The sequence below is a fragment of the Malaya genurostris genome, chromosome 2 (assembly GCF_030247185.1).
Source record: "Malaya genurostris strain Urasoe2022 chromosome 2, Malgen_1.1, whole genome shotgun sequence".
Lineage (NCBI taxonomy): Eukaryota > Metazoa > Arthropoda > Insecta > Diptera > Culicidae > Malaya > Malaya genurostris.
This window is the reverse complement of record NC_080571.1, coordinates 44,536,473-44,824,830: the sequence shown is the minus strand read 5'-3', so window position 1 is coordinate 44,824,830 and position 288,358 is coordinate 44,536,473. Positions and strand designations below refer to the sequence as shown.

Below are 288,358 nucleotides of genomic sequence, written 5' to 3'. Positions count from 1 at the left end.
GGATGACCTCTAATTTCTTGAAGCGGTAGTGCCTAAAAGTTTAAGCACCTCGGAAAAAGTCCCCTTGCAAAATTTGAACTAAATCGGATATGGATGAGGAGTGCTGCCCGGTGGTTAAGGTTTGAAAATTTTCGATCTTGAATTGCATGAAACGTCGAGATTTAGTGTCATCTAAAAAAAATTGTTTTTTTTTTTAATCGACTTTCTGGGACTGAGGTTTTTTTGCTTCATCGGAGAACAAAATCCGCTCACTCTTTGGTGTTGCGGTCATCTTTTCGTCTGCTCACGACATCTTTCAAGTCGGACTCGTTTGTGAACTGCAAACAGCTGTCCTGTTTTAAGCTTGTCAAGCTGAAGTCCTACTTCGTGTTCGACGATTTGTTGCATCAATTCACGAAAGATGCTGTTTTGATGACACCTCATCGATACCTCCAAAATTAACTTTTAGAATTTAGTTCTAGAATACAGATTCAAAAGTTAAAACTCTGGAACTGAATACTGACCTGTCTTGATTCTGAAACTATATTTTTGAACAGGTTTTTGACTAGATTTTGAAACTGAAACTGAATCTTAAAAATCAACCGAGAATTTATGTTCGGAATTCGAATCCCAGATTTCTAATTCAGGAACTCTACTTTCAAATTCAAGATATGAATTGGATTCTGGAACTGGAAGTAAATTCTGAACCTTAATTCCGTTTCAGAATATAATTCTAAATTTAGTTCCAGAATTCCTAACTTCAGTTTCAGAATTCAATTCCAGATTCCAGGTTCAAAATGAAGTATGTTGGAACAAAATTCGTAACTTGGATTTTGAAACTTTTGAACGTTTTGTTCTCCGGTTACGTTGGAAGGGTTACGGTTACGGTTTATTTTCATCTAGTAGTTCTCCGTCATGGAGTGTTGCTCATCGCGTTTTGTCGTGAATACGACTTACTTTACTGTGGGGTGCCTCTTCAAAATTAGCCATATGGAAGAATGGGCAAAACTTAATCGTGAATATCTCGACTTGTATTAATGGCAGCAACATAATTCTCTCACTATTTCATCAAAAATATGATCAGGAGTTTAGGATAAAATTTTGAACAGTGTGAGATAACCACAAACAACTCAAAAATTAAGTTTTCTCGAAATTTGAAAACAACGCGGAAAACTCTTTATATTCGCTTGGGTTTTTCGCGCAAGGACGACGATTTGGAGGTAGTCAGGCACATATCTTCAACTGACTGCGTATAAAAGGTGAACCGTGGTCGAAAATCGATCATTTCTTCTTGTGCGTTGGATGGAAGCGGATGTCGTGGGAATGATTTAATCAACCAGCAGAGTGCACCTTCTGCATGGTTAAAAACATCTAACGCTCAGGTCGCAACCCTCATTTGGACTTCAGTCGTCCGGTGAAGCAGATGGCAATGAAAGCAGGCCTTTTGCGTGCTATAAAGCCTCAAACGCTTAGGTCATGCTTTCATTTGGACTTCTATTGTCGGGAGCATCAGTCGTCAATGCTTTTATTTGGACTTCGGTCGTCAGGTGGAGCAGTCGCTAGTAATAAGAGCAAACCTTTTGCGTTGTACAAAACCTCAAACGCTCAGGTCGCAGAGCCAGTTTTCCTTCGAAGAAGATCGATTACATCATCCTGTTAGTGGTCGTTTGCATTGGAGCAAAATACAACGGAAAGTGGACAACAATGTGGGACATTATGCAAAATCAGCTAAAGAACTATAAAGATTGCTTCTTTGTAAATCGAAAATTAAAATTATCTGTGTAGTGCAAATCTAAGATAATTTGATCATTTTTTTTTGCAATTTTCACAGTTCTAAATTCGGAACAGTGTTTAAAATCATTTTTATCCAATCAGTGTTTAATATCTTTGAAATTTATACAATTTGGCTCTTCTGGGATGCCAGAAATTAATCCCGTACAGCATTTTGATAGTATCTTTTACTAAAATATTGAAATCCGAAATGAAATAATCGACATCAAAATTCTCTAATTCTCTAAGTTTGTAGTAAACTTTCTGCAGATTTTCTTTATAAAATGCATAGCACCGGCTCAGAAGCCATTCATTTCGAATTTGGCTGACGTTGTCATCGTGTTCATTATGGTGCGATCGAGGAATCTCCAAGCGAAATACAAAGCTTGTTACCAAGCAAGCGGAAGAAGTAGGAGACTCCAACAGAACACATCAGTTTCGCATTCACGGACAACAGGTCATCCTGGAAATAGAAGACGGAAGTCAGCGGCATCCATCGGAAGTCAATGGTATCCATCGGAATTTGAACTCAACTCGTCCCTCACGAACGCCTCCATAAAAGGTTCTTTTCAGAACCACCATTATTTTATCATGAGGAACTATACTGGTTATTTCGTAATATTTGTGTGTCAGAATGTTTAATGTAACTAATCTGTACTGTAGCCTATCGATCAACTAATTTATATTCGGAAGTATAAAGTAAAAGTGTCAGATTTATTCGTATTCACGACATCCAGCTATGTCTCTGACATTACACACCTGTACTTTTTTTATTTACAACCTGGGTTTGAAGAATCAGTCATGCGCTACAACTAAAAAGCAATTTCAATGATTGGAGGGGCTTCTCTACAACCTGTAACGGTGTAGTCTCGACAATTTGGCTTGTTTACCGCGCTGTCCGGGTGGAAGTAGGCTTCATCGTTCATCACTATGTCGCTTAGAGAAATCTCACCACTGCCTAGCATTTTAGACATCTTGTGGAGCACCTATGAATTTCTTGGTTCTAACTCTTCAAGATGAGACTGGAGACAAATCAAGGATTGTGAAAATGTTCGAATTAGAGAAAAGACAAATTTTCGATGGTATCTATTAGTTATAAAACTTTATTTCATCGTCTCATACAGCAATTGTTTATTTGTTAATCGGTCGCTCATTCACGATTCCAATGCTAATTCTATCCTAGTTTGTGTTGCTCTCAGACTCACTTTCTTTTTGCTTGTGATTCTTACATTTACTTATTGGAAATGAATCATCCACACTTACATACAATCAGTCGATGGTGAGAAAGGAAAAGATTCCAGCAAGAAAACCAGGAAAATTCTTGACTTCAGACTTTCTCAAAGAAAAAAACGATCATTACGTGGGTTGTGACAGTCACAGTCAGTTAGTAGAGCCCGAAGAGTTTCGATTTAAGATGAAGGCAAATGTTTACATTGCCGTGCCATCTTAGCAACAACGAAAAAAAATTATAATAAATTAAACAATTCAACGCTTTGCTCGTATGTGTAGTAGTACTCAGTGTTGTTCTTTAAATTAAACTTTTAATATGTTTTTGTTTCTTCCCATCTGAAAAATGAGATGAGAACCTAACGCGCTTATATCGCAAACATTCGATTCCGTTATCCACTCGCTCATACTGTCGAACTCTTGCTACAGTATTTTCTAATTCGACCGCTTTCGCTAGTACTGAAGGTAGCTCCTAATGGACTACAATCATTCCCTTGTTTACCGTGTTGATCGAGTGGCGAAAGGGCTAGTACAAAGGACAAATATTCTACTCTATACACGAAATAACAGCTCACAGTTCATCCTTGAGATCATCGTCTTCTCCGCCCGCTGGCGGTGGTGCTCCACCACTGCTGGCGTACAGTTTAGCAATGATCGGCTGTACAACGTCTTCAAGTTCCTTCTTGTGCTTTTTGTAGTCCTCTGCTTCGGCATCCTGGTTCTCGTCGAGCCATTTGATCTTTTCGTCAATCACCTCCTCCATCTTGCTCTTGTCATCGTCGGATAGCTTAGCACCCAACTTATCCTTGTCTCCTATCTGGTTCTTTAAACTGTATGCATAGCTTTCCAATTCATTACGAGCTTCGACGCGCTCCTTCAGTTTCTTATCATCATCGGCGAACCGTTCGGCATCCTTGATCATCCGGTCGATGTCATCCGGCGTCAACCGATTCTGATCGTTGGTGATAACAATCTTTTCCCGGTTGCCAGTTCCTTTGTCCTCAGCGGACACCTGCAGAATACCGTTGGCATCGATTTCGAAGGACACCTCAATCTGTGGAATGCCTCGGGGTGCCGGTGGAATACCGGTCAAGTCGAATTTACCCAATAAATGGTTATCCTTAGTCATTGGACGTTCGCCTTCGTACACCTGAATGGTAACAGTATGCTGATTGTCCGAGGCAGTGGAGAAGATCTGTGACTTCTTTGTTGGAATGACAGTGTTACGAGGAATCAATTTGGTCATCACACCTCCGACGGTTTCAATACCCATGGTCAGTGGATTTACGTCCAACAGAACGATGGCTTCCGTATCCTGTTCACCCGATAATACACCAGCTTGAACAGCAGCTCCATAGGCTACGGCTTCATCAGGATTGATGCCACGGGATGGTTCCTTTCCGTTGAAGAATTCTTTCACCAATTGTTGAACTTTAGGAATACGGGTTGAACCTCCCACCAGCACAATTTCATCGACGTCTTTCTTGTTCATGTCAGCATCTTCCAAAACTTTCTGCACCGGTTTCATGGTCGAACGGAACAAATCCATGTTCAGCTCTTCGAACTTAGCACGGGTCAAGGTTTCGCTGAAGTCATCACCTTCATAGAACGATTCAATTTCCACGCGGACCTGATGACTGGAAGACAGAGCACGCTTGGCTTTCTCAACTTCACGACGCAGCTTCTGAACAGCACGGACATCCTTGCGAATATCTTTGCCCTTCTTCTTTTTGTACAGTTTGATGAAGTGATCCATGACACGCTGATCGAAATCTTCACCGCCCAGATGAGTATCTCCGTTGGTGGCAACGACTTCAAACACACCGTTATCGATAGTTAGCAGCGACACGTCGAAAGTTCCGCCACCCAAGTCAAACACCAACACATTCTTTTCACCATCCTTTTTGTCGAGACCGTAGGCAATAGCAGCGGCTGTCGGTTCATTGATGATACGCATCACATTCAATCCGGCAATGACTCCGGCATCCTTGGTTGCCTGACGTTGCGCATCGTTGAAATAGGCCGGCACGGTAACGACCGCATGTGTAACTTTTTTACCCAGATACGCTTCGGCGGTTTCCTTCATCTTGCCCAACACCATAGCGGAAATTTCTTCCGGAGCGAAAACTTTATCACCCTGGCTAGTCGACACCCTGATGTGCGGTTTGGAGTTCTTTTCCACCACCTTGAAAGGCAGCAGCTTGATATCCTGCTGTACGGTCGAGTCGGTGTATTCGCGACCAATTAAACGCTTTGCATCGAACACGGTGTTCTCCGGATTGGTAGTCAGCTGATTCTTGGCAGCATCTCCAATCAGACGCTCACCATCGGCAGTAAACGCTACATAGGACGGTGTGATACGGTTACCCTGATCGTTGGCAATGATTTCGACGCGTCCGTTCTTGTAGACACCGACACAGGAGTACGTGGTGCCCAGATCAATACCGACAACAGTTCCGTAGTCTTGCTCTTTCTTCTCCTCGGCTGCAGTACAAACCAGTACGGCCATAGTGGCCACCAGGGCCAATGGTACCAGCAACTTCATCGTGGGACTCTGAAAGAGACAAATCATGGGAAATTCACATTAGCCATTGGCCGTTAGTTGCATTATGGTCATGTACAATATGGACAATAAAACATCGATTTTGCATGACGCAGACAAATATTTCCACAGCCGTTTCACATAAAACAAATGCTACCAGGGTTAATTTACAATCAACGTGTCCTGATTTAAATTTTCTGAAGATTTTTTCCGCGACAAATACAAAAGAGAAATCGCTGAACAATGAAAAGAGTAACTGTTCAATAGAATAAGAAATCGAAGTAGGTAGGAGAAGCGTTGCGTGAATAAAAATGGGCCACGTCAGACAATGTTCTCTTGGGATAGTTTTCGATCCTCCTCTTTTGCGTCAATGCTGTCATGACTACGGTGAGACTATTCTTCGGCACATTGAAATCCGGGGAAACTTTGTGCTGTTTTAAACTTAATTTGAAAGAAAGGCTTTCTTTGATCCACCTCTATTGTGCAATTGGTGCCACATGAAAAATATACCGTTAGTACCTTTGACCTAATTTTTTTCTGAAAAGGTGTGACCCAAAAAACGGTCGAGTCCGGTTTGATTAACAACACTAAAATCACTGTAGAAAACACGATTTCACTTTTGATTTCGTAGGCAGAAGAATATTGACACAATTTATTTTCCCTGAAAAGATCTGAATAATTAGATGAAAAGTCTACCTAGAAAAATCCTGTTACTTCTCCAAGCTCTCGAATCAAACAGGCAGACACGACTTTCAATCGTCTACAGGCGAGTTGAACAGCGGCCGAGAGAAAAAAGAACACGTCAACCTTTTCTCTCTCTGCTGATTTTTTGAATGTATTAGTGAACGGGTATTTTCCATTCGATTGTGGATAGTAAAACATGTCGGCGGTAACTAGGGATGCCTTCAACAATCGATACTTGGCACACATGATGAGGGTATAGAATATTTCATATTGGTTTATAAATTCATCCATTTACAACGTGTGTCAAAACGATATTCTACATATTTTTGAATTAAAGCAAAAATCAATGTTTATATATTGTCAAAAAATCTATTTCATGTTTTAAGGTTTTTCGCTGATTTTAGTCTTTTTTGCAGTTTTGAACAACAAAATTCTAGAAAATGTTGATTTTTGTATCGCGCTAAAATGTCACACAAGTTTTGTTCTGAATTATAGCAAATTTCAGTCTTTACCTAAATTTGACAAATAAAAAAATAGCTTTCTTTTTCCAAAATGTCAATCTCATTTCAAAGAAGCACAATTCGATGCCTGTCTTCGTTTTCCAAAGTAGTGGTAAAAGCGGATATACCATTCATGCGCACAAACACTTTTTTGTGATAGCGGAAAAATTTCTAGAATCAAATTGCACATAACGAAAGCTCCACTGATAAAACCGAGAATAAAACTTAAATCGAACACCGATTCACTACCTGTATTGATTTGCGTTAAACTAATGATTTACCAATGTCAGAATCAGAGGTAAATGAACTTACATTCCCAGTTTAATTCACTGGTCTATCACGATGAAAAAACACAAAACTTTCGTTTTTTTGCTTCCTAAATCCAAACTTGGAAGACGATTGGCAGATCCCGTTATACTGCACTCTTATTTGCACCGTAAAATAATTTACTTTCTTTTAATCAATCTTTCGCAAAACAGTTGTCACTTGTTTCAAGTTCACCAAAAGCTCTGTACTTCTCTGTTGCTCAAATGATACTACACAGTCCGGTTGCTTCGTCGATTAAATAAATCCTACCGTCTCTCTGGGAACAACGTAGCGTAGCCGGTTTTCGTGGACCAATCGGAGTGCACCACGACCGGCAGAAATGTGAGTGCGTGGTGTTCAACAGCACGGTCGAATGAGAGAACATATGCCTGGGAGAGTGTGTCTAGCAGGAGATTATCAATGAACGTATGCATGAATGGAACGGAGAATTGAAGGACAGAAATGTTTCGAGAAGGCAACATAATATTTGGTTGTTTTTTAAACTATTATCTGGTGCAACGTTGCTTATTGTTGCATCTCAATTTCTTTTAAAAATTGCATGAAGCCACGTAAGTAGTCTTTCTAAATGAAGGACAACTTGTAGGTCACCGAACTCAGGGAAACTTCTCTAAAGTTCTCAAAGAAAGTAGTTTCCAGTTGTTCATCAAAACGTATGGAACTATACGAAAATAAAAAATGCTGAAGTAAGAAGCGACACGAAGGAAAGTGGAACAAAATCATTCTGGAATGATAACGAACGATTTTCACTTTTCAAAATTTGTCTCAAATTCAAGTTGAAATAATATCCGAAAAATCGTTCTTTGATGCATAGATTATCTATTGATGATTATTGAGTTTGTCATAAATATAAAGTCTATTTCAAGATCTAGTTTTTCATGAAAGGGTATTTAAATAATAATATCGATGAATGTTTTGGAGTTGGGATTTATCAGTTTTTTTAAAGCTTCGACGACGACGCTTTACAATCTACTCAAATTTTCCAATCACAGCAAGACGAACACAGATTAGTCTGACAAACAATATTCTTAAAAGATAATGTGAGCGATCCCGATATAAGTATTAGATTTAAAATCAATACGATTTGCGATTTAATTGCGTTAACATAGATTCAAAACTGGTTACAAACGTCATTCTGTTTAAATATAATCCTCATCCCAGTTAATTAGTTGTTTCATTGAGACAAATAAACAACTGTTGCATCAAGATAAAATGACTGAATTTTAGTCATTGCATTGATATATTACATAGCTTGTATATACGAGAAAAAGGCCAAAATTTTTCAGTTTATTTTGTTCAATGCAGATCTAAATCTTTCCGCCCAATGTAGTCGAAAAATCGAAAAGCGATAACTAAATAAACAGTTAAAAGTTCAAACGAACTTTGAACTCTGCCCAGTAGCCAAGTGATGAGACTAGTGTGTAAGATGACCAGTAGGGTGGAACAAGGTTGTATGGGAAGAAATGAAAAGGTTAATTTTCTCGCTCCAAGAAACTTTTCGTGTTCCTTTTGGGTCTGTTAGGAACTATGGCACAGACTAACAGACATGACAGTATGAGTAAATTCTTATAAAAATAATTTTTCGTAATGCACTAGTTCCACCTATATTGTATTGCGCGAACTATTTACTATCGGTACACCCCTTGTGTTACGTAAAAGTTTTTTTACTAGTTGGTTTCCCCTCGTTTGTCAACACCGATCAGCTGCTTGCAGGGATGCCTGATTTCATCAAAATTTTTGAAAATGAATCGTCACAATAAATTATTGGATTACGTTGATAATATATTTAACTTTTTCGCGATGTTGGAAGGTAACCATTTATTTGACTCAACGTTGTTCATCTAGACTATTTTTTAATGTGTTGGTAGTTTTCACCCGGAATTAAGTGGCGACAGACCAGAAGCAAGTGAATATTGTAACAAAACGGGTTCGATTTTGTATTGCGTTGGAGGATGAGAAGTAGGCATAATTCTGTATATAGTTTTGGCAATATGTATTAAATCTGTATCCTGCATGAAATTCGCATGGACGTATACAAATCAATACATTACAGGTAATTCTGCATGAATGGCAACTCTGTTGGTAAATGAAAAAAATAAACACAGTATAGATGACAGACAGGATGTTTTTGATAGGGTAACGTGGCGCCATCATGACACATGTGAGTACTGTCCCAAATAAAGGAATATTCGAAATGACCGTTAAAATGATTGAAGAATCTAATTTGAGTGTCCTGTCTGTTAGTCTGTGACTATGGCTCACTCAGTGAAACTATATTTTCGCGCCCGAGGTTCACAGTTTGTTGTAGATTCAGTATGAGAAAATTGTTTTTCAAAAAAGAAATCGTCTGAACGTTTCCGTATGGACTCTAAAAACCAGTGAATGTGTATTTTCGTTGGAAACTTAACGAAGAGGAAGACAACTTTAAAAAATTACAAAATAATCCGATGTTTGTGGAAAAAGTTATTAAACGAAAACCGATACAAAATCCGAACAATGGCTCATTCCTCAATATATCTACAACCACTGCTGCCGGCAATATCTAGATGATTGTTTTTGTCGTGAATACGACTTACTTTACTATAGGGTGCCTTTTCAAAATTTACGCTCTGAGAGAGTGATAGGTTTTTGATCGTGAATATCTCTTGTTGTATCTAACGAATCAACACAATTTTTGCTACATGCCATCGGAAATATGATCACAATTTTATGAAAAAATTTTCAGTTGTGTGACATAATCTCAAATAATTAAAAATTAAACTTTTCTGAAATGTTTGGTATAAACGAGTATCAAAGAGAATAATTCATAAGGCGCGTTTGCCTTTCTCGTATTTTTAAAGCTCATAGCTCAGTGATCTGTGAAAGGATTTATATAATCTAACTACCAATAGAATCGAAATTTTTCACCTTAAGCGTGTAAAGAAAAAGCATTGAAGTATTTCAATAGTACACTATTGAAAAACCTGTCTCATTTGACCCATGTCAACACCAGCCAATCAGAACGCGTTCTGAGGAAGAGAATAAAATATTTGCTGCTGTACAACAAATCGTTCGAGAAAATGTTCCGAACAGTGTTTAATATCGTAGTGAGTTCCACAATTTGGTCCTTCTGAAGTTTCTTTCAATGAAATGCAAATCCGAAATGAAATAATCGAAATTAAAATTCTTTATGCGCTATTTTTAAAGCCTATAGGACCGCCCATTATTGAAAAAGTTACAACCAAAATCACGTGAAAAGAAACCTCTTAACAAAAATTGGATCAGTTTTCATTCTATCGCCACTGCGAGCAGATGTATTTTGTGTCGTTTGCAAAGCTAGTTTCGCTTCCGACAAGAGCGATTACGTCACAGCTACCAGTCATTTGCATTTGTGAAAAAACAACGGTGGAGAGCACACAAAATCAGCCGTTCTAATGGCTCTAAAAGTTTTCTAAACAACTACTAGGATTTCTTGCTCGCAAATCGAATCGAAATATCCTCAGTTTAGTGCAAATCTAGAACTGTTTGATTTGATTTTTGCACTTTTCGCTGTGTGAAATTCACAGTAATCTAAATCAAGTGAAGCCTTCTTTGTTTTTGCGAACAATGTGAAAAAGGGGAATGGTTGCATAATTCATACAATTGATCAACTAATTGATATTCGGAAGTATTAAGGAACATGTCAGTTGTTTTCGTATTCACGACATCCAGTTATGTCTCTGACATTACCCACCCGTCTTTTTTTCTAAAAATTCAGTTTTACCATACTAAATCCCATATAAACTTTAAACCTCGGGCGCAAAAATATAGCTTCACCGGACGAGTTAAAATTTTGCATAGTTCCTATGACACCAAAAAAGAACACGAAAAGTTTGGTGAAGCTGAAATCTAAATTTCCCCACCCTAATGACCAGCGAGGTACGCTGTTTCAATATTTTTCAATTATGTTTCCGCTTAGGAACTACAAATAACTGAAAATTTAAAAGCTTACATTTTGAGCCAAAACTGAGTAAAACAGTCGTCGATATTTTAAAAAAGTTATGAGAAAAAATTTATTTGGTATACATAGTCAACACTAAAATCAAGTCAATCAGTTGACTGATCATCTGAATCGTACGTAAAACAGTTTGAGCGTTTCATCATGATAACAAACTAATTTGTAAATGGCGAATGTAATTTTCTGGTTGTAAGTGAGCTGTCAGAAATATCAATTGAAAATTTAAACATTAAGAGTATGCTAAAAAAAAAAAAATTTAGTGATTAAGAGTATGGTTTGGAACCAGTGGCGTATTCAGAGGGCATTCGTCCTGGGCGCAACGTTTTTCGGGGACAGCCAAACAATTAATTGAGGACCTATTTTCGGTTGTAAAATCAAGCGATCGTTTTGTTTTTGCTAAATGGTGGCGGGAAACCATGTTTTCCCCGGGCACTAATTTTCCTAGACACGCAACTGTTTGTAATTGACATGGTCTAATCAAGCGAAATATTTAGATATAGCCAGTGTTGGAATAATCATGATCAGAAAAAGTTCATTTCTTTATCACTCGTTAAAAATCAGTGCAAGAGATTTTCTAAAACAAAATCATTACTGAAAAATTCGAAATAGAAATCAGAGATGTCTATCTCCTCTGTGTGACGAAGAGCAAGCAAAATTTCTCCCCTCGCACTGACAACTTCAACGAGAGCTCTTCTCTTTCACATAAATACACCACTGTTGTATAAAGTGTGCACGCATCATGAGTGCGTTTGTTTATTTCCTTTTACCTCTTCCACTGAATCGCACCAAAGTGCTAGAGCATTAGCTAATAAATTCTCTGAGGTGGATGCAGATACTTTCACAGAGGTGTACACGCCGGTGAGCACTCTGCTGTATGGTTTGCGTAGAAGAAGCGTGGACACGCAAAATCAGCAAAATAAAACAATTTATCGTAAAATCTTCGGTTTTCCTTGCAAATTTTTCATAGCAACGCCAGATCTACTCTCTATTAATTGTAGTTCACAGAAGTGTTCGCTCACCATCACGCGCCAGTGGTCACTTGGGTGTATTTAGACGAGAGCGCGTGTGAGCGATTCATGCGAAGAGAATGTGTTTCACTCGCACCAGCTGCTTTAACCACAAGCACACACTCAAATGCTGTCTATTCGACACTGAGAAGAAGTGCGCTTTCCTCTTTGTGCGGTGCTTCGTTTTTTGCATCCTCGGTGTGGACAAGAATCTGACTCCAGCGTGTATCACTCTGGTGAAATACCATCTCTGATAGTAATTATAGCGACAAAAGGCTGTTTTAATTACAGCTGGTTGATTACACTGCACTATTTAGATCAAACCTAATAGGACGTTATTTAACATGAATTTGATTTATAGAAGTAACTGAAGCGCAGCATTTTGCATGTCTCAAACACACAACAGCTGCAGTATTCGAATGACGCGTTTGAATTGGTGTAGCCGTAACCTTTGCTCCTGCTACTTCTGCGAATGATATTGAAGCTGAATTGGGTAATATTATTTTATCAGCTGTATAATATGCTTTGTGATATTGATGCACCTTACGCGCATATACGTTTTACACCTTTTCAAAATTTACTCTGCACAAGAATGGGTAGAATTCAATCGTGAATATCCTTTGTTTTACTTAACGCAATAACATATTTTTTTCTTCATAACATCGGAAATATGTTCAGTAAATTTTGTTAAAAGACATTGCACTCCGTTGCAAAACAAAAAAGTGTTCTGTAAATAGCAGAAACTTTACGTCTGCTTAGCAATTTTGTGGAAAGAGCAAAATAGTGTCGTGACGTTTGCGATCAAATAAAGATGAAGCTTGGGAAGAACCGACTACACAATTTGAAGCAGCTTGTTCGCCGAGTTCACAAAGTTAGGTGGTCGTTTTCAGACGAATACGAGCAAAATCTTGATTAAAGTTTGCCTCGAAGATGTCGAGCCATTGATAACGCTGAAGGGGATTGAACTTGCTATTAATGTACCTATTTGCATGTGAGTTTTTGATCTAATTAAACAATATTCAAAAGTATTTTCAAATTGAGTCTTTTCATTTTCTCACAACCGTGACCTCGCTCTTATGTAACAGACTGTATGTGAAAAAGGTGCTTAATCCACCTAGCAGTGAGATAATAACTTTTTTTTATCAATCCGCATGTTTTTTTTTCATGAATATTCTTCGGTGTTTCAGTTTTCATTACATTATTCTAATGTCCGTCGTTTTAAGTGGCAATTTGATATTTTAATCACTCATTACTCTGTAATGTCGATACTGCAAATCGGATCGAATGTGAATCTAAAAGTGTAACAATCGATTAAACATTCCATGATATGTCGAAGTAATTTCCACTTTAGAGTTTAGGGTAATTTAAGGTACTTCCAGAGCCGGTATTCAGAAACCAGCATAACCCAAACCGATTCGTATGGCCATATGACGAATAAATTGCAATATTTTTGAGTCCAACTTTAAAGCTTTTTGGGATTGTCATCTTCTATATCGCTTTGAATTTTAAAAATTCATCATCCTACAATTCCAGAATCGGAAGTCAGAATTGGATAAAATTGGATTTATTTAAATTTGAACTTTTGTTTCTGAAATTCGATTTGGCTTTTTTTTTGTTAAGAAAACGATTGAGCACCTGAGTAGCTGTATAGTTTACATTTGTTTCAAAATGTTTAAAAATCAATGTAGACATCTTTGAGAAATCGTAGTGCGAATTAAATCCGAATCGAAAACTGATTACCACTAAAAATGAAATAAGTTTATTTGATTATCGACTATCCAAATCTGCTAACCCGATAAACCAGATTAATTTATGTGAAATAGACATTTTTATACTATCTCCGAAACCGGCAGTTGGATCTGACTGAAAAACAAGATGTTTTATAGAATCTTAAAACTTTTCATTTGAATCTTAGATGATTCATGACATTATGCCGTTTTTCATTGAAAAACACTGGTGGCGTGGATTACTCTGGTTTTGCACTTTCGAGCAGAAATGCAACATTTTGACGGTGTTTCATTGCCATTTCTGCTCGAAAGTGCAAAACCAGAGCAATCCACGCCACCAGTGTTTTTCAATGAAAAACGCCATTAGATTTCATTTGAATCTTAGATCGGTTCAGCCATCTACGAGAAAAATAAGTTACACAGTTTTAATTTCGTTTTACATATAATCCTGTAGTTCCGGAACCAGAGGCCGGAACCAAACATAATTCAGGAACCTTGTTTGGGAGTATACGACTTTTCATATGAATCTGAGTTCGTAGAAAACGGTTGAGTCATCTCCGAAAAGATTGAGTGAAATTATTTGTCACACACGCATTTGGTGATCTCGACGAACTGATTCGAATGGTATATGGCTGTTATGTTCTTCCAGAATTTATTGCTGTAAGTAGTTTAAATCAATATAATTATGGAATTCCTTTCAACTCGTAAATTCTGCCATCATCTGGTTTACATATGGCATATTCGAACGATTATGTTGCCAAAAACGAACCGTGCTATAATCAGTCCGAGGCAAAATATCATGCTGTACACAGAATACAAATATACAGGTTTTATGTTGCTCCCAAGCATTTCTTTGCCAGACAGCGCTCAAAACTTCTACTGCTGGAATAGGGGAAAAAGTCGATTACACAATCAAAATCGGTCCAGCCATCTCTGAGATCTCGACCTCTTAGTTGACAACACACATACAGACACACACACATACACACACACGGACATTTGCCCAGTTAGTCGAGCTGAATCGATTGGTATATGACATTCGGCCCTCGGAAAAATTTTCTAAAGTTTGAGCGAATTTTATACCTATTTTATATATATATATATATATATATATATATATATATATATATATATATATATATATATATATATATATATATATATATATATATATATATATATATATATATATATATAAAGGTAAAACCCCTTGGTTACAACCAGTGTTGGTGATTTCCGATAATTTGACAGAAGCTGCTCGATATTTATCTATATTACATACAACATTTTCAATCCGGTAGAAGATGCTACAAGAACTCGTATCTCTCAATGCATGAACCGTGCGAAAGAATTTTTCTACATTTCTTCTCTCCACTTCATACTCTGAGTTTTTCACGGTCCTTAAAAAAATTACAGTCTGATAATGATCGGTTATGTGTGAAATTTACCAAGAGAGAATCGCAAGTTGACAATCGCAGAAAATCGAATCGATGATTCGACATGATGATTCTCATACTAGGTTGCAATATTTTAAAACCCTTGTGTGGAGTATTCACATACATTTTATAGCCAACTTATATAAAGATTATATGCACATAGTTAGAATAAGCAGCAATAGTAAAATGATTCTATCGCAATTATCCACTGCCCGTACAAAATCGGATCGCGAAACGAGAATAAGCGACCGTTTGTTGCTTCAGAGAGAAATCCCACAGAAGCGAGCTAACTTTTGATTCTCAGACAGGTCATCGAGAGAAATTCGCTCTCGCATTGGTGTCCATTCTACGTTTCACGCCGTTTTTTTTGTTGCTGCGATGATATCCGTCTCTCTTTGATGGCACTGATTGAATCGTGTGAAGAGTTGCTAGAGAGCGTTCTTTGATACGATAAAAGCCATCCTTGGTTACAACTAAAATAATATTTTACTATTATTTCTCATAGATTCCAGAGAAAAACATCAGCGAATTCGGTAGAATCGATTTAGAGCTAGATCACGAGAGAAACAAAAGTCCCTAAATCTGTGCGGGTGGTAGAAAGTTTCACATCTGATGTGTCGAAAACGCCCAACTGAACGCATTGAACGTTACACGATAACAAGTACCGAACATAACGAACAAATCACCGATGGCACTTGTCGTGTACATTAGAATCTCCATTCACAAACAGAGGCGGAACATATAGATAATTTATAGTAGTTATAGAATTCTTAAAGTTGAAGATGGGGCTTTCGGATTTTTGACGTTCTTTCAAATAGCTATATAACTTGTATTTTTTTAGACGAATCTGACAAGCAATTTTGTTAAAATAATGTCAAATTAATTCCCAACCTTGATATTAGATGGTGACAAACGAATCGAAAATCCTAGATCAGTGGTCTACCGAGGAAAATTGGCGCCTGGGGCAAAGTAAGAGATTTGCGCCCCAACGTTGGTTTAGTGAGCAAAATAAAAACTTCTTCTCCGGAAAGCTGACTTGGGCGAACAAAAAAAGGTCCCAAGGATTACTTTACTGCCCCCTAAAATAGTTGCGCCCGGGGCGAATGTCCCCACATTTGATTTATGAAACACGCAACTTACTGGATTATGCATAGGGATGTCGTAATATCGATCGAGTAATCGATTAATAACCCAGATAAACGAGTAATATTTAATCGATTAGCTTAAAACTAATATTCGATTATTGAGCTAATCGAATAGTTAAAAAATTCCCATAGTAATAATCGAATGAATAATCGAGTAATCGATTAATAACCTAGACAATCGAATAAATTACAACCGATTATGTCGTGCCGCTGACGAGGAGGTGTTGCCTCTTGCTTGCGTTTCGGAGCCATTATATTATCAAAATTATAATTTATATTATCAAAATTATACTCGATTATTAAATAATCGAGTAATTCGAAATTTCCGACATCCCTAGTTATGCATTAAACAGCTTCTGAATACCAAGTCCATTCAAACCTACACTCAGAAAAACATTACAGTAACCGCAACCTGTTCCTCATGGTCATTTCAACTATGCACTCTAATAAGAGTAACGACCATGATATCAGATTATTTACCATCTGTATTGTAACAGAAACTAGAACAAAAAATCTACAACTTGACTATACTATTTGTCTTAATGACTTTTCTGGAGTGGTAATGCTGACAATCATTAAAATAAGAACAAAAAAGTCCCAATGATATTTACAAGTAAGATGAAATTGAACTTTCGGTCACCATAAAGTTGAGAAGTGATATAGTTATGAGTTTATGACTACCATGTGAGTAAGTTCTTTTTCAGAATATGATCATGTTACCATGAATAAACATATAGTTGGATAGAGATTGTCAAGTTTGAAAGCACTATACATATTGCTCATATCAACATAATTTATGTAGAAAGAACATCGTCGTATGGTATTTTTCAACCGACTATGTATTTTCTCAGTGCGAATATACAAATTGTCAATCAACGCGTTTGCTTGTTTTAGTGTCACATAAAACTTAATGACAGCGACAGATTTCATATTCCGTCGTTACGATATCTTTAAAAATTGTTAAATTTTGTAATAGTGCGCAATTGGGCTTGGTTGATTTTGGTTGTGGTAAAAAACCCTTCTGGTTTATTATACGATCGATTTTATAACAGAAACAAAAAGGAAATATTAAAACAAAAAAGAGCAACGAGTTAGTGATTTTGATTCCCTACAGGGATCATAAAACAAACTCTTGCGCTAACAAGTGAAGGTAAATTTATTGCTAGAATATTCAAAAATTGGCTCAGAATCAGACTTTTCATCAGGCTAGAGAAAGGAAAATATGGCAGGTTTTAATGTTTTCTGTGTTATTCTTGTATCAAAATTTTAATTAATATAACTTTTGAACATTTTACATGTTTGAATGATCTTCACTATTGTCAAAATAACCATAGTTCCGTGTTTCGAAAGAACCAGAAGTGAAATATCAAAAATAATATGGCACTTGTTTAAACTATAAGTACAATGTAAAAATAAGATGTTAACATGGTTTGGCTGAACATTCCAATTCTAGTAGTTATTCATCCAATATGGAGTTCAATATTACTATTCTAGAACCAAAACCATTCATAGTAAAAGTGAGCTAGCATATTGTTAACACCATCTGATTTTATTGTGCTCTCAAAACCATCACATTCGTATGGTTAATCTAACCTCCCATATGGTAACTGTTACCACAGACTAACAGACATGACAGTATGAGTAAATTCTAATAAAAATAATTTTTCGTGATGCACTAGTTCCACCTATATTGTACTGCGCGAACTATTTACTATCTGTACACCCCTTGTGTTATGTAAAAGTTTTTTTACTAGTTGGTTTCCCCTCGTTTGTCAACACCGATCAGCTGCTTGCAGGGATGCCTGATTTCATCAAAATATTTGAAAATGAATCGTCACAATGATTTATTGGATTACGTTGATAATATATTCAACTTTTTCTTGATGTTGGAGGGTAACCATTTATTCGACTCAAATTTGTTCATCTAGACTATTTTTTATTGTGTTGGTAGTTTTCACCCGAAATTAAGTGGCGGCAGACCAGAAGCAAGTAAATATTGTAGCAAAACGGGTTCGATTTTTTATTGAGTTGGAGGATGAGAAGTAGGCGCAATTATGTATATAGTTTAGGCAATATCAAAGATAAACTCAAGATAGAGTAGTCTGCGATTTCTTAGGTATCATTTGAATAGGACCCCTCGATGAGCTCGGTTCACTGTCAATTTGAGTATTTTGAAGCAAAACAACAAGTGTCTGATCACTAGATGCGTCGTAACTATGACAATGATTGTTTATGTTTGGAAAAATATCAAGTTACAGTATGAACGATATTGAGAAATTTCGCTTTATATCAGTGATTCTTAGAATAAGAAAGTGAAAACTACTTAGAACCATTGTCTAGAATTTATTTAGTTTGTTATAGCCTCATCCCATGAAGCATCAGTTGTGGCAAGAAATCATTATATGCTGAATGTAAACATATGTGTGCTTCCTTTCTAACTTGTATTGTTTCCATGGCATTTTGTCGGAACTAGTCGACGCTTGTTAACGGAGGGTCAATAAAATTACATTATTACTGAACCAACTGGTTCACGATTACTGACCCAACATTTTTCAATGAAACGTATGGAACATTGTAATCTTCAGTTTATCTTTGGCAATATGTATTAAATCTGTATCCTGCATGAAATTCGCATGGACGTATACAAATCAATACATTACAGGTAATTCTGTATGAATGGCAACTCTGTTGGTAAATGAAAAAAATAAAGACAGTCTAGATGACATTCATCATGTTTTTGATAGGGTAACGTGGCGCCATCATGACACATGTGAGTACTGTCCCAAATAATGGAATATTCGAAATGACCGTTAAAATGATTGAAGAATCAAATTTGAGTGTCCTGTCTGTTAGTCTGTGCTGTTACCATAATATTTTTCTGTGTGAAAATGTAAAGTCTAAAATATTCAGATAACTGTGATGTTATTATTGTTTGAGTGTAAAACATGTGTTAAACACAATAAATTAAAGAACATGTTTCAAATTATCGAAAATTTCGTATCTTAACTTAGTGTAGAAGCAATAAAATTTGCATTTGAAACAGCATGGAATAGGTTTTATAATAACCGAACGTCAAATTAATGGTTCACTTCACTTGAGTCTGTCGTGTGTACTTCTATCAGTGTATGATGTGATTTTTTTTGAGTGGGTGCTAGCAAAAGTTCCATTTTCCATGGCGTTCCTTAATAGTGGGTATCAACGGAAAAAAGAGGAAAAGAAGATTCTTACATAGTCAACGCGAAAGAAGTGTGTCTCATAAAAGAAATGCGAAGAACTTTAAATGTTGAATTCTAATGAAAATGTAAGATTGTAGCTTTGCATCGTTTGTTGAAGTTGATTTCGCTTGCTTATTTGAAGCACCCACATCTAATTGCTAGTGGTGATAATTTGAAAGTGAAAATAATTCCAAAATGTCCGAGTTGAATCCACGGTAAGTCATTGAAAAAGGCTTCCCTTTAGTCAAAGCGTATGCCCACTCGGTGTTTTCAACTAATGGATTGATTATGAAAACGCTAGTGTTAGTGAAATAGAATTCGAGCATCGTGCGATGTTGACTTTTTGTTCTTTTTAAATTGTTTCATTGCTCAATTTACTTGTTACAAGTTTGTTCAAGTAAAACAGCATCATTCGGGAATCGATTTTGTAAAACGAGTTTTATCGGCAGATTTGTTTTGATACTGAAAATTCGCCTCACTCGCTCTTATACTATCACCACAACCCATCCGCGAAAGTCGTGGTGAGCTCAGCATGACGACGACTCGACACGTCCCACTACGCAGCTTAGTCTCTATGTAGATGTCTTCAGCGGAAGAGTCGGTTCGCGATTCGGGAAGAAAAGTGTTTTCGGTATTCGAGACAGTTCTGCAGTTGACTAAACTTAATGGTGTTCTTCGACGGTAGTTGCAGGGAGATGAAATCGCCCCATGATTGGTTCAATGAAATCAAACGGAGCGAAAAGTAATGTATCGTTATCTGTTTTCCATTTGGTGCTCCATGGAATACCTTTTTTGGGTGGACACGAATCGCTACGCCTTGTCGGTGCAATGGCTCATGGAGGCTGCTGAATGGATGACTGAATCATAAGTCCACCGCCGGGGTGCTTTTGCTTAGGTGGCACCCAAGAAATGGACTTTTATCATCGTGAGATTGTGCAAGAAATTAACAATCAGTGAATAATTATTCCGTTCATCCCGTTGGCAGACGAGGAAAATCGATAATTTCACCTCGATCTCGTCGTACTTGCCCATTGCCCTCTGAATCACGAACCGTGATGCATGGGATGACGTAGTGGATGTCAAGTGACAGCATTTCGCGAAAATATCCCGGTGAAAGCGAATATTTAGATCCGACCATTTGGAGGTTAACCTTCCGACAGTCCGACATCAATGGCTGCCAAAACGAACAGTCGTCGATTTTGCAGAAATAAAAAAAATGCTTCATGAAGTACTCGGTGTATCAGTGTACTAAAAAATGAGCATCAATTCGCCGCAATACGCATTGGAACAATGCAGTAAAATTATATGCTAGCAGTAAAATTATATGCTGACCGTATTCCGCCCGGACCACGAACATGGCAGTTATTGTCCGCAGAAAATCATTTTTTTCCGAATATCATCGACAGAAGTGGTATCTTTTCACTGACGGTGTGATCTCTGGTGTGTAGTGCTTGGTTTTGTAAAGTACAGTTAATGCTCCCCGTAACATACATTTCATATTGCTGCACTGCTGGATGCTGAGTACACGTCGATAGTCAAACCCTTACGGGGTCGTTTCTCTCGGGCGTGTTGAAAAGACTTGAAGATATTGGTAACTGCTACCGTCAGTACAAGAGATCAACAAACATGGATTGGTGTTCGGACAACCACACAGTCCTGTTTGCCAATACATTTTCATATAGGTGTCTCGTAAGCATCTCGGTTTATATGAAATTAAGATGAGTGAAGTCAGGAATTTTTCAGAGCATGTTGTTTGGGAACCTAGTTTTGATATCTAGTACTCGAAAAAAAAAAAACAAATCCTTAAATCGCCGTGTGATGCTACGACACGATCAAAGTTTCCAAGCCTGCTGAGCCTTTAAAACTGTACATTACTACCAATCAACATAAACAGTGCGATAAGACCCAGTCAAATGTTTACATTGCGTGTTTCTCCGCTACCTGCGAAGCACTTGTGTTCAGATTCCGATCGGGAAAAAAACAAAAAAAAAATAAGGCAAGAAGTGAGTGAATTGTACAGATTTGGAAATGCGCTTAAGCTATGGAAACCGGAGAAGGGTTTACAATACTGCAGTGTGTTGCGTACGAAAATAGATTGTGTATATATGACCGACGGAGAAGCAAGCAAGCGGTCAATGATTGGAAATTGCTTTTATGCAGTAAATAATTACGGTGAATGTAGATGCTTATATGGTCGACGGATCTGTTGTGTGTGAATCAAGCAAGCAAAAAAAAACTACCGAAACTAGTTACTACCAAACGTTAACTATCCTAGAATTGGAAAATGTTCGATTCGATTCGATAGAAACGGATTTCAAAATTCGACTGCGAAAACAAAATGAATGGTTGTAGAACCTTGCGTGCATTCGGTTCCGTTCCCCGGCGATTAATTCGGAATTGTTCAAATGGAATTTTTGCCGACGTTTTCTATTTTCGTTTGGCTCAGGTGATTGATCAAAATTGTCATCTTGATAGTGTCGAAATAGTGTTGACCACGTCGGACTGCTGTGCTGAAAATGATGCCATTAGAGCACAACCAGATGCGGTTTTAATGAATTCATAACAGAATGGTTTTCTTTTTCGTATGAATTTCACTCTGCGGAATTCGTTGGCGTTGCCGTGAGCCGTCATTTTGTGTAAGAAAAAATCGTTTAAAAAGCCGAATAAACTGGTTTTTCGATAGGCAACTTTAGTTTCCCAATGGTGCTGCGTTGAGTGATTTTGATATCCGTCGTAAACAACCGATAGAATGAGAAACCTTATTTACATTCTCTTCCAACTGTCACTATCCTATACTGCAAATTTCATAATGGTCCATTTTCTGCACAATCAATAGAACAGATTTGACATGCTTATCATTGAAATCGCTGAGTAGGAACTGTAGAGAAACGATTCAGAGATAAGGGTAAACTGATTGTTATTAAAACCGTTACCTGCGTTCTTCTACATGTTCGTTCAGGTTGTTCGAAATTAGTTTAATCCCATGCGTTTCGTCTTCGACTCATCAGTGCCCAACAATGCAACTTGAACCGAAGCATCGCAGTGAATTACGGAAGTATTTTCAAACATTGTGAGTTCGCTTTTATGTTTCCTGTGTACGAGAGATAAAACGAGTGTGAAAAATAACTACAGCTTGATTACATCGCACGTACGAATTTTTTACGGTTTTACGATTTGATACCGAAACTTTCCACCACGGCTAAAAAAACGTTTTATCGCTTAGGCATCTGCAATATTCGATTGCTTGTCAAATGACTCATACACATATTTGCGGGATATATAAATTGATATGAACATTTTGAGTATTTTCTTTTTTTTGTGATTTTACTCTAAATAAAACATTTTTTTTTGTTTGTTAAGTGTCTGTTAAGTGAAGCTGAGACATGCGATTTGAAACGTAAACGGAATCGCAGTTGGGATAAAACATAGCCGAGTTTCATAAGTGTATTGCGACTTTTAGTGTGACAACACACATGACAATGAATCAGTATTCATCTACTTTCGAGTGAATTGTGCAAAACGAGTAAACCTAGTAGACAGATGTGGGTTTTTGTGTGGGGACAACTTTCGCCGTGGTCGGTGCTTCCTACGGCCGATCGTCAGCGTCACTCGCGCTTGACCTTAAACCATCTTTTAAATACGAGGGTGTGAAAAAAGTTATGGTCTAAATTTTTAAAATTCGCTAAATTAAATTGTTACGATTTAGGTTGGGTGCTCAATCACAAGTGGTGACACTTCAGTTCGTTTTCGCAATTCTTGTAGGAAAAGTTGTAACTTGTAGTGTGGAATAGAGGAAAGGAACTAATAAACTAACTTACTATCTAATACAATCAACGAATCGATTCAATTGAATATTTCATCGGTTTTTGGCAGAAATTACTTTAATATTCATCCCGATTCTGAATTTCGTTCGAATCGAATTACTTCGTATTGTATGGAAAACTCGATCGAAATAATCCTGTTCGAACGAAATTCAGAATCGGGGTGATTATGTCCAATGGCTCTATATTTGTGAATCTGTGCAACTCATTTTGAGCAACTTGATCAAATTGATACTGCATAAATCATGGTTGGTTGGTTTAAAGACAAAATTGAGCTAAATGTCTTTAAAAAGGCAAGAAACGTCGAGATCCGATTTAAAGTAGCATTTTTTTTAAACGTCTCTGGGATTTGAATTGAGATGAAACTAGAATTTGAATACCAATTCAAAATCATGGTTCCTGATGATCTGAGAGCCGTTTGAATATTTTATAAATAGCAATCAATTTCATTAATAGCAGCAATTTTAGTCTCCAACCTTGGCAAATTTTCTGTTTCCAGAGTCGATATTTTCTATTTTCCGAGATAATTCCAATTCTCGACGTTTCACGCATTCCTAAGATTTAAAGTAAATAAATAAAATAAATTATGATTTGGGATGGTTTTTCGGGATCGAAATTTTTCAAACTTTGGCCACCGCTTAGCTCAAAGTTCACGTAAGGACATTATTTAACGTGCTAAATTGCTATTACTCTTGTGAAACCGCTTTGAACCTAGTATTGGTAAAATGGAAGGAGAAAATCTCGAAGCCAAAGCGAGTACTTTTGCTGTGTTCTTGGATCTGAAGAGAGCCTTTGAAACAATTTCAAGACCTTTATTATTGCAGACATTACGGCTTTTTGGCATCGTGAGAATGGCACACGAATCGTTTGAAAACTATTTATGTGGTAGATTTCAAAAGACTGCTTTTAACGATGCAGTGTCTAGTTCCCTCGGTAATTCACTTGGTGTGCCTCGGGGAAGCGTGTTAAGTCCTATTCTATTTATTATGTATATTAATGATATGAAGCGAGTCTTACGTTTCTGTGATATAAATTTGTTTGCAGACGATACTGTTCTGTTAATTACGGCTAGGGATTTCAATGAAGCTGTTGCACATTTAAACAAGGATCTAAGTTCGCTGGCTCGATGGTTAAAATTTAAACAACTGAAACTAAACGTCGCGAAAACTAAATATATGGTTATTTCTTCTGTTAGCACCGGTCATGACGCCAATGTGGAAATTGATGGTGAAACTATTCATCGCGTTAGAGAAATGAAGTTTCTTGGAGTCGTAATAGATGAAAAGTTAACATTCAAATCTCATATTAATAACGTCATCAAGAAGATTGCCAAAAAGTACGGTATATTGTGTCGTTTGAGAAATGACCTATCGATCCATAGTAAGATGCTTTTGTATAAAACAGTCATTTCACCACACATTGACTTTTGCCCATCCATTCTGTTTCTTGCTAATAACACACAAATCTTGAGATTACAGCGACTGCGAAATAAGATCATGAGATTAATTCTAAAATGTAGTAGATATACCTCCTCAGATTTTCTACTGAACGCTTACAGCGAAACAGAGAATTTACTACTTAACCATGGTATATATTTTCAAGATCTTAAATGGCATGCTGCCTCGATATTGGTGTGATAGAATTGAAAGGGGAACTGATTTGCATAGGTACAATACTAGAAACGCATCTGATGCTAGAACACCAAGCTTTTTGTTAGCCAGATCGTAAAACTCATTATTGTACAAGGGAATAAGTTTTTTCAATTCGATGCCAAGAGAAATCAAACGCGCAACGATATTGGTTGAGTTCAAAAAGTTATGTATTTCACACATAAAGTCCGCTTTGTAAGCAAATAGTTAGTTAGATCAAATTTTTCAGATTTTTTTTACGTATTACGAAGATTGTATTTTCTTTTTGTTTGTATATATTATTGTGAGACGTATTAAGTTACTATGTTCGGTATGATGATGATGGATTTTTAGTTTGTTGGAGAGTTAAAAATAATGAGCAGTCTACAAACGTTTGAGCCTCGTGCGCGAAGCAGGTAGTGACTATTTGGAAAGCGAAAAGGACTGGCCGAAGAGCCTAAGCATTCGGTGTGTTAAGTTTGCTCTTGACCTTGATCGCAAGGTTTGATTATTAATTTAGGGATCAGATTCGGGAAACTAATTGGGATCGACAGTTGTTGATGGAATTGGGCTTGGCTCTGCTCATCCGCAGTCTCGTTACTCCATCGTAGCTGATGTGTGTAGCAATGAACTGGTCCGGCGGGAGGGGCCAGGTGAATTACTGTCTGATACTGGTAAAGATATCGGGTTCGATTCCTGATGTGATCAAGGATCTTCCCGGGTTGGAAATTTTCTTGATTAACCCTGGATAGTAAATCCGAAATATTTGAATGTTATTTTGTGGTCAGTCGTTCTTTTGAAGAAGAATTTATACCTGCTAGATTAATCAGATCGGTTTCTTTTGTTTACTGGTTAAGATATGTGCAAAAATATTAATTATCATTTAGATAACTTGTTCTGCTCACACCTTTGTAGGAGTATGAGGTGGGACCATCATCATCATACAACCACCGCTTTGCGAAATTCCGACAATGACCCATTTCTTATACAACCAATTAAGACTCTAATAAACACCTCCGATAAAGAACCCTTACTTATACAAAGAAATAGATAATTGAACAAAACCCATTTTAATCTACTAATATATGAGAAATTGAGATTTTTCAAGCTTCATTTTAGAATCTTTGACTACTATTTCCGGTATCGAAATAGCCAACTAATTTTTTACAGTCATAAATTAGGAAGTTAGAACTTTGAAAATTCGTAATAAAAGTCGCATAAAATCCGTATAAAAAAGGCGGGTGGGTAATATCAGAGATTAAAGCAGTGCCCTTTTAAAGGACGATAACAACTCCAGCGAAATAGTATAAATAATCTTTTTTAATAACCCATGCGCTATTCAAAAATATAAACATTTTAACTAGAGCTGTTTTACAGATCAGTAGAAATATCGGGTGAAGAATGTTATTCCTTTTTTTTTTTAACCTCTAAAATTAATACAATTTCGTTAAAGTTTGCATTACTGCATATTTAATGTCATCACAGTCGGTCGTGTCATGTACACAACCTTGTAGTTTCCTTAATGGTCTTATATGATAAAGATGATAGCTTGGTGGATGTTAGCATCCGGAATATTCCTTCTCAATTCGAAACTGAATGTATCTGGAACTGAATTCTGAACCTGCAACTATATTCAGAAATTTGGAACAGAACTTACTTTACTTACTGCTCAGCTAACTGCGCAGGCTAGAATGAACGAAATATATCAAAAATAACCGTTTTATACCTACCCAGTAGGCAACGCAAATGCCTCTTACTATGTCGAAACCGTCGTCGCGAGTATGAGAAAGGGAAACACTCGTCATGAGTCTTCCTCTTTGATATTCGTCGATACCATTCATTTTAGCCAACTTCAATTTTGATTTGTGGCTACGTCATACAACTGAAAATTTTATCATAACATGCTGATCATATTTCCGATGGCATATAGCACAATTTTTGTTAATAGGTTAGATACAATAAAATATATTCACGATGAAAAACTTACCATTATCCCATATAGTAAACTTCGAAATAGCGCCACATAGTAAAGTAAGACATATTCACGTTAAAAAAAGGCATGAAAAGAGACTGGAATGTACTCGAATCTAAATTTGTAAAATTGGTCTAACCGTCTCCGATAAATCGAAGTAAATTCCATCTTAGAGTTTTAATACCCTATATACAGTATTTTCGGAACCGGAAATGCTAATTTTGCTAATCAGTTTTATATTCTTAAAACTGTTTCATTTTGCTTGATCACCTATAAAAAAAATCTTGAAAATGTAATTTTTGTACTGATCAACCTTTATCTCTGGAATCAGAAATAGAACTTTTTTATAATCTTCTAAGCTTTTTCAAATGAAAACTAGATTTTTACTGTGATTGCATAACAAATGCGAGTGGCAAAAATGTTTGTGATGTTTGCAATATAATAAAAAAATTTACAAATTGACTATCGGTTCATCGATCGTTTTTGGCGAAATCAATCTCATAGTTTTAATCCTCCTAGTGATGTAATGATCATCCCGGGTTGGCGGTTCAATGCATAGGACATTGATCCTATAAGCCAGTTATCGACTGTTCGAGCCTCGACCTGGTGGAAGGATTTTTAGTATTAGTAGGATTCGTAGTATTCATTTTGCGAACTCTGTTTCAAATTCCACAGAAGGAATGTCATAGCAAGGCTTTCCTTCTGGTGTAATGTCTCATATCACTCGTATTCTCATATATAATGCTACTGGAAATCGTGATAACTTGTATTATCTCGTTGAAAGGGCTTCACTTTTTATCGTTCAAAGAAATTCGCGAAATTTAACCGCATTCAATCCACAAAGCAGTTAGATGATACCTTTTTCATCACTCCGCATTTGAATATTTTTGCATCAATGTTTCTACCTTTCTCATATAGAACGGTTATGCAACTTTTTAACGAAGTGTATTAAATTGTACAGCCGTGTCGATGGTGTAGTGACCGAAATGTATTTCAAATTACAATCGTAAGACATGTTGTATGCAGCTGATGAAAAAGTAATATCCTGTTTAGCTTGAATTTCATATTCAAAAGTAACAGGAGTGCAGAATTATGCTTCATTCATTTAATTGGTTTAATCGAAATAGAGCACGAGAGGACATTTTTCTTTAAATTCATTAGTAGGCATTAAACATGGAACAAATTCTTTAAAACAAGCTCGTAAACTCTTCTAGCGTGCAAGTTTTATAACTTATAACCAAACAAACTTACTGTGGCTGAATCGGTCGAACTTCGATTCAAATAAATAGTTTATTGTTCCATTCAAAGCTGTTGAATTTTATCCGCATCCGACTTCCAGTTGCAGAAATGTCTAGCCTTCATATAATTTACGACATAAATGTACGAGAATCTCAAACCAGATTTCAAAACTTACAGCAACTGTCTCCGGATTTTGGTTCTGGGTACAAATAGTCAAAATCTCCAATATGAAGCTTGCATCGATTTATCGTAAAATGTTATGCTTTAATGAGAAAGGCACCATTACAGCTATTTTTGCCTTTATCCTCTACAACGAATTGAATGTTTAAGCATTATTTTCCGGAACCGGAAGTTGAATCCGAACAAAACTTGAAAGTTTTGTATAATACCATTCATTTGAATTTGAAATTTTGTGAATATCGGCTTTTCCATCCCTCTATGAAACGTAGTGAGTTCATCTTTGTTATATTTGACCACTGTTTCCGACCATCAACCAACCATCACGAGTTGGAATAGCCTTCAGCACAGTTAAGTTAATATGAACATGAACTTAGCGAAGTGCCTATCTCCGATGGTAACACAAATAGATGAACAATTTGTGCATATTTAGTTAACGAAGCACTCCTCCTGATTAAATGTGAAAACAAAACGAAACCCAGTGAAGTGTTACTAATTAGTTGCGGTCGTTTTGCATTTGTTGTCTTGCCATTTTTGGCCTTGCTCATATAGTATGGTTATGCAATCACTGTGAAAACCGATTATAATGTTCGTATGATTTTCACAAACTTAGATTCAAATGAAAGGTTCACAAACGCCGTACAAAAGTCCTGAATTATATCTTGGTACAACTGTTGGTTCCCTAATAACAGGGTGATTAGCATTAAAAAAATTGATTTCGAAGGGTGTTATGCTGCAATTGTTCATAAATATCCAAATAATCTCACTTCAGTTATACTAATCCTCAGTTTCCAAAGTGCCGAGAACAGTGGTCCAATATTCTCAAATGTAGCTCACTACGAATAGTCAGAGATGACTGCGCCGATTTTCCTAAGCTAAAATGAAAGGTCTCATGGTTTTATACAAAACTACTGAATTTCATCCGGATCCGACATCTGGTTTCGGAATTAAAAGGTGATGAGAGCTTAAACTTTCAAACCGCAGTTCAAAAACTACGATACGAAAAACGGAAAATATTCAAAGATTGGATCAAAGCTTTGGATTTGAAAAGGTTATGCTGGTTCATGCCCAAATGAAATTTCATGTGATAATCCTTTAGTAATATTTATGATTCTATGAGTAAGGAGTGTATCGAAAATGAGCTATCCACAAATTTTTCTTTAAAATTATGATAAAAAACGATATTTTATTCAAACTAAAAATTGATCCTTTATTGTACGAGATTAAACTTGAGCATAATGAAAACCGGATGAAATTTAAGTTATTCTTTCACGAATTTTCGAACTTTTGATCGAACGCTCTTCATCAAGTTCCGGACATGTGTTGCATCGCATTTTTTGCACGCTTGAGCCCAAATTTTTTTAAACTCCTGCATGTCCTCAGCTGCCTTACCAGTCTTCTTGAAGACCCTCTTCACGATTGCCCAGTAACGTTCGATGGGTCGAAGCTGAGGGCAATTTGGTGGATTGATGTTTTTCTCAACGAAATTTATACCCTTTTCCGTAAGTCAATTGAGAGTAGTTTTGGCATAGTGAGCCGACGCTAGATCCGGCCAAAACAGTGGAGGTGTACTATGCTTCTTATATAAAGACAGCAATCTCTTCTAGAGACACTCAGATCGATAGATTTCTGCATTTATAGTTCCGGTAGTCAGAGATGTCTATCTCCTCTGTGTGACGAAGAGCAAGCAAAATTTCTCCCCTCGCACTGACAACTTCAACGAGAGCTCTTCTCTTTCACATTTATTCACCACTGTTGTATAAAGTGTGCACGCATCATGAGTGCGTTTGTTTATTTCCTTTTACTTCTTCCACTGAATCGTACCAAAGTGCTAGAGCATTAGCTAATAAATTCTCTGAGGTCGATGCAGATACTTTCACAGAGGTGTACACGCCGGTGAGCGCTCTGCTGTATGGTTTGCGTAGAAGAAGCGTGGACACGCAAAATCAGCAAAATAAAACAATTTATCGTAAAATTTTCGGTTTTCCTTGCAAATTTTTCATAGCAAGGCCAGATCTACTCTCTATTAATTGAAGTTCACAGAAGTGTTCGCTCACCATCACACGCCAGTGGTCACTTGGGTGTATTTAGACGAGAGCGCGTGTGAGCGATTCATGTGAAGAGAATGTGTTTTAACTCACGCCAGCTGCTTTAACCACAAGCATACACTCAAATGCTGTCTATTCGACACTGAGAAGAAGTGCGCTTTCCTCTTTGTGCGGTGCTTCGTTTTTTGCATCCTCGGTGTGGACAAGAATCTGACTCCAGCGTGTATCACTCTGGTGAAATGCCATCTCTGCCGGTAGTGTACAAAATGGTTGACTTCAAACCACAGGAACATATTGCTTGCCATACCAGTACCTTTCGACCGAATTTCTCCACTTGAATCGACCTGTCCACATCGCTCACAATGACAGACAGTAAAGTATTATGGACCTTGAAGGGTTTTTGAGTCGTCCTTTACATAAATTTCATCGTCCATCAAAACGCATGCGTCCGGACACTGCAAAAGACGCGAATACAATTTCCGGGCCCTTGTTGCTGCTCTCTTCTTCTGTTCTACACTTTGTTTCGAGATTTTCTGCTTCTTGGGTGATTTCGCCTCTTGATACGCTGGATCATTCCGACACTCGTTCTTGCTTTTTTGGCCAAATCACGTATTGACATTGATTTGTTCTTCATGATTAGAGATACCACTTTCTGGTCCAGTTTCGGGTTGGAAGAACCGGGTTTTCTGCTTCTTCCTGGTAGCTCATCGAAAGAATTTTTTGCTTCGCTAATTTTCGCATAGTAATACCCTTCTCACTTAGCCATGTGTCCAGAACCTTAATATTCACTTCCTTTTCGATACGCGACATTTTCAAAACGCAGAATTTCAACCGCACAAACAAGTAAACAAACGAAAGCTGACAGCCAAACGCACAACATGCTGTGATCTGAGCATAAAAAACCATCACAAATACATGCGTACAACACAAATGTATGTGGATAGCTTATTTTCGATTATGTCAATAGAAGGATTAAAACATTTTTTTTTATTTTTACGAGTGTTTCGCTAAGTTCATATGAAGTTTACTAAATACCACTCCTAAACAAGCTTGAAAACCAATTCAAAACCCGTTTTATAATTTGTTACTAATTAGTTACGAATTAACTACGGTGGTTTTGAATTATTTGCAAGTCGTTCTTCCTATCTCTAAAAAAGGTAATAGAATTGCTGGAAAAATCGATTTTTGATCAGAGAACCGGACATCTCTAATGTTTCGTATCATTCGTCTCATCTCAACAAGATCATAACATGTCTGTGTGTTTGTGATGGTAGGTCGGATTTTTAAAAGCTCATTTGAACGCTACTCTTGGGCTGTGAATCAAGTTCGAAAATCCAATGACTGTCGTTTCTTGTTCTGGAGATATAATCGTATAAGTGACGTAAAGACCAGAAAGTATGGACGCAACCAAAAACCGCTGCCATTTCCCAATGGTTCAGAATCTGTCAATTTTGATGGCTGCGTCCTGTTGTTTACACTTTTCTCTAACCACTTGTGCAGTTGTTTATTTGTTTTCATTAGTTTGTTTTGAAATGCGTGGACTTTCAGCAGAACAACGTCGAAAAATTGTGTACAAATGGTGCACAGAACGCGGACTGTCACTGAGAAAGATAGCAAAAATGGAAGGAGTAAGTGAAAAAAGCCGTGCAAAATGCAATCAAGAAGTTCGATGAGGATAGCACCTTTGAGGATAAACCGAAAACGGGTCGAAAAAAAGGTCCTGCTAACCCTCAGTTGGATAAACGTATACTGAAGGCGTTCGAGCAAAAGAAGACGGTTTCAATTCGGGATGTGGCCAAAAAAGTGAGTACTTCGAAGGCAAATGTTCTTCGTGCTAAAGAACGTTTGAATCTTCGAACCTATAAGAAGCAGAAACAACCAGAACGTAGTCCGAAAAAAGAAGCATCGATCAGGCCGAGGGTTCGAAACCTGTACAATACGATTCTTGCTGGAAATTTGAACTGCATAATCATGGACGACGAAACCTACGTGAAACTCGATTACAAATCCTTGCCGGGACCACAATATTATACGGTGCGAGAAGGGCAAGTGTTAAACCAGTTCGAGACATCGATTGAAGTCGAAAAATTTGTTAAGAAAGCTATGGTCTGGCAAACAATTTGTAGCTGCGGTAAGATTTCGAAACCCTTCATCACCCCTGCTTCAGTGAACAGAAAAATATACATCAAGGAATGTTTACAAAAACGACTTCTACCTATGATTCGAAGCCACAAGGATCCTGTTGTCTTCTGGCCAGATCTTGCTTCTTGCCACTACTCGAAATCAACGGTAGAATGGTACACTACCAAAAATGTCACTTTCGTCCCAAAAGACATGAATCCACCAAATTGCCCACAACTTCGACCAATTGAGGAATTCTGGGCATTAACGAAGGCACATCTTAGGAAACATGTCTCGGCAGCCGAAACCATTCAACAGTTCGAAAAAGATTGGAAAAAAGTGTCAAAACTTGTCGCCAAGAAGTCTGTACGGAGTTTAATGAGGAACGTTCGCAAGGAGGTGCGCCAGTTAGACTACAATGGCTAAGTAGCAAATGTTGAGAATAATATTCTGTTGTAGTAGTCTAATGTTATCAGTATATCGAATAAAATTTGAATATCTAACACTTGTGAATTACTTACAGCGAAATCAAAGTGCGTCCATACTTTCTGGGACAGTCTTCAACCGACATAAAATAATTTTTCCGTTCAATTTTCTCGGATATGCCTAAACCGATTTCAACAAACTTAGGCTCATTTGAAAGCTACTTTTAGTTGTAGATCAAGTTCACTTTCGGTCCCGGAGATATATTCATATAAGTGATATAACCGACAATTATTCTCGGAGACGGCAAAATGTGAATACACTTCTTTTTGATATCTTTACGATGCCAGCTATTTCCTGCAACTTGGCTTTTCCAGCTTCCATAACGATGTAGTAAACTGTCCCGGGTTGGTGGTTCAATGCATAGGGCGCTGGTCTTACAAGCCAGTTGTCGTATGTTCGAGCCCCGACCTGGAAGGATTCCTAGTGTCAGTAGGATCCATAGTACTAGCCATGCAATGAAACAGAAAGGCCAAATTCCACAAAAGGAATGTAATGTCAGGACTTTACTTTGCTTTGGAGTAAACTTTTGAGACGATTTCCGGAACAACGGCCTCATTCGGACGACCAGAGCGTGGTGTATAATCGGTCGGTCAATAATGGTTGATTTACTTGAAGCAGAGCCTAGACAATATTTGTCAAGTCATTAATTGCTTGCACTTAAAGCGCAATGGGAGTCTAAATAAAAGCAAAAACTAACACACGGATGAAGCAACTATCATGAGATTTTAACAGATTTCATCTGAAGAATGTCTCTATTTAACGCTAGAGGGATTATTTAATTAGTGACGCCATCTGTCTGTTAAATAGGAGACTTAATAATCGAAGTGTTAAAATAACAATGTGAATCAGGTCGTCTATTGTTGAAGCACGGACCTACGGAAGTGCCGATTCGTGTCTCACTTCTTTTTATAGTTTCATACGAGAAACGGAACAGTTGTTTCTTTTTTTTTCTCAATGACTACGCATCTAATTGCTTTCTTCTGTTATTTTCTTTCAAAGGGTACCCATTCGACTGTCAGACATCGATAATCTGCTTCAAGACAGTATTTTCGAATCTTCAAATGGAGCCAGATTGGTGGAGTATATTAAAAAGAAACGAACGGGAGGCCGTATGCGTTTGCACAACATTTTCGAACAGGTCGCTGCTACAGCGGTAAGTATAGTGGACCGAGTGGTGGCCGATTGGCTCTGATTACAATCGGATGGGTAACGTCCATGTTCTGTCTCCTTACAGAGACGGCCACAGTTCAATTTCGACAATGACACCTCGGATCCACATCCGCTGCCAAACACACCGGAAGACGTTATTCCATGCACTCAGAATGAAGATGCGATGGAAGGTCCGTCATCGTCTCCGGAAGCAGGACCGGTTTCGGAAGGGGCCGCGAATGGTGGAAATGAAGTACCGACCGCCGCGATTGTGACAGAAGAAGGCGCTGGATGCGGAAGCAAATCTGTTCCCAAATCGCCGGCAGTAAGCCTTGCCCGTCAGGTAATGATAAACCAGTATCACCGCACAAACGCTGCCAAGTGCGAGTTGTTGAAGCAGCTCGCGTCCAGTACCCCGAAACCCGATGGGAACGATGCACTCAGTCGAATATCGACATTCACAACGTCAATCTCACCGATTTTGGAACGAGATTCGCCACCAATTGTAAACCCTCATGAGTTACTACAAACAGTTGTGCCACCCGAACCGGTAGAAACAGTGGAAATACCCATCTCAATAGAAGAGGAGCCCGATGTGGCTGACGTTCATCAGATACTGGCCCCATGCTCACAAGCTGTGCCAGGGCATAGCACCCCAGCGAAGGTAATCGTGGTACGAACACTGGCAGATGCTGTACAATTGACAGCGCTGGAAAAACAAAATCGCCCGCCGTCGCCAGATGTTATTGTTCCGGAGACACCGAGTCCACCGAAAGACATTACCGAATCTCCCAAAGTAATTCCGCATCCGCCAATCCAGCCACGAAAACTCAGCACTACTTTCCACATACTGGAAAATGGCCTCTCTCGACCGGCCGAAGACATCATGACCTCCGACGAAAGTGAACCGATCGACGCGAGTTATCAGGAAGGCGACTCGACGCCGCCTAATGTTAGCAATAATGTATCAGGTCTGAGAAGTATTCTCAAAGATGCCGATGTGTCACTGCGAAGACGAACCTCATTCCGGGTGTCTTTTTCCAAACAGCTAGTGGAACAACGCGAAATCTCTCCCGCTCCGTCTATACCGGAAGCCTACTATTCCCATTCCGACGAAGAATCCAATGAAAGCGACTTCGACGAGGCAGACTTCGAGGTCGTCGATGAGGTGTTCAGCGATGAAAGCGTCGAGGGTGAGGAGGATTCGGAAAGTTGCCAACAGCAGCAGGATGATATGGAGGAAATTCGTGCAAATCTGGAGAAAAGTTTTGCTGATGTTCCGGAGCGTCCCGGATCTCCTCTTATCAATGTGGTCGACGAAGAACCGGCAACTTGGTTCGGTGCTGTGACACCGTCCTGTGTGCACAAAGACGACAAAACCAATCTCCAGCTGGTCGATATTATCACCGACTGGGACGACGAGGAGGATGACGAGGCTGAACAGGATTCTGGCAATCTACCGGAGGAAATACCGGAAACACAACCATCACAGCAACATTCAAATCAAACAAATCGTGATGCGCTGGATATCAGCTCAAGCAATTTGGAAGTATCTGCGGATCGTTTGGTTGACCTACCTTCACCAATGCCGGCAGTCAACGATACCTTGAGTGAAGAAGCTATGCCCTCCACACCGATTGGACCCTTACCTCCGCCGTCACAGTTTACCGATTCGGCAAAGCGTCGATTCATACAAGAAAACGAGGAAAATGTCATCAATCGACTTCAGAGTGAAATGCCTAGCTTGCAGCCGGAACACTCTGAGGAATCGGGCGACGTTGCGAACAAAACATTCGAGAAGGTATCGGAAACGCTAGTCGAAATAGCTCAATCATTTCGTGGTCAAGCTCCACCGCCACCTCCGGTTGTCGTGGTTGATCCCCCAACGACTGAACCGACCGATCGGAAAACTATTGTACCTCAGAAAAGAGGGCGGAAGCCGATGCCCGCCTCCGATCCTGCTACGACATCGTATTTTGAAAATTTAGAACTAACGTACGCCAAACCAGCATCGAATGCAGTGGCGGCATCGAAACGTAAACTCTATGTCGAACCGAAGCCAAAGAATGGAAGCTCGCCGATAAGTAGTGCTCCGTCTAACAATGACATCAATGAAGTTACCTCGGAGATACGAAATCTTAAAGTGGTCGTTCAGAAGTTAAATGTGCAGCAGTATATGCCAATGTCTGTGGATGTGAGCCCAGAACAACTTAATGCTCACGGAGGAGAGGAGGATGACAGCATGAATGAAGCAACGGAGCAGGAGACAGTTGAAACCAACGAACCTATAGCTAATGGAAATATCGAACAGGTTCCGGAAGTCGAAGAATCACTCGTTTCTGAGCAATCCCAAGACCATGACATGACAGAACAATCAGTTTCGATGGATGTGTCTCAAGAGCAGTCCACAATTGAAAACGATGTGTCCCAAGAGGAGTCCAGAGCTGATATCGATGTGTCCCAAGAGGAGTCCACAGCTGATAATGATGTGTCGGAAGAGCATTCCATGACTGATAACGATGTGTCGCAAGAGGAATCGAATGAATATGAAACAGCAGACAGTACTGCTGGTAACATTCAAAGTGAGGAAGAACAACAATCAATGGAAGACACTGAGCTACCGAACGATACATCTGAGGATGCTACGATCATAAACAATGCGGAAACGGAGCAAGAAATTGTAAACACAGCTCAACCAGTTGAGCCTGAAGTGGTGGATGTCGAAGATTCTCCTGCAGAAGAAGAACCGAAGACCGGTCCGACAAAGAAAGCTCGATCCAAACCCAAACAGGTGCCAGTGGAAATCAGTGAGCAACCGGATGTTCAAGATAAAGTGGCTATCGAATCCGATAGACTTGTAGAGCAGGAATCCGAGAATCTAGTAGCTCTTGAGGATCAGCCAGTTGAGCAAGTATTAGAAGTAACCACAGCTAGTGAGCAAGATATCAATGGGGAAGCGAAAGATACTGCTGCAGATGTGGGTGAAACGATTAAAGGTCCGATCAAGAAAGTTCGATCCAAGGCGAAACAGATGGAAACCGAAAACGGCGAGCAACTAAGTCAACCACCGATGAGTGGTGCGCCTTCCGAGAACGATGTTGATCGTATCGCGAAAAATAAGAAGGGAAAGAAAGTTCAACAAAAGATAGCAGTTGAAGAAAAACCGGTTGAACAAAGGACAGAAGAACCAATGAATGTTGAACAAGAAACTATTGGAGAGAGCCAACATAATCCTGCGGTAGATGAACCGAAGAAGAAGGCTCGACCAAAAGCAAAACAAGTGGCGGCAGAAGTTGTTGAATCGACGCATGAAAAGAATTCCCAGAGCAGTGATACTCATGAAGACAATGCAAACCGTGTTTCGAAACATAAGGTTAAGCAAACACACAAGAAAGTAACACAAGAGAACAAACCAGTTGAGCAAATGTCGGAAGAACCAATGAATATCGAACAGGGAACTGCTGTAGAGAGCCAGAATATTCCAAGGGAGGATGACCCACCGAAGAAGACTCGTACGAAAGCGAAACCAGTGGCGGCCGAAATTGCTGAATCCACGGGCGAAAAGAATTCCCAGTGCAGCGAAGACAATGCTAACCGTGTTTCGAAACATAAGGGTAATCAAACACATAAGAAAACAACACCAGAAGACAAACCAGTTGAGCAAATACCAGAAGAACCAATGAATACGGAACAGGGAGCTACTGTGGAGAGGATGGATATTCCAGCGGAAGATGAGCCACCGAAGAAGACTCGATCAAAAGCCAAACCAGCAGTGACAGATGTTGCGGAATCCACGGACGAAAAGAGTACTCGTGAAGATAATCGGGCTTTGCCAACTAAGATTAAGCAAACACACACAAAAATTACACAAGAAGACAAACCAGTTGAACAAATGCCAGAAGAACCACTAAATATGCAACCGGAAACTCCTGTGGAAGATGAGCCGGTGAAGAAGATTCGATCGAAAGTTAAACAAGTTGAGTCAGAGGTTGCCAAACCTACGAGTGAGAAGATTGTACAGAGCAGCGATACTCGTGAAAACAATGCAAACCGTGTTTCGAAAAATAAAATTAAGCAAATACCGAGAAAAATATCTCGAGAAGACAAACCAGTTGAGAAAACTCCTGATGAACCAGTGAATACGGAACAGGGAGCTTCTGTGGAGAGGATGGATATCGCTGCGGGAGAAGAGCCGACCAAGAAGACTCGATCAAAGCCCAAACAAACAGTGACAGAGGTTGCTGAGCCCACGGCGGATGAGAAGAATGCCCAGAGTACTCGCGAAGACCGTACTTCGAAAAATAAAATTAAGCAAACACATAGAAAATTAACACCAGAAGACAAACCAGTTAAGCAAATGCCAGAAGAACAAACGCACATCGGCTTAGGAACGAACGCGGTGACGAACGATAATGTTGTGGTGGAAGGAAGTAAAGCAACTAGTACGATCAACGATCCACCGAAAAAGAGTCGATCCAAAGCCAAGCAAACGATAGTCGAAAGTAGTGTAAATCAGAAGAACGATGTCAACCTACTGTCCCAGAACCTAAATGATTTGCGAATGCAACCAGTAGTAATACTTGAGGCTAAATCAATTGAACAATTGTTAGAAGAATCGCAGTGCTCTCAGCTGGAAACCGACGATGAAGTGGAAGAAGCTCAAACTGAAACGAAGGAGACTCGATTCAAGTCGAAACCTATGGAGATCGAAAGTGGAAAGCAAGCGGATCCTACTGATAGTGAGCCGGCAGTGAAACATAAAAATGTTAAGAAAGCTCAGCCAAAATTACCACAAGAGGATAAACCCGTTGAGCAACTGCCAGAACATCGAACGGATATCGAACAGAGAACTGTTGAAGACGAGCCAAAGAAAAAGACTCGTACAAAAGTCAAACAGATAACGCCGGAAACTGCGGAACCCTCGGGTCCAAAGGATAACATGGGTTCTCAACGTAGCGATAGTATTGAGGACAAAAATAAAAAGGTTCCAATTGTTCCGAATCAAGATAAGGCTGTAGAAGGAAAAGCAAAGATTCGATTGAAAGCCAAACAAACGGCGGCAGTCGAATGCAATGATCCAGCTGGGAACGATGTAAATCTGGTGTCACGGAACAAAGTGGATAAGGAAAAGGCAAAACCGCTTGGGGATAAGCTATCAGAAGAAACAGGAGGAGAACCGACTAAAAAATCTCAACCCAAGGTTCAACAAACAGAAACCGTAAATGGAGAGCAGTTGGATAGCCAACGGGATCCTACAGGAAGCGAACCATCGTCCGACAACGATGTTAATCGTGTAAGGAAATTGAAGAAGGGCAAGAAAGCGCAACAAAAAGTAACACTTGAAGAAAAATCAGTTGAGCAAACGTCCGAAGAACCGATGGACGGTGAGCTAAGAACTGATGAGGAAAGGAAGAAGACTCGATCCAAAGCCAAACAGACGGCAGTACAAAGCAATGATCCGGCAGAAAACGATGTGAATCGAGAGTCGGAAAATCAAATTACTAAGCAAACGCAACAACAAATCTCACAACCACTTGAACAAAAAATGGGCAACGATTTGGTGACGGATTCGGAACCGAATCAGATCGCTACGCAGGAAAAAGAGCTAGTACGCGTACCGGAGAAGAAGAAACGATTAAGAGGTAAGCTGGTATCAACCGAAAGTGATGTTGAACCGGTCGGACAGGATAACAGAAAAGGCAAGCGATTACCACCAAAACCAGTTGAACCAAATCTAAGCGATACATTTACGATCGAGCTAGGAACAGATGCAGATATACCTTGCACTCCCGCCGAGGAAGCAATTCACGTTCCCAAGAGGTCTCGATCACGGCAACCAAGCGTACACGAGACCATCGTGGTTCAGCAGAACGCACAAAATGAAACGGATGATGCTACGGAACACGATCAAAGTCAAGTGGAAAGCTTGCTTAACGGAATGGAACTTTCGATTATACTGGAAAAATTGGAATCACCGATCCGAAGTACAAAAAATAAAATGTCTAAAGTAACCAAAACAGTGGACGAGCCAAAGTCGGATACAGAACCCATTCCAAAAGTGGACGGTAAATTGATCAAACAACGAGGAAGACCTGCTAAAAAGCTAGCACAACCAACGGCGACTGAGAGTGCTGTTCCTGCACAACCGGACGAGCAGGCCTCCGAAGGGCATTTCGAAAATGGATCATTGCACGTGAGTAGTGCTCAATCAAAGTCCGCTGGGCCGGTATCGGTGATTTACTCAAGGCGACATTCGATCAATTCGGAATCGGAAACAGATCGCGAATCGCATAGTTCAGATATACACAAGTTGGCCGCCCGATTGGAAGAGAAGCGGGCCCAAGCGAAGCATCCGAAGGGCCGTGAACCAAACAGCAAAACATCCGGTGAACGGTTTCCTGTTGTGGATCGGAATGAAGCTGTCGAGGTCGTGGTAAACGTCATACCACAGACTCACTTCCAAGATGTGATGATTGGTGCAAGTGTCCGGGTAAGTGTTGTTGTTTTTATGCTTTCAATTTATGCCTATTAAAACTTTCAAATATTCGCGAAGATAACGAGGCCCTAAACCATTCTACAAAATCAGAAGACAATCGAATTAGTCAAACGAAAAAGATGGATGGGCCATGACAAAGTCTTAGCTGGATGACACGTTTTTTTTCGATGACATCGATAATCGCTTTGATTAATTGATTAATTGTGTAAACCAGTGGTTCCCGAACTTTTTTGGTCGAATGCCCAATCCATCTACTGGCCACCAAGTTGAAAAATTTAAAATTTCTGATAGATGGATTACCATTAAGCTTTTTTGCTGTTAATTTGAGTTTCAAATGTAAAATAGAGAGAAATGACAAAAAGGCTAGTTTTTTCTCCTAATCCTACAAGTTGGAATGTTAAATATTAAATCAAGATCACAACAAAATCTCACACATCATTTCCCAGTCGGAGAACCTAAATGAGCTTTGATTAGTAAGCAAAGTGTTTGAGGGTGGTATTAGATCTTGCAAATTGATTGATGCAAAACGTAATTGTACGGATTTATAGGCTAAATTGGTTAATAACAAATATCACCAGATTATGCTGTCAAACTTCATCTAATGCAATTGAAACCAAATGTGTGCACACACTGACGATCACTCTCCTGCAGTAAACTTTACATTCTAACACACAACCTTCGCTGTCGTACCGAATGGGCATCATTCCGTCCTTCATTCGTTTCCCTTTTACCGAAGCTCGGTTAAACCACCGTCACTTTATCTTTTGAAGAAATAAAATATCTCTTACCATTGAATTAGAGAGCAGCTTTCAAGTTAGGTTTATTTAAACATTCGAATAGGTTCAAGATAATGGATGAAAGGTAAACCAGTCATGATAACTGAACTATCAATTACAAAATAAACATAAATTAATGGTTCCCTCTTTCAGTTTGCATTTTTAATATTTCGAAACACATTTCGAACAGTCGAAATTATAGATTTTAACTTGCTGGTGATAATTGAAAACTCAAATGAGAACCGCCACCCTCTATTTATAATTATGGTCGGAGAGAGGTTATCGAGTTGATGTTTATGCCTATTCATTCGCACTTGCTTACTACCGACAGTGAAGAGAATGAAACAGGTAGACTACTTGGCACTACAAACTGAGCAAGCAAAACATCAATTGACTAGGTACGGTTATTCAATTGACAATGAATTCTGGGAGCTTCGGCAACCAAAGTTAAATGAATGAGAAGGGACCAGTCAACGGCCAGAAATTTCATTTTCATGTAATAATATTCGATTGGAATTAAATTTTACCGCACTGTGTCAGCACATATTAAAAACAGGAACATAAAAATTTAAGGTGTCAAACCTTCTGAGGAAATTCTATATGTGCGCAGTATTCCGGCAGATCTTCATCTTTATTCAGTAATTGGGCGAGACACGGAGATTGTGTAAACTTCCGACATTCAAAATGCAATTCAACTAACAAACATCATGCGTACTATTCAATTTTTATATATGCTTATCGATTGTTAAAGTGGCATCGAAGCAAGAGTAGCAATGCGTCAAAATGTTGCTCGTGCACCTCGAAAATCCCTACTACTTGCACGCAAAGTAGCCGAAATTAGGGAATGTCAATAACTAAATGTAACTAATGTTGAAAAAGTATTCGGAGAACATTTGTCGAACGTCGAATGTTGCAAAATCAAAAAAAGAGTGGCCATAGCCCCAAATCCTGCTTGCATCGAATTAAAAAAACTAGTAGAACTGTTTAATTACAAAATTGTGATGACTTCAAATCGTGCGGTAAGCAAATCAAGTCGATCGGTCACGCAAGCAGCTGATGAAGTTGAATGACAGGGTTCAGAATGATGAAACTTCAGGTCAAGAAATCACTACGGCTACTGAAAAAAAGATTTTTATTCGACAAGCAACATTCTGTTCAAGAACATGAATCCTCCAAAGACGTTAGAGCTCCACCAATTAAAAAACTTTCCGTACTTTTCTCGATCGAAGGGCTTTCCTGACTTCAAAGTACGCACGAATTCCTGCCAAAATACGCCTCTGGGTTTCTCTGCTGGTATTATCGGCGGCCATCAACGAGCCCAAATACACGAACCAACTTGATACCGTCACCACCTTTCAATATTCGTGGTGGCAGGTGTAGTGTTTCTTCTTTAGAGCATATTTCTCACATGTATTTTTAATAACCAGTCCGATACGCCTAGCTTCGGCTTTCAGTCCGATGTATGTTTCCATCATCTTCTCAAGGTTTCGTGTCACAATATCAACATCGTCAGCAAAGCCAAAAGGCTAAACGGACTTTCGGAAGATGGTGCCATTCGTGTCGTTCCTCGCTCTTCGAATCACACAGTCACATTGCACCGTACAGCTGTTCCATTGCTTGGCGATCACGGCTTTTTTTGTCGGAAATCCGAAGTTCTGTCTGTTCCATGCTTATCTGTATCGTTCCTCGTTCGCTCTAGTGCAGTGTTGCAGCATCTCCCCCACCCCCTTTGTGGCATATTTCTCTACGACCAACTGCTAGCAGTCGCCGTCAATATAGTAATTTCCTCTATTCGATAACCTCGGAATGCTCGGATCCGCTCAGACTAAATAAAGCGTGTTCCTTCGCATAATAATTACCCTACTGGACCAGTTCCTAGTTGGTCTTATAACAACTAAATAAATGATTAATGCAATTTGTTTAGTACGAAGTGTTATGTGCCTGATTAGCGTCACCCGGTGAATATCTGTTCTCTTACAAAGCCATCATGGAATTATTCTACAGACGGCTTGATCTATGCATTCCGTTCACAAGGAAAAAGGTGCTTTTCCAAACTGAAAACTATCATGAAAGATTCATGATTAGCAGATCAACTTGAGTCAAAGATCTTGGTGACCATCTTGATGAGCAGTAAACATTGAATCCACACGTCAACATGTTGTTCAAGCTTCTCGATGGTATTTATTGTTTGAAATTTACTTACATCTTCGAATGATCGATCGTCCGTTCAGCTTTGAAATATTGTTCAGTAGTTTGGGACCTTCTCTATTTTAATGAAATCTAGACAGATTGCTGGACAAAAGTTTCACGAAGTACTGACTCAAACAGAGATGCTTTCGGTTGTTGCTTTTAATTTTGCTGAAAACTCACGATTTGACAAACGATTTGCAACTGCGGAACAGCACCATAAAATCGCTTCCTGTATTCGAAGCATACCTTGTAAAGTTTCGGAGAGATTTGGCTAGATGCCACTACAGTCGAAGGTCACCGGACCAAAAGGCTTATACTTTTAACGTATATTATACTGCAGTAATGTCCTCGGTCGTCTAATTATAATGGCAATGGCTAAAGAAGTATTTCACAATTCTGGTAAGCTTTGTGCATGTTACAGTTTAGTTACTACCAGAGCATAGCTTGTTTTTACTAGTTTTAGATCAAAACGATCAGCCAAGTAATTCTGATTTCACCTTTCGACTGCAGCATTACACGTTTTCGATCAAATTACCCATGAAATCACAAATTCAAATAGGACCGATTTCTTTAACATATAGGGTAATTTTTTTAGGAAGTATAAGATTTGATTTAAAAAAATACACAAAATTTGAGAAAATTAATTATTTTTTTGAAGAAATCGATAGAACGAATATATTTCAATGTTTGAAAAAGATTTCATGCAAATGTTGGCCGCTCTCCGCTTTAAATGGTCCATACCCAAGATACAACTTTAGCTCACCCTCCAACATATCGGCCGGAATTTCACGAATGAATGCTTCAATATTGGCTTTCAATGCTTCAATTGTTGCTGGTTTATCCTTGTAGACATGTGCCTTAATATGGCCCAACAAGAAATAGTCCAAAGGTGTTAAATCACACGATCTCGGTGGCCAATTGACGAGTCCAAATCGTGAGGCAACTGTTTACCGGTGGCGGCTCTCAATTTGGTCATTGTTTCGCGTGCCGTGTGAGATGTAGCACCGTCTTGTTGTAATCACATGTCAGCTTCTGGCTGGGTTTCACTACGAATGCGGCAATTTTGCTTGTTGGCGCATCTATTCAACCAGAAATGAGCTTCGTCGCTATACACACTTTTCTTCGAACAATAACAGGATCTTGGTGGGGTGCTCATCCAGAAGATCTAATAAAATTGTATCAGAAACGATACTTTCAGTGCTGGAATATGGATGTGTTTGCTTTCGTTCCGTTGCAAGTTCTCATATTATCAAACTTGAGTGAGTTCAGTACCGTTGTTTGCGAAACGCGCTCAAACAAGATTCGTGACAGATCGTAAATATAAACATTTTTTTTCCACGTCATCGGCGATATGATCACCAATTTATGTTAGAATTTTCAGTAGTATGAGATAACCACAAATTGTTCTAAATAAAAGTTTTCTGAAATGTTTGATAAGTGAAGAAGGTAAAAATTTGATGCTTCATTCATTCTAACCTGCATAGCTGTCTCGTTCAGTTCAGACCGGAATCCAGGTCCAGAATCTATTTCTAGAGTTCAGTTTTGAAATTCGGTTTCAAAAACCCAAGACCAGATTTCTTTTTCATTTCCAGAATCCAGATCTAAAATTCATTTTCTCGACTGTAATCCAGGGCCAGAATCGAATTTCAAAACTGTAGAAATTAAACCGAATTTAAGATTCCAAGCTTTTTGGACCGAAAATCTGAAACTGAGATCAAGATCTTGGTTCTAGACTCTGGAACTAAAATTCGGAAAAATAATTCTGGATTTGGATATGAATTCTGAAACAGAATTCTGGAATTGAAACTGAGGTTCCAGTATTCGGAAACTGATTTCTGAGCGTGAGGTTCTAGAACTGCAGACCGAAATTTAGGACCAGAACTCAAATTCCACACTCAGCTCCAAAATTCTAGAAGTGTAACTGAAATAGTTTGAAATTGGAATTTTCACACTAATCACCCTGTAATTGCAGAATTACGGATCATGATGAAATTCAGGAATTTTCTGAGAGAACATAAGAACTTTAATCCTATTACCTTCCGATTTTTTTATCAAATCGAAACCCAGTGAATAATTTGTTGCTAATTAGTTGCCAATCAGTTAAGGTGGTTTTGATTTTGTTGCTCCATTTTGTTTGAGTACTTCGTTAAGCTCGTATGAAGTTAACGAAGCACCTTCTTCTAAATAAGTTCGAAAACAAATCTAAATTCAGCGAATAGCTAGTTTCTGATTAGTTACTGTGATGTTAACGAAGAATCCCTCCTAAATAAGTGAGGAAATAAATCGGAGCCCCGCGAATGATTTGTTGCTAATAAGTTACGGTGATTTTGAATTTACTGCTTATTTTTCTTCGATGAGCTCATATGAAATTAAAGAAGCACCCTTTTCTAAACAAGCGTGAAAACGAATCGAAACGCAATGAATAAATTGTTACTAATAAGTTAATTAGTTACAGTAGTTATGAATTCGAAACTCTTTTTTAAGATTGCTTCGAAAAGTTTATATGAATTTAACGAAGCATGTTTTCATAAACGAGTCTAACTCTGGAGTATTGGAATACTGTCTACCTAAAGTCGGCAACATAGATTCCTTCTTTGCTAATTATCTTGGAATAACTTTCGCTAGTTATCGAGTTCAAAATAGGGCGGGTAACTAATTGGTCTCGACACACTACAAGTATGACAAAAGCCGTTGCGAGTTTAGTTTCTATCGATTGTTTGGAGTCATAGGATTCATTCATTACGTCGTTCTACTCTTAAACAGCAATGCTTATGTCCTCTTAAAAAGATTTTTTAACCGAGTAATCATATCATATGCTACTTACAGAATCATCGCGATACACCGGAAAGCGGAGAATCGGACTTTGCCGGTTTCGATATCGAACCAGCCGTTCCACCTACGAAACCCCAGCGAGGGAGACCGAGAAAGAACTCCGTTCCAGCGCCCAAGGACCCCGTTCCGCCAGCGAGTGAGATTCTGGCCAGTGTTGAACTGATGCAGAAGAAACGAAAGTTACGAAGCTCTACCCATGAAAAGATTGACCCCGAAGAAAAACCTCCCGATGAGAGCTCCTCACTGCCTTCGCTGGAACCACTCGGCGGTGGCCTACCTAGCAGCGTGACCAGTATTCTGGGCGAAAATCCACCTCTACTCATTCCCGTAACTCCACGACTAAGATTAGAAGAATATCAGAACCGAAGCGGCAAATCGCTACGCAATAAGAGAAAGTTCATGACCGTACATCTTGATTCTTTTAAACCAAAACACGTTCCGCGTTATTTGCGCGATTATGATGAAGATCTAGACACAACGTGGCGACCTACTAAAGTTAAGAAACTAAAGGAAACACCGGCTGAAGTTCGAACTCATGTGGATCAAGGCGGAGACAGTGGCAACGGCAGTGAAGATGAAGAACCTGTGCGCCGCAGTGGCAGGAATCGACGTCTCGCGACACAGGTTCTCATGACCAATCCGCTGGTTAAGTCGGCTTTCGACGAACCTAACTATCGGCCACTATCGATTGAAGAGATTGTCAAAGCTGAAGTTTTGGCACGGGAAATTAGACAGAAGGAAAAACACCGATGGAGAAAGATTCGCAAGGCGCCGGTGAAAAGAACTAAGACCATCGATCGTGAAGCAGCATCAACGTCCATAGAAAGCCGGAAAAGAATACAGGTTGATCCACCAGAGGGATCGAATGAGCAGACGGCTGCAAAGAAAACTTGTCCTGATCCCACCGTGGACGTGGTGGAGCCGTCTACTTCTACGACTGTAAGTGTGATTTTATCATTACTAGCAAGAAGCGGGGAAAACAGAAGGATTCATTTTAATGAATGTTCTTTATTTTCATCACAGCATTCTACTGCAGAAAGTAGCAGTCAACCTTCCAGTGCACCGGAAATCATTGCCCAGGAGAAACAGAAGGCAGAATGTTGGTTAATGAAACTGATGGCGGGAACTCATGCGCCCAACGATCGACTTCCGGTCGATCCGATAGCGGGTGGCGTTATGCATTTCACGCTAGACCATCTCAACTTCCAGGAACGCAATGGAATTCAGTATTCATTCTTCGCTTACTCCGAACGCGAAAACTGTGGTTTTCTACGGTTCTCGGTGGGCGCGGTCAAAAAGTTGACCAAAACAGCGAACTTTCAGCTTGTAAGTATACAGCACTATTTCTGTTGGACGACCGGATTAGCAGAAAGTTAATTTTTATTCACTTGTAGAAATTCCTGATTCTCAGAGGAGCACTGCAGTTTACAGTAAACGGCAAAGAGATGCATACGAAAGGGGGTGATTTTCTTATGCTCCCAGAAAGTAAGTTCATTTGAATAAGGAATCTTGATTTTCGTAACCTCATTATCTTATTTCCTTTCCGTTTCAGATTCGAAATATAGTATAAAAAATAGTGATGAGATTTCTCTCGTATTTATGATCAAGGTTCCGACGGTGTAACGCCTGTATAGTTTACATCACGTAACAGAAATAGTTCACCTAACCGCATTACTAAAGCTTAGAAAATAGATATTTAGACAGATTTTAGTAGAGTATGATAAAGTTTTTGTATGCTTAATTTTGCTCATCCTTGTACAGATAATTCGAACCCGTAACTAGTACCATGATAAAATGCATTGGATGTATATTTTTATTTAGTTTACTTTGTGGTCTTTGTTATACAACCAATAGAACAAAAGAATTACCTTTTCAAATATCAGCAAACAAGCGATTGATCTTAAATCATTGTTCAAGCATTACGATGAAAAGATTTTTCCACTTGGGCAGATGTTTGAAGTTGTTAGTTTCTATCAATGTTAGCAAATAAAGCTAAAAGCGGAATTGAAACGCTCGTATGTGTGTGAGTATCACTTAACACAAAAAATCAACACTCAACACCGTTCGTATAACAAAATAAAAAAAAACAATGTGCTATAAGCAGTTTTTCATCCAAATTTGCATGCTCCATTTCTCAAATATCACCAGGATCTAACCTTAAATACCATGTACTTGTACCGGATCGTATATCCTGCCTGGCTGAAAGTTGAAGAAATGTTAAACGAAGAGCAAACATTCTAGTTCCCCAAAATTTTAGTACTATTGTAGGTAAACAGAATTGTACCGAATAGAAATAGATTTGAATTATAAACAATTCTGAAATTCCATTCACTGCAGGCACCTAAACATGGGGAGTTTTAAATAAGAGCTGTGTGATTTGATTGAACATTGCTGTAAATCCGTCGCTTCTTGAAGCCACATTGGATCTTGAGTGTTACAATATGAAACTTTCCGAAAACAAAATAAAAATGTATAATAAACTTTAGTTTTGTATCGATTTTCGAAAGAAATCCTTGGTTTAGAGACTGGTAATTGTTTTCTAGGGTTTATAGGGTAATTGTTTTCTAGTGATTTATTTATACATGTCTTCAAGTCTCGTGTAAGCGTAATTATTCGATCTGATTCAGATTGGTTATTTCGATTTTTCTCGAGACAAACGCTCAGCTCCGCCTCAATACAATTTTTTCATCAAATGGACTCAAACATAGGAACTAAAATTTCGATCGATTGCCGATTTCCAGCGTTTTTCTTCAAACTTACAAACTTTACGTCTGCCTAGCGGTTTAAATTGAACTGCCGAGTTTAGCATTCAGCAGTTCAATTTCAACTGCTATGCACTGATGAGTCTAAGACCAAACGTAAACAAAAACATCACCCTCATTCTTGTTTACGGCCGTATGCGATACGTTCGAAAGTATAGCAAATTCGTATTCCCGTTTACGTTCGAATCAATCACCCTTTTAAACATCGTACATGCATAAAAACAACGCCCATCCAACTTTAAACTATCAGTTCTGGTACAGATTTGAGTTGTAAATAAAAATCTTTGATATCATTTGTTATTTGACTTGTTTTTTTCACTGATTTTGTATCATCATGTTTGCTTACGTCCGTATCGACCATACGACGAACACATGCTTTCGAACGAATGCGAACAAGCCATTCTTGTTTTCACTCGAACGTGTACGTACGCGATTCCTGCACTCAGAAAAATATTATGGTAACAGTTACTGTATAGAGGGCCAACGTGACCATGCGAGTATAGTGGTTTTCAGTCGACTATTAAATCAGATGATTTCAACAATAGTCAAGTTCATGTTTACTATAAATGGTATCGGCTCTAGAATAGTAATATTGAACAGTATATTGTATGAATAACTAATACGATTGAGATGGTTATGCTAACCATGACCGAATCTTTATTCACATTGTAATTTTCGCTATAACCAGAGCCATGGTATTTTTGACATTTCACTTCTAGTTATTTCGAAACTAAAGGCAGTGGTTGATTCAACAATGCTGAAGATCAGCAAAACATGAGCTAATGTTAAAAAGTTTTATGAATTTGAATTCTAGAACAAGAACAACAAAATAGTTTCATTGAATTTTATTTTATTTTTGCACCAAATCAAACGATGATGTGCCTGGTGAAATATTGATTATCAACGTAGACACGAAGCAGCATTGCTTGATTGCAACTGTTGATCCCAGGCTCTGTTCGGTGAAGTTTTTCCTGAAGCAGGAATGGGCAGCATGGAAGAAATTAATAGCCAAGTTCAGATGCAAACCTCAATACCCACCTGCCATATATTGTTATTTTTTCCGTCGATTTGAATCCGGGAATCGGATGATGTTCGTCGTTTTCATCAATCGCTCAGCGACCGATAACGAATAATAAAAATTATACAGGACGTCGATTTCACTAGAAAACAGCCGTTACCGGTAAAATTGTTGAAAAATTTAATTTCAACGACGGAAACTAGTAAGGCTACAAAATTTACTCACCTGCAAGACCTTCCAAATTGCACAATATAAGTCACAATATACATTTTTTTCAAATCAATCACTGATGTGTTTCGAAATTGTCTGCTGTATTGTAACTTTATGTGACAATAACAAAGTACATCCGTTTATTGACAATTTGTATAGTCAGCACCAGAGATGGCATTTCACCAGAGAGATACACGCTAGAGTCCGATTTTTGCCACACCGAGGATGAAAAAAACGAAGCACCGCACAAAGCGGAAAGCGCACTTCTTCTCAGTGTCGAATAGACAGCATTTGAGTGTGTGCTTGTGGTTAAAGCAGCTGGCGCGAGTGAAACACATTCTCTTCGCATGAATCGCTCACACGCGCTCTCGTCTAAATACACCCAAGTGACCACTGGCGCGTGATGTTGAGCGAACACTTCTGTGAACTTCAATTAATAGAGAGTAGATCTGGCCTTGCTATGAAAAATTTGCAAGGAAAACCGAAAATTTTACGATAAATTGTTTTATTTTGCTGATTTTGCGTGTCCACGCTTCATCTACGCAAACCAAACAGCAGAGTGCTCACCGGCGTGTACACCTCTGTGAAAGTATCTGCATCGACCTCAGAGAATTTATTAGCTAATGCTCTAGCACTTTGGTGCGATTCAGTGGAAGAGGTAAAAGGAAATAAACAAACGCACTCATGATGCGTGTACACTTTACACAACAGTGGTGTATAAATGTGAAAGAGAAGAGCTCTCGTTGAAGTTGTCAGTGCGAGGGGAGAAATTTTGCTTGCTCTTCGTCACACAGAGGAGATAGACATCTCTGGTCAGCACAAATGAAAAACATAGTCGGTTAAAAAACACTATACGATAATGTGCTTACTACATACATTCTGTTGATATGGACTACATGAATAGTGTTTTCAAACTTCATAATTTGCTTTAAACCATGTATCTATTTATGGTAACATTATTATACTGTGGACATATTTACATGGTAGCTATTTAGCTCCTCATATATATAAAGGCTCGGTAGCAATTTCACCTTACTATAAATTGTGATTTTAACTATTTGTTCTTATATTTGAGATGACTACCATTGTCAGGATGACCATGCCAGAAAAGTCATAAATACAAATAGTTTAGTCAAGTCGTAGTCTTTGTTGTCTGGTAATTTATACAATACAGATGGTGAATAGTCATATATCATGATTGTTGCTACTATTTAAGCGTATAGTTGAAATGACAATGGAAAACAGGCTACGGTTACTATGGTATTTTGCTCAGTGTGTGCAAAAGAAGGATCGGTAGCGCAGGTAGTTTTTTAAGGAAGATTGCAAGCATCAAGGAAGTGACGAATGCTACATAATAAATAAATATCGTACTCAGGACCAATTTTATTCAAGTCGGTAAATGAAATTTTCAAATTAAACTTCGTGCAAAGTAAAAAAAAGCATTTGAAATAGCAGTCCGATCAGTAGTATCTGCGAAAAATATGTTGCATTTTTCTTGCAATTTTGTCATGTTTTCGATAGCCTACATATTTATTTCATTGGTAAAATCATGCATTTAATATCAAATAAAGCATGTTTACCCATGGCGTATTTTCCATAAAGTACTTAATAGATGCAAAATTGATGCGTAAAAACTTTGAACCTCGCATATATTCAAAGGCTCCCCAGAAAAAACAGTATTTTACTATACTGCTATGCTTTCTAAATGATTTATGCAAAACACTAATCTATGATTTGATTACAAATCACCTTTAGATTCGAAAATAATTTTGTTAGAGATCGGCTAAACTTTTTTCAATGTGTTCGAACGGTTGATTCGCAACATTAAACTGACGAATCGAAACCACGGCATTTCGTCTATTCGTCCGTAAACGGGAATGGGACATTTCGTTCGTACGAATGATGTTCGAATACACGTTTCGTTTGAAACTAAAATGGCATACATTCTAGCGTTTCGCATATGGTTAATCACATGAATTGGACTGATTACATCAAGGTTTAGCATTTATTTTAAGAAGTTTACTGATATTTGAATATTTTGTGGCAAACGAGTCGCGTTCGAATTCATTCGAATGAAAACAAGAATGGCTTATTCGTATTCGTTCGAAAGTACCCGTTCGTCGTATTGCGGATACGGACGTAAACAAGAATGAGGGTGTATATAACAGGTATGAAATCATTTAGCTACATTTATTTAAATTCAAACATAGCTTCTTTAAATTGGGTGTTTGTTTCCGCATGTAACAGATCGACTGAAAAGTTCGTATCGTTTCTATGAGAGGGCGCCACTAGAATTAAATCCATATCATTTTCAGTTAGTACCAACCTTAAAAAGATACGTGTATAAATTTGACAGCTGTTTGATTATTAGTTTGTGAGATATTGCATTTTGAGTGAAGCTACTTTTGTTATTGTGAAAAAAATGAAAAAAAAGGAATTTCGTGTGTTGATGAAACACTACTTTTTGATTAAAAAAGTGCCGCCGATACCAAAAAATGGCTTGATGAGTGTTACCCAGACTCTGCACCGGGCGAAGCAACAATTCGTAAGTGGTTTGCAAAATTTCGTACTGGTCATATGAGCACCGAAGACGATGAACGCAGTGGACGTCCAAAAGAGGCTGTTACCAGAGATGTCTATTTCCTCTGTGTGACGAAGAGCAAGCAAAATTTCTCCCCTCGCACTGACAACTTCAACGAGAGCTCTTCTCTTTCACATATATACACCACTGTTGTATAAAGTGTGCACGCATCATGAGTGCGTTTGTTTATTTCCTTTTACCTCTTCCACTGAATCGCACCAAAGTGCTAGAGCATTAGCTAATAAATTCTCTGAGGTGGATGCAGATACTTTCACAGAGGTGTACATGCCGGTGAGCACTCTGCTGTATGGTTTGCGTAGATGAAGCGTGGACACGCAAAATCAGCAAAATAAAACAAATTTTTCATAGCAAGGCCAGATCTACTCTCTATTAATTGAAGTTCACAGAAGTGTTCGCTCACCATCACGCGCCAGTGGTCACTTGGGTGTAATATTTAGACGAGAGCGCGTGAGAGCGATTCATGCGAAGAGAATGTGTTTCACTCGCGCCAGCTGCTTTAACCACAAGCACACACTCAAATGCTGTCTATTCGACACTGAGAAGAAGTGCGCTTTCCTCTTTGTGCGGTGCTTCGTTTTTTGCATCCTCGGTGTGGACAAGAATCTGACTCCAGCGTGTATCACTCTGGTGAAATGCCATCTCTGGCTGTTACCGATGAAAACATGAAAAAATCCACAAAATGATTTTCAATGACCGTAAAGTGAAGTTGATCGAGATAGCTGACACCCTAAAGTTATCAAAGGAACGTGTTGGACATATTATTCACTAATATTTGGATATGAGAAAGCTTTGTGCAAAATGGGTGCCGCGTGAGCTCACAATCGATCAAAAACAACAACGAATTGATGATTCTGAGCAGTGTTTGGAGCTGTTATATCGAAATAAAACCGATTTTTTCGTCGATATATAACAATGGACGAAACATGGCTCCATCACTTCACTCCGGAGTCCAATCGACAGTCAGCTGAGTGGACTGCACGCGATGAACCGAACCCAAAGTGCGGAAAGACTCAACGATCGGCCGGTAAGGTTATGGCGTCTGTATTTTGGGATTCGCATGGTATAATTTTAATCGACTACCTTGAAAAGGGAAAAACCATCAACAGTGACTATTATATAGCGTTATTAGAGCGTTTGAAGGACGAAATTTCAAAAAACGGCCTCATTTGAAGAAGAAGAAAGTTTTGTTTCATCAAGACAATGCACCGTGTCACAAGTCGATAAAAACCATGCTGAAATTGAACGAATTGTGCTTCGAATTGCTCCCTCATCCACCGTATTCTCCAGCTTTGGCCCCCAGTGACTTTTTCCTGTTCTCAGACCTCAAGAGAATGCTCGCTTGCAAAAATTTAGAAGCAATGAAGAGGTAATCGCTGAAACTGATGCCTATTTTGAGGTAAAGGACAAATCGTACTACAAAAATGGTATCGAAAAGTTGGAAGATCGCTATAATACATCGTTTAATTTACTTATCGTCTTACTTTGAATCTTCTAGTGATAAAGTGTAGTAAATAGCACACTATCATTTTATATAAATATCTTATTTAATGCTAACACAATATTCTGTTCGTCACAGATTATTGACATTACCCAAAGCTAAGGGCTATCCCTCAGTTAAGTCCGAACGAGCGGCAGCGAGGTTGGACAGCAGGTCATTAAAAACGATGAGGCATAGCCACATTAGACCTTTCAAAATCGCAGTGAATTAGAACAAATTCTATTAAGCAGCATGTTGATCTGTTATGCCAAATAACTATCATGCCAAATAACCATTATGCCAAACGGTATTATACCAATAATAATATTTTATCGACTAATGCCTTCGGGAGTATCTATAGGAAAACTCCCAAGATCGCTTTTTTGAGAAAGTGGCCCTTATTACCGGTATCACTCCACGGTGAAAACCAAGTGAAGTGAATGTAGGTCCTTATCAAGGAACTCGCTTCAGAGCAAAAAGTAATTACTTAGATGAGCTTGTGGTTAGCACGAGCATCACATCACCAAAACTCGAATGAATTCGAACGCGACTCGTTTGCCACAAAATATTCAAATATCAGTAAACTCCTTCAAATAAATGCTAAACCTTGATGAAACCAGTTAAATTATTAGTAACCAATTACCAGCCAACCCGTATAAACATTTTTTGGTGATCAGTGGAATACAAGGTATATGAAATAATTACATATTGTTTGTTTTGCATGTTTATTTAATACACACTGAACCTATTTCTTATCATAACAAACAAAAAATATACCTAAAGCAGACGAATCGTATATTGTCCACCACATTTTAACTTTCTAACACGGTCTAGCGCTTAGTACGAGTTCTACCTATTGGATTTGGATTTCCAAACGAAATAAATGCAGACTAGCAGCTGATTTGAGTGACTGGTCAATATAATTGCCAATTACAGCTGTTTTGTTAGTGAAGAAAAAGAACTATTCTCTTTTCGTTTTGATGAACTTATTGCTACAGGATCTCAAATTCTGTGTCTCTCGTATAGTTTTCGCTCGCCGTCTCCATTAGTTACTTTTAATCGGTAGGATGCGCCCTAATAGACGCCTTATCACCATCTAGAATCGAGAATTAGGGATGACGTTTCCAATGAAATAAAATATAATAAGCAGCCACTGATGTAAGTAATGTAAAAGCTTTCAATTTCCCTTAACCTTATTGCTGGTCATTCGACAGATGAATGTGTAGATCTTGGGGAAGTGGAAAATGGCAAGATAAATCGTTCCCAAGTATGCCACAATCAAGAAGGTCAAAAACAAATCAAACACAGCCGGTTTCACGTTGTAAATATTCAGCACTGCGTCCCGATCGTCGTACAGCATGAAGTCGGGCTCCCGAGCGTCAGGCTTTTCGTAGGCTAGTTTCACATTTTTTAGGTACTTTTCAAAGGCATACTTGAGATCATTGTTTTGCTGACTGGAGCGTATATGCAACCATGGCCGAATGCTATCTTTCGATATGGCCATCGAACCGCTAAACACTTCACCATCATTGACGGCACCGTCTCCCGGTAGATTGTAGATGTAGGCGGCCAACGATTCGGCTAGAATTTTTACATTAGTTTCCAGCCTGTTCAGTTGCTCCTCCTCATCTTCGTCCTCAAAGATTGTGTTACGCAAAGGATCCTTATGGGACTGAAAGCACATCGATCGTTGGTGAAAATTAAACGATCGAGTTTTTTAAAACTACTTACCTTTAGATTGGATAATGTAAATGCCGGCATGCGTTTCATACTGAAGCGCTCGTGCTCCCACGCCAATAATGTATCTGCCAGATTGATTTTCTTATGGACCCCATCGACTGTGATATTTCCGTAACGCTGGGCCACAGATTTGAGAATTTTGTAGAAATTATTCATGGATGTACCTTCCTTCGGTGGTTTCGAAACGTGCATAAATATGTTGTCATTGGTTATGGCCCTGCCTAACGAGTCCAAACAGATGACAAACTCTGCCTGTTGCACCAGTACATTTTCTTCTAGATTACTATCGAGCCACTTCTTCATGCCTTGAAAGTTCAGTAAGCTTCCCGATTCGGATATCAGAAACATAAGTCGATACTTTGGTATGCTAGCGTGGAGCTTACTGAACAGTTCAGTCAGTGTGAGCAGCACAGCAACGTCGGCATTTTTCAATGGTCCGTTCACCAAACCAAACGTGTCCAGATGAGCAGTCAAAATGATTAGCGGAAGTTTATGCTCGCTATCCATCGATTTGCTGGTATGTTTGGTTGGCGTTAATTCACCCTGGATGATGGGTATTTTTGACTGTTTATTTGGGCTGTGGCTTGTTCCAGTCACAGCGATTTGGTATCCGTTGGCTGAAATCGACCCCAAAATTTCGCTGATGGCGGACTCACGCTGCTTGGAAGACTGCTGCTGATTCGAAATGGTAGCCTTGGTGACATCGTTTATAATCTCATTGAGCTTTGCACTATAACGGGAAAAATAAACCGGAATCGAGATCTCCTGCGTCATCATTGCCTGTTCCAACAGATGAATGTGCTTTTCATAAAAAAAAAATTAAAGAAAGTAGTTAGATAAACACGATTTAATTTCAAGACGTCCCAGAAGAAAGTTTCTAGTTGCTTAAATTTACCTGTCTCTCTTCCAAACTTAATGATGTTACATCTTCCGGTAGTAAAATTACTAAACCCCCTGCTTTGGCACGAATATCACGAAACTGGTCGATTGTCATATCTTGGAAGCGGGTGATTACACAGTGCCTAAATGTTTGCCATGTATACAAAGATTTTGCCTCCATATTCAAAGCCGAGCCACGGCAACCTTCAATGAACAAAAAAAATTATCTAATCTAATTAACATTCAATTAACTTCTGTCTTGGCCTGAGAAGTGAAGGAAAAAATTTAACCTCAATAATTTCAGATAATATTTGAAGTTATAAAATAGTAACGTCCGGAAAAAACTGTAGTGGAAGTAACTTACCGTAGGGGACACCATGAACATCGTACTGAGACATCCGCTGGACACCGAATTCGCTAGCCGCCAGTACCGGATTCGATGAACAAATAATCAAAATCGGTAATGTGATTAGCAGGTAGTAGGGTAACCCACCACGGAGAAAATCAGCAAAATTATCCGCACTTTCAAACATATTTGCTCAGAAGATCCTTCGTTATTACGAAGGGCTAATCACTTTTCAATTTGTTCGTTCCCGTACCGGAATAAATCTTTAAAATATATCGAAATCACGAGCATAAAAATTTCAAGTACCTCATCACCTAATCTGCCAATTATACCAAAGGAGAACAGTGACAGACTGATGTCTGACTGAAGAAGTGGAAAAAAGTTCCAAAACAGGGATGACAGGTCGCGAGTGGCGTATAATTTCCAACGGGGCACACTTCTAAACAAGGGATGTCATACACTAATAAAAAAAAGTGAACAAACGATTTTTGGATATAATATCTGAAAATATGTTTCTGATTTGAAACAGCACACAACACCAATACATTTTCAAAAATAAAATTAAACAGATTTTAAATCCTTGCGTTGAGATGATCAAATTCGAGTTTTATTTTTGACAGTTTCAACTTGTATGACAGCCATTATCCACCCTTGAAAGTTCACGCGTCGCAACTGAACAAACTTCTAATCAGCTTCTAGAATATATAGCTCACAGAAAGTTCACGTGTACTGGTTCTGTACTTCCCAGTACTTCATGGCATTTAACCTACAGACTCTCATAGTAACAGACCGTTTTTGGGAACCAAACGAACCTTTGTTATAGCATGGGAATTTGACGATTTGTTTGGCTTCCAATAAAGTATTCGCCAGTCTGACAGCTCATTTACAACCACAAACGCTAAGTTGCCATTTTCAAATGTATTTGTTTCCATCATGAAACATCACAGTGTTCCTTTCCATTCCTTGTCGTTATCAGTCACCTGATATAACGTGTGAATCGTACTTTAGCCGAATAATGTACCGACATGTACTTCGGACCACAAATAACAGTACAAACGTAAATATTATTAATTACTAGCTGACCCGTCGAACTTCGTTTCGCCCAAAAATTATTTTTTCGAATTTGTTTTCGGATAGCAGAATTGTCAAACTACTAAGTAATTATCGTTTCTCTACATTATTTTTCTGATTACTTAACCTACAATCAACGGAATTCGATACACATTCGCTTTAGCCCAAAAAAGAAATATCTTCAAAAACTGATGTGAAAACGTGAAATACTTCTGTTAAGAAAAAATTGAGCAAATGCGCAGATTGTCATCTCATTCTTTGAATCAATTCACTGAACAGAAATGATGGCTTCGACATAAAGGATATAAGGTGCCACGTTTTCTCTTCCAGATTTGATTCTTCCTTTCGGTAATGGATAAAAAAGCTTACTGACCAGAATTTTGTGTTGTATAAACTTAACACATACATACAAAGCATACAAACCATTCTGAACAGTCCGTTTTTAAGAATTACTCATATTTGAATGTTCACCCGACGCAACAGAATAAACTTTGAAGCAGTTTCTTGTACAGTTTTTAAACAGCGAGAAAGTTTTCTCAGAACGTGTTCTGTATATTCAAGTTGCCAAAAAGTGCCACGCATACTTTAGGGCTCTAATAAAGTGGATATTGTTCAGGTACCAGGGCCGTGCGCAGGGTTTTTTAGGAGTTTAAACAACTTCACCCCCTCCCCCCCTCTCCGCCCATTGGAAGATTATTCAACATTAGGTTCCATTAACAATAGAGTATCTATTATATAAAAGTGCAAATAACATGACTTTTCCTTAAATTTTTTTGCGCCATCCCCACCTTTGAATCTCCACCCTCCTTGAACCTCCCACTCTTGAACACCTGCCCCCCTTCTTCTGAACCATCCCTTGAACCCTCTCTTGAAACCCCACACGGGCCTGTCAGGTAATGTAGAACTTTTGGTTGCTTAGAGAGACGTCGCTTAAATTTTAATTTGATATTGATCTTGCCAATTTGAACATTCTTCTCAGAATATGAAATATAAAATGGCAGTATAAATCCATTATGATAATCATATCGAACATTGATATCTAATTGCCACTTATTATGTGCGCTAAATCATTAGAAAGCAAGGAAAATCTATTAGTTTGACATTTGCGCTTCTACAGAACAATCTTTTTATTGATTCAATCAAAAAATTTCTGATTTGTTAAACTCGCACTCACGATGACCAATATAATTTATCTAACTCCATTACACACAATCTATCAACTGGTGAACGATATCAGAACTTTTTCTCCTGCCTATTTCTAGAACAGTATACATTCCGTCAGTCATTTATTTCGTTTTCGATTAATTCTAAATTTAACCCAGTTTCCCCCCCAACTGCTGTCAAACCGTTTGTTTGAAGCTAGTTTCAACAATGTTGAACTAAGAAACGAATCAGTTTCGAACCTGGTTTTTATATCAGGTTTGTTCAGATCCTCGTTGCTAAGTGCGAAACCAACACCATTTTGTTAAAAAGTGCTTCATGAAACTATCCTGGGTCAGTTACAGTTTTCTCAAGCGAAAACGACATTAGTAAGCAATAATGATGATAACCAATGATGCACGTGGCTCGGAATGACGAATAACATCAATCTAGTATGCATGCGAAAAGTGGAAAATTCCATTTTCCATACAAAACAACTTTATGGATTTTTCCCACTTTTCCTGAAAGTTTTCCTAATTTTTTTGATGTGCGAACCCGGTGGGGGTAAAAACTGATCAAACAAAAAAAGAATTATGTAAATCCGTCCATTCGTTCTTAAGTGATGCAATTACAAAGAATGATCTCTGCATTTATATATATATATATATATATATATATATATATATATATATATATATATATATATATATATATATATATATATATATATATATATATATATATATATATATATATATATATATATATATATATATATATATATATATATATATATATATATATATATATATATATATATATATATATATATATATATATATATATATATATATAGATTAACAATACCAACTTCCCCAAGTAACATTTTTAATATAAATAAATACTTGTAGCTGTCTTTAATGCTACATAATAAATCTTGCATCAAAACTTTGAACTCCACGAAAGCCTACCGAAAACCTCTATAAGAGCATGTTCCTGCCAAGTGGACCATTCTTCATAAGGTTTATAAATCAAAATGAAGAATCAGCATAAACCTGCTTTAAAACTCCAAATTCAAGAAAATTTTGAAACCAGCTTTACGATCAACATTAAATTTGTTTGGATGGAATGAATTCCGCTTTGAATAAACTGACGTTTTGATAATATTTTTCTTGATTGTTTCCGAACGTAAAAACTTCATGCGCTTTTATTTTTATCGTGAATGTAAGGATAAAAATAAGAATTATAACTAATCGACTTGAAATAAATGTGGTTTTTGCGATATTCTTCATAATTTATGAAAATTATTTTTCGTGATTCATATTCATTTTTGTATAAAACTATTTCGTGGCGTTAAAACTTATGTATACATTCTAAAAACGATTCATGAAAGTCCATCATACTTCCTCGTTTTTGCATTTCGAAGTTTATTTAATGTTAATAAATGCTACGGTATAGAACATCATAATGGCGGCCATGAAATTTCCTTTAATGCAAATTACACTTAACCTAAGAAACAATAAATCAAATAGCCTACAACTAATGTGTCATAAATGTACTTTAGAACCCTCAAATTTGCTCTGAGTGAAATTGTCATCCAATGAACACGCACACACAAAACTAGATTTATGGAAGAATTTAACTGACAATAATGTTTTAAAGAAAATGTTTGAAAGCAATATTAAGAGTGTTTGCATGGTTTTATCCTAGTACAAATTGTTTTATTTTTAGTTCTGTTGTTTGTGTAGGTAAAGGGTTTTATAGAAGCTTTGAAAATCATGATATTACTGGTTAAAAGAGACACTTATTATAGTTGTCATAAAACAGGTAGTGATTGAAAAATCAATTACAAACTCCTATAAAATATTATCGAAACCCTAAGGCATTCGAATTGTTACTTGGGTCGTCTGAAGTTTTTCTCGGATATTGATGAGTAATTCACAAACCCGTTTCATTGATCATGATAATAAGCAAGATTATCTCGAAAAAATATTTATAAACATCTGATCAGAGAAAACTGTTTGCTAAACGAAGCGACACTTTAGTATAGTGGTTTGCTAAAGTCACCACTGGGGCAGCAAAGCGAAACGTATCAGGCCTTGCAGGCCTTACCATGTGATATCCCGCACTAGGGGGTCGATACCATGGAAGCGGAAACCCAATGATTCTACTCTTGAATATTTTTTTATACCGGATCTCAAACGGCCTCTAAACTGATTTGTGCTGTCCATGTAACTATTTTACCTTTTCTTACGTTTTGTCTTCGACTCATCCGTGCATTAGCAGTTTATTTTGGTAGTTATCTTGTTTCAATCCTTTCAGATGTCACAAGTACTCAGACAAAATATTCCCCGGAACATTAATACATACACATGCAACTGGACCGTTTTGTTTTGCGAAAAATCATATGTCTCCGGTAATACAACTACGTATGCACGTGTTGACCACGACCCGAACGATGGCAGGACACGCATGACGTACTCACAACAAGTCCAAATCGTACCGGATATCCATGGTTACATCAACAAAACAAATCAAGAACGACCTAAAATTTAGCACCGTTAGGATGTGAGGACGCGAGTTGCACGAACAGTTTTCCGAGAATAGTCGAACTGGAATCGTCAACCGAGAATGGCTATACTGTATTTTCTGCGCGATTTCCAATGTTCTAGAAGTGGTATATATTCTATAAACAAAGTTAATTGTCGGATCAATGCTTGAATATGGTACTGCGGCGACAGATGACGTTAGGTGTCCGTGCATGTTTACTGCATGCGATCGTAAGCGTTTGCATATCTATTGATATTGCGATGGCCCTAGCAAATGTTGAATTTTACAACATAAATGAAGTTTTTCTCTATAATTCTCCGGACAGTTGTAGAAGCAACGAATATTTCGATACATTCACCTTCAAGTGTAATGTTTGTGATGAAACAGTGCATCTCGTTGCAAGTGACGATTGTAAGTAAATGTGCTTTTCACGTCTCCATAAACGACTCAGTCCATGGGATTTTTTTCTGAATCGTTGAACCTTTTAAAATCTATTTTGTCGTCCATTGTCAACCTGTTTGAATGAAATTGTGATTCGAATAATTCGGAAAATCGATCAACCATTAGTTACAAATACAAAAGTTGTAACTCGTTGTTGTTCGTACCCATTGGATGCCAGGTATTGATTACAGGACGATGAAATTAGTCATAGATCTGTTTACATGCGCCTTATATTATTTCGTGTTTTTGTTGTAATTTATACGTCAAAGTTAACACGGTAATTACACTTTCATTTTGAGTTCCATACTAAGCTGTTTAGGAGTATCTTAGGATCTAACTGAGCAATAAATAAACTTAATTCCGTTGCAGATTTATCGTGTACGTGTGACGAACGCTCGATTCCTTGGCGTGATTATGACAGTACCACGCAGGGACCAATCTGCCGCAACATTAGCGATTTCTTCGATGTCCCAGGACCTCGTATTGAACTGATAAAGTTCTGTAGAGCTCGGCAAGTGGAACTGTTAAATACAACCAAATCAGGCGGCCGAATCGTGCAAGTGCATCGTAAAACATATCCACCGGGAAACGAAAGCACTGTCTGTGGTTGTGGTAACGGTCAACAAGATGTCGTTACATACGCGGATCAGGTGGGACCGAACGAAAGTATCCCTTACTGCTTACCGCAATTATTACTTAGAGATGTTCAAAATTATCACCCTTTCAAACTAAATCACCGCCACAACAGTAACGTGTACAAAAACATAAAATATTTGATTTTGTTTTGTCATGTTATGCGGAGCCCCCAACACTGTCATTATTTGGCTAACCTGTGCGTGTTAAGTTTCTACAGTCTGGACAAATATTCGCCATGCGGCATTTTTTATACGTACCAAACTTACGACATGTCGGAAGGGGCCAACGGCATATCGAATGCGATAGTGAGTGCTAATCTTTTTGGAGCAGGAGATGGCTTTGGAAAGGCCGCCAGCCTGTGGTCCCTCGGTGACAACGTAAAACCACCCTTATTCTATCGCCGAGGAAAGTATGTTAATGAGATTTTGGAAAAGTATTTGGATTTTACGTACGACATGAACGTCAACAATCTGGTAAGTTTCTTAGTAGCTTATTATCTGACCGATAATATTGTTTGTCTTTCTTAAAAACGTGCTTGATCCATCTAGCAGTGAGATGAAATCTATTATTTTCAACAATCCACATGTGTTTTCTGCATAAATATCCTTGGGCGTTTTTAGTTTTCATGAAATTATTTTAATGACTATCGTTTTAAGTGACAGTTTAAAATTTAAATCACTCATTACCGCATAATTTCGGAACTGCAAGTCGGATCGAAAAGAAAAATTGTGTGAAACCATAAAATTAATAATTGAATCTAAACGTGTGACAATCGATTAAGCATCCCATGGGATGTCGAAGAGTTCCTTACTTACCGTACCTAGCAGCTATAGTCCTGGGGTATTCTTTACTGTATCAAGCATATGTTTCTACATAACTCGGTCCATGGTTAACGGATGCTTTGTAGATCGCCCTCCACTTGACCGATCCACCTTGCTCGCTACGCCTCTCTCTTTCTTGCCCACCCGGATTAGATACAAGAATCGTTTTCACTGGACGACAGTCTGACATTCTAATGACATGCCCAGCCCATCGTTGCCGTCTGATTTTAGCTGTCCGTACGATGGGTGGTTTTCCTAGCAACTGTTGCAATTCGTCAGTTTCAGTTATTTAATTGTGTGGTACAGGGTTGCGCAAAGGAACCTGCCAAATTTTGTTCTCCGGTTACACTGAAACCAAGCAAGGGGAGAAACGAAACACGGCATCGGAAAGGTTAGTTTTCGTCTGATAGTTTTCCATCATGGAGCACAGGCATGTCGCACACCGCGTTTTTATTTATAATTCGTTTTTGAAGAATCAGTCATACGTTACAATTATTCGTGAGTTTAAAAAGCATTCAGAATTAAAGTCGAAAATGCTAATGCATTCACGTAATATGGCGAAGCTGTGGGCGAACAATTTTGTAAAAACAGGTCCTGCTATACTAAAGTATGACTTATTGACGAAAAACTTAATCCACCACACAAACAACACCGATCAAATGAGAGTAAAAAATACAAGAAAGACAGTTATATGTAGTTTTTTTGTAGATTTACATACTCAGTTGAAGAAGAAGACTTCCCATAATTCTTTGGAAATATTTTATTTGTTCTAAAAAGAACCGATTTCTGGATATTATCCACTGTTTACGACTGCTGGGTATTTCTGCCATTATTTATTTATCTACACTAGAACCTAAAATCTAGGCCAGGAACTAAATTCGGAACCTGGGGTTGGTTCAAAATTCAGTGGCACAATTCAGGTTCGCAATCCAGATCAAGACTTCAGCTCATGAATTTATCTCTAGAATTCTGGAACTGAACTAATTTTCAGAAACTTGAATTCCAAACCTGAATTAAGGAACTTAATTCTGTTCCAAAATTAAGATTCAGAATTCAAGGCAAAAAGTGTGTTCGTCATTGTTTACAAGAATTTGAGAAAACATATTTTTGAGCTATTTATGGTTATCTTACACTGTTGAAAATTTAATCATAAAATGCTGATCATATTTTTGATGACATAGCGAAAGAATGATGTTAATGCGTTTAGTACAGCTCGAGATATTCACGTTTAAGTTCTATCCATTCTTCCACAGAGCTAATTTTGAAAAGGCGCCCCATAGTAAAGTAAGATGTATTCACGTCAATAAAACCTCCGGACTGTCCGGACACCAGAGAATGTTGAACGAGTTCGATCCACTCTGGTGAAGAGGCCCGCACGTTCGGATAAGAAACATACGGCTGCTCTTCAAATTTCTCGTCGTTCTTTCCATCGAATCGTCAAGGAAAATTAGTCGTTTCATCCATATATGATAGTCAACACCCAGCACTTAAAATCTACGGAATATGGAATGCTCGAAAAGTAAGGCAGTAGTGAGAGTTCTCTAAGCTACATAATGATGAGCGACGGTGTGGTAAACAAGTAAAATTGATATTATTAAAGCTTGCTTCATTTAGAATTGGAACAAACTTTTGCTCATATTGTGGCGCTCCTGGTGGACGGATTTGGAAGTTCTTGGTGCCCACGTGTCGGGAATTTTGTCAGCTTCACGTATGACTTTTGACATTCAGCAAATCGACTGTACTTTGTAAACAATCAACATGGAAGCCGAAAGAAGGGAAAAATTGTGCACAGTTATTTGGAAAATCCATTGTGGTCTGCATCTAGGCTAGCTAAACAGCTGAATTGCCCAGAAATACCGTATGGCGCGTTTTCAAACGGTATAAGGAAACATTGATAACGATTCGGAAGCCTCAAGCCAATCGTCGGAGTGGAACTGTCGACCGGAAACTGCGTGGTAAGTTTTTGAAGACGATTAAGAGGAATCTGTCGGACCGTCAGACCGTGATTTGGCCAGAAAATTCGGTGCTGCCCATAGTACCGTGAGGAGAACTCGACTCCGGGAAGAAATCAAGTCGTATCGAGCTAGCAAACAGCCATAAAACATAATAGTGTGGTCAAAATTCGTGTTCGGAAACTATATGACCAGGTGCTGACCAAGTTCGACGGGTGTCTTCTGATGGACGATGAAACCTATGTTAAGGCTGACTTCGGGCAAATCCCAGGTCAAAAATTTTACTACAAAGGCTCGGGGGGTTGTTCCAGCCAAATTTAAATTTGTTTTTGCCGACAAATTTGCAAGAAAATTTATGATTTGGCAGGGCATTTACAGCTGTGGCAAAAATACGAAAGTTTTCGTTATAAATAAGACAATGACGTCGGAACTATGCCAAAAAGATTGTCCCCAAAAACGAATTTTGCCGTTCATTCGATCCCACGACCATCCCGTAATGTTTTGGCCAGATTTGGAAAGCTGTCATTACAGCAAATTCGTTCAAGAATGGTATGCAGAGAAAGGGGTCCAGTTTGTTCCGAAAAACCTTAACCCACCCAACTGCCCCCAGTTCCGCCCTATTGAGAAATACTGGGCAATCATGAGGAGGAGACTCAAGGCAAAGGGAAAGGTTGTCAAAGACATCAATAAGATGATGACCTGGTGGAAAAAGATAGCTAAAACGATGGACGAATAAGATGTGCGCCGCCTAATGAGCCGTGTTACAGGAAACATTCGAGAATTCCTTCGAAACCGTGACGAATAATTTTATCCGTATTTTTTCTTAAAAGTATGAAGAAAACGCTACATTTGTATAAAAAATGATCTTGAATTCAATAATAAATAACTGAAATATAGGCAATTGTCTTTGTTCCAATTCTATCTGAAGCAAGCTTTATGCCGACACGAATCCGTTGCAGGTTGTGTAAAAGCCCTTACATTAATTTAAAATGTTTTTGCCTTTCTCATATAGAAAGGTTATGCAATCACTGTGAAAACCGCTATTTGAACCAAGGCTAGGAGGGCGGAGTGTCATATACCATTCGACTCAGTTCGTCGAGTACGCAAAAAGTCTGTGTGTGTGTGTGTGTGTAACATATTTTTGCACTAAGAGATGATTGAACCGATTTTCATAAACTTAGATTAAAATTGAAATGAAGATTTAAATGAAAATTGTAACCCCACACAAAGTTCCTGAATTTTATTCGAATTCGACCTCCGGTTCCGGAATTACAGGGTGATATGCACCAAAAAATGAAAAAAAATTGTCTCTCACTTTTATCAAAGATTGCGTGACCGATTTTCACAAACTTATATTCAAATGAAAGGTCTTCCGACTTCCGGTTCCGGAATTAAACTAAAATAATGCGCACTCAATTTTCTAACTACAAACTAAGAAGGTCTTGAAATTCTTTAAACAGTCTTCGAGAAGTTGATCCAGTTCCGGTATCACAGTGCGATTATTTTTTCACAAGTGATGGCGAAACGAAGGTGCACATTTTAATAAAACTCACTGGAAAATTTATCTAGTTGGCAGATATTAATAGTTATTGGATATATAAATCATCTTTGGGACTATTAGTCCCCGGTTTTAAAAGCTTAAAAAAAAGAACTCACTTCGATTTCTCTCATTGTCTTAAAATATACTGTACAATTTCATCCAGATCCGACTTCCGGTTCCGAAATTATAGGGCGATGAATGTCAAAACATTTAAATCGTCATTCAAAATGACGATGCAAAACTGGTAAATTTGTAAATCTTTTATTCAATTTGTACCTACTTGATAGTGTTATTACAGAATTATGATAACGATGCTTTTCTATAAAAGTATACTTATTGCAATCGCATAGTCCAATAGGTTGCTTTTGAATTTCATCATGCTTTTATAGGGTTCAGTGTGTTTGAAATTGCATCGTCATTTAGAGCGACGATGCAAAATAAGGAAAAATTCTTATCAACTTGACATAACTGTTTACAAATTGAAAGGATTATGTTAGTTCATACCCAAAGAAACTTTCTTATTTTAGTCAAGATTGATTCCTTGACAGAATCTTCCAATAATAAGGAGTGTATCGAAAAGTAGTTAGCAACATTGATTATTGAATAAAAAAGCGAAAAAAAAAAAAACATATTTTGACATCAATTTTCGGTATATTGTAGAAAAATTACATTTTTATACATTTCACTGATTATGCTGAAGAAAATCCTAGTTTCTGTGAAACGCTCGCATTGTGAACTTGACATTCTTCATTAAATTCTGCACAGCTACTTTTGTGACTTTCCTGGTGGCAGCTGTCTAGTTTTTCTTTTGAACTCCTGCATGTTTTGGGACACTGTACCTTCCTTCCGAAAGTACCGCTTAACAATTGCCCAATACCTTTCAATTGGCCGAAGATCCGGGCAGTTCGGTGGGTTGATGTCTTTTTCCACGAATTGTACATTATTTTTCGACAACCACTGTAGAAGGGAGTTGGCGTAGTGGGTTGAAGCCATATCCGGCCAGAAGAGAGGAGGAGCCTTATGCTTTCTGTACAGTGGCAGCATTCTCTTCTTCAAACATTCTTCCTCGTACACCTTGGCGTTAATTGTGTCCTTCTTGAAGAAAATCGACGGCCGCAAACCACAGGTACAAATTGCTTGCCAGACCAACACCTTCTGCCCAAACTTTTCCATCGCCACCGTGGTGTCAGCGTCGTCCAGGTACTGGTACACCGATTTCGTATAATATTGCGGTCCGGGCTAGTGATGGGGAGAACCGTTCATTTAAAAAAACCGTTCAGCCACTGTAGCACTTCTCCTATGTAGTGACTGAATGCCAAACAGGTCACAACTTGACAGGACCATTGTAAGGATTAATGTAGTGATGGACAAAACCGTTCGATTTGAAAGAACCGTTCAGAACTAAACAGTTAAATCAAAAGAACTAATCAAAGAACGAAAGAACTAGTTCTTTTGATTCGATTTCGCAGCTGTTATTGACATGTAAACAAACATGTCACCGCAAAACACGCTGCAAAAAGTTAAGCCATTTCAGAGTAATAACTGCTTGAATGTTGCTAACTACTTATCGATACACTCCTTATTTTTGGAAATTTAAAAAATATGAAAAAGGCATCATTACACCACTCGGTGGATTGAAAAAGGTTTTAAACTCACGAATACTTGTACCGTTCGACTGATTCTTCAAAAACGAGGTATAAATAGAAACCTCCATGATAAAAAAAACTACTAGACGAAAATAAACCTTCATTCTTCTACTTTCCGATGCCGTGTTCGGCATCTCCCTGTTTTGATTGGTTCCAGTGTAACCGAAGAAAAAATTGTGTCAGGTTTCTTTGCGCAATCCTGTAGAATATGTTTGCCATCAAAAAGTCGCACTTTAGTATGCACCGCTACAGTTCTGGAAGCAAAGCAGCAAAAATGGTAAATTTCACACAATTCATCAACTAATACGAACGATTATCGATATTCTGAGGAGTGAAAGAATCATTGCTATTCTATTCGTATATACGTACTCCAGTTATGTCTGTGACATTACCCACCCGCAAAAAAAAATCGAACAACCCCTTAATTACACGTACAATTATGCATGCGCTTAACGAAACCAATACTCTCTTCTGTAACTCGATTACTGTGAAAGGAGGTCATATAGACCTTTGAACGTGTTAATATTGTTGGCAAACCGTGTTCGGAAATGATCAGGGACATTGATTGATCTACTTCATCACCGGTTTCTAATAACCCCAATACTTTTGTGTGACATAAATAAATAAACAGATGTTCTACCAACTGAGCTAGTCTGGTATAAATGGGAAAACTCTCTTTCGGATATTTTACATAAAATACATTTTGCATCGCAAAGAAAAACACATCGTAGGCTAACTATCTCCTTGCATTAATTTCCTACAACTGATTTATAGGAGTGGTAATTAAAATAATAATCTTTCTCTTTAAAGTTTTCCAATGCATGTGAATACACAGCACGGAATATTTGATCAAAAATAGGGATTTAAGTGGTCGTATTACCTGTTCATATATATGTTCCGTATATGCAAGGAAATATTCAATAAATATGCAAATAGCCATATTATACGGAACAAAGTCACGAAACGTCACTCAATAGGTCAGCAATACTGCATTGTTATATTGCATTATTCATGGCTAGCTACGATAACATTAGTGTGGCTCTAAAGGATGCAAGTCAAGTCATAAAGCGTTTTTCATTTTCACAACGATTTAAAACATTAAGAGATGCTTCAACAGAACCTAGAGCTGCAGCTTACGTAAAATTGGTCTTATGCCGGTGTAATGCATCAATTCTGTACAGCGAAAACTCGATAATTCAACCACCCTTTCACCCTCAAAGCATTGCTATGGAGTAAAAGCTCAAGCGTTCGTTTTTAAGTTGACCTAATTTCATTTCATTTCACCACTTCTCTTTACCTTACTAATGGTTTTCCATCGATTTTCCAGCAAAACAGTACGATAAACTTCACCCTCATTAGCTACGATTTATACGGTCATCTGAAGAGTTTTCGTGCCATGCGCCTATCGGATTTGAACTTGTGCGAACGTTACTCGGTCAGCCAGGAACAAAGGGTTCGCTTTGCTCGAAATTATTACCGCCGGTGTCGAATAAGTTTGAGGCGACTGCTAGACGATTTCGCCGGGCCGGAATTCATCAATCTATATGCGGACTACTTTGATCAGAAAGCACGCCTGTTGCGATCGATTCCGATACTGGTACGGAATGCGTTTTCTCACAACGATCAAATGGAGTCGGAAAAATGGCAACTGGTCAGAAGATTCCTGATGATTGATGCCTTATCCGGTCTCAATGAAAACTTTAAACCTAAGCATTATGGTGAAGATATCATGATTGAGAAGTTTAGCTTTGTGCGGTATGTGAATAGTGTTGAGTTGGAGATTCGACTGCACGCCGATAACGTTAGGAATCCTAATAAAATCGCATTGCCTCTGGTGAAACTGAAATATGACATGGTTAATACGTCGTTATGGAAATCTAGATTGTACTTCGAGGATACCGTAGATTTTGATTTCAAGATCACTTTCATTAAAAAGTACAAATTTGACTCCTTGCTTGAGGTATTTGATATTGTTTTACCAAATCCCACATTGATAATGTTTGCTATATTCCATCTAGATACTTCTTCCAATATTTATTTTATTGGCCTTTGCCATGACCCTCTTCCAAACGTTCTGCCACAAACTGCGCCAAAATAAGATGTTCTACGATATGGAGATTTTTTTAAACTTTTTAGTGTATCTTTGCTCCAATGTAGCTACAGCTTTGCTTTCTGTAACGGCTGTAATCGCGTTACACGTGCTGATAACGTACAAAACACAGGATAATGTGAAAATTTTACTTCCAGTTGAGGTCCAAAATGCTCTGGAGATTTTCATTTATCTGTCATTCGCTTTTAAGGTAACTTTGAAACATAATTCTCAGTAAACATTGACGAATCGATGTTTTGAATTGCAGTTGCTTAAATTGCTTCGAGTTTCTATACTTATCTCTGGAATCGATATTTTCTTCATCGACTGGGAACGGCCAAAAATACTTGAAACCGGCATTGGGAACCAGCGCACAAACCTACTCGATACATCTTCCATGACGTCTAGTACTACAGTAAGTGATTCATAATAACCGAAACGTTCGTGTTTGGTTGTCAGCAACAAACCTTAGATATCTTTGCATTTCAGAACCGTCCTTCGTGCGACAACGTGTCAGCTTGGCGGAATTACTTTATTGCCAATGAGTGGCAAGAGTTGGCCACTAAGAGAAAAATTTCCATGTTCGCACATGTCATTTTTTTGATTTCTGCCTTCTCTCTGTTCGGGTTCGAACATTGGTCATCGAGAAGTTTTAATATGCACCTAACTAAAAATGAGGAGAATCTAGGAGATAGCGACAAAGTTTTGAGAATTGCAGTGGGGATCATTGTGTACGGAACTGTTTACCTCATTCAACGAATATACAACTTCATAATCTACGAACGTTTCATCGAGAACGCTATCCAGCAGTTCATAGACATAGCATCGATTGCCAACATTTCAGTCTTCATCTTATGTATGGAATCGTATGGATTTTACATTCACGGTAGATCTCCTCATGGATTTTCAGACACTGACATGTGTTCGATGATACTTCAGTTCAAAAGGGAGGAGGATAATCTATGTGGAAATCGGGGGCTTCTGCCAGGATCGGAACAGCAAACATACTCTATATTGGTTCCGAAAAATCTGCGAACGTTCTACGATAAGCTAATCGCTCCGCTTAGAAACTCGTCTCATTTTGGACCGCATCAGCACCTCAATCAGACTCATTTGGTTGGTAGTACCAAACTAAGTAATTCGGCAGTCATCGATGGTCCAGGAGGACAGTTCGAGTATAACTTCGAAAGAACAGTATTGACTTATTATAATGTGAATCGATTCTTCGCTGCATTCGTCGATCATGTAAGTAACAATAAAATGATTTTATTAGTCTTTTAAGTCATTTAAACGAATTGGTGTTTTACAGGCTCTTAAGGATTTGGATTATATTATTCAAGAGAAATCCATTATGGAAAGCATACTAAACTGTGAATTCCAGAGCTATGTTACTGAAAGTAGGTCAATAAATGAATTTTCTCAACTTTTACTAATTAATTTTTAACATCCTCAGATAAGGGCGTTTTCTACATTGACAATGGACACTCGTTCGATCAGGTGTTATTCTATGGAAACGAATCGACATTCTTCCAGCTTGAACTGGCATTGTTTTTGCTCGTAGTTTTGCTGAGCGACAATTTCCTGCTGGCAATCGTTGTGGTCGGTGTGGTGTACAAATTATTTCGAATAGCTATGAACTACCTGTTGAAGAACAATTTGGCCAAAAAAACTCTCATTGACAAACGGTTTCTGATTTGAGATTAACTCTCCCGGAGAAATCGAGCAATTGTGCTAAACGTGTTTCATTCAAATAAGAACTACAAAATATTCATCTGAATAAACTCTTCTTCCAATAAAACGGTGTTTCGCCAGAAAGAATTTTCATAGATAACGCATAATTTCCCTATTCATTTTTCCGGACTGAGTAATGAACAGTCGGATTATTATCTTACTCTAATTAATTAGGATCAATAGAAGTTTTTACTTTGCGAATAGATCCTTTTCTAGATCCTATATGGCGACATGCAACAGCATGACTGATAATTGAGTTGCACTGCACGCTCTTCATCAAGTTCCGGACATGTGTTGCATCGCATTTTTTGGACGCTTGAGCCCAAATTTTTTTAAACTCCTGCATGTCCCTAGCTGCCTTACCAGTCTTGAAGTCTTGAAGACCCTCTTCACGATTTACTGGGCAATCGTTCGATGGGTCGAAGCTGAGAGCAATTTGGTAGATAGATATTTTCTCAACGAAATTTATACCCTTTTCCGCAAGCCTATAGTCCAATCCACGTGCGAATGTGTTGGTGTGGCTATTCTCAGCAGTTGAAAGGTTAATGCTAGTGTGAGTGTGTCGAAATAACCCAGTGAATTTTGTCGAGCCGCATCGTGCCAATTATTGAAGACATATATGCAATAAAAAACACTGCAATGCCAAGAGAACAGTTGAGAAAGACATAAAATCGTTCATGAAACTCTATATCACGTAATGGTACTGTCTTCTACTTGGTTCATTAGTCCATAGCTTACGAAATTCTATATGCATTTTTCGCAGTGTATGATTATGAGTCAAAAATGTTTTTCCTCAGTGTAAAATTGAACCCACAACAAACTTTGACTTCGGCTCGCACACATTCCAATTTCGTATATGAATAGATCTGCGCACTCTGCATCGGTGTGAGTAACTGAGACGTCAAATTGCTCAATTGAGAGTGGTTTTAGCATAGTGAGCCAACGCTAAATCCGGCCAAAACAGAGGAGGTGTTCTATACTTCTTATATAAAGGCAGCAATCTCTTCTGGAGACACTCAGATCGATAGATTTCTGCATTTATAGTTCCGGTAGTGTAAAATATGGTTGACTTCAAACCACAGGAACATATTGGTTGCCATACCAGTACCTTTCGACAGAATTTCTCCACTTGAATCGACCTATCCGCATCGCTCACATCCTCCCAAACGACGGCAGTAAAGTATTGTGGACTTGGAGGGGTTTTTGAGTCCTCCTTTACGTAAGTCTCATCGTCCATCAAAACGCATGCATCCAGACGCTGCCAAAGACGCGAATACAAATTTCCGGACCCGTGTTGCTGCTCGCCTTTTCTGTTCTACACTTTGTTTCGACATTTTCTGCTTCTTGTAGGTCTTCAGGTGATTTCGCCTCTTGATACGCTGGATCATTCCGACACTCGTTCCTGCTTTTTTTTTTTGCCAAATCACGTATTGACATTGATTTGTTCTTCATGATTAGAGATACCACTTTCTGATCAAGTTTCGGGTTGGAATTTCTGCCTGCCGGATTTTCTGCCTCTTCCTGGTAGCTCATCCAAAGAATAGTGTTCCCCAAACTTATTAATGATGGTTTTAATACTGGCATGATGAATTCCAAACCGTTTCGCAAATTTTCGCATAGTAATACCCTTCTCACTTAGCCATGTGTCCAGAATCTTAATTTTCACTTCCTTTTCAATACGCGATATTTGGAACACGCAGAATTTCAACCGCACAAACAAGTAAACAAACGAAAGCTGACAGCCAAACGCACAGCATGCTGTGATGTGAGCATATAAAAACCATCACAAATACATGCCTACAACACAAATGTATGTGGATAGCTTGTTTTCGATACACTCCTTATCCATGTATGTCGATGGAATTACATTTGAATTAAATCGAAATAAAGTAAGCTTTTTGGGCCAAATGCCAAATTCAGATTTTTTTACCTAAAAACAAGAGGTTTTCAATGTTTAATCAAATGAAACGCTTGTAACATGCAACTCATGTGAATCTCAGAAACAACGGTTCATATGTTACCATATTGTTCCGATCATTGTTTCTGTTGTTTTCAAACACAGGAACAAAACAATAAGCGTTGAGTTGTACAAAATTCGAACTAGTTAAATTCAAAGAAAGTAACTGAAATTCGATCACGGGGGTCTCCGTGCGCCGATATATTCAGCATACACTGATTCACGACCGATTCATATGTAAACAGCACTTCAATTTAGTATGCTTTTTCATTTCAATACATAACCTAAGCGATTTGTTTTAAGATTTCATGTGCAAATTCACTAAGATGCACGATTAGATTATGTTTCACTTAGCTTTGATGTGTTTTTCCTTTGGATGCGATGTGTTTTGCTATTTAATCGAGCTACATGTATTAAACACTTTATTTTCTTATGAAAATGAGTACAGCACAAATATATGTGCAAAGCACTTGATTCGGTCAATCGTGTTTCAATTGAAATCTATATGAAAAACAATGTGACATACGTATGAAATTCATTCGTAACCGAATGTTCGAAGTGAGCACACGCGTTTTTTTAACAATCGACATCGGTAAGACGAAGGTGCCTATCACAGCAGAGGCTGTAGTATAGGCATTAAATAAAAGTGATAAAAAGTAGCATCCCCGCAAGTGAGTTCTGTCTGTGCACCGGTTTTGTATCGGTATCGACAGTAGACGCTATTGTGCTATCCTCGGGCAGCAGTTATTTCTATTGTTTGCTACCCGCATCGCAGCAGCCAAATCCTGAGTCAAGGTCACGCTGAAGCACAACGAAGGAGTGAAGGAGCAACTCACCTAACAGCTTACCGTGACATACTGTTAAGTATTTTCTCAAACTTTTTCTTTCAACTTTTACTATTCATATATTTTCTTTTCATTTTATTTCTTTCTTTCTCATTTCAAGTGCGGGAGACTTCTTTACTCCCGCACTTTAAATATGAATATTGATGACAGTGGGGGTGTCTCGGAGGAGGGCGAAGCTGAACGAATGAACGAAGAACATTTAGAGGCTGAGTTTGCTTCCGAGATGCCATCTACCCCTCCTATACCATCTCCCCCTCCGATACCATCTCCCTCTCCAATGCCATCTCCCTCTCCGATGCCTCCATCTCCCTCTAAGATATTGCCTGCTCGCCAAAAAGTTTACCAAGACGATGGCTCGGGGGGTCCGTGGGTGGTATACGTGGGTGGCCCAAATTAAAGTCTCTCAGAGTTTTAAATATTGCTCGGGACCTGGAAAAACATTTCTCGGCAATAAAAACAATAGATAATGTTTCGCCAAACAAGTTACGCGTTGTTGTGTCCGACCTGAAGCAAGCAAACGAGATTGCTACCAGCGAGTTGTTCACGAAGGAGTACCGCGTGTACGTCCCGTCTCATGTGGTGGAGATCGACGGTGTGGTCCGTGACGAAAGTCTGACAATCGAAGATCTGATGAAGGACGGGGTAGGCCGTTTCAAAAACCCCGACCTTCAACCAGTGAAAATTTTGGAGTGCAAGCAATTGCACTCCAAATCGATAGATGGTAAATTTTACCAATCGGACTCATTTCGCGTGACTTTTGCCGGATCTGCACTTCCAAATTATTTGGTAGTGAGTGGAGTTCGTCTACCTGTTCGGCTGTATGTACCGCGGGTAATGCATTGTACAAGCTGCAAACAGCTAGGTCATACGGCAACCTATTGTTGCAACAAACTGCGATGCGGCAAATGCGGAGAGGCCCATGAGGACGATCTCTGCAGAAGAGCAGTGGAAAAGTGTTGCTACTGCGGGGAGAATCCTCATGATCTTTCGGTGTGCCCTACGTACATACAGCGTGCGGAGAAATTGAAGCGATCCGTGAAAGAACGTTCCAAACGTTCTTATGCGGAAATCTTAAAAAGAACCACTCCATCGACCCCTGAGAACCCGTTTGCAATCTTGCCAGTTGAAGAGGATACCTCTGACGACCCAGGCGAAGGACCTTCCTACACACAGGTTGAAGGAAGCAGGAAAAGACAAAATCTGGCTTCTCCCAAGCTTCCTCGTAAAGGCCTCAGACTGTCCTCTTCGTCACAAAAGAACCAAACGGAAACAAAAAGTGCTGACTCAAAACCGAAGCAAACACCTCCTGGGTTCAAAAAACTTAGGGATGATAAGGAGTACCCAGCACTTCCTGGGGCATCAAAAAACCCGAATGACCCCAAAGCACAACCAGAAAATCCAACAAACGCTGGATTATTGAAATTTTCTGATATCGTGGACTGGATATTAACTGCCTTCAATATTACTGATCCTCTGAAAAGCTTCCTAACTGCTCTACTGCCAACAGTAAGGACATTTTTAAAACAGTTGACTGAACAATGGCCCCTCCTTGCAGCGATCGTATCTTTTGATGGATAATTTACCACTGAGAATCGAAGATATGATCATTGTGCTTCAGTGGAATTGCAGAAGTATCATCCCAAAACTTGATTCTTTCAAACACTTAATACATACTCATAATTGCGATGTATTCTCCTTGAGTGAAACTTGGCTTACTTCTAACATCAACCTCGACTTCCATAATTTTAACATAATCCGCCTGGACCGAGAAGACTCTTATGGAGGGGTACTTTTAGGGATTAAAAAGTGCTATTAATTTTATCGTACTAACCTCCCCTCGACACCGGGAATTGAAGTTGTTGCTTGCCAAATTAATATTAAAGGCAAAGATCTATGTATAGCTTCTATCTACATTCCTCCCAGAGTCTCGATAGGGCATCGTCGGCTTGCAGACATCATAGAACTTCTTCCTTCACCGCGGCTGGTTTTAGGGGACTTTAACTCGCATGGTACAGGATGGGGCTGCTTATATGATGATAATCGTTCTTCGTTAATCCAAGATCTGTGTGACAACTTCAATTTGACAATTCTAAACACGGGAGAAATGACACGGAACCCTAGACCGCCAGCACAACCAAGTGCGCTGGATTTATCCCTTTGCTCGACTTCGCTACAGTTAGATTGCAAGTGGAAGGTAATCTGTGATCCTCACGGTAGCGATCACTTGCCGATCATAGTTTCTATCACCAACCGTGGAAGACCATCGGAAACAATCAATGTTTCGTACGATTTCACACGAAACATTGATTGGAAACGTTACGCGAGCTCGATGTCTGAGAAACTAGAAACATCACAGGAGCTTCCTCCGGAGGAAGAGTATACAGAGATTCTTGACACCGCAATTCAAGCTCAGACGAAACGAGTACCTAGCGCGCAAACTAGTATGCGTTCTCCCAACCCATGGTGGGACAAAGAGTGCTCAGAGCTGAAAACGAAAAAAGCTTCAGCCTTCATCTCGTTTAGAAGGAACGGAACTCCAGATAATTATCGGAAATACGCGGCGTTAGAATTTCAAATGAAAAGTCTGATTAAAGCTAAGAAACGCGGTTACTGGCGAAGGTTTGTTGACGGATTAACGAGAGAAACAGCAATGAGCACTCTTTGGAATACGGCCCGTCGCATGCGCAATCGAAATCACGCGAACGAAAGCGAGGAATATTCTAACCGCTGGATATTTGATTTCGCTAAGAAAGTATGTCCTGATTCTGTTCCGGAACAGAAGATATCCCGCGTCGCGACATTGAATACAAACGAAACACCGTTTTCGATGGTAGAGTTCTCACTTGCGCTCTTGTCGTGTAACAATAGAGCCCCGGGGTTAGACAGAATTAAATTCAACTTGTTGAAAAATCTGCCCGACTCTGCCAAAAGGCGCTTGTTGAATTTATTCAACAAGTTCCTCGAGGGTAATATTGTCCCACACGAATGGAGAGAAGTGAGAGTTATTACTATTCAAAAACCTGGAAAACCAGCCTCCGATCACAATTCGTATCGGCCGATTGCTATGCTTTCCTGTATTCGGAAATTGTTGGAGAAAATGATTCTCTTCCGTCTAGACAATTGGGTCAAAACAAATGGATTGCTTTCAGGTACACAATTTGGGTTCCGCAGGGGCAAAGGAACGAACGATTGTCTAGCGTTGCTCTCAACAGAAATTCAAATGGCATTTGCTCGTAAAGAACAAATGGCATCAGTTTTCCTCGACATCAAGGGGGCATTCGATTCAGTTTCCATTAACGTTCTATCTGAGAAGTTGCATCAGCATGGTCTTTCACCAGTTTTGAACAACTTTTTATATAATCTATTGTCCGAGAAACACATGCATTTTGAGCATGGTGATTTGACGACAAAGCGATTCAGTTACATGGGTCTTCCTCAGGGCTCATGCTTAAGCCCCCTTTTATACAACTTTTACGTAAATAACATTGATGAATGTATCAACACATCTTGCACGCTAAGACAACTTGCCGACGACAGTGTTGTGTCTATTATAGGACCCAAAGCTGCCGATCTCCAAGGACCATTGCAAGATACCCTCGACAACTTGTCGACATGGGCTTTTCAAATGGGTATCGAGTTCTCTACGGAGAAAACTGAGCTGGTTGTATTTTCAAGGAAGCGAGAACCTGCGCAACTACAGCTTCAACTAGGGGGTGAAACCATAGCTCAGGTTTTCACATTTAAATATCTCGGGGTCTGGTTCGATTCCAAAGGTACCTGGGGATGTCACATTAGGTATTTGAAACGAAAATGCCTACAGAGAATCAATTTCCTTCGTACAATAACCGGAACTTGGTGGGGCTCTCACCCAGGAGACCTGATCAGGTTGTACAAAACGACGATATTGTCAGTAATGGAATATGGATGTTTCTGTTTCCGCTCCGCTACGAATATTCATTTCATTAAACTGGAAAGAATTCAGTATCGTTGTTTACGTATTGCCTTGGGTTGCATGCAATCAACCCATACGATGAGTCTTGAAGTGCTGGCGGGCGTCTTACCGTTGAAAAACAGGTTCTGGGATCTCTCATATCGACTGCTAATCCGATGCGACATTTTGAATCCGATGGTGATAGAAAACTTTGAAAAGCTCGTCGAGCTTAATTCACAAACCCGTTTTATGTCCTTGTATTTTGACTACATGGCTCAGAATATTAATCCTTCTTCGTTTGTTCCCAATCGTGTTCATTTTGTGGATACTTCTAATTCTACTGTGCTTTTCGACACATCCATGAAAGAAGAAATTTGTGGAATCCCGGATCCTGTACGCCCTCAAGAGATCCCAAAAATTTTTAATAATAAATTTAAAGAAGTCGACTGTAATAAAATGTTTTACACTGACGGATCATATCTAGACGGGTCCACTGGCTTCGGTATATTCAATGTAAATTTCACCGCTTCCTATAAACTCAGTGATCCAGCTTCAGTTTACGTCGCAGAACTAGCTGCAATTCAGTATACCCTTGAGATCATTGACACTCTGCCCACAGATCACTACTTCATTGTATCGGACAGTCTCAGTTCCATTGAGGCTCTCCGTTCAGTGAAGCCTGGAAAGCACTCACCGTATTTCCTGGGGAAAATACGGGAACAATTGAGTGCTTTATCTGCAAAATCATACCAGATTACCTTGGTTTGGGTCCCCTCACATTGTTCCATACGGGGCAATGAGAGGGCGGACTCGTTAGCCAAGGTGGGCGCACTAGAAGGTGATATCTATGAAAGACCAATCTGCTTCAATGAATTTTTCAGTTGCTGTCGTCAGAAAACTCTAGCTAGCTGGCAGAATACATGGAATAGTGGAACTCTGGGACGATGGTTACACTCAATAATCCCACAGGTATCGACGAAAGCTTGGTTCCGGGGGTTAGACGTGAGCCGAGACTTTATTCGTGTAATGTCAAGGCTCATGTCTAATCATTATATGTTCAGCGCGCATCTCCGTCGTGTGGGGCTCGCTGAGAGTGGTGTCTGCGTTTGCGGTGAGGGTTATCATGACATCGAACATGTTGTTTGGACATGTGTCGAGTATTGTGATGCCAGGTCCCAACTCATAGGTTCCCTTCGGGCCCGAGGTATACCACCCTTCGTACCAGTCCGCGACGTCTTGGCAACTCGAAATCTTCCTTATATGACTCTCATCTATAACTTCTTGAAAACTATCAATGCTCAAATTTAGTGCTCTCCCTATCTCTTTCTCGTCTACAGCTCTACCGCACTCTTCTTTACGTTGCTGGAAGTATGGCCTGTGTAAACGATGCTTCGGAGCATGCACCTGCCTTGAACTGACTGAGTTGCTGGAAGCTACCCAAAAACGTCACATCAACGTCAGAACACACCAACGAAGCATCCCAATCCAGAATAATCTCTTCATTGCTACAAGCTGAAAAACATGAAGATTCATCGAACGCAAAATGTGTCTAAAAGATGTATGCCACAAACCAATGATGTATTCAAATTTCAATTCAATACTGTGTAGGTCCCACCCTCCCTATGTCCCCTTACTAACTGGGGAGTATGCCGCCCCGTAATACGGCATCCCTTTCTCTCTCCCTAACAACAAGACAATCGGCCACGTTAAGCTAAAGCAAATGAGCCTAATAAAAAATTTTATTTGAAAAAAAAAAAAAAAAAAAATACGTATGAAATTCATATAGAATCTAGAAGTAACGATAAATCTTATCGTTTTGATAAGTATTTCAGATAAATGTAGCGTGATTTCCACTGAATATCAACTGTTTTTACATGATTATGATTTTATGAGTTAATTGTGAACAATTTCATGAATTTCATGTGTTCTACAAGTAGTGATAGTTCAAATGTTTTGCACATGATGCTAATGTGTATTTCGAATCCAAAAATTGGTTAGCCACGATCGATAAGTACAAATCGTATGTCGTAATTCTATTTACGTTCAGGATTTTATCAGTAAAGACACTGTATCTCGGTATAACTTTAATGTGAAATGGTATAACTTTAATGTAGAAACCCCACTGTATTCTAACAAATGCGAAATTGCGCTGGAAAAATTACGCCATTCTCTTGCTGGACATGTCTTACGAATTCGCAATTCCTCAATTACTTCTGCGTGAGCATAAATAGGAAAAGTCATACGAACAGGTAAATATAACTCTACACGCTTAGAAAAAGTTACTCAAAGTTTGAGTAATAGTTACTCATTTTCAAATGATACATGGAAACGTCAAAAATTGAGTAGTTATCATCAATGATATTGAGTAACTCCTACTCTAAATTTGAGTTTAACGCAAAATCTCGTTTTATTGTTACTATTCGCATTCGCGATAAGTCTAAAAGTTGTAATAACCATTTGTAGCAACAGGTTGTATTTTTTGTTAGTGAGACGCGTATTTCGAGGGTGAGTCGATCAACACAAACGGTGTTGTGTCTGCAAAAACCGGAATGATCAGCTTCGTGTTGTTCTTTAGAATGGAAACGAATATGCTCAAATGTCATTCATGAGAAATAAGTGTATGGTTGGTGCCTGAGCATAACACACTACTCCAAGCGACCACCACTTGATATAGTATTGAGTTCAATTATTTAACAATACAATACACTCAGAAAAGGAGCAATTTTTTTTGCAAATTTGGTATATGTGAAATAAAATTTCACACAAAATTTGAGTGATAGTTACTCTATTTTTGGTACATGTACGAATAAAGTATTACTCAGTTAATGAGTAGATTTTACCCAAATATCGTTTCCAGTGGAAGAACTCAAATTTGAGTAACTTCGGAGTTACTCTAAATTAGAGTTGTTCCACTTTTTCTGTAGATGAGTGAGATCTTACTCATTTTTGAGTAACTATTTTTAAACGTGTACAACTATTTAGGTGAAGTTCTCTGCCGAAAATTGCATTGTTGCCAGACTCTTACCGAGAGTTTGACAGAATACCGGTAAATTTTTTCGGGAGACATAGGCAGCCGTCTTGGACAAAACCTGTTAACCGCGTTTAAGTAGGATTTATTGAAATAAAATTTGATTAAAAACACTAAATCGCTGAGATATTTATGCAGTGTATTTGCTGTACATAAAGATTGTAAACTAAAGATGAAATTCAACAAAAGATATTATCAAGATTTGTTCAGAAGAAATTTCTCTTCGTTGATTCCTAACTAGATACGTGCCTAGTAAAATCATCCGGAACTAGATTCTGAATTCATTACAATTTTCAAATTAATACGAAATGAAATGAAACTAATTCTGGATGGTTCAAATGGGTGGACTGTTTAAAGCAGTCACTTTTTGCCACAGTAATCTTCCGTCACCGTCACTGTCAGGGTTAGTTTAATGCATTCTCATGAAGGCATTCACACACAATATCACCGACGACACGACCAGACACTCCGAACAATAATCGGAATAAAAAGTGTTCATAAGCGATTTGCCACCAGTTACCATAAATATAGCGACCCCTTGAAAATGACAAAAACTAACTATTCGAGCAACACTGTTTAGGTTGCTATGAATTAGTTACCAAGGAGCACCAGAATAAATAAACAAACAGTTTGAAATAGTTATGGAAGAATTCCACATTTCATTATTAAAAATATTTTACAAAAAATTGCTGATGACGTGTCTGGATCGATAGCTTCCGTTCGAAAAGTTGTTTCTACACTAGAACAAGCAACGACACAGATCCGCGACGTCGTTTGTGAAAAGTTTGATGATGCAATCCAAAAAGATAATTTGGCATCGGTAGAACGATTCTTCAAATTTTTTCCTTTACTTGGAATGCACGATCAGGGAACACATCTGGTGGTGGATCGGTTGATAAACTGAATGCGAAAGACATTGATGCCCTCATTGATGGAATAACAATAATTCATTCGAGGGCTGAATTATAATATATAAAATTTATAAAATTGGTCAAATGCCGATTCTTGGTGAGTAGTTTATCTTCGTATAAATGGATTTCTAATCGCTTTGTGTTTTTTAGTTTGATCTCGAAAAAAGTTCTCTGGAACCAAATACTTTAAATGAGTTGATTGAAAAGTCCCAATTGAATACGCAAATGCAGGAAATTCTTGGGATATATTTACTTTTTGAGCGTTATTTCATGGAAGAAAGCATCCTGAAAGCGATAATTTTGGACAGCATTGAAACGGGGCAGCAATGCTCCAGCATGCTGGATGATGTATTTTTCATTATTCGGAAGTGCATTCGACGTTCGAATGGAACGCAATCTAGTTGCTTGGAACAAGACTTCATAAATGCTTTGAAATCACCTCTGAAATCTGGTTACCGGTTACATAGATCTAGCCCAATCGGCACTTCAAAGTTCTATCCAGCAAGGGCAATTACAAACTAGTAACGTTGAACAGGCACGTTCAAAATTTTTGACAACCTTAAACAATGCTGATATGTCCACCAAGTTTATAGAAACACTGTGGTCACCTGGAGTTATCAAAAAGTCTACATTCAATCGGCTTGGTGGACTAGTTTTAAAGGGGGCGGCCCGTTTGGCATAAGGTCATTTGGCATAATACCGTTTGGCATAACGCTGTTTGGCATAATGGTCATTTAGCATAATGGTCATTTGGCATAATGCCATTTGGCATAATAATAATTGGATTTGCAATATTTTAATCTAATGAAAATTTTCGTATGTGTTTCGATCGATTGATGTTCTACAAGGAAACCTCGAACGAAATATGTGAAACCTTTTTATATAAGAAACTCACTTAGTGCCAGCCAATATTCTGTTCGTCATAGATGATTCAGGTCGAGACGGCCGAAGGCCGCGAGTGCGCCGGCGACCCGCCGTCGGAAGCGCCGGCCACTGCGGGGGGGCAGCGCCCCCGCAGAAATCACCTCTGTCTAGTTGCGGGCGTTTGCCCGGATTACCCAAAGCTAGAAGCTATCCCTCAGTTAAGTCCGAACGAGCGGCAGCGAGGTCGGACACCAGGTCATTAAAAACGATGCGGCGTAGCCGCATTGGACCTTTCAAAATTGCACTAAATTAGAACAATTCCTATTAAGCAGCATGTTCATCTGTTATGCCAAATGACTGTTATGCCAAATGACCATTATGCCAAATGGCCATTATGCCAAACGGCGTTATGCCAAACGGTATTATGCCAAACGACTTTATGCCAAACGTGGTAGCCCCGTTTTAAACCAGGAAGCTCGAGCAAAACTTTAAACGAGGAATATAATTCTGGGAACGTTATGAAAGTGATAATATATGAATATAATCCCTCTGAAGATAACACACGAGAAGTTTTTTATTGCCTTAAACAACCGAAATCAAATTTTTTGTAGTGAATAATTTGCGTTGCCGGTACGGTACGCCACTACAAATTACATATTCGTTATGAGACAAGTACTCCAGAAGTGTCGAGAATACAACGCGCCATTGACTTCAAAGCGGCGTACGACACAATCGCTATGGCAGATTATGCACGAATGCGGATTTCCGTATAATTTGACGTGATTGGTCGAAGCAACGATGGATAGAGTAATGTGCTACGTCCAAGTATCTGGGACGCTCTCGAGTCGTTTCAAGTCTCAGAGAGGGCTACGGTAAGGTTTTGGATTCTTTTGTCTCTTATTCAATATTGCTTCGAAGAGCGCGGATCAACACGATCTTCCGAAAGTACGTACAGCTCTTTGGTTTCGCTGACGATGTTGATATTGTGACACGTAACTTTGAGAAGATTATGAAAAGAAACATCGAGCTGATAGCCGAAGCTAGAGGAATCTGACTGGCTATAAAAAGATACAAATTAAAAAAATGAGCAAAAATAACTCAAAATTCTTTGAAAGAATAAATTTAATACCTGCCAGCGGGCCAACTTCATTCAGTGGTTCGTTTCAAGTGAGAATCTCTTGTTTTTGTTTACATTCCATATGTAGTTACCAAGGCTACTGGTAACTGCTTTTCAAAATCAATAACTTACCAACTTGTGTTGCCAGTTCCAACATTTTTTCAAGCAAATCCGTTTTGACATTACCAGTTACTGAGGGGTAGTTAAATTTGCGATACAGTTTTGATAGTCGAGTGGCAGGTCGTGTCGTCGATGTCACCGTCACGGAACGTGAGAACGTTCCGACAAATAAAGTATTGAACTAATTTTAACGGACGCCGAAGTTCCTGTGACGGCGACGTATATAGACACATATCTCGATGTACAAATTGCCCATTCTGTCCAAAGTTTACATACATCATCGATCATTTTCGCTTGATGCTAAACCTGAACCAGTGTTCACCCTATGACCAAATACAAATTATAATACGGAATACTTCGACAAATTTTCAAGGACACATATTGCATCGTGCGGTACACTGTCATGATACACTGTCAGAGTGACAATGTACTTTAACGAGTTTCCTATAAAACTAGCAACACTGAAGGGTAAGAACAAGTTCGCCATAGTTACTGTTTATTGTAGTGAAAAATAAACTTAAACTATGTTGTTGTGTATGAGATATGGTCTCGGCACTGTTCACCGAATCGTTATGGTAGCCATCCGTTCTTTTCATTGCAAATCACTCCCGTCAGAGGAGTAGGAATTTTTTCAACATCTGCTAAATGCGGGGAACCTTTACGTCATAATACTAATAGAAAATAATTCAATTAATAAGTTTATCCATCGTGAGAGAAAAACTGCTGTGTCTGCCACCGTTCGGGCTACAATCAATTTGTCTGGGTCACGCATAGATGAGTAACTATTGGGAAAACGCATACATAGCTTGCATCTGTTTCTCTTTTAACTTTTATTTTATCGTGTAGAGCTCTAATCGCTGTTTGCGTGGTTCGTATACGAATCGTACCCATGTTCCACACCAAGGCCCGTTTATGAAATAAAGTCCCATCACTGCCAAAATATATCGCAATTCTTCATCCATCGATTAGCTGGAGTGTACCTTTGAATTTGTTGCAATACAGCAACGATAAACATAAACAAACAAACTTGTTTTGCGCCGTAGCAACTAGCATAAAGCGTTGCCAGAAACGATCTCCTTCCACATTTTCAAACTATTGCAATGAAAGGGAGTAATTTGCTAGGCTTACTTGTTCACGCTGTGAACCAAACATTGACGGTTCGTTTGTATGGGACTTAACGGTATTATTATTTGTATTTGCTATGACTGCTGATAAACCGTTTGTTTGAAGCCAGTTTAAACGACATCGAACTGAAAATCGAGTCAGTTTCGATCCTGATTCTTATATCGAGTTTGCTCACATCCCCGTTCCTCAGTCCCCCCTGGAATAAACCACATCAACTACCGAGTTATGAAAGTCGCGGATTGCTGAATGCTCTTGGCATACTACGAGTGTGACAAGAGCTGTTGCGTGCTTTGATGATAGCAGATGTTTTGAATGATAGGATCGACTGTCCTCGTGCTCTCCGCAAAAAAAACGTATTTCTTCGACTATCTCTCCACCGCACCAACTATGGAAGTAACGGTTCCGTCATTGGCGTGCAAAGATCGTCCAAACGAACATCTAGATTTGACTTCAACTTTCCACACAAAACTATACAAGCCAACTTTTTACCTAATATTAGAAATTATAATCAGGGCTACAATGTATCTGTCAATTTTACAATAAAACTTATAAGTGCGAACCTAGCTCAGTATCATGAATACTGTTTGATGAAACTACCCTGGGTTGAATCGAAAAAGATATTAATTACGTAAGAAAATAACTAACTTAATCAAAAATGGCTTTTCTTGCCACCTGTACATTTACACATCGTGGACACATGTGCATGACGGTAAAGCTGAGCATTCGTGAATAACAGTGTAGCAATAAAAAAATAATTAGCAGGGAGACCACTTTTGAGGATTTCGAAAACATCGGTGTTTTTATTCCCAAATGGCAAAAAGTTTGAATAATTTTAGCGATTGCCTAAATAATCTAGATAAAACTAATGAATTTTAAAAATAGTGTTTCTATCACATAAACTAAATAAGATTAGCATTTTTATGAATGCGTTTGAATTACGCAGTGTAATGAAGAACTTTATGTAAACGTTGAAAATAAAATCTGACATCCCTGCTTATAACAATCATTCCCGGCGAAGTAAACAAGCTTATTTGAAGGTGGCGTAGAAATTGATTAGAAATAATAGTTGTAGAAGTTATAATTGTAAGAAAATTTCAGATAAGTTAAACAAAATGACCTCCGTTCATACGCCATCCGTCGCTCTCAGTAAATATCGAGATCAACATTTCAAGGTAAGTATCTCGACAGTGCTCCTGTTTGCGACAATGTAACTGATTTGCTTACAATCGCTATTTGCGTTATGTCGTTAAAAAATGATAAAGTGTAGCACTGGTGTAGTGCAATTGGTAAAAACGAACGGTTTCAGTGCAGCTTTCGCTACACCTGTGTAGTGCAATTTAAAAACGAAAACGACATTAGTTTCAAACCATTCTAATTAAACAAATGTCCCAATCTGTCATGTAGACTTTCTACTAATGTAGAATTATTTCTAGGGATCTCGACATGAACAGGAACGACTTCTCAAGGTATCATCTACACTGTATGTGGGCAACTTGAGCTTTTACACAACGGAGGAGCAGATCCACGAGCTATTTTCCCGATGTGGTGATGTTCGGCGGATTGTTATGGGATTGGATAAGTTCAAGAAAACTCCCTGCGGTTTCTGTTTTGTGGAATATTATACCCGAGTCGACTCGGAAAGCGCAATGAGATACATCAACGGAACGAGACTGGATGATCGAATTGTACGTGTTGACTGGGATGCCGGATTCGTTGAAGGTCGTCAATATGGACGCGGTAAAACCGGTGGACAGGTGCGTGACGAGTACCGTCAGGATCACGATTTAGGTCGTGGGGGCTATGGTAAAATGGTTCAAATGGGACAACTTGGTGCGCCCAATATGAGGGAAAGTTAGGGATTGGAAAGAGGCAGACATCTCAGTTTGTAAAATTAACTATTATTTATAGCATCTATCAAATAAATGGAAACACTTAAGATTATTAAAGCTCGGTTTTAGGAATATTACTGGTTAGTTGTGGCCCTTTTTTCGCTTTTGACTTTTTTTTCTTGGAATTCGCTGTAGGCTGCTTTTTGCTTTCCCTATACGGGTTCACGTAATCGTTGGATCGTTTGCTTTCGTCGATTTCTTGTTCTAGTAAACTCAACAATTCTAGTGATTTCTGGTCTAGGATATTAACGAATGATCGAGTATAAGTCAGTGCATCTATCATTTGACTTCGCCATCCGACAGTGGCTTTTAGGATTCTGTACGACATGTCAGGTAGATGTAATATCAACTCTCCGAAAAAACAAGTGTTCTCAACATAGCGAGAAAATGCTTCTATCAATTGTGTTTCTTTTGGAAAGTCTGTTCCATTGAAGATATCATTTTCTTGAAGTTTCGCTCCATCCTGTGCGATTATCTAAAAGTAGGATAACAAATTGTGATACAAGTTTCAGTAAACATAAAGTGTAATGCAAATTTTGGAAACATACTCGTAAAATTTCAGTCAGCGCGATATTCAGTAGGTCATATTTTTTCGAGTAATCTTCAGCTGAAACAAGACGTCTAACGGCTTGCTTTTGTTCTTCGCGTTTACGCACAAAAATGTTTGAATCTTTATTGAATTCCGTTAAGGGAAAACAATGGATCCGCTTTGCGAAATACTGAATAAACTTAGCTACTTTTTTATATTTACATAGCTGATTCATGTAGTCGAATATTTTATAGCGTAGAAAGTGCATTAATATTAGTAATTGGCAAAAGGATACACATTTTCTCTGTTATCTTCAATGTTTTTCCAACGTCTTCCGATGGCATATCCGCTGATATCAATAAAGGAGCCAACATTACAATATAAACTAAGGTTAAGCCGGTTAAGTACGACATTTCACTTTGATGGCTGCTTGTTAAAGTCCTAATAATCATCTGACTGGAATTAAATTATACAAACGAAAAAAATGATTCACCATGCATCAAACCAAAAAAATGTGCTTCAGTTATTTGATTATCAATGAAATTGTATCTTCTTCACGTTTGATTATTCAAATTGAAGGAATTAAACAAGTAAATGTTTTAAAATAAAGGGCCAAAAACGATTAAGTGGTCTAGTGATGTACTAGATTATTGCCAGTGTTGCCATTCGAACTGATTTAACAACAAGGTAAAATTTTATGTGGCAGCATATCTTCACGCGTCAACGGTTATTAAATTACCTGTTAACATCAAAAGTCTGCATTTTCAAAATTCGCTTTGTGGAAGAAGCTGTAGAACTTAAATGTGAATATCTCGAGCTGTACTAAACGAGACAACATAATTCTTTATCGATACCACCAGGAACATGATCAGAAATTTATGATTGAAATTTCCAGTATGAGACAACCATAAACAACTTCAAAAGTATTCTAAAACTTTTGGAAACAATGAGAAAAAACTCGTCACGCTTTCTTGCCTTATTCGAACCCAGACGGCGGTTTTGAGGTGGTCTTAGGCAGGGGCGGCGCCTCCTTTCACCAACTTTCAGAATTCAGATTCACATAGTTCCAGAATACAGGTTCAAAAGTTAAAACTAAGGTTTCTTGACTAGATTTTTGAACAAAATTTAGTACAATAATTAAAGTTCGATATTCGTTTCCAGAATTCTTATTCTGGAACCAAATTCAGAATTCTGAAACAAGATTCAAGATTGAATTCTAGATATGGATTCTAAAACAAAAGTTTAGATCTGGACTCAGCACCACAATTTCGAAACTGACTTCTGAGTCTGAATTCAGTTTCAGGATTTACATCCTGAATTCAGCTTCAGAATTTACTTCCTGAGTTCAGTGTCAGAATGTAGTTCCTAGATTCAGTTTCTGGTAATTTGGAGAGGGAGAAAGTTATTTTTCACCCCTAAATTTATGATAAGTGCACATAACCATTTTTACTTTGATTTTACTTTTCGTCTTAGACTCATCAGTGCCTAGCAGATTATGTTGAACTGCTATTGCGACTGATTAATCTGTTCGGCTAGTATCGTTTATTATACAGTTTAAAAGTGTTGTGTGAAGTGCCGTAATATATAGTAGAGTTGAATCCATTGAACGGGGATGATTTTAGAACTGAAAAATAGTGTTGGTTGCAAAATTTCATGAAGAATCCGAAAATACAACTCAAAATTATAAAACTTTTGCCAAACTAACTGTTGGGATCTTTCGGAATTCTCGTTAGCCAAGTCGATTTTGATGACTGTAGCTTCAAAGCTGTAATGCGAGTATATTCAGTTTAAACAAGTTTGATTACAAATTTAACTTACATTTAGTATTCCTACTAGGTTCACCTGACCCAACAAATAAGAAATTCGATTAAAACAATTCGTTTGTTTAACAATCTAATATGTGATTTTCTATCACTTGTGTGCGATAAGGGTTATGATCGTTTACAATGAATACAGTGAAAAAGGGAACCGGTAGTTGGAAGTGATGTCAGATCTATGGCATAAGCAGGCAGTTGGGAGTGATGTCAGATCTACGATACAGTGGCGTCGTTGGCCCCTACATCCCCCGACCCATAATTCTGTTCCGCAGTGGAACAGGCATTATCATCTTTGTTGACTTCTAATACGGCAATCTTCGTAGCTGGTCTGCGTATAACTCCCGAGGCGATCTTCACCAAAGCTTGGCGAACTTGACCATCTTTGCTTCTAACAACCGAAAGAACGCGTCCACGTATCCACCCATTTCGGACAGTCTCGTCTACGACTACGACCAAATCGCCTGGCTCCAGTGGTTTAGTATTATCAAACCACTTCGTGCGCTTAGTGATGGTAGGGAGGTATTCCTTCACCCAACGGTGCCAGAACTGATCCACCAAATGTCTAGCGAGCTTCCAGTTAGTCTTCAGCGCTTCCTTTGGTTCGATAGTATTTTGCTGCTTTTGAATCACCCCGCTTGAGCTTGACAGCAGAAAATGATTCGGAGTAAGAGCTTCCTGGTCATCCGCGTCAAGAGGAACAAATGTCAGCGGCCTGGAGTTAACTATTCCTTCAGCCTCAACCAATATTGTAGCAAGAGTTTCCTCGTTTGGATGTTTCGTTGTACACATAGTCGCGAATGCCGTTTTGACTGAGCGAACGAGTCTCTCCCACGATCCACCCATGTGTGGGGTTGATGGGGGATTGAAGAACCACTTTGTATTGATATTGGTAAACAGCTCGGCTAGTGTCTGGTTCATCACCTGAAACTGTTCCTGGAGTTCGCGACTAGCGCCTATAAAATTAGTGCCATTGTCACTGTATATTTCCAGGGGGGATCCACGACGGACAAGGAAGCGCCGTATAGCCATCTTGCAAGACTCTGTGGACAAAGAGTGCACAACTTCCAGATGAATGGCGCGGACCGTCAAGCACGTGAATAACGCTATCCACCGTTTCACTAGACTTCTACCGACCTTAACAGCTATTGGCCCAAAATAGTCTAAGCCGACGAATGAGAATGGACGAGTATACGGACTCAATCTAGCACTCGGTAAAGGAGCCATCTTCGGCGGCAACGGTTTTGCCTTTTTGACTTTGCATTGCATACAAGACTTGGATACTCGCCGGACAAGAGCTCGTAGTTGGGGAATTCTGAACCTTTGCTTAATTTCGTTTACGACGGTGTTGGTGTTTGCATGTAAGTAAATTCTGTGGTACCAATCAACCAAAAGAAAGGTAAGGCGGTGCTCTTTGGGAAGAATAATTGGATTTCTGGCATCGTAAGACATAAAAACGGTCTCTCCAATTCGTCCTTCCATTCTGATAACTCCGTGTTTATCCAAAAATGGAGACATGTTATAAAGTTTACTAGAACCGCTCAGTGCACTCTTAAGCTTACATTCAGTTGTCGTTTCCTGAAACCTTTTGAGTAGGGATACTTCGTCGGGATAAACCATACTCTGAACTACACGCCAAAGAACATTTTCGGCCGTTGACAGCTCGTCACTAGTAAGATAACCTACTTCTTTCGATAGACGACTAAAATTTCTGCTGTTCGACACGAATCGACCGACATACGCTGTCATTCGATGGAGACGCTCCCACTTGGAAAAGCGTTCCCATGCAATAAATCCATCTAGCGGTTTCACACAATGAGAATAACATGGCCGAAGTTCCTCGATAGTTGAAAACTGTTCGGCGATCATCTTCGGCCACTGCGTAAAGGAGTGTTTCAGAAACTCAGGACCAGCAAACCAGCTGCTACTCATGAAAAGTTCTGGACCTCGTCCCCATTTTGTCGCTAAGTCCGCAACGTTGACCTTGGTTGGTATCCATCGCCACTCACTCGAATCAGTTATAGAAAGGATTTCACCCACTCTGCTGGCAACAAATTGTCGGTAGCAACGATGATCAGAAAAGATCCACGCCAGAACTGTTTTGGAATCCGTCCAGATGAATTTTTGAGATACCGGTAGTGAGTGTGTTTCGATGATGGTTTTCAGTAACCTCGCTCCTAGTAGAGCGGCTTGGAGTTCTAACCTCGGAATGGATAACGACTTTAAGGGTGATACTTTTGCTTTCGCTGATACCAGCGCCACTTTGATTTCGTCGGCTACCACGGCACGAAAATATGCAACACAAGCATATGCGCATTCGCTGGCGTCCACGAATACATGCAACTGCAGATTCACTAAATCTGACGTTTTTGTACCAGGAAAGTACGAGCGGTTGATCCGTACTTGCTGAAGATTGTTGAAATGGCTCGTCCACGCTCTCCAACGATTCAAAATGTCACCGTTTATCTCCTCATCCCACCCGGTTTTTGACCGCCATATATCCTGGATAATAATCCGACCGTGAACCAAAAAGTGTGACAGCAATCCAAGGGGATCGTACTGACTCATCACACACCGTAAGATTCCCCTCTTCGTGGTAGTGGTAACTTCCACATTCACGCTACTGGAGTATAGGAATACGTCATGTTTAGGATCCCACGACATACCAAGTACTCTCTCAATCCAGCTGCTTTTGTCCCAATCGATATGCTTCTCGGGTTGAAGAGTAGATTCCCCGACCCGTCGCAGAACCTCCGAAGAATTGGACAACCAACTACGCATAGTAAAACCACCTCTTCGATGTATGAGAGCTACCTCCTTGGCCACTTTGATTGCTTCCTCTTCTGTGTCGAAGCTATCGAGGTAGTCGTCGACGTAGTGCCGGTTTCGAATGGCATCCGCTGCACGTGGATACTGTTGAGCATATTGTTCCGCATTACGGTTTTTTATAAACTGCGCGGAGCATGGGGAGCATGTCGACCCGAACGTGGCCACATCCATTATAAACACCCGTGGTTGTTTTTCTGGGTTGTCTCGCCACAAAAATCTTTGAGAGTTCTTATCCTGTTTCCTTATTTTTATTTGGTGAAACATTTCACATATGTCTCCTCCAATTGCCACCTTTCGCTCGCGAAACCCAGCAAGGACGACGGGTAGAGATGCCGTTAAATCCGGTCCTTTGAGCAGCATCGAATTTAGCGAAACGCCATCCACTTTGGCAGCCGCGTCCCAGACTAAGCGAAACTTATTTGGCTTTTTCGGGTGCAATACCACACCGATCGGTAGGTACCATACCCTGCGCAGGTCAGCAGTCTGCAATTCTTCATCCGTTGCTTCATGCATGTAGCCTTTGTATCGATACTCCTCCATTTGACGATGAATATTTGTTGCTATATTCGGGTTTGATTTCAAACGCCTCTCAAAACACTCCAATCTACGTGCTGCCATGTTGTAGTTGTCAGGAAATTCGACATAGTCATGGCGCCATAGTAAACCGGTTTCGAAGCCGCCTTCCACACGTTTGGTTGTTACTTCCAACATAAGTTTAGCCCGCTTGTCTGCTTCCGAATCTGGTCCTTGTTTGACTGATACACCGACACTTTCGATGGTGAAATATTGCTTGACCAAATCATGCAGCGTACTATCCGACGAACAATCGCAAATGTGAAGACTAAAACTGGTTGGCTTTGCTCGACCTAGCACGGGACCGTACACTGCCCAACCTAAACGGGTTTTTGCTGCAACGGGTTCTCCTTGTTGACCCTCGCGGACGTGTGTCGTCGCAGTCAGATGAGCGTGCTTTACACCAATGAGTATACCAGGAGTAACGTTCTCGAAACTTTTGATCGGTAAATTACGTATATGATCATACCGAAGAGATAGATCGTCGTATCGCAGCGTTTGCTGGGGAAGAGCTAACGACCGGACGGTTTTGACGTCATCGATTTTGTACCGATAACTATTCTCCTCACTAGAGATCTCCAGTGTGATTTGTTGAGAGTCCTCCTCTACTCGGGTAACATTCCCTGTCCACGAGAGGCACAGCGATCGTTTGACACCTTCTGCTTCTAGTATGTCAGCCAATTTCTTCTCCACTAGAGTAACAGATGATCCTTCGTCTATAAAGGCATGAGTATTAACAGATTTTCCTCGATAGTGTAGCGTCACAGGAAGAATACGAAGAAGCACGGCGCCTTGTACATTATGGAGCGATATTACAGCATCTGCGTCTCGTCTAACTTTATCCGATGGCTCAGCAATAATAGAGACCAATGCCCCATGGAGTAGAGGATTGTGTCGCAACTGGCATCCTGCAATATTGCAGCGCGCCTGCGACCTACATGGCTTTCTACCATGTCTACCGAGGCATACTCGACACAGATGTAGAGTGTGTACCGACTTCCATCGATCATCGGTGGTCATCCTCTTGAAAGTATCACATTCCTTGACCTTGTGATTCTGTTTGTTACAGACGAGACAGCTCACCGTAGATTCTCTTTGTTTCTCAAGTTGCGCTGTCGGTGTTGCCGAATGAGCATTAAGAAACCCCTTTATTCTATCGTTCTTCATCGGGCGAGACGGTGACGGTGACAATTCTATAGAAAGTGTTACGTCTGCTGCTGCCGAAACGAGGTTATTCATGTAACTTCCGAACAACCGCAAGTCAACGATTACGTACTGTCGCTTAAACACAGCCCAATCCAATTTCAGGTGCGCTGGCAGTTTATCCACCAGCTCGTGTAATAACACCGGATTTGACAGGTGAGATATTTGTCCAGCTGCTTCTAAGTGGTCGCAGAAACTCTGCACAGCCATTCCAAAGTTCACTAACGTCTTCAAATTGTCGTGCCTCGGAGGGGGTACCTCACGCACCTTTGCTAACAATGCGTATATGATTTGTTCAGGACGGCCGTATAGAATCTGCAACGTCTGCATCACATGTGGTACTGATGACGGTAACAACAAGCGACTCCGAACAGCTTCCAACGCATTTCCCTTAAGGCATCTTTGTAGGCGTCCTAGGTTCTCTACGTTATTGTAACCACACGCCTCTGTTGATGTTGTGTAGGCACTTAAAAACAACGGCCACTCTTCTGACCGCCCGCTGAATGTAGGCAAATCCTTTGACATTACGTATCTCGCCGCCAGCTGACGTGCTGTCGGACTATCGCCCTCACAGACCGGCACAGTCGGTGGTAGCACTGATGGTACTTGAGAATAAACACTTTGTGGGAAGGGGATGGAGCCTTGAGGCGCAGTAACATTTACTTGGATATTTGGATTGTTTGCTTTATTATAGTGATAGTGTTGTAACGAGGGAAAAAGTCCTACCGAAAACTGATTTCCTATGCTACTATTTACCTGGTTTGGTAGGTATTGTACCATTTGTTGTCTAACGGAATTTATAATAGGTGGCATCGACTGAGTGAGGTTTGTGACGTCTGCAACTGGATGACCAGATGTGCCCGCTGTTATTGGTGTCGATGACCCTGGTTGACTTATGCCGCTAAACGGTAGAAAATCAGGCGAGAAGTTGTTTGTATAACCCGGGTAGACTGGCTGCCTCATTGCCGTTGTTGTAGCATATCCATTTGTTACCGACGAACCAGGCGCTGCCGATGTCTCACTAGAGTTGAAGGGGTGTGGTGATGAATGCACTGCTGGCTGGTTGGACTGACCTTGTGTGGGCCCTGATGGCAAGGTCGCACAACGCGATTGAGAAGAGTACGGTAATGTATTTAAAGGCGGTTGTGACGCAGATAGTGGTGGTAAACACGCTTGATGAACCGTAGTGACGACTGTCGAGACACCAACTTCCAGGCTCGATCTAGCCACAACCTGATTCAACATCTGGGACCACTCTCCTACTCGTCCGGAACTATCCTCTGAAACTCCATCTCTAACGGCTATTCCGCTCCAATGTGCACGTAGAATATCATATTTTGCTCTACTAGCCTCCTTCTCCAACTGTAACTTTTGCCTTTCAAGTTGAGTTGAGAGATTCAGTTCGATTTCCTTCTGCATTAACGCTCTTTCCTCCTCTAAACGATTGAGGTTAAGTTTAATCTGAGCAGCACGTGAATCAGCAAGAGTTGCCTCCCGATTATCGGAATTTGGTAGTGTGGAAGGCGGTTGTAGATTGTTCTCGTCGTCTCCTGTGGATTTTGTAACACACGAGGAACACTTCCAATCCTCTTGCCTTTTGCTCTCATCGAAATCTACACATCCAAAGTGAAACCAGTTTTGACAACCATCGCATTCGACCATGTCGTCGATGTTGTTCGGCAACTGACATATCGTACAGTCGAATCGGCTCGATTCCGGCATTTTAAACGTCGAATAGAACCTCTGAATTGAATCCGATCAATAAATCTTTGAAGTTTGTTGGGATCTTTCGGAATTCTCGTTAGCCAAGTCGATTTTGATGACTGTAGCTTCAAAGCTGTAATGCGAGTATATTCAGTTTAAACAAGTTTGATTACAAATTTAACTTACATTTAGTATTCCTACTAGGTTCACCTGACCCAACAAATAAGAAATTCGATTAAAACAATTCGTTTGTTTAACAATCTAATATGTGATTTTCTATCACTTGTGTGCGATAAGGGTTATGATCGTTTGCAATGAATACAGTGAAAAAGGGAACCGGTAGTTGGAAGTGATGTCAGATCTATGGCATAAGCAGGCAGTTGGGAGTGATGTCAGATCTACGATACAGTGGCGTCGTTGGCCCCTACACTAACCGAAATATGAAAAAGTTGTGTTGAGCTGAATGCATTGCTGTTGCTAATGCATTGATAATACTTTTTTGTGTAATATCATATAATACATATGTAATACTTCAGTTTGTAACAATTCATTATAACAAAACTAACAATTCAACCTAGACAGGCTACCGAATGAAATGAATACAAACCAAGTAGTATAACATTCATATAACCTGGTGCCAGAACCAAAATTCAAATATGCATACGTTTATGGAAAATGTATCATTATCAACTGTTTTCTTGTTTCCAATCATTCTGTAGAATAAGAATCCATGCTTTCTACTAAGCTCAGGTATATACATTGTTAGCATGTTAGTCAATACATATAAATATAACTTCATGTTAGTCAATTATAAATATTCATGGTTCTAGTGTAATAGTTATCATTAACAATGAAGATTGAATTGGGATTGTTTATTCAGAGTATGAAATATTCGAAAATCTTTTTCAAGTTACCAATCTGTACAAGCCAACAAAACTTGTGCTGGTTTCTTTGTGTCGGTTTTGCTTGTTATGCTTTGTGCGACGATTCGTCCAATTCCAGCTGCTGAAATTGTTCGAGATCAAAAAAATGTGTTATTGTGTGTGTATGTATGTTACCAAAAAATATGCACTCGATTTTCCCGGAGATATTTAAACCGATTTTCACAAAGTTAAATTCAAACAAAAGGTAGCTTGGTTCTGCAATTAAATTTTATCTAGATCCAACTCTCGCCCGTAAAAAAATAAACCATTGATTTTACAGCATAAACAATTGATTCATAATTAGATCTATGGGTAACAATACATTTCATTGTATTTTGACAAGATTTTTTTCATTTCTCACGATTCGATATATTGTTTCTACGATTCTACAATTGATTTTATTGTACACGTGGTGTTTCAAACAATATGCAAACTGTACATTTGATTGTTTTCCAAGACAACATGTATGTGAAAATTTTATGATTTGAATTGTTACGATACTTAACAACTTTTATTGTAAAAAGCATGTTCACAATTAATTGAATAGTGTAACACAATACATTATGATATTTTTCAATGGTCAAAGCAGAATTGTGGAAGGTTTTGTAACAGCAAATCGTATTGTTTTTCTACAATATTTTTTATTCGGGCGGTAATGGGATATGTGCCAAAAAACACCCTCTCAGCAGGCCGTTCTATTTTGTTGTTCTTTAAGCGCTTGTTGAACGATATATTGCACGAAATATTCGTTCAATTTGCTGGAACGGTTTGTTGTTGTTTTTTCTCTTTCATAAATAGTGTGATAATTAAGTGTTACCTTTACATAAAGAAAAAATTTGTTGTGACGTGAAGTAGAAGTATTGTAGAGGTATGTAGTGTTAGTTTAAACAAATAAGTGGAAAAAGCTTCAGAAATTCTGCAGTAAAACTAGTCCAACCGGGCTCCAACTCCTCATGTTAAAAATGGCTCATCAATGAACTTCTGTCTGCCGGGTTTGTTGAACGAAAAAAATGGCATTCGGTTCAACGGTCTGTTTCAAAATCGGCAAACGAAGGTCCCGTGTTGGCCTCCCGTTGAACGATTGATTGGACTTTTATTGGACCAATGATCCAACGTATTGGACCAATGAAGGACCACCGTTGAACGTTTCTTTTCTAAGAGGGTAATGTGCTCGATTTTTTCCAAGACGGCTTAACCCGGTTGGTCCCGAAATATGTAGATAAATGGTGCGCAAATATAAAAATAGCACCCTAAGCCAGTAGTTTTTTCACGTTCATGGGCCGTACTAGTGCACACTACACAAATAATGCGCGATACTTGCGGCATTGCATATTTCATGTTGAACATCCCGTATGTAAAAATACTTTTTGATCAGCGTTATAAACTATTCCATGTATAATCCAGACTTAAATTATTGAACGTTTGACAATATCTAGTACAGTTAGTTTATGGTCTTCGTTTATACATGCGGAATGGTAATAAAAATATTGAAGGCGTTTAGCCGCTTTTAAAAACATTCTGAAATTTGCAAACAAATCTGCAAAGTTGGCATCTCTGGCTGTTGGACAATAAGTTTGACGTTCACAATCCATCCGACCAGAGGATGCCATTAGCGGCCCTTACACGAGTAATTAAAAATGTCATTACTAAAAAATAATATCATTTTAATGAACGTGTAATGGTGCACTAATGACGAGATTTCTAACAAATTTGAAATACATCATTACTTAGTAATCATTTAAAATGACATTTTTAATGCTCGTGTAAGGGCCGCTATTTATACAGATTTATCTGTAATCTACAGATTTATACAGATCTCACAACAAGTAAAAAAGAAAAAAATAAACTTTTCTGTCTAAGCTATGTTTTAGTATTTGATTCCAGTGATGAAATAAAAGTCTTTCAATAAACGGACAAATCACAAATTAATATGGAAATCTGTTGTGAAATCCATTTATATTATAATTTGAACTGATATTCAAGGAAGTAATGGCATCATGGAATTTTACTGTCAAACTGAGAGTTGTATGACCCGACTTGGCGTTGCATATTGGGCGTTGAATTTCCATGTCAAATTATGAAGTCAACAATTTCAAACTAGATAAATATATGGAATTACAATTCAATTGTTGTGGATAAAAAAAAATTAAAAAACAATGATATTTCGTCGTTGAATATTCTTGTGAGCGCAGCAGTGACTGATTGAATCTACCTACCTACAACAACATTCTATTGGGATAACATCTTTTGGCATCATTTTGTTGTAAGAATTTCATTTTATTAGTGAATACAGATTAATACAGATTTTTTATACATACACTCAGTTACAAGATGGTAACAGTTACCATATGGGAGGCTAGTTTTATCATACGAGTATAGTGGTTTTCAGCACACAATAAAATCAGATGATGTTAACAATATGCAAGCTCACTTTTACTATGAATGGTTTTGGTTCTAGAATGGTAATATTGAATTGTATATGGTATGAATAACTACTACAATTTGAATGTTCAGCATAACCGTGAAAGCATCTTATTTTTACATTGTACTTACTGTTTGAACTAGTGCTATGGTATTTTTGACATATCACTTCTAGTTCGTTCGAAACAAAAAATTATGGTTAATTTGACAATGGTGAAGATCATTCGAATATGCGCAAATTTTCAAAAGTTATATTAATGGAAATTTCGATGCAAAAATTAAAAGAATACATTAAAACCTGCTTTATTTTTCTAATACATGTTTACACTGATTTAACATTATAAAAAACAGCTTCTCGCGCCCACTCTGCCTTCGGTCTGATTTTATTGTTTGATCGCCAACTCTTTAGTCTCTCTAACGATTTAATGTTTCCTTTTTGTTTCTGTTATGAAATCTATAATAAAATAAACCAGACGGGTTTTTACCATCGAATTTCTTGGGGAATAATACAGCACAGACTAACAGACATGACAGTATGAGTAAATTTTTATAAAAATAATTTTTCGTGAGGCACTAGTTCCACCTATATTGTACTGCTCGAACTATTTACTATCTGCACACCCCTTGTGTTATGTAAAAGTTTTTTACTAGTTGGTTTCCCCTCGTTTGTCAACACCGATCAGCTGCTTGCAGGGATGCCTGATTTCATCAAAATGTTTGAAAATGAATCGTCACAATAAATTATTGGATTACGTTGATAATGTATTTAACTTTTTCGCGATGTTGCAAGGTAACCATTTATTTGACTCAACGTTGTTCATCTAGCCTATTTTTTATTGTGTTGATAGTTTTAACCCGAAATTAAGTGGCGGCAGACCAGAAGCAAGTAAATATTGTAACAAAACGGGTTCGATTTTGTATTGCGTTGGAGGGTGAGAAGTAGGCACAATTATGTATATAGTTTAGGCAATATGTATTAAATCTGTATCTTGCATGAAATTCGCATGGCCGTATACAAATCAATACATTACAGGTAATTCTGTATGAATGGCAACTCTGTTGGTAAAAAAAAAATAAACACAGTCTAGATGACAGACAGGATGTTTTTGATAGGGTTACGTGGCGCCATCATGACACATGTAAGTACTGTCCCAAATAAAAGAATATTCGAAATGACCGTTAAAATGATTGAAGAATCTAATTTGAGTGTCCTGTCTGTTAGTCTGTGAATACAGTTCCTATAAAAGTGTAGAAAAGAAAGTTATATAAAAATACTAATAGAAGTTTTTACACAGAAACTTAACATCGCAATTTCCTCGTTGGGATATAAAATCTGCCACTCTAATGAAGCATTATGTGACACTAAAAAAAGCAGACGCGTTAACTGACAATTTGTATAGTCGCACTAAGAAAATACATAGTCGGTTGAAAAACACCATACGACGATGTTCTTTCTACATAAATTATGTTAATATGAACAATCTGTATAGTGCTTTCAAACTTGACAATCTCTATCCAACTATATGTTTATTCATGGTAACATTATTATGTTCTGAAGAAGAACTTACTCACATGGTAGTCATAACTATATCACTTCTCAACTTAATGGTGACCGAAAGCTCAATTTCACCTTACTTGTAATAGTCATTGGGACTTTTTCGTTCCTATTTTAATGATTGTCAGAATTACCACGCCAAAAATGTCATAAAGACAAATAGTATAGTCAGGTAGTAGATTTTTTATTCTAGTGGTTATTGCAATACAGATGGTAAATAATCTGATATCATGGTCGTTACTATTATTTGAGTGCATAGTTGAAATGACTATGAGGAACAGGTTGCAGTTACTGTAATATTTTTCTGAGTTTAGCAATACAGATTTTCTATGAAAATATCTGGCATCTCTGCATCCGACCAACAGCTGTGCTCATCGTTGCCAGGTCATTTTTAAAAATTAGTCTCTGACTTAAAAATTTGTATGGATTTGTCTGGATCTACTATATTTCAACTATATGTCTGGATTCACAAACGCGAGAAGATAATACGAAATTTGGGAAAATTGTGTGAATCTGGGAAAATTTGGAAAATCTGGCTAGTTTGAGTGTCTGAAGAAGCAACAAAAATCTGGCATTCGCTAGACAAATCAGACAACATGGCAACGCTGGCTGTGCTTGCGAATGAAATTTGTTACTTGTTTCTTATTCTTCTTCTTCACTCAACTTTATGCACTGGAAAGTGCAGTGAAAATTTTTCGATCCTTTGTTTATACTCAGTTGCAGAGAAATAATGAAGCATTGATTTTTGGCACGAACGAAACAATTATAAATTACACAGTATTACAGTTAGATTATCCCGTATGCACTCTATAAATGTCTGTATTGGTTTCGCTGTGCGTGTTGAAAATTGAAATTGTGGACGAAGAGTACGCAATGAGTGCCATCGATGACGGAAGTGGTAAGTGTTTGTTCTGTTATTGGTTGATGCTGTTAGTTTTCATCAAAAGAATAATACTAGTACGATGCTATTGGTTCTCCCCTCACACTAAAACGGCTGTTATAACTAAATCGTTTTTTTTTCTCCACCTCCGCAGATGTGGCCGGGGCAGTTTCGAACGAACATCCGACCAATCCACGAGTGCAACGTGATATGCGGGGTCAGCGAAAGCCGAAAAACATTACCATCGAAAGCTACCGCAATCGACTGGACTCGGAAGTCGGTAGCGATGAGTTTCGTGGTTTATTACCGAAAAGTTCACGCGAACAGACCCCTATGGACGAGACACCACCCGCTCCGGTTCAGGAATTTCCCGGAGAAATCAATTTTTTCTCGGGCAATCCGTTCGTCGAGGTGACGAAAGGAATTTTGCACTTGTATAAGCGAAAGTAAGTAGCGTCAGATCGATTATATAAAGTGAAAATCATTTCCCAGTACGCTGTTCATTGTCTGCGGATCGAATTCTTATGTGATCCCCACAGTTGCAGCTTGATCAAAATTTGTCATGTTTGTGAGAGAGAGAGTGATTTCCTAGAATGAATGTTTTAACATTAACTATCCATATTTGAATTGGTAATGGGAATTTAATGTTTAATTATTTTGCGTTTCAGTGAACGAGCTGATGCTACCGAAGGCCCTTCCCGTACGCTCTGTTTAATCGCTGTTCCGTCATCTCTGAACTGTCACGATATTCTGAACTTTATCGCTCCATGCCATTCCGTTATTCAGCACGTTCGAATACTTAGGGATGGTAATCCGAATCAATTTATGGTACTGCTGGAATTTCGTTGTGTGGAAGCGGCTGTAGAGTTCTATCAGACCTTCAACGGTGCTCCGTACAATAGTCTAGAACCGGATTCGCTCTGTCATGCGGTGTGGGTTTCCGGTGTACAGTGGGGTGACGATGGGATTGCGCCTACCGGTCACACTGAGCTACCGACGTGTCCTGTTTGCTTGGAACGGATGGACGAAAGTGTTGACGGTGTGCTGACGATTCTGTGCAATCATGCTTTCCACGCGGGTTGCCTAATAAAGTGGGGTGATTCGACATGTCCGGTATGCCGTTGCATCCAAACACCGGAATTGTCCGAGACATCGGTATGCATGGAATGTGAGGGAACGGAGGCACTGTGGATTTGTTTGATCTGTGGTCATATCGGTTGTGGTCGGTATCAGGGTGGACATGCCGCTTCCCACTATCGATCGACCAACCATACCTATGCGCTACAGTTGGGAACCAACCGTGTCTGGGATTATGCTGGCGATAATTTCGTTCACCGGTTACTACAGAGTAAGTCGGATGGAAAGTTGGTAGCAACTCAATCGCCGGGAAACGATGGTGAAGAAAAAATCGATTCAATGCAATTGGAATTTTCGTATCTGCTCACATCACAACTGGATGCTCAACGAGACTACTATGAGGATAAACTGTTACGTTTGGAGTCCAGCATAGCAGGAGAGAAACAAAGACTGCTGCAAGAGACTGAACAAATAAGGAAGAAAAACAGTGTTCTCGAAAGCAGAATACAGAGTCTTACCAAGGAGAAAAGCACCCTGGAAAAGAAGGTTAATCAGATGTCCACCAAGTAAATGAAACAAACTCACATCTCGAACATAATTTACACAACTAACATCGTTTTGTAACAATTTCAGAATGACAAGCGTTTTGAAAGAGCTTACCGAGGAGCAACAATTCGGGAAAACACTCCAGGCAAATCAGGCTTCGTGGCAAACTAAATTTTCCGCGTTGGAGAAGAAATGTGCAGAAAAGGACCAGGAAGTCACCGAACTCAAGGAGCAAGTACGTGATCTGATGTTTTACCTAGAAGCACAGAATAAAATTGCTAATTCGGAACTGAAGGATGAAATTGCCGGTGCTTCTGTTGAAGTTCCTGCGGCCTCTAAAGGAGCTAAAAGGCGCACCAAGAAGAAATAGATGACTTGATTTTAAATTTCGCTTTCTGTGTTACGATATTTAATGTTGCCGATTTTTACTAGAAGAGTTGTGATTGTGATACATCCTATCGAAAGTGGCAGAATAAATTTTGCACTTCAGTTTCAACATCGTTCAGTTAAATATCACATCAAATAAGAATCAGTTGTGCGAGACCTTCTGTAGCGTGTCAGCATACTGGAACTCGGGACTATTTTCGTACTCGCACATATCCAGCGCAACCTCGCAGCTTTCCTTGACAACTCTTTTTTCGTCCAGTAGGTATTGGTTCAATATTTCAGTGCATTCATCGGTAGCGATAGCCCCCAATGCCTCGGCGCATTCGTGGCGTACCATTTCGTTTTCGCTGGTATCACGAAGATTTTCCGCTAGGAACGGGACACTGCATTCTTCTTGCAGTTGACCCAAGACGAACGCTACTTCGTGCCTAAACAATGCACTGTTACCTTTCAACCCTGAGGCAAGTGCAAGAACGGATTCCTTGGTACGCAGATTACGTAGACTGAACATCGCACGGTATCGATTGAATAGAGATTCGCTCTCGTTCATCAGAATTTTTTGAAGTTCGGCAATGTTCGTACAGCTAGCTGGAGGTGTCGGGTCAACCGATGCATATGGATTGTTGTCTACGAGCTCTGCTTCTTTATTCTGAAGCCACCGTATTCGACTAAGGGCAATTTCACAGGTTTCAGCAACCTCAATTATCGAATCTGATGAAAATTTTACCAAAATATCTTCAACGTCGTTCGATCCGATAGCTCCAAGAGCTTCCGCTAAAACAATATGGTTCAAATTTTGTGTTCTTGATTTAAAAAAAAAAACGTACCAGCTTCATGTCGTACCATTGGTTCCTGTGATGCATCCTCCAAAACTTTCACCAGAATCGGAATAGCGGCTCGGTCCTGCATTTGCCCCAAACAGTAGGCCAGTTCATGTTTGAGTAGAGCGGAATCATCAATGAAACAAGATTCAATACACTCTAGTGCCTTGGGACCGCCAATGTTCTTCAAGCTGAACAGGGCCCGGAACCGTTCCTTCAGTGGGCGCTTTTTGTCGTTCAATACCCGGCCTATGTCGATGATTTTGGATTCCTCAAGTTTGACCATTTCTATAGATTGTTGCAACGAATCACGACGAGGGGAATGATTCACAAACACGTTGTTGTCACCGTGCTTTTTTCGAATAAAAAAAAAACAACAAACTATGCTAATGTAGTACTAGAACAGTAAAAAAAATATGTTGCGTGGTGTTTGGCGGATGAGGCTTTTTATGCTTTCGTCAATCAGAGATGCCAGACCAAAAGATTTTGGATTTTCAGCATTGAACCGACGACACGACCTGCCACTCGTATATTAAAACTGTATCGCAAATCTGACTACCCCTCAGTAACTCGAAATGTCAAAACGAAATTGCTTGAAAATTTGTTTAAACTGGCAACTCGATTTGATAAATTATTGATTTCGAATAACAGATACCTTGGATACTGTTGTTCAAAGACATGTTTATGTAGATAAACAAAACTAACACTTAATCGATATACCAGTCGCGAATTTTACCACTGTACTTAAGAACAAGAATCGGCCCTTAAAAGTTAAGTGAAGCGCTATGCGATACCGATGTTATATTATTTTATTTACACCACCAGTAACTAAATGCACCGGAAATTTGATAGCATAGCAGTTACCAATCAACTACATCAGCATCTCACACCATCTCAATTAGAAAAATTATCAGCATTACTATTTTTTCACGCCATTGAGACAAACTTTTGTTTTATGAATTTTGCTAATCCTAGAATAGTTTTAGTATGACATCTGAATAATTCTTGGAAAATTCTCTTGAGAAGACTTGAAACGCATCTTCAATAAAGATCTTCATGGATAACAATCAAGCTTTTTACCATGATTTAGCAGAGAAATAACATAAATAATGCATTTTTTGTTACTGACTCTATGTATAAAGGATCTTTGAAAATAGCTTAAATATAATAATGGTGTTTCAAATCGACATCACAGAACGCAGCAATTTCATTATCGTTCTTTTCTCAATGATTCTGTGAGGGTTCTTCTAGTGTTACGAAATAATGTTTTTGGTCTTAATTGAATACATAATAGACGAAATAAACATCCTGCTCCACTTTTTTTCGAGTTCTAGAAACAATAATTTTACTTGATTATTAGCACACAAGAGAATATATCGCTTTATTTCGGACTTAATCCTTTTTTTCTAGCATTTTCGTGCTACTGACAATGGATCGGGATACTTTTCCTATTTGTTTGTTTATTTCTATAATTGCGGTTCATTGACAAATAACGCATTGCAACCAGAACAGTGTTGCCTAAAAAGATTAATTTGATCATTATCAAGGGGTCGCTATATTTGTGGTAACTGACGGGAAATCACTCACAGACACTTTTTATTACGATTTTTCTTCGGAGTGCCTGGTCGTGTCGTCGATTGAACTGCAACAAGTATTTACTATTTACTACCATATTGAAGGTTTAAGTTAAAAACAGTGTATCAATGAATTTTGGCATAAAATATATAATGTTTGTTTAGAGAATAAATCCTGTTACTTCTACATTGTCCATTCATACACATACATATGATAGGTTTCATAATTCAATGGTACAATCGACGACACGACCAGACACTCCGAAGAAAAATCTGAATAAAAAGTGTTCGTGAGCGATTTACCGCCAGTTACCATAAATAAACGACCCCTTGAAAATGACAAATACTATCTATTCGTGCAACACTGTTTGAGTTGCTATGAACTATAGTTACCAAGAGCCCCAGAAAAAATAAACAAACAGTTTAAAATAGTTGTGGAATAATTCCACCTAATTGAAATTGTGTGCCCTTTTCTCTTATTTACCGAATTCCGGAGAGAAAAAACTAATGTGCAGCATCAATGCAAACTATGAGAAAGGTGATGAGTGCTTAAATTTTATTTTTGTCTTTTCTGAGATATGAAAAAATGGAAGTTATTTGTATGTAAACATATCATTATTATTTTTCAAAATAGTATTTTTTCATTCATTCATCAAACAGATTTCTATTATTTGCAGTTAACATTCTTCTGCCGCTTTCGAGAATGCCCCTGATGTTGAACATGGAAAAACAAATACAGCAGTATAACATATTTGAAATATTCAATATATATTTGATGTATATACAGAAGCAATTGAAAAATGACATATCCACGGAATACCAAACGAATTTGAACCAATTGTTCTCCAAATCCGTCGGAATATACCATTCCCAAACACAGTAGTGCCCTATAGGCGTACCCATCTTTCAGTACCACAATACAATTTTCTAGTTACGAATGTGATTTGATTACGGTTAGCTACGAATGTGAATTGATTAGCCTTCCTCTCCGTGACTGCGATGAAATTGTTTCAGTTCTATGAAAAGAAAGATACAACTTCAATCAAAGTTTAGCAAAAATGACTCAAAACTCTCTGAAAGAATAAATTTAATACCTGCCAGCGGGCCAGCTGTACTCAGTGTTTCCGTTTTAGATGAGAATCTCTTGTTTTTGTTTACATTCCTCAAGTTTAGTAACCAAGGCTACTGGTAACTGTTTTTCAAAATCAATAATTTACCAACTTGTGTTGCCAATTTCAACATTTTTCAGACGATTTCGTTTTGACATTATCAGTTACTGAGGGGTAGTTAAATTTGCGATACAGTTTTGATAGTCGAGTGGCAGGTCGTGTCGTCGGTACAATGGTTGCCCGTAAAATAAATCATTGATTTTACAAAATAAACAATTGTTTAACAATTAGATCTATGAGTTACAATACATTTTATTGTATGTTGACGAGATATTTTTTTATTTCCTACGATTCAATATATTTATTCTACGATTCATCATTGAATTTATTGTACAGGTGGTGTTTCAAACAATATGCAAACTTTACATTTGATTGTTTTCTAAGAAAACAAGTATGGGAAAATTTAATGATTTAAATTGTTACGATACATTCTATTGTAAAAAGCATGTTCATAATTAATTGAATAGTGTATAACAGTATATTAAAATAAATATTCAATGGTCAAAGCAAAATTGTGGAAGGTTTTGTAACAACAAATCGTTTTGTTTTTCTACAATATTTATAATTCGGGTGTATATTGCACATAGTTGTATTCAATATTATTAACTATTGATTTTTACCATAAGATAGTATAGTACATAGCATGAAGTAGTATATCAGTTGAAACTGAATTTCATTCCTTTTCGATTCTAACTATTGCTGAATAGAATGCTTTAACTGTAATTAGGATCGGTATTTACGAACATTTCGCTATATTTTTACTTAAACAATTGATTGAGGTTTTACTCATGGCATATGGGTAGGTTTTTCAAACAGTTTTATAAATAAAAAAACTAACCTACTTTTAGTACGATTTGTGTCTTAGTCTTTGTTAGGACGTTGAGCCGTCTTGAGATAATTTTAAATATGATAAGTATCGAACGAGGAAAGCAGATTGGAAAATTGACATGCGAATGCAGTTATGTAACAAAATCCATGAAATATTACCGCAGAGGTCGGGACTCGAACCCGTAGCTAACTCCTAATCGAGGGAATTGTTTCATCAAACAAAATTACCTTGCATATGAAAATACATGAATTGATTAGAATTCCCGATTAGGAGTTAGGTTCGAGTCCCGTCTCTGTGGTAATATTCTAAACCTTTTCATTACATAATTTCATTCGCATGTCAATTTTCCAATCTGTTTCCCCCGTTAGATACTACTTTTGGTAGCTTAAATTCAAGTCGAAAATGTGTATTTGTGGTACTCACAAATGGCTTGGTAGACAGGGATCTCCGGAAGAAAAAGTCTAGCATATGAAAGATAAATCTGGAACGAAACTAGAAAAATCAGGAATATGCTAGTTAAATCTAGAACATTGGCAACAGGTGGTTTATTCGTCGTCATAAAACAAAAATGCGACATATCTAAATAGACTCATACCATGTTCACATTAGTGCTGATATTACTTTATATATGTAGCGTTTACACTTCTGCTGGCTGCCAGCATGCTGGTGCCAGTGTACTGCCCTCTTAGGAAAAAAACGTTCAACGGTGGTCCTTCGTTGGTCTAATACGTTGGATCATTGGACCACGTTCAACTGTGGCCACATACACCAGACTGCTGGAAGCCAGCAGAAGTGTGAACGGGGCAATAACGAGATGACACGCTATTGCGTCCAAGTGTTCACGTATGAATGAAATGATATCGTTTGACAATCAAGTTGCCCGTTCACACACAAAAAATGAAACTACTGAAACGATCGAATCTTATCATATTTTGTTAGATGTTATACAGAGAATAATCAACAATAATAATAATCGATAGTAATAATCAAAAGAGAAAGTGAACAAAGAAAGGCTTTCATTTACAGTTAGGCTCTTTTGTCGTGGGGCTATCGATATACAATTTACAATTCGATAGTTCACGACAAAAGGGCCTCACTGCATATGAGAGCTTCTCGTTACTTACTTTTTGGATTATTACGGAGTCATAACAGTATTTTTTTGAAAGTTCCCACTATAAATCGAAAGCTTGTGGTTTAAACTTCAAAGTTTTGCGAAGAGTAAGGTGTCAAATATAAAATCAGTCCGGTAAATCGTGAAAGAAAAGTAAACAAAGAGAAACTGTCAATTACGGTTAGACCCTTTTGTCAATGTTTTTAAACCGTTTCATTGTGTCCTCTCTGTTCGTTTCTATTTTCATCAGTGCACTTCAAAAGTTTTCCTGATATCTCTGGAATTTGGATAAAATCAGCGCGGTGGCAACAATAAGGCGCTCTAGCCAATGCTCTCGTAGCCAACATCTTGGGCGTTTGGGGCTTTCAAAGCTAGCAAGTCAGTGAGAGCAAAGTAAACAATATGAAGAAAAACTAAACACATCATCGATGGTGAAAGTCAGTATTACAATTTGGCACCGCACGTTTCATAACGATATTACACTTATAATCAAACATATAAAAATCAAGTTTGTTTCAACAAATCATAGGTATATACACACTTAAATATTATTGCTCAATCTAGGTGAAATAATTGCCGAGATTTGCACAGTCGAGTGCTTGGTAATCGTCCCGGTAAAATATATAATTACTGAGAATCTCGGCAATCCTGATTTTGGTAACTGTCAATGATTGCCGAGGTTGTCAGCAGCAATATCACTGTTAGCTCGGTAAAAGCAATCGAATCATGGACTGCCGAGCTATCAGTAATCGAGCGTAGAAAGGATTTTGGTTTGTTATTGCATGAAATACTTATAACACAAGCCAAGTTTGGAGAATGAGTATTTTATTAATACTCACTATAATATAAAATAAAAAATGCTATTCCTTGCACAGATAAAAACATTTGTTCTTAGTGCTCTTCCTACCTGAAAATAAACAAATATTCAAAAGTATATATAAAGAGAACATTCTGATTCCATTTAGCTTTTCACGCAAGACTGAAATCTCTCTCTTTAGCCCAGTTCGTATATATTTCTCAGCTCCATGAGAAATGGCGACGTCCGGTTCTATCAATAGGTGACATTACAATTACATCACCGAAATTCAGTAAAAGCTAACACACTGTTCGAAATCTCGACAAACGATTTTGCTGATTTCGGTATATTTGTTGATTACGGACAAGTTCAGAAACATGTTGTGTCAAACTTTGGCAATAAAATGCGCTTTACCGCAATATCAGAAATTTACATTGACGAATTTCGGCAATGATCATTTGAGTTACTGGACAATCAGTAAAATTTCGTGTAGCCGATCTAATTCGTCATTATGTCGAGCTCGAGAATCGGTTTTAAGTGTGTAGCATCAACAAACTTTAACTTATGTTTACATACTTCTTCGTTGTTTTCGTCTTTGCGGAAAAGATGATGGTCTCAAGAACATGGCGGCCCAGGGCTACATAAGCCACATGAAAATCTTAGTGAAGTATCTAAAAAATCTTTCAGTTTTTCGGAATAATCATGAAAACCTGCAGAAAATTTAGCTTTTTTCGGAAATGTGAGAAAATCTGTGACACAGAATCTGTGTAGTTAAAATGATTGAGAAATTATTAGTTTTGCAGAAAAAATATATGAATCTGGTAACCCTGGTGCGAGGTTTGTCCGCGGCGTTGATCAGATCTGCTTTACTTCGTTGTCTGTGCTGTATTCGAAGGTGAGTCATTTTGTGAACTGGTGAACTTATTAGAAAACGAACCAGAATTCTCAACTAAAAGTCACATTATTTCAATTCTACTAGACCAGTAATCAAAGAACGTTCTCATTGTTGCAATGTCCGACCCAAGGTTACGCCAGCTCACAATCAAAACCGGTGTGGTGAAACGCCTGTCGAAGGAGAAAACCGTATACGAAAAGGAAGTCGATACACAGCGAAACCGTATCGAGAAACTCAAGGCAAACGGAGCGGACGATCATGACATTCGCAAGCAGGAAGAGGTACTGCAAGAATCGATGATGATGGTTCCGGACTGCCAGCGAAGGTAAGTTTTGTTTGCCAGATGTTTCCGCTGTGGGGGGGTGTAAAAGTGCAACATAACCTTTCCCATGCGTAGCAGCTTTTTTGTTTACAAGTTTTTTTTTTGCACTATGGGAAGAAAGATTGGACATTCGGTCATAATTAACAGAAACCTTTCTATTTCAGATTAGCAAAAGCCTACGAAGAATTGAACGAAATGTTGAAAAATGAAGAGGAACTAAAGGAAAGTGATCAGTACATTGCGGCTCTGTCCATCTTAGAGGACGCCAAAGTGAACCTTCCGAACAATAGCATGCAGTTATAGGAGCATTATTGATTCAACTCTTTGTTTAAAGATATACTATTATTACTTAACGATTTCTTATATTTAAATATCATTATTAATCATTATGTTGGGTTTGCCTTTCTTTGACCCAACGAGGCCTCCGCCGCCACCACCAGCACCAACTTCTAACTGTGGTGCTCTTCCTTTGGTTGACCAAACATTTGTGCAAACATTCCTCGCTGCCAGAGGAAGAATCGATGAAAGTCCAGAGAAAAAACGATTACCGTCAATAAGTGAACTGAAAGTTCGAATGGCTGGTTTCGTACAGCAAATTAATAGTTTGAAACTCGAAAAGGCAAAAATAGAAAAAGAAGTAAATTTACTGTCAGAAACAGAATGGAACGTGTCGGTTTCTCGAATTCACCAACTACAGGAGAGCATAGAAACAACTTCGTTGGAGTTGGCCGATTCTGAAATGTTGAAGCATTTCAAACAAAAACTACATGCACGTCGTAAAAAGCGCGCCTGGGAGAAACGAAAAAAAGCTCAACTAAAACGGAAAAAACTTGAACAATTGACTAACCGGAAATTACTAGACGACAAAATAGCTGAATGGCAACGTGAGCAACGAGCGTTACTGGACAAAGAAAAATTAATTCAGCAGCAGTTAGACTACGCAAGCAATTTTCTGGCTGATGTTCACCGACGCAAAGCAGCATGCAAACGACACTTGGCAAAGTTTGATAAAATGAAGAAACAACGTCGACTAGGCGATTCACACCAGTCGATAGACGATCTCGACAAGCAGTTCGATACTAAACTTACCGAGCTAACGAATGTGTGGACCGCGAAGCTAGCCGATTGTATCAAGGAAGAGAAACGCCTCAAGGATGTCCTGGCCAGACGGTCGGCTGTAAACTTTCAGCGACGTGTGGAAAATGAATGGAACCGGGTGCTCTTTGGTGATACAATACCGAAAAAATTTGAACATCCGTTGCTTGAAGCCGATCGCGATCCGGAAGTGTTGATCAGAACCCGATGGGCATGGGATGCCTGCTTGGTGGGCGAGAATGATGACGACGACGAGGCAAGCAGTATCCCGATAGGTTGGGTTTTACCCCCGTTGGAGCCCCAGCCGGAGTGGACCGAGTACCGAGCGAAGGAGTTGATTTGACGCACAGGATGCACGTTGAAGTTTTGCTTTAAAAGTACGATTAACACATGCCTAGAATAAATGTAGATGATACCATAATTCCTGCCATTAATTTTTATTGAGGATGACAATTTTGGAAGGTTTTAGATCATTGATCAGATCGTTTGTATTTAAGACTTCATTTGTTCAGTTTTATTATTTTCCCGTTACTGCCTAGACGACTAAAATAATTTCTGACTAAACTGAGGGCAAAGTTCATTAAAATCGAACCAATTCTAGACCGATTGAAAACGCCAAGATACTTAAAATAATGCGCGACAAATGAGCTTTCTTATACAATGGTAGACTTAGCGTACTGTAAATACTTGGCCTTTCTTTCTTCCAGCAACTGAAACGCAACTTCTTACATGGCTATTGTGACATGCACACACACACGCGCTCACATTCGCTCCAGAATGTCCAAATTGTTTTGCATTCTTGTCTTCTCGAGAGTTATGTGCTTATAACAAATATCTTTTACTGTGTTAAATTAAATATATTCATATACCATATATAATACAGTAACCAACAAATGTACAAATATTGCATGACGCTGATTAGTATTTGCACAATCTTAGAAGTAGATGTAACGAAGACCGCTGATCTTTTTCCATCTTATTCCGTTCAATCTTTTCCGATTAGATCTGACCGACTGACTGACTAAAAAAGGGGCATACGGTTTGGGTATTTGTATCTCGCCAGGTTGCGATTGCTTCTATAATGTGTTAGGATGATCCAATAAACACTGTATTACAAAGATATTTTTAGTATGTACTATACATTCTATGATACCTTACCGCAGTGTGATGTAGGATGTGCTTAGAAATGTTATATTATCGAATACCAATATTTAACAAAGGACTATAAAAAGATTACGGTTTAGGGGTTGTTTCTGTTGGTTTTTAAGTTCAGCACTGATACACACTAAGTTTGAGAGATTTAACTAAATGCGAAGCCAATGTATTCCAATCGCCTACAAATGAGTATATTCTTATCAGACTTTGCCGAAACGTGTTTGTACAAATATGCAAATCAGTCCAGCGCCCCGGATTGTTGCTGTTTTGAACGATTCGCTTAGCAAACAACATCAGCTTATCAATTCGATCGAATGAAGTGAATTCTATTTTTTTGTTGTCCATATCCTCATGTGAAACCTAAATGTTTCATAGCAAAAAAATTCCAAAACCTACAACTTTTATGCCTGTTAAGACACCACACCTTCTGAATTATTCAAGGGTAGAAAGATTCTAGGAAGTTTGTATCATATCGTCACGCCAATCGTGTAATAATTAGTGAAGATGCACACACGGCTTCCACTATGCATACGAATTAGTTACCCATTCAATCCTACACGAACCAGTATTACTGCGAAATAGTAAGTTTCCTTGCCTCACGTAGATGTAGCATAATGAGAGAATGCTAGCGAACAGCGAAGACTTTAACAATTCTAACAATGATTAACAAATCATCTAAATTTACATGGTCTGATTTGGAAGAAACTTTGCATACGACTTCACTATAGAAAATTATCTGCTTTATATGGATTTCGACACAAGGCTTTTCGTTTATTTGACCTCGGCTTTAACGGTTCGCACATTCACGGATAAACTCAAGGCTTTCTTCCGAATAGGACGGATGAATGCACTTCCTCCGAAATCGTTGAAACTAAAAAAAACCGTTTCCTGCACAAAAAAAAATGGTGTCTAAGAAGAAGTTGTAGGAAATCAATTGTGAACTTTTTAAAAATACTGAAAAAAAAGTTGAACGCCTTTTCAACAATCAGCAACATAACAGTTTGTGCCAATCTCAGCCAATGCATGGCCCATCGATGAAAACAAATGGTAGTCGGAAGGATCAAAATCTGATGAATACGGCGGTTGGGGTAGCAGCTTCTATAGTCAACTGTTTTTCCTTTCATTTGTTATCTGTGGCGATTAGTATTAACAGCTTCAGCAGGTTTTAGAAGCTCTTTACACCTTTCTGAGTCTACCAAACACAGAGAATTGCCTTCTGTAATGAGTGTGGTTTAGGAGCCTGACGACGACAGCACATGAGACGCGCAAAAAAATCGACTGAGATTTTCGAAATTGAAAATTTTGTATTAATACAAAATGTCTTAGAAATGCATGAAAATGTTGAAATATGGTGTAATCTGAAAAAAAAAAAAACTGGGAAAAAACGACTTTAAGACTGAGAATTCGAAATCGCGTAACTTCGGGAATCCGTGTAGAAAAAATAACGCAAAATTGAATAATTTTTTTTCTATGCCGAATGTCTTAAAAATTTCATAAACATCAGGATCTGGTGTAATTTCAGACAAAAATTTGAAAAAAATCGGCAGGAACGTAGGAAAATTTTGAGATTTCCGAAATCGAAAAAAATTTTTTTGATGCCACACGTCTTAGAAATGCATGAAACGTCGAGATCTGGTGTAATCTAAGAAATGAAAAAAGAAAAAAACAGAAATTTTACTTAAAAAATTAGGGACAACAACAGATCTCAACGTTTCATGCATTTCTAAGACAAAACAAGAAAACCGGATAGCTTTTCAAATTCGCGTAACTTCGGAAATTCGTGTAATTTCGGAAATCCGCATAAAAAACGCGTTACTTCGGAAATTCGTGCACGCATAAAAAATCGCCTAAAAAGACCTCAGTGTGTTATATATCATTTATTCAGCCCGGCAGTATTCTGAATTTTTATTTTCGTTTGAGAAAGACTGATTTAGTGTTAGTATTGAAAAAAGACTGATTAGTTGAGCCTTCAAAAAGACTGACTAAATTTTAGCCTTAGAAAAGGCTGTTAGTGATTCATGTAGCCTTGGAAAACACTGAATCCTTGAATGAAATGCAATTCTAGGTAGAAAGAATTTTTTTTCCAGGGCCAAGAACTATTTGTGTGAGGAGGAACGACTGTTTAACATCGACTGACTTCATTAAATTTTGAGTCGAATCAATCGTTCTGTATGTAAATACGGCCAAATAATTTTCTGTTTTAATTAAAATTAGCTCGATTATGGAACTCAACTTTGAATCACGTCATAACGTTATTCACATTGTATTGCATTTTTTTGCAGATGATACACATTACTTTCTTAACTGAAGCTGGCAAATGATTGTTAAAAAAGAAGCTTTGCATTTTAGACTCTTCTCAGGCTCGTCGGCTGTCTGGAGCCGGGCTTTCATTCGATGCTCCGATTGTTGTCTAAAGGTGCCAGATGCCGAGATGTTGTAGATACCGGAATGGGCGTATCAAGTGACCATAAAATGCCGCACGATGTCCGTTTTCGACGCGGCGAAGTGTCGTTCTTGAACGCACACACTTTTGAACGAAGTTGCTTCACCGTTTTTACCATCACGGTTAGAAAACCCATGAAAAATCGGCAATTTTTGTCAATTTTTTTTTAAAATGCAAACGTTACAAGGCGAAACCAAAAAACCTTCTGCAGGATGAATCAGTCGAATTTCAATTCGTTATATTCACTCTCATTCTTGTTTACGCGATACGTTCGAAAGTATATCAAATTCGTATTCCCGTTTACGTTCGAATCATTCACACTTTTAAACATCGTACATGCATAGGAACAATGCCCATCCAACTTTAAACTATCAGTTCTGGTACAGCCTTAAGTTGTAATGAAAAATAATTGATATCATTTGTTATTTGACTTGTTTTTTCGCTGATTTTGTATCATCATGCTTGTGTACATTCCGTATCGACTATTCGACGAACACATACTTTCGAACGAATGCGAACATATCATTCTTGTTTTAACTCGAATGTGTACGAACGGAAAGTATTTTTATATGACTGCTATGCTTTCTAAATGTTTTATTTATAAATCAAATTTATCATTTTATTGCAAATAACCTTTACTTTCGAAAAGAAATTTGTTGGAAATCGGCTAGACTGTTTTCAATGTATTCGAACGGTTTATTCGCAACATCAAACTGACGAGTTCAAACCACGGCATTTCGTCTATTCGTCCGTAAACGAGAATGGGTTAATCACAAGCTTTGGAGTGATTTCAACATGGCTTAGCATGTATTTGAAGAAGTTAATATTTTTAATTTTAATATTTTCTTACATGCGATATTTTAATATTTTGTGACATGCGAGTCGCGTTCGAATTCTTTTGAGTAAAAACAAGAATGGTTTATTCGTATTCGTTCGAAAGTATCCGTTTCGTCGTATGATCGATACGGACGTAAACAAGAATGAGAGTGATTATATCGTTGACTGGACAGGGATCTCGTTCTCATAAATTGCTAGCGGAGCTGAAAGGGACATTCATTGCTCGTCATTTTCATCTGTTTTGAGTTAATGAAAAAATGATTTTTTAGTACTGTTCTAGATAATACTGATGGCATTGGTCTTAGAAAGGGTTACGGCAAGATGATATATTTTCGTGTCTGCTACACTGAGGTCTTTTTTTGCGTGGTTATTTATATGCGTTTTTTACGCGGTTGCTTTTTACGCGTATTTTTGAAAAGACGCGTTTTTTTTTTAACACGGATGTTCGAAGTTACGCGATTTTTTTGTTTTGTCTTGGAAATGCATGAAACGTCGAGGTTTGGTGTTATCCCGAAATTTGTTTTAAGTTTAAGTCTTAAAAAACAAAATTTTAGATTTCACCCGAACTCGACGTTCATGCTGAAGTTCATTACTAAGACATTTGGCATAAAAAAACATCGAACATATGACTCGATCTGGAAGGATTTATAGTGTCAGTAGGATCGTAGTACTAGCCATGCAATGATTCTGCACGTTAAGAATCGGCTGTGAAGTCTGTTGAAACAGAGAGGCCAAATTCCACAAAAAGAATGTAATGCCAAGACTTTTCAGAAAATCCGTCCAGTTATCTGGATTCGCTGATGATATTGACATTATAGCACGCAACTTTGTGCATGATGCTGAAGCCAGACGGATCCGACTTGACATCAATGTTTCAAAGACATAGTACATGAAAGGCAGGGGCTCGAGAGAAACCATCCTATCACGTGTACTGATTGGCGGAGATGAAATCGGAATGGTCGGCGTGCTCGTGTGCTGGTGACTGGTGATAAGTAGAGAAATTCCGAGACGCATCTTATCAAGAAATCGTGCTTAATTTGGCCTTCGCAGGACGCTTTTCAAAACTCGCCATTGTACGAAGTTAGCTATCTCCGAAACTCTGATTAGACCCGCTATTCTCTACGAGCACGAGTCCTGAACATGGAGGAGAGGCACTGGCTAGAGCGCTGCACTGAATGATTTCTAAGATTTGGGAGGAGGAGATTCTACCGCAGGAATGGATGGATGGAGTGGTATGTCCCGTCTACAAAAAGGGCGATAAGCTAGATTGTTGCAATTACCGCGCAATCACATTGCTCAACGCCGCCTACAAGGTACTCTCCCAAATCCTTTGTCATCGTCTATCACCAATAGCTAAGGAATTCGTAGGGCCGTACCAAGCTAGATTTACTGGAGCCCGCGCCACTGCGGATTACATATTCGCGATAAGACAAGTACTCCAGAAGAGTCGTGAATACAACGTACCCACGCATCCCCTATTCATTGACTTCAAAGCGGCGTACGACACAATCGATCGAGAACAGCTATGGCAGATCATGCACGAATACGGTTTCCCGGATAAACTGACGCGATTGGTCAAAGCAACGATGGATAGAGTGATGTACTACGTCCGAGCATCTGGGACGCTCTCGAGTCCCTTCGAATCTCGGAGAGGGCTACGTCAAGGTGATGGACTTTCTTGTATCTTGTTCAATATTGCCTTGGAAGATGTGATTCGAAGAGCGAAGATCGACACGAGTGGCACGATCTTCCGAAAGTCCGTACAATTTTTTGGCTTCGCTGACGATATTGATATTGTAACACATAACCTTGAGAAGATGATGGAAACCTACATCGGACTGAAAGCTGAAGCTAGGCGTATCGGACTGGCCATAAATGCGTCGAAAACAAAATCCACGAGAGGAAGAGGCTCTAGAGAAGAAACACTACGCCTCCCACCACGAATATTGATAGACGGGGACGATATCGAGGTGGTTGACGAGTTTGTGTATTTGGGCTCACTGGTAACCGCCGACAATGACACCAGCAGAGAAATACAGAGACGTATTTTGGCAGGGAATCGTGCGTACTTTGGACTCAGAAAAACCCTTCGATCGAGAAAAGTACGCCACCGCACGAAGTTGACCATCTAAAAAACGCTCATTAGACCGGTTGTTCTCTATGGTCACGAGACCTGGACTATGTTGGCAGAGGACCAACGCCCCGTTTTTTTCGAAAGAAGGGTACTGAGGACCATCTATGGCGGAGTGCAGATGGTAGACGGACCGTGGAGACGGCGTATGAATCACGAATTGCAACAGCTGCTAGGAGAACCACCCATCGTACTGACAGCTAAAATCGGACGTCTACGATGGGCTGGGCATGTCATAAGGATGTCGGACGACAGCCCAGTGAAAATGGTTCTTGAATCTAATCCGACTGGTACAAGAAGAAGAGGAGCGCAACGAGCAAGGTGGATCAATCAAGTGGAGGGTGATCTCAGAAGCGTCCGTGCCTTGAGTGGCTGGCGACGAGCAGCCATGGACCGAGTTATGTGGAGACGTATTCTTGATACAGCAAAGGACACCTCAGGCCTATAGCTGTTAGGTAAGGTAAGTAACGAGTCCTGAACAATGCTTGAGGACGTGCTCTGGATGTTTTCGATGCGGATGGAAGACGTACGTACGTGGAGAAGGCGAATGAACCATGAACAGAATCAGTTACTGCGCCTAACAGTTTTCTTGTGCAGCTGAATTATCTGCTCCTAGTCAGTGTTGGTGATTGCCGATAAGTTGACAGAAGCTGCTCGATTTTTATCTATATTGTATACAACATTTTCAATTCAGTAGAAGATGCTACAAGAACTTGTGTCTCTCAATGCATGAACCTTGAGAGAATTTTTCTGCATTTCTTCGCTCCAATTCATACTCTGAGTATTTAACGGCCCTTAAGAAAAAAATACAGTCTGATTATGATTGGTGCTGTGTGGAATTTACCAAGAGATGATTCGACTTGATAATTCTTATACTAGGTTGCAATATTTCAAAACCCTTGTGAGGAGCATTCACATACATTTTCATTGACACAACTTATACAAAGGTTATATGCACATAGTTAGAATAAGCGGCAATAGTAAAATGATTCTATCGCAATTATCCACAGCCCATACAGAATCGGATCGCGAGACGAGAATAAGCGACTGTTTGTTGCTTCAGAGAGAATCCTCACAGCAGCGTGCTAACTCGTGATGCTCAGACGGGTCATCGAGAGGAATTCACTCTCGCACAGGTGTCTATTCTATGTTAAATGAACCATGCCGATTTTTTGTTGCTGCGATGATATCCGTCTCTCTTTGATGGTACTGATTGAATCGTGTAACGAGTTGCTAGTGAGCGTTCTTTGATACGATAAAAGCCATCCTCGCTGCTAGTGATTACGTAGGGTAAATCCTCTATGTTTAGAGTATCTTTTTAGAACGGCTCTTTTGGTCATTTTCAAATTTCTCTCTTCAACGGTCTGCCGGTTCGATCGTTTCGGTACAAAGTTATCGATCACGGAGCTCGTTACACTACACGTCTGAACAGCAGCATTGACATCATCGTTTTCGAAAACTTCATCCCAGTCGATTTGCGCCAAGAGAAGTCGGACATGTTGGTTTAGTCGGCACTACTAAAATGCTAGCAGATGATGTCCGTTGTGGTGTAGGCGTTCTGTAAGCGATTTGAGTCAAGCACAATTAGTATTGGAGGATGGTGTCGAACAAAATTCACCAGAGGGAACGGCAAAGCGCTAATCTTTGGTGCAATATCGTCTCTATTTGAAAAGCAAAGATTTAACATCCGATTATTTCCATTAACGACAGGTTTCGAGCATGGTACTGTGTTTTAAAAGCCTTCCAATGTCCGCATGTTTGTATGTTTGATACAACTCGTGATTCATGCGTCTACGCCAATCTCCATTCTCTTTTTTAACGCCGAGTATTGATCGCAGGATTTTTCTCTCAAAGACACCGAGTACTCGAACATCTGTTTCCTTCAACGACCATGCCTCGTGGCCGTATTGGTAACAGATAGTATTTGTATTTGTATAGAGCAAGTTTTGTGCGTGTCTGGAGACTACGGGACTTTATCTGGTTCATTGTAGATGGGGCATATGAGACCAGCCAGCCAGTCCGAAGGCATTTCCTCTCCTTCCCAGATCATTTTAGAAGTTTAGCCGGGATCCCGTCCTTCCCAGCGGCCTTTCCATTTTTAAGCTGTCTAACCGCTCTTCGTATTTCGTCTAGCGTGGGTGGTTCCACAGCTTGTCCATCATCTTCAAACCTCATTCGGTTTGTCCTCTCTTCTACCGATTGTCCATTTAATAGCCGCGTGAAGTGCTCCTTCTACCTGTCCGCCACTGATGTGTGATCGGTCAACAGATTTCCGTCTCGAACAGTATGCCATTTCATGCTGGGAAAGTTTGTCTCCCATGACCTAAATTTCATTTACGGATAGTGCATGAGTGGAAGACATTTTTTGCTGCGACTGATAGAGAGAAAAATGGACCAGTTTCAAACGCACTTAAACCTGCTCGACGCAATTACCAGATGTGGCTTCGATTAGTTGCGCTTTCAAACGACGATTAACTGCAATGAGCATGCAAACTCTTTCTGCGAAATGACCCATTCAGAAAAGCCAGGTCTAAACAAGCACAAACAAGATATACTGGCGGCGCTGACCAAATCAAGTTGCGTTGTTATGGGTAATGTCAATCAAACTTGACACCACACAGACAAGAATTCTACGATTTCAAAAGCAGAGTGTCTGCACAAACTTTGTGATTAGTCACATTGGAAATAATGGAAGCTTCTATGATATAATGAACCAAACCAAAATTGACAAATCTGATATCTTTCCACGTTGTTTGCATTCGTGACCATTTGGTACAGTATTTGAAATTATCTTTTAAGTAATAAGAAAACAACAACATTCCGAGAAAATGACTACATATTGTTTTCGGCAACTCCAGTTGTGATAAGGACATAGATTTATGAACTTTACTACAATGCAAAATTTTTGATAGCGGAAACCAAACAAAAAAAATACAAAACATAAAACCAAGCGAATTTTTCTCTGTGCTGTGAGTATTGTACATCATTAGCCATACGCACATACTGTTGCTGCAACTTCCATTGCTGTTCCTTTCATCCAGCGTTTAAAGTAAATTTATTCTATCTTGTTCCAATTTTGTCCATGATCAGTACGTTACTTTTTACATATAATTATGTAGCCTAAACCTAGAGGAAACTGTATATACAAGTATACAATCGTAGATTTTACTGTTCCGGTCCGAGAACCAGTCCACCATAACACACCATACCTGATAATCAAATGTAATTTGTACGCTTTTGTATAAACTTTTCTGTTGTTGATCATAAAATTACACATGTATGCGAGCATTTTTTCTTGTTAGACTCGCGGATGCATTTTTCGATTCGAATCTGAAGCTTGCGCGAAGCTCTTAACCGAGGGGAAAATAAATAACACGACCAATAAAAGTATAATAAGTTAAAAATAGGTCAAGGCAAAATGAAGGAAATCTACGCCCGTGGGTGGGTGACCCGACAGAATTAAAACATACACTCGAGCGATCGAGAAGAACGAGGAAGGAACTTACAGCTGTTGGTTGTTGGTGCTGCAGTGCACAGGAAAAAAAATTTCGAGGGATTTTTACTGTCAGGATGAACAGGATGTCGCAAAGAATTCCTGCAACCGCTGTACCGTGTGGCGATCCAGGGCACACAGATCAAAGTCAAACGTAGCGCTCGTAATTTCGTAACACCCGGTGGCAGCGATCATCTCCACCACACGCTGCAACTCGTTGTTGTCCTGCAGGGTCATTATTTTGTGCTGAAGGTCCTTCAATTCCGACATGTAATCACCGGACAGATTGTTCATAGTGGCTGCACTGCTGGAACTGTTCGACTGGGGAAGTGAAGAGGGAGGCGGAAGAGCCGGCGAAGCCATCGGTGCCGAGGAGGTGTTATTGTTGTTGTAATAAGCAGAGGTTGTTCCGGTATCTTCTGGTGGTAGAATTTTGGAGTTGTTGTTGGGAAGCGGAGACGATTCATCACGTTTGTAATGGTCATCCCGTTTCGGTATTTTTACCGGAGGTTCCATCAACGTCGGAGGGGGTGTCGAGGGCGAAGGACTCCGGTGAGCAACTGATGACACGGCAGCTATCGCCGCTGATGCTTTCTTGCTGTCCTTATCCTTGTCAACATCAGCGTCCTTATTCCGTCGTTTTCGTTTTTTGCCTTCCTCTTTATTCTCTGTCGAAGCATTTTTCACTTTATCTTTCTTAGTTTTGTGATGTGTCTTTTCGGGTTTCTGCGGTTCCACCGGGGGCGGCGGTTCCGCTGTGTGCCTTTGCTCCGACTGCCTCGTAACACTAGAAGACGCACTGGAGGAAGCAGCCGATGGTGGTCTTGCGGCAAGCACCTCGGTTATACTGCTGTTCGAGTTTTCGGAATCTTTATCTGGATTTAACGAAGGTGGACTGTCGGCTTCCGAGTCGCTACTGTTACCGCCACGATGTTCCAGTAGTGCAGTCAGTGCTGCGCCTTTGGCGGGTACTGGCAGCGACTGGTTGTCTCTTTCCTGTGTGACTGATTTGGTGGGATCAATCAATTTAGCAGGTTTCACTGGTGATACGACTTCCGGTTCTTTACTGGCCGGTGCGGAAAATGTCGACTTATTGTTGTTTGAGGATTTTTCCTTGTCCTTTTTCTCCTTTTTGTCTTTACTACTGGAAGATCGATCCTTTTCCTTATCCTTGGATTTGTCCTTTTTCTTATGTTTGTGTTTTCGTTCTTCTTTTTCTTTTTCCTTTGTTTCTGACTTGTCCATTCTCTTCGGAACATCCGGTACCGTTGGCGGTACAGCAGTTGCCAACGCAGCGCTTTCCGCTGGTGCCTGCTTCAGTGGTTCCTCTGAGATTTTCTTCTCCTTCGAGTACATTTTAGATTCCAGTTTAGCAGCATCCAATTTGCTAGGTTTAATGAGATCAGATTTTGGTTTGTCCACAGCGACATCACTACCCTTCTGGTGTTCTTTTTCTTTTTTGACATCACGATCCTTTTTGTCGCTTCGTTCCTTCTCTTTGTCGTAGCTTCTTTTCTCTTTCTTCTCTTTCTTTTTCTCCTTTTCACTGTTGTGTTTGGTTGAGGATTTGTCTTCCGTCTTGGAAGAGCCACTGCCACTGGTGGCTGAGATTGCGCCAGCTGGCGGCGCCGCTGGTGAGGCATGCCGCTTCGAGGAAGGACTATTCGTCATTACCGAGGGAGTTGGTTGCAGGGCGGCCGAACTACTTCTCTTTGGACTACTGGGCCTTTTCGAGAACGCAGATGACGAACTGGAACTTTTGTCTTTCGTCTTATCCCGTTCCTTCGAATGGTTTTTATCTTTCTTTTCTTTGTTATGCTTTTCTTCGTTTGCAGATGACTTTTTTGATTCTTTCTCTTTGTTGGGACTAGTGTGCTTATGTTTGGAGGATTTGTCCTTCTCAGGTTTGTCTTTGTCCTTAACGGAGGAGCTTGAGCTAGATCGATCACTTTTCTGGTTTGCCTGTTGACTCTTGCTGCTCCCACCGACGGCAGCAGTTCCAGTATTTGGCGACGATTTGCTCGATGACGAGGATAAGCTTTGCTTTGGATCAGGCGAAACCTTATTGCTACCTTTGGTAATGGGAGGCCCGAACAGATTCGCGAATGTATTCTGTACTTTGGAATCGTCGCCTGGATTTTTCTTATACTTCTTATCCTGCGACGAGGTAGTCTTTTCACCACCACCACCACCACCACCGCTGTTGCTGTGACGGTTTTTGTAATCTGCCGAGCTGGACGACGAAGGCATCGTGTTGTTTAACAGCACTCCACCACCTTTAAGCAGTTTCCGTTTGAAATCGTCCGATGGGTTGGTTACGATGTACTCTTCCCGTTGAATTTTGTAAGACTGCAGATCGAGGTCGTATGTGTATACCTTCTTCTTGGGCTCATCGCCTTTATTTTTAAAGTATATTTCCACCGGCAGAACAAATCCAGCGTAGCCAGCCTCTTTCACTACGTACGGTGGTTCTTTGACCACTGGAATAAAAGAAACGGGGTAAAAAAAACAATGAACTAAATATTCACAATATCGTAGCATACCTCGTTTCGGTTTCGGGAAGGAATCATGCAAATTGAAGACTACTTTATCTACGAAATGACTGATGTCACAGTTTTCGTATCCTCTGACGAACAATTCCCAATCGTGAGTGTAGCCTTCCGGTGTAGCACGGCTCTTCAACGATGCCTCGTGGCCAATTTCGAAGAAAACTTTCACCGACATTATCGTCGATTGACTGTGGCGTGGAACTTTTACTTTAATCCTCAAATGTATTTGTTGTTATTTAGGGACACTCTGTAATAGTAAAAGTAACATTAATTACAAAAGCATTTCTATTTGTTAACATGTTCCCTTGGTGGGACGAAGAGTGTTCGAATGTTAAATATGCGAAAAAAATTGCTTGCAAGACTTATCTGGTGGAGGAATTTATCATAATTTAGAAAATCTAGATACAAAACCGTTTAAAAACCGCACACACTCAAATCAACTTTTGATCCGTTGGGTGATATTTTGCGAAACTATTTTTGCGTAGCCATAGTTTAATGTGTATCGTTTACACTCGGTAAGCTGATTTCATCAGAAGAACGTCTGATTGTTGACCCGAGGCGAAGATTCGGAAAAAAGGTCGTCAGGTCAATGAGAACCTTCACAAAAACGTAATTCGGTTCTTTAAACGGAAACCGAACGTCTTAGTGGGGATGTGACTAAAAAGTAACATGCGTAGAATACCAAGAGCCTCTGGACACAGAAGATGTCGAAGCTCGGCAAAAAGTTCTTAATTTGGCAAGTAATTTGTATTTGGAGAAAACGGAATACACGTTTCGTTAAGATAAGTACCATGCATGGCAAGATGTATTTGGAAAAAGCGACTCCAAAAGCTCCTCCCCACTGACGGCCGGACGATCTTCTGGACGGTGACATGCTAGTGTTGTGTAAAACGAATGATCTTGATGAACTTCCCACACACTCAGACACTGCGCATAATAGAACAATACTAGGCCATTATAAAGAAGCACATTCTAATAGAACCTAATGTGGTGAAGGATGTAGAAAAGAGGTTCCTCAAAGTGGTCGATATAGCCCCCTTGGGGTCGATATCCTTTTGCGGGGGTCGACGTAAGCGAAAAGTGACTATGGGGGTCGACGAGGTCACGAAATCGACCCATTTTTTAAAATAAGTTGTTATTTGAAATATTTACGTTAAAAAAGTTGTGTTTATTTGACCATCCGCAGAAATTGACAATAGTTTACATCAATATTAAGAAAGCAAGAAATTGAATTTTCAAAGGAATTTGTTAATGGGGGTCTGAGGCCTAAGTTAATTTTAGTAAAGGAGAGCATGGGAAAAAATGTCGATTCTAAGGCCGTGAAGAACCTTATGGCCAAGATTAACGCAATCGGATATAAAAACGAAATAATTCAAATGAATGAAGCCAACCTGAATAAGTCTTACTTTACTATAGAGCGTCTTTTCAAATTAGAACTTAATCGGGAATATTACCAGTTGTACTAAACGCAACAACATAATTTTTTCTCCACGCTATCAAAAATATGATCAGAAATTTATGATAAAATTTCAACAAAAAAGTGAGATAACCATGAACATCTAAAAAAAATTAGTTTTCTTAAACTGGAAACAATGAGGAAAACTTATCACGCTTGCTTACATTTCGCGTACCCGGACGACGGTTTTGGGGTAGTCAGTTCCGATGTTCAACTGTACTAGTACAAAAGATAAACCATGGTCGAAAATCGATAAACAGCAGCAACAACATACGTTATATAATGCCTCAAACGCCAGCAGTCGCCTTCAACAAAAAGTAGCAGGGAACAGAATTTTGGAATAAATTATAGAACCGAATTCAGAAACTTGATAATGGCCCACCTGAATTCTGAACTCCCAATCATGGATACTGGAACTTGTTTCTTGACTAGTTTTTGGAGTTGAATTTGGTTGTCCTTATTTTTAGAATCCAGAATTCTGATAGAGAAATTAAACTTTAGAGTTCTGTAACTAAAAAGTTTTTTTTTCGTGAGCTAGCAGATTTGAAATTTCAATAAAACAGATGCCAAATTTTTAATTGGACATTTTTTTATGTGGAACACATCTTCATTTTTTATATAGGGGTGCAAATCATGAACTCAAGGATAAATACACGTAGAAATGTGGTCAGGTTTTAAACACTTACTATTTTGTATCAATTATTAATATTATTTCATCATTTGATTGGAAATCACTCCGATTCTGTATTTCGTTCGAGTCGGATTGTTTCGATCGAATATGAAATTTTGCATTCTGTAGCCCGATCGAGTTCGAGTTTTCCATACAAAAGCATCACTCGATCGAATTGCAGAATACATTTTTTTTCCTTTCTCATTTTTAAAGAAATAAGGACCGCTCATTCATGCACTGCACAGTGAATGTTTGATTTAAACTTCAAACCTGAATTTTGTAGCTGACTTCTTAACCAGATTTCAATTTTTGTTTTCAGTTTCAGGATTTTAATCCTAAATTTAGTTATAGAAATCATTTTTATAATTCAGGTCCAGGATTCAGAACCCGTATGCTGCAACTAAATTCGGAATTTGGATCCGGGAATTGAATTCAGTTCCTTTATGCGGAGTTCAAGTTCAGAATTCAGTTCTAGAACTTCTGGAATCTGACAATGAGTTTAGTTTCATTCTCGATCTGGAACCAGAAGTTTGTACCTCAATTCTGTGCCAGTTCCATATTTTGAATTTATTTCTTTATTTCAGTTTCTAAATTCCACACCAGAATTTCAGTTCAGGCGTAGATAAATAAATGATGGCAACAAATATTCAAACATCGGATGAATTCCGAAAATCGGTTCTTTTTAAAACTATTAAAATATTCTCAAAGGATTATGCGAAGTTTCCCTCCACTGAATATTTAAATTCTCAAAAACTACTACAACATTTTTTGTTGTGTTTTTACTCTCATTTTTTCCATATTATTCAATTCTATGGTAGAACATATTTGTCGTCAATTAGTCGTACTTCAATATACACGTACCGTTACAATTCTGGAAGCGATACAGAACGATAATCAATAGTGTGAAAGAAGCATGTCATTTTTATTCGTATTCACGTCCTCTAGTTATGTCTGTGACATTACCTACCCGCCTTTTTTATTCCCTGACAATCGGGTGAAAACTTGAATCTTGAGTGTGCGGTTTTTAAACGGCACACAATTTAATCCGTACCAAGAAGTACAGCTATTCGAGGCATTTTATGGAGGATCTATTCAGAGAAATCTCAAAGAGCGCTCTTGGAACACAGTTAGACCAGAGGTCGAAAAAATAAAAATATACAATTAATCAAACATCAATGTTTTTAAAAAGCTACGAATATTTTCTTGTCCCAAACCTCTTAAGGAGCAAGACTCTTTGCAAACGTATGAGTAATGACAACAATGTGTGCGTAAAAACAAATTCCGGCGCAACTTTTCCTGAAATTATTGCGATGTAAAGATTTACGTACCTTCTATAAGTAAACCCGCTAAATAGAAACTTCGGTGCTAAATAAAAAGTTTAGCCAAGCTCCAGCCATCTCATATACGAAAGCCATTAGTTAAAAGTGAGTCGTTCGGTCATTATTGACTAAATGCCAATGTCCAATAGTCACGAATGATACAATTAATTTTGGTTATCTAACATCTAATGGATGAATAAACATGTAATAAGCAAAGTAATTGCTCCTCAACTATCACTGAATTGTAATAATGGGAACGATTATTTTCATCTTTATTTTCATTATTGGGGTTTGATTGAAAAATGTACCAACATAGAAAGTTGATGCGTTTTTTAAACATTTCCAGTTCATCTTTTGTATTGTTTTATTTGCGCCTACTGCTAGGAAACATTTCTAAGTATCGATCCAAATTGAAAATCCGGTAAGTCAAAGATAAATAAAAAGAAGTTGCAAATGAAATGCTTGGGCATCGACGACTTGAAGATGAAAAAAAAATGTAAATCTTTTCGAATACTTCCATCTTTCAAAGGGAGTCGTACTTCAACGAACACGGGTCTCTTCATTGCGAAAATTACATCAATTCATAACCCGTATTTTATACAAATTACCTATGCAATTTAAGTGCCTATTACAAATAAACACGCGTGACAGCAGGTCAGCCGTCTTGCAACAGAGAAGGTGCGTGTATAACCACCAACAACTGCATAAGAATAACGCCGTAGCTCATCAAACCAGTTGCGAATACTGTATAGAAAGATGTCTAACATAAATCGATAGAGCGTTTTTGTAGGAAAAGCAAAAGCAAGTGATCCTCTTTGCACGTATAGGATGTCATTATATCTTTATAAATACATAAATGGTATGTCACAGGAGGGAACGAAAACAAGTGGTTTATTTGTGTTAACTCTTGGCTTGCGACGTTCGGTAGCTACAGAAAAGCAAAAATGGGGCTAGGCTTTGTTTGCATTGGTTTTACAGTAGGTATCAGTAAATATGCTATAGCAAATTTTGTCTATAGTTTGTTTTTTTTATACATTAGAGCAATTACCACATACTAAATCGCTCTAACCGTTCTTTTTGTTGAACAATGACCCAAATCGCGTCATAACAAAAAAATTTACTAGAATTTTTGTCCTCCAGCAGAATATATCTAGCGAACCGTGTACACACGAATTATTTTCAACCGTACTGCAAACACTGAGCCCGCAAAAGAAAAACAAACACCATCGCACGAACACTGATGCTACTCTCTCACGTATACAGATAAAGTGCTTCCCGCGGTTGAGAAAAACGACCACTCTTTTGCCACCACCCTCTCGTAACTTCATCCGCACCCACAAGATACGGACGATCATCGAAGAAAAAAAAAGGTCCGACTTTCTTCAAGTGGCTAGTCACTCTTTACGTATATTTACCGTGCGCAATCGACGCTTTCCGATGTGAATTTCGTGAGATATCACTATTCGCTAGCCGTCGCGATATTTTCTAATCAAATCTAAACTGGTTTTTCACCTTTTCATTGAACGAATCTGGAACGATCCGCAGGTTCTACATTTTTCACTCACTGACACTCGCGCGATGAAGCGCTCGTACTTTTCCGTACACCGATATCGGTGAAGTTTCCCTGGCCGTGATGCCAGTAGAGCAGCAAGGTTGTTATACCAAACTATATATAGTAAAGGTGGGAAGATACACTGAAAATATTGCTCTCATAGACTCCAACAAGTTTTGAATTCTCTCGTTTTTATAAAAAAGGCTCATAAACCTGAATTATTCAATAACATGAAGTCTCTGTTGCGCACACGTTGACCATAAGCCATGATTTGAGTTGGAATAATTTCATAAACTGCAACGTGTCAAAATTTGGGCTCCGGGATTGATATGTTTGACTTTCATAGTTGAAGCCATCGAAAAATGAACTATAAAAGTACTCAAGAGAGATAACACTGAAAGAAGAGAATTTTATAGCATATAAGTGGGAATGGATATTAAAAGCCGAATACTCGGCACACGAAAAACTACACTCAAATAAAAATTCACGTTCGATTTAATTGAAAAATCACATTAAATGGTTTCAAATGTCAAATTGAATATTTTACGTGACGATAATGAATGTTATACGAACATCCCCTGAAATGAATAGAGCCATCACATAAGGTTAACGTGAATTGACCCCACGTCGAACAATCTACGTGAATTTCTGATGTGAAAAACTCGATTTTGAAAATGGCGAACAGTGGCCCTCACAGTGTAAATATTTGCGAGAAATGTTATTTAATTACAATTTTTTACTACATCGACCGGACCATTCCAGTATGAAAGTTTGCATGTATTCGGCTGGACCGATTGCCTGCGTGAGTTCGGAAGTGTGCCTGCTCCTGCCGAATGCTTCAAATAGGCCGTTGGTGCACCCACAGATAACAGATATACAGGCTCGAACAAAATTTTTCAAATTTTTCAAATTCCTGTGTAAATTTCAAATTTGCTATACGTTGGAAACACTACTGCCACCTACTTGACTGTTCGCCGCGATCTTTCAAAACGTTCCACTATGTTCCGGAACGATAACAAAATCCTCCTGGCTGTTATAGAAAGATTCCAACTACAACCATTTTTACACTTACCACACGATTTTCCTAAGTGTTAAAGACAACTCAATTTCCATAGCGCATAAATCACACGAGAATTCGATCGGAATAAAACAAAAAAAAAATTTTAATTTTAACCAACAGCAAAACAAAAATCTAACGTGAGTGAATGTTGCACCAAAAAACTGTGGCTCACGTGAAAGCGGCACCCAAATCGTGGTTGCACCTTGTGTTGATCGTGGTGACATCTGCAAGTGTTCGCCACGTGCTTGAGCAAATTTTACATACAGTTCATATGCGAGCCTGTATATCTGTTTTCTGTGGTGCACCGAAAAATGAATTGAAAATCGGTATGAAGCTAGAGACACTGGACCCATGTAATGCTACAACAACCTGCATCGGTTGTGTTGTGGAAGTTCTCGGATCTCGACTTCGGCTTCGGTTGGATGGCAGTGACAACAAAAACGATTTTTGGCTGTTTGTCGATTCCAGCTCCCACGACGTTATCACTTGCTTATTTTGTCGTGAATACGACTTACTTTACTATGGAGCGCCTTTTCAAAATTAGCCATATGGAAGAATGGGCAGAACTTAATCTTGAATATCTTGACTTGTATTAATGGCAGCAACACAATTCTTTCACTATTTCATCAAAAATATGATCAGGAATTTAGGATAATATTTTGAACAGTGTGAGAGAACAACAAACAACTCAAAAATTAAGTTTTCTCGAAATTTGAAAACAACGCGAAAAACTCTGAACTTTAGCTTGGGTTTTTCGCGCAAGGACGACGATTTTGAGGTAGTCAGGTACATATCGTTATAAAAGAGGAACTGTGGTCGAAAATCGATCATTTTTTCTTGTGCGTTGGATGGAAGCAGACGTCGGGGCGAGAAGACGCATTCAAACAGCAAGATCGGAGAGCGCACCTTCTGCGTGGTTAAAAACCTCAAACGCTCGGGTCGTAGTTCTCATTTGCTTCCGGTCGTCAAGGCGAGATGACGCATTAAACCCGTTTCGCATAATTTGGCACCGCGAGCGGATGTCTTGCGGTTTTTACGCAAAGCTAGCTAGTTTCAACTCAAACAAGAGCGATTGCATCATGCAACAGAGCTTCTGGTCGTTTGCATTGGAGAGAAAGAGAACGAAAAGTGAACAACATTATATAAAATTAGCCGTTCTAATGGCTCTAAATATTATCTAAGGAACTATTAAGATTACTTCTTTGCAAATCGAAGGAAAAAATCATCAGTTTAGTATAAAGCCAAAATAATTTGATTTGCTTCGTGCACTTTTCGCTGTGCGAAGATCGCTTGAGAAAAATGTTCCGAACTGTGCTAAATATCGTAGAGAATTGCACAATTTGGTCCTTCTAAAAGGCAGAAATGAATCCTGTACAGCATCTTGATAGTTTCTTTTAATGAAATATGCAAATCCGAAATGAGATAATCGACGTCAAAAAATGTTTAAAATTCTAGTAGTGAAAAGGGGGGAAGTTTTACAATTTACACAATCGATTTAATTCGAAAGTATGAAGAAATGTCAATGTGTCAGTTTTATTCAATTCACGACATCCAGTTATGTCTCTGATATTACACTCCCGTACTTTTTTAGTCATTGCAATTCCATGCTAATTTTCTGAAATAAATGTTTTATTTTTCATAGTGTTTTTCATTTTATAGATTTTTATAAAAATCTGGAATATCTCCCTTCTGACTTCAACGAATATAAAAAATATTAATTCTCTGGTGTCTAAATTTGATATGAACTGATAGGTAAATGTGATATGAACAGTACATTACATTTTACGTATGAAACACGTAACTCTTACTGGATTATGCATTAAACAGTTTTAAAATGCCAGCCCAATAAAACCTACGTGAAAAGTAGGGTGGAAAATATTCACATAACTTTTCACGTACCTATAACATGATTATTATTTTGAGTGTAACCTCTGACCTGATCGTATAGTGACACCGAAACATCGTTATTTTCACAATAGTTAGTGTGAATAGTAAAGTATAGTCTCAAAAAAGGCGCGCAAAATTTCAATCGCTTGAGTTGACTGAATCGTCGCACAAAGCATAACAAGAAAACCGACACATAGAAACCAGGAATATTTTCAGTGATTGAGCGCAGTGGCCTTACCACTCGTTTTGATGGCTTGTAAAATAGACTCATTGATTCATAATGGATGTTTGAATCCTTCACACTTTCAAAATATCCCAATTCAATCGTTATTGTTATTGATTTTTATACTATGAATCAGGAGTAATTATGATTGACTCACATGAGGTCATATGTATATGTATTGACTAAATTGCTTACCATGCATATGCATGAGTTTAGTAGCAAGCATAGATCCTTTAAAAGACGATCCAAGACAAGAAAACATGCAAGTATTTTTGTATCTTCAACAGTAGTTCACCAGATCCTTCACGCGGATGAGAATAAATTTATGTAAAAGTATTCACTTGACACGCATGATAGAGTGCGGTTTTATACTATGAATCAGGAGTAATTATGATTGACTCACATGAGGTCATATGTATATGTATTGACTAAATTGCTTACCATGCATATGCATGAGTTTAGTAGCAAGCATAGATCCTTCAAAAGACGATCCAAGACAAGAAAACATGCAAGTATTTTTGTATCTTAAACAGTTGTTCACCAGATCCTTCACGCGGATGAGAATAAATTTATGTAAAAGTATTCACTTGACACGCATGATAGAGTGCGGTCGATTTGGGCTCGTTATTATTGCAACGCAAATCCCAATGCATAAATTCGTGTCATTATTTGATATGTAATTTTTGCTCACGATTTAATGGCACCGTGCCCAACGTGCATTTCGCTCACCATCGAAATACGGAATAGCATCGCGCAAGCAATATAAAATTGCGGAAAAGTTTATGTAAACTTTTCTAAATTTCGATTGTTTTGGCTAAAGTTTTATAATTTTGAGTTGCATTTTCAGATTCTTTGTGAAATACAAACACTAGTTTTTAGTTCTAAAATCATCCACGTTGAACGGAACAGTAACCTTTAAACCTTTTTTTTTAAACCAATTACGCTCGGTAAAGAAAAATTTCAAAATCCTAAGAATATAAAATTAATTGCGAAAACATAAATGGTTTTAAATATTCAATGAACAAGTTGAAAGTTTCCGTTTTCAGCTATGCAATTCTTCCTTCAGAAAAAAACAATCCCGACCGCTAAAGTCAAACAATCATTAATTTTCACAGAATAATCTAAACTAATTTTCTAAGAGATTGTCGGTTGGGTTTTTTGATATTCGTTTCTGAGAAAATCAGATTTGAAGCGTGAAAATAGCCCTTTAAAACGCCCTAAAACACACTGGCCTAAGTCTTTAATGATCGTGTAAGCGACGACACGACCAGACACTCCGAAGAAAAATCGGAATAAAAAGTGTTCGTAAGAGATTTACCACCAATTACCACAGCATTGAGTGTCCTCTTGCAAATGATACAAATAATTTTTTTGAACAACACTGTTTTGGTTGCTACGAAGTCACCTTCGTCAGCGTGAGCCTCGTTAAAACAAACATGCAAGAATGGAAATGGACGTTCAGGTCAAAGTTACAATTATTGCAATATTTGTTACACATAATTTAGCATTTTACTTATTTTCTTGCCAATGCTCTTATTATTTGTTCAAATATTAATCTGCTTAGTGACGAAATCAGTGGTTGCAGCCTACCTGAAATATTTCATAAAATCTGGAACTGTGCAATATGACGTGTGATTCGATTCATAAATTAATAATTGATACCAGTTACGAAAGCGATTTTCCCGATGCGTTAAAATAAATATCTATAAAATGTTGATAACTTTTTGTGTCCTCTTCGTCAAATTTTAGTGCTTGACACTTACTAGTCATTTCAAATATCTTTATCGTTAATGTGAACTGATTTAGTCTCTACACAAAGAGCTTAATTATGCACATCATAAGAGAGAGAACAGAACAATAAAATAAATGCAAACCAGATATATTAGAAGGAAATTATTGAATTTCGGAACAATTTTACAGTATATCAAAACCCGTCAGCAAATCAATTTTGATGCGTTCCACAATTTCAGAATAGCCCTTTTCCTTTTAATTGGTAACTTCTCAACAGGGCCGCCGAGTGAAAAAAAACGGGCCCGAGAGGATTTCAATACGGGCCCCCTTCGGAAACACTACTCTATCTTGAAGGATTGAACGAGCAAAAAGAAAGGTCCCAAGGTATGTTTCATTATGAGCAATAAAAACAATTTTAAATCTTCGAATTTCCGGCCCCCCCTAAACATGTCTGGGCCCGGGGGGAATCCTCCCTCACCCCTCTCGGCGGCCCTGCTGATCAATAACAAAACACGATAACCATTATTAATATGTACCTCAACAATTTTAACCAAATATTTTGAATGAACTGATTTATATATGCACTCTTTGCTTTTAAAACTAAATGTTTATTGAAGTAAATGCTTTACTTTTCGAATAATTGTAATATAAAAATATATCTTTATAAAACTGAACACTTATACTACTGAGCATGATTTAGGATAAATTATTTGGTGTTAAATTCGTTGTGCGTAATATAATTTGATTTTAATAACACCACATCAGGTTACAGTCAGCCATAATTAAACACTCAAGAATAATTAGTGATGTTGTGACACAACAACTGTGGCAACGATTTACATTAACTGTCCGCACAAGTTTTACCAAAATGCATTTTTGTCGTTATCTCCAGTGTTTTTTTTCTGATTTTATACTGCCCCGTCCAAGGGTGCGAAAATTTGACATTTTTTTAAACTGTCGCCAACCATAAGACAGTCACTGACAACGATACGCGCAGCTGCTACATGCAACAGGAGCCAACACGCAATGACACGAGAGCTTGACGCAATCATGAGAGCCACGACACACGACAGCGTTATTGAGAGCAGTTAATTTTGTTTCACTCTGTCACAATAGTCAAAGCCACAGCGTTCGTTTTGTGGTAGTGTACGTTCATGCTGTATTCATTTTCAGTCACGGTTTTCAAGAATGCCATGAGCTCAAAATGTCATGACATTCTTATAACTGGACATTCATATCCGCTGTGACCGTTTGTGGCGATAAATTAAGTGAGAGCGACGATGTTTCCATTACCGGTTCTATTTCGGTTTTGAGCAGCGTTAAGTTATTCTCATGCGTAATCTATTATCATGAAACTTATATCTATTTTGAATATTAAGATAAAAATTGCCATGGTAGAAACTCAATCACAATCTTGTTCATGCAGATAGTTCAAAAATATTACAAATATTTGCTTAAATTTCATACACGAATAAGCAGGAGCGCAGCATTAGTCTATCCGGTATGACGCAAAGACAAGAAATCTTACCGCAGAGACTGCGCTCCTGTTACTTCTAGAATTCTAGTTCATGCTAAACGGTTTAAAATTGTTCGATCTAAAAAGTGGATTGGAATAAATCAACCAGCTGGAAATTAAACCAAAATCACACGAGCTACCAAAACAAACCCACCATCCGAATTCTGGAAGTCAAAGAAATTATTTACTCTGCATTTCTCACTAAACCGCTTCTTTCCAACGGGAGTGCAGAGAAAAAAAAAACACGAAAAGGATACAGAAACAACCCGTCTGCATTGGGGAGCAAGACTTTCATGTGCATGTCCCTCTACACCTTATTATAATCGAAGTAAAATGAATTTCAACGTAGAGCCTTGTTGGCGACTGTCTCTCGAAAGTTGTTGAATTTGGAAGGAGCTACTGTTTATTGTCCCGGGTTGGCGGTTCAATGCATAGGACGCTGCCTAAGTAACATTTTTAATATTAATAAATACTTGTAGCTGTCTTCAATGCTACATAATAAATCTTGCATTAAAACTTTAAACTCCACGAAAGCCTACTGAAAACCTCTATAAGAGCATGTTCCTGCCAAGTGGACCATTCTTCATAAGGTTTATAAAGCAATGTGAAGATCAGCATAAACCTGCGTTAAAACTCTAAATTCAAGAAAATTTTAAAACCAGCTTTACGATCAACATTAAATTTATTCGGATGGACTATGTGTTTGTCATGTCTGCTTTGAATGCAATCAGTAAGAATTAATTAGATTTTTTTTACGAGTTTGAGGCTTTTTCCGAACGTAGAAATTTCATGCGCTTTTATTTTTATCGTGAATGTATGGATAAAAATATGAATTATAGCTAATCGCCTTGAAATAAATGCGGTTTTTGCGAAAGTCTCCATAATTTATTAACATTATTTTCTGTGATTCATCGTAATTCTTGTATAAAACTATTTCGTGGCGTTAAAACTTGTGCATACGTCCTGGAAATGAATCATGAAAGTCCATCATATTTCCTTCTTTTTGCATTTCGAAGTTCATTTGATGTCAATAAAAGCTGCGGCAAAAAACATCATAATGGCGGCCATGAAATTTCCTTTAATACAAATTACACTTAACGTAAGATGCAATAAATCAAATAGGCCACAACAAATATGTCATAAATGTACTTTAGAACCCTCAAATTTGCTCTGAGTGAAACTGTCATTCAATGAACACACACACACACACACAAGACTAGATTTATGAAAGAATTTAACTGACAATAATGTTTTAAAGAAAATGTTTGAAAACAATATTAAGAGCGTTTGCATGGTTTTATTCTAGTGCAAATTGTTTTATTTTCAGCCAAGTTGTTAGTCTAGGTAAAGGGTTTTAAAGAAGCTTTAAAAACTATGATATTACTTTTCAAAAGAGACACTTATTATAGTTGTCATAAAACAGGTAGTGATTGAAAAATCAATTACAAAACTCCTATAAATTATAATCAAAACCATAAGGCATTCGAATTGTTACTTGGGTGGTCTTACAAGTCAATCGTCGTATGTTCAAGCCCCGACCTGGAAGGATTCTTAGTGTCAGTAGGATCCATAGTACTAGCCATGCAATGATTCTGTACACTAAGAATTGGCTGCGAAGTCTGTTGAAACAGAAAGGCCAAATTCCACAACAGGAATGTAATGCCAAGACTTTGCTTTGCTTACTGTTTATTGCGGTAAGCCATTCTCAGATTGTAGAGAATAGAACAGCTTCCGATGAGAGCATACGGCTACATTCACGAGAGAAAATGTCATGAGACCTATGACATTTTCCAACGTTAAAGTCACAACGAAGTACAGTCTGCGACTGCTGCCATTTGTGCGGTTTGACTGTCTGCTGTTTCGTGTCATTCTCCAGTACCGTTTGCAACCCTGGCCCCGTCAATTTATTAGGCTTAAGTTTCGTTCTACACGATTATTGAACGCGTAACTAAGGTTACGGTATCTGTTTTTATAAATACAATAGTTCAGTCTGGGCTGCCAGTTTCAAACTCATTTCAAACGGTTTGATTTTGACGTTTCGAGGTTACTGATGGGTAGTTGAATTGTGAGACAGTTTTGAGAAGGGAGTTGCAGATCGTGTCGTCGGTGTAAGGGGCGCTATAAGTTTAGCGAACAATTTAAAAATGAATACATTTCATTTAGCGTGTGATAACCACTGGTAACTTGACGTTTAAGAATCTGACAATAACTTTGACCTTTTTTTACTGTTTTCAGAGGCAGCGAAAGTGATTTGTATTGATTGTGTTTCTTTTCTGATCTCTGGTGTTATCAGTTTAATCTCCTCAAATATTTGCAGTTTCTTCTAAAAGTATTGCCCAGAAACTTCATAATTTAGACGGCATGCTTACGTTGAATCACAATTTTATTTGATTCGTTGAAGATTTTCATGATATTTAACTTGTGATGCGAATACAATAGTTGCAAAGTGAATGTTGGTGCGACGGGTGCTACAATGATAATGGACGCAGTTAATCACTACAGCCTGAGCCAGCGTACGAATCTTACGCAGGCCATCAACTTTCCACTGCGTAACACTAGAAGGATTAAGGTGAGTACAATTGAATAGTTATGACACTGGGTGTCTTTGAAATTTCCATTTCAATCTAGTTCACTTGCTTCGACGTTTCGGAGAAGTATCTTGTGTTTGGAGCCAACTCCGGAAGCTTGTACGTGTATGATCGTGACACTGTTAGTTTTCTGAGTATTATTCCCAGTCAGCTGGGTACCATCAGTCAGCTGTCGATTTCACGCAATGGAAAACAGGTTGCGATTGCCAATCTGCGGGGTTCAATAGGAATTTTGCTTGATCTGGAAAATACCGGTGGCTCCAAGGAGGTATTGCTAACGGAACTTGGCGATGGTAGTAATGGAGCTTTCGTAACGTGTTTCTGCTGGGGCGAAGATGATCGAGAGGTGTACTGTGGAGATTCGACCGGGACGGTCTCACTTCTGCAGTTGGCCATGTTTATGGTGAGTTGTTAACTACGGGATTTTTGGTTTATTGGAGTTTCATTGAAAAATGTTTTTTTGTATGTTTAGGGACGGAATATTTTGAATATAACACTGAATCCGGTATTGTTGTTGGAGTATAAAATTGTACAAATTGATCGATATCAGGATCTTTTGCTGGTGTCCACACTTTCCAAATGCGTTTTGTGCAACACTGCGCGGGAAGAGTTTAAACAGGTTTGTTCAAAATTCTTTTGGTGTTTTGAATATTTGTTCCATTTTTTATCCTCAGATAGGGAATCGCCCCCGAGATGGACATCATGGTGCGGTTTTCATCGTGAACCCATCGAGTTGTACGGCACCGGTTACGGAAACTGAAGAAGACGACAATTATAATAAACAAATACCGTCGCCCTCTGTGCACTACAACTCGACCAGTGACAGTCCAATGTTGAGGGAAGATGTGCGAATATTTTGCGCCCGGCCAGGATCTCGACTTTGGGAAGTTGACTTGGATGGGAATGTGTTGCGAACTCATCAGTTTAAGAACAAATCGGATGCTTCTTCCCCACCGAATGATACTATTTCGTTCAAGCTGTTGCATACAATAAGGAATAGGCAGATTCTAGTACACGATTCCAGAGAGATTTGTCTGATAGATCCCCTTGCCACCCGGATGGTACTGTGGGCTAGCGATTTCGATCAAATTGAACGTGTGGCCACTGTAGGAGAGTGCATTTACGTATTCGGAGGAGAACAAAAATTATTTCAACTTAAAGTAGACATCGAGGAAAGCAGTCAACCAAAGAAAACAACAGTCAGCTATGCAAAGAAAAGTTCACCACTCAAGGAAAACGGTGTCTACATTTTGGATCACTTGTTCAACAACAATGGAACGAAAGATAATTCCTTACAAACGGAAGTAACCATCAAGGATGCTCTGGTGTCGGTTGTGCGCGGCAAGTACGGGCGAAACATCAAACAGATGTTTCTAGGATATGATCAGATTGGTCCCGAAAGGCCCAAGACACTGAACGTAAGCAAAATGTACAATTGCGAGGAGAACTTCAACGGTCTGACACGAGTTTTACCGACCAGTGATGATGGTCTCGATAATAATGACGATGAGAATGAAGATGATCCCGCCGAGGAAGTTGTTCCGAAGAGAAACGCACAAAAGAAAATGTTTTCCATGTCACTGCTCAGTGATTATCAGCTCAGCGAGGATGATAAAACGGTGAGAAATCTGTATCTGGTGTACCGTTCTTCAACGATCAGTAATTTAAACTTTGCCGATCGTTACGCAAAAATATTCGATACGTACGAGTGTCGAAAGATTGTTAGTTTGCTGTACAAATTGGAACACGTAATGGAAGAAAATAATGAAGACAATGCAAGGCTCAAGTGTATCCGCATTTATTTTGATTATTTGAAAGTGGAACTCATCTGGGAGATCGACGAGGAATCAAGGATTTACATCAAGCGAAGTTTCATCGAGTATAACAGTAAACTACTAGACGGGGAACTACAGCAACTGGAAAAATGTGAATCGTGCAGCCATTATCTGCGGCCTACTACGTGCTGTTACTATTCCGAAATAGGAATCACGTTAATCAAGTATTATTGGTCTCGTAGGGAGTACAGTCAGTGCTTTGAGATAGTGCAGCAAGTGCCGTACCTTTGGCTAGCCATCACCAAGTTTCATCTGCAGGATCAACGTGAGGATAAGGTCGTTCAGTGTCTGTGGAACGTGGCTGATTGTCCTTTGCTGGAACGTGCCGCCAGCGAAATGTTCTCCATCGATCTTTGGCGTCAATTACTGGACCTAATGTTGACCTACTACAACAGTAACAGCTTGATGTGTTTGAACTGTGATAAACTCTGTACGCTGACCGATCCCGATTGCAATCGAACGGAGAATGAACCCAGCGATAGTCTTAAAAGCAATAATTATGCTAAGCAAATCGACAGTAATAATCAAATACCCAACTCTAACCAAAGGATTAACTTTTACACTTGGGATTATGTTTTGAACGTTGCAATCAACAGTGAGCTAATCAAAGGTAGGGACCTACTAAATCTTCTACGTGGCTATGAGGAGTACATTCCCAAGGGTGCAATCAGTACCAGATTCTATCTTAAATGTCTATTGGACACCAGTGAATAGAAGAAATAAGAACTACATAATTATACGAAGAAAACAGTAAAGTACTAGTGTGCGCAAAAAATAGCTACTTAAAGTCATTGACATTATAAGTAAAAAGTTACATAATCAAAGCATCTTTTATCAATCAGTAGCGGTAGTATTTGGCTAATGTTAAGAATATTTAAGACACAAATTAGATCCATATTTAGTTAAACTCAAGTTGGTGACGCAGGCGTTACCTTCGCCTATCTCACTGACAATAATCAAATCCAACCGGACAAGTAGGAAAGCTTTGAATGTTCAAATCAAGCCAAAAATGTGTTGGAATTAGTGGTTCGCCGGTTGCTTAATCCAACGAGACGGCTTTCAACATTGTTATCAAAGTTGGTATATACAATACATAGGGGCTTAGTACTCGTTGCACCGCGGTATTTTAAAAAATTTTCGGCCTACAATCGACGTGTTGGTGTCAATAGCTTTGCTTCTCGGCTTAGAAACGTAAACACTATCTGGAGAGCAACGTATTTCATCTTACCTTACCATCAGATCAATATAAGAACGGTTACTCTATTCCACATCACAGTGACTTCTACTATAAAATATACAAATCTTGTCTTGTATTTTCGTGAAAATAAATTTATATACATCAACTACAAAACAAAATTGAAATCTACTTGTTTTAATGACTAGCCTGATTCTTCATCGTTTGTTCTTCCCAAGGGCGCGGTCCGCGGACGTTTTCCCAGTTGTTGATGTCAATGGATTTTATCTTGTCATATTCCGTCTCCAACGTAACCTCTTCTGGTTTTTTCATATGAATACCATGGGATTCGGCTTCTTCCCAGCTAAGTGTACCTTTCTTGGAGTAAGTATATCTGCAATTCATTAGAGCATTTAGACAATCACTAATCAAGTGTACGGGAGGCAAAGCATCATACCTAAGCTGGGCAAACTGTTGTAAACCAAAAGATCCTGCCACGATTAGAAACAGAAATGGTACGCCGAACCGGAAAAACTTTTGCTTCGTGTAGTACTGAAGTTTACTTTGGAAGGTGTTCATGGTACCGGGAGATTATGCTAAAAAAAATACACAGGAACATAAAAAGAAAGTTATGATTTTTTTTATAAGAATGAATTAAAAAAAAATCAATGAACATTAAACATTTTTACCTATCGGACAAGAATCAGTGTTATCACAAGCTGCCCTTACACGAGACAATATTATTGTCAATACAAGGAGTATTGACAATACTTTTGATCGTGTAATGGAAACTTCATTGGATTGACGAAAATATTGTCAAAAAAATCAAAACTGCTCATCAATCCAACAATACTTTCTCTCCAGAGAGAAACTGTTAAATATGTGCAATAATCTCTTATCTCTATATTTTAATATTCATTTGCAATATTTGAAGCTCCAAACGCTTGATTTTCTCGAAAAATGCGGACTCCAGTTACCAAGTCAATTGGATTGACGGTATTGACAATACTTTGGATTGACAATAATATTGTCACGTGTAAGGGCTGCTACACATCTCAGACCAAAATAAGACAAAACTTTCGCGACTTTCACCAAACAAACGTGAATTCACCGAACAAAGCTCATTTAGCAAATCCGAAGCTTTTCCGTAAAATCAAGTTGCCACCTTAATAGCGACCAACGAACCCAGTGAATTCTTCGAGCCGCTTCGGTCCGGTTGAACACGACATCGGCCCACTCGTACACGCTCTTTGAACATAACTCATTCGATTACTCAAATTCATTTAGTGTAACAATATGTCAAAATTTGAGTATGAGTTTGAGCAAAATTTACTCAGTTCTCTCTCATACATTAGAGTATGCGTCGAGTTTTCAAACATTTGAATGAAAAAATACTTCTTGAAGTTCAGTACGTTTCCATCTTCGGAATATTCTTATCGAATTTAACCGTTGTGCACTCGAAAAAAAAAACACCTTTAACCCTTATGCACTCGAATGGGTACCCGGGTACCTTTTCGAATTTCAAAATAAGAAATTTCTGAGTTAGGTTTAAACTAAGATTCTGCAATTCGGTCAATTCCAAGAACTAGTTGGACCATAACTTCTCATGCTTTGACTTTTCATTTTACAGTAAGGGGGGTCGAATGGGGGGGCTCAAATTTTTTTTATTACGTAAACACCCGAATGGGTACCCGGGTACCCACAAATAAAAACGCTTGTAACTAAGGCAAATTCCATCCGATTTGAATTTTTTCAGTACGGGTAAATTCAGAAATTTATCCACTTTTCGATGGCCGTGTATATTGCTGTAGTAGGTTCTTCTGGTTCCCGTTAATCCGGATTTCCGTAGAATGTTCCGACACTTGTGTTTTCCACCATAAATGTCATTTACTAATTTGAAACTTTTCCAAACCAGCTATTTGAGAAAGGCCGTACCAAAATGAAACATATGTAGAATACACAACGCTGCCAACTGTTGCAGGACATCTCACTTATACATATTTACATCGCCTGAGGCCGAGGGGCACGCAGACCGAATTGATTACATGTTCAATTTCAAAATTTATTGTTTTTGTTACATTTTCATTACACTCCTTATATTTTTATTACCTGAAATTTACTACTGCTTTCACTAATTTTGATTGCATTTAATTACATTGCATACATAACACAAAATTTGGTATTGCGTGCTCCTCGCAATAGGCCTGAAGTACATAATAATTTTCAAACTGAAGATAAGAAAGTGAAGTATATAAGGGAACATACATAAAGTACGTCACGCGTTTAGGGGGGAGAGGTTTCAAAAATACGTGACAATACATGGTGAAAAGATTGAGAAATGCTCGACAAAGGGGGAAAGGAGTGGTAGAAAAATTCAAAATTTTATGTTACGTACATAACGGATGCCCCCTGAAATATATAAACATAACAACTCAGCATAGCACTTGATTTCATATAGCAATTCTTAGATAAGATTACAAAAATACGTGAAATCCGTGTATAAATGCCTCGATGTCGGAACTCATTTAGGATATCCGGGTTCCTGGGAACCAGGAGCACCATGTCCATCTTTATGGGTACCAATCCCAAAGAGCTTAAGTTCCTGAATCCAACAGTGCTAAAATTACTTCAATCGGTTGAAAAATGCTCAACTTACAGCGATTTAAAAAAATGGGTACCCGGGTACCCATTCGGGTGGTTAACCGTTGTGCACTCGAAAAAAAAACACCTTTAACCACCCGAATGGGTACCCGGGTACCCATTTTTTTAAATCGCTGTAAGTTGAGCATTTTTCAACCGATTGAAGTAATTTTAGCACTGTTGGATTCAGGAACTTAAGCTCTTTGGGATTGGTACCCATAAAGATGGACATGGTGCTCCTGGTTCCCAGGAACCCGGATATCCTAAATGAGTTCCGACATCGAGGCATTTATACACGGATTTCACGTATTTTTGTAATCTTATCTAAGAATTGCTATATGAAATCAAGTGCTATGCTGAGTTGTTATGTTTATATATTTCAGGGGGCATCCGTTATGTACGTAACATAAAATTTTGAATTTTTCTACCACTCCTTTCCCCCTTTGTCGAGCATTTCTCAATCTTTTCACCATGTATTGTCACGTATTTTTGAAACCTCTCCCCCCTAAACGCGTGACGTACTTTATGTATGTTCCCTTATATACTTCACTTTCTTATCTTCAGTTTGAAAATTATTATGTACTTCAGGCCTATTGCGAGGAGCACGCAATACCAAATTTTGTGTTATGTATGCAATGTAATTAAATGCAATCAAAATTAGTGAAAGCAGTAGTAAATTTCAGGTAATAAAAATATAAGGAGTGTAATGAAAATGTAACAAAAACAATAAATTTTGAAATTGAACATGTAATCAATTCGGTCTGCGTGCCCCTCGGCCTCAGGCGATGTAAATATGTATAAGTGAGATGTCCTGCAACAGTTGGCAGCGTTGTGTATTCTACATATGTTTCATTTTGGTACGGCCTTTCTCAAATAGCTGGTTTGGAAAAGTTTCAAATTAGTAAATGACATTTATGGTGGAAAACACAAGTGTCGGAACATTCTACGGAAATCCGGATTAACGGGAACCAGAAGAACCTACTACAGCAATATACACGGCCATCGAAAAGTGGATAAATTTCTGAATTTACCCGTACTGAAAAAATTCAAATCGGATGGAATTTGCCTTAGTTACAAGCATTTTTATTTGTGGGTACCCGGGTACCCATTCGGGTGTTTACTTAATAAAAAAAATTTGAGCCCCCCCATTCGACCCCCCTTACTGTAAAATGAAAAGTCAAAGCATGAGAAGTTATGGTCCAACTAGTTCTTGGAATTGACCGAATTGCAGAATCTTAGTTTAAACCTAACTCAGAAATTTCTTATTTTGAAATTCGAAAAGGTACCCGGGTACCCATTCGAGTGCATAAGGGTTAATTAAATTTCTCTCGAAAATTTTATTTGGAAAAAATCGACTCTGGGACTTGACGATTTTTATATTTCCAAAACGTCAAGATTTTTTGTTATCTCGAAATTTTTTTTTAAATCTCGACTTTCTTGGACATTGAAAAATTTTGAGATTTCCGATATAGAATTTTTGTTATTGTCGAATGTCTTAGAATTGCAAGAAATCTTTTCGACAAAACACCAGATCTCTACGTTTCATGCAGTTCATTTTGGACATTCAGTAGATAACGACGTTTCAGACAATTCTAAGGTATAGGCATCAATTTTTTTTTTCGATTTTGGAAATCTCAGTCATTTTTGGTATCAAAAAATTTCGGCATCACTTGGCACATGTCGTATTCGATCATCGCCAATAATAGTTTTTGTGTAAATACTTCTATTAGTAATTTTTTATATCAACTTTTCTACACTTTTATAGGAACTGTATTATTCCCCACGAAATTCGCTGGTAGAAAACCTTTCTGGTTTACTATATGATCGATTTCATAATAGAAACAAAAAGGAAACATTGAATCGTTGAAGAGAGCAACGAGTTGGTGATTTTGAATTCTTACAAGCGAGCGAGGTAAATTTATCATCATAGAATAGTTGGAAGTAACGAATATTCGAAATCAACATCAATTACTAGAAGTCGCTCGTTTCATTGCTGAAAAACTTGGCTCAGAATCAGGATTTCATCAGGCTGAAGAAATACCATGAATAATTTTTTTAAATGTTATAAATAATGTTTATTTATGATGTTAAATCAGTGTATAAATGTATTAGGAAAATAAAGCAGGTTTTAATGTATTCTGGTTATTTTTGCATCGAAATTTTAATTAATATAACTTTTGAACGATTTTGTATGTTCGAATGATCTTCACCATTGTCAAATTAACCATGATTCCGTGTTTCGAAAGAACTAGAAGTGAAATGTGTAAAAATACCATGGCATTAGTTAAAAGAAAAGGTACAATTTAAAAATAAGATGCTATCATGGTTATGCTAAACATTCCAATTGTAGTAGTTATTCATACCATATACAGTTCAACAATACAATTTTAGAGCCGAAACCATTCATAGTAAAAGTGAGCTTGCATATTGTTAATATCATCTGGTGTGCTGAAAACTACTATACTTGTATGGGTAAACTAACCTTCTATATGGTAGCTGTTACCATATTTTTTTTCTGAGTGTATGATTATCGAAGTCCATTAGTGGCCCTTACACGATCATTAAAAGTGTCATTACTAAGTAATGACACTTCTGCTCAAACGCTCGTCATTACTGCATTACTGTACATCATTGCTTTTTAGCATTACACGTTCATTATTAATGATGAGTATTTGTAACTACTCCAGCAATAGCAATATTTTTATTTTCGTTTAGCTGAAAATAAATTTGATTTGCCATCGAAACGTTAAGGTTAATGAAATATTAACAATTTAAATCTACTCTTTGTCATTTTTTCGCGTATAGTTCTAAAGATATTCATCACTTCCACAAAAAAATAAGAAGAAGAAATAATGTTGGTAATGATGGAAAATCCACAATTCCATCATTACTGAACTCGTAGACCTTACACGATCATTAAAAGTGCCATTACTTTTTAGTAATGACACTTTTAATGATCGTGTAAGGGCCGCTATTTTGCCTGAGTGTAACGTCTTTTCTCAGTGACATCATTTAACTCGTTTTGATGTATTTCTCTGGTTGTGTGTATACGTAACGTCTGTCAGAATGTTCAAACGTTTGAACGAATGCAAGAAATAACAGGCAACTCGAAAACCGCTAAGTTTAAAATTTGTTAATATTTCATTTCTACCGCTTAAATTTGATAAAGTTTTCAATATTAAATTAGTTTATGTTGTTAAATCTGTGGAACTGAGTTCTGAGTTTGTTTATATGTAAATAGTTGGCTAAAAATTGGCCTTAGGTCGATTTCAGTTAACTGATCAAGGTAAGGTATCATAACCTTAATCTATTTTGCGTAAAATCGGCGCTGTTTTTATATTTGAGGATACAAAGTTATACGGTGAAAATTATTTGATTATTTCAGTATATGCGAAAACGATATACAATAGGATAGAGAAAATGAAGTCTCCTTTGCCTGTGCCAGAGTTCCTAGAGGAAAACAACCTTTCACTGTCATTCAAAGATCCCTACAGAAGAAACAAAGTTCAGCGGCCACCAAAACCACCCAAACTGTATCCTAAGTTCGACAGTAGTTTTGGTCGAACTTCTAATGGTTCCCATTCAGCACACGCCATTTCATTCAAAAGTAATGGATCGCAGCTGAGCTCGCTTTACCGGCCGGAACAGCGGGAGTCCTACTACGAACAGTGTTTCGAGCAGATCGTCAAAGTAGGGGAAGGTTCGTTCGGTGAGGTGTTTAAAGTAAGAAGCAAACTCGATGGATGCTTCTATGCGGTGAAAAAATCGAAGGAGCTCTTTCGTGGTGAGAATTATCGTCACGAACGGCTCGAGGAAGTTCGACGGTACGAGCAATTCAGTGAACATGAGAATTGTATCAAGTTGTATCAAGCGTGGGAACAGGAAGATAGGCTGTATATGCAAATGGAGCTCTGCAAAGGAAGTTTGGAAGACTACGTATGTGAACAGCGTTTTATACCGGAGGAAAAAATATGGGCCATACTGTTGGACTTGTTACTGGTGAGCTGAACCAGCTTTGAAGAAGGTTGACGTTTTGTAATTGTAATTATCTTTCAGGGCTTGAAAAGTTTGCATGATCGGAATTTGATTCACTTGGATATTAAACTGGATAATATTTTAATCACAGACGATGGGGTCTGTAAATTAGCTGACTTTGGACTCGTGTTCGATTTGAACAATATGAATCTCAATCACGCAACAGAGGGAGACTCCCGGTACATGGCACCAGAGCTGATGGAAGGCCGTTACACGAAAGCGGTAGATATTTTTAGTCTTGGGATAGCGATATTGGAGCTAACCTGCAACGTTCAGCTACCTTCGAATGGACATCTTTGGCAGAACTTGCGAAGTGGAGTGCTTCCGAACGAGCTTCTGTCTCGAAGATCCAGTGAACTGCAGGACGTGATACGATGGATGATGTGTCCAGTGCCAGAAAGTCGACCTTCGGTCGATACACTGCTAAAGTTTCCGAGAATTGTTTCAATACATCGCGAGAGACGACGTTGGCACTTAGTGCGCGGAATTCGATCCTACATGCACCGAAAGATGTGCAATCTAAGATGCTTATTGGCCAGTTTGGTAATTTCAATTGTAAATTGTTTACGGCTCAAACACGCAAAGCCGCCGATGCACGGCGTTGGACGCAAAGGACATCTGGACAGTCACAATCGAAGTTATTGTAACGGAATTAATAGCAGTGTGCGGACGTGCCTGATGAAGGATTTCGACGATGAACTGGAGGATAATTTACTCACGTCATCCGGAGAGCTAGACGTATCAGCTAGCAGCGGTGGAACGGGAATCCAAATTACACCAACTTTCAACAATTCTGTGCCTACGCATACGCCGAATGCAAGGATGATGAATTCAACTCCGCTGAATCACAGTCACGCGGGACTCAGGTTGCGATTCCGAAATCACGCTATCGATACACCATCCGGAAACGGAAGGTGATTATTTTTAATGTTTTGAATTGAATGTTTCATAATTTTGTTTTCTTCTTTTAGTTTCGATTCAGCCGAAGATGATATTTCGTTTGCCATGGATTCTAATCATAGCTACGGTGCAGAAGAGTTACAACAGTCACGTCACTCGTTGCTGAATCATGCTTCGGCGGGTGTCAGTGAGTCTTCCTATCTCACGAAAAAGAAATTATTCTTCAAGTCAGACGAATCAGACTAGCTTAGCTTTGTTGAGGTTGGTTCCTTGTTTCGAATAGCAGCACATAATCGTTTCCCGAGTCCAAAACGAACCGTGATTACCAGCTGGAGTCTGGTAAAGACACTCAATCGCACAGTCGGTTCCATCGATCTGATAACCAACCGAATTCTACTCAGGAAGGTCACGTTGGTGGTTAGTGTCCATCTCTGCATCGATACCAGTACGTACTGCGATTCGCTCACGAAGTGACACCAAAAATTTAACAATTCCAACGCGAACAGGTGATCTATTTAGCTTTTAGCCCAGTCTAAAGAACTGATACTAACTAACGGTAGCGCTAGCAAAGATATAAAGAAATGAAAATACTTGTGATATTTGAGGGAACAGATATGAAATAATTCTGAAAGTTTGTTTAATTTTGACGTGTGAAACATTAAATAGTGTTTATTCAAAAATGAATAAAATTAGATAAATGAAATCGATTCCTTAGTAATATAACTAGAAGAAGGCATGGTAAAACAAAACGTTTTACGGTGTAGTGAGTGTTGAAAATAGGATATCAAATATCATTCAATAGCCAGCATTTCTCCGACATTTATTTTTCCTTATAGAATTTCTATATAATAATAATGCAATAAAACAGTATTTTTATCATCCGCAAAACATATTCTTTATTTACCCTAAATCCTTGCTCAGCTGGGCATAATGCATTGGCGAATAATTGATCGATAAGCAACCAGCAAATGGAATGAGCTCAATGGAGATTGAAGGCCTACTCTTAAAGTGCAGCGTCATTAACGTGCGGTAACAATAGTGTCTAACGATTACTGGGACGGCTGGGGTTTGTGATTTTAATGAGAATCGGTACGACCGATAACAATAGCCCTGATTTGATAGAATCGAGATATGGAAAGGGATGTGAGGAAACATGAAATCAGACGGGCATAACGGAACTTCAAATAAATCATAGAGCACATCACGACAACCATTTAGGAAATCCGAATTTTAGATGATTTCAAAGCGGGCCTAAATGATCACGGTTTGCGATGGCCGTAGCCTATGGTTACAGATAGCAAGAAGACAGTTGCCCTAAATTGTTTCAGAGTAGTAAGGATTGGAAAGATCGTAATTTGCATGATTCAATAGTGGATCGAGTGTGAGTGAACTGTTAAAACTACGGCCATGGAGTAGCAACGGAGGGTGCGAGAGAGTGTTCCACAGGTGGGCGGTACGAACTGCCCAAATAGGAATACATGTTTCAAATGTGGACACTAACTTATTTATAGTATGCAGTGAACTCTAATTGGCCAACAGGTGGACAATAAGACTCAAACCCCGGTGGGACCTTGGTCGTATGCTGACAGGCAAGGAGGGGCTTGCTTTCTCTTTACAGAGAGCAAGCCTACCCTAGCGTCTGTTTCCTATTTTGGGGTGGCTCGAAACAGCGTCTGTTCTAGATGTTAGGAGCGGCTGATTACTGTCCTTGTGTCATTGTGGGACTCTAAACAGTGCTGACACGATGGCCCTCCGGCGAGACAGGAGGTTGGCGCAGGCCTAACAAGCCGCCCGGAAAACATTTGTTACGCATAATCAAGAAAGAAATATGACTCGGAATAATCGGCAAAGACCTACGCGACGAAATAAGGACTACGATTGGAAGCTTGGCACATGGAACTGCAAATCGCTTGGCTTCTCAGGATACGACCGAATGCTGCATGATGAGCTTCAAATCCACGGCTTCGATGTCGTAGCACTACAGGAACTTTGTTGGACGGGACAGAAGGGGTGGACCTCGATGACGAGAAGGAACCATTTTACGCGCAGCTGGAACGAACCTACGACAGCTGTCCACGGCGGGATGTAAAACTCGTCATCGGCAATATGCATGCTCAGGTAGGTAACAAACGACAATGGTCAACGATGCGTAAACTTTGCAGCCTCCCGCGGAATGGTAGTTCGAAGCACCTTCTTCCCCCGCAAAGATATCCACACAGCCACCTGGAGATCACCTGATCAACACACGGAAAATCAAATCGACCACGTTCTCATCGACGGGCGATTCTTCTCCGACGTCATCAATGTCCGCACTTACCGCAGTGCTAACATTGATTCTGACCACTACCTTGTCGCGGTATTGTATGCGCTCAAATCTATCGATGGTGCATAACACTCGTCGCACAGGAACGCCGGGAGCAGCTACGTAGCGTTCGTACTGCAGAGGAATACGCACAACAACTGGAGCTAGTGCTACCAACGGAAGAGCAGCTTGGCGTGGCGACTCTTGAAGATAGCTGGAGGAACATAAGGTCCGCCGTGAGTAGCACTCCTGCAACCATGACTGGTTTGGCGGCGAATGTCAGCAGTTGGTCGAAGAGAAGAATGCAGCAAGGGCGAGGATGCTGCAACACCGCACTAGAGCAAACGAGGAACGATACAGACGGGTACGGAACAGACAGATCGCGAAGCGATGGAACAGCTGTACTGCGCAAATGATACACGGAAACTCTATGAGAAGGTGAACCGCTCACGTAGAGGCTACACGCCACAGGCCGAAATGTGCAGAGATACCAGTGGTAACCTTCTCATGAACGAACGTGAGGTGATCGACAGATGGAAGCAGTATTATGACGAGCATCTGAATGGCGGAGCACAGGATACAGAGAACGACACAGGAATCAATCTGGGTGCACGCTCGGCCGACGACAGATTCCCAGTACCTGATCTGTCGGAGATAAGTGAGGAGATCGGCAAGCTGAGGAACAACAAAGCCGCGGACAATGACCATTTATCAGGCGAGCTGCTCAAACATGGACGAGAGGCACTGGCTAGAGCGCTGCACTGGATGATTTCTAAAATTTGGGAGGAGGAGATTCTATCGCAGGAATTGATGGATGGAGTGGTATGTCCCGTCTACAAAAAGGGCGATAAGCTGGATTGTTGCAATTACCGCGCAATCACATTGCTGAACGCCGCCTACAAGGTACTCTCCCAAATCCTTTGCCATCGTCTATCACCAATAGCTAAGGAATTCGTACCAAGCGGGATTTACTGGAGCCCGCGTCACTACGGATCATACATTCGCGATAAAACAAGTACTTCAGAGTACCCACGCATCACCTATTCTTGACTTCAAAGCGGCATACGACACAATCGATCGAGAACAGCTATGGCAGATCATGCACGAATACGGTTTCCTAAATAAACTGACTCGATTGGTCAAAGCAACGATGGATATAGTATTGTGCTACTGAAAGTAACGTGTTGAACACACCGCACGGCTAGCTCACCTCTTATTATGTCTCAGGGTCGGCCACGTACTCGAGAGGACTCAGAACACCATACTCACCCGGGGTTTTGTCTTTAAGAGATCACGCGCTGAACAATAGTAGACCATCCAAATCAAAGGAATTGACTCTCTTATAAGGAAAAGAAAACTAAATAAATTTTACAATTTTATTGAATGGCCAAATTTGCACGGTTGCGGCGCCGATCGTTGAACGTTGGGGCCCTTGGTGGTCTTCGTGATGGGTTGATCGAGAGAAGGAGAGATAAAGTGACATACCTCGTGGTTCAGCTATATAGGACCGCCGTGGGTCCACGGTTTCTGGCGGGGGTAGCAGCAACACTTAGCCTGGTCGAATACTCGTTGTCTCAGTGTCAGATGTCCAGGATTAACAACTGGTACTGGTAACGTCCTTCACGTGGTACTTCAATGGCTGATGGCGACTTTTTCCGGGACCAGTCTCGTGGGTCCAGAAACGTAGGGTGGAACGTAAAGCGTAACTTCGTCTAGATCGTCAAACGGAACGTCGACACGGGGTAGGAATCTTCGACATCTCGATGCTTCACCACCGCGTACTCCGGTTATTCCTCGCGGTCACACGGAATGGTTTTTGGATGGTACCCTGTATAGCCGGTTAACAGGTTAGGGTCTCGGTAATTTTTCGTGAAGATAAACTTGTCACTGGCTCTGACGCTCACCAACTGATCACGATCCCTCTAGCTTATCCTTCATATCACCTATCTCTCTCTCTTCTAGATCTCTCTCTCCCTCTCTCTATCCTTAATTCCGGAAACAGTGGTTCTGCTGATAATGTATCCTCTCCATCCTATCGTCGAATTGGTTAGTAGGCTTTATCGGTTGAAAACATTTAGGGTAACCACCTATAACAGTTGCGTAATTATTATCTACCTAGATTGTCACCATTCAGGAAGAAACGACTGCGTCGTTGGGATAGGCTACCGTTCCAGATGGGAACTGGTACTAGGCCCCAACGCCTGGTATGGACGTTCCGGGGTGGGTACTAAAGACCTCTTTTACCTCCAACGTATTCATCTAGCAGGATATTCGAAGCTCTCTGAATGCTGACAAACTAGACAGATTTCAATAGAACTCATCGTAGTTTATCGGTTTTTGTTTTATGTTAGTTCGGGTTAGTATTGAACTTATTCTATGTTAAACAAAAAATACAAATATAATTGAAGAAAACTTTATAAGCTAACCACAATGAAAGAGAGTCAAAAGAAAAATAGCAAAACTTTACATTATCTTAAAATCTAAAGCTAAATCTTATTGTCTATTTTCATATATACAACTTTGGATGGAATTTTATTGTTACGAAAATTGTTCGGTAACAATCTTCCCCGGGTACGGGTAGAAAAATTTTGAATATAATTTTTCGTCATATCAATCATCCCTTCTGATATCGGTCGTCTCTACGATCTGGCGAACGCAGCGAAACTGGATCAATATATTTTAACCACTGTCTTTTGAAAACTCCTTTAATCACAGTGTGTCTCCGAACATGTGCATACATCTCATTCCTTCATTTATCATTCCTCTCTATTATCTTTCCATTTTCACGAATTTTCTATTGCTTACTCTTCTGTTCTGAACTGAAGAAAACTTATGCTAGTAACCTATATTCTCATTCATACCTATTCATTCACTCTTCCCGCACAATGGACGCGTCCTCCATAATCAGTCATTCCTTTCGCCTATCATTCAACCGCATTCACTATAAACCTATCCTAAACATACACTAACCATTTCTTTAGAGACAAAATCTATATATATACTATCTCCTAAAGACACATATCTACCCGTAACACATACGGAAGGCACAGTATTGTTACTACCTTTTCATAGTATATTACAGTGGTACGAATAATACCCGATTCAGTTGGGGTCATAAGGCATCATAATTGAATTTTGTTCAACTCCGCGCAGTTTCCAGAACCCTTTCGTATAGAATGAGGGCCTGCTACTGACCATCATCGTCCAGTAGACTCCGGTCTCCAGCAAATGAATCGAGGTTGACGAAACTTGTACCACGTTATGATTTTTTTTTAAATTTAATTTGTACACAAACTTCACATCAACTAAATTCGAACCGCGAATTCGAATAGTGAGTGAATTTGAAATCCAACAACTGTAGAGTTTTTTTTTATAGCAAAACTCTCCTGATCTAGTGGAGAGCTGTGAGTTACTCACAATAACAAGCAGACACTCACTATCAAAACTGTCATAACAAGACAATTCTCGTGAAAGCTAACATTCATTTCATCTTACGACCGAAAGGAATAGAAAGAAATATTCAGGGAAATCTCGGACCACCTAGCACAGGAATGGAGACCACTTCGACGGTTATGACACAGAACTACCGGACCAGTGACCGAGCATCTTGGCCGTGTTCGCCATAGACGACTAAATTCGTATCGCGACGTGTTAACTATTGTATTAACAGTGTGTTCGAAACTGATGGGTTTCTTCTTCGTTTCAGGGCCTCTTTTAAGCGTGATCGAATTAGTGATCGTACGCTTCTACCGGATTTCATAAAGCACTAATGGTTTTTTTTAAATGTAACTTATTAGTAAAGCACTAAATAAACTAACCTGGTTTTAAGTGGGCAGCAGGCCACACTCCCAGGTTCTTTCCATCTGTATCTTCCAGCTCGTATGACGAGGTTCCAATTCTCGCTTTAACAATCGCAGGTAGGTACAGAGGACCGTATTTGGCATTGTACCGTTCTGCCGCATTAGACTGCTTCATGTTGCGTCGATATATCATCTGACCAACTTGAAAAGGATTGGCGTACTGCCTGTGTCGTAAATTATACCGAATTTTACCTGCTTCATGCTGATGTGTATACCTACACAATATTAATACATGGTCGATATATTTGTCAACCTACAGTGCTGCCAATTGTAGAAACAAAAGAATAGGATTAAGCGAAATGAAAAAAAAAGAATATACTTACTTCCTTCTTGACAATCGTTGAGTAGAGTCGTGTTTTCGATCGTCCGAAACCCTTGCTGAAAAGTATAAAAGAAAGTGTTAATAAAGGATAATATAACTGGCGACGAGGCGGATAATTTTTTTCTCAAATAAGCGCTTGGTGAATATTTAGCACAGAAAAAGTGATTTGATGTTCCCACGATAGTGAAAAACAGTAGGCGTGATTCAGACAAAAATTGGAAAATTTCGGATTGTCAGCCATAGAGAGAATTGTATTTCATCGGCGTCCTTTGGTTTAACTGCCATCGTGATAAACGACCCGGAGAAAATTCAACGTGTTTCAGCGACTTCGGTTTGTTTCAAACATTATTTTTTCTGGCTGTTAGGAAATTTCCTGATTTCAACGCTGCTCCTGCACGAGGACGTTTTCGCAGACATTTTGCATCACGGTATTGAAAAAAAAAAAAAACGTGCAGCTATACAATTAGCAGCCATTGTATTTTAAGGGCGGATTGGAATCCGATGGTGTTTCGGTAAGCCAAAAGCAAGATTTAAGAAAAATTTTCTTAAAAAAAAAAAAGTTGTATTTTTTATAATTTTTTATTTTATTTTACTTTCTTGTGGAGTACATATATTTCTTTCTTAATAATTTTCAAAGGAAAATTTGAGCAAATGGAAGCAGGTTTCATTTGAGACAACGAGCAGAACAAAGGCTGTTACAATACTTGAACAATATTTTATTGTTCTGATATTGTTACTGTTGGTTGATAAAGACAATTATTGTTCCTAATAATAAGAGTGTTTTCTTTTGATAGGTATTCAAAGTTTTAAAAAGTCAAGCAGAGAGTGTACGAGTTTAAAGAGGAAACACACTAATCGGAAAAAGTATTTCGGAAATTTTGATGATAAGTAACCAGTGGATTTTTTAAACTGAATCATAATAGACAGCTGGCAAAGGCCGGACCACGATTTTTGGTGAGTCATTTTATACTTATTTTATAAAAGTGAGACCAATTGATTTGAATATTTCGTGTTTTTTTCTCCTTTTTGCATTTTGTATTGATATTTTCTTAAATATTATTGCGTCATATTTATATATTTATATTTATTATATATTTATTTTACCACGTCTTCAACCCATAGTGTTCCCTGAATATTTTCGCAAGATTTTTTTTATTTCATAACCATGAGTTTGGCATCCACAATAGAGCCATACCGTAAAGGTACCTCCTTCGGGGATTGGGCCGAGCGGTTATCTTTTACGTTCGAAGCCAATGAGGTGGCTGAAGCTAAACAAAAATCACATTTCATGAACTTGTGTGGGCCATTTGTTTATGCTCAATTAAAAATGCTGTATACAAAAGACGCTCTTATAGCAGCAACTTATGCTGATATAATTAACAAATTAAAACAAAAGCTAGATAAGACGGAGCCAGACCTGGTTCAACGCTTTCGGTTCATTAGCAGGGTTCAGCAACCTGACGAATCAGCCGAGGATTTCGTACAGGCAAAAAAATTGCAAGCGGAATTCTGCGGATTTGGGGAATTTAAGAACCTGGCGATACAGGATAGAGTTTTGGCGGGTCTTAGGGATGAGAATTTAAAACAATTATTGCTAAACGAGGAAAAGTTGACCGTGGAGACAATGGACAGATTCATTACAACATGGTGCATGGCGAAAGATAATGCCCGTACCTTGAAAGTGAATAGTTTTTTCCCAAACTATGGAACGGTTTCCACTCATAGTCAATATGGTCCACCTGAAAGCATAAACTATATTAAACGACCAGTGCATGAGCGTTTAGGTGACAGAGGTTACAAATATAAACAAAATAGGGAAACACAGTACAATAACAGACCCAGCACCAACAATTACAATAAAAACACACATGAAATATTTAGAAACAATAACAAATACAGTCATAACACAAATAATAACAGATATAAACCTCACGATAACAGGAATAGTCAATACAAGGACAATCAATTTGATAAATTTAAACGAAATTACAAAGATATGATTTGCGATCATTGTGGGGTAAGAGGTCATATTAAGAGAAAATGCTTTAAGCTAAAAAATTTAAAAAGAGACGCTGTAAGGTTTATAGATACAGTTAAACCTGGAACTAGTGCAGAGAAAGACCTGACTTCTCTTATGAACCGGATGACGACAGATAACAGGATGGACACGGACAGTGAGGAGGAATGGAATGAGTGGAACTCAGGTGATTTACAATGCATGCATGTTGAGTCAACTTATAAAATAAGTAAACCCTGTTTAATTGATGTGTTGATTTATAATATTTTTATAGAAATGGAAGTAGATTGTGGGTCTACAGTTACGGTAATGGGTTTTATGCAATACAAAAAACTGTTTGATAAATGTCTAAACAAATGCAATACAACTCTTTTAGTAGTAAATGGTTCTAAACTAAAAATAAAAGGAGAAGTAAATGTTTCGGTGAAACTAAATGGTTTGCAGCAGCATTTAAATATTTTGATTTTAGATACAGACTACCGTTTTATACCATTACTGGGTAGAAACTGGTTAGATATTTTCTTTCCTCAATGGAGGCAAACATTTTCGAACAAATTGATTATAAACGAACATATTAACAACATGAGTACACCCAATGGTGATATTTTTATAGATGAAATCAAAACTAAGTATTCTGAAGTGTTTCGGAAGGATTTTACGACTCCGATTAAAGGTTTTGAAGCGGAATTGATTCTTAAGAAGGAAATCCCAATTTTTAAAAAAGCTTACGACGTACCCTTCAGATTGAGGGAGAAAGTTTTAATTTACTTAAATAAATTAGAGAAAGAGAATGTGATAACGCCGGTAAAGACCAGCGAATGGGCATCACCTGTGATAGTAGTTATAAAGAAAGATGACCAAATTAGACTAGTAATTGATTGCAAAGTTTCGGTAAACAAAGTTTTAATACCGAATACTTATCCCTTACCTTCTGCTAACGATTTATTTGCTAAATTGGCAAACTGCAAAGTTTTTTGTTCACTTGACTTGCAAGGCGCATATACACAGCTAGCCTTAACAGAGCGGTCTAAGAAATTCATGGTAATAAACACTATTAAAGGTTTGTTTACTTATAACCGGTTACCACAGGGTGCATCTTCTAGCGCCGCAATATTTCAACAAGTTATGGATCAAATACTGAATGGTATTACTGGAGTATATTGCTATCTAGACGACGTACTGATTGCGGGTGAAAACCTGAATGATTGTCGTGATAAACTGTATTTAGTTTTGGATAGGCTTGCGAAGGCAAATATAAAAGTAAATCTAGAAAAATGCAAATTCTTTGTTTCTCAATTAAATTATTTAGGACACATAATAAGTGAAAAAGGGTTACTACCTAGTCCAGAAAAAATATCTACTATTCAAAGAGCAAAAGTGCCTAAGAATGAGAATGAGTTGAAATCCTTTTTAGGATTGATCAACTATTATAATAAATTTGTTTCTCATATGTCTTCCAAATTGTTTTATCTTTACAATTTGTTGAGAAAAGATGTAAAATTCGTTTGGGATAAAAATTGCGAAAAAGCATTTCAAGATAGTAAGCAATCTTTGATATCAGCGAACATACTAGAGTTTTATGATCCCAGGAAAGAAATTGTGGTCGTGACCGATGCCTCAGGCTATGGTCTGGGTGGTGTTATTGCACATGTGATAGATGGCACAGAAAAGCCAATTTGCTTTACTTCTTTTACGTTAAATGACGCGCAAAAGCGATATCCAATTCTTCATTTAGAAGCCTTGGCTTTAGTTTGTACAATTAAAAAGTTTCACGAATACCTTTATGGGCAAAAGTTCATCGCTTACACTGATCACAAGCCATTGATAGGAATATTCGGCAAAGAAGGCAAAAATTCAATATTTGTAACAAGACTTCAAAGGTATATTCTCGAATTATCAATTTATGACTTCGAAATCCAGTACAGGCCTTCTGCGAAAATGGGTAATGCGGATTTCTGTTCGCGATTCCCATTAGATCAGTCGGTTCCCGTAGAATTAGATCAAAATTTTATAAGAAGCATAAATTTTAGCAACGATTTCCCAATTGACTTTGTTATTATTGCCAAAGAGTCAAATGACGACATTTTCTTAAAACAGATTATGACTTTTATGCGTGATGGTTGGCCGAAAAAGTTGGACAAACGCTTTTTAGACGTTTATGCCAATCATAATGATTTGGAGATAATTGACGGATACGTATTGTATCAAAATAGGGTGGTGATTCCACATAAAATGAAAAGCGGGATACTTAAACTTTTGCATGCCAATCACGCGGGAATGGTTAAAATGAAACAGTTGGCAAGAAAACAAGTGTACTGGTTTGGGATAAATAAAGATATTGAAAATTATGTTACAACATGCGAAGTTTGTAGTAGCATGGTAGTAGTGCCAAAAACAAAGGTTTTGTCTCATTGGACACCTACTACAAGACCTTTTAGTCGAATTCATATCGATTTTTTTCATTTTTCTCACCACACTTTTTTATTGATTGTTGATTCATTCTCAAAGTGGTTGGAGGTAGAATGGATGAGGAAAGGCACGGATTGTGCAAAGGTGGTGAAGAAATTGGTAGCTTATTTTGCTAGATTTGGCTTACCAGATGTTCTGGTTTCTGACGGCGGTCCTCCATTCAATTCATACTCATTTACAATTTACTCATTTGCCACAGTCCCCTGATGATGAAAGAAATGATTTTCCTAAAATCAACAAGAGGTCAAATGACAACTTGGATGATCTGATGGAAGGGGATACTGTTTGGTACAAAAATCATCATCATCACATACCTAACAGATGGGTAAAGGCAACCTTTTCAAAACAGTTTTCATTAAATACTTTCCAGATTTGGCTTGGAAACGTGGCCATAATGGCGCATCGCGAACAGATTAAACCTTACTACCAATACGACCCGGATGCAAGGCCGAATATCATAATGATGCCGGGTATACAACAGGAGAGGCGCGACGACATACAAAGCGAGGAGAATTTATACGGGACCGAAAGCGGTTCGGAGGAAAACCTGTTCCGGGGATTCTCGGAACAAGATCTGGCAAAGGCTGGACGGAAAAGGAAAGCTTCAACGGCGAACTTGCCGGGAAGCTATTTAAGACGCTCAAAGCGCCCTCGAAAGCGGAAAGATGATCCTGATTATTTCTTTGATTGATAAATTTAGTAACACCAACTATTTCGGACATTAGTCCATTCTGAACATGAATTTCGGATATTTATATTCATTTCTAAAACATTGATGAATTATTTTGGATGAATAAGTCCATTCTGAACTTGTTTATTAGAACAATAAAATTATAATATGTAATGTAAATATTTAAAAATATAATGTAAATATTATAAGCAAAACTCTAATAAGGGAAGAGCTGATGTGTATACCTACACAATATTAATACATGGTCGATATATTTGTCAACCTACAGTGCTGCCAATTGTAGAAACAAAAGAATAGGATTAAGCGAAATGAAAAAAAAGAATATACTTACTTCCTTCTTGACAATCGTTGAGTAGAGTCGTGTTTTCGATCGTCCGAAACCCTTGCTGAAAAGTATAAAAGAAAGTGTTAATAAAGGATAATATACATGCGACTTTTTTAGATTAGACTGAACCAAATCATAAATGCGTTCAAAGAGTTTTTGCTTTGCTTCGTTTCTCTCGTCCGTAGTAGGGCCATCTTCCTTTGAAAACCATTTATGGTCACTACCTTTGGTGAATGCTTCATGACCGTGTATGACGAAGAAAGGGGTCAGATCAGTTGCAGAATGAACTGACGTATTTAATATCGTTTCGATTTCGGGGATTTGGCTATCCCAAAGCCGCTGATCGTCTCGCACGTAAGTCCGAATAGCAGCGTTAATGGTTCGGTTGACCCTTTCTACAGGATTCGCTTGGCTATGGTATTTGGAGTTTAGCCAATGCTGAATGCTGAACCGGTCTAACAAAAGTTTGAATTGCTTCGAAAGAAACACGGAAGCATTATCGGTAATGATTGTCTCAGGGGTTGAGTAGCGTAAGAACCAATGATTTTTTAATACATTACATAACGAATCGCTATCAATCCTACGTACTGGTGTAAGCATAACCCATTTACTAAATAAGTCTAGGACAACCAGCACGTATTGATTCCCTTTTTTACTTCTAGGAAGAGGTCCAACATAATCCGCAGCAATGATCTGCCAGGGGTGGGTAGTAATTCTGTGCTTACCCATTGGAGGAATTACTGGTACATTGGCTGCCTTTACCTGCTTGCAGGTAGAGCAGTTTTGAATGTGATGCTTAACATCTCGCGCCATACTGGGCCAATAATATTTCTGACGGATTCTCGCCAATGTTTTATCAACACCCATATGCATGGCTTGATCGTGGTTTGTAATTATGATGCTTTCTCGGTTCTCAGGTGGGATTACCTTTTTCCACTCAAACCTGTGATCATAAGGGTGGTTTGGGGTGGAAACGAATTTATAAAGGGCGCCATCAAATATTTGAAAATCAGTGTATTCATCTGGTTGGCTAATGACTTTTTGCATAAGGTCATCATACCAGGCTGACGTAGCTCGGGTGGATACTAAAGCGACACAACGAGATAATGCATCCGGAACCACATTATCTTTTCCTTTCCGGTGCAGTATGGTCATGTCATAATGCTGCAGTGTCAAACTCCACCGGCTACAACGAGAGGAAGTTTTCCATCTGGTTCGCAATATGTGAGTCAAGGCGGAGGAATCCGTGACCAAAGTGAAATGCGACCCCTCGATATACCCTCTAAAGGCCTCGATGGACAGAAGAGCAGCTAAAGCTTCTTTCTCGCACGCGTGGTAATTTCTTTGTGGAGTAGTTAGTTTGTGCGAGTAGAAGGCAATAACCCTCTCCTGTCCATCCAGTATCTGAGTTAGCACTCCAGCTACAGCCACATCACTTGCGTCCGTCTGAATAGCGAATTCCTTCGTAAAATCTGGACTAACGAGGATGGGCGAAGTAATTAATTTGTCTTTTATACGACAAAAGGCTTCTTCGGCCTGCTCATTCCAGCCGAGTGTTTTAGTTTTGGTTTTTAGAAGCTCGGTGAGAGGCGCAGTCGTACCACTAAAATCTTCTATAAAACGACGGTAATAGTTGGCCATTCCTAGGAATCTTCGTAGTTTCGTTACCGTGTTGGGTCGTTCGTATTCCACTATCGGTCTTATTTTCTCCGGATCTGCACGGAGGCCGTCAGTAGACAACAAATACCCTAGGAATGGCAACTCTTTAACACCGAACCGTGATTTTTCCAGATTAATGGAGAGATTCGCTGCGTTTAGCCGCCGAGCTATTTCTTTCAGCAATTGTAAGTGAGTTTCAAACGATTCACTCACGATGACTATGTCATCTAGATACACGAACACGTTTGGTTCTAATTCGCCGTGGCCCAACACCTGGTCCATTAACCGCGATAAGGTGGCTGGGCTGTTTACCAGGCCAAATGGCAATCTGGTAAAAGCAAACATGCCCTTGCCCTGAATGCTAAAGGCGGTATATCGTCTTGATCGTCGTGCAAGAGGGATTTGCAAGAATGCCTCTGACAAATCAATGGTGCTTAAATATTTTGCTTCCGGAAGCTGTCCCAGAATACGACCGGGATGGGGTAAAGGGTAGGCATCCTTCACCGTGCGTTCATTTATTTTACGCGCATCAAGGCAAAGACGAACTTTGCCAGATGGTTTGATCACTGGCACCACATTTGACGACCAATCAGATGAACAGCGTTCTATTATTCCTACCCGAAGCATGCGATCAAGCTCTTCGGAAACTTTTTCTCTTATCTTTGGTGACATAGTGTATGGATATTGTCGGATAGGAGGTTTTGTTTTCCATTCATCGAGAATTTCAATAGAATGTTCGATCAGTGGGGTGGTAGGTAAGCAATCAGGGACTGCTGCTTTAAATAATTGCTTAACCTGTTCGAGTGTTTGAATCTCATTCTGTGAGAGTGTGGTCGTGGCTACATCGGAACCGTTATCACAACCTTCTTTCTCTATGAGGGCACATTGTTGAATGTGGGGGTAAATATTAAAGCGTGACCAGAAAGTCATGCCTAACAGACAATCTACCACCAGCTCGTCAATCACCAGCACAGGTACCACCTTTACCTTTCCATCGAAATTAAATGGAACAACAATTTCTCCCATGATATTCAGAGGACTTCCATCCGCAGATCGTAGTTCTAGTGGCTCTCTGGGTGTCTTTAATTGTATGTTAGACAGTCGCTGATAAAGTCTTTTGCTTATAAGGGTACGGTTACTACCCGAATCTAATAAACCCTTTATTTTGAGATGATATATATGCACCCACGCATAGGGACGGTTATCATCAAAATTTGGAAGAGTAATTTGCAGAATTTGAGAATTTTGATCTAAGTACATGTCGGAATCGACAGATTCACAACAATCTGAGTCGCTATCGAAAGTTATACTGTCTACGCCGTTTTCTCGGATGACCGGCGATTTTCGGTCACCTGAAATCCGTTTTTTCTGCAATACGGACAATGTTGTGTGTCGAACCCTTTAAATCCGCACACGTAACAAATCAGTCCTTTCAAAGACCGGCACTGTTCAATCTGATGGTTTGACTGACGACAGTACAAGCACACATTCGCAGCAGGTGGGGTGAAACCAGAGATCAAAAATTCAAGTGTTCGGTGTTGCTTTTTGGGTCCTCGGAGCCTTTTGGGTCCTCGGAGCCAGGTTTCTTTTGTTCGTCTAAACGTTTGCCATTTGTTAACTGTCGCGAAAATGATTCAGTTTTAACTTTAGATGTATTATTTTTGTTTTGATGATTCCCGTTACTGTTCTTGGAATCGGGAAAATTTTTTTGGTTAATCACATTCACTGATTTCTCGCCGCCGAAAACCTTTTGGTACATCGAGAAGTTTGATGCATCAATAAGGTGCCCTGCTTCGACCAGTTGAGGAAGATCTGCCACTGGTTTCCACAGAAGCGCTTTTTTGTAGTCAGTGCGTAGGTTACGCCTTATAATGTCAAGCTTTTCCTGATCATTCATCGGCGTGATCATAGAACGAAACATTTTTTCCAAATCAAAAAAATATTCTTGAAACGTCTCGTTTCGTTGTTGCCGTCTTTGATATATTCGCGACCTAACAAGTGTATCCAGCTCTGGGTGAACAAACGTCTTACGGAGCTCATGCACTAAGTGTCGCCAATTAAACAATCGGTATGCTGAGCGCATAGACATGTACCAGTTAGCTGCTGGTCCTTTAAACAAATGAAAAGCTGAATCAAACAATTCATCTTCGGACACTCGCTCAGAAAGAGAAAGTTGTTCCACTACTGATAGAAATTCATTAAGTTTCATACCTTGGTCAGTACCGGAATATTTTTCAATATTCCACTGCGAGACTGGTAATGTACGATGGGACGTTGGGGTCATTCTTGGATCAAAATTGTTACTAGTTACTGTGAGTGGTACTGATGGAAGCACAAACGGATAATGAGGTGGGTCAGCAGAGCTAAATACTGGGGTTATATTTTGTGCTATTTGTGTGGAAGGCACTGGATATTCTATTGGAATGCGTGGTTGAGACTGTGAACTGATTATTTGTGATGGGTTTGTAACAGAAGGGTAAATTGGCACTGTGTAATGAGAGCCACTATACACTTGTGTGACCAGAGAGTCTTGGTGTATAGGGTGTTGGATCGGTACTGTTTGATGGTTCGTAGAATTTGATTTCGTTGTTATCGGATTTGGCCTTGAAAGAGAATCGGTGAAAGAGAAACCCGAAGCGGTGCTGTTTGTATAAACACACGCACTCGGTCTCACCATAGGTGTAGCAATCGGTCTAGAATACTGATTAATAACTAACGTGTTGTTAATAGCATTAGCAATTGTTTTCGGGATGGTCCCAGTATAGTTTTGTGTGTCAGATGTACTTAGTGTTTTTTCTGTACATACTGTCGGCTGATGGGCAACGTAAGTAATAGCCGTTTGATTATCGCTCACTGCTAGCTTGCGCGCGCCATCCTCCTTAAATAGTTCATATTCTTTCCTAATATTTCTCAGGATATGAAGCTCTTTTTCGAGATCTAGCACTGTGTCTCGAAATTCGCTTAAATCTTCTAAACTAGCGCGATTTTTTACTATACCTAGCCGTCGGAGAGAATCTATTAACTCGAGTGCGATTGGAATGTTATTCGCTTGATCGTCATCTCGTTCTTCGTTTTCGGTAATCGGTAATTCGTTTTCTTTATCCCTATTCTGATCGGGGTTCGCGTTGCCTACTGGCTCTGATTCGGATTGGCCGAAATGACGATTAAGGTGCTCTATGACCCTATCTAAAAGTTCTTCAGTTTGTTCGCGCAATGAATCTAAATTTAAATCTATCACCAGCATCAATCGATTGGCTACGTGAAGCAGTAAAGATTGACTCTTCGGTGCAATATTTGGACTTATTAACACGGATAACTCAAATTTATCTACTTTCTCGACACACGCCTCAACTTCTTTCTCCGGTTCGAGAACCAAAGTTTTTTTCGTCCATCCGTATTCGCGCTCTTGTTCAAACGCGTCGCGTAGTATTCGGCGACGTCTAGACATTGATTTTTCACCAGTAATTATCACGTTTCGCGAAGCAAGCTCTACATCTAACTCGTCGCCATCTAAGAAATCTACCCTCAACTCTAAATATTTTTCCTGATATTTTCTCTGGTAAATCTGTTTTCCACTTCCATCGTTACAATTCTTCACTATCAAAACCAGAACAGTAAGCAATAAAATACAATTCACTCATATATAATAACGCAACTTTTTCTTAATTTTACAAATAAATAATAGAAATGTATGCACTATCTCGGTTAACCAACAAGCGTCTCGTAGTTCCCAAAAAATAAGCCAATCGCGATAATTTATCTGTACCAATGATTCTAACAGCACACCGCGGGCCAAACTATCAAGAAAACCAATAGCAGGAACGATATCGAAACACTTGACGAATGGTGTTTTGAGTCTCCCGGAGGTACGGTCAAAAATATTACAATTTAGATTGGAATATTTTTGTTTTAACGAGGATCGCCAATTGAAAGTAACGTGTTGAACACACCGCACGGCTAGCTCACCTCTTATTATGTCTCAGGGTCGGCCACGTACTCGAGAGGACTCAGAACACCATACTCACCCGGGGTTTTGTCTTTAAGAGATCACGCGCTGAACAATAGTAGACCATCCAAATCAAAGGAATTGACTCTCTTATAAGGAAAAGAAAACTAAATAAATTTTACAATTTTATTGAATGGCCAAATTTGCACGGTTGCGGCGCCGATCGTTGAACGTTGGGGCCCTTGGTGGTCTTCGTGATGGGTTGATCGAGAGAAGGAGAGATAAAGTGACATACCTCGTGGTTCAGCTATATAGGACCGCCGTGGGTCCACGGTTTCTGGCGGGGGTAGCAGCAACACTTAGCCTGGTCGAATACTCGTTGTCTCAGTGTCAGATGTCCAGGATTAACAACTGGTACTGGTAACGTCCTTCACGTGGTACTTCAATGGCTGATGGCGACTTTTTCCGGGACCAGTCTCGTGGGTCCAGAAACGTAGGGTGGAACGTAAAGCGTAACTTCGTCTAGATCGTCAAACGGAACGTCGACACGGGGTAGGAATCTTCGACGTCTCGATGCTTCACCACCGCGTACTCCGGTTATTCCTCGCGGTCACACGGAATGGTTTTTGGATGGTACCCTGTATAGCCGGTTAACAGGTTAGGGTCTCGGTAATTTTTCGTGAACAGGTTAGGGTCTCGGTAATTTTTCGTCACTGGCTCTGACGCTCACCAACTGATCACGATCCCTCTAGCTTATCCTTCATATCACCTATCTCTCTCTCTTCTAGATCTCTCTCTCCCTCTCTCTATCCTTAATTCCGGAAACAGTGGTTCTGCTGATAATGTATCCTCTCCATCCTATCGTCGAATTGGTTAGTAGGCTTTATCGGTTGAAAACATTTAGGGTAACCACCTATAACAGTTGCGTAATTATTATCTACCTAGATTGTCACCATTCAGGAAGAAACGACTGCGTCGTTGGGATAGGCTACCGTTCCAGATGGGAACTGGTACTAGGCCCCAACGCCTGGTATGGACGTTCCGGGGTGGGTACTAAAGACCTCTTTTACCTCCAACGTATTCATCTAGCAGGATATTCGAAGCTCTCTGAATGCTGACAAACTAGACAGATTTCAATAGAACTCATCGTAGTTTATCGGTTTTTGTTTTATGTTAGTTCGGATTAGTATTGAACTTATTCTATGTTAAACAAAAAATACAAATATAATTGAAGAAAACTTTATAAGCTAACCACAATGAAAGAGAGTCAAAAGAAAAATAGCAAAACTTTACATTATCTTAAAATCTAAAGCTAAATCTTATTGTCTATTTTCATATATACAACTTTGGATGGAATTTTATTGTTACGAAAATTGTTCGGTAACACTACGTCTGAGTATCTGGGACGCTCTCGAGTCCCTTCGAATCCTGAAAAGGGCTTCGGCAAGGTGATGGACTCTCCTGTATCTTGTTCAATATTGCCTTAGAAGGTGTGATTCGAAGAGCGAGGATCGACACGAGTGGTACGATCTTCCGAAAGTCTGTACAACTTTTTGGCTTCGCTGACGATATTGATATTGTAACACGTAACCTTGAGAAGATGACGGAAATCTACATCGGACTGAAAGCTGAAGCTAGGCGTATCGGACTGGCCATAAATGCGTCAAAAACAAAATGCATGAGATGAAGAGGCTCTAGAGAAGAGATACTACCCCTCCCCCCACAAATATTGATAGACGGTGACGATATCGAGGTGATTGACGAGTTCGTGTATTTGGGCTCACTGGTGACCGCCGACAATGACACTAGCAGAGAAATACAGAGACGTATTTTGGCAGGGAATCGTGCGTAATTTGGACTCAGAAAAAGTACGCCCCCGCACGAAATGAGCCATCTACAAAACGCTTATTAGACCGGTTGTTCTCTATGGCCACGAGACCTGGACTATGTTGGCAGAGGACCAACGCGCTCTCAATGTTTTTGAAAGAAATGTGCTGAGGACCATCTATTGCGGAGTGCAGTTGGAAGACGGAATGTGGAAACGGCGTATGAATCACGAATTGCAACAGCTGCTAGGGGAATCACCCATCGTACGGACAGCTAAAATCGGACGTCTACGATGGGCTGGGCATTTCATAAAGATGTTGGACGACAGCCCAGTAAAAATGGTTCTTGAATCTAATCCGACTTGTACAAGAAGAAGAGGAGCGCAGCGAGCAAGGTGGATCGATCAAGTGGAGGGTGATCTCAGAAGCGTCCGTGCCTTGAGTGGCTGGCGACGAGCAGCCATGGACCGAGTTATGTGGAGACGTATTCTTGATACAGCAAAGGACACCCCAGGCCTATAGCTGTTAGGTAAGGTAAGGTATGTAGACATGTAGAACAATATTCAAGGAATCACTACTAAAACAAGTCCAGGATCAAGAAAACATATTAGTTGTAAACATGATGTTAATACTGAATCATTCAATTCAATTTGAAATTTATAATAAAGACAATAAAAGTGAGCATTTAAAAACTTAAAGTGTGTTATGATCGAAAGTTTGTCAAACAAGATTCGAATCATGTCCGTATAATAAGTAAGTCGTGGCATGACATTCCTTTTGTGGAATTTAGCCTTTCTGTTTCAACAGACTTCGCAGCCGATTCTTAGTGTACAGAATCATTGCATGGCTAGTACTATGGATCCTACTGACACTAAGAATCCTTCCAGGTCGGGGCTCGAACATACGACAACTGGTTTGTAAGACCCGCGTCCTATGCATTGAACCGTTAACCCGGGACGATCATGTCCGTATGCTAAGTTCAATTAATATTTTTTTAATTGAAAAAAAAAGTTCAATTAATACAGAGTAAGTAAAAAAATTACTCATGCTTTCTTCTTAGCAAATGCGTTTATCCGGGCCTTTCGTTTGACTATTTCCATGAAGTTTTGCACTGCATCCTTGATAACTCTCCTCATCAGAAGAACAGCACCCCACATTATCAGATCCGAGTGGATTCCGAATCGGCGAGAAATTTTCATTCGGAATTCCATGTGGAAATCATGTGGAATTCCGAATCAATTCCAACTCCAGTGCAACAACCGATTCCGAATGAATTTCGCCTACAACCGGTTTATTCGGAAATCTGTCGGAATTGAGTGAGAAGATGCGGACTGAATTCTCAATTCGTCGTCTTCTTCTTCTTCCCCGATTTTGCACGAGCTGATTTTCAGTTTATTTTTAAATGAAAACATTTTATAAATGAATGTACAAATTTGAGTCTTCATGTTTTTCGGATATACAGAACTAGTGAATAACCAGTTCTTCTTAGAATCCCAACATAAACTGTTGAAATTCGCTGGAAATTAACATAACGGCCTACCTTAGTCATCATCCATTCCTCTAGCTGGAGTGTAGGTAGTGAAATGGCTTAATTCGCCTAGATTTTACACTTACACATTCATAAAATGAGCGAATATTCAATGACATTCATAATGTCACTGTCAATCGGGTTGATCGAGCAGCCAACTCAGGCGAAAATTCTAGCACTGAAAAATCATGCAGTAGAATAAGAATTCATTGCTCATTCCGTCATTTCGATAATGTGGGATATTGTCAGTTTTTCTCCAACTGCAACTCACTGACAACAGCTTTTCTTTTTCTTCTTTCTTTTAGGTTGACGCCATCTCACTTGAGATGACGCCGATTTGATGGCACAGCAGCTTAGGCTAAACTGCGGAAGTGGAAAACAGCCTTTCGATTCAATAAATAAATTACGACCAAGACTGATTCCAGAGGACATTTTCGTCCCACCAAAAAGTTGCCATTTTCGCCCCGGTCTATCCTACAGAAATCGGATGAAGGAAACTTTCTTCTAAAGCCTCTGTAGATATAGGTATGAGGATAGGAAAAACAATTTTTCTATTTAAAACTTTTCAAAATGGTTTTAAAAAGATGACTTCCCGTCCGCACGATATATTCCTATCTCTGTACAACGTTTTAAAAAAAGATTTGAGTCGATTGGATTAGTCATTTTAAATTTATCTTATGAACGGACAGTTTCAATAAAACACGCTTCAAAGTTTATGTGATTTATCATAGAGTGCCCTCTTAAGGAATGGAATAATCTTCAAAGTTCTGAGACACGATTTACTTCATTTTTTTCATACATCCAGAAATATGTTCGTCGGACCAAAATATATTAGAGTGGTAAGAATTCCTACGTTACTCTATTAATAAAAAACCTTTACAATGTTTATTTGGTCCTAGTAGGTTTTACACGAACATGACATAACCTCGCCAAATTCACTGAATGAACATCATTTGACAGCTAACGGTGGTTTACTTATGTGTTCTTTCTAATTTGATTAGATGTCAATAGATATGTAAACAAACCACCGGTAAATGTCAAAAAATGAACTTATTTCATCATGAGTTCAATAGTGATGTCAACTTGCAAAACCTAAGTCAGTAAGATTATTTAATAGAAGCAGTGTCATCATTTTTCGGCAAATTCTAAAAAATAACAGTTTTTTCACTTCCATTTTCTTTATTTGTTAACTATCTCTTTAAATAAATATTTACAAAGATATTTCTTCCATTTTACTCGTTGTCTCGTTACCTTGTCGCTCAATAAACATACTTTAATGTTTTTCACATTTTCATTTTTAAGGTTTTTTTTTCGTACTTTTGTTTTTTTGCTAAATCTATTTTATTTTAATTTTCCTAATGTAACCGTGATAATTGTTAGATTTTTCTTGATTATTTTCCGCTAATCGTTCACAACTGTTTATCAAAAGAAAGCAAATGTTAGCTTTCTCTAGAGCCAGTGTTGCCGTTAAAGAAAAGGTTGGGGCCTCGACTTTTCTATTGTTTCTACTTCAAATTTGGTCACTGGTGCATTTGTTTTTTTTTGTATACTCGAAATGCCTGCACTATAATCGCTACCATTATTTGTTCATTTTAGCTGTAAATACTGTTATTTCTTTCTGCCTATAGCAGGGCGTGCTTGTGCTTGCTGAATTCATTGTGAAAAATCCTAATACTCGTGAGCGTCTACTATGTTGAACCTAACAAAAGTTTACAAGTACATCAGCAGTCGGAACACTGATTGGCATCGAACAGTTGGAAATCGAGCTCGTTTCACTTTTACTAAAAGGAAAATTCTGGCGACTAGACTAGTTGGCGCCATCGTTACTAATCGTATCGTAAGGAAAGCTAAGAGGGGAGGGGGAGGAGGTGCTAGTTGAAGACTGTTTTATCTATAATAATTGGTAGGTGTTTTACAGTCGTTACCGAACCACTGGTGTTATTGGCAGAAGCTTTTTTTTTATTTTTGTTCAGAAAAGTTAGTGCGCGTATATCGATTGTTCAGCTAGAGTTAAGGTGAATCTATGTACCAGCCAGGAAACAATGGGAACTACAATTAAAGCAAATAAATAGGTGTTCTTTAGATTCAAAGATACTTATATCAGATCCGGAGGGGTGAGCACATGCTAACACCATCCGGATCTAGTTAAACAGGCTACTCAAAACACTATAACATACTGACAGTTTTGAAAATCATTGATAATTTATATTTCTACACGTTTTACATTAATTATCGTTTTTTTTTTGCTGAAAACTGGGGATCTAATGAAGTTTTCCATTCCAGAGGCATACTCGAGGTAAGGTGCGTCGATAATACCGCCGGTTGGTAATGACTATTCATCTGGCAACAATGTTTCCGAAACATTGAGAAACGTCAATCGATCCGACTGCGAACGTCAATGTCAAACTGACGAGTCAAATGTTCTGAATACAGTGTTCCCTTATGGAATGTATGTTGTCGGGAAATGATGGGGAAACGAGGAATTTTGAATAAATTAATCGCAAAAATGAATAGGTTAGAAGGGAATGGAGGATGTTAGCGCCATGGAGTAGATATGTTTATGGGTATCAGATATCAGATCAATGGGTTAGGTTAGTCTCCTCTTTTTTGTAGTTTAAATGTTACTTTTTGGGTTCAAATTAGTGAAGTGATAGCGTAAGTCCATCGGATTGGTAATAGTTTCATCGTTTAAATACAGATGTCACTAAGATTTTGAGAAGAGGCATTATAGGACTTTGGCGTTACTTTTGTTTTATATACGTTGGCTAAAATGTTAACATGCTTCGCTGAACTCCACCAAGTAAGCAAGCTGCTTCGTCCTTCGAGGCATGGTCCGTTCTCTCGTGGTGGAATGAAGGACCCCTGGCCAGAAACCATAAGCATCTAACAAAACAAAACATAACCAATAGCGTAGTTCCACATGCAATAACGTCGTTGTGTACTGGGAGATGGGCTGAAGCTTGTTTTTTTACTGTGCCACCAGGAACACGTGTGAGCTGCTGGAGGGAAAGAGATGGATGGTAGGATGAGTGTTGTGTGTGTCAGTACCGGGACCCTACTTTTACCTGGACAGTGGCATGTGGTTAGCTACAAAAAAGAAGAGAAAAAGAAACCAAAAAGCGGGACCAGAGGGAGCGGTTTGGTTGCACATTAGTTCACCTTGAGAAACTGCGACACGAAGGTGGGCGCCGTACCTTTACGATCGAAGTGTCTCACCCGGACGAAGAGGAACGCGGCTACCAGCGAAGCCACCGCTAGCACTAACAGCAACATCACCAGTCCACCAACGAAGCTTGGTACGGACATGCAGATCGTTTCCGGATCAACCGTGCGTTGCGATTGAATCACGACGGTTTCGTTGTTGGCAGCACTGTTCAAAGCAAAGTTCACATCACCTGGTGCAACCACCTGGATGACCCGTTCCGTGTTGACATCGGTCATTTCTTGAGCGTCGCGTTTGTAGATTCGTGGCTTCACAATAACCGTCATGGTTTCGCGTCGTCGACGAGCACCCCGTAGATCGTCTAGGCCTTCAACCGATCGTGGACGACCACCGAGACTGACGAGGTTACCTTCGTTGACCATGTCATCCTTTCTCTTGGTTACTGTCACATAGGACTGACCTGGTGGAGGAGGCGGCGGCAGGTTGATGTTGTCATGAATTTCATTTTGGATTTGGTTCTGGCTTTGATTTGCCTGCGATGCATCCGATTGACTTTGACTATCCTTATTTTCGGCAGAGTTTCCTGATGTCTGAGCCTGTGGTGGCGGTACCACGCTATCCTGATTCTCTGAGTATGCTCCGGCGGCATCAGCTGGATGTCGTGGATCCGGGTAGGCTGGTGGTACTCCATATTCCGGCAATGACGGCGGTCCGTATTCTCCACTTAATGCTCCTGGGGCTCCGTATTCACTGGAGATACCGTTACCGGATAGCGCTGGAAGACCGTAGTCTCCTCCGCCGCACTTCGGTTCTGGACAATTGTACCGACAAACTTGGATAACACATTGGAAATGTACGTTCATGGAATCTGGGAATTTGAACGCTTGGAAGTAAGCAAACGATACTACCGAAGCCGATGGTCCAAAGTTCTTGATTTTCTGGAATTTACTCATGATCTTCGGCCGAACAACGCAACCATGTTGATCAACCAGCTGGATTGGAGCGCGTTTTCCATCATGAGCAACACAGTTGCGTACCAACATATCGAACTTGTTTTCATCGTCCTTGATTGCCAGTACCATGGTCATGGTTTGACCGATCTTCACGATACCCGAAACCTCGGAGGCCCACGGACCCTTGCCGACTTGAATTTGCATCCAGCATTGCAGGTTATCTCCCAGGAAGTTGGCAGTTACAGCATGAAGCATATCGACTTGGAACGGACGGAACGTGACGGCCTTCTCGTAGAAATCGTACCACGTACAACGCAGCTTGCGAGCCTACAACAGAAGATCAGACGTTTATTCTTACCATTGATCCTAGAACGAATGTGGACATCACTTACCTGATCCCACACCTCCTGTACGTAAGGATCGTACTGAATGATGATCGTGTTTTCCACGTAGCTACCGGACGGGGTTGGCGATCCAAAGCTAGCGGCATTGTGGTTAGCCGAACTGCTCATGCCGCAGCTGTTCAGGAAGATTTCGAATGTTGCACTCAGATGTCCGGTTCCCGGTTTCAGATGAACACAGTGTGGATCACTGTAGAATCCCTTCGAGAAGATCATACCGTAGAAGGGTCGATCGAATTCAATGTTGACGCGCATGTGCGTCTTTTCGCATTGCACCTGCAGGTGCTTAATCTGGGGACTATCGTTCGTTGCGGACAGAGGCCACGGATCGTCGCTACCACCGCTGCCGCTACTGCTGCTACTGCCACCGCCGCCGCCGCCACTCAACAAACCAGGCGTTCCATATACTGGTGATGGTGCTGGCGGTCCATAGACGGCTCTGTGCTCCAGCGGCAGGGCGGCCGAATCTACGAGGGGGGCATCACAGTCGACATTCTGGAAAAAAAACGAGTGCGATCGGCGTAATTAGACAAGTGTAACAATTTCATAAACATTAAACATATCGTCTTCAATCATTTTCCAGTAGGAAGGAGAACAAGTTTTCATATCTTTATGGCACTCGTTTGAGGTACTCTTCATCGAGTGGATTGTTGTGTGTGTGTGTAGTTGTGATAGATGGTGCCAGCGGACGTACGCAATTACGGTAGCCGGAATTGTTTTAATTGCAATCCAACGGAACTGGCGTTGTAAGTGTGTTTTTGAGGCTCATTTCGAGACGCAAGTGCGTTTGACAATAAACCCACATACGATGACTATCGCACCAGTTGCGAAATGTGTACTCAACCAGTTTAACGATGCTAAAATGTTTCAGTTTTGGTAATAGATGTCGGGAATTGTGCAAGAAATTTGTGGGAGGTGATTATGTTTTTCCGTTGGTTTTGTGTTCCAGTTAACCGGTTCAAATCTCTAGTTTTTGCGTACGAGATGTGGGTTATAGGAAAACCGGACTACTTTGACCTTTGAATTATTACATAGAAAGAATTCCGTAACTGCTGTCATGATTAGGAAATCATGAAACCAGTCATTTTAACTTCTTGTGAAGTTTTGGTAAATGTTCATCATTTTATGATCAAAAAGATTCAAACCATAAGCAATAAGTTTTTTTCCATGAAAATTAATCAGAAGAAGGCGTTACTTGAGAAATGTATTTTATTCGAAACTCGTAACTTCAATCTTCTACCCGAATATCACTTTGAACCTTTTGCTCAAGTGATGTGATGGATTGCTTAATAGATTGATGGGAAGCCATAAAGCAGACATTGGAAAATAAGAATTACTTAAAATGTTTACTTGTAAAACAAGAAAATTTCCGAAATCGAAAACCAATTTCTGATGCCAAAAGTCATAGAATTACATGAAAATATCAGATGCTCAGCCGATAAAACACACACACGTAAACGCGTTATATTGACATATATCGGAAGGAAACAAGTGCAACTAGATTTTCCGTAATGATTATTTCATTAGTATTGACTTCGCACTTTCTAGTAATACTAGAAACCGAAATAGTTTTATTGAAATATAAATATCAAAAATATAATTAAACTAATGTCACAGATACCAAAAATATACTTGTTGATAGTAATTTAACCCATTATAACCCGGGGGTTTTAAAATTTGAATCAAATGAACTAATATCATTAGTTCCATCATATTATGTGTTGAAGATTATGGGAAACGCAAAACCACTGTTAGAAAACTTTTCTAAACGAAGTTATTCCACCGTATGATATATTATACACCCAAATGTTAGCATCAAATTTTACATTACTTTACACATTATTTGGGATTTTTTTCATAGATAAAACCTTCTTAGAGCCTCTGCTAATGTTTTCTCACAAAATATAAGGATTAGCGCATAATTTGACCAAAAAATACAAAGCAATATATATCTTACTTTTGCACTGCCATTTCTAGTCGTTAGTAGGTCTTGTTATCATGAAGCTTTTGGGTAGTGCAGTTCCACAGTAAACATTTTTTGAAAAATAGATATTTCTGCGTAGGATATATCATACGCTAGGACATAATGGGTTAAAAAAGAAGAAAAAATATTTTTTTTATATCATTATGAGAAAATTTGGCAACCATGCGATGTGATCATTTTCGCCCTGTGGAATAAATACCAACGTATCGGCCACAGTGTAGCCATATTTACAGATTTTTTAATTACTCTATGCTGAGAAAAAATATTTATTTAATTAAAATATTTAGATTCGGTCTTTGATTTGAAATAAACATGAAAAATGTTTTGTTGAATGCACTTTTTTGTTATATATTAACGTTTAAAAACAATTAATTGAGCATACTTCTACTGTTGATTTATTTTGCGTTGTATTTATCCTCTTTTGTCTTTAAACGAAAAGCTTCGAATCGCTTTATTAAAGAATGCTTAAATTTGTAAACTTGATTTCAGCTACAGGATAGAGTAATCAATTGTTTTCAACTTTTTCCACCTCAACGTATTCATCGTAATATGTCACTTTTATGTTCCATCAATAAATAAATTAGTAAAATAATCTGAATAAAACGAAAAATGAAACTTTAAAAAAATCTAGTTATTATATTCATTAACATTTCTACAGTTTTACTTACGCCATTCTGATTCCTGCTTTGATGACAAAACCCCAAATATTTCATGTTGAACGCAAAATCGAATCCATTGTTGACGTATTACCGGATCTTTTGGAAACCGGAAAAAAGTCAAGTTTGGATATAAATTCTTAGGGCGACCACAATGTGGAACACAACACTTCATTCTTCTCGTAAAACTAAACCCACTTTCGAGTTTACACTAATTTAACAAATCTTTTTTGGTTACAAATGAGATTGAAAAAAGTGAAACATTCTCTGAAAATTTTCATTTTCATCGGTGAGCTAAAATTATACATTTTAATAAACTTGTTTTCTGATTTTCTTTATACTTGGCATCATTGCTCGCGTACCCTGCAAAAGTTTTTTCTTTTCGCAATGTGTGGGTAGCAACATCAAAATCAGCCAATCAGAAACTGGTCCAAAACAAAAGCAGCCCCCCAGTTGTCAGGTCTTGTATTAGAATAAGATGAAAACAAAGTGCAAGCAAGTGAATTAAGCGCAAATTTTCATCTCATATTTTTTTATTTTTTTTATTTAATTATAATATATTCAAAGGCACACTGCTAAAGCTCTAAAATGCCAAGGGTATTTTCTAATCTTGATTAACGACTAACTTAAAACTAGGGTATTATCATTAGGGTAGTGACGTGTTCCGGTCGCAATGGTCGATTCGGGAGCGGGTCATTGCGCCGAAAGCCATTTCGCCGAAAGTCGTTTCGCCGAATGCCATTTCGCCGAAAGTCGTTTCGCCGAATAGTTCATTTCGCCGAAAGTCGTTTCGTCGAAAGGGAAATTTCGAATACATAATTATTTTTTATGCCTCCTGTATAACTGATGTGGCGCAGCCACATAACCGAAGCCAAGATGGCTCGGTGGCATAAAGCCGCCGAGGCGACGCCGGCTGAGTTGGCCGCCGACCCGCCGTCGGAAGCGGCGGCCTCTTGCATACAAACCTGTAACCGCCTCGTTTGCCCGGTCTACTCAAAGCTAGGTTTCTTTGCTTTAGTTAGGTCCGAACGAGCGGTAGCGAGGTCGGACAGCACACGAATCAAATCGATGTGGCGAAGCCGCATTAAATATTTTTTTATTTAGTAAACGGAAAATACCACATACATTTGCTTGGTAGATACCTATGGAATTGCTTTGATGATTAGTAGTCAACAAGTTTCTTTGGGAACTCCGTTCTGAGGTTCATGAATCAATCTTTATTCAAGAAGTACAATTGTAGGTCAACAAAACGGGCGTCACGTTATTATCTTTAATTTGTCTTTATTTTAAATCGATTCCCATTACGATTTAAGACATTTGTAGGAATCGGCGAAATGACCCTTTCGGCGAAATGGCTTTCGACAAAATGACATTCGGCGAAGTGGCCCATTCGGCGAAATGATATTCGGCGAAATGGCCCTTTCGGCGAAATGACTTTCGGCGAAACGGCTTTCGGCGAAATGGCTTTCGGCGACATGACCCTGATCCGGTCGATTCTGGTAGATTCAGCCTGCAGCTGGCGATCGGCGATGATCGGTTGATTGAATATAATACGAGTGTCTTCCAGATGACGATTCTACGTATCAATGGGTCCGCGAGAAACACCCCCAGGCCACGGATACCCGGCGGGTGGCCCATCTCATATTTTTGAAGATTTTTTTTGCATAGCGGGTAATTTTAGAAGTTTTCAATCGTTGATTAAACAAATGAAAAGTGAACAGTATTAATTATGAAGTCATCCAACATTGAATAGTGGTGTAATCATGACAAAACAGTGATCATGTTTTGAGACGAATTAATTAGTATTTATTTAGAAACATGACGAATTGTAATACTTGACATTTGACATTGCTTCCTAAATTGGAAAGTAAATTTATTTGTTAATGAATAAAACGATGACTGATGGATTTAAAACCATCTTTTTAATGTAGAAGTGTGACAAAACCTAAAAAAACATGTTAAAACATTTCACAGTTTGGTTCAGGTACGTTGAAAGAGATGATTCATGTTCAAAGAAGATAAGATGAAGGTATGAGATGGAGTTAGGAGCTCAGATGTATAAGTCATTAATTAAAAGTAAGAGAAAACAACAAAACAAAATATGTTAGAATCTGCTCGGTTCTGGCTGCTTGAATTTGGAAATTCGTATTTCATAAGAATATTAAAAAAACGCATTTCATGAGATTCATAATAACTGATCAAATTGTTCAACTCATAAAGTTGTAGTGTATTGTTATGAGCAGTGTTGGTGATTGCCGATAATTTGACAGAAGCTGCTCGATATTTTTCTATATTGTATACAACATTTTCAATCCGGTAGAAGATGCTACAAGAACTCGAGTCTCTCAATGCATGAACCGTGAGAGAATTTTGCTACATTTCTTCGCTCCACTTCATACTCTGAGTATTTCACGGCCCTTAAAAAAATTACAGTCTGATAATGATCGGTGCTGTGTGGAATTTACCAAGAGAGAATCGCAAGTTGACAATTATCGCAGAAAGTTGAATCGATGATTTGACTTGATGATTCTCATACTAGGTTGCTATATTTCAAAACCCTTGTGTGGAGCATTCACATACATTTTCATAGACACAACTTATACAAAAGTTGAATGCACACAGTTAGAAAAGCGGCAATAGTAAAATGATTCTATCGCAATTATCAACTGCCCATATAGAATCGGATCGTGAAACGAGAATAAGCGACCGTTTGTTGCTTCAGAGAGAATCCCCACAGTAGCGTGCTAACTGCGTAGCCATTCTATGTTAAATGAACAATGTCGGTTTTTTATGTTGCTGTGATGATATCCGTCTCTCTTTGATGGCACTGATTGAATCTGAGTATTAAAGAATTTTTAAGGAATTTCGAAGATGTATAGGTGATCAGTCAAACACAACAAGTATCACACTTAGCATTCACATATCTCGCTTATGAACCTAATGAGCAGTACGCAGCTCGTGTTTAAAGTCAGTTTGATCAGTAAGAATAAACAATTTCGTCATAGGTGAGAAAATCAATTATAAGAGCATTTTGATTATAAATCGAATGATAAAATTTACCGTCTTAAACAACATGCACAATTATGTTTCTCTCATATTAGTAAATTAAAAATTTTCTTGGTTTTTAACCATCCATAGTCAGTATCTGTTTTACTAGGGAACAAACGTAAACTTTGTATTTTTACACGATACGCTTTCTCCGCATCTTTTCGTTGTGTTGAAAACCAAAGTTTTTTTTGAAGCAGTTAACAGAGTTTACATATCTATTGAAGCAGTTAACAGAGTTTGCAAATCGATTGGACGCAATTCAGGGCAGTTTGGATTTTTTCTACAACATCGTTTTTTTCTCTTCTTCAAGCGCAGTGGGTAGACGATAAGACAGATAAACAAACGGATGTAATGCTGTTGACAGATGTCCAAGCATTCAAATTTATTGGTGGTGGCACCTGCTGTTAAACGCAGGCAATTTAATTCTAGGCCCAATATATTCATGGAATTAAATCCGCATTCAAAGGGCAATCATCTCGTAACATATGTAAGACTCATGATATTAAAATGAATGCAGGATCAAAAGATCAACAAAATGAATGGACAAAACAAATGACCAAATCAGACGTGTAGACTTTGGAACCCACTGAGTAAATTCTCGCTTGCAGCAAGTCACCAATCGCGGCATCAGGCATCGGCATCGGTGGTGTCGGTATAGAGGCAAACTTTCACTTGCACTCTACGTGACGAGCCTTCGTGTTTTACGATATTCCTTCATTCAGTTTTGGTTGCTCTCGCTAAATTAAGCTGCAATCAGCGAATATTGTCATTCCGGACTGGTGGAATATCTTTAGTCGAGCGGAGGCGAACGACGATGAACTTGACGTGTTTCGAAGAATTTCCATCGAGTGCGATGGGTGCTTTGAAAGTTGGAAAGAAACTTGTAAAGCGGGGTGGAGAGAGTACAACAAAGGGCAGTGAAATTAGTTTTATGATGTAGTCGTTGATGTATACAAAACACATTTTAATTAAGTGACAATTGTATGGAAAAAAACGTATTTAAAAACGGAATTTTATTATTCAAATAAAATTCGAAGCATCGGAGGGATTTGTTTAGAAATTGTACAGAAAACTGTTCAAATGGCGAATAATATGATAAACATAGCATTTATCACTTATTTATGAAAATAGATGCTCCCACAATCTGTAGTAGATTGCTACCAAAACTGAATTTCTAGAGCGTTTCTTTACACAAAATTTGCCTTGCACAAGCACGGTTGCCAAATGAAGGTTGAACAAATGCCAGAGACATAACCGGAATAAAGTGAATACGAAGGAAAATGACATCCATAGATTTTTTTTACTGTAGATTACAAATGAAATTGTAAAATTATAAATTTAAGTCTTCTGAGACCGACATATTTGAGCGTCAAAAATGATTTATTTTTACAGTTGCTCTAACATCAGTTTAATGTATTCTTACATATTTTTAAGTATGTTAATCGGCTTGTTGGAAGTTGGCACAATTCACAATTTTATCATCAATTGCTGACAATATTTCTGATGACATAGAGTAAGATTGATGTTGTTACGTTTATAACAACAGGATAACGAACAAGAACTTATCACTCTTCTGAAAGGGCACCCCATACTAATGGAAGACGTATTCAGGCCAAAAACTTTCCACGATGTCAAGCATCCGAGTAACTAGCAATTCTGCTGACAAAATTGATCAGAATCCGGAATACAGAACGAGGTCAAGTGACACGTTGCACTAGTTATTTGAAGATTTGTGCCTTTTATGTGGCTTCTCATCATTTTCCTGATGGGAAGAAAAGAATAAATGGAACATGGGTGAGGTGGAAAAACAGCACAAAGCAAAAATAAATAAATCGTTCTGCATCCACAAAAGGATGCTGAACGATGTGTAGATGCACATTTAATAAAACCTCCAACCACCGAGAAGATCTAGAGATCATACAAAAGCGACACCATTCTACATTCCCGGAAGAATGTAGAACGATTCGCAATATGTATAAGCAGAAGTAAATTCGGCACTCCATGTCAAACAATCTGCTACAATCTTTTGGGGTAGAAACAGAAGGGATTCATTCACTCCAGGAAGAACGATGAACTCCTCTGACTATTGTTTCTTACCATATTGGATGAGAAATGATAGAATATCCTTCGACTTTAGCTTACCATACACAGATCCAACCATGTATGAAGAACCAAAAACCTGGATACGTAGTATCGTCAATGCGGGACAGTTACATATCATATGCTATGAAGTACGCAATCGCCATTACACAAATCGTCAAAATAATACTCAGCACGCTGAGTGATAGTCATGATAGTTGAGTTTGCAATGTCCAATATGATCTCTGACAATAATCCTGCAATGATGTTTGGATAAATGCAATAGTCATTTGGAAAATAATGTGGCGAACTTGTCCGAGATAGTTGATGACTGACAATTTCCGGCATCCGAATTTTCAACGGCGAGTGAAATCTGAACTGCGTCATCCATCTGAAGTCCTGTCTCATAGGATGAAGATGCATTAGTTATATCATCCCACACTTAAAATTCAGATACTTGAGTGAATTACATAACCATCTCAACAAGCCTTAACAAAAGCCTTTTGTTTTGCAGAAAAAAAACGTTGGAGTCTGATATTTTACATGTAGAAAAAGTATGCGAAATTTGAACAAAGTTAATAAAGCAGTTTTTAAATGACGATGGACATGTACTTCCGAAACCAGCTTTAGAGAAAAACGCGTTTAAAGTTTGTTGTCTATATAATCGAAGGAAACAATTTATTCTTCTAAGGGGGCGGGTAGGGTCTAACACTTTCGAAAAATCATAATTTTTCTTTGTATTTGGTCATGTTTTATTATTTCAAGAATGTTTTGTCAAATTTCCAAGTCAATCGAAGCAGAAATCTTGGGCCTGTGCGTCGAGCTCTTACCTCTTCGCAGTATGAGATAAGTAAAGATAATGGCTCATAATTTCCAGAGTTTTGTTCCGATAGGTTTGAAAATTGTACAAAATATTCTTGAAATGTTTTACTTTAAGTAAATATAAAGAAAATATAAATGATTTTTAAAAAATGTTAGACTCGCCTCTTAAGTTTTATTACGACGTTTCAATAGCATATTATTTCTGTATAATGTTACAAACCATATTTTTATCGCAAGATGCTTGAGAGAATTTCAAAATGGTATATACTATGATATAGATTAATGCGTTTTTTCTAGAAATATCTAGTATCAAGACATGGGGTAGTTTTTTTTTGTAGCAGTTAAAAGGATGTACGCTTCCATTACTTTGGATGACTTCGTTTCAATGTTTTTGGGGCAGTTTACACGGAAATGTTAGTTAGCTATCGGACCATCTACGATTTTCACATTCGTACAAAACAATTCTACCTAAACTGGGAATAAAACTCTAACAACTCCCCGTGTGTCGTTTTGGCTACCCGGACAACCATGGGCACCAGACGGCTGCCAAAACCGTTTCAGTTAACTTTAATTTACTGGTAAATTCATCTAGTTGGCAGATCTTGTTAGTTAGTGGATATATAAATCTACGTTGGTACCACTAGTCCTCGGTTTCCGCTTCCGAACGCACCGGTAATAGTGGAGAAAAGGTCCAAAAACGGAGCTAACTTCGATTTCTCAGCAACGGTTAAACCGATTTTCATTTTCAGCAACGGTTAAACCGATTCATGATTCAAATTAAAGCTCTCAGTGTCTGAAAAGATACTGTGCAATTTCATCCGAAATTATAGGACGCTGAGTATCAAAACTTTCAAACTGTCATATGGAATGATGCAAAACCGGTACGCATCGGTACTTGCTGATACGGAATAAGAAAACATCACCACAGTGTGTCCTGTTCATTTTGTATAGCGTGCATTTAAATCTATATTAACTTGATATCACTGTTTACAAATTGAAAAGATTGTGGTAGTTTCATACTAAAAAAACGTGATTAATCCACCTAGCAGTGAGATGATACCTTGTTTTTATCAATACGCATGTATTTTTGCATGGATATTCTTAGGTGTTTTAGTTCTCATGACATTATTTTAATTATCGTCGTTTTAAACGGCAAATTGAGATTTTAATCACTCATTACCCTGTAATGCCGAAACTGCAAAACATATCGAATTTCAATCTTAGCGTGCGACAATCGATTGAACATTCCATGAGATGTCGAAGTAAGTTCCACTTTAGAGTTTTTCGTCATTATTTATGGTACTTCCAGAGCCGGTATTCAGGAATTAGCATAGCCCAAAATGATTCGAATGGCCATAAATTATTACGCCAAACAATTTACATGAAATTTATAAACTCATCATCTGTAATTGCAGAATCGGATAAAATTCACCAATTTTGTATGGGACCTTAAGTCCTGTAATATTTGTTTTTGAAGTTCGATTTGGTCTTTTTTGAGAAAATGATTGAGCTTTGAGAATCGATTCGATACTGGAACCGGAATTCTAAAATCGGTGTAGCCGAAATCAGTTAAATTCACCTGAGCAGTGTGTAGACATCTTTGAGAAATTGTAGTGCGAATTAAAATTTGGTAGTACATTCCGAATCCAAAAACGAATACCGCTCAAACTGAAATAAATTTATTTGGTAATCGACTATCCAAATCTGCAAACCCGATAAACCTGATAATTTATGTGAAATGGACATTTTTATACTAATCACCCTGCATTTTCTAAACCAGAAGTCGGATCTGACTAAAAAGTAAGAGGTTTTATAGGATTTTAAGACCTCTCATTTGAATCATAGATGATTCTTAGATTTCATTTGAATCTTAGATCGGTTCAGCCATCTACGAGATAAATTAATTGCATTATTTTAATTTCGTTTCACATATCATCCTGTGGTTCCGCAATCAGAAGTCAGATCCAAACGTAATTCAAGAACCTTGTTGGGAGTATACGACTTTTCATATGAATCTGAGTTTGTAGAAAACGGTTTAACCATCTCCGAGAAAATTGAGTGAAACTATTTGTCACACACGCATTTGCTGATCTCGACGAACTGAGTCGTATGGTATATGGAAGTCATGTTCTTCCAGCATTTATTGCTGTAAATAGTTTAAATCAATATAATTATGGAATTACTTCCAACTCGATAATGCTGGTATCATCTGGTTTACATATGCCATATTCGAAAGATTATGTTGCCAAAAATGAACCGTGCTAAAATTGGTCCGAGGCAAATTGTCATAAAAAAGGATGCTGTACACAGTCTTTTTGGTACTTAGAAACAATTATATGTAACAGTATAAAAAATCGTGTTTCATGTTGCTCCCAAGCATTGCTTTTTCATACAGCGCTCAAAATTCCTTCTACTGGAATAAGGCTTACACAAAAATATCGATATCTCCGTTAAAAATGGACGGATTTCAACAATCTATGGCTTGTTGGATAGGTATTACCGAGCGAAATCTAAGTCTGGAAACATATGCTGTTTTCAAGGTCAAATGTGACAGATACTGTCAAAAAACTGAAAATTTTGACATAAAACTTCGTATAACTCAAAAAGTAAACATCCGATCTCAAAACCATTCAATAGCGTTCTGAGTGACGGGGAGACCTTTCATTTGCGACTAGTTTGATCAAAATCGGTCCAGCCATCTCTGAGATCTCGACCTCTTAGTTGACAACACACATACAGACACACACACATACACACACACACACACACACAGACATTTGCTCAGTTCGTCGAGCTGAATCGATTGGTATATGACATTCGGCCCTCCGGGCCCCGGAAAATTTTTCGAAAGTTTGAGCGAATTCTATACCTATTTTTTATATATATAAAAAAAGGTAAAAAAGGTCAAGTTTAAAAAAAAATCTTGACAGAATCTTCTAGTTATGTTTTGAAAATATAAGTAATATGAGAAAGGCATCATTACACCACTAGGTGGATTAAAGATGGTTTTTACATGACATTTGTTTCTTTGGCATATAGGCGACTATTTTGTAAAGTATAGCTTGTGGAGAAAGTCAAATCACTACGTATTTTTTATGTTCCTCAATGTATTTTTTATGCCCCTAAATGGTTTTGCATGGGAAATATCATGGAAATTGTCGCCAAAAAATAGATGGTTGGTTTCAAGCTTTTATGAATATTTTATTTGGTAATTTATCGCTAATGCGTTACGTAGCAAAGCATGAACAACCAAAAACTGCGGCTCCGAAAAAACAACATTGATATTTTATCTGTATTTTCAATGGATGTTTTATGTCTTTTCATTGGGGAGTCAAAAACGAACGTTTAACATGAATATTTGTTCAAATTGTTTCAATTTGTAAAGTATATTTTTAAGATCCTTGTAACTTTGAAATAAATTTTTTAATTCGGTAAATCCTAAAACGTGGCATTTAGCTCCTACAATTATTTTTGTATCTAAAATTTGGAAAAAATGTGTGGTTCGAAATTCCCCATTTCCCCTATTATTTTCGTCTCTGTCATATGGCCGATCTACTTTTCCGGATTGTTGATGTCTGGTGTCTGTCGTGGTAAATGAATCTTGTTGTAGCATTTTATTGTTATCAATTTTTGGCTCAGAAGTGCTGGGATTGCTTTGAAACGGTAATGATTTCCAATACTTTACTCAATCGACAAAAGTCAAGATTCAGTAGTTATTAGAGAAATCAGATATTTATGCTAACATCAACAAGACAATATTCCATTATAAATTATACAATACATCAAGTACAATAAAAAATATTTAAGAAAAATCTTTTCCTAATTCAGCTAGTGTGGTTTAACAATACTTTTCTCTTGTCATTTAAGTAGTTTCATTAGAATCTCAAATAATGTAATTCTTTTTTTACGAACTACATCCCAAATCCCAAATAACGTAAACTTTGTTTTACAAAGCTATTTCATTGGTGGTGAAAAACAATATGGGTAATTCAAAAGCAGATTTGATAAATAGGTACTGGAAAGCTATGTTTGAGGTCATTGCGAATCCCAAGATGGTGATATCTGGTTTATTAATATTCGTAAAAACCTTAACAATACGGGTATTTCCGGAACGGATCGATATCAGAAAATGCTTTTTTTGGAACGGATTTTAAAAATAGATATTCTTTGAAAACCCTTACTCATATTGTGATATCAATGAACTGGAAGTCGCCATGTTGGATTTCGGAACGACTCTAAACATAGTTTTCCGGCTCCTACTCATCAAATCCATTCCGAAAAAATCCATATGATTAGGTTTTACAACTTTCACTGCACAACCTTTTTTTACGAAACAAAGCCCAAATAACGAACTTTTTTTTTGCAAGGTTTAATTCAAAAAACGTAGATTTTCTAACGAACTAGCTCGATTTACCCCCGTTTAGTTCGGAAATGGAGGTTTTGATGTGGTGAACTCATCAAATTGCTCAATAGTTACTTTTAAATGCTTCTTAAATTTTTGAATCCAATTCAGGCATCTTCGAGAAATTTTCGAGTATTGAGAAACAGCGCGATTTGTCGCGAGATTGCATTACATTTCACAGAATACAAGAAATGTTCGACATAACCCTTCTAAATTATATCAATGATCTCGTCGTAGTTTTTAAATAAGCTTAAGTTTAACGAAATTCGTTGAGTCATCTCCGAAAAAGTTTAGCCGACAGAAAAATGTGCGTTTAGTAGATTACACTTATACCATTATTTCTCCGGAATTGAAGGTGTCCGCCATTTCATCTTCGAACACGATCAATGGCCCAAAAGTACCTTTCAAACGAATTTAGTTTGTTAAAATCGGCTTAGCCATCTCCGAGAGAATCTAGTGGTGAAAATCAGCGCGTTTTGTCGGTTACGTCACTTATGTTAATATATCTCCGAAACCGGAAGTGGCAGCTATTTGTTCTTCGAGCTTGATCAATGAACCAATAGTAACGTTCAAACGAGCCTAAGCTTGTGAAAAAAACTGACATTTTGGGATCCCGTCGAGCTACGTAGATTGGTGATTAAAACTAGGGGTCTTCAGGACACCGATCAAATCTCGATCCTTTTTATAGAGAAATGCCAAAATTCGTTTTTGCGCGGCATATACTCAAACGGCACTTTGGCCAACAGGATTTTATAATGAAATCGAGTTTGCACTTTACTTAATTTGATAATAGTGTACTATTGGAAAACCTTAACGCTCTTCCATTACATTTTTTAATTAAATGTATCCTAATCGATTGGCTAAATCATATAAATCCATCTACGACTAAACTAGTTATAAGTGGTAAATATGACAGCAAAAATTTACCGCGACTTATTTCAAGTTTGTAATCGATACTCGTTTCCGCATAGTCGAGAAAAAAGCATTTTTAATGCCAAACAGTCGAATTTTTGGGTTGTCATTTCTAGATATCAAAGCTCTGTCAGATCAAAACTTCTTCACTTCCTTACTGTGCAGAACGATTCGCTGTGAACAAAAGCCTGTAGTTTCAATTTCAATTTTTTCTAGTATTTCTTCTACTATATTGACAAGTTGTAAACTGATTACCGTAAGTAGCGTACAACAGAGGGATTCTATGATCAACTGAGATGAACGAAGGGATTCTGCTTTCCAAAACTCTGATAGATGGAGATAATAACATGTAATCGTGAAAAAAAAAGTTACATGACCCAAATTCAGCTGCGAGAAATGCAACAATATTTTCTTCCGAGCTCATCAATGCCGAATGGGGTGGTTCCACCGCTATTCTAAAAATCGTTTTCATTGTACCAATTCTCATCGTTTCGCAACATCAAACTATCAATCAAACTATTTGTCACAGTGTGAATAGCTCTGAGCGGCATATTTCGATAAAGAGCAAGGTAATAACTCCTTATCATCTGATTGGATGATGCGCATTACATTTAGCAAGAAAAGAAAAAAAACACGAGAAAATAAGTGAAACATTTCCACTTTCTAGACTGGCATGAAAAGATACCGTGACGTGCAAACTCTTTTGATTTATTTTTTCCTTTCTATTGAAGCTCCAACGAACGGAGCTTTTTTTGCCAGATCGGTGTTTTGTTTCTATAGTTTCCTTCTTTCACACGTAGACACACACACTCACATACACAAGCGCACTATTCGCAAACGAACAACAATCCTAATTTGAAAATGGGCTTGTTTTGCTTGTCTCTCGTTCTCTTGTTCGAGACCAATCAAATTACCGGCCCGTGGCATACAATTGATTAATGTGGAAATTGGCCAAACATGGCAGCGTCAGGAACGTGCCAGTGCCGGCTGATGGTGAGAATCGACCCCGAGTCAGGTGCAACATTGTGAACTCGAATAAAGACAGTTCGAATTTGCTTTGCGTTTGCAGAAATTTAAATTCAAGCAAGCACCTCGTGTCTCTCTCTTTCTGGTTGAAGCTTCGATGGACAACCATCGCACCCTAGGTGTAATCATATTTTTACTCAGCAAGATGACCTACAATTCATGAACTCAGCAGCATATTTCTTTGTTCCGTGCATCCAATAACGGATAACCCATTTTCGTCATATAGATCGTCATATTCTGTAATAAGAGTTATAAATTCATGAAACATTCCGCAACAGTAGTAAACCGTTTTAAAACCAACGCATTTCTAGTTTGTTTCCTTTTAACAAAATTAAAAATTTGCATAACCGAAGGCAAATGACCCTTTCCCTACGGAGAAGATTTTCACTTTCAGTTTCCTTCGTACGACCCAGCAACAAAACCCTCTGTCTGGAGCTGCGAAATAGGTCATGATGTAACTGTATATCGGCAAGCCGATCCGGTTGGTTGCTACTGTACCAGCCGAACGAAGCCTTTCAAGTGAGTCCAAAAGGTAACCTAAGGCACAGTAAAGTCGTGCCGACAGTTCAACCCTACGGCGAAGAGAAACAGCAAAAAAGCAAAACGATCGAGCAGCGAACGCCGTCGTAGCAAGTTAGCATCTTCACCCCTTTTCCCTTGTGCCAATCGATGATGGTGGCGGCAACGATCGTTGACTATTACATTGTAGTATGTTTGCCGCCGCCTGCTTCGTTTCTCATTCTGATGTTCGCATTGTCATGGCGGAAGGGACCAGAAAAGAAAACACTTTCGCTTCAAATGCCAATTTCCCTTTTCAGCGTGAATTTGCATTTTAAAACAGATGCTATCAGCTCTTTGTTTTCTTTTTTTTTGATCGAAAGATTTTTTCAATTTTTTTTTCATCACACTCATGCCAAAACAATTTATTATTTGGCCAGCAATTTGTGCATGTTATTTATGGATTTGGTAGAAGGCAAATTTAATCATTGATAAATTGCACAATCGTTACAATAGTATTGAATGGTCTGTCTCCTACCATTTATAAACAATGATAGATCTGTTTGGATCTGTTCCAACGCCAGTATGCTCGAAACGTTGCACGAAAATGAATGATCAATTTTGAACTAGTTCATATATGTAAAATGGCACTCCACAATTTAATAAAACAAATATTTGAAAAGATAGCTTATCGCATTTTCCTGGAAAAGAGACAAATTCAAGTGAGCAATTAGAGCTACAAATATTCTTCGTTTATTCAAATATGCACTCATTTACTCATGTAAAGAAAACTTAGCGATTGCTAAGCGATTCAATTTAAACTATTGGAAGGCAATGACAGATCAATTGAACTGAAAGAATGATGCCAAATTTATTTACTGTCTGAGTCTGAGAAACTAGTTTATTTTGGAGAAAGTTTCTCCAATTAAAAATGGTTTAAAAATCTTTGAAATAAATTCTACGGTATGACCAAACACTCATTTGGTACGAAGCGGTTTTGTTTGAAGAGACCGAAGCCTATGATCTCGTCGCATTCTTTGCTTCAAAGTTCAAAAAGCTTTAAACTAAGTATTTATTTGGTAGTACGCCATCTGAGAATCATTTCTTTCATGAATGTGTTAAAGATCACAGTAGTAACTAAGAAATGAGAATTATAAGGATATAAAACATGGTCTTTGAAGATTCCAAATCGCGTGTACAAGATTTGGAAAAGCCAAAAAACTTGTAGAATAACATGTTGTTCATGCCTTTTTACAATCTTCTACAGTTTATTTACCAAATTAAATTTCATTTGTGCTATATTATTGTGTGTGGATCACTATTGTGTACCAAACTATCTAGCGAAATCGAATGTCTAGTAGTTCTAGTATGCAAAAGAGTAATTGTTATTTCTGCCTTTCAACCGTCGACAAGCTGGTGACAGTATCCGTGTTTGTTTTTATTTTTCATATAACTTTTCATATTATTAGGCGACCATTTCGCATACATAAGTTAGCTTTGCATTTTGTAGACGTAGACTATTTAAACAGAGTTACTTTACACAACCGGAATTTATATTGAACCAATTTGTAGTCTATACGGTTCGTTAACACCGTGAAGAAGGTTCGCTGTCTGGACGATGGTGGAGATCATAGACTCGACCAGTTTGAGATCAATTATTTAGAGCAGTTGTTCGAGAAGTTAATCAAGCAGTTTTTGGAGCAGACTTTTGAAGTAGTTTTCGCGAGCAGTTTTCTGAGGAGCTTTTCCAAGCGTATTTTTCGAACAGATTTTACGAGCATGTGAACCTCCTGCGAATTTATTTTATGCGCCGTTCGCCTCACATGAGAAGCAAACAGTTTTTTCGTAATCTCTTGATCCGATCCTCTCATCAGCAACACCAACAAATTAACACCAACACTTTTTTCAAAGCATCCAAAAATTTTCGACGAATAATGTTCGAAAGTACATTTTGCATGAATAGAAAAGTGTTGGAATTCCGTTCCTATTGTCGAGGTTTACTTTTCTGTTGCAACGGAGTTCGTTGCCAATTTATAGCGTACAGAATCATTGCCTGGCTAGTGCTAAGATTCTACAAACACTAAGAATTCTTCGGACACTAAGGTCGGGGCTCGAATATACGACAACTGGCTTGTAAGACCCCTGCCCTATGCATTGAACCACCAACCCGAGCATAGATTTAAATAAATATATGTGAAACACAAAAAAATGCTGCCCAAATGTTTGAAAAAAAAAAACAAACAAAACAGTCATTTTGACAATAGTTATGTAGTCCTACGTCATCAGTTCGAACGACTCCATAGGGCGGCTGTTTCTATTTGAAAACATGCTTTTTCCAACCGTTCAAACAAAAGTTTTCTGACATTACCTGTTTCTCTACAATAAAATGAAGAAAATGGATTACTTTTTCTAGCGTTTCATAAAATTCAAGGAACAATTGCGCCTTGATCTAAAGCAGGTACATTTTCTACAACTGTATGAAATGAGCAGTTTTATATGCATGCAATGTTTTGCCTTTCTCACATAGAAAGGTTATGCAATCACTGTGAAGACCGACTTTTGAACCGAGGCCCGGAGGGTCGAGTGTCATATACCATTCGACTCAGTTCGTTGAGTACGCAAAATGTTTGTATGTATGTATGTAACATTTTTTTGCACTCACTTTTCTCGGAGATGGCTGAACCGACTTTCATGAACTTAGATGAATGAAAGGTTTTGTAACTCCATACAAAGTTCCAGAATTTCAACAGCATCTGTCTTCCGGGCCCGGAACTACAGGGTGATATGTGCAAAAAATAGATGAAAATAAGTGCACTAAATTTTCTCAGAAACGGCTAAATCGATTCTCACAAACTTAGATTCAAATAAAAGGTATAATTACCCTATACAAAGTTCCTTTGGATCATTTGGATCCGACTTCCGGTTCCGGAACTACAGGGTTCAAATTACTTCCTCATTTTTCTCAGAGATAGCGAAACCGATTTTAACTATCTTAGGTTTAAATGAAAGGTCTCATAGTCCCAAACAAAACTCCCAAATTTCATGCGGATCTAACTTTAGGTTCCGGAATTACAGGTTGAAAATTGTTTAAATATTTATACCGCCACTTAAAGCGGCGAAGTAAAAAATGCAAAATAATTTCTAAACTCGCCTCAAAATTATTCCCATCGGTAGTCATTGTCAGTAGACGGCCAAAAAAATTAATTTCGATCTTTCTGGTTCCCGGCGACCGGAAATTATAGCCACTGACTCGAAAACGGATCCCAGTCCTTTTCTCGAACCGATTTTTATTATACCGGTTTCCGGATTCTGGTATCGATGGATTAAAACAGTTTTTTTTTGCATAAAATGAGCAATACAGTGAAATCAATATAAACACGATTCTTAGTTGAGTCAATCTAGTCATAGACCGACACCGACTTTCTCTATCAAAGTCAAATTTAAGTGAACTCCTTGAGTATAGCAATTGTGAATTGTTTTTGATAACCTAAATAGGCTACGTACACTCTTAATGAAACCGATCCCTTCTTACGTAGGCTTCTTTCTAATTGACTACACGATAAATACAGTCCTTGCCATATTATTAGAACGGTGCTAAAAAATTAATATTTCTCTGAAATATTGTTGTTACTTCCAATGACGAGAAAATTGTTTAACATTGCGGTGCACCCTGGCACTGTTAGAAATGGTTATCATGATATTTTAAAAAGGAAAAAGGCACCGTTCTAGACTGGTCGGGTGATTCTCCAAACATGAATTCTATAGAGAATGTTTGAGACTTTATGAAAAGCTAAGTTTCTAAATATGTTCAGCAGGATCTTATTCGTATACATAATAGAACCTGGACAAAAAAAAACGAAGAGATAAGGAACTATCAATTGCACCCAGCGTACAAGAAAGTACGTATGCTACAGAAAATAATGATAAAAATTCTTCATAAAATAAACAAATAGAAGACAGAAATCACGATGACATTTTCGGCAATAGTAATGAATACAAAGCAATGGACGAAAATGCGATAAGTGAATCGTTTACCCCCCAACTTCTGCTGCTAGTAACAAAAACGCGTCTCTCTCAATGAATGTTGATTTTTTTTTCAAAGGTAATATAACAAATTAAATTGCATCACAGCTTTGGGAAAATTTGAATGCGATAATTGTTGCGTTGCGTTGTGACGATGGTTTCGGGGGATTGCACACTGATATCATCATGTATTCGTGCAATCTCACCGATTCCACCATACATGTCGAATCGGGAATTATATCTCCATGATCACTAGTTCTCTGTAATTAACTACTGACCTCAACGAAGATCGGTAATGTAAGAAGGCTTGCGTACAAAAAAGGTTTTAGTGATTTTTCCTTCGACTCACGCGGCGAAAAATAAATACCTCCATGCGAAAAATAAATACCTAAAAATTCACATCTACTTAGCATAGAATTGCTATTCATAAAGGAAGTCTTTATTACATTTTCTATAAAAAAACGAGCAGAAGCTAACTTTTGACAGATTTTAACGGGAGCAAAAATTATTCTCGTCCTTCGCGCATGCCTACTGCGATCGTTCGAGTAATTTGCGAAACTATAATACATAGGTACATTATTTTCAGTTTTCTCTTTTACAATCGGTACATTAATCTCCAAATTCAACTAGCATTAGAAATCCAATATGAATAAAGTCACGTGTTCATTAAGTTTACTGCGACTTTTGATTTTCATTCAAGAAGGAATACACATGTAAAAAACAAACTATTTACTAAATGACGAATTTCATACCAACTCGCAGTTGGAAACTCCCTCAGATTTCAATTAACATATACTGAAAATTGAAACAATTTTCAAAATTTAAATTCGATTTACAAAAACAAACAGCATTTTCGAATTCAATGAATTTTTTTTCTAACAAAAACTTTTTCTTATCCAGCACTGATACTTTTTGTCAATATCGGGCAACTAATATTAGGGTATTCTATGTAATTTTTTTTTGAGTTTCATTGGAATTTCCGATGACAATGACTTTCAGCTAAGTTTAATTTTTGATAAAAAGACACTGGAATTCAGTTTGGACAAGAAACAGTTTTTGTCAGATTTTTTTTTCCTTAAAAGTTCCCATATTGCAATGTATGAACGGCGGTTGGTAGGAAACATATTCATCTATCTTGGGACAAAATTTTATCAAAACCAAAAATAAAGAAAAAAAATTTTTTTTGGAAGTCGTTCTTAAATTATTAAAATCAATTTTTTCAGTATAGGACTTAACAAGGATTTTTTTAGTATTGTTTCTCGAATTCGACTGATTTTATAAAAATCACTAGTATAACACTTTTTTGTAAGGTTTTTGCCTTTCTTATATAAAAAGGCTATACAATCACTGCAAAAACCGACTTTTGAACCGATGCCATATACCATTTGACTCAGCTAATATTGTCACTCACTTTTCTCAAAGATGGCTTAACCGATTTTCACAAACTTAGATTCAAATGAAAGGTCTCATAGTCCCATACAAAGTTCCTGAATTCCATTTTGATCCGACCTCCGGTTCTTGAATTACAGGGTGATATGCACCAAAAACGTGAAAATAATGTCACTCACTTTTCTCGGTAATGGCCAAATCAAACTTAGATTCAAATGAAAGGCCTCACGGTCTCATGCAAAGTTAATAAATTTGATCTGGATCCGACTTCCGGTTCCGGGATTGCAGGGTGATTTTTACAAAAAATGTGAAAATAATGTCACTTAATTTCCTCGAAGATGGGTAAACCGAGTTTCAATTGAACATAAATTCAAATTAAAGGTCTCATGGTTCCAAAAAAAAGTTCCGAAATTTCATTTGGATCTAACTTCCAGTTCCGGAATTACAGGGTGATATGCATAAAATATGTGGAAATAATGCACTAAAAATGTGAAAATAATGTCACTCACTTTTCTCGGAGATGGAAGTTCTTAAGATGCCATAGGAATATCCCAATTCTCATTCGTATCAAACCCCTTGTTCCGGAGATAGGGTGCTAAGTATGAAAATGTCAATTTCAGGAATACTTTGTTCATAAGCTACCTCTTTAAATTGGCTAGTTATTTTCTATAGTTTGCAGACCATGAGACTCTGTAACCAAATAAACCATTGATTGTCCCACAAATGATTTGCTGAATTTTATTCAAGTCCAACTACCGGTAAATTTTTTTTAAATTCAAATCGTCATAGAGAATCGTAAAAAAAAGTGTAGGTCATATTAGTGCATAGTTGAATGAACCGAATGTCACTATGCCGATATCCAGCTTTCGGTTCCGGGAGTACCGGCAATAATAATCAAATATGATAAAATGTAGCTCACTTCACTTTCTCACATATGATTGAATAGATTTTCACTAACTTAAATTCAAATGTAGTGTATCCATGTAGTAGATTTGTGCAACAGAAATCGTCAAAACTATTTTCTAAACTTTTTTAAATTGTTGTATTTCGGGGAATTTCTGCTGTAATATACAGGAGAAAATGAAAATGAGAAAGGCATCATTACACCACTAGGTGGATTAAAACAGGCTAGACGAAAAGACAGTCAAGATTAAATTTGGAAATTTTAAATCTAAGACGGTGCTGCCAACATTTGTTTGAGTTGGCGTGAAATTTGTCATATACATTTCGTCTAAGATACCACCAGTCAGTTCATTTTTGTGTTTTCTTCGATACAAACATAAACTGCTTATAGCCAGAACCACATTAACGAAAAATAATACTGCGTAGTGATCAGAACGCCTATTTTGATATAATCGTGCAACTAATCACCAAATTTTATAACCTTTCAAACCCCAAATCACGACTAGAATGATACTTGTATACCAACTTCACAATTTTACAGTAAATGTAAATATTCCACCGCTTCATTCATTAATCTAAACAGTATCGAAATAATAAGAAAATGTAGAGACCAGATTGAACTTTGCCCACGGCCGTACCGAACCGAGTGAGGTAACAAAGTTTGTTCGAAAGGCCATTACAAGCACGACTGATTGCTCGTGGCTAGTTTATCCGCAACATCCGCTTGCACGCCGGCTTTCTTTCATTTGTTATGAAAACGGAAAATGGTTGATCTCGCAATAAAAGTATTGTGGGAAAAACTTGCAACTGAAAGTGACAACGATGTTGCTTTGTTTGTTGGTTCGTAACTTTCGTTCGGGGGAGAACCGGGAAATGTCTGTTTGATGAGCGTAAATTGAAAGTGCAGAAAATTTGGTTTATTTTTTTTTGTGTTTCGAAGTTCGAAACAATACAAATGGAAGGGGGATTGCGCAGAAAAGAAACGATTTTGAAAATAAACCAACAAGTACTCACGAGTGGTTGAAGCAATGACTGCCGATAACCTTTGTAGGCCCCATGGTCGAACACTGTAAAGTCCAATCCCAAAAGCGAATGTGACAGGACAATAAAGTTCCTACTGTCAGCACCAATTACCGGTTCTTTTCGATTGGTAGCTGTTTTACCAAGCTGACAGCTGACAATGCTTTTTAATAGTCGGGTCACGTTGTTCATTGGACTTTCTCGCAGTTCCCGATGGTTTTGATCCCGATCCTCATTCATCCCGCGATAATTCGTATGGTATTTTCCCGAAACTGCAGATGGGAAGTTTCGTTTACCCAACATATTTCCGCATACGGAAGTCCGACAGTGAGGGGTGAACTGAATGCAAAAGGTACAGTTTAAAGAATTGTTTCGTTCACTTTGCTTTCGATTTTTCAACCTTTTACCTTCTTTTGGGTCAACGTAGGGAAAGGTCGAGGCAAGGTTTAAGTAAAATTTTCATAATATCAGTCATTTCATCTTTCCACTAATGGTTTGTGTTCGAAATTATAGATCTCGAGACAATTCCTAACTATGGATTATTATGTAAGCTTCGTTTTAACTAGTCATATGTTCGAGTTCCTATCAAGAAATTTTTTTATTGACAAGAGGATAACACTAGCCATGCAATGGTTATGTACGCTAAGAATCGGCTGTGAAATCCGTTGTAAGAGAATATTTAAATTCCACTAAAAATATAGTGACATCAGAACTTTGCTTGCATCTAAGAAAACTATCTATCAGAGACGTGACTGAACCAAACGAACCTTTTCCTCTTCGTGTAACTGTTCTTGCATAATGTCACGTTCAAAACATCTAGGATGGCAACCCGATGAAATATCGCACCGTACATGTGCACTGAGTCTTGTTTCATTTTGTCTTTTATAGAGAAGAATAATAGTAAAGGTGATAGTAATGTATTTTATTATCCAATTTTCAATCGAAGCAGGCTGTTTCAATTAACTTCGCAGTCGATTGACTTTGACTTTCGAAAATGGCAGAAGTTCCGGTATTGAATATCAATCTACTTCTAGACATGGCTTAATCAATCGAAGCATGCTTAGATTGAAATGAAAGACATGTTCAACATCTGAGCCGTTGTTGAATTTTATTCAAATAAGAGTTCTGCTTCCGAAATTACGAGTTGATGTGAATCAAAAGTACTAAGTACTTTTGCAAGTAACTGCATAAAATATTCTAAGCCAATAATCAAATACATCAAAGTTCGGTATTTTCGGAACTGGATTTCGAGAAGGGCATAGCAAAAATGTTCTACGGACATCAACTATCAATACTTATGTTTTGAAACAGTTTAAAAGTTCTAACGTTGTTCGCATCGTCATTACAAACGTAGGTTTCAATTTTTAACACTCGTATTGCTATAACCAAAAGTCGGATCGGGATACAATTTAACAGCCACCTATGGACTAGAAGACCACTTTTTTTTATCAAAAAAAATTGGTAAAATAATCATAAAGAAATCGAAGTGTGCTCCGTTTTGGAGTTTTTAACCACGGTTTTTACAACTTCCGGAACCAGAAAATGGAGCATGATTTTATACTGACTGTTCAGTAATCCAAACGCTCTTTTCTGAAGTTGGTCAAAATATCTTGGTAAAGGGCGGCTTTTACCGAAGTTTGGCTTCATAATTTGTAAATCAGCAAATGCATTCACTGAGATTTCAAACAATGAGTTATCTTTTACCGAAATCCGGTAGGACACTTGTCATTTAGTATCACTTGTCAATTTTGCAAAATATACAAATTGTGAGTAAGTGGGTGAATTGGTTTTAGTTTTCTTTATTAAAGAGACTTTCAGTCGGTGGCTGGTTCGTCTCTGCAGGGTGGTGAATTGTTTTAAAGAGGTGAAAAATGTTGAAGACTTTCCAAATCGCGGTTCTGTCTTTGTATTGACGAAAAAACCGAAAATGTGATTTGGGGCCTCTTTTTGAAGAATCCTACATCAACTTTGTGCGAAGGTGCTTCAAAATTGATTAAAAAAGGTTTATATAAATTGTAAGGAACTGTTCGCAGACATTTGATCGCAAATAATTTGAAATTTGGAAGCACTTTGCAAAAACCGATGTTGAGTGAAAAACATGCGCAAAAACGTTTTGAATGGGCCATGGCGTCGTGACCCTGGATTGGTTCTCTCAGTCGCCCGATGACATTCTAATTGAAGACGTTTGGGTTCAAATGAAGATGAAACTTGGGAAGAACCGACCACACAATTTAAAGATGCTAGTGTGTCGATTTTACAAAATTTGGAGATCGTTTTCAGAAGAATATGCGCAAAATCTCGCTCAAAGTATGCCTCGAAGGTGTCAAGCCATTATTAACGCTTGAACAAAACTATATTCAAATATGTTTTCGTGTTGAGTCTTTTGTAATATTGTAACAGACTGTATCTCATACAATAATGCAAAATTCTGATGAATCGGCAATTCATAATTTTTGTTCTGAGCACTCTTGCCGAGCTAACCGTAAAACGTCTTTTGATAATTTAGGCCAGAGCTAATATGGTTACGTAATATGGACTTGCCGAGAATCTCGATAATTATACGTTTTGCCGAGACGATTACCGAGCACAAGGCGGTGCGAATCTCGTCATTTTGATCGCCGGGATTTGACAATACACTTTAAGTGTGTATAGTAGCGGAACCGAAATTCGGATCCGCGTGAAATTTCACTGTTATCGTTAGAAATTATAAAGCCTTATATTTGACTCTAAGCTTTTGAAAATCAGTGTAGCTATTTCTGAGCAATGATAATGAGTTCCATTTTATAGTATTTGTTGACTACTGCTGGTATTTCTTGAACCAGCAATGGAGGACCGGCATTACTGAATACAAACGAGCTTTACAAGAAAAAAATTATTAGCCATTTTAAAGAAATTTGTTTTTCTTTACATGATCCTTTAAGACAGAATACTCTTGAAATTAAACAATTATTACTACAATTATAATTTGTTTCTATTTAAACGATCCTTTTTAACAGAATACTCTTGAAATTGACACACACTTTGTACTTACGGAACAGAAATTAGGATCAAAATAAATTTAGGAATTTTATTTGAAATCCTAAGTCCATTTATTTGAATCTGAGATTACGAAAATCGGTGCAGTCCTCTCGTAGAAAGTAGATTGAATAATTTCTTCATATTTCGTACATATCAACCCGTTACTCTGAAACCAAAAATCGGATCCTAATGAATATCAGAAATTTCCTATGAAACCATAAGATTTTTTATTTAAACCTAAGTTGAGTGCATATTTTTTGCTATTTTTTGTACATATTACTTGTAAATACTTATGCTTCATCCGTTTTGTGCGGATGGAAAAAGCCAAATTTAAAAAAAGTGCCTGTTTATTTAATGACTTTCCGATATCTTTCGTATGGCTTCTGATTCCATATGTAGTAAGAGTAACGTTCGTATCTTCGACCCAAATACTTTTTACCTTGAAATGTACTGTATTTTAATTTGTTATGTATACTCCTATTGACTTTTTCGCATCAAAAAGTACATGTTTTTTCGCATCAAAAAGTAATACAGAGTTTTAAATTCAAATCCAATACAAAACGTCAGAAAAAGCAGTGGCAACGCATAGCGAATATAAATACATGCAAACATTAAATAAATTGCTCTCTTTCTATCCTTTCCATCAAGATTTTTTTCATTATTTATTCATGGTCGGAGCGCGTCACGACAATTTTGAAAAATTACTCCACTAAAAGACAGAATTCGCTAATCAAAAATCGCTAATGTGTACTGCAAAATGTACTGTTTCTTCACAGTCGATTTACTGTATTTTCTTGATTTTTACGCAAAATGTACTCTTTTTCGTCAAAACCAAAGCATTAGGTTATACTTAAACGAATACAATCAACCAACATTTTGATGGAGGCAGTAAAGTAATGAATCTGACGATGAAAAGGACGGGTGCGTAATTTCAGAGACATAACCGGAATACGTGAGAAGGATTGTTCAAGTTCTTTAATGTGAAACACTTTTGAATGCATATATTTCGTATGCGAAAGAGCAATCTGGACTCACAATACTACTGGCTCAAGTTTAGTTTAGGTTGTTACTCCTTTATTGATCGGGATTAGCTGAAATTGTACAGGGAGTTTCTAGATGGTTCGACCTGGGACTGGTAAATCATCCTCCAATGTACATCTTCTGGTAATCCCAGAATTCATTGATCAGTACCGGCGCCGGCCAGGCCCGAACGTAGATCGTCTAAGGAATGGGAAGGGATGTTAGTCCAACACTTGTTGTTACTAGAGGCCGTATATACTACTGCGCACTCCACAAGTTATTGTTTGAAATATTAATATCAAGTGTTTTTACTATGTATTCAATATACCGATATAAGTTATCTCTGTTATTAACTTTGTAATATCAACGGATTGCGCAATAGTTGATTTTTATCATTAAATTTATAATACTGAAAGATGTTCAATAACATAAAAGAAATAAAAACATTCAAAATAAATCTTTTCTCCGAAGCTAGACGGAAATTGATAGGTTGAATGAAGAGATAATTTAGTAAAATAGAGTAATCAGAAGTGGAATATTGAAAATAGCTGATAACTGAAAGGAAAAAGAAACTCCTGCAACTGTCGCCATTTACGACATGGAAGCAGGAACCCAGTGAATCTATTCTTGGTTCATTTTTCCACCGGATTCCACACGGCATCTAGGCTGGTACTGTCCGGAGAGAGCTAATAGGTACTATCAATCTCCTAGTGGACTCCAGCCCCTGGCTCACGTTTAGATTGACATCCTGGAGCAAAAGCTGGTCTTATTATATTACTAGATATTGATCCGTAATATGAGAGGTCTAGGTATATGTTCAGTTCCAGTTCCACATCAGACCTAGACCAGAGCTAGTAATGTGGCAAATCTAGATCCAGTTTCAGGCCCAAGATCTGAATCTGGATCAAAACATGGAACTGGGCAAGATATACAGTAAGCCAAGGTATGGGTCAAAAACCATGAATGGATTCTAGACCAGAACCTGAATTCTGAACCAAGATTCTTCAACACAATTCTGGATCCGGCTCCTGATCTGAGTCTTAATAATGAAAGGCTGATAGCAAAAACCGGATCAAAACATTGAGAGTAAAAATCGAAGACGGATGACTTAAATCGTTTGAAAACATCTTTTTGCAAAGTGTACTTTTACCCTCGGTATCTTAGAGCTTAAGCAGTGTGATTTCAAACAAGATGATTAATTATAAAAAAATTCTATTTGCAAGAAGCGGACAAAAAAAGTTTTGATTGCAAGTACTGGACAAAAACTCAACTCTCTGGCTTCTGGAACAAGATCCAAGTTCTGGAACTGGAGCTGAATTCCCGAACCAAAATAATTCCACAACGTAGTTGGGGAATTTAATTCCAGAATTCAGATTTAGCTTTCTGTTCCAGAATCCATAACTCAATTTTAGAATACGGTATCAAAATTCAGAGACAGAATTTAGGTCCAGAATTCAGGGCCAGAGTTCTGGAAGTGAATACTGGATTCCAGAATTCTCGACACTAATTCTGAATTCTGAAACTGAATCCTGGAACCGAACCTGGATTCTGAATCAGAAATCTGGACCTAAATTCTGGATCTGCATTTTGAGCTTCAATGTTTTATCCAGTTTTTGCATTCAAAAATACTTTAACGGGTTTTCCAAACTAAGTTGCACTTTTCCGTTATTTGCATTCAACCGTTCAATTGAGGTCCAGATTTCTGGTTCAGAATCCAGGTCCGGTTTCAGGATTCAGCCTCAGAACTCAGATTCAGATTTCAGGTCTGGAATTTTGGAACTGGATTTGGGTTCTGCTACTAAATTTTGGAACTGAATTTTGGTCTGGAATTACATGCTTAGTTTAGGTCCAGACCTTAGGTTCAGCTTTCAGATCCAGTATTTAGGTTCAGAATTTTGGACCTGAATTCCGGTTCTGAATTTTGATATTGGATTCTAGAACTAAATTCTGGACTTAGATTCTGAAATTGAATTCTGGAATTGAACTTCCCAATTGAATAACTTTGGTTCTAGAATCCAGGTTCAGTTCCTGAATCCAGTTACAGAATTCTGGAACTGGAACTGAATTCTAATAAGTGACATCAATCTAGGCGAAATTAATTACACGGTGCAATAAAAGAAATCATTTAATTTCCATCAAACCATGCTTTATATACACTTGAGTTAATTTCACATATCACGCTAGTAAAATAGTAAATTATTAGTAATTTATTTTGATTAAAGTCCTTCTTCTTTTATCAGAATTTTTTTTTACTCACTCTACCGCTCCTTCTTTCTAATATTTGTTTCATGTATGTCCAGCAATCAGAAAATGAAAAATTTCTGTCCATATATAATCAACTGATTTGCTACTTATGGGTATACAATCAATCAATCGTCTAAGATCAATTGCGAATCACACCATGTCATTTAAAATGACGCTATAATTATGTTTGACGTAGAAAATCTGTTCCTGCCGAGTCGGACTCAAGCTGGTAAATCAATTGTGAAGAAGTGTTTAGTTTCCTAGTTCGTCACTGGTCGACTGTATGATTATAGACAATGATAGCAGAAGCATCCGACGAGTGCTGGTACGATTGTGGAAAACACCATTCGTATACTGTGAGGTAAAAGCATGTTACACCTTTCTTCCATTTTATCCCATCGTTCAACATATCACAATTCAATCGAGCAACGAAAAAAAAACAAACAAAACAAACACATTCAGAACTGGTTATCATTGCTCAACGGCAACGGCTTAGCAAAGGAAAAGTGTAACAGGCAACTTTCTAGGCCGGCCAACATCTACCAGTCGAAGAGATGCAGCAGACCTTGGAATCCTATACAATCTTGATTTGTCGAAAAAAAGTGATAGTAAAACAGACTTCCTCTCTAACACGGTTAGTCGTTGTTGGTTGTGGAAGCTGCGCGAGACATGCGCTATTGCGATAATAGCACTCGAACTGATGCAGAACTCGGAACTCGTGTGGGGTGCATTCAACAAATAGGGTAACAGAGGTATTTTGGCCCACTTTAGGATTGATTTTATTTTGGCCCACTTTATAAAAATATCCACCAAATATTGTAATATCTTTAAAAACCCCTTCCGCAATAGGTAATTTAATGTGATTAGCTTCAAATTGATGCAAAATGAGTTACTTAACATCGATAAAATCCGATGAAATCGATAAAGTTTGTTAGGTGGGCCAAAATATATGAAGTGGCCAAAATACCTCTGTTACCCTAGTTACTCACCGACTGCGGCTTGGTAGTTCGATATAGAAAGTTTCACGTTCACTGCAACTGCAACGGCACCAGTTGGAAGCTGGTTTTCTAGATGAAAAGATAGTTCAATCATAATTGGAAGCAGGTCATTTTTGTGCATACGCCAAGTGACCATTGGGCATTCAGTAGTAAGAGTAGTAGGCGAGGTGGTGTCAGTGCTAACTTGAATTGAAATTATATCCTACTTGAGAAATACGGAATCACCAAAACATCGTTATAAACTGTTCTTGATAAATAATAATTGCGGCCCTTGAAAACTCATATGAATCCTGCAATCGTACGCAATCTACTATCTTTATGACAGCGTCAAAAATATTTAAACTAAAATCGTTGAAAATGTTCGTAGCCCATCTTGCTTCAAAAAGACATCATTGAGCAAATAGACGACGAACTCTTTAGAAAAAAATTTGTTCGAAGAAAAGTTTGTCGTCTATTTGCTCATTGGTGTCTTTTTGAAGTAAAATGAGTCCAAATACCTCTTGGTCTGTCAGGATGTTTGCAGGTTGCATCTGTTTGCATGATAGAATGCTGAATATACATTTTAAGAGCTAAAATTGCATACTGATCCAGAAACATAACGTCAAATAATAGCTTTGCATTCCATCCAATATGCTCTAGTCTCGCCAAATATCATCACACAAGCATTCCTTCCTATGCCCTGTCAAACTGACTGAGTTTTGACACATTAACACATTCATACTGGTCGAGTAGACAATGTGCGGAATAGTCAGATTTACCGTTTACTACCACCGACGGATGACACAGCGGAAAACGCGTGAAAGTGTAAAAATGTGCCCCCTTGGTAACGCTATAAAAACCGTAAATCGAGTTGGTATGCTTTAACCGGTATCTTTTTTTTTCCGGTGAAGCCAAACAGACAAAGTCAACCAGGTGACAAAAAAAGAGAGCACTGCTTGATGCTAGCTAGGCAGATCACATCAGTGCATGTAAACTGATAAGTACTGATGCTTCTGTAATTCGTAGAGCTAGATTATTTTAGATTAATCGATCGAGATTAATCAATGAAAACACCATTTTTTTGCATTGAATAAAGACACCAAGTAGCGCACTTAGATAATTTAAAAATAAAAACAATCTGGAACATTAGAGACAACCTAGCGTTCAGCAGTTTCTTATCCCAAGCCTTTCCGAGAGTCCTGATGACATTTGGACAATCATGCCGTCTGTGTGCTATAACCATCTTCGTTAGTAGTAAAATGATAGGCAGGCGTCTAAAATTCAAAGGAATAAATAAAGGTTAAGAGCTAAAATAGCTAAACAGTATACCCAAAATCTGATCTTATTGAGGTGTTTCCAACACCAAAACAATATCACAGCAACATTGAAATGTAGAATACAGTGACTAAACTTAAAATGTATTTGAATTATCTTTGAGGGAACACGATTGACGGTTTCTAAAAATATATTTCTATTACACAATTAAGTTAAACGATGAATAACTATTTCAATAATGTGCATTTCATAATCCAACACGGAAAGACCGAAATTAGCATTTTGGCGAAAAAATTAGTTGATTTTCTGATTTTAGTTAGTTATTTTTTGAGACAACTAAAAAAATCTTACTTTTGCTAATTTAGATTTTTTAATTCTAATACCCTTAATAATAATAAAATATTTGTTGAAATGGCTATTTTTTTTAGTTGAATTCACCAATTAAACGTGCTGTCATTTCATAGCTAAGGCACGCTTCATATCCATTCAACTAATTTGTTAGTTGAATTAGAGAAATAAAACGTTGTTTTCAACCAGCATAAATAGTTGAATTGGTTTCTGCCATTTGCATGTATACGGCGCTCTGTCACCGAAAAACCGTAACACCGTAATGACTACTAGCCACTAGATGGCACACGACTACCGAAAAAAATTTCAGTCACGATTATCTTTTCTATATTGGCAGGTATAAATACGATGTTGTATTGGAGAAAAAGACATAAGCGAAACATAAACTCCTTTTTGAAAATTTTTCTTCTCAATTACTGTTTTATTCATTCGACTTCGCGAAATTGACTACCTATCTCACTGAAAACTTTGAGCACTCGGAAACAAAAACCAAATACAAGTAGTACACCGGACAACGTAGCCGAGATGGTTGGAAGATACAAAAAACATCATTTGACATATACAATTAGATTGCAATATTCGAAACTCACTTCACTGTTCCCCGTAAAAACAGTATTACGCATAATCGCTTAAAATGCGCACAAATTCTGAATAAATACACTTTCCACTAATAGTTTACGTCATTTTTACATATCGGTTTAGAAATTTATATATGGATATATCGTAACGCATGCATTTGCAAGGAGTTTCAACAAGACTGTCCCTTTTAGCTTTTTAATGGATTGTTTTGCTTTGACACTTCTCATGAGTTTTTAGCTAATAAACTTGTTAATAAAACCAATTTCATTTTTGTTCTCTTTGTCCTGTCCTTCAGTAATGATGGTGATAGAAAAATAGAAACAAATTTTCTGATTTTAATAACAAAATTTGTTGACAATGAGAATTTCGTACTGGATTGAAATATTGCTGGTTTGTGTCCAGAATATTCGCCAACTAAACACATTCTCTAAAAATAAGAGTTTTTTTCAGCAAAGTAAATTCTCAATTTTAACTAATTTTATAGTTATTTTGGAAATTTTGTTGTTAAAATCAACTAAATCAAAAACAGTAATTCGAATTAGGCGCAGAGCTAATTTCGGTCGTTCCGTGAACCATTTGATGAATATCACACAAAATGCATTTTCACTAAAAAAAATTTAAAACTTAGCTAGAAGTTATCAAAATTTTATAAAAATTTATTAAACACGTTGGTCTTATACCTAATAATACCACATTGAAGCATTATTTTGCAATTTCAATAATAAAATAATGCCTAAATAAGCAATGATAGTAAACTGAGCTATTACTTTGATATTAGTTTGCTATCGCTTTATATTTGGGAATATTTACTATATTTGAATTCATTTGATACAAACATTGCTAGTCGATTGAAAGATTGCCTTGCAACGCGATTTGGTTTGTGCTTAAAATAAGTCACTGAAACTTAGTATGAACATGTTTAAATTGAACGGCTGAATGTAAAGTTCGGAAACGTTTGGAAAATCCGTTTAAATATTTCTGAATGCTGGATAAAACATTGGCAATTACAATGCAAAATTCGCTAAAAAACATATTTTTTGCAAGAACCCGGCCAAACCAATTTTTGGAAATCTAACGACTAAAAAGCATCCATTTATGTGCATCTTATGATATGTAAAATAACAAGATGTTTTTCGAACTGTACATGTACATTATGTACTATGCTATGTACTGTACATGTACATCGTGTATGACTACTACTATGTACTACGAAAAAATCATGTAAATTTACGTCCCTATAGTTGCACAGAAAAAGAATGTCGGAATGCACCCTAATTTACAATTCAAAGCATGTAAATACAATTATTTGTTTTTTTTTAAAAAAAATTTTCTGACCAATTCGCGTAAAAGCTTTACGTAGCCAATTGAGACAAGTTTTCATTCGATAAAATAATTTTTTTTATTGGATCTCGTTGTCACCCTTTTACTAGGGGGAGAGGAGCTTCCATTTATATCCTGCAAGGATTGAAGGGCACTTTGTTCGTAGTTCGTCTAGTCATCCAGTCATTCCATCGGTGGTATTGTTTTTGGTTTCCGTTTTCTCTTCGTTTTCATTGTGATTGAAACAGGAGTACTGCGTTCACCAGTTTCCGTTGTTGAACAGTTGACCTTGTCTTTGGTTGAAGATGTCCTTTTCGCAGTTTCAGTGCAAGGTTTGCAGGTTGTTCACAAACCTGACGTATAATCAGCTGATTTTCCTATGTAATCAGTGTATTACATGGATGTATACCACCTTGACCACAAATGATGTAGGATGGGATTGCCTTATGTAGTTGCATACGGACCCTTCCGGATACCGGGAAAAAAAATCCGCCATACTTCCCTTTCGATGGAAAGAACTTCACCGTACTGCGAATAATTTCCCGAACGAACTGAAGGGGGAAGGTCATGCACGCGTACTTCTATAGCATTGTCCACCATGTACAGAGGGATTTTGTATTTAATATTATCACACTCAACGGTGTGCACCTCGTTGTTAACTAAAGTGAATGCAATTGCACTCGAAAGAGCACGTTTCAACATAATGTACACAGGGTTAGACGCCTTATTGAATTGAATCTCACTTACATCATCAACGTCTAGATGCATTCGTTCCTTAAGGTCTGAGGCCAGTGTGTTTTAGAGGGCTATTTTCACGCCTCACCTTTCTTCTTAAGGAAGAATTGCAAAGCTGAAAACGGCAACTTTCAAAGATTCAGAGTGGCGAAATGGTAGCGCGTATGCACGGAATGCATAAAAACGCAGGTTCGAGTCCTGTCTCTGAGCGTATCTTTTTCCAAAAATTCTTCTTTTCTGTTAGTTTTTCATTCATTTGGCTTCTCCAATATATATGTTTCCGCTCAGTCATTGCAAAAACTGAACTTTCAACTTGTTCATAGAATATCTCGCCTTCAAAGACATGCATCAAAAATCTATAATGATAATGTCTAGATAATTTAATTTAGATGCGATTAGTACATAAAAACGGATCAGGGTCATTTCACCGAAAGCCGTTTCGCCGAATGCCATTTCGCCGAATGCCATTTCGCCGAATGCCATTTCGCCGAAAGAATCATTTCGTCGAAAGCCATTTCGCCGAAAGGGTAATTTTACCGAATTCGTCATTGTTCTCATATCGTAATTGAAATTGATAAAAGAAGACAAATAAAAAATGATTATATTTACTCCCGTTTTGTTGACCTACAACCGTACTTTTGATATGATCCAGAGACTTGAATAATTTTTGTAGGTTTAATTAATGATCCTCAGAACGGAATTCCCAAAATATCTTGTTGACTTTATTAGTGTAGCTATCAGGCAATTGTTTGCGAAATTTTCCGATAACTAAGTGCAGATGGAAAAATATCTAATGCGGCTTCGCCACATCGTTTTGTGCGTATGCTATCCGACTTCGCTACCGCTCGTTTGGACCTAACTGCAGTAAAAAACAGCTTTGAGTAGACCGGGCAAACGAGGCGGTTACAGGTTTGTATGCAAGAGGCCGCCGCTTCCGACGGCGAGTTGGTGGCCAACTCAGCTGGCGTCGCCTCGGCGGCTTTGTGCCGCCGAGCCATCTTGGCTTCACGTATGTGAAAATTGAAAGCAAAAAAAAAATTTTTTGGCCCTAAAAAAAATAATCCTTTCGGCGAAATGGCTTTTTCGGCGAAATAACCCTTTCGACGAAACGACTTTCGACGAAATCGCCTTCGGCGAAATGACCCGCTCCCGATAAAAACATAGGTGTTGCCGCGAAAAAAAATGAAGAGAATGTTATTGTTGTGAAGGTAAGTCGATTTTTATGCACGCGCCATTTTTTCTGCTGCATTTTCCTGGTAACGTAACGAAAAATGAGAGAGAAATAAAATCGGCTCGGCAAGGCTGCCAAACAAGCGGTAGCTTTATTTGATTTTATGTGATGTAGTCAAACTTGTAAGCGAAAATATCAAAACTTTTTTGGCCACCCAGCCCATCGAGAGTCATTTTGCACATATGCAAGAGAGCATGGTGAGAAATGTAATACGCAGAGCGAGGTACGTGGTTATACGCGACCTACTGACCTCAGCCCTTAAGGCCATCGTCCAAGTATTATGCACGCGGGTAGTTTTAGGAAATTTTGAAAAAATTGCCGAAACTAAAAACATACAGACCTTTGAAAAACTTTTATTTATCTGCAGGGCAAAAATGGTATTTCAGAGTGTTATAAAAAATAGCTCTGAAAAATGAGTGTTTTTGTGATCTTTAACAATTATTAAGGGAGAGTGTTCGGTTACCGGCACCGTTTTCTTTTTAGCTCATAACTTCTAACTTAGTGCACACTATGCGGACATCTATCCATCAATGGAAAGCTTAAGTTCCTGGCTAACAACTGATTAAGAAACTAAGTTGATTCATTTGATTGAAAAAAAAAATGTTATCAATTTAGTAAAGCAAGAAATTTTGGCCATTTTTGAAAAGGTGTTCGGTTACCGGCATCGCAAGAAATTTCGCTAAAAATGGAAAAATATAAGTAAAGACTGCAGCTATTCAAAGAAAAAACAGAATTTATTCTTTTTGGAAGCTTTTTTGACAAAAGTCTTCATTGCCTGATTGTGACTTCGCCTTGGCTCTCTTGGTCGAATATTTGGATGGTGGCGCATTTGGTATTAATTTGACCGGTCTTCAACGTTTTTTCTTAGCCGGAGCATCCGCTGTATGAGCAGGCTAGATGTTTGTCTCAACAGCAGCCTGCATATCACTGACAATTTTGCACGACTTGTCGAAAAAAAATGGAGTGGCGGTAACCGAAATTGGTAGACATTTTGAAAATTACAAAAAAAATCTTTGGTTTCAAAAATTTTGATAGCATCCGGTATTAAATCACGAAATAGATCTATTTCACCTCATAAATATTCAATCCACTCACCTTTCCGATTGATGCTCTTCAATTCATGATACTCCAAAAAAAGTCAGAAAAAACTTTTGTGTTGATGTTCACGTAATTAAAAGTTATTTTGAACGCAGCAAAAAGTACAAGTGACTGTTTGCTTCGCAATTCGGCACAAAAGTTACGGTGAGGTGCCGGCAACCGAATACCTTCCCCTAACATACATACATTCAAACTGAAGCGAATTTTCTTCAGTTCATTGCGAAATTGATTTTATTCTGTTGAAAACTTAGAAAACTTTCCAAAACTAACATTTTTCCGTTTATAAACTGAATTAGCATCGTTGCGAAATAATTTGTATTTCATTTAGTACTTCCAAATAGTCAAAATACAATGAAAATGAAATTCGTTGATTGAAAGCGTGGAAATAATTGTTAAGGATCACACAAACACTTATTTTTCAGAGGTGTTTTTGATAACACTCGGAAAATGCCCGAATTTTTCAGCCATTCTTGCCCTGTTTTTGGTTTTGGTAAATTTTTAAAGATTTTCATAGAAAATTTCCTAAGCCCACCCGAGCGCATGGTACTTGGACGATGGCCCTAATCAAGATTTCAATTTCGGTTGCTGCTGGTCTAACTTTGCCACACTTGAAATCAATACAAATTGAATTTGGTCTTGTAGGCCAAGTTTCAGGCTTTGTTAAATTGTATTTGCCCATTTCGTATACTCTATTGTTCACTGCACTGTATTGTCTTTGTTTCTGTCGTCTCGACCGTAAGCAATTTTCGACTGTGTCGGATGAGATGCGAGCATGAACTGTATTTGTTATTTTTTGTAATCTTTTATTCGAATTTAGGTAAACCTCATAGAAGTGGTTGTAATATCTGCTTGAAGTTAGATTATCTACTAATAAAAATTTAAAATCTTAGCACGAGCTCGGTATGTATTTTTTGGCGTTGGCATCAGACCGAGATGTTTAAAAAGGAATTTGAAGTGGTTATGGAAATAAAACTTAACGAAATAAAGGCTAATGTTTTGAACGGTATAGGATTTGATTTTCAAAAATTTGATTAAATTTTTATTGGAATTGATAGAACGATCAATATAATTTAATTTTCGCAGATGATTTCATGTTGACCGTGGCTCCGTTTCAAACGGCTAATGCGCAAGGTCAAATTTTGGCACATTCTCTCTGATATATCGGCCGGTATTCCACGAATAAATGCTTCAATATTGGCTTCCGGTGTGTTAATCGTTGCTGATTTATCCTTGTAGACATGAGCCATAACATTGCCCCACGAAAAATAGTCCAAAGGCGTTAAATCACACGATAATGTGAGATAAACTGTTCACAGAAGGCGGCTCTCAATTTGGCCATTGTTTTGCGTGCCGTGTGAGATGTGGTACCGTCTCGTTGAAACCACATGTTAGGAGTGTCCAATTCTTTCATTTTGGGCAAAAAAAATCGTCTATCATGACACGGTAGCGCTCGCTATGCACGTTTCGCCCATCGTCGTCTTTGAAGAAGTACGGCCCGATGATGCCACCGGCTCGTAATCCACACCATATAGTGACTTTTTTTGGGATGCATTGGTATGCTTCTGGCTAGTCTTCACTCCAGATGCGACAATTTTGCTTGTAGACGTATCCACTGAACCAGAAAAAAGCTTAGTCACTGAACATAATTTCTCAATAAAAAAGTGGTTCTTCCTTTGCCACTTTGTTTGGTAACTTTGCCTTTGTAACTTTGCCAGCGCCCATTCACCAATGGTTAGACGTCGTTGTGGGAGGTCGCGTGACTTCAATTTTCGCACCAGCTGTATCTTATAAAGTCTTACACCCAAATCCTTTCGCAAATTTTTCCACGTCGTGAAGTCCAATTGCTGCGAACGGCGGCTAATCGACATTTCACGGTAATCAGTAACACGCTTGATAATGACACAAGACACTGTTCACGCGTGATCTGTCAAAAAACAGTGTCGCCAAAAATCTCCCTTTTTAAGAAATCATAATTAATGTGCTTAAACAAGGTGTTGACGTTCTATGTATCATCACAAAACCACTTCAAGTGTCCCGTCAAAGTTACACTGGATAAACACAACCTCATAAGTATGAAGTTTCGTTGAAATTTTCCCAGCTTTCCAAAACATAAACAAAAACGTACACAAATAGGGTTTGCATGTGCGGTCATTAAAACTGCCCCTGGTCAAAATGCATGCTCCATCCGTCCGCCGTCGTCTGGTCGGACGATCGCCGTCTCCATCGTCGCGGTGGTCAACAGAAGAAATATGTGCCACATGTGTCATAAACAGTTTAGGGTTTTACTTGCGTGCAAATTTTATTGTTTTCTAACGGTGGCCCAATTTCGTGGCAGTTCGATAAATATTAATGCACGGTGTGTGAAGAACAAAAGCTTGAGCCGGTAATTGCGAAACAGCATCCCAAAGCAACTTGTTAGTGCTTCATTCGATTACATGCACCCTAACGAGCGGAGGCTTAGATTTGGTGTGAAAGTGTGGTTTGAAGTGGATGTTGTTTTCTAGCGGTGGAAAACCCGATTGCAACATCTTTTTTTTTTCTGGGTGATGCATTGTTCGTATAGCATTATTTTGGTTGTTATTTTCGTTACTTTTTCTTTTCGTTTGAGCTAAACAGGCTTTTGATGGGTGGAATGGAAGATAATCACCTACTGCTTTTAGTGAAGATTTAATTTAGTTTCGTTTCAAAAGTTAGCTCACATGGGACCGACCGCATGTTCGTTGCGGTATGAGATCTCAGCTGATGACTGACCGCGATATATGGTTGTGGGTTTTTTCACGGTTTCGTAAGCTTTTCGGTCAAGCTAGCGGCAGCTGGGCAACTACTTTCTACACGCGAAGGTTATTTATGTTTATGCAACACAGTATCGAATCCGTCGCAGAATAATAACAGTAAACTTTCAAAACACTCACCTTTAATACTGTGAAGAAAAGCAAAAATGTCGCGACCAAACATCGCGATATACTGCCCATGGTGCTTGTGTGTGTGTGCGTTCGAGGGTTTACGTAGGTGCGTTTCCCCCTTTTGCTATTGCGCTGGAGCTGGTGATAAGAGGAGGGATGGTGGGGTTGGGATGATTTTGGTTAGGGCGAAATTTTGACGGCTTTTCCTTGAGGAGTTCTTCGGTGAGAAATTGGTAGCCAAGTCGGCTGGCTTCGGTGGGAAGTCAAACTATCACAAGACGGGGCGCTGTCCTGCCAGGGCTCGTCTGTAAAGAGACAACGCATTGTTTTAAGGTTTAATTGATTGGGCCAATTTGGTTACTCGAACTGTGAATATAAAAATGTCAAATAAAATCAGACTGTGTGATAGATGTCTTCCCCTATTGAATATACAATGATTTAGAAAAGCAATAAACTTTTTTTTCCGTGGGTTGGTTGAAATACATTTCTGTTGATTTAATTTAATTTTGTTTCCTTGGTTTGCTATCGAATTAATAGTTCACATCCCGTCTCTGAAACATGATTCAGATTTCAAAGTTACATTGGTTTTTTTTTCATAAATACGTTTACTTCTTAAGGCAGTTTACATAAGTTTTTCTTCGCCGTAGCATCACTTTTACATAAAATTCTTATCCTAATTTAATTCTAACATAGTCACAACGATTTGAATTTATTAAAACCTCTTATTACTCTTACTACTTATTTATTAAAACCTCTTATTACTTAAATATCATCTTAGGTAACTCGTCATTAATTATGAAATCTACTCGGAAATATTATTTGAACCAAACGATTAACTTCTATAAATTATAAAATAAGCTGTTATTTTCAGACATTTTGTTGATAATTTCATAAACTGTTTCGAGTTTGTTTGTATCATTACATAATTTTTATTCTAATTTAGCTATTGGTTGAACTCATGGACGCAGCTGGAATCAGAACTAAGTCTTAAAAGGGGCATTTATTAAATTGAAACTCCAATTTTCTTTATGAAATGATAAATAAGTTTCATGTATGAAAGGTCACGACAAGCAAGAATGTCTCGAACTGGGACATTGGATAGTCTACCTTGGGTACGCAAAGAATTTATTAGTTGAGATCTGACATCACGATACTCCACGCATGTCCAAACGACATGATCAATATCCCGATAACCTTCTCCGCAAGCACAATGATTAGTCTCGGAGAGCCCGATTCGGAGGAGATGTGCATCTAACGTGTAGTGATTGGACATGAGTCTGGACATCACACGAATGAAATCCCTACTCACATCCAGTCCCCTGAACCATGCCTTTGTCGATATTTTCGGAATAATTGAGTGCATCCACCGACCCAGATCATCTTTATCCCAAGATGCTTGCCAGCTGGCAAGTGTTCTTTGGCGAGACGAGCTATAGAATTCGTTGAAAGCAATCGGTCTCTCATAAATTTCACCCTCAATAGCACCACGTTTGGATAAAATATCGGCTCTTTCATTGCCAGGAATGGAGCAATGAGCCGGGACCCAGACTATAGTGATTAGATAATTATTGTTCAATATGTCGTTCAGGTACTGTTTGATTTTACCCAGGAAAAACGGTTCAGTCTTGCCAGTCATGTTTGAGCGAATGGCTTCAATTGCACTCAGACTATCTGTGAAGAGGAAATAATGGTTTGGAGATAATGTGACGATTACGCTCAAACTATAATGAACTGCTGCTAGCTCTGCTATATAAACAGATGCAGGTTCTTGAAGCCTAAATGAGGCCGAAACATTCTTGTTGAACATACCAAACCCTGTCGCTTCTTCAATTCGCGATCCGTCCGTGAAAAACATTTTCTCAGAGTCAATATGCCTGAACTTACTTGAAAATATTTTTGGGATTTCCGTCGAGCGTAGATGATCCGGGATTTCACGCACTTCGCGCTGCATGGATGTATCGAAAAATAAAGTTGAGTCAGGGGCACTCAGGATGCTGACACGGATAGGAATATATCTTGAAGGGTTTATTTCCTGTGACATATGGTTAAAATATACTGTCATGATTTTTGTTTGAGATCGAAGCTCGACTAGTCGTTCGAAATTATTAATTACCATGGGATTCAGCACCTCACATCTTATTAGCAGGCGTGATGAACGCTCCCAAAATCTATCTTTTAATGGGAGAACTCCCGCCAGAACTTCAAGACTCATTGTATGTGTCGAATGCATGCAGCCTAAGGCAATTCGCAAACAACGGTACTGAATTCGCTCAAGTTTGATAATATGAGAGTTTGCAGCGGAACGAAAACAAACGCATCCATATTCCATCACTGAAAGTATCGTTGTTTGATACAATTTTATTAGATCTTGCGGATGAGCACCCCACCAAGATCCTGTTATTGTTCGAAAGAAATTTACTCTTTGTTGGTATTTCGTTATCAGATACCTAATGTGTCCTCCCCACGTGCATTTGAAATCGAACCACACCCCGAGGTATTTAAAAGTTAAAACCTGTTGGATCATTCTTCCCATCATATGAAGCTGAAGCTGCGCGGGATCATGCTTTCTTGAAAAGACGACTAACTCTGTTTTCTCCGCAGAGAATTCGATACCCAGATGAACAGCCCAAACAGACAAGTTATCTAAGGTATCTTGCAATGGTTTATGCAGATCAATAGCTTTGGGTCCAGTAACTGAAACCACGCCATCATCTGCCAGAATCTGTCAATTTTTATGGCTGCGTCCCGTTGTTTACACTCTCCTCTAACCACTTGTGCAGTTGATTATTCGTTTTCATTATTTTGTTTTGAAATGCGTGGAACGTCGAAAAATTGTGTACAAATGGTGCACAGAACGCGGACTGTCACTGAGAAAGACAGCAAAAATGGAAGGAGTAAGTGAAAAAGCCGTGTGAAATGCAATCAGGAAGTTCGGTGAGGATAACACCTTTGAGGATAAACCGAAAAAGGTCCTGCTAACCCTCAGTTGGATAAACATATACTGAAGGCGTTCGAGCAAAGAAGGAAGTTTCAGTTCGGGATGTGGCCAAAAAAGTGGGCACTTCGATGTCAAATGTTCTTCGTGCTAAAGAACGTTTGAATCTTCGAACCTATAAGAATCAGAAACAACCAAAACGTAGCCCGAACCAAGAAGCATCGATCAGGCCGAGGGTTCGAAAGTTGTACAATACGATTCTTGCTGGAAATTTTAACTGCATAATCATGAAACTAACGTGAAACTCGATTACAAATCCTTGCCGGGACCACAATATTATACGGTGCGAGAAGGGCAAGTGTTAAACCAGTCCGAAACATCGATTGAAGTCGAAAAATTTGGTAAGAAAACTATGGTCTGGCAAGCAATTTGTAGCTGCGGTAAGATTTCGAAACCCTTCATCACCACTGCTTCAATGAACAGCGAAATATACATCAAGGAATGTTTACAAAAACAAGTCGATTCGAAGCCACAAGGATCCTGTTGTCTTCTGACCAGATCTTGCTTCTTGCCACTACTCGAAATCAACGGTAGAATGGTATACTACCAAAAATGTCACTTTCGTCCCAAAAGACATGAATCCATCAAATTGCCCACAACTTCAACCAATTGAGGAATTTTGGGCATTAACGAACGCACATCTTAGGAAACAAGTCTGGGCAGCCGAAACCATTCAACGGTTCGAAAAAGATTGGAAAAAACTGTCAAAACTTGTCGCCAAGTCTGTACGGAATTTAATGAGGAACGTTCGCAAGGAGGTGCGCCAGCTAGTCTACAATGGCTAAGTAGCAAATGTTGAGAATAATATTCTGTCCTTGTAGTCTAATATTATCAGTATATCGAGTAAACTTTGAATATCTAACACTTGTGAATTATTTACAGCGAAATCAAAGTGCGTCCATACTTTCTGGGACAGTCTTTACGTCAAAATCGAGTCCAAGTTCCTGTCTCATCATTATTATAAATGGATTTATTTTTGTTTAGCATTCTTGCTGCAGGTCCAACTCACTGGAGTTATTCCGTGTCTCATAAATTGTTTTTATTTTAATGTTTCCATACTTAGATACTTAGCTCAATGCACACTTGTGGAGCTCGCGATATTTTGTTACTTCAAGAGATCAACTGACGGTTGTTGAACTGAGATTTGATTTGAGGAGAATCGATTGAAGAACCAAAGTTTTAGGTTAGAAGTTAGTCAGTTTCACTATCAGTTTAGGTTGGAATTAGTTTGTTGGAAAGGTTCGGTTACTTTTTTGCAAGAAATTATCTGATAAATATTTGGAATAGTTGAGCCTGAAGTATTCCAAAAAGCATCGTTTCTACATAACTATGTTACCACATTATTTAATCATTCCGAGCTCATTCCCGATCCACAAATATCGAACAAGCCGTCCAGATTCTGATGATTGTGAACCAGATCTTCGATGTTAGCCTCACTATTTCCATAAGTTGTTTTAATCGCCCGTTTCCGGCAAGCGAATATTACTCCGTGGTGGATCCGATGCAAAATGCACACCGCAATGATAGTCGAACCCGTCCGAAGAATGCGTCAACGGTGGCATAAATTTGCGCGTTACATGCTTTTAGTTTGATCCATTTTTTAATATTGCCAGATTGTTTGAAATGGATTTACTTCGTTTGGAAGTTAAGCTCTTTCGCAACGTTCACCCATACGTTTCGCGAACCGCGGGAGCAAAACATAATTTATCGATGATTGATGCGAGAATCTTCTTTTGAGCTTTTGGCTTTAATTGCAAATAAAAAAATCGTACTATCGCACATGAGGCCGCGGTGGCGCAAAAATAGTTCGCGATTGCGGCATAACGGCTAACCTTGTTTCGATTCTCTTTACATCTCCGTGGACTGGATTTTGCTGGCGAAGAAATTTTGTTTTCAATCAATAAGAAATCCACGCGATAAGTAGAAATTCATGCAGGGTAAAAATTTACCGGAATCATCTCCCCTAATGGCCACATGCTTTTTGCTTACTGCAGCACGTATTTCACCAAACGAACGATCGTTTCCTAGCGTGGCGCACCACGAACCATCTTCTCCGGAATCGTGGCCTTCAGGCACTTGTTGCGCATCGCATTGATTGCTGGAATTACATTGTGCAAAACAAAAGCCGAAATTAGGCTGCCGTGCACTCTAAACATGGAAAGGGGGGAGGGGGAGAGAGAATTCTGCCGGAAAGCGTAATTGTTGATAAATGGTTGACCGCGCGGCGGAGATCCAAGAGTGAGGGAATTTCCCGAGCCACGATGTGGGCAGTGCAGGAATACGGGAAGGAAACGGGAAGTACACGGTTGTTACGTGAAGTGTCATCCTTTAAATCCGAATGAAGAATTCATACCTGTTTTGGGGAGTTGCCGAAAAGTAAGAGATTAGAACACCTGTCATGGAATGGATAAATGATCGATGTGAGCTTCCCTTTGTTATTCAAAAATTGCTGTTTTTGGAAATGATTTTTTTAGGAGAAATTGCTCTTTGTCGAGGTCTTCTATGAGCTACCCAAAATTAGGCAATGTAGGAAGGCTACCACTCAAATAACCGATTACTCTTTTTGAGTTCATAGTGGTTAGTAACTGAATCGTTATCTACTCAAACTTTGACTTGATCGTAAAAGAAATAGGTAGCGGTCATTACCAAAAGTGCCATGACAACATTTCGCGCAATCGTCCATTTACCTAATATAATGTCATACGTTAGTTACCTAAAAATTGCGAAGATGCATTTTAATTGATTTTGGGTTGTTTCCGATCCAAAATTAGGTAGCGACTGGTAAGAGTGTAGCCTAAAGTAACAGCTCACTAGTTTCCCAATTTCCATCTTAGTAAGCTAGATTGGTCTGACGTTTGCCACACTCAAGTCGAACCGTTTGTTTGTTTTGTTTTTTGTGTGCTTCTTTTGTGGACACGCGCAGTAATTCGGTGATTTCTCAAATCGGTATGCATCTGTGAAGCCTGCGCCAAAGCTGCTTGTGAAAACGACGCTCCAATCCGTACGAAAATAGCTTAATGTGTATAAATACATAAAAAACGAAACATTAACTTTCGCCGATCTGGAGCGGCAAGCAGCTAAACGAACGAGAGACAACGGCCGAAGCAAGGTAGGCGAGAGAGAGAGAGAGAGAGAGAGAAAAAAACCACCCTACCCAACAGTCGGATGCAAAGATAAGAAAGTTTTAATTACGGAATCGTGGTCCATCAGGGTAGGGAGGGCGTGTACGTGCGTGTTTACGTGCGAAATTTGGCGAAACTTTTTCCTTTATTTTTCACTCATTTAAATCTTACACCTCGAGCAAGCCGTTTGTGTTGTCTCCAATTTGCGTCAACGCCGCCTCGATTATTTTTTATGCTATCACTTTCCGAGCCTGGCGCAGTTCGCAGACCTCTCCGATCTCGTTAAGATTATTGCATGTGTGAGACATTTTCACCTGGAGATGGGGCGGCAAATTCAATTGCTACTTTTGCTGAACAATTAGCTACACGCATTGTGGCATGAACCATCTTTATACATTTTTTTGTTGGTAGGAAGAGATTAGTGAGTAAATTTTTCATTATTGTCTCGAGCGAGTAACGATGCACAGGCAACGTGTTAATCTGGTTGAATTAGCATATCAGCTCGTAATAATGGTAAAGTTTCAGTAATTGTTTTATGAAGCTACTGTGGTATCAAAATCCATACATTTACCTTTAGTATTATTTGTAGAAAAGGTAGTAAAATCAAATCAGTACACGGCTTAATATAACAAGTCGGTCAATTAGTCTACGATCTGACGAGTAGATGGCACCACTAATAAAACCTCCAGCATTCAATAGATGTCACTTGTGAAAATTTCATGACATTCGATTCATTAGTGTGGTAGTTTTTGTTATTTCAGAAACGCTACTTTTTTAAATTTAAAACAATAGAGAAAAACCTGTTTTAATCCGTCTAATGGTGGTGTCATGATGCCTTTTTCATATCAATCATTCTATCATATATAATACTGTAATATTCTTCGAAATAATTTTCTTCGATTCATGAAAGAATAACCGGAATCGCTTTGTTTGGCCGTCTACTGATAATGGCTACGGATTGGAACAGTTTTGATGTCGATTTAGAATTTTTTTAAGTAATTTGTTTTGCCTTTTAAGTGATGGTATGAAATTTTTAACACACTTTACCCTATAACTCCGAAACTGGAAGTCGGATCCAAATGAAATTCAGAAGTTTTGTGTAGAATCATAAGACCATTCATTTAAATTTTAGTTTGTAAAAAATCCATTCCTTGCACATTTTACCTCATAACTCCGGAACCGGAAGTTCTATCTAAACAAAATTCAGGAATTTTGTATGAGATCACAAGACATTTCATTTGAGTCTAAGTTTGTGAAAATCGGTTCAGCCATCTCTGAGAAAAGTTGGTGCACTTATTTTAACAATTTTTTGCACATTTTGCCTCATATTTCCCGAATTAGATGTCGGATCCAAATAATTTCCATGAATTTGGTATGGGACTATAAGACCTTTCATTTGAATCTGAAATGCTGAAAATCGGTTCATCCGCTTCTAAGAAATTGGAATGAGTTCTGGTTTGGAGTACACGATCACTTTTTTCGATACATCCGGAATCTGAAACGAAGATCCCAAAATCAATGTATTTGATCATTAACTAACCAAATTTGTCCAATTCCAAATTTTTTTCGCTATTTGCATGTATTTGATTGAATTTTTCCTTGTCACATATAAAAACACGTTCCTGAAAATTAAATTTTTACACCTATCAGTCTGTAATTCCGGAACCGGAAGTCGTATCCGGATGAAATTTAGTAGGATAGGTTCATTTTGCACATTTTACCCCGTAACTGCCGAACCGGAAGTCGGATCCAGATGAAATTCAATAGCAATCTATGGGGTCGAAAGACCTTTGATTTGAATTTTTGTTAAAGAGAATCGGTTGAGCGGTCTCTGAGAAAATCGAGTGCACTTTTCCTTAATTTTAATTCACATTTTACCCCGTTACTCCCAAACCCGATAATCCAATCCGGGTAAAATTCAATAGCAACCTATGGTACCATGAGATCTTTCATTTGAATCTAAGTTTGCGGAAATCGGTTCAGACATCTCCGAGAAAATCGAGTGCACATTTTGGTTACATATACACATACATGCAAACATATACTCTCATACATACACACACATACAGACACACACAGACATTTGCTCAGTTCGTCGAGCTTCGGGCCTCGGTTAAAAAGTTGGTTTTCACAGTGATTGCATAGCCTTTCTATATGAGAAAGATGAAAAGATTTTCGCGTGTAGAAGAGTCTGTCAAGATTTTTTTCAAACTTGAATAAAATCAAAAACTTTCTCTGGTATAAATTACTTTTCAATTTGGGAACAGTTATAGCAAGTTAATATAGATTTAAATGTGGCATCCCTGCACGTTATGAACTAAGCAAGCTGTGTGCTAGGCGGTGGCGTTTTCTTCTTCTTTACCAGCACGTACCGATATTGCATCATTTTGTATGACAGTTTGAAAGTTTTGATACTCATTGCCCTGAGTGAGTGAGTTACGGTTTTGGAGCTTTTCTTCACTATTATCGGTGCTTCCAGAAGCAGAAACCGAGGACTATTAGTCCCAAAGTAGATTTATATATGCGATAACTAACAAATCTGCCAACTAGATGAATTTAGTAGCAAGTTTTATGAAAATGTGCACCTTGTTTCGCCATCGCTTGTGGAAAAATACTCATGAAATTGAAAATTTTCACTAATCGCTCTGTAATACCGGAACCAGAAGTCGGATCTGAATCAACTTTTCGGGTTTTTTTTTAATGAATTTCAAGAACTTTTATTTGCATCTTAGTTTGTTAAAATCGGTTGAGGCATTTCCGAGAAAATTGAGTACGCATTTTCTCATAGATTTACACATATTGCCTTGTAATTCCGGAAGTCGGATAAAGATAAAATTCAATTGCGATCTATGGGACCATACGGCCTTTCATTTGAATCTAAGTTTGTGAAAATTTGTCGTGCAATATTTGTCAATTAAGCACATACATACATACATACATAACCACACACACAGACATTTGCTTAGTTCGTTGAGCTGAGTCGAATGGTATATGACATTCGGCCCTCCGGGCCTTGGTTCGAAGGTAGGTTTTTACAATGATTGCATAATTTTCTATATGAGAAAGGCAAAAATATACTGTGCAGGCAAAGAAATAGCTTGATAAGCATTATCCGGGCTATGCTCCAAGCAAATCAACCGTTATTGACTGGAATGCTGAATTGAAACGTGGTCATGCAAACACCGATTATGCATCACACTCTGATCGTCATAAAAATGTTGTTGTTCGTCTCAAAAGTTCAAAAGCCACATTTTCGGACAGCTGATATTGAAATTCGAATAGCTACCGCACCCACCATATTCGCTAGTTCTGGCTCACAGCTACTATTTTCTGTTCTCAGATTGGAAAAAAGGAATGATGAGGTCATCACTGATACTAAAGAGGTTTTTGAAATTTTGGAAAGCTCTTTTATCCATTTTCTAGTGCAAAAGTTGAATAAAAACTCTAGTCGAAAGCCTCGGATTTCGGTTTCCCAACCTATCCGCTGACAATATACTCTTCACTAATAATGAGCAACAGACGGAGAGAAAAGATGAAAATGAATGAAACAGTAAAAAACTAAAAAGGAAAAACATGAGGAAGGACAGGTTCCAGATTAGCGTATTTGGTAGAGAAACTAGAATATCGTGTTCTCCCTCCAAGTAATACTTTTTCGCAAATTTTCAATTTTCTCTGTTTCATTCATTCAATTGGGTTCAAGACTGCTTTATGTCTTCATACAAACCTAAATAAATAGCTGTAAATATGCTTCAGGACATTTAATTAATCTAAATTTTGAGTTGCGAATGAGAAATTCCGCGACATGATCCCACATTTGTGATCCAATATTCTTGGTTCAAGTCGCTGCCCTCGCTACCAGTATTTTTTTTTGAATCACACACAATATCACATGTTCTTACACGTAAATTTGAGAGAACTGTGATGCTCCATTTATGTAAATCTTATAAGATGTGAAATCACAGGGTTTTTGGGAAGTGTGCAGTATGCCTAAGGTTAAAAATGCAACCTTCTTCTAACAACATTTACGATTTTTTTTTCAGAATCAGATTGTAGTGACATCCTTTTGGGGAAGAACAATAATTTAAGCCTCTAGTAACGGTAATGATTTTCGACTTCAAAGCATTCTTTACTGAGCTCACGAACTTGTCAGTATTTGTCTTAGAAATCAAAAAATCAAAAATCAGCTATCTTCATCGATCAGCGTGATGCAAATCATTCGATTTTCCGAGAATAATATTGGGGCAACATTATTATCCATGATTGATGCTGCAAAATTATCAAATAATCGACCATAGGAGCTTAGTATGAGGAAAATTGCAAATATCATGTTTTTTAAAATAGTAGCATGAAACGTGCTTTTGTTATTATAATTGTTAATAATCACAGCATGTACGAAAAATTACTTGTTACTGAACTATAGTGTTATTGAACGGAATGAGATTTCACCCATACTCTTCTCGAGTGATTATAATTATCGTTGATTTTACGGATAGTGACAATCGATGTCGAAAATTGGGCATGATTTTTATTAGCTGTGATATTTGATTATATGATATTTTCGCAACACTCCTTAGAAGCTTTATATTTTATTTTTCCTTTGATGATACCCCCAATACACCTTTTGAAATTGTCCTGAAGCTCGATTTAAAAAGAAAAATTATTCCATTCAATTCCATTAATTTCTTTTCAACAATCGATTCAGTTAATTTCACTAACAAGTAATTTTTGTGCTGAAAGATTTTTAAAATGACCAAGAAATTCATGAAATTTAAAATGAATTGAACAAATTGTAATATTAGTTGAAAAAAAAACCATCTTGTGGTGTGATAATGTCTTTCTTTTGCCATTTAAATAGTCTCATTAAGGGCTGAGGCCAGTAGTCCGCGTATAAGTTTTGAATCGACCACGTGTGCTCTCTGCGTATTACATTTCTCTAAAAGCTCTCTCGCATATGTGCAAAATGACTCTCGATGGGCCGGGCGGCCAGAAAAGTTTCGATATTTTCGTCTCCATCCAACAAAGCTACTACTTGTTTGGCAGCCTTGCTGAGCCGATTTCATATCTTTCTCATTTTTCGTTGCGTTACCAGGAAACTGGAGCAGAAAAAATGGCGCGTGCATAGAAATCGACTTACCTTCACAGAAATAACATTCAATTCATTTTTATCGCGACGACACCTATGTTTTTATGCACTAATCGCATCTAAATTAAATTATCTAGATGTGGTCAGGATAGATTTTTGATATATGCTTTTGAAGGCGAGATATTCAATGAACAAGTTGAAAGACGGCGTTTTCAGCTATGCAATTCTTCCTTCAGAAAATAGAATTTCCCGACCGCTAAAGTCAATGAATCATTCTGAAATTTTCACTGAATAATCTAAAATGATTTTCTAAGAGATTGTTAGTTGGGTTTTTTGATATTCTTCACCGTTTCTGAGAAAAACAGATTTAAGGCGTGAAAAAAGCCCTCTAAAACACCCTAAAACACACTGCCTCAGATCTTAAAGTATATTCTCGGTCATTAGTATTTTTGGCTCATCAAATAAACTAATAGTAGCTTCAAAACGAGTCTTAGTCAACCGAAATCGTTTCAGGCATCTCTTCGATGAAATTTAGCCGATGAAAAATGTGCGCTCAGGCGGTTACGTCATTTGTACCATTATATCTCCGAAACCGGAAAGGGCAGCCATTTGATCTGTCAACTTGATAAATGACTCAGTAGTATCTCTCGAACAAGCCTACGAATGAAGAATTCAGTTTAGTCATTTCCGAGAAATTTGGAAAAAGTGCGTGTTTTGGTTATGTTACTTATGTCATTATATCTCCGGAAGCAAAAGAATCAGCAAGTTGAATTTCGAACTTGATCAATAGTTTAATAAGAGCTTGCAAGTTTGTTAAAATCGGTTCAGCGATCTCTGAGAAAATTGAGTTCTAAAAAATTTTCCGTTTTGTCGGTTGAGTCATTAGTACCATTCTATCTCTGAAACAGAAAGTAACAGCCTTTTAATCTACCGACTTCTTCAATGACTCAACAGTAGCTTTCAAATGAACCTTGGCTTATTAAAGTTCAGCCATCTCTGAGACAATTGATCGTTAGTGAACAACGCGTTTTGTCGGTTACGTCGCTTATACCATGATATCTCTGGAACCGGAATGGGCATTTATTTAATCTTCGAACTTGATTAAAAGTTTTATAGTATCGAGCCTTGGCTTGTAGAAATCGGCTTGGCAAAAGATTCAATATTTATGAAACGAGCCTATGATTGTTAAAACCGGATCAGCTATTTCCGAGAAAATTGAGCAGCAAAATAATCGTAGCATCCACACAGACATTTTCCGATCTCGTCGAGCTGAGTTTAATGGTATATAATACCGTGGGGCTCTGAGGCCAGTTTACCTGAAATTCTATTACTTTTCTATAGAGAAAAGCAAAATGAACGAATGGTGTTAATAAGCCAAGCTCTCGAAGCTTCCAGGAACTTTATCTGATGCATTTTCATCGAAATGATCCACGTATAAGTTCACTGGAAATATTATAAACGGCAAAATGGTACAGCGAACCTAACGCAATGTCCACAAGCAAGTGGCAAAGTTATCTTTTGGTGCGGTTTGGCCAGCTGCCACTACTCCGAATTGTTTCTGGACTGGTATGCTGCCAACAAAATCGATTGTGTCTACAAGCTATCCGCCATAACAAAAAAATTAAATACTGTTTCGCTTAAACAAAAATGACTGTGTTTCACAGAGTGAAGTGAACAAACATTGTTTCTACACTGACGATGCCTTACGTACTCATAATTATAGTAGTTTTTTTGTGCGTCACTTCACTTAAAAAGTGAAATTTGATGGAAATCACAAATGCTCCTATTTTCGTCAGAACCATGATTGAAAACAATACAAGTTTTATAGATCATCAATCTGCCTTTTCTTCGAATTAGGAATTTCCTTTAGCTTAGAGATTTTATTTCACTCAAATTTTCACATACGGACACCCGATGAATCGGATAATTAATTCAATTGGAATTACCTTTCATCAGTGCCGGGCTACTCTGCTATACGCTAAATGGTGGGAAATTCATGTTTTCTTCGGCTGTGGTTTCACTTTGAGAGCAAGCTGCCAAATAAACTCGTCAGACAACAGAAAAAAGCGCATACAGTCAAAACACAACCCGGCGTCAGTTACGGCTACTACAAACGTGTAAATTATTTGCAATTTGTTTTTTACTGTTTGAGTGTCGTGCGGGCTTCGCCAGGCACATTACCTACTGAAACTACGTTCCACCAGCACCTGGATTCCCGTGTCTGACGCATGGTTCAAGACACTAGACTCGGTACCAGTAGCCCGGTGGATCACAAGGAAACAATGGCCTTCGCAAAAAGAAGAAAAAAAAAACAGGGCCGAAATTACAACAGCTTCATTGCGTAATGGCACCGAGCAAAACCGAGCGCGCGGTCCAAGTACAGTTGCTTGAACTATCTCCATCGCAGGTAGTGCGTTGATGATCGCTCTCTACTCTTTCGGCTTCATACTTCGGGAATCAACTCACTGAACCACATTAAACTAGAGAAAGGCTTGTAATGTGTGGTTGTATAGATAATCATACATAGAGGCAAAAATGGGATGATAAATCGTAATGGATTGTTGAAACATCACTTTGGCTTTCCAATTTTCGGCAATACTGTTGCCTAATAATTGAACAGTGGGCTCACTACGACGCAAATCCATCGGTCACGATTTGTGGCTCTGAAGACGCCAACGATCAAGACAGCCATGATTTTGTACATGATCGTCCATGCCTAGTAGGCGAAGTGACTTTTTATGAAAATTGATTGAAAACTTATTTACATTTTCATATTAAATACAAGCTGGAAAATTATTGGGTCTTGGGTTTTATTGGGTTTGATAAATGTTATTTTCGCAACTAACAACTAATGTTCTTGTATTACGAAAGTTGTACTAAATTCGTAAACAGGAGAATAGGGTGAATGTGAATTATATCAAACAAATTTTTGAATGGAGTTTAATTTGGTTGTACGCTTATTTGTAAAATGTGTGTTTATCGAAACATTGTCTTTAGCAACTTTTTTTAAATTTTTTGGTTAACCGATTTGTTGATGTCAAAATCAGAGTAAATTCAGCAGCCACCAACGAATTCCGAAAAATACACCGTTTGGAACTTATTTTTTTAAAGCGATGAGGACCGAGAAGTTATGGTCAACGGAAAAAGATATAATTCTTGTACGAAATGGAAGAATGGGACTTGATCGTTATGTAGTTCCAACAGGACAGTGACACATGCTCCACTGTACGCGAAATAATGCACCAATTGAGAGGCGCGTTTGATGAGTGGCCAGTTAGCTGTCAAGAACATGAGATTTAAGTTAATTATATCATTTTGGGGGAGATGCTTGGACAGGAGGTTTATATCACCAAGCTAAGGTTGAAACTGTCCAGATGTAGAACTACGTGCTGGTTTGGAGACCTGGCGTCATGTCACACCTTACGTTTATTTGATAATTTTCAGTTTGGTAATAGTTTTACAGCAAAATTCATCATAATGATCAAAACAACCGAATTATTTATTATTCTTCTATAAATTGACGCCTTCTGCATGTATTGATTTTTGATATGCAGCGATTCAATCAAATCAGTTCAATAAAGATTCTAAAGTCAGTTTCAGTATGAGTTATGTGGTACACTGCCCATACTTGCATATCAGTCCCATATGGAAAATCGGCATGTCGAGAAAAAGACGATTAAAATTTTATTTTCAAATTTTTTGATTTATTGTGCTACCTAATGCTAAATCATGGTATTATTACATGTTATATCGATAATACACCTTTGCTATTCCAATATTGCGACAAATGAAATTATTGAAATTTGCACTGAATGGGCCTGATATGCGGGTACTTTGCATATGGGACAGACATGAGTTGATATTTTTTTCACATTTTACTGAACAAACCCTCAACTTTTATTGAAATTTCTGAGAGTATATTGAGGATGGATTGCATTCCTCATGCTAACTCAATATTAGCGGAAATCGATATGGGACTGATATGCGAGTATGGGCAGTACAGCAGAGCATCAAGTTTCGAGACTATACTTATATTTTCGGCTAGCAGGATTATGTCTCACGGAAGATTGAAGCCATTAGACAATGAATTCGAGCATGGTTGATTTTTTTTGAGATTTTTATGTGAAACTTCATAGTCCGCTTAAGTCAGATAGGGTGGTTTTGAAATATTGAATTCTGAGTTGATCACTTCATCGCGACTTGGTACGAAAATAATGCGTATATATCCAAATCACTAATCACTATTACTAAGGTAAAAACCTAGTTGTAATTGTTTCTATTTCCAAAACGTGTCCGGTTTAGCCCCGGTTAGCAAAGTAGTAAAAAAAAAACAATTCCTACGCTCGGTGGGAAACTCCGGCTACACCCGTCATATTTATCAGACCTGGCGCCGTCTGATTACAACGTTCGGAATAAAGAAATGCCCGCGAATATTTGCCTACTGTTAGGATTCTATAAGCAAGTCAATTTAAGGGCACTTAAAAACAAAGTGCCTATACACTAGTACTAATGAGTGGACGGGTCGCAAATGAAAGACGGGTCAGCATGAATACTCAGCTAAAACTATTTTCACTTATGAGGTTTGATAGCAAGTGAGCAACAACAAAAAGCAGTCAACGTTTTTTCCGGAATTTATCGTTCTCCCTTAAAGCTTTATCAGAAAACCCCAACATTATTTGAAAGCGTGATTTGCGATCGTTAAGTCAAGGAAAACAAAAGAATTTGAATGATCCAAAATCTCACTTCGCTGTCACATGACTATTTTAGCAGGAATCCACAATTTCAAATGGGTGCAACGATTGAATAGGCAATAATTTCACATGAAGCCGTTGCACAATTGTTGGTAAAGTGCTTTTCCTACGATGTACAGAGGCAGAGCTTGAAATTGTCACTCATTTTTTATGAAAGTATGCAATCCAACAGACTCATATTCGTTTTTGTTGCTGTCTCATTCTTAATTGATCGCATCCAAAACAAACAAAGAGAGACGAAGCATTTCCGTCTCTCACTGCGACAAAAGAGAGTATCAATGTAAATGTCACTCGTTGTCAGAAATTTTTAATGCTGTGACGATACAAGTCTGTAAGCCGAGCTGATTTTGAAGCGCCCTCCCTTGTTTAATACAAATGAGCTACACAGACTCACAACGATAGAATCCTTAGATGTAATGTGACATAATATCGATTCGTTCTCTGTATAAGTTAGTAAATTAGAATATAAGTTCGTTTCCCCCTATTACACATTACAATTACACAGTTCGAAAATATCTTGTAATTTTACATCTTATAAGATGCACCTAAATGGAGCATCGTATTTCATACAAATTTTTTTTCAAGAACATGTAAAATTGTGTGATTTAAAAATTAAATGGCTTGAATTCGAATGAAATAAAAAGCACAAGATCGATGACAACAGCGCGAATGGAATAATGCGTCATTTGACAATTTAAGCTATTATGAATCGTATCTTATGTGTCACCAGTAAAATTCATAATTTTTTTTGCGCATGTTTTTAATTTTCCTTGCAAAAAATTACAGAATTGCGGTAGCAAACGATATCTGCAGGCAGAATCAGTCGAATTTCAATTGTTATTCTTTCATCGATATAATAAAATGCTGTACAGTTTGGCTATAAAGAGCGTCTAAAATATGACAAATTGAAGTAATTACAGAATATCTTTGGAAACCAAAAACTACTACAGATTCAAGCATAATCCGGCAAAAATCATTGTGATTTGTGTTCTGTCATTATCGATTCGCAAAGCTTCGGTTGGATAGCGACACTGCACTGTAGACGATTTTCACTGAAAACCGAAAATGACTGATTCTGAAACTACTGTTCCGTTTATGTCGTTGATTAGACATGGAGCTCGTTCTCGTCATTTTCTTCTATTTCAAATCAATGAAAATGAATTTTACCAGCTCTGGCCAGAGGGTTTCTAACACGCAGAGAAATATTGCGCAATTTTTTTTTTCAAAAATTATATCTATTTTTTCAACATGATGTTTTCCACTAATTTGATCTTCTTTTTATTATATCGTTTATTTATACCCGGCTTTAACGAAGTTGCGGTCGTTGCAGTCGTTGCGGCAGGAAATTTGAACTTATGTTTTGTTTAGATCAATCCAACATTTTGATTCGAAACAGAAAACTTGTGGTATAAAACAACTAACGGCACTTCCTTTTACTGAGTTATTATATATTTTTTAATTTCATATACACAAAATTAATATACCCTCGGCATCGTGGCTTAATGTCTGTAAATGAAATTATCATAAATATCATTTCATGTTAAAATTACATCATTTTTCATATTTCTGTTGAAGGAATATGAGAATTGATGAGAAAATAATATGCTAAGTTAAATGAAATTATTTTTAAGCTAAGTGCGCCACTCTGTACCCCATGAAACAACTAATTTATGTCAAGATTAAAAAATTTAATTTTTTGGCACAATTTACTTCATCCATTGAAAACTTAGCAACAAGAAGAGATAAAATTTTTAACAATGATTAGTAGTGCAGGCAATAAGATGGAAACTGCTACTTGCCAAAAGTGAGCCCCTTTTGTGCCGCAACCTGTGAAAACGAAAGTGTGATTGGCGCCCTTTGGATGAGCTTCATAAAATCATCAATACATTTTCGACTCTGACTGAGCCAAAAATTATTCTATTATAAAGTATCATATTTGATTTGACGGAATTGAACACAATTTATATACCGGAACAAAGGGAACATCTATGCTGTTCATTAGACATCAATAATAGCATGTGGTCAAATAAACCTGTACACCTAAACAAAATTACGTAAATTTACGTCTTCTGAGACCGACATATTCGAGCGTCGAAAATGACTCATTTTTACAGTTGAACTAACACATATTTAATGCATTCTGACCAGAGATGGGCAAATCCGTTCGTTTTAAAGAACCGCTCGGAGCTTTATAGTTCTACCAAAAGAACTAGCTCTGATGAACCGTTCTTTTGTTCTGAAATTTGGTATGTTCATAAAAAAATATGAAAGCAAAAAATTATACTCTGTAGTAAACAAATTCACTAATAGTTTGTGCAATTTCACATTTTTATTAATAATTATTTCCTTTCTGTACTTCTTTAAACATCGCAAATGTATGCCACTTGTACTAAATTCCTACATTTCTACACAAGTCATATGTACACTCTCTTTAAGAATTCGATTTCTTCCATTTTCATTGAAAACGAAAAGAGAGCTATCATTCCTTAAATAAACACTTAAGTTCACTCATTATTCTAGAAAAACTACGTAGACTCAGACAAAAACTTTAAGGATTTTCTTAATGATTTTGTATGGTTTTTAACCACAAGAATATCGTATGCGAATCATAAGACCGTCTCATGAAGTCACGAAAATTGGAATTGCAATAAAAAGACTAATGGCAAACATAACTTCTCTCATATACTTTGGAATTCATAAGTTGTTCGTATGAAAACTATAATATTGATGTATATTGCAGAAGTGTTATTTTTATATCAATCTTATGAAATGATGATTTTTGATGCATCATAAAATTTTCCTTATGATTTTCACTACCTATTTGTCCATACCTAATTCTGACATATTTTTAAATGATTAATCATACAAGTTCACACGCCTACTTCAAAGGCAGGGTATGTTTAACACATATTTAAACCATTAATGTAAAATTCAATCATTTTACGGATTATGTTCTTATGAATTGAGTCCTATGTGAATTTACGTCACCTGTAAATTTCATAATTTGTAGAGATCCGAGTGTAAAAGTAATAGGTGCGGGAATGTTCCTTCAATGTATGAAAAAAGTTCCCTGAGCGTTTCACACAAACGTATGAAGTATGTATTGGAAAAAAGTACGTCCACTTCTTACTAGAAGCGAAAGAAAGAAAACCTGCGGGCCATCCGCAAGGGGGCTGGACCCCCTTGGGATGACTCCCGCGGCCACAACGGAATAGAAAAACAAAACAAACATAAAAAACACAAAACTCTGTAAACCAAAACGGTTAAATTTTATAACTTCTACCCGGTGAACGACCAACATGGTTAAAGCCGGGGTAAAATAAATGATATAAAAAAAAACTAGAAGCGCTGTCAGTATCTTTTATCCGTTCAGTGGCAAATCTAGGTTTACTTCATTTCTGATGTGGTTCGAAATAGTAACATTCTTGAATCAATTGCGTATTACATTTCTCTCCATGCTCTCTCGCAAATGTGCAAAATAACTCTTGATGTGGTCAAGAAAGTTTTGATATTTTCGGTTACAAGTTTGACTACATCACATAAAATCCATTAAAGCTACCGCTTGTTCGGCAGCCTTTTTGAGCCGATTTTATTTCTCTCTCTTGTTTCGTTACGTTACTAGGAAACTCGAGCAGAAAAAATGGTGCCGCCATAGAAATCGACTTACCTTCACAAAAATAACATTCACTTCATTTTTACCGCGACAACATATATGTTTTTGTACACTCATCACATCTAAATTAAATTATCTAGACATTGTCAGGATAGATTTTTGGTCCATGCTTCTGAAGACGAGATATTCAATGAACAAGTTGAAAGAACAAGTTGAAATTCTTCCTTCAGAAAAAGACTTTCCCGGCCGCTAAAATCAATGAATCATTCTGATATTTTCAAAGAATAATCTAAACTAATTTTCTAAGAGATTGTCAGTTTTTTTATATTCGTCAACGTTTCTGAGAAAATAAGATTTGAAGCGTTAAAATAGCCTTTTAAATCACCCTAAAACACACTGGTCTCAGCCCTTAATGATCTAGTATTAATATTTTGCTCTTTAGGGGAAAAGTATTCCACAACTCGTTACGCACCAAACAATTATCGAAAATCTATTATGCATTCACACTTGAAACTTAATTTTGATCTCGGCAAAAATAGACGCCAAAAACGAACGGCGGAGTAATATTTCACTGAAATTTTGGCAAAGATAGCTTTTCTTAAAATACTCTGCTTTTTATTTCCGAAATCTCAGCAATTCCAAATGTTACAGTGATATTCGGTTTTGTAAATTACCGTGTTTACCAGCAATTGGTCGTTTTACCGAAATCAGCAAATTGATGATACCAACTTATCGGAATCTAGGTAAACATCTCTTATAACCTTTTCCTTTTCAACGGTTGCACTAAACTGGTGTACAGCAGATAAGGATGCTTTGATTCCACCCAAAATAGAGCGAGGGTAGTCGGTGCTAAACAACAGAAGGGTTGCGCTAACAGCTAAAATGGCATTAAACAACCGAAATTCGGTGATTGATCAAAGAAGCCGGGTTTCTTCAGTGCAAAACTGAGCGATGTGAATAAGTGTATGTGTTAAGGCCATCGTCCAAGTACCACGCGCGCGGGTGGTTTTAGGAAATTTTCGATGGAAATTTTGGAAAATTTGAGAAAACCAAAAACCTACAGACCTTTGAAATACTTTTATCTATCTACAGGGTGAAAATGGCTGGAAAATTCGGAGGATTTTCCGAGTCTTATCAAAAATAACTCTGAAAAATTAGTGTTTTTGTGATCTTTCACAATTATCTGGAAAAATAATGCGATGACCCTGTAGATAGATAAAAGTAAAAGGTGATTTTTTTGAGGTTAGGATTTTCATGCATTAGTATTTGCTCAGATTTTTTGAGGTTATGATTTTCATGCATTATTATTTGCTCAGTATGCTCTGACATTTCATCATGAATAGACTTACTAACGAGCAACGCTTGCAAATCATTGAATTTTATTACCAAAATCAGTGTTCGGTTCGAAATGTGTTTCGCGCTTTACGCCCGATTTATGGTCTACATAATTCTGGTTGAATGGCTACGTAAATAAGCAAAATTGCCGCATTTGGAGTGAAGAGCAACCAGAAGCCGTTCAAGAACTGCCCATGCATCCCGAAAAATGCACTGTTTGGTGTGGTTTGTACGCTGGTGGAATCATTGGACCGTATTTTTTGAAAGATGCTGTTGGACGCAACGTTACAGTGAATGGCGATCGCTATCGTTCGATGCTAACAAACTTTTTGTTGCCAAAAATGGAAGAACTGAACTTGGTTGACATGTGGTTTCAACAAGATGGCGCTACATGCCACACAGCTCGCGATTCTATGGCCATTTTGAGGGAAAACTTCGGAGAACAATTCATCTCAAGAAATGGACCGGTAAGTTGGCCACCAAGATCATGCGATTTGACGCCTTTAGACTATTTTTTGTGGGGCTACGTCAAGTCTAAAGTCTACAGAAATAAGCCAGTAACTATTCCAGCTTTGGAAGACAACATTTCCGAAGAAATTCGGGCTATTCCGGCCGAAATGCTCGAAAAAGTTGCCCAAAATTGGACTTTCCGAATGGACCACCTAAGACGCAGCCGCGGTCAACATTTAAATGAAATTATCTTCAAAAAGTAAATGTCATGTACCAATCTAACGTTTAAAATAAAGAACCGATGAGATTTTGCAAATTTTATGCGTTTTATTGTTTAAAAAAGTTCTCAAGCTCTTAAAAAATCACCCTGTATTTCAAAGGTGTGTATGTTTTTGATTTTCTCAAATTTTTCAAAATTTCCATCGAAAATTTCCTAAAACCACCCGCGCGCATAGTACTTGGGCGATGGCCTTAAATCTGAATGTAGCGATTTGTTTCGATATATTAAAAATAAATTTGTCCAATCTATTCGGCTTATCTACTTTTGAAATTTACAACTGAATTTCGATATGATATAGGGCTATTGTTCCCATAGTAATTTTTCCGATTACTCGATTTTCAATCAACCAATTGTGATAAAATCGAATACAATATTTTTGCTTCGACTTTGACAAGCAATACCGCAGAAGAAATAGTTCGAGAATTGTACAATACAACTGTTCTAGTGACACGAAAACTGCATCTAAATTCATCTTACTCTTAAAGTGAATCTATCAAACAGAGACAACAGATCACATTCTAACTAATGGTTTTCGTATATGAGAAGACTACTGGAGCTGAGTTGAATGAAAGTATCGTTATTCTACGTTCACACTATGAGTTAAAACGAGTTTTAACTTTGATTTCATGTTTTAAGCGAAATAACATGTTTTTCTCCCGTGTTATTTCATATTCAGAAACGTCACATTAAAACATGTTTTCCCAAAAAAAACATGATATAATGATCAGTCAAGCACAACCCTGCTAGCATTTTTCGTCATTTTTAGGTTATGTCTATTGACAAGCTTCTATCGAATCAGTTTTCCATCAGAGTAGCCATGTAATCATGACAAAACAAACCTGGAAACTGGTACAACCATGCTGGTTTTTTTTTGTTTTAAGACATGACTTTTTTGATCATTTATTCCTAAAAAATATTTATTGCACGTAAATGGCCAACGACTTTTTAATACGTAAAAGAAAACTTTCTGAGTGAAGAACTGGTAAAATTGAAGCGATTGACATAATATTTCTACCAATTTTCCGAGGCATTGGACAAAACCAAGCTTCCTTCTGAGTAAAATTGTAGGCTTATGTTACTTATTATTACTTATTGGCGACGTAAACATTTTTGCAGTTTGTTTCTAAAAACAAACTGAATAACAAGTAATATGTCATGCGTATAACATAATACAAGTGTGAACAGTTCGGTTTTAACTTTATATTACGATCGTTAAAACGTGTTATTTTCTGCAGGTGTGAACATAGTATTACCCTATTTTCTGAAATATTCAATGTTTTATTCAGCCATTACTTTTGTTGTAGTCGGAATCTGACTTTTTGTGAAAAAGCGAATTGTGTTTCCTACTGGAAATGACATGAAAGTGCAAACATTCTACTGCGTAAATTCTTCACAACCAACATAATGTGGAAATCAATATATCTATTATAACGAGTTTCAATTGGAATGTTTATTTTACATTTAAAATTTCATTTTAATAAAATTCTTAAAGTCTTGACAATAACACACATGCATGAACACCGATAATTTCGCTAATTACCAATCAAAAGAAAAATGCGAAGATTTTCAGATGTTTTAAAGTTTGCCGAGATGATTGCCTCGGCTGTTGAAATATCGGCAAAGTTTTGCCAAAATTCGGGAAAAACATTTTAGTGTGTTCTTGATGTATCCACTGCTTACTAGAAGCACTGTCATTGTCTCCGTGCAGTGGTAAATCTAGGTTTACTTCATTTATGATGTGGTTCAAAATAGTAAAATTGTAGAATCAAATAGGCTTAACAAAATTTTGACGCAAAACAACAAACAGTTTGCTGCGCTCCGAATGATTGTATTGATGATCAAGTATTAATATTTTGCTCTTTAGTGGAAAAGCGGTAAATGCAAAGGACCTATCAGATGAAAAATACGGAAATTTTCAGTTGTTCTAAAGTTTGCCGAAATGATTGCCTCGGCTGTTCAAAAATCGACAAAAATATCTTAGTGTGTTGAGTGGAAAATTTCCAATTCCATGCAATACAACATTCTTGGTTGTCTAAACTTTCCCGGTTTTCCTAATGTAATATATTCTGAAACCTTCGCATAAACGCATCTTTCGAACAAAAAAAAAGGGTTGTAAATCGGTTCACACATCCCAGAGAATACTCGTTACAAATTTTCGTTTTTCACAAATTCTTTAAAACGCTTCAAATTTGATGAAAACTATTGAAGATGGCCTTTACAGAAAGGTTATGCGCTAGTATTGTTTATAATCAAATTTATTCTGTGTAATTTGCATAATAAGTTTGGATGGAAAAAAGTCTCACTGTCTGTTTTTATACGCAACACACATGTACCTAATTGGCGTATTATGACACCGCACTCAAATACTTATCCAGTCAGTTATCAAATTTAAATTTCTATGGTCTTTTCTTTTAGCAAACCACCATGTCATTGTTCACCAGCATAAGTTTATCGGGTTCCATAAAGCGACCCATAACGCGTTCGTTGTTTGTTCTTTTTTTTCACTTTCACTTAACACGTTGAGGCGGCCTATGATTCGAAACGTTTGCTGGTTTGTGGCACCGAAGCTCCTCTCTTCTAGCACCAAGTCGCTAATAGGTACTATCAACATCAACACTTTCAGTTTACGCATCGAAATCCATGACACCAATTATTCGGGAGCTTCGATGCCGGATCGGAAGGAGGATCACACTGTCTCGTCCGTCATCAGCGCAATCGTTCCTGCGTGTTCCCTGCTCCATCCATCGGGGAGGAGGTTACCCACCGCACTTTCTACCACGTGGTCGAGCAAATTTTCTCTTGCGCGCTTGAGTAAACACACACGGTCATTTTTCGAGTTTCGCCGATCAAACATCGAATCTTCGATGCGGCACGCATCGTCTGGCACGCAAACTATGTACGTATCCCCGTTTCTGGCATGCACTTGGCGTCCGTCTTCACTAACACCGTCTTCCACGGCGATGCTGGCCGGTAGATATGGGTCACTACGGCCAGTACATCGCCGAGCCGCATCGACAACGAGTCCCCTTCCCCCCGATAACTAGAAAAGGAGAAGAGCCCCAACGGCAACGAGCACACCGATAATCTTTTATAAATAATTCAGGTTCTTCACTTGGACGACGCGTTGGAAAAAAACCGTAAAACCAAATTTGCCGTTTTTTTTGCACATTGCTTCCTCATTTTCCGCGAGCGTTCCCAAAACACCACAGGTTTTCGTTTCTACTCTAAGGCGAAATAATTTTGTTTTACTTGATTTGTTATCTTCCTATTAGGCACTTTACACTTTCCGATCGTTGGGTTCAATACTTTGGTTCCTGGGATTCGATCGGATCGTTCAAGCCATCGGCACTCGATTTCCAAGTTTTTTTTTTCTCTCCCGAGCAATGAAACAAAATTCACACCTTTTATCGCTATTTTCACTTGCTGCACAGTGTATTTCGTTACCGAAACACCGAAAGGCCCAATTACCCCGTCGACGAGGTACCCAATGTTTACAGGTCGAATATTCGAGGTGCACCGCAGTTACCGTTGAGGTAGTCGAGTTCCTCGGCAGTAATTGATGAACCGCGTTCCGAAAAAAAGCCCCGACATTTATCTTTTCTATGCTAATGATTTCAGCAGACCGAATACATCCAATTCCATTTGATCGTGGAAATTGACGGAAATTGATCATTGGAAGCTATTTAAAAATTAGGAGTAAGTTGATACCAACTTAGTAAAAAAAAAATTTAGATGTCTAATGGAATTCTTGCCCCAAAAAAAAAAAATAAAAATGCTTTAACACTATATCACTAATTCTGCCGAAACTTACACTTAAATTTTTTTTCGTGGATATAAAAACACTTTAGGCACAATCAGTAGAACATCAATAGCGAAAACCTTTTCCGCTTGCACTGGCCCAAATCGACCGTTTTTTCAGAAATGTGGTGTTGTAAAGAGATAGTTCCAAAAAACAAACCGATTCGCACCCGCAACGTCGAAAATCGAAACAGCACTTGTTCGCTGCGTTGTATATCGCTTTACTATTAAACAGCAGTGGCTGCTCTGCGATAGCTCGACCGTCAGTGTTAAAAAATAATTTCAAACTAAATGAAGTGTACGTTGATTTGTTCCGCTAACTGGTCTGGCTATGCCCCCGGTCCCGGGGTGGCAGGCTGGTGGGAAACCACCACTCATTCGCTCTCTCCCACTTTCTTTTCTTTCACTCATCGCTAACCGGAATCATCTCGGATCGGTTTGGGTGATCGAGAGTGGCGACGTCGATCGAGAGTCATCATCACGTCGTTGCAAGTCCAAGTCCAAGATCCGGTCCGGTGCTCATGAGCTCGGCCGGTGATCCTTCGCGCGGAGAGATTGCGTAAACACGGACCTCCCGCGATAGTCACTGAGTGAATGAGTCATTCACTCACTGAAGGTCACTCGAAAATTCCTTTGCTTCGTTTCGTCCGAACCGTCGATGCAACTCAGCCAGTCGATTCGGTCGAGCATTGTGGGGCGAAATTTCACTTTCATTTCGTGTTCGGGTCTCGGCGTCGCTCAGTACGAAGGGGTCTTCTCTTCGTGGTGGGTTTCTTCGTCACGATCATCGTGACGGGCACTCGCAGGGGAATCGTTGTGTGAGTGGGTATTCGGTTTCGTACGATCCGGTTTCGGAAGTGGTACTGATGGCGATGTTGCTGCTGATGATGATGATGACAATGTTTTTGCTTTGCGCACTGATTAATCATGTAATGCAACGAGAAAGTTTTCCCGGAGCTGTTCGGACGGTGTCGGATTTGAGTGGGTGGTGGATTACTCGGGTATTGAGACATTTGCGAAATACCGGCGAGTCAATGTATTACGTTGGCAGCCTATTTTGCAATTTGTGTGGTATTTTGCGATTGATTAATGTTTAGCGCTTGCGTGATCTTTCTGTAGATCCTGGATGGGGTTTTCATCCTGAATGAGTAATTGTGCGTTTCACAAAAATCCTCGCTCGATGATTCAATGTGCTTTCGAAAACGGAACCGCCGGTGGTTTCAAAATTATCCCATGAAATTATCATTTTCTGTGGTAAAGGGTTTTGGATAGAGAAAAAAATCGTTCATGCGAGTTTTAGCTCAAATCTGCAAATTAGTTTTTGTTCCCCTAAGATATTTATTTGTATGTTTTTTCATACGCCAAAAGATCATTTCAAAGTAAGGATCCAAAATCGAAGCATGTTTAGAAGCATGAAATCGAAGAAAGTACAGAGCTGCGAATCTTTCATTGATTCCTATCTATTGCTGGAAATTTTCTCCTGTATGTTTTTTTCTCACAGAACTCATTCGAATTTTGTTTATCTTTTTGTCAGAAAAGCTAATGCATTTAACCCATAAAAATCGATGAAAAAAATCAAATTATCTACGTAGGTCTTTTGCAAAGCTCAAGTCCCTTTTCGAAAATAAAGAAGCCGATACATCTTATTTTTGTGTTTTTTTTTCTACTTCACACCATCGTCCATTGATTCGTCGTCGTATTAGTAGTAGTTGTTGTTGTTGATGTTGGAAGCATCGTTATGAGGTTTCGTTGTATGGTTTTTGATCCGTTGAACATTGGTGGCAGTTGATGAATCGCTTAATAAGATTGTTTAACACTCCAAATACCAAGCCTAAGAAAAAGTTGGAACGGTAACTTTGAGCTGTCATAGCTCAGCTGTTTTGCAACGACTCTCAATAAATTTTACACCCTCGAATTTTGTGAAGTTCGTAGATTGATTCCAAAGCTTTGTAGCAGACGATTGGTAAAGGAAAACCAATGAAAATTTGATTTTTCCCGTTCCAAGTTTTTTTCACGGTCCCAATATGCCCTATCTGCTTTCCAATTTTCTTTCCTTTGGCATAAACGTCGCATAGAAAATATTGAATACTTCAACTTTACCGAGTCATAACTTTGTTGTTAGTCAACCGATCTTCAAAATTTGTTCACCATTGGAAAGATAATACTTCCAGAAATAAAATGCACTGAAAAAACTAAAAATAGGGTTGTCTACCCAAAGTTATAATGAAAACTGTAGATAGATGACCTAAGAAAAGATGAGACTTTTTACAATGGTAGTAAATATCTCGAAATTCAAAGCGATGACCTATATATTTTTGCACATCATTCGATTGCTAGTGATACCAGCTACAATTTTCGCTCAACTACCATTCCTGCGCAACCAAAAGAAAACATTAAACAATCGATGAATTTATAAATGTATATGAATTTTTCATTTTTTTTTCACATTTTGTATATAACTCAAAAACTAAAGCGATGACATGTACATTTTTTTGATTCAAAATATTGGAATCATTACCAGAAACAATGTATTGATGATCAAAATTATATATCCGTTCAAAGAATCTCAAGAAATTTGGTACAAATACAGAGAATTTCTATTATTGGGAAAATTTTGCCAAAAAAAATAACAAATCAAAACTTTAAAATTTTATGACATATATTTTCTTATTTTTTTAGTTGGAAATTTATTATGAACAAAATTTACAAATAAACTGAAACTTGGATTTCACTGAAAATCTTAAAAATTTTGGTAAATATACCTAAACTCTAAAAGTAATTATGTTTTTGTATTGGACAAAAGATCTAACCAATTTTTATGCACAACCCAAACGGAATTAATAACTACTAAAATTAAGATTTTTTGTTTTAGGTTTTCCGTAAAATCTCAAAAAATCGGTAGAAGATGGGAAATTTCAAAATTTCTGATATATATATTGCGTTCCAACGTTTCTGCAAATCAAAGTGGAAATATTGGAATCCGTTTTGATTTCATCTGTTTCAAATAGACGTAGAATTTGTTTTTTATTAATAAAATAAATTTTGTGACAACACACAAACTTTAAATTATTTCAATGGCTTTGTACAAAAAGAAATAGAACGTAAAATTATATGAATTCCATATACTAACCCATGGTAAAAGAAACCAACTACAATTAAAAAAAAATATTGTTTGATTTTTGTTTTACAATCTATTAAGAACAAAAACATATATCTTCAATTTTCCGCTATCCTAAACGACATCAATTATAATCGATAGAATATTAAAAACTTATAATTATTTCGGAATGTATAGAATTCGAAAATTATTTGAATTTTCTATTAGTAAACCATTCGGAAAAGGAAGAATTCTGAATTTAGCACAAAAAATCACACGAAATTAAGTAAAACCTGTTTTATCCACCTAACTGTGTAATGATGCCTTTCTTATATCTCTCTTATTCTCATATAAAAAATGTATTCTTCAAACAGTTTGATTTTTGAAACTTATGAAATTGGAATCGCTCCGAATATTAGCTTTGCAGCAGCCTTTGCGATTAGCACCAACCAACCAATCTATTTGCTGCTTACAGTTGACTTCGTCTCGAAAAACAACCTCTTCGTTTGAATGCTTTTTACTGAATGAAACCCTGCATCTTTGTTATCAGAACTATTGACTCAAGTGGCATGTTCCCCTAGTTATTTGGAGATTCGTGCCTTGCCGTAGCTTCTCATCAACTTCCTGATGGGAAGGGAAGGATAAAAGGAACATGGAAGGGAATTGGGAATTGGGTGTGGTGGGAAAACAGCACAAAACATAAAGAAATAAATCGTCCTGCATCCCCCAAAAGAATGCTGAACGATCTGCAGGTGCCAAAATGCACGGTTGAAAAAACCTCCAACCACCGAGAGGGCTTAGAGATTTTACAAAAGCGACACCATTCTGCATTCCCCGAAGAATGCAGAACGATTTCTTCCCGAATATGCACTTGAATTAATTTACCACTTTAGAAGACAAAAATACCTTATTTTCATATATAGCTAATAAATGAATTACATGATACGAATATTTTTCAATGAAAAAACACAATTAAAAAATTTTTTAAAAAATACACAATTTAAAAATTTTTAAAAAAATATCTTCTACGCCTTTTTTTATAAACATGCACGAAAATTTTTTCTGTCAAATACAAGAAACGGATTTTTTTTTCGTTTGCCTCAATGTTAGATATAGCAGTTTAAAAATAACCTGTTTTTGAACTAGTTTTGCTCATAGCTTCGGTTCAGAAAACGCTTCCTGAATACGCCAGTCATTAAAAAATTGGTTTTAACAAACTCTAAAAGATGTTCAAAGATACCTATACGAAAAGAGTAAAATATAAGTGCTAGAGCAAAAAATCTGATTTTTTGAGGAACACCCTAAGTTGCTCTTTAAAAATAGCTGTAACACTAAAACCGTTGCAGATACTACTATGGTGTCCTCAGCAAAGCTGCTCTACAATGTTTATCTACAATTTTGCCGAAGAATGCAGTCCTCTATCTCAACACATCCGAAAAATAAATTTTTTGATCACCTTAATAATAAGACATATGGCTTATCTTCACTGATCATTTGTTTTGAAGACATCATAGATCTATAGTCTAAGGTTTTTGTCCCCCTAAATTGTGGATCCGGACCACTGTGCAATGCAATTTAACTCGGAAATTTTAAAATTTCTCATCTTTTACCTATTTTTTGAGATTCTACGGCAAACCTAAATCAAAATCAGATTTTGAGTAGTTATCAATTGCGTTTGGGTTGTGCATAAAAATTGTTTAGATCGTTTGTCCAATACAAAAATATAACTATTTTTAGAGTTTTAGGTTATTTACTAAAATTTTTAAAATTTTCAGTGAAATCCAAGTTTTAGTTCTTTTTGTAAATTTTGTTTATATTTAAAAAAAATCCAACTAAAATAATAAAAAAATATATGTCATAAAATTTAAAAGTTTTGATTTGATTTTGTTTGGCAAAATTTCCCAAATAATAGAAATTCTCTGTATTTGTACCAAATTTCTTGAGCTTCTTTGAACGGATATATAATTTTGATCATCATTGTTTCTGGTAATGATTCCAATATTTTGAATCAAAAAAATGTACATGTCATCGCTTTAATTTTTGAGTTATATACAGACATGTGAAAAAAATGAAAAATTCATATACATTTATAAATTCATCGATTGTTTAATGTTTTCGTTTGATTATGCAGGAATGGTAGTTGAGCAAAAATTGTAGCTGGTATCACTAGCAATCGAATGATGTGCAAAAATATATAGGTCATCGCTTTGAATTCGAGATATTTACGACCATTGTAAAAAGTCTCATCTTTTCTTAGGTCATCTATCTACAGTTTTCATTATAACTTCGGGTAGACAACCCTATTTTTAGTTTTTTCAGTGTTATGACTCGGTAAAGTTGAGGTTCTTAATATCCGATTCGCGATGCAGGTGCCACATGAATGCAGATAGGGCACATTTTAAGCTTGAAAAAAAACTTGAAACGGAAAAAATCAGATTTTCATTAGTTTTTCCTAAACGATGGTCAATAATGATATACTTAAAATAATCTACAAACTTCACAAAATTCGAGAGTTTAAAATTTATCGAAATTGGTCAAGTAACAACTGAGCTACGATAGCTCAAAGTTACCGTTCCAACTTGGCTCGGTGCTCCGCGTAACTTTTTTAGGCTTGGTATTAGGAGTGTTAATTGTTTCGGTCTTGAAGGTTACTTGCATAAGAGAAGTGTCCTTGTTTTTCACCTTTTTTATAAATACAAAAACCTGTTTTAATCCACCTACTGGTGTAATGATGCCTTTCTCATATCAATCATACTATCATATATAGTACTGTGGTATTCTTCAAAATAATTTTCTTCGATTCTTGAAAGAATAACTAAAATCGGTTTGTTTGACCGTCTACTGATAAAAACTATTAATTGGAGAAGATTTGAGGTCGATTTAGATTTTTTTTTACGGATTTTCGTCCTTTTCAGCGGTGGTATAAAATTTTTAACACATTTTACTCTATATTTCCGGATCCGGAAGTCGAATCCAGTTGAAATTTAGGTGTTCCGTATGGGACCGCAAGACCTTTCATTTGAACCAAAGTTTGTGAAAATCGGTAGCTATGAGAAAAGTTAGAAAACATATTTTCATATTTTGCATATTTTACCCCATTACTCCGGAACCGGAAGTCGGATCCAAAAAATTCTCTGGAATTTTGTATGGGATCACAAGACTTTTTATTTGAATCTTAGTTTGTGAAAATCGGCTCAACCATTCCGAGAAAAGTTAACATACACACACATACACACACATGCACACTCATACACACACAGACATTTTGCGTACTCGACGAACTGAGTCGATTGGTAAATGACACTCGGCCCTCCGGGCCTCGGTTCAAAAGTCGGTTTTCACAGTGATTGCATAACCTTTCTATATGAGAAAGGCAAAAATAGGTGTAGAATTCGCTCAAACTTTAAAATATGTGTAGAATTCGCTCAAAATTTTTCCGAGGCCCGGAGGCCCGAGTGTCATATACTAATCGATTCAGCTCGACGAACTGAGGTTAAGATCTCAGAGATGGCTGGACCGATTTTGATCAAAGTAGTCGCAAATGAATGGCCACCCCGTCACTCCGAACGTTATCGATTGGTTCTGAGTTTGAATGGTTGCTTAGTTTTTTGACAATATCTGTCACAATTGACCTTGAAAGCAAAATATGTTTTTAGACTTAGATTCCGTACGGTAAAAGGTATTATTACTGAAATTCTCGGCAATCCTGAATTTGGTAGCTATCAATCGGGATTGAACCTTGACTTGCTTTGCTTTATTAGTTTATTAATAGCCTTGATTTTGCTTTATTAATTTATGAAATAACTGTCACAAGAGCTATGGTTAGGGCAACGGAAGTGCTTTATTAAAGCTAACCATAATTCTAGTATAAAAATCCACCTAGTGGTGTAATTATTTCTTTCTTATATCATACATGCTATCGTATATAACACAGTGGTATTCTTTGAAATGATTTTTTTCGGTTCTTGAAAGAATAACCGAAATCGGTTTGTTTGACCGTCTGCTGATAAAAACTATCAATTGGAGTAGTTTTGAGGCCGATTTTACGTTAACACACTTTTCCCTATATTTCCGGAACCGAAAGTCAGATCCGGATTATATTTAGGAATTCCGTATGGAATTACAGCATCTTTCATTTGTCACCTAACTTTGTGAAAATCGGTCATACCGTTGCTGAGAAAAGTGAGTGAGTTCCATTTGAGAATATATGACCACTATTCCCGGAGTCTCCGGAATCGGAAACCGGAAACCAAGATAACCAAAATCGGTTTGTTTAGCCATCTGTTGATAATGACTACCGATTGAAGTAGTCTTGAGGTCAGCTCAGAATTTTTTTTCGTTTTTTGTTTCGCCGCTCTACCCTATAATTCCGGAATCAGGAGTCGGATACAGATGAGATTCAGAAGTTTTGTGAAGAACCAAAAGTCCAGTCATTTGAACATCAGTTTTAACAAATTTGTCACTCCATCTCTGAGAAAAGTGAGTAAGTATTTTTAAATTTTAATTTTTACTCTAATTACCCTAAACTCCTAAATTCCGAAGCTGGAAGTCGAGTCCAGATGCAACTCAGCAGTTTCGTAAAAGACTATAGAACCATTCATTTAAATCTAAGTTTGAGAAATTCGGTCACGCTATCTCTGAGAAAAGTTGGTACACATATTTAAAATTTCCGAGAAAAGTTAGAGCCAAAAAACGTTACAAACATACACATATCAACACAGACATTTTGTGTACTCGACGAACTGAGTCGAATTGTATATGACACTCGGCTCTCCGGGCCTTGGTCCAAAAGTTGATTTTCACAGTGATTGCAAGCAAACCCCGAAAAAACATTGCGGATAGAAATGTTTGGTACTAGTGTTCTTCAACGCCTCTACCTAGAAATAAACAAATATTTAAAAGCATATATGAAAAGTAGATAACTTTTGTTTTCACTTACCTTTTGACGCAACATCGAAATCTTTTCCTTCGTCCAATTCATATATATTTTTCAGTTCCACGAGAAATGGCGCTGTGGTGCTATGCAAAATCTACTGGTGGAAGTAGATGACGAGTGTCCCGTCGAATTTCAGTAAAAGTCAATACAATGTTCGAAAATTTCGGCTAACGGTTTCACTGATTTCGGTAAACACCACTATGTGGATTAATAATAAGTGTTTTTTGAATTGCGCCCTTTCTTAAAATCTTTATAGCTCGGGAACTGTTATTTGTGTAAAAACGTGCCTAAGAAGAAGTGAATGGAAATCAATTGGATACTCTAAAATATACACTGAACAAAATTGAATGCTTCATCACGAATTAGAAAATTCGTCGAAAAATAAGCGCATCTCTTTTTTTTTGCGATATTATCACGAGATGTGATTTTACAGGAATGATAACAGTGGCATTAAACATCATATGTTTTGCTGTAAAGTTTTTTTGAAAAAATATTAAATGAAAATGATCTTAGAAATTGGAATATATGTCAAGATAAACATTTTTAGTTAAGTTTCGGATTTATTCCAATTATTATTGTTTTGAACATGCTTCCTAAAGGAGGCGAAGGAACGAAACTTTTTTTCCGCTTAACAAACATGCATTCATGCAATCTTGCGTCTCGATGAGTTTAAAAGTGTTTCACTCAACTGCTTTTGTGCGACAGATAGTGCGTTCAATTATTTCTTCCATTTCAAATTTAAAACATTCCACAGCCGTACATGTGAGTTAGCTAGACCTTGAGTAAATACAGCGAGTAAATTGAGTAAATTGTGAAAAATCTCAATAAAGCTGTCTAAAATTTTCGAGACTAAGATGAAATTTACATGATTTGAAGCATTCGTTATATGTGCATGATGCATATTATTGTTATACCAAGGTTAATTTAATTTTTTTAACTGTAAAGGTTGTGTTCATGGTAATATGTAGTTTGTAGCTATGGAGATACAAACATAGATTTAATCAAAGTAAGCGATAAACAAACTGGCTCGTCCTCTTTTCAATTTGGATCTTCGCACAGAAAAGAAGTGTAAGTGACCGCACTCTTATGGCGTTTTCGTTTTTGATTTGCACTACACCGGTGCAGTGCTACACTGAGGCATGAATAAACGAACAAAAATGACGAAAACATAAACAGTAACCATTGACTACAATGAACGATTCCATTGCACAGAGCTACACCAAACTTTTGATGAGTGCTACACCAGTGGTATCGGGGCAGAAAAAGTGTAGCACTGGTGTAGTGCAATTGGCAAAAACGGACGGTTTCAGTGCAGCTTTCGCTACACCGGTGTAGTGCAATTTAAAAACGAAAACGACATTAGAAAATGTGAAATTTACGCTTGACGTAAAGGCAAGCATGCCGTACTTTCTTCGATGATGACTCAATATTACATCTACTAACATGTAAAAATAAATTTTTTGTCTGCATCGATGTAATTTTCAGAACAATTAACTGTGAAGTTAATGATATGATTTATATCTACCTCTTTGAATTGTGAATGTAAGTGAATCGCGACGATCCTTTTATGTGCATCTGTTACGATGTAATTTTTTCTAAGCACATCTATAAAATATCGTGTAAATTTACGTCTTCTGAAACCGACATATTTGAGCATTAAAAATGACTTATTTTTACAATTGTACGAACTTAAATTTCATGCATTCTGATATATTTTTAAATGCTGAAACGTGTTAGTTTACACGTCTACTTGAAAGGTGAAGTATGTTTGACATAAATTTGAACCGTTCTTGTAAAATTCCATCATTTAACGAACTACGTTTTTATGAATTGTGACATATGTGAATTTGCGTCACCTGTAAATTTCATACTTTTTTGAAAATGCATTCTAAAATTCCATGTGAAACTCAAGATTTTCATAGACTGCGACTTAGATTTTTGAGATTTGGTAGTTATTATTCAATAAACCGTTCAGATACTTTCAATAAACCGTTCAGATACTTCTTTGAAATTTTTGTTGAAATCAAAAGTAAGAGCATACGTTTTACATAGTTTTACATCGGTGATGGTTTTCGATCTCTACTTTAAATTGAAGGGTTTGACGGTTGGTGACTGCCTAAATTCGATTTGCTTTTATTTTTCGTTTCCGGGATATGGCAAAAATTGAGTATTCAAATGAATGTATAACATTGACAATAGATTGGTAGTTAAATACACACCTTTAATGCAATCCAAAATTTCCATTATCAATAAATTAAGAAAAACCACATATTCCAATCAACAACGCTCCCAAAATCATAAAAACCAAATCAAAATTGAAGAAATGAAAGTGCTCGGTACACATGACTGCAAACCGAAAGCGCCGTCAAATTGAATCAATATCGTCTTTTTAAATGATAAATGGATTATATCGCTTGTTTTTCTCTACATTGTCTACGCCGCATCAGCGTCATTCGGGCGGGTCCGTGGCCGTAGAGCACTATTAAAAACCCCAGCACTGTCAACACAGAGCCAACGTCGTCATCTTTGCTTTGGCCTTAAAATCTTCATCATCCAATCTCACTTAAAAGAGACCCATTCGTGATTTTCACTTTCTCACCTTTCTCAATCTTCGAACTGGGTCCCTCCGCCTGAAGCACTTGAATGGGAATCGCTAATTGCGGGATGAATTTTGAAGTCGAAAATTTCAATGACTCTGTTAGGATCGTCGGTATCAAGAGCGAGAGAGAGAGAGAGACAGAGAGAAAATGACGTCTCGAACACGAACAGGATGAATCCCGTATCTGATCCGACTACACTGATCTTATCTATCTTATCTCGTGCCATTCACTGAATGGTCTGCATGAAACATAGGCTGGTAGCTTTTTCCAATTGTAAAAGCGAACGGAACTTCGAACTCGTCACCGTAAACAAGCATTCCTTTCAGTTTCGCAGGATGATATGAGCAATGATTCCGTGTTCCATATTTTATTAGTAATATAAAGTACAGTAGAACAGTCTGTATCCGGTTCAAAATGAAATAAAAAAGAAATTGCTCATTAAATGCTATTTTTGTGGTGAAACCACGAAGATGATCAGCTCCTCAGTCGAAGCAGTATTGAAATAACCCAAAAAAAACCTTATAGAAATGATTCACCAATCAATTTCCCTTTCGCTCACAGATGACATACTGGCACCATATGAGGTAACCGACGTCGTTGACCCGTAATGCGCTGACGACGTGACTTAAAAATTCCCACTTTCGCAACCACCCACAGTCCGCAGTTCTGACGTGCGTTCGTCCTACTTATTATTGTCGCAACGCAAGCCACAACCGTCAGCCACAGTCGCGGATGTCTGCACGGTTACATTTTATTGCCCAACAGAAACGGACCTCCGCCTTGTAAATACCCACTGAGGAGTTTGAACAGCTGGCGAAAAACAAAAATCGTTACTCACCGTGCGGCATCCGGCTCGAATCGGAATTATGCAAGCCCTCTTTTGGATAGGTGCGAAAAAAAAACGGTGGACCCAGCATCGGCGAATCGATCGCGGATCCGATAAGCAATTCAAGGGCATTGGATGTCTAACTTAGTACCGATTATAAGCGGGAGAAACACACTGCCACTATATCTTTGCTTTTCACGCTCGCAAAGCGATTACACGCAGGAACTATGACGGGAAGGAAGTTATGAGAGAAAGCATCCGGTTACCGTCAGTCAGCGTCTGCATAGTCCAATTAACACCCTCGCTGATGTGCTTCTTTATTTTTTGTCTGCATCGTCTTTATTTTCGAATGCAACGAAAGCAAGTCAGTGCAACGTATCAGAATTCAACAGCTAGCAGCGTACAGCCTCCGAAAGGCACATGACCGCATTCATCATCCGACTCAGGAGGATCCGTCAGCTTGGCTGGTTTGTTGGCGTGCGTTTAATATTTTCACCAGCGTGCTTCTTTAGTACTAGCAAATGTAAAAAAAAATTAACTCCGAAAGTGACGATGTGTATTTAGTTGCACTGGCGAGAAAGCCTTTCAGTCTGCAAGTGTTGATTAGTTTTGTGATGCAATTTTTACTATTCAATCATAGCTGCATGTCTCGCTCTGTTTGGGATGAATTTTTCATCACATAACAAGAAAAACGTTGAGAATTCGCTGCCGATAAAATTTATGTGAAAACTATTATTCCGAGATGTGTCAAACGTTAAAACAACTTTCTGAGTTTAACCCAGACATGACAGTCACGATCTTTTTTTGGCGCACATCTACGGTCCTCCGTGAAACTGGCACCAATGGTGAAAAATTGGTTGCACTGCTGAGTTCCCATCATACATTCATAATGCAAATGTCAAACCGTGAGAACCCTTTCGATCCGGTAGCTCATTTGTATATATTGAGATTTTATGGCACACTTTGGTTGAAATGATAACAATGCAATTAATCTCGCGCTCCACCAAGCGGTGAGTGCGGTCATTTCAGAAGGTACCGGGAACGAACCACATTTTTCAAAAATATTTATAAGCACATACATGTCTTTATTATTTATCTTTGGTTTAACTGAGTAGGATTTATTTTTCTAAAAGCGTGTTTTAAACTACTATTGAAAAAACAAATTAAAATTATGCATAGACTGCTGTGATTAGCTATGAAATATCAACAACTAATGTACTAATGATTACAGACTCGCATAGTAATAGACTGGCGAATACTTCTTAGGGAGCCAAACGAAACGTCAAAATCCCATGCTATAACATAGGAATTTGACATATGTTTGCGTGGCTCCTTAAGAAGTGTTCACCTGTCTGTTGCTACGAAAGTCTGTACTATCGATGATTACAAAGCAATTTTTTTCAACGTTTGATCGGCTAAATAAAACAGTCTACCATAGACTTTAGGAAGTGATTGATGGTTTATGAATGAACAAAATTGATTTATTTACCATCTGAATTTGGTTGAGAAATTAATTAACTTGATTATTTTTGGAGGCGGTAAAAACTCTTGCATCGTAAGCATCGTACAGCAGCTGGGTTCGTTTCCCGATCTCCGTTCACAGAGTGGGACTTTTCATGATGTTTAAATTCGAAATTCGAACACTGGATTCGTTTTGGGTGAGCTTAATCAGAGTTTCATCGATGAACATTATTTGGATTGTGTTGCGTTGCGTCCCGGCTTGCCGGTGTAAGACATAGGGCGCTGGTTTTACAAGCCAGTTGTCGTATGTTCGTGTCCCAACTTTGAAGGTTTCTTATGTCGTTTTCGTTTTTAAATTGCACTACACCGGTGTAGCGAAAGCTGCACCTAAACCGTTCGTTTTTACCAATTGCACTACACCAGTGCTACACTGTTTCTGCACCGATACCACTGGTGTAGCACTCATCAAAAGTTTGGTGTAGCTCTGTGCAATGGAATCGTTCATTGTAGTCAATGGTTACTGTTTATGTTTTCGTCATTTTTGTTCGTTTATTCATGCCTCAGTGTAGCACTGCACCGGTGTAGTGCAAATTAAAAACGAAAACGCCATTAGTGTCAGTAGGATCGTAGTAAAGATTGTCCCAGAAAGTATGGACGCACTTTGATTTCGTTGTAAATAATTCACAAGTGTTAGATATTCTAATTTTATTCGATATACTGATAATATTAGACTACAACAACAGAATATTATTCTCAACATTTGCTACTTAGCCATTGTAAACTAGCTGGCGCACCTTCTTGCGAACGTTCCTCATTAAATTCCGTACAGACTTCTTGGCGACAAGTTTTGACACTTTTTTCCAATCTTTTTCGAACTGTTGAATGGTTTCGGCCGCCGAGACATGTTTCCTAAGATGTGCCTTCGTTAACGCCCAAAATTCCTCTATTGGTAGTCAATATGGCCGGTTCGGACAGTAAATGGCAAATTTCGTATTGTACAGCTTTCGAACCCTTGGCCTGATCGATGCTTCTTGTTTCGGATTACGTTTTGGTTGTTTCTGCTTCTTATAGGTTCGAAGATTCAAACGTTCTTTAGCACGAAATTCGACTTCGAAGTGCCCACTTTTTTGGCCACATCCCGAACTGAAACCTCCTTCTTTTGCTCGAACGCCTTCAGTATACGTTTATCTAACTGAGGGTTAGCAGGACCTTTTTTCGTCCCGTTTTCGGTTTATCCTCAAAGGTTAACACCTTCGAGGATAAACCCTCACCGAACTTTCTGATTGCATTTCGCACGGCTTTCTATTTTGCTATCTTTCTCAGTGACAGTCCGCGTTCTGTGCACCATTTGTACACAAAATTTCGAATTCCACGCATTTCGAAACAAACTAATGAAAACGAATAAACAACTGCACAAGTGGTTAGAGAAGAGTGTAAACAACAGAACGCAACCATAAAAATTGACAGATTCTAAACCATTGCGAAATGGCAGCGGTTTTTGGTTGCGTCCATACTTTCTGGAACAGTCTTTACTAGCCATGCACAGTATGCTAAAAAACGACTGCGAAGCCTGTTGAAACAGAAAGGCCAAAGTCCACAAAAGGAATGTGATGCGAAACTTGGCGAATTGCCCACTGATATCATGTTCTCTGCTGATTGACAAATATGAGTTACTTAGAAAATAGTATTGGGAATTGATTCTATTCCAACTCAAACTGTACACTGCACATATAATACTGACTGCGCCATCGCCGGTTCTCCTCATTTCCATCGTTCACAGGGAAGGATCATGGATGCTGATGCTTTACCTACTTCCCGGAAGGACGACCACTCATCATTCTCTTTCATAGGTGTCGCGGAGTTGGAGATTTGGGTAGGTATGATGTCTAGGTTTCGCTCCAAGCAATTGATTGGATCATGGTATAAGTGTAACCAAGAATGAAAAGTTGGTTTTCATCTTAAAGTGCAAATAAATGAAATGATCATTAAAACAATCCCACCGACTACACTATTTCTGTCAAATCTGGTGTTTGTAACGTCCGCGGCGCACGCCTACTGCGATCGTATAAACATTAACAACCACTAATAAGAGCGTTTAGTGAATGAACCTTCCGATAATAATTGAGACATTCTTGGTAAATCGCAAATTCGAAAGTCAGAGAAACTGACTTCGTATATGTTCAAACTGATAAGGATGTAACAACGTTTGATGTTTTTCAGGGCAATCAAAAAATTCATTAACATTTATGTCACTACCCGACTAACTTTAGCTATATATTTATTTTATCCATTTCGGAACGAAATAAATCTTTTTCTAATCCTGAATTGGTGTGATTGATAATGCCTTTATCCTGTCATTCAAATAGTCACATTGATCTTTTTCCATTTGAATAGATGCGGGTGGTTCACAAAAGTCAGCTTCAACACTTACGTAGCGTGTTCTTTAACATTTCCAGGACCTAAAGTATCAGCAAAAATACATATGGTCTCGATCTCTGAGAAAACAGAATGCGGATAGAAAAAATGTGCGACTTGTCGGTTTTGTCATTTATTCGATTATATTTTCGGAATCGCCTAGCTGATTCGAAGAATAGTTATATGATAAATCGAGAAACATAAAGAAACAGGAAGAGAATCTGAACCAAATCAAATAATTTGAAAGTTCCTATTTACTGAATAAATAGTATATTCTAGATAAAATTACATTCATCAACTAACACCAATCAATGAAAACTGCTGGAATTTGATCGATAAAAAATTAAATTTATGAAAATTATGTAAAAAAACATGATCAGAGCATAGCTTTTGTTTCTGTGAGTTTTATTATTGATCCGCTAACAATTGAAAATAATTTTCCAGGCACAGAAATGCGCATAGTGGTTTTTTAATAGTAGTGAAAAAATGTTATAAAATCAAATACCATGGAACGGTGATAGCGCTTTCCTACCTATTTAAAACTCTAGTCGCTAAGGCTGAAGGCTGAAGCTACACATCGGAATAGAGGACTATGGTAAAAATCTAATTGAAATGGAAGTTTCTAAAAAGTGTTCTGCTTAGCCCCGGTCTCCTCTACTGTTTTCCCTTCCATGTACGGCTTAAACGCATCAGTTGTGTTCGGTATCAATCTTCTCTGATGAATTCAGCTCAGGCGTAAACGAGTGACGGCTAATTACTGGCTGCCGTCGGAGAATGTGAACATTTAGGGGTTTTGTTGGTTTGTGCAAAAAGCACATATTTTGTTTCTATTTCTTCGCGTTTCGCCTTCGGCTCGTCAGTCTTAAAGCAGTTCAAACTGAACTGCCATCTCGTGCCTAGCAGTTCAACTTAAACCGCTAAGCAGACGCAAAGTTTGCAAATTCCCCTAGGAATTGAAAGAATGCCGATAAAATTAACTCAACTTTGGTTGACATGCAATAAATAGTTAGTTTATTTCAACGATAAACTTAGCCTGAACAAATATATTTTTCGTATGGTTGAACAAAAATGTTGCTTCAAATCAAACATAGATCATTGTTTTTTTGAAAGGAAAAATTGGTTGATAACAATCATATTCTAGCTTGAAATGAATATAAATCAAATTTAAAAAAATACTAACTGTTTTGTTATTTTAAACATGCTCATTTTCTCTGCGTGTTCTAAATAATTTCCATGACATACTTAGTCAATTGCAACAGTTTTGTGAATTCATCTTGCATGCCCAATATCTTCAAAATATTGTGTCCAAATTTAAAGTGGATTAGAGTAAAATTGAATTTACGAGTATTTTTGTACTTGTTGGATTTTGATACTTGCCCGTCCCCAGAGCTCTATTGTTGCCTGGCGGGTGTTCCGCTCTCTGAATAATTCCTAAACTTATTTTCCAGTTATATTTATAAAAATTTCAACGCAACTTCAGCGGATATTTTTTTAATATCTCTGAAGCAGCTCAATTTTCCTGTAGTTTACAGTTTCTGTTCAGCAGTTTGGCTTGGATGGAATTTAGTACAATTGGGTTTTTTGAGGTTTTTTTTACGTTCTTTTCATTGTTACTTAAAATGTCGGTTAGATTTCCTTAACACTCTTTGCCTTTGAATTCTAGAACAGGAAGTTGACCTTTCATTTGATTTTGTGAAAATAGGTTGAATTAACCCTGAGAAATCGAAGTGAATTCCGTATTTTTTATAACTAGTTTGGCTACTTTTGAAACCGGGGCCCGGTACAGCCAAAGCTAATTCGTCTGATCATCAATTAACAAGACCTATATAGTGGAACATTTTTGGGTTTCTCTATTTGCTGGAAAATCCGACTTTTAATTGGAGCCCCGAAGATCAGTAGTGTTATTTAGTGTATCGTATGCATGTGTGTGCGTGTTTAGGTTCCTTTTTATGATTATTCTACTCGCGCAATTTTCTCGGAGATGACGTAATCTCGTTTGGAAGCTACTATTAAATCATTGATCGACTTCGAAGATCAAATAGCTAGCATTTCCGAATATATAATTTTTTCCTCGAGGGGGTAGGGTCTTTTTGCAGAAAGCCATTTCAGCAAAAGTCGTTTTGGCGAAAGCCATTTCGCCGAAAGGGTCATTCCTCTAATGACATTTTGCCGAATCCTTCAATTGTCTGAATATCGTAACTGGAATTGATTTAAAATAAAGACACATGAATGATGATAGTGTTTAATCCTGTTTAGTTGACCTACAACCGTACTCCCTTAATAATCCAGAAAGACAAGAATATTTTGATTGATATGATTAGATTGATTTATGTTCCACAGAACGGAATTAAAAAAAAAAAAACTTGTTGACTTTTTTAGCTACTAAGCGTCAAAGCATTTGCTTGTATCTAGCAGGTAGATGCTTGTATGCGTGGGGTTGCTGCTTCCGATGATGGGCCGGCGGCCAACTCAGCTGGCTTCGGTTATGTGACTGCGCTACATCAATTATCGGGGAGACATAAAAACAAATACATATTTTTGAATAATAGCCAGAATTTGCAGTAGTGTATTTAATAATGTGATGTATTCAAAATTACCCTTTCGGCAAAACTACTTTCGTCGAAATGGCTTTCGGCGAAATGACCCGCTTCCCATTTTCGGTTTCGGAGATATAATTATGGAAGTGACGCAACTGACAAACAGCTTTTCAATCTTTTTTTTCGGAGAGATGACTAAACCTATTAATACTATCTTAGTCATTGTTGTTCGTTGTCGAACAACTGAAAATCTCCAGCAACGGAATAGCAATAAAACAATCGGTGTAGCAGTAGGGAGATTATGATATTCCTGCATGAATACAATTGACAATAATCACTTAGCGTAATTTTAGTGTTGATAATATAAGTATAATAGGCGGTATGTTGATGTATGTAGGCATGAAAGTATAATAGAAAAATATCACTTACGTTTAGTCATTCCATCTGATCGTTTAACACATTCAGCCTTATTCTGAATAACGACGTATCGAACTTTCGATCGTATCTCATTAGTATTCCTAATAACGCTAGCAAAATCAAAGGTAGCTAGGATTCGATCGAACCACATTCGAAATACGTCGTTATTCAGAATAAGGGCGATTTAAATGAACGATAAAGGTAAGCACAACGAAGCTTGTTGATAGATTCCGTTGATTTAGCCTAAATTTCTAAGGATTCTGTAAGAAAGTTTTATTTGTTAGGTTATTTAGAAGACATCTGTAGTTTTAACTGCTTACCGTTAGTATAGTAGTTTTTAGGTTAGGTTTAGATGGACAATTCATTACTGTAAGAGCACTTGTGAGGGGCTGTTTAAATTCTTATGAATAATAATATAATTCACTTTTTGTTTAGGTAACTACTCACGCAATGCACATTATATCTGATAGATAATCTAATTTAAGAGAATAAAATTTATTTCACGTGGTAAGAAACCTGCAACTTGGACAGTTTGTTCTGCTCCTTCTGCCCTTTTGACATTTGACATTTCGCAAATTTTCTATTTTTGGATTTTTAATCACTATTTCCGCTCCCTTCAGAACTGAAAACCGTAATCCGGTATTGGCAAAAATAAAAGCTAGTTTTGGGAGAATCCATTTATTTTTGCATTTTCACGGTATAAAACTGAAATTTTGCGTTAATCACCCTGTAACTCCGGAACCGAAAGTCGGATCTAATCTAAGCTTGTATAAAATCTAAGAAATGTTAAGAGGCGCTCCGGGCCTCGGTTCAAAAGTACGTTGTAACCAATGAAGTATATTACGTTGAAAAGTACAATCATTCGAAATCGTCTTACAAATACTACGCAGTTCAGAGTCACGATTAATTTCCACCTATTCAAACGTGTTTGTTCCTAAACATAGAACAGAGAATGTACCGGTTCGCTATCGATAGAGAATTGAAAAACAAACTGTAACACATCCACTGTTCTTCTCTCACGCTTCTCCTTAATGATTTCAGAATCCTTCTGGTTTTTGGTTGCGGTTGATTGATCGATGCACCGCTGCGCCTTGCGGTGGTCCGTACAGGATGTTTTACCTAACCCTGCGCAAGCCAACGTTTCAACTCTGCTCCTCAGGTAGTAGGAGGCCGCGTAAATTAATGATCGCACAACGGACCGACATTTGGAAATCAATTTCAAGGTTATTTCAGCTGCATCCCGATAGCTCGTAAACTATAGGATGTGGGTTTTGTTGTAAATAACTAAAACATACAACTGCGCTGCGTGCTTGTTGAGTTAGGGGTTGGATGTAATTATTAACGGATTACGGAGGCACACCGGGGAAACCTATGAAGGATGGCGTGTAAAGGGTTCCGCGTGCATAGAAGAAATGCTAAAACGAAATCGTGGTTAGAAGCATGAAATAAGCCTTTCGGGAAGACTCAGTCGCCGTCCAATGGTAACGACTGACGGCGATTGGATGAATCCTGTTTCCTTCTGATTCATCTTTGTTTCCTAGCATGTGGACATTTGTGGGAAATTTTTTTTGTTTCCCATATCTTCGATTGCCGAGAATTAAAATTCCAATTAGTTTAATGGCCCCTCTTCGAGAGAGCATATTCTCCGTTGCCCGACTTGTCCACGTTACAACAAAACGAATGACTGTTCAGAATTTCGGTTGTGATTGATGCTGGCTGCCCACGGTGCTACAAAGAATGCTTATTTACAATTCTGATTGTGATAGATGTTAAACAATCAGAAAATGTACAGGCAAACTTACTTCACTTCTCCTCACATTGTTGTCATCATTGCAAATATCGAATCGAACACATGTTTTTTTCATCAGTTGACAGGTTATGTTTATGCGTGAAACTAGCTACCATAAAAGGAAAGGTAATTTAAGTTCAAAACAGAATCTTCACTCTGCCTATTAAATCCTACGCATCCTTAAATTAACGTCATTCGGTGAAATTACTTTCCAATTTTGTAATTATGATTTGAACCTAATTGGTTTATCGTAATGTCTAGACTGGAATAATAATCTCTCTGGCAACAACTTCACCGTCGTACTGACTGAATCTGAAGGACTAGTTAAGGTACTTTTGAATGTCCGAGAGAGAGAAAAAAACACGTTCGCCACATCAACGTTTGACGGCTTCGATTTCTTCACTACCACAGCAAGTCAGGAAATCAAAGCAAGCTTTCATTAATCTTTCGTTTCGCTGTCAGTGTGCGGTTAAACGAAGAACACTGCGATGGAAGGAATTTCGAATTTCAATCCGGTTAGAAGCGATTGAAGGATTTGATTGGTTTGGAACAGCCAATAAAAGAGGAAACGAACGTGGGAGAGGGATAGAGAGAGAGAGAGAGAGAGAGAGACATGCGGGTTAGGGTGATAGAAATGTGGCACCAGGTGAAATAAGGTCACTAATGTAAACGTGCCGACGGACGTCGACAGCGACAGGTTGCAATCAGCACGGGAAGTTTCAACTGGAAGTGTTGGCATGAACATTTATCGTAGTAACATTTTTTCTATAGGATACACAGGATGCCGTGAGAAAATGTTACTACTCGTTTACTTCAAATTAATCGTAATAATAGCGAGAGTACTATTCTGGCAACACGTTTTTATCAACTTGTGATCGAAAATCGGATCGAGGACTAGTTGAACTTAACAAACACAACCGTCACACCAGGAATGCAGACCCCCTGAATTGTAAATTGTAATGAGGTAAAAGTGCAATCTCACCGAATCATTTAGGAAATGATGTCAAAGTTCTCACGAACCGGTGGAATGAAATGAAAGGAAAAGTCTTCCATTGATCGTGGATCAATTGATTTCTTCCGGTCGGCTTCGAACTCCATCTGATTGCGTCAGATTTGGGTTCGTTCACATCTGGCGATCGGAGGTAAATGGCTTCGTTTAAATACCCCCGAAAGTGAGTTTGATTGCATTCATAAATCGCATGCTATTTTTGATTTACAGAAGGTATCAAATTTAATTTCGTTTCGATTGGTCTGTTAGTTACATTTGATTGATCAGGGAAAGCGCATAATTAAGATGTTGATCAGAGCCAGTTAAATTATTACAACATATCTTGAATTATGTTATATTGTTAACATCATTTGTTGCACAATCTAAAAATGTTATGTAACAAAGTTGATGTGAGTGGTATTTCGGTTTTACTCACCTGTGGATTTCTCGTGATATTTATTAAATAATAATTTACATCCATGCACGGGTTTCCAAATTGAAATCTTCATTCCATGCATTCCACATAAGATCAGTACTGTGTCTGCTATATGATAGTGATAAATTTTCATCGTTCTGGAACTGGTGTCATCAAGTCGATAGAGAATCTGTTTGATCATAAATTGACACAATACCACCAGGTACGGATGCTAGTTCCCTACTTGAGGACTAAATATTTTCGTTTTCCATCTTCTAGAATGTCGATGTAACTACTAGTTACGATTTCGATGTTGTCTCCATGTAACCAATCGAATCACACACACAAAAGAAAGAATTGAAGTTAAACCTAAGGAATCTTCTTCTTCTAAACCAATTGTACCAACTAACAATTGATAAAGTCACCACATTATTTCGTACAACAACCAACGTATTGTAATATAATGCAGCCAATATAGCTTTAATAATTGATAAAATTATACGAAGCACTGCTGCCTTTGGCAGTGATAGATTTTAGCTGGGAAAATGACTGAAAATAATAAAAATAACTTCGATGAACAACAATAACTGCTGGTCTTCGTTCCATCTTTGATCCGATCACGAATTGATTATGATTCATGTATGATCGTGATTATGACAATAGAAAAATCAGACAAAACAAAACAAGACTGCTTCGATCAAACGCGATTCGATTGGTTGATCGGTTTGAGGAAGATAAGCCAAAAATGCACAGACCTATATCTAAATAAGCATAGTTTGGATAATGAAAAGCTGAGATTATGTACACACTTAAAACCATTTCTTGAGCTCGGAATAATAAAAAAACCGAAACTGATCAGCAACACGTAAATTTGCTGATTGCTCAGTAATCAATACGCATGTTTCTGAACTTCGTTAAATGCACTCACTGATATTTCGGTAAAATGCTTCACTTTGCCGAAATTTGGCATAATTGCTAGCTGAATTTATCAGTAAACAACAGAAATGCCGACATCAGCAGAGACGTTTGCCGAAATTTCGGAATATGCGCTAGCTGTTGCCGAGATTCAGCACAACAGCTGTCATTTATTGCCGCGTAACATTTTCGCTTCGTATTGCGCGATTATTTTCTGATGAAATTCTCTAGTGAAAAAATAGATAATCTACGAAGAAGTGTGGAACCACTTGCAAGTAAAAATATTGAATAAATAGCTTGAATGTTTCGCTTTATAAAAAGCGACTTTATCAGAGCACTCGCGATTATAAGGGAAAACACCCAATTCCGGGCTCAAAGTGTCCTTGAGACAAAACTTTGAGAGATATGCGAAAAAATAACCCAATGCATGGAATAATTCAATGGATCAAAGTAAGTTTAATTGAACAATACCATAATTAAATATTGAAAATTTTTGAAAACCATGATCGGAAATACTGTCTGCATTTAAAACTCTTTGCATGGTTTTTACAGTATTCAGTATCAAATGCGAGCCTTCCGAAATTTTTTTTTTAAATTTTTTGTATGCTACATGCTGGCAACAATTTTTTTTTTTTTTTTATTCAAGAATATAATGTTTAAGGCACACTGCTTAAGCTCTAAGATGCCAAGGGCTTTTACTAATTTAAAATTTACGACTAACTTAAAACTAGGGTTGTATCATTAAGTAATGTCATATTTGGGTCGCAGTGGTTGACTTTGGCAGATCCAGCCTTCATGTGGTGATCGGCCGGTGATCTGAATATTTCATGAGAGTCTTCCATATGGCGTTGGTGAATATTCATGTTGGCCGCATTCTTCGGTCCGTGTGGGTCCGCGGGAAACACCCCCAGGTTACGAATACCCGGCGGGTGGCCCGCATGCTGTTGATAAGTTTCCGTGGGCGATGATGGTGTTGTTACAGAAGAAAATGAAAAAAAAAAATATAGCGAAGTAAATATTGCGTAAAACGGAGTAAAAAGGGGATATGGGAATGAAATGACTAAAACGACAGAGATCTAATTAGTTGACATCGAGATGGTGAAGAGACGGGGAGGGGGGAAGCGAAGGTTAGTGACAGCAAAAAGATCTTGTTAGTTCCGATGAAGATGGTGGACAGATGAGGAATCGGGATAATCGGCGGAAGTTAGTGTCGAACCTGCAGTTGAGAAATAATTCTTAGCCACAGTTGAAACAACGTCGATAAATAGGAGGAACTTTCTAAGCCAGATGTAACAGATTACACTTGTATATTAATGTGTTTGAGAAACTGGTATATGAGAAGCATATATGAACTATCCCGACTCGCCAACACATCCCGAACCGGAACCTCAGGCGGTCTACCTCGGGCCCTGAGGGATTCCAGTAGCTTCGACCTGCCGTCGCGATACTCTACGCACGACCACACGACATGCTCGATGTCCTGATAACCGTCGCCACAGGTGCAGAGCCCGTTCTCCACGATCCCGATACGCCGGAGATGTGCGTTGAATGTATAGTGATTTGACATGAGTCGTGACATAACGCGAATGAAATCACGACTCACGTTCATCCCCTTGAACCAAGGTTTCGTCGATACCTTAGGGATAATGGAGTGTAGCCATCGTCCCAGTTCGTCATTGCTCCATGAAGTTTGCCAACTTTCGAGAGTTTTCTGACGAGAGATACTGAAAAATTCATTGAAGCAGATTGGTCTTTCATAAATATCACCTTCTAATGCGCCCACTTTAGCCAATGAGTCTGCCTTTTCATTGCCCGGAATGGAACAATGCGAAGGGACCCAGACTAACGATATTAAATAAGACCGTTCAGATAAAGTTTTCAAATGTTCCCGTATTTTCCCCAGGAAATATGGGGGATACTTTCCTGGCTTCATTGCCCGGAGAGCTTCTATTGAGCTTAGACTGTCCGTGACAATGAAGTAATGGTCTTTGGGCAAGGTTTCAATGATCTCGAGGGTGTACTGAATAGCAGCTAATTCTGCGACGTAAACTGAAGCCGGATCACTGAGTTTGTAAGAAGCGGTGATGTTTTGATTGAAGATGCCGAAGCCTGTGGACTTGTTAATGTTTGATCCGTCAGTGTAAAACACCTTTTCACAGTTGACTGTTCTAAATTTATTATAAAAAATATTTGGGGCCACTTGAGGGCGCACGTGAGCCGGAATTCCACGAATTTCTTCTCTCATGGATGTGTCGAAAAACACAGTAGAATCAGAAGTATCCAAGAAATGAGCACGGTTGGAAACAAACGAAGAAGGATTAATATTCTGAGCAATGTAATCAAAATACAAGGACATAAAACGGGTTTGAGAATTAAGCTCAACTAACCTTTCGAAATTTTCAATCACCAGAGGATTCAAAATGTCGCATCGAATGAGCAAACGATATGAGAGATCCCAGAACCGGTTTTTCAATGGGAGAACACCCGCCAGCACTTCGAGGCTCATCGTATGAGTCGATTGCATGCAACCCAAGGCAATACGCAAACAACGATACTGAATTCTTTCCAGCATGATGAAATGAGTGTTCGCCGCGGATCGGAAGCAAAAGCATCCGTATTCCATCACGGACAATATCGTCGTTTGGTACAGCCTGATCAGGTCTCCTGGATGGGCACCCCACCACGACCCGGTTATTGTACGAAGAAAGTTGATTCTTTGTTGGCATTTTCTTTTCAGATACCTAATGTGACATCCCCAGGTGCCTTTGGAGTCGAACCAGACCCCGAGATATTTAAATGTGAAGACCTGAGCTATGGTTTCACCCCCTAGTTGAAGCTGTAATTGTGCTGGTTCTCGCTTTCTCGAAAATACAACCAGCTCAGTTTTCTCCGTAGAGAATTCGATACCCATTTGAAGAGCCCATGTGGATAAGTTGACAAGAGTATCTTGTAACGGCCCTTGCAGATCGCCAGCTTTGGGTCCTATAATAGACACAACGCTGTCGTCGGCAAGTTGTCTTAGCGTGCAAGATGTGTTGATACATTCATCGATATTACTTACGTAAAAATTGTATAAAAGGGGGCTTAAGCATGAGCCCTGAGGAAGACCCATGTAACTGAATCGTATTGTCGACAAATCACCATGCGCGAAATACATGTGTTTCTCAGACAATAGATTATGTAAAAAGTTGTTCAAAACTGGCGAAAGACCATGCTGATGCAGCTTCTCAGATAAGATATTTATAGAAACTGAGTCAAAAGCCCCCTTAATGTCTAGGAAAACTGAAGCCATTTGTTCTTTACGAGCAAATGCCATTTGAATTTCTGTTGAGAGCAACGCAAGACAATCGTTCGTTCCTTTACCCCTGCGGAAACCAAATTGTGTATCTGAAAGTAAGCCATTAGTTTCGACCCAATTGTCTATACGGAAGAGAATCATTTTTTCGAACAATTTCCGGATACAGGAAAGCATAGCAATCGGCCGATACGAATTGTGATCGGAGGCTGATTTTCCTGGTTTTTGAATGGCGATCACTTTCACTTGTCTCCAGTCATGTGGAACAATGTTGTCCTCAAGGAACTTATTGAATAAACTCAACAAGCGCCTTTTGGCGGGGTCTGGCAGATTTTTCAACAAGTTGAATTTTATTCTGTCTAATCCCGGGGCTTTATTGTTACATGACAAGAGTGCAAGTGAGAGCTCTACTATCGAAAACGGTGTTTCGTTTGTATTTGGTGTCGCGGCGCGGGTGATCTTCTGTTCCGGAACAGAGTCTGGGCATACTTTTTTAGCGAAATCGAATATCCAGCGGTTGGAATATTCCTCGCTTTCATTCGTGGTGTTATGATTGCGCATTCGTCGGGATGTGTTCCAAAGAGTACTCATAGATGTTTCTTTCGTTAAGCCGTCTATAAACCGACGCCAGTAACCGCGTTTCTTGGCTCTAATCAAGTTCTTAGTTTTAACGTCTAACGCCGCGTAATTCCGGTAATTATCAGGTGTTCCATTTTTTCTGAATATTTTATACGCGGAGGCTCTCTCCGCGTTTAAATTTGTGCACTCTTTGTCCCACCACGGGTTGGGAGGACGGATGTTAGTTTTCGCGCCGGGTACACGTTTCGTCTGAGCTTGAGTCGCGGTGTCGAGAATCAAGCCAGCCAAAAACGTGTACTCTTCCTCCGGAGGAAGTTGTTGAGTTCTTTCAAGTTTCTCAGATATCGAGGTCGCATAGCTATTCCAATCAATATTTCGTGTGAGGTCATACGAAACATTGATTGTCTTCGATGGTTTTGAGCCGCTGGTGATTGATATTACGATCGGTAGATGATCGCTACCGTGGGGATCAGGAATTACCTCCCACGTGCAATCCAACCGTAGCGATGTCGAGCAAAGGGATAAATCCAGCGCACTTGGTCTTGCTGGTGGTGCAGGAATCCGTGTCATTTCTCCCGTATTCAAGATTGTCATATTGAAGTTGTCGCAGATATCATGGATCATAGTTGATCTGTTATCATCGTGAAGACAGCCCCATCCCGTACCGTGTGAGTTAAAGTCTCCTAAAACCAACGTCGGTGCAGGAAGGAGCTCTACGATATCACTGAGCCACCGATGCCCAACCGAGGCTCTTGGGGGAATGTAGATGGAAGCAATGCAAAGGTCCTTACCTTTGATTGTAACATGACATGCGACAACTTCAATACCTGGTATCGAGGGGAGGTTAATGCGATAGAAAGAATAGCACTTTTTGATCCCCAAAAGTACTCCTCCATAGGGATTATCTCGATCCAGACGAATAATGTTAAAATCGTGAAAGTTTAAGGGTATTTCAGAAGTTAGCCAAGTTTCGCACAATGCAAATGCGTCACATTTCAGATTGTTTACTAGAAATTTAAATGAATCTATTTTTGGGATAATACTTCTGCAATTCCACTGTAAAACAGTGATTAGATCCGTGACCTCGGTGGATGATTTAGCCATCGAAAGATACAATCGCTGAAAGAAGGGGCCAATTTGCAGTCAACTGCTTCAAATATGTTTTTACTGTTGGCATGAAAGCAATTAAAATGCTTCTAAGAGGGTCTGAAATATTGAAAGTTGTAAAAATCCAGTCCACAACATCAGAGAACTTGATAAGTCCAGCACCTAGTTGGTTCTCTGGTGGATTTTCAGGGACGCTTGGGGATTTTTTAGTCCCTGGAAGCGGTGGGAATTCCATCTCGGAATTGAGTTTTCCGAGACCAGGAGCTTTTTGCTTCGGTGATTTTTCCCGATTCCCGTTAGCTGTAACTTTTCGAAGCCCTTCGGAAGACACCTTCGAACCCTTACTAGGTAGCTTATGAGAAGATTTATTCATTCTTTTCCTACAGCTATGAGGGACCGCTGAAGATGGACCTTCCAAAGGGTCGTCAGAATCGCTCTCGTCAGTTGACAAGCAGGCATATGGATTCGTTGCCTGTTTAGGAGGGGTGGCACTCTTAACCATCTCGGCAAAGGAACGCTTGGAGTGTTCCTTCAGGGAACGCTTCATCCGATCTCCTCGCAGTTTGTAAGCGGGACAGTCAGAGAGGTCATGCGGACCCTCCTTACAGTAGAGACACTTTTCAGCATCCTTACCGCAAGAGCCGTCCGCATGAGCTTCCCCACAGTTAGCACAACGTGGCTTATTGCTGCAATGGGTAGCTGTATGCCCCAGTTGTTTGCAATTGGTACAATTCATTATCCGGGGTACAAATAAACGAACAGGCAAACGAACCCGGTCCAAGAGGATGTAGTTGGGCAATGCCGAGCCGGCGAAGGTCACACGATAGGAGTCTGATTGGGGATAAGACTTTGTTCCATCCCCGGCGATCGATACTGAATGCAATCGCTTGCAATCCAGTATCTTGACATTCTTAAGTGAGGGGTCTTTAAAACAACCCGCCCCGTACTTAAGAATATCCTCGCAAGTCAAACTCGAATCGGTGACCACACCGTCGATTTCGACTTCACGAGCTGGCACGTAGACGCGGTACTCCAGCGTAAAAGGATCATTTTGAACAAGCTCATTAGCCTGTTTTGAGCTGGTAAACAGGACCCTGAGCTTGTCAGGCCGTATTCTATCTATACTTTTTATGGTATTATATCGCGAATTCAGGTCCCGCGATATTTTTAAAATATTCAGTTTTTTTTCCTTTGATTTGGTCCGGAAATAGACCGCGTAAGGCCCGGCCGGTAGTGCGAGCCCATCAGGATAGCTCTTTATGCGGGACTTTTTACTGACAAGGGAAGTCTCCATTTGAACATCGGGAGCGGGGGGGGGGGGGGGCAGGTTTTAAATTAGACATAGCGGAACTACTTCCGCGCAAAAACAAATGATTCGGGGGGAAATATAATGGTCAAATAAAGAAATAAAAATAAACGAAGTAAAGGTACTTAACTAAGATCCAACGGGGGACACCAAGCTGGACTTCGTCGATCGGCGTATCGCCGCTTTGATGATGTGCAAAAAACCTCCGAGATGAAAAGGCACACTTATTTATAATCCTCACACAATGGCCGCTTGTTTATAATCCTCACACTTGGCCTTGATCGGCGAAACAATAATCGGCTAACGGTACCGTTTCGATCGACCGCTCGCAATAAGGCACTGTTCTATTATATAATGCGAAAAAAAAAACCTCTCAGAGGAAAAAGCACTATTGTCTATCACACAATATCGTCCGACCACTTTATCACACACACACAACTGGTTTTCAATGCTTTCGCAGTAAATCCAAATCACGTCCGTTCGCTCGGAAAGTTGAAACGGCAATGAGCAACAATTTTGTAAGCCTCCTTTAAATGTTAATAAAATGAATTTTCGATCCTATTAAATGTCGTGTTTATAATGTTGAGAAATCACAAACAAAATTAATCGACTAGATTTTTAATTACTGATGATTCGGTAATTTATTTTTTCATTTTATTGGATTGCCGAATATTCAGTGAACGTTTCACTGAGCAAACAGTAAATCTTATGCTGGCGATTTCGGCAATATTTGACGTTTGTCAAATTTGGGGGTGCCGAGACGCTCAGTAATTTTATTTTTGCCGAAATGATTGCAGATTACTCGGCTGTGCGAATCTCGACATATTTTTGCCGAGACTTAGCTATAAAATTTAAGTGTGTACATATTGAAAAATTTAGCTGTTTTATTTGAACGCACGGAAAAGCCAGCGATCGCAAAACAACTAAAATATTAGTTGTTTTTCTGTTTTTGATTGGTTAAAATTTGGTACAACTAATCGAATGTTGTTTTAACTAATCTGTCATTTTTGATTTATCGTGCTGGCAGCTTAGCAACGACACCCAACAAGTAATGAAACGTTTCAGTTGAGCAATGTCAAACACCCTGAGCGAACAATGAAACGTTTCAATGAGATGTCACTCGTGCAATTGAGCAAAGACATAATCCCAGCAAAGTTACTTGTATGCATGAAAGAAAAAAAAATGTCTCAGTTGTTTCAACCAATTATTCAGTTATTTGAACTTAAAACGCCAATTGCAATAAATATTTTTTACTGTTAGCCTCTTCGGGGGCAGCTAATCGTTCACTGCTTGAACAGCGAAATTTTACCTAATTAACTGCTTATATCTTTATCACTAAACTCACAAAGGATATGGAAATGAACCAAAAGATTACAATTCTCACAAGAGAACTCACCAGAAAAATGGTCACAGGGAATTAGGAAATTTTTCCTTCACTTGCAGAATGGCTCGCTGGTAAACCTAATGCTAGAGATACACTTTCAAGAAAATACAAATAGTACCACTTCACTTTAGCAGCAATTTTTTAAGCATTAAGTAGTTTTAATAACCTTAACATAAACTGTCCTAGAATATATTACTCTCAGATGAAATTAAAACATTTATACTGTAAGAATATCTATTTAACACATGGAAAACTTGTTTTACAATCAACTGTTGTATTCTTCTGCTTACATTCACTTACATAAAACGACCACTACGTAACTAACATAAATGACGTTCATTTACCATTGAAAATTTTCAATATGAAACGCTTCTGGTGAGATGAAGTGGTTTTTTGTTCTGCCTTTTGCTGTCTTTGTTTTCCGCCAAGTGACAGCATTTGAATACAACAATTTCGGTTACCTGAATGGTTATGTCAAAATCAACAGATATTTCAGTTAAATCAGCACCATTTTAGTTGAAACAACCAGGGCGTTGCAATATTGTAATTTTGTGATCTGCGGGTTCTCCTTGCGGCTGAAAGCAACAATTGGTTAAGTGCTACTTAGTTTGAAAAACCCGTTCACGTATTGTTGAATGCAAAAACCGGATGAAAACATCGGACACGGATTTTGCATTGCACAGTTTGAAAAAATCTTGTAATTTTACATCTTATAAGATACACATAAATGGAGCGTCGTATTTCACACAAATTGATATTCAAGAACATGTAAAAATGAGTGATTTGAAAATTACATGGCTTGAAATCTATTGAAGTAAAAAACAAAAGATCGTTAGCAACAGCGTGACTTGAACCAAGAAACATTAGATCACAAAGCACGTGAGTTAATCGACTGAGCCACAGAAGCATGATCATATTGCATCATTTGACAAGTTACGTAGTTATGAATTGTATCGTTTGTAGAATTGTAAAATTCATATTGTTTTCTATGTGCAAGAATCGTTTACAAAACATCTTTTCTGCAAGAACCGAATGAAAAAACTTGAAAAAAAAAACTTTACCGGTTCTTCCAAAAGAAAATTTTTTATCCGGTTTTTGCATTCAAGGTTTTTACCGACTGCCACTGTGAGAACTTATGCACGACATTACTGAACGCGCATTCACCTCCAATGTGGAGGAGCAGTTAGTCCTGAACTTACCATTGCACAGTGGTTCAAAAGCGCAATTTCACGCTCTTAATTGATAACTCATAGGATCGTGGTTTTTGAGGTACAGTATCTTCAGCAAAGTTGCTCAGTATGATAGACGCCATCTTCTGGCAAAATTTATTTATGTGATTAATCCCCCTGAAAGTGAGATAACATTTTATTTTAGCTCAGGGCCAACATAGGGGCTAAGTTACTTCGACAAAGTTGTGCAAAAAGTTATTTCAACCAAGTTTGCTGAAGGTACTATTAACGTAACTTAAGTGTAATTCAAGATATAATGTATTTTCTGAAAAGGGTGTCTAAAAACCAGTTTTTGTAAGAAAACATATATATTTTCAATTTATATGAGTTTTTCATGTCATACAAAGTTTTTCATCTTTAAAAACTACACAACTTTCTCGAACATACTATGCTGCTATCATTTCAGTTTAATGAAATAGAGAAATTTTTCATGTTTTTTAAAATAAAATTCTAACTTGTCTATTATCAAAAGGCGCAGGAAGGAGCCGATGAGACTACTTACATAAGAAACTACTTCAAAAGAGCTTTCATACCGTGGTTGAATTACTCGTCTGCGATCGTCTGTAGGCGAGATATGTTCTTTTCAAATATCCTTGTCCTTGACATTTGCAATGATAAGGTTTATTGTATTTCAGATCAGATTTCAGTATATATTCGTTACCATGGAAACTCTCACAATAAAAGGTTTTTATGGACATCTAAGTCTACAAATAGAAAAGTTTAGTCATAATTACAGACGGTTTTTTGAAAGTATCTGTCCGACGTTTTTTAAAAGTGAGATAAGTAGCCACGACTTTGAAAAAAGGCAATTATCATGTCGAATTACGTTATGTCATTTTTTGGTAAGTTTTTTTTCTACAGAAAAGCTCTGCGGTTAATATCCTCTATTCATCAATTGAAGTGGAGATCGATAAACGCTTGCAATATTGTACTGTTCCCAATGATTAAGAAGTTTCTTTCATATAGATTTCGAGAGTATTATACACGAGAGCAATACAGATCACTTACGAATCGGGATCCCATGAATTGGTTATTAGTTTCATTGGATCCTTTGGTTACAAATATTCGTGAATGGCCAAAACAGTCCAAGAAGAATCTGTCGACGATGCTAATAGTCTTTTAGCTCGTTAAGAACATTGTCAGCTATCATAAAATAAATACAAATAATTAAAAAATTAGTTTTGATCATACTTTTCTCTACCAGAAGATGACATAACTTAATTCGATTTGATGATGACTTTTTTAAAAGTCGTGACAACACAATTACTAAACTATTCAATTTATAGACTTCAATGTGCACAAAAAAATAATATTCTGTGGCAAGTATCATAGTAATGAATATATACTGAAATCTGATCTGAAATACAATGAACCTTTTCATTGCAAATGTCAAGGACAAGGATATTTGAAAAGAACATATCTCGGCTGCAGACGATCGCAAACGAGTAATTCAACCACGGTATGAAAGCTCTTTGAAAGTAGTTTCATATGTAAGTAGTCTCATCTGCACCTTCCTGCGCCTTTTGGTAATAGACAAGTTAGAATTTTATTTAAAAAAACATGAAAAATTTCTCTATTTCATTAAACTAAAATGATAGCAGCATAGTATGTTCGAGAAAGTTGTGTAGTTTTTAAAGATGAAAAACTTTGTATGACATGAAAAACTCATATAAATTGAAAATATAAATGTTTTCTTACAAAAACTGGGTTTTGGACACCCTTTTCAGAAAATACATTATATCTTGAATTACACTCAAGTTACGTTAATAGTACCTTCAGCAAACTTGTTTGAAATAACTTTCTGCACAACTTTGTCGAAGTAACTTAGCCCCTATGTTGGCCCTGAGCTAAAATAAAATGTTATCTCACTTTCAGGGGGATTAATCACATAAATAAAATTTGCCAGAAGATGGCGTCTATCATACTGAGCAACTTTGCTGAAGATACTGTACCTCAAAAACCACGATCCTATGAGTTATCAATTAAGAGCGTGATATTGCGCTTTTGAACCACTGTGCATTGTCCAAGTCCAGATCAGGTATCGGAGCCTTAGGCGAGTTTAGTGTTTGATCTAAATCTTTGCATGAATTCACCATCATAACCTTTATTGTATGGCTAAATACCGGATAAAAACTCTGAGTGCAAAGCTCGAATACCAATTTTGCAATGCAAAAATTCGTTTAAAATAATCTATTTTCCAATAACTGGACAACAAGCTGTGAATGAAGAAATCTAATAAACGTATTTGGAAAGCTACTATTTGATACAAGTATCTTCCTAATGTGTAATGACAATTTATTCAACTGCAAAATAATTCAAAGCTAACAAAATTGAAGTGACCCGAATGTTTTGAACAATCGTTTAGTGTGGGAATAGTTTGCAAGAAGAAGTTTGTTAAGGAAGAAGTATGAAATTTCCTCGAACTCTTTAGTGGACCCCAGCCCCTACCTTGGAAAAACTTTTTCCCAATTTCCAGTGAATCAATTAATAATAATTATGAATTTCTGACTCCATCGGTGCGATTCGTATCTGTCAAACTGTTTCATTTTCGGAAGTGCAGGAGTGTTTTTTTCACTTGTGGAGAAATTCGACGAATTTGGATTAACCTTCTAAATTATATTGTTCGTTCTACCTCAAGCTGAATTTGATAACCTAGTATATTTATTTAAAATTAAAATAACTATTTAGTGGTTTCTTGGAGAGAACACTGAAGCTATAATTTAACCTAAATTTAATGATTGACACAGTGAAATTAAGTATAGGGCGGACCATTTAAAGAGGAAGCATCAAGCAATCCAATAAAGAGTGTATCGAAAATAAGCTATCCACATACATTTGTGTTGTACGCATGTATTTGTGATGGTTTTTTATGCTCAGATCACAGCATGCAGTGCATTTGGCTGTCAGCTTTCGTTTGTTTACTTGTTTGTGCGGTTGAAATTCTGCGTTTTCAAAATGTCGCGTATAGAAAAGGAAGTGAAAATTAAGGTTCTGGAAACATGGCTAAGTGAGAAGGGTATTACTATGCGAAAATTGGCGAAGCGGTATGGAATTCATCATGCCAGTGTTCACTTTCAAGGATCACATTGAAGGAATCCAGGTAAAGTGTTATAAATATATTAAATGTTTATATCCTCTTATAAACAGAAATTTTAAGCTCTGTCTAAAAAACAAATTATTAATTTATAAACAAATTTTCCGACCAGCTATGCTTTATGCAGTACCAATTTGGTCAAGTTGTTGTTCCACCAGGAAGAAAACGCTTCAAAGGATTCAGAATAAAATTCTGAAAATGATTTTGAAGCGTCCTCCCTGGTTTAGTACAAACGAGTTACACAAAGACTCACAAATATAGAACCATTAGATGTAATGTCACATAATAATATAAGCAAATTCCGACAAAAATCGATGCAATCTTCAATTGAATCGATTCGCTCTCTGTATTAGTTAGTAAGTTAGTATATAAGTTCCTTTTCCCCATTACACAATACAAGTCGGTTTAGAATTTTCCCTACACAAAAATCTCAGAATTTCGGAAACAAATCATGTCCTCATGGTAATAACCAAATCATATATATATATATATATATATATATATATATATATATATATATATATATATATATATATATATATATATATATATATATATATATATATATATATATATACATATATATATATATATATATATATATATATATAATAGGGCTGAAAAGTCATCACTTGTGGCTGAACACCCAATTTAAATCTTAATAATTTATTTTTAACTCATATTCCAATAAATAACACATGGATCAATAACTCCCGAGACTAACAATGGAAACAACATTTTTTTTGCAAAATTTTTTTTTATTCATCAACATAATCACCTTTCAGGGTGATACAATGGTTCCAACGTTTTTCCAATTTTTCAATACCATGTTTATAAAAAATCATCCTTCGCTTCAAAATAAGCTTCAGTTTCAGCGATGACCTCCTAATTTGAGCCAAATCTTTTTCCCTGGAGCGTTTTTTTAAGATCAGCAAAGAGCCAGTAGTCACTGGGGGCTAAATCTGGCGAGTATGGGGAGTGGGAAAGCAGATCAAAGCCCAATTCGTTCAATTTCGCCATTGTTTTCAACGACTTGTGGCAGGGTGACTCGTTGCTGTTTTTGTTCCATCGAAAACAATCGCGGCACCCGCTTGGAATAAACCTTTTTCATGCTCAATTTTTCATGAAGAATAGTAAATACACTTCCATATGATATCTGTGTCATCTCAGCAATCTCACGGAGCTTCACTTTACGATCTTTCATTATAATTTTTGTCACTTCACTCACATTTTCCGGTGTAACGGCTTCCACAGGTCTACCCGAGGGTTCCGCGTCATTTGGGTCGGTACGACCACGTTTAAACTCGGCGAACCACCGACAAATCGTTGCTTTTGATGGACAAGAGTCCGGATAACATTTATCAATCCATTGTTTCGCTTGCACGGTTTTTTTTACCCATTAAAAACAATGTTTTATCAATACACGAAACTCGTTTTTTTCCATTTTTTAAACAAACCAAAAAACGACCTCGATAACTCAGCTGTTTCTGGTTTCCAACCTCGATAACTCAGCTGTTTCTGGTCAGATCGACCTAAAATTTTGACCCGTTTCAAGCAAAGGTTAGTACTCTAGAAAGACGTGGTTACTGGTTTACTACGAGCGCCATCTCTGCTTTAGTCTCGGGATCTATTGATCCATGTGTTAGTTATTTAAAAAAAAAGTTTAGGGAACACTATTCTTTGGATGAGCTACCAGGAAGAGGCAGAAAACCCGGTTCTTCCAACCCTAAACTGGACCAGAAAGTGGTATCTCTAATCATGACGAACAAATCAATGTAAATACGTGATTTGGCCAAAAAAGCAGGAACGAGTGTCGGAATGATCTAGCGTATCAAGAGGCGAAATCACGTGAAGACCTATAAGAAGCAGAAAATCTCGAAACAATGTGTAGAACAGAAGAAGCGAGCAGCAACAAGGAACCGGAAACTGTATCGGAGGACTCAAAAACCCTTCCAAGTCCACAATACCTTACTGTCGTCGTTGGGGAGGACGTGAGCGATGCGGACAGGTCGATTCAAGTGGATACATTCGGTCGAAAGGTACTGGTATGGCAAGCAATATGTTTCTGTGGTTTGAAGTCAACCATTTTTTACACTACCGGAACTATAAATGCAGAAATCTATCGATCTGAGTGTCTCCAGAAGAGATTGCTACCTTTATATGAGAAGCATAGTACACCTCCACTGTTTTGGCCGGATTTAGCGTCGGCTCACTATGCCAAAACCATTCCCAATTGGCTTGCGGAAAAGAGTATAAATTTCGTTGAGAACCGTCAAATTGCCTTCAGCTTAGGTCTTCAAGAAGACTGGTAAGGCAGATGGGAACATGCAGGAGTTCAAAAAAATTTGGTCTCATGTGTCCAAAAATGCGATGCAACACTTGTCCGGAACTTGATGAAGAGCGTTCGATCAAAAGTTCGAAAATTCGTGAAGGAATAACTTGAATTTCATCCGGTTTTCATTATGCTCAAGTTTAACCTCGTACAATAAAGGATCAATTTTTGGTTTGAATAAAATATCGTTTTTTATCATGATTTGAAAAATTTGTGGATAGCTTATTTTCGATACACTTCTTAGTATGAGTGATGTGAGAAAGGCACCTCTAGGTGCATTAAAACAGGTTTTCTGATTGGAATTACCCTCTACAAAATAAACAAGTGAATGGGATTTAGACAATATAGTTGATTCATTGTACTAACATATTCTAAAAAATATTCCAAAATCATTTAAAATCATCAAACAAAGGTCAACAGGTTTCATGCGCGGACAGCCGGCTACCAAGAAAAAAATATCAATTTATCAAACATGTTATCTATGTTATCTCTGTTATTAACATTGCAATATTACCGGATTTTCGAAATAGTTGTTTTTTATCATTCAATTTATAATCGTGAAAGACAAGCAATAACATGGAAGAAAACATACCAAATCAAACTTCTCATTCACAACTTCTCAGAATCTAGCGGGAAATTGATAAGTTCAATGAAGTTTAATGAAAAGATAATTTAGTAAAATATAGTAATCAGATGTTAAACGTTGAAAAAATCTGATAACTGAAGAGAAAAAGACACTCCTGCATTTGTCGCCTTTCACGACATGGAATCAGGAACCCACTGGGTTCTTGGTTTAAACTGTCCGTAGAAAGATAATAGGTACTATCAATCTCCTAGTGGACCCCGGACCCTACTTTGGAATATCAAAATTTGTTCCCAATTAGTTAATAGCTTTACCAATTTTCAGTGAATCATTTAATAATAATAATAAACTTCAGTGAACATTCCTGACTCCATCGGTGCGACTCGTATCTGTCAAGCTGGTGTTTGTGCGAATTTGGTGATTGATCCCTATTTTTTCCAAGACGATAATGGAGCAACGAAAACTCTTAATGGCGATCGTTATCGAGACATGATGAATGATTTTGTGATGCCCATAGTGCGTGAAAATGGTTTGAATGGCTCCTGGTTTCAACAGGACGGTGCAACATGCTATTCAGCTCGACTCACAATCAACCATTGTTCCCCGGGCGAGTCAAATTTGAATACGGTGATTTTGACTGACTCCCAAGATTACCCGATTTGACACCACCTGACTTTTTTGTGGGGCTATTTGAAATCCAAGGTATTCGATGTTAAATCGCCCCCGTTTCGACCGATACATTGTCCAAAACTATGGGAACCGCCGAAAAAGGGCATATTTTGTACTCATGGCCAAGGGTGGCCATCTACGCGATATAATTGAATAAAAAAAAATCTTCGCGATATCATTTTTAACATTATAATCGAAATGCTTCAACCTTTAATGTCAATCCTGTATTTGCGAAGGTTGCGAGAATCGACTTCGAGGAAGCCGTTCGTATTGAATTGTTATCCTGAAAGCTTTTTCGCTATTCTAGAAATTTGTTGCTCTTCAAAAAAAGTTTTTACGCAAGCAGTAAAACACTCTCACTCTCAGTGAAAATCATAATTACACAGTAAGTACTTAATCTATCAATCAGAAATAAATGTATTAATTGGGAGAAGTCGATCACGCAGCCATTGGGTCAGAAAATTCGTTGATCGAAGATATTGAATAAATTGTTTTTTCTTTTACTTTGCGTGCTTCCTCATTTTTACGGGTTCTTTACCATGAAATCTACCGAAAAACAGAAATTCTTTACTGATCACGACGTTGATATATTTACGGATTATTTGTAAATTTCACCGAACGTCGGTAATGAATAATGAAAAAGATAGTATAATTACGACAGGAAGATGTTTAGTGCACTTTACCAATCATTGAGCAAATGAAACTTTTACTTTATTATTATTTTAACGACGTCCGTGAATATGATTTTGTGTATACTTTTCCATAGAACCCTATTAATTCGTATCCGGATACGACTTCTGGTTGTGGAATGACAGGGTAATATGTGCAAAAACCTTCGAAAAATATCATAGGTTCGGAAAAAACGTTTATTAAAGCCACAAATGTTTACATTCCATCCATGACATGGATCCGACGAGTCGTCGTCCTTCCGTTTATTAGGCAAAGAATAAACGTTTTCAACATGCTGTAAAAATGTTGGAATGGTTTATCTATAAAATTTTCAAATTTTGTTTCGAGATCTGTTCTAACGACAAGCTCAATTGTCTTTTGCAACAAAAAATAGCTAACCAAAAAAAAAATCCAGAACGACGGTGACGTGTGCGTTCGGTGCACCGACGGAGATAAAACCGCATCCAACCGAGGCCGGGCGGTGAACGCCCCAATGCCGGAAATCAATGACTCGTCGAAATTAGATATTTCACGATAATGGACCAATGAAACGTATTTTTTTCGCGGTCGTTTTTATCGAGAGCTTTGTAATTTGAAAGTCATTCAACGGGCAGGCAAAGCTAGCCGAAGTCAAGTGCAAGGCGCGTAGCATTTGGGTGTGGCCCGCTGAGGTGCGTTGGCCTTTTCCTTAATGAATACAATTTTATGATAGAGAGACCCGCAGATGAAACAGTGATCCGAACTTGGTTGTGGTTCGGTATCCCCGGCATCGGAGTGCGTTGAACGAGACACCAATTATTAATGAATCAAACCATAGCGGTGCGTCGTAAATTTCACTTGGGCCCCCCGGTCTCGACGGAGTGAATGGATTTTCTATGCTTACGTAAATGTCAGTGTTATAAAAAAAGTACGTTTTCTAATTTAATAATGATTTGGTTCGGTTTGTTTTACTAAAAACACTATCGGAATATTAGGCGCAGTAGAGTTCGAAAAAAAACGAAACAAAAACTACTAAGCTTCAGCAATTTTCCACTTTCTCACATCTGCTGATTGATTTTTAGACCGCGACGACTATTTGTATTAATTACCGACTTAGGTTCCAATGTGTGGCGAAGAGGAGCTGTCGATTTGTGGCGGTGGCCGTTTCGTGCAGCAATCAAAGAGAAAATAAAGAAACGAAACATTTGTTCAATCATCAGCCGAAGTCACTTATCTGACGGTAGCTTCACAAACTAGTCCCAAGTAATCGATGACCAATGCAATGGCTACAAGAAATGCATCATGTTTTTTTGTCTGCTTCGTCCGTAATTAAGCTCATCGTAAGCTGCATTGCATGTGTTACAATTCCACTAAAAAAACTAATCATGGAAACCGATCTAAACGAGTTCGTCGCTTTAATATGCAAGTCTCTTTCATTTTCCACGTTTCAGATTTATTACCGATACCGATCCTTTGTACAGAGCGACAAAATAGAACACACGTCGCTGTGTCAGCATGGTCACGTGAAATTAGAACACAGAAAGTGAAAACCAATTGTTCGTTTTCGCTTTTATTATTCGAGACAATTAACGACAGCAGTTAACGTGCTTCTCTATCTTAGTTTTATGCAATCAACCCGGTTTTGTGCCTCGTCAAAAATGGCCTCACTACTGAGCGATCGACGGTGAATGCGTCGAAATGACGAAGATGGTCGTAACCCGCATCCTCGTTGTCGTTGACAATAGAACAATAGCCGCACAGTACACACGCGTTGACTTGCGGTTATTGTTTTAAGCCGCCTACTGTGACGGAAATTGAAGAAATGCTTGGGCCGTCGATGCACTGTGGCCGAAATGTCACGCTTGCGATTTACTATGAGCTGTTGGGCACGTTTTCTGGCTGTTTCGAGGTTTTCCGGGTGTGAGGGTAACATTTCGACCAAAACGGATTGGATCGCGTCACATACATTAAATTGGACATTTCTATTGTCTATATGAATTTATGAAGACAACATTGTTATGCAATCAAATAAATTCATGGCCCATACAATATGCTTATTTGATTCGACCGATTACGTTACTCTTATGGTTGTTGGTGAAATGTATACTGACTTTGAATCAGTTGATCACAGTTACAATATCTAGGTTTTTTTTCTGGATTATGTTTATAGTTTCCAAAGATTACTTACATTCTATTTCACAATTTCCATCTAGATTGTATACTACTCGAGAAAACTTCTTAAAAAAGCATGACAAAATATTCGAAAAAACATATTTAAATAACAACTGGAAAAATTGCGTCAAAAAATTGTTTGGTAAAATTGAACCAAAAACCAACTCGAAAAACGGTTAAAACCTGCCCATTAAACTACTCGAAAAACTGATGCATGAAACAGCTTGAGAAAACTGCTCGTGAAAATAACTCGATAAAATTGTTCAAAAATCTGCTGAAAAACTTCTACAAAAACTGTTTGTAAGACTATTCGAATAACCAAAAGTTTTTCGATAAAAATTTGTTTAACAACTCGTCAAAAATTACCCGAAAAGTTCGAAAAAACTGCTAGAAAAAACTACTCGAAAAAATTTCCCCATAAAAAGCTGCTTGAAAAATTTATTCGTAATAACTGTTCGAAAAATGGCTCAAAAAAAACGACTCAAGAATTTGTTCGAAAAAACTGCTCAAGGAACAAGCTAAAAGGCTGCTCGAAAAGAATCTCCGAAATTTTTTTTAAATTACCTCAAAAAAGCAATTTCTAAAATCTGTTCGAAGAAGTGCTCGAATATTTACTTCAACAGCTGATCGACGAAATAGGTGCTGCTTAAATTCAAATTTACTCGTTAAAGCTGTTAGAAAAACTGCCCAAAAATCTGCTGAAGATAAAAGCTTCTAAATCCGCTCGAAAAACTATCCGAAAAAATGTCTCCAAAAATTTTGCGAAGAAACTGCTTGAAATGCTACTTGAAAAAAAGAAAAAAACAACCCGTCAACGATTCTTCAAGAGTTATTCGAAAAAGCAGCTTGAAAATTGCTTAACAAACTTCTTGTAATAACTTCAATTAACTGTTCGAAAAAAAGGCTCGAAAAAACTGCTCAAAGAACAAGCGATAAAAAGGCTCAAAAAACATCTCCGAAATTTATTTTTCAAAACAATTTTTGCTTGAAAAAGTTACTCGTTAAAAAAAACTTAATAATACAAACTACTAAAAAATATGCCGAAGAAAAATGTTTCTAAATCCGCTCGAAAAACAACACGAAAAAATTTATTTAAAAATTTTCCGAAAAACCCCTTGGACAATTGCTTAAAAGACTTATTGTAATAATTTCAAACGGCAAGAGAATCTGTTCGGAAAATTTCTTTGAAATTTTTTTAAAAAGATGGCTTGAAAAAAGCAATTCAATAATTTCGTTCGAAGAGCTGCTCGAATATTTGCTCGAAAAACTACTCGAGGAAATAGGTCAAAAGAAACTGCTAGAAAAAAAACTGTTCTGAAATTTGTCTATAAGATTAGAAAACATGCTAAAAATCCGCTGAATAAAAATGCTTCTAAATCCAAAATTTCGCGAAAAAACTTACTGAAATGCTACATAAAAAAACAACTCGTCAACGTTTCTTCAAGAGTTATTAGAAAAAGCAGCTTGAAAAACTTGTAATAAATTTGAAAAAAGGCTCGAGAATCTGTTCGAAAAAACTGCTTAAAGAACAAACGAAAAAATTGCTCGAAAAATTTCTCCGAAATTTAATTACAATGATTGTTTGAAAATAGCAACTCAAAAAAATTGTTTGAAGAACTGCTCGAATATTTTAACGGAAAACTGATCGAGGAAATCCAAAGAAACTGCTAAAATATATACAGTTTAGAAAACTTTTCAAACAAAAATCGTTTAAAAAAACATCGCTAGAAAACATGGTAAAATATCCGCTGAATAGAAATGCTTCTTAATCTGCTCAAAAATCACAAAAAATTTCCAAAAAAATTTTCTAAAAAATTACTTGAAATGCTACTGGATAAAAAAAAAACTCGTCAAAAGTTATTCGAAAAGCATCTTGAAAAATTGATTGAAAAACTTCTTGTAAAAACTTCAAATAACTGTTCGAAAAAAGCGGCTTTAAAATCTGTTCGAAAAAACTTCTCAAAGAACAAACGAAAAACCTGGTCGGAAATTTTATCCGAAATTCATTAAAAAAGATTGCTTGAAAGGTTCATTCAAAATTTGATAAAATTTGTTCGATGAACTACTCGAATATTTGCCCGAAAAACTTATCGAGGAAATAGCTCCGATAAACTGCTAGGAAAACTGCTATAAAAACTGCTAGAAAAAACTGTTCAAAAAAATTTAAAAAAAGATTTCTGCATGAAAAATTCACTCAATAAATAAAAATTTAGTTAGAAAACCTGCTAAAAAATGCTTTTAAATCTGCTCGAGAACCACACGAAAAAGTTTCTCCAAAAATTTTACGAAAAAACTTCTTTAAATGCGACTTGAAAAAAATAACACGCAGCTTGAAAAATTGCTTAAGAAACTTCTTGTAATAACTACAAATAACTGTTCGATTCAAGTGGCCCGAGAATCTGTTCGAAAAAACTACTCGAGGAAAGTATTCGAAAAAATTCAAAAATTATTTGAAAAAACTGCTTGAAAAGCTACTCGCAGAAAACAACTCGTATAAATTGTTCGAAAAACTGTTCAAACAACAGCTCTAATATTTGCTCGAGGAACGACTCGAAAACTGTTTGAAAAAAATTCCCCAAAAGTTTTAGGAAAAAACTGAATGAAAAATCTACTCTTTGAAACTGTTCGATAAATTACTCGAAAATTCGCTCAAGGAAAACCTGTTCGATAATCCGCTCGACTGTCTGAAAAACTATTTCGAAAGCTGCTCGAAAAAATACTCCACAACTTATTCAAAAAAACTGCTTGTAAAAAAAACTTGTCAAAATTGCTTGAAATATGTTCGAAAACTGCTTAAAAAAATTAAGTTTGAAGAATTGTTTGTAAAAAAAGACAATGTTTGAAAACTTCGAAAAACTGCTCGGGAATCTGTTGGAAAAAACTGCTCGAGAAAATAGCTCGATAAAACTACTCGAAAGAAATTGTTCAAACATTATTCGAATGAACTGCTTGAAAAGCTACTCGACATAAAAAACTACTTGTAGAAACTGTTAAAAAAAACTGCTTTGAAATGTAAGCGAGGTAATAGTTCGACAAAACTGCTCGACAAAATTTCTTCAAAAATATATACTGCTCGAAAACCTACTTCAAAAACTGTAAAAAAAATGCTCGAAAAACTGCTCGAAACAACTTTTCTAAAAATTGAAGAAAATTGCCACCATAAAAAAATTCTTAGAATATTATTCGCAAAAACTTCTTAAAAACTATCTTGCTAAAAATACTGCTCGAAATTTTGTCGAAAAAACTGCTTGTATAACTACTTGTAAAATCTAAAAAAATAATTACTTGAAAACCTATTCATAACTGCTTGAAAAACAGCTCGAAAAATTTCATGAAAAAATATCTCCAAAAATTAGTTGAAACAACTCTTGATATGCAACTTAAAAAAAACTAAGAAGCTATTCGAAAAAATGCTCAAACAAATGCTCAATTAAATTTAACCAAAAAAGTATTCGAAAAAGTAGCTTGAAAAATTGATTGAAAAAACTTCTCGTAATAACTAACTGCTCTGTTATATTTTCATTGAATTTACAAAAAATCAGAAAGTTCTTTGTCAAGATATGAATATTCGATATGAATATTCGATTGAATATGAGATGTTTTAACCGATCCGAGATGGACAACTTCTGGAGCTCTGGTCAGAAAAAATACCGCAATAAAATAAAACACTCTAAATTCAATCCCTTCTTTCTCCACACTTTTGAAAATGTATATTGGACCAGCCTACCTATATATGGGTTCAACGCACCGGTTGCTTTGGTCTTCCTGACGAGTGTGGGCAGTCTCCCGCATCGCCGTTTTATTACTCCATTCTTTATTGCTGCTGGTCAGGGTTGTTTAATGTTTACCACTCATTTGCTTTCCATTTGCTAGATATCTGAGGCATCTCAGAGACGGTGGCTCATTTTTGGAGTTTATTCGGAATTCTGATTTCAAACATTGTTCGTAGTAACATATTCTCAACTGCATAATTACCACCATTTTTTTCGTTAAAAAGTGTTCAATCGGAGAACCGCCGCACTTGCTAAGCAAAATACCTTTCCGTTCAAATGTTGTCGACCAGCTAGATTCCCTCGGGGAGAACAGGTTGAAATGAAAAGTGAAAAGCAAATTAACCACTCCACTGTGACCGGCTTTGGCGGGCACTTCCCTCGGGAGCAGTCCTCCCGTGTCGCTGGGAACTGGGGGAAGGCAACTGCGAAGGTCACTCACGTTTACCGCCAGTCATGGCGGCTGGCTCCGCGCTGGATGATGATAAATAACACCGTAAAGCATGCAGAGAGCGCAGACGAATATTTTCTTTTTTTTTCGAAGGGGGGTTCTGTTTTCCGCTGACGGCATTTGGGCAGCTTTGAAGTGCTGGGTGAGTGATTAATAATCCGTCCGTGAAAGTGAAGCGACAATGACCCGGAGGCTTTGGATCAATGGAATATTTCGTCTAGAAATATTGTTTCGAGTTAACACCTAGATGTGGTGTGACTAATCATGCTAATGATGAAAATATTTTGACAACTGTTCCTAAATATGAACAGATCGGGGAAATTATAGACGAAATTCTATAGGTGTGAAAAATGACCATTATCACGGATGAAAAAAAAAATTGAAGATTAGAATTTTTTGTCATTTTTTAAATCCCGTGTTTCTAATGCCTCGTGTAACTTGTTGTGGAGGCTTGTAATATGGAGAATATAAAGTGAAAAGTTGTGTGTGAACCACATTAAATAGATTGATTGACGAAAATATTTTTCAAAATAACTGAAGGATGCTTATTAAATACCCTCTACATGATATTTATTTTAAGTATTGCTTATGAGATAAGCCCCTGACCGCCTGTGTATTGTTACCGGTGCGGTAATTTTTTTTTTGAATGAAATCATTTGGATGAAAATAAAATTTCTAGCCTTTCACGGCCAGTGTATGTTAATTCATTCGACTGACTTTTGTGGTCATACTCAAAAGAGATCCACTGGATTCATCGCAATTGAATAATCATGCCTAGTCATTTGAAGTTTCGCTTGCTCCGTTTTTAGTGCCAATGAATCTACTTGTTTCACTATCTCAGTCGCCGGTAGTAAACAAATTCGAATGAATAGTGAACAAGGCATGAACCAGGGGCGGCGGAAGCCCTATTAGGCTCTCTGACAGCTCACTTACAACCACAAATGCAAATGAGATTGGTTTGTTTTCATCAGGAAACGCATGCATTAAACACGATTCAGACGATTAATCAACTTCCGTCGACGTCCAGATTTAATTTTTTGAGCCGAATATTGCTCACGTATCCGACGTTAAAATGTTCCGTGAACTTGACGTAGTGTCCTTTCATATGAATTGCTTACAATTAATGTTGTTGTTCCGTAATCGTTCCATGCAGGTGATAGTCGCTTGATGCTGCGTGTGAATCGCTTTTACATTTTTTTTGTTTTCATCAGGAAACGTGTTGGCCACCCATTTTTCAGTAGGGCCGCCGTTCATTTTTCACCGGGCATCAATTGGGAGTATACTGAACTCTACACCTGGAAAACGCGTTTTTGCCTTTCTCACATAGAAAGGCTATGCAATCACTGTGAAAACCAACTTTTGAACCGAGGCCAAAAGTTTACGTGAAAGAAAAGATGTGAAGATGTGAAGATGATCAAATTTTCAAGAATAGTAAATCAATTCCTCTAGTTTACTGGTTTTGTAAGTTACCGGAAATAGTGGCCAAATTGGAGCTAACTCACTTTTCTTAGGACTGCTGAACTGATTTCCTCAAACTTAGAATCAAATGGAAGGACTTATGGTCCTCTATATAATTGCTGAATTTAATTCGGATCAGTCTTCCGGTCTCGGAAGTACACGGTGATGGGTGTATGAAATTTCAAGCAGTCGTATAGTGCGACAGTGCAAAAAAGAAAACAATCTTCTAACTTTGGCGCAAAACTTTCAATTTGTAAGTCATATTGAATAGAACCGACCTTGGATATACCTGGTCCCTTAATATTGTGGCCAAAAACTCCAAACCAGTACACTC

General features: G+C 38.1%; 16 protein-coding genes across 24 annotated transcripts; 8 read left to right on the top strand and 8 right to left on the bottom strand.

Annotated features, from left to right (window-relative positions):
- Positions 1 to 2,822: 2,822 nt before the first annotated feature.
- Positions 2,823 to 7,253, bottom strand: LOC131427406 (endoplasmic reticulum chaperone BiP). 2 transcript variants are annotated; one of them, XM_058590565.1, is made up of 2 exons: positions 7,015 to 7,253; positions 2,823 to 5,530 (listed from the first exon to the last, which is right to left on the bottom strand). In XM_058590565.1, the coding sequence occupies exon 2, from the start codon at positions 5,519 to 5,521 to the stop codon at positions 3,548 to 3,550; it is 1,974 nt and encodes a 657-aa protein (XP_058446548.1). In that variant the 5' UTR covers positions 5,522 to 5,530; positions 7,015 to 7,253; the 3' UTR covers positions 2,823 to 3,547. The 2 variants fall into 2 exon arrangements, with proteins under 2 accessions (XP_058446548.1, XP_058446549.1); XM_058590566.1 differs by lacking the exon at positions 7,015 to 7,253 and adding an exon at positions 6,215 to 6,314.
- A 12,286-nt stretch (positions 7,254 to 19,539) lies between these two features.
- Positions 19,540 to 48,292, top strand: LOC131433032 (titin-like). 3 transcript variants are annotated; one of them, XM_058599759.1, is made up of 7 exons: positions 19,540 to 19,747; positions 34,024 to 34,177; positions 34,259 to 40,663; positions 46,462 to 47,406; positions 47,491 to 47,793; positions 47,862 to 47,952; positions 48,020 to 48,292. In XM_058599759.1, the coding sequence occupies exons 1-7, from the start codon at positions 19,728 to 19,730 to the stop codon at positions 48,088 to 48,090; spliced, it is 7,989 nt and encodes a 2,662-aa protein (XP_058455742.1). In that variant the 5' UTR covers positions 19,540 to 19,727; the 3' UTR covers positions 48,091 to 48,292. The 3 variants fall into 3 exon arrangements, with proteins under 3 accessions (XP_058455742.1, XP_058455740.1, XP_058455741.1); XM_058599757.1 differs by lacking the exon at positions 19,540 to 19,747 and adding an exon at positions 20,096 to 20,274; XM_058599758.1 differs by lacking the exon at positions 19,540 to 19,747 and adding an exon at positions 21,608 to 21,978.
- A 6,952-nt stretch (positions 48,293 to 55,244) lies between these two features.
- Positions 55,245 to 57,869, bottom strand: LOC131430035 (BOS complex subunit ncln). The gene is made up of 4 exons (XM_058594647.1): positions 57,520 to 57,869; positions 57,172 to 57,359; positions 56,268 to 57,077; positions 55,245 to 56,208 (listed from the first exon to the last, which is right to left on the bottom strand). Exons 1-4 carry the CDS (start codon positions 57,686 to 57,688, stop codon positions 55,714 to 55,716), a joined length of 1,662 nt encoding a protein of 553 aa, XP_058450630.1. The 5' UTR covers positions 57,689 to 57,869; the 3' UTR covers positions 55,245 to 55,713.
- A 4,451-nt stretch (positions 57,870 to 62,320) lies between these two features.
- Positions 62,321 to 73,183, top strand: LOC131431769 (meckelin). Its single transcript, XM_058597646.1, has 8 exons — positions 62,321 to 62,673; positions 63,073 to 63,812; positions 70,626 to 71,258; positions 71,317 to 71,598; positions 71,656 to 71,802; positions 71,877 to 72,632; positions 72,697 to 72,784; positions 72,841 to 73,183. Exons 1-8 carry the CDS (start codon positions 62,436 to 62,438, stop codon positions 73,083 to 73,085), a joined length of 3,129 nt encoding a protein of 1,042 aa, XP_058453629.1. The 5' UTR covers positions 62,321 to 62,435; the 3' UTR covers positions 73,086 to 73,183.
- Positions 73,184 to 88,017: 14,834 nt separating this feature from the next.
- On the top strand, positions 88,018 to 88,954 carry LOC131432250 (nuclear cap-binding protein subunit 2). 2 transcript variants are annotated; one of them, XM_058598395.1, is made up of 3 exons: positions 88,018 to 88,053; positions 88,115 to 88,188; positions 88,450 to 88,954. In XM_058598395.1, exons 2-3 carry the CDS (start codon positions 88,129 to 88,131, stop codon positions 88,870 to 88,872), a joined length of 483 nt encoding a protein of 160 aa, XP_058454378.1. In that variant the 5' UTR covers positions 88,018 to 88,053; positions 88,115 to 88,128; the 3' UTR covers positions 88,873 to 88,954. The 2 variants fall into 2 exon arrangements, with proteins under 2 accessions (XP_058454378.1, XP_058454377.1); XM_058598394.1 differs by having other exon boundaries at positions 88,030 to 88,188.
- On the bottom strand, positions 88,899 to 89,994 carry LOC131432249 (coiled-coil domain-containing protein 134-like). The gene is made up of 3 exons (XM_058598393.1): positions 89,730 to 89,994; positions 89,454 to 89,575; positions 88,899 to 89,380 (listed from the first exon to the last, which is right to left on the bottom strand). The coding sequence occupies exons 1-3, from the start codon at positions 89,884 to 89,886 to the stop codon at positions 88,958 to 88,960; spliced, it is 702 nt and encodes a 233-aa protein (XP_058454376.1). The 5' UTR covers positions 89,887 to 89,994; the 3' UTR covers positions 88,899 to 88,957.
- A 1,195-nt stretch (positions 89,995 to 91,189) lies between these two features.
- Positions 91,190 to 97,875, bottom strand: LOC131431785 (uncharacterized). Its single transcript, XM_058597673.1, has 2 exons — positions 97,744 to 97,875; positions 91,190 to 97,690 (listed from the first exon to the last, which is right to left on the bottom strand). The coding sequence occupies exon 2, from the start codon at positions 97,573 to 97,575 to the stop codon at positions 91,465 to 91,467; it is 6,111 nt and encodes a 2,036-aa protein (XP_058453656.1). The 5' UTR covers positions 97,576 to 97,690; positions 97,744 to 97,875; the 3' UTR covers positions 91,190 to 91,464.
- Positions 97,876 to 103,100: 5,225 nt separating this feature from the next.
- Positions 103,101 to 105,448, top strand: LOC131430204 (BRCA1-associated protein). The gene is made up of 4 exons (XM_058594952.1): positions 103,101 to 103,354; positions 103,491 to 103,782; positions 104,005 to 104,979; positions 105,047 to 105,448. Exons 1-4 carry the CDS (start codon positions 103,270 to 103,272, stop codon positions 105,327 to 105,329), a joined length of 1,635 nt encoding a protein of 544 aa, XP_058450935.1. The 5' UTR covers positions 103,101 to 103,269; the 3' UTR covers positions 105,330 to 105,448.
- On the bottom strand, positions 105,445 to 106,633 carry LOC131430205 (deoxyhypusine hydroxylase). Its single transcript, XM_058594953.1, has 2 exons — positions 106,174 to 106,633; positions 105,445 to 106,120 (listed from the first exon to the last, which is right to left on the bottom strand). Exons 1-2 carry the CDS (start codon positions 106,451 to 106,453, stop codon positions 105,489 to 105,491), a joined length of 912 nt encoding a protein of 303 aa, XP_058450936.1. The 5' UTR covers positions 106,454 to 106,633; the 3' UTR covers positions 105,445 to 105,488.
- Positions 106,634 to 112,456: 5,823 nt separating this feature from the next.
- LOC131426979 (tubulin-specific chaperone A) lies at positions 112,457 to 113,166 on the top strand. Its single transcript, XM_058589816.1, has 3 exons — positions 112,457 to 112,541; positions 112,626 to 112,866; positions 113,028 to 113,166. The coding sequence occupies exons 2-3, from the start codon at positions 112,658 to 112,660 to the stop codon at positions 113,164 to 113,166; spliced, it is 348 nt and encodes a 115-aa protein (XP_058445799.1). The 5' UTR covers positions 112,457 to 112,541; positions 112,626 to 112,657.
- Positions 113,167 to 113,251: 85 nt separating this feature from the next.
- LOC131426978 (programmed cell death protein 7) lies at positions 113,252 to 114,379 on the top strand. Its single transcript, XM_058589815.1, has one exon. It carries the CDS (start codon positions 113,252 to 113,254, stop codon positions 114,299 to 114,301), a length of 1,050 nt encoding a protein of 349 aa, XP_058445798.1. The 3' UTR covers positions 114,302 to 114,379.
- A 32-nt stretch (positions 114,380 to 114,411) lies between these two features.
- Positions 114,412 to 131,633, bottom strand: LOC131426977 (protein AF-9). Of its 2 annotated transcripts, none has more exons than XM_058589814.1 (3): positions 131,524 to 131,633; positions 126,561 to 126,813; positions 114,412 to 126,497 (listed from the first exon to the last, which is right to left on the bottom strand). In XM_058589814.1, the coding sequence occupies exons 2-3, from the start codon at positions 126,739 to 126,741 to the stop codon at positions 124,090 to 124,092; spliced, it is 2,589 nt and encodes an 862-aa protein (XP_058445797.1). In that variant the 5' UTR covers positions 126,742 to 126,813; positions 131,524 to 131,633; the 3' UTR covers positions 114,412 to 124,089. The 2 variants fall into 2 exon arrangements, with proteins under 2 accessions (XP_058445797.1, XP_058445796.1); XM_058589813.1 differs by having other exon boundaries at positions 131,427 to 131,624.
- An 8,587-nt stretch (positions 131,634 to 140,220) lies between these two features.
- Positions 140,221 to 143,728, top strand: LOC131429753 (BLOC-2 complex member HPS5 homolog). Its single transcript, XM_058594084.1, has 4 exons — positions 140,221 to 140,549; positions 140,609 to 140,971; positions 141,041 to 141,187; positions 141,243 to 143,728. The coding sequence occupies exons 1-4, from the start codon at positions 140,454 to 140,456 to the stop codon at positions 143,115 to 143,117; spliced, it is 2,481 nt and encodes an 826-aa protein (XP_058450067.1). The 5' UTR covers positions 140,221 to 140,453; the 3' UTR covers positions 143,118 to 143,728.
- Positions 143,684 to 144,735, bottom strand: LOC131429754 (cytochrome c oxidase assembly protein COX16 homolog, mitochondrial). Its single transcript, XM_058594086.1, has 4 exons — positions 144,629 to 144,735; positions 144,267 to 144,294; positions 144,035 to 144,173; positions 143,684 to 143,971 (listed from the first exon to the last, which is right to left on the bottom strand). Exons 3-4 carry the CDS (start codon positions 144,154 to 144,156, stop codon positions 143,776 to 143,778), a joined length of 318 nt encoding a protein of 105 aa, XP_058450069.1. The 5' UTR covers positions 144,157 to 144,173; positions 144,267 to 144,294; positions 144,629 to 144,735; the 3' UTR covers positions 143,684 to 143,775.
- Positions 144,736 to 149,299: 4,564 nt separating this feature from the next.
- Positions 149,300 to 152,040, top strand: LOC131432409 (membrane-associated tyrosine- and threonine-specific cdc2-inhibitory kinase). The gene is made up of 4 exons (XM_058598652.1): positions 149,300 to 149,503; positions 149,603 to 150,216; positions 150,274 to 151,166; positions 151,224 to 152,040. The coding sequence occupies exons 2-4, from the start codon at positions 149,638 to 149,640 to the stop codon at positions 151,396 to 151,398; spliced, it is 1,647 nt and encodes a 548-aa protein (XP_058454635.1). The 5' UTR covers positions 149,300 to 149,503; positions 149,603 to 149,637; the 3' UTR covers positions 151,399 to 152,040.
- Positions 152,041 to 173,270: 21,230 nt separating this feature from the next.
- Positions 173,271 to 241,833, bottom strand: LOC131430089 (uncharacterized). Of its 4 annotated transcripts, none has more exons than XM_058594751.1 (6): positions 241,565 to 241,833; positions 216,134 to 216,429; positions 176,606 to 177,109; positions 175,292 to 176,540; positions 175,157 to 175,184; positions 173,271 to 175,096 (listed from the first exon to the last, which is right to left on the bottom strand). In XM_058594751.1, exons 2-5 carry the CDS (start codon positions 216,191 to 216,193, stop codon positions 175,159 to 175,161), a joined length of 1,839 nt encoding a protein of 612 aa, XP_058450734.1. In that variant the 5' UTR covers positions 216,194 to 216,429; positions 241,565 to 241,833; the 3' UTR covers positions 173,271 to 175,096; positions 175,157 to 175,158. The 4 variants fall into 4 exon arrangements, with proteins under 4 accessions (XP_058450734.1, XP_058450733.1, XP_058450731.1 ...); XM_058594750.1 differs by having other exon boundaries at positions 173,271 to 175,093; XM_058594748.1 differs by having other exon boundaries at positions 175,163 to 175,184.
- Positions 241,834 to 288,358: the final 46,525 nt, after the last annotated feature.

Coding starts and splice junctions, on each gene's coding strand:
- LOC131427406 (XM_058590565.1), bottom strand. CDS start 5,521: ATGAAGTTGCTGGTACCATTGGCCCTGGTGGCCACTATGGCCGTACTG.
- LOC131433032 (XM_058599757.1), top strand. CDS start 20,198: ATGGTGTTCTTCGACGGTAGTTGCAGGGAGATGAAATCGCCCCATGAT. Junction 47,407..47,490: donor AGCCGTCTACTTCTACGACT/GTAAGTGTGATT, acceptor TTTTCATCACAG/CATTCTACTGCAGAAAGTAG. Junction 47,794..47,861: donor AAACAGCGAACTTTCAGCTT/GTAAGTATACAG, acceptor ATTCACTTGTAG/AAATTCCTGATTCTCAGAGG.
- LOC131430035 (XM_058594647.1), bottom strand. CDS start 57,688: ATGTTTGAAAGTGCGGATAATTTTGCTGATTTTCTCCGTGGTGGGTTA. Junction 57,360..57,519: donor TGTTCATGGTGTCCCCTACG/GTAAGTTACTTC, acceptor TGTTCATTGAAG/GTTGCCGTGGCTCGGCTTTG. Junction 56,209..56,267: donor TTACATTATCCAATCTAAAG/GTAAGTAGTTTT, acceptor ATGTGCTTTCAG/TCCCATAAGGATCCTTTGCG.
- LOC131431769 (XM_058597646.1), top strand. CDS start 62,436: ATGGTACTGCGGCGACAGATGACGTTAGGTGTCCGTGCATGTTTACTG. Junction 62,674..63,072: donor TCTCGTTGCAAGTGACGATT/GTAAGTAAATGT, acceptor ATTCCGTTGCAG/ATTTATCGTGTACGTGTGAC. Junction 63,813..70,625: donor ACATGAACGTCAACAATCTG/GTAAGTTTCTTA, acceptor TCGATTTTCCAG/CAAAACAGTACGATAAACTT.
- LOC131432250 (XM_058598395.1), top strand. CDS start 88,129: ATGACCTCCGTTCATACGCCATCCGTCGCTCTCAGTAAATATCGAGAT. Junction 88,189..88,449: donor ATCGAGATCAACATTTCAAG/GTAAGTATCTCG, acceptor AATTATTTCTAG/GGATCTCGACATGAACAGGA.
- LOC131432249 (XM_058598393.1), bottom strand. CDS start 89,886: ATGATTATTAGGACTTTAACAAGCAGCCATCAAAGTGAAATGTCGTAC. Junction 89,576..89,729: donor GAAGATAACAGAGAAAATGT/GTATCCTTTTGC, acceptor AATTCAATAAAG/ATTCAAACATTTTTGTGCGT. Junction 89,381..89,453: donor CGCTGACTGAAATTTTACGA/GTATGTTTCCAA, acceptor TCCTACTTTTAG/ATAATCGCACAGGATGGAGC.
- LOC131431785 (XM_058597673.1), bottom strand. CDS start 97,575: ATGCCGGAATCGAGCCGATTCGACTGTACGATATGTCAGTTGCCGAAC.
- LOC131430204 (XM_058594952.1), top strand. CDS start 103,270: ATGTCTGTATTGGTTTCGCTGTGCGTGTTGAAAATTGAAATTGTGGAC. Junction 103,783..104,004: donor TTGCACTTGTATAAGCGAAA/GTAAGTAGCGTC, acceptor TTTGCGTTTCAG/TGAACGAGCTGATGCTACCG. Junction 104,980..105,046: donor GTTAATCAGATGTCCACCAA/GTAAATGAAACA, acceptor TAACAATTTCAG/AATGACAAGCGTTTTGAAAG.
- LOC131430205 (XM_058594953.1), bottom strand. CDS start 106,453: ATGGTCAAACTTGAGGAATCCAAAATCATCGACATAGGCCGGGTATTG. Junction 106,121..106,173: donor AATGGTACGACATGAAGCTG/GTACGTTTTTTT, acceptor ATATTGTTTTAG/CGGAAGCTCTTGGAGCTATC.
- LOC131426979 (XM_058589816.1), top strand. CDS start 112,658: ATGTCCGACCCAAGGTTACGCCAGCTCACAATCAAAACCGGTGTGGTG. Junction 112,867..113,027: donor GTTCCGGACTGCCAGCGAAG/GTAAGTTTTGTT, acceptor TTTCTATTTCAG/ATTAGCAAAAGCCTACGAAG.
- LOC131426978 (XM_058589815.1), top strand. CDS start 113,252: ATGTTGGGTTTGCCTTTCTTTGACCCAACGAGGCCTCCGCCGCCACCA.
- LOC131426977 (XM_058589814.1), bottom strand. CDS start 126,741: ATGTCGGTGAAAGTTTTCTTCGAAATTGGCCACGAGGCATCGTTGAAG. Junction 126,498..126,560: donor CTTCCCGAAACCGAAACGAG/GTATGCTACGAT, acceptor CTTTTATTCCAG/TGGTCAAAGAACCACCGTAC.
- LOC131429753 (XM_058594084.1), top strand. CDS start 140,454: ATGATAATGGACGCAGTTAATCACTACAGCCTGAGCCAGCGTACGAAT. Junction 140,550..140,608: donor GTAACACTAGAAGGATTAAG/GTGAGTACAATT, acceptor ATTTCAATCTAG/TTCACTTGCTTCGACGTTTC. Junction 140,972..141,040: donor TGCAGTTGGCCATGTTTATG/GTGAGTTGTTAA, acceptor TTGTATGTTTAG/GGACGGAATATTTTGAATAT.
- LOC131429754 (XM_058594086.1), bottom strand. CDS start 144,156: ATGAACACCTTCCAAAGTAAACTTCAGTACTACACGAAGCAAAAGTTT. Junction 143,972..144,034: donor CAACAGTTTGCCCAGCTTAG/GTATGATGCTTT, acceptor AATGAATTGCAG/ATATACTTACTCCAAGAAAG.
- LOC131432409 (XM_058598652.1), top strand. CDS start 149,638: ATGAAGTCTCCTTTGCCTGTGCCAGAGTTCCTAGAGGAAAACAACCTT. Junction 150,217..150,273: donor TACTGTTGGACTTGTTACTG/GTGAGCTGAACC, acceptor ATTATCTTTCAG/GGCTTGAAAAGTTTGCATGA. Junction 151,167..151,223: donor ACACCATCCGGAAACGGAAG/GTGATTATTTTT, acceptor TTCTTCTTTTAG/TTTCGATTCAGCCGAAGATG.
- LOC131430089 (XM_058594748.1), bottom strand. CDS start 216,193: ATGGGCAGTATATCGCGATGTTTGGTCGCGACATTTTTGCTTTTCTTC. Junction 177,110..216,133: donor TTTTCTTCACAGTATTAAAG/GTGAGTGTTTTG, acceptor TTTTTTTTCCAG/AATGTCGACTGTGATGCCCC. Junction 175,185..175,291: donor GAGACACTTCGATCGTAAAG/GTACGGCGCCCA, acceptor TCTTTTTTGTAG/CTAACCACATGCCACTGTCC.